The sequence below is a fragment of the Cydia pomonella genome, chromosome 13 (assembly GCF_033807575.1).
Source record: "Cydia pomonella isolate Wapato2018A chromosome 13, ilCydPomo1, whole genome shotgun sequence".
Classification (NCBI taxonomy): domain Eukaryota; kingdom Metazoa; phylum Arthropoda; class Insecta; order Lepidoptera; family Tortricidae; genus Cydia; species Cydia pomonella.
This window is the reverse complement of record NC_084715.1, coordinates 9,942,138-10,230,495: the sequence shown is the minus strand read 5'-3', so window position 1 is coordinate 10,230,495 and position 288,358 is coordinate 9,942,138. Positions and strand designations below refer to the sequence as shown.

Below are 288,358 nucleotides of genomic sequence, written 5' to 3'. Positions count from 1 at the left end.
TGCGATTTCCCGAGAATTAGAAAACCGGGGCCGATCCTGAAGGCCATCGAAAGTTAATGGGACCACTATTCTTCCTTCGGGATTCCGACAATATTTTGCACCCATAAGGTTTTCACACGACAAATCATCTTTTGCCAAAGTAACAGCATTTGGGCTAACGACATTTTCTACTTCCCAAAACTTCTTGATACTATTGTCCAAAGATACAGACGAAACGAGAAGACACTCCTTGTAATTTCTCAAGGAGCTGTCACCTAATCGACACGATAAATTGTTATTAGGTATAACAGTACTAGGACTTACGACATTTCTTATGTCCCAGGACTGCTTACTGTTCTCTCTTACAGAGAGCGACGAAACGAGATAACAATCCTTGCTGGTTTCAGAAGGATTATTGCGAGAACGACAACGAGAATGTTTAATATCAATACCACAGTCACCCATCACTAGCCAACCAAAGATAGAGTTGACCGCTGCGGGTTGACCTTCCTCACCCTTCAATAAACCAGGTTGAAGGGATGAGACCATAAGACCCACATTAATTAAAATATCGATAGCTCCTGGCTGACAATATTGAGGATCCGCAAGGTCCAGATCCTTTAGATGAGTCCATGCTGAAGTATCCAATTGATCATATGGCATATCTGGACAAATCTTTGATAGCACAAAGGCTTCAAATGAAAATTTATTATTTCCTTTTGAAGGAAATATTTCACACACAACAGACCCGAGTGGAGCTGTTGATATGCTTTCGATACCATTGACAGATTGGTGACACTTGGTTATCGATAACCCAAGCCGGTCTGCACACCGCTTGGTTATAAAGTTGCAAGCCGAGGCACAATCAAAAAGAATCCGAACGGGCAACAACTGTCCCGTGCAATCCCTAATGCGAGCAACAGCAGTAGAAAAAACTACTGGAGTGTCATGAGTATGCACTGATAATGTTGTCAACTGAGAAGTGGACTTTGACCCTTGACCACCTTCATCAATTTTTTCAAAATGAAGCAATGAGTGGTGTCGATAACTACATTTATCACAGCGAAGAGTTGACCTACAATTCTTCATACTATGGGATGGCTTTAGGCACACAATACAAAGTTTATTTTCTTTCACCTTGTAAAATCTGTCAGTTGGCTTTAATTCTAAAAAACTGGGACATTTTTCCAGCTCATGGCCCGCAACCGCACACATTGGACAATTTAACACAGATGCTGAAGGCACCATGAGTGAAGATTTATTTTTATTAACACTAGCGACAGGTTTACTATTCACCGCAGGCACTTTTAATTTACTGTTAGAGTTTTCGAGGGCTTGACCTCGTTTTTCAATAAATGATTGCAAATCTTCAAACTTTGGAATGTCTACATTTGTTTCCAGTTGTAACTCAAAGGCCTCGCGGGTATTAATATCTAATTTGGACCACAGCAGATAAAATAACATAAAGTTTTTATCAGGTAATTCAAATTTGGATAAAATATCTAGATTTTCACTAAATGTTCGAACTACTCTGTCAATGTCATATTTATTTTTCATAGGTTCTAGGTTTAATAATTTCTCATAATATACTATGGCAATTTGTCGTTTCTTATCATAGTGCTTGACTAAAGTTTGATAAGCGTTTTCATAATTATCATCGGACAAGGGAAACCCCTTTATTAAATCATAAGCATGACCTTGACAGCTTGTTAATAAATAATGCATTTTTCCTACCTGTGGTATGTTACGCCGATGAATAAGTGAATCGAATAAGTCACGAAATGCCACCCAACTTTCAAGTTTCCCGTCAAACGGTTTAATTGTAATTTTAGGTAGATGTGCGAGCGTTAGTGGTGATGTGACTTCCACTGATTTAACGCCACTTGACGACTGTGAACGTAACCTAGTTTGTACCGCTTTCAACTTGACTTCAAAATCTCGTGTTATCGCACACTCCGACTGCCTCTGGGCAGGGCTTAGGCTGGCTAACATTTTGATTTGAGCTTTGTGAAACTCCTTCGATATATCCAGCAAGTCTTGTTCCACATATCCTAGCAAATTTGAAGCTTCTATATGCTCCAGCCTAAAAACTGCGTAATCCCGCGCTACACGCGACATATCGGCAATTCCCTTTTCATCGTCACTCATTTTTCGAACAGAAACTACGCGAAATAATCAAAATAAGAAATATTTAAACTTAAACACAATATTTTCGACATACAACAAAAAAATACGAAACGTCAAATGTCACTGTCACTTCACTAGTCTATGGTGCGTTCCAATTCACTCAACGCACTAAATCTGTGAAAACGAAATATGAATCTGTGGAATAGGACACGAAAGAATTTATAATTTTATAAGCTTACCCTCAATTTTTGGTGGAAACACGAAACGAAAGATTTTACACCAAATTAATGTGGATTTGCTTTTAAAAACGACAAACGAAATATCCACAGGCTCTTTACAAGCTCCGGGTCGTGGGACCAAATAATAAATGTGCGATTTCGAAACAGTGGACTGTAAATTTTGGGGGGATTCAATCGAAAATAAATATTACAAGAATGCAATTCTACAAAATAATGCTTTAATTGCCTTGAAATTCAGATTTTAGGCACTAACCTGGGTTTAGAGGGGTCGTCAGCTCCTCTTTCAGGCGGCGAGGGCCCCGGAGACCAGCTCGTGCACTTACCAGACCTCTAAGGTTACCTGCATGCCTGAATATACCGCAACTCCAGCGTCCCTCCGTCCGATCTCAAGGCACAAAACTTAATTTTTCAATAATTTCAAGCACGATTACTCCGATTTACCGAGATAACTAACGAAAGCCAGCAAATAGGCAGCTTTTGGTGCGAAACTTATAGAGAGCGAATGTGACACACGGTTTCCAAAAAGCGAATGAACGTTAGTTATAGTGTTGCCACAACGATATTTTTTTTTTTTTTTTTTTAATCTTAACAATACCAGTAAAACGGTTTTTATGAGTAGGACATCTGAAAAAAAGTAAAGTTAGTGATAGAAGCCTATATCCAAATTGAACTCATTTAAGATTAATTTGTTTCAGTAACGTTCTTTGACCTCTGCAAAATGTGTAATAACGCGGGTGTACACATAAAGTTTATACTCGAGCTATTTGAGCGGTCGAATTCATAGAATGCCCTTGCGGGAAATGACAGGGCTCAAATAAGGCGTCCCCTCAATTTGACGGCTGTTTCGGATATTTCTGGCGAATCGATTAGTACATATATTTGACTGATCAGGTTAATGAGGCATGCCGATGCTTAGGCACGTGCTTGCGAGGGTATTTTGTGTCATTGAATATTGATGGATCATTAGGATGACCTATATGAGCGAAACAATCTCAATGTAAAGACCTACAAATCCAAAGGTTCACAATAGTCTTATTATAAAATATTTGTTAAACTATTAAACTGTTTAATAGGGTAGATACCGAGGTCATTAGATCAAGTTAAAAAAGAAGGTACTTTCTGTAAAAGATAGCTAAGGCAACCTTATTTTGAAATAAAAAAGCGATCTTGGGCAACGCACACTTAAATACCGTTTTTAATCCAAATTCATTCACAGATTACGTCATACCTATATTAAGTACCTGTACTCAGTAAAACAATCAGGACATTAATAGGACATTATTGCTTATAATCGTTCGTCTGGCAATTAATCTGGAAATGACAATCTTTTTCAAAGAAATCTGTAATTGCCTCGACGCCAGGGTCAGGTGGGTATTTGTCGGACTTGAAAGGGTCTCGTCCTTTATTCTGACGCTCTTTGATTTTCCGTTGAGAACAAAAGACTGTGTTCCAAATGCGACCTCAAGATTCCATTATCTGGTTCCTAAAAGGTAGAATACATACATATAATAATAGTTAAACATTTAATTGCCTTAATTGTGGTACCTACAATTACATTTAAAAAGACTACACCATATTTATAAAAAGACTTCGCATTGTATTTAAAATTGGTGTTAAAATGAATTATCATCGGTTTACGCCAAGGCCAAGAAAAGAAGAAAAAGCTGTCATTTTTCAAGAGCATTTGGAATAACTATGAATGTTTTAATAATGACTGCGCGGCGATATACTTTCACGATATAGGCTTCATCCATTGATGCCATCTTCCGAAAGTCTAGAATGAGTAAAATATCATTTTACCTGGGTACATCTATCTGTCATCGATCAATCGAAATTATAAAATCTTAAGCAAACTCGCACGCAAGTCCGCACACCTTCCCTTATATAAAATTGGGGCAAACTCGAGAATTATCCTAACTTTGAAGGAGTGCCCGGCAAGTGAGGAAAAGCGCACTCAACTGTTTCTTTACGATATAACTTACAAGAACATTTGAAATATTGATCCGAGTTTTATGTATTCTCTCCAAGTTTGGGGTTTCACACTTAGAACTGATATTAAGGCATGTTACGGCCTGTAGCCTGCTTTATTTAGCCTGTATTAAGGCAACTTTAGTAATTAGACTGTCTCCGTCGTAAAGTCGTTATGGGCTTTCTTAACTTTGTACTTTATTCTCCCCGAATCAGTGGAACGGAAAACCGCTACGACTGGAGGAGAGATCAGATGACATGTCTGACCGACGGTAACTTCACGCCCTCTACCGTCGCCCTGGGCCATCCACCTTGCCTTGCCGAGTCGCCGAGTAAGCCAATCCCTGTTGCATATCTGCGGTGGATTGCCTTCCTTGCCAAAACGGAAAATGTGCGCGGGGGTTCACCTCAAAGATCGGCTATGTCAGCCATCTTCGGGCGCATGAGCGCCGAGCTAACTAGGAGTCGAAGTGGTCGCCATGGTCGAAATCGGCCGGAAAGATCATCATCATCATCATCATCATCACTTTATTCTGAAGGTAAATTTTAAGTGTTTTGTTGCCGTAAAGTAAATTAAATTTTATAATTTAGTCTGTTTTGTGTACTCGCTTTTTAGTTCAAATAAACACCATCTTCTTCGTAATTAGTTTTACGAGAAAAAACAAGTGAAGGCTTTCGTAAATGTAAAAAAATGTAGCCTACGAATGATAATGTCTCTTTTGGTTTCTTTACATCACTTTACATAAAAATTACTCTGTTTTCAATACGTCGGTGACAAGCAAGCATATATCCCGCCTGATGGTAAGCGAACATCGTAGCCTATAGACGCTTGCAACTCCAGGGGTATTAAATGCGCGTTCAGCATCGCAATGTAATTCCAGACACAATTTTATTTGGTTATATTCCCTCCTCGGTAATTTTAATATATCTTAATCACAAACCTGTCAAAATTTACTACATAATTGTCCTTGGTTGTCTGTAACAGACAGGTATTTGGTGATCAATCAAAGCAACCAATCATCTTTTAATCCTTCGGGATTTGGTATCTGTAGTTAAATATGAGGATTATATTATAATATAAATCATGTTTGTTTAGGTATTGGACGACATTGAGGACAGCTAGGTATTTCAATGGAAAAATAAAATAAACTGTTGTCTACTAGATAACGCACTTAAGAAAATTAACATGACCATTATCGCTTTTCTTCGTTGTTATAAATAACGTAGGCTAAGCTAATTGTAGGCTGGCATAACGAAACCAGAATAAATTTCTACAACTTGTATAATTTTATTACTATTCACTCAACATATCACAAAATTACGTATAACGGCGGAACTGATTCAAAAGCATTATTACTTGCAGGTATAGTAATGGTTTTAGAAGGAAAACGGCGAGGTATATTAGTATTATTGGTAAAAAATTAAAGGTAATGCTACTTTTTAAAAATGATATTTCAGAAGTCTGAATAACACATTTATACTGGCCAGAAACTTAGCTTGGCTGAGGCGGACCCTGTTTTTTCCTGTTATCGGCAGTCGATAGCAACTAACGACCGATGTCGGCGTCGCTTGCCGAAACGTCACCATGATTTATCACCTACACCAAATACCGAAGCATTACCTACTGGCTCCCGTATGTCTCTCTATGTTTATAAATTAAAGTGATTTTTAACACGCAGATAGTAAGGTTGCTTATGAAATAACATAAAATGAGTACATACCACGATGAGTAAGTAAGCAACTGATATTCGTTTAAAACATAACATGAGATAGTAAGTTGGTGTTTATAGATAAAAATCTAACGGACACTAAACTGGGTTTGATACTCATAAAATATATAAAATTACTTAGTAAATAAAAAGCATTTGATAAAAGTTGGTTGGTTAACCTCAACATATGCGTATGTCTGTGTTGGATGTCTTCATATGAACATTTAATTATGTTATTAACATTGCAGCTTGCATGTAAGTTGTTTTGAAAAGCAAATTCTATAAGCCAAATTCTCATATGCAAAGTATACGTAGAATATTTGTATCAAGCTTGGAATATTCGATAACCACGCAGGACACTTATTTGAGGCAAATTTGTGCAGCGACGTGTGTGAAATTGGTGTGGCAAAATTGGAACACAGAATTTCTCAGTTTATTTTCCAGAAACCCAGTACGGCACCGGCGAAATGCCTTTTATACAAATATGTGAAAGAAAAATGTAAAAAATGGCAAATGTGTGATCAAAAATTGAGGGTCAATCTTTCCGGACCACATACTTTACATTAAGAACTTCGCAACACGAGCTTCTTCTGTCCATCTTTAATTTCCTTAAGAAATGAGACAATTATTATTCATGAGATAATCTTGTTTGACGGTGAATTAGGTATTAAATAATTTAATTTCATTGATAAAAACAAACGCTTCATATAAATAAACGAAAGTTAATTATAAACCATAGCACAGGGTCCCTAAGCTAATACAGATTTGCACTTTATGACCAATTTCCCCGTACGGCGTGCCCAAGATTGTTTGAATAATTCTCATTTACTAAAATGGCATTTATCACCATAGCATAAAGTTTACTGGGGTATTCCTGCGAGCTTAACTAAATTGTCGGGTGTACGTAATTGCACAATGATATTGCGGTTTACACACCTAACGGTTATGTTTGTAATTAAAGATTGCAATTTGGTATTTTGTTCTAATTTCGTGAACATAACGTTTTACATGTATTCGCAGCGCTGTTTATAAATAATTTGGTACCTACACACCATTTAATGACTTAGTTCTTTATTTTGTTGTCAATTACAAACTTAGCCTTTCGCAATAAGGTTTTAAAGCAATCTCTTCAGACTCTTTAAGCATCGGAATAACGATTATTTAGAACTTAATTATTTTGGGCTACTCCTTAATCTGACGGGATCATTAAAGATTTGCGATGACTTAATAAAATATCGCCTTTAGATTTATTTATAAATTGGTAGCTTAGTCAGTATCATCTGTAAATGAATTTACGATAAATGAAAATCGTCCAAAAGCATATCGAGCTAGGCTTATAATGAAGCATTTCGTAGCCGCTACTATTTTATTAGTCATAATTACACTATTGTCTATAAATATTGATATCGACATAGTCTATAAACAGAGTTGTCGACTTATTTCTAAGAATTTGTATAGTAGTTTTCCTCCGTTCATATAACGGAAAAATGGCATATAAATACATATAGGTATGTAGTATTATAGATTTATAATGAGTATATAAATATTGTCAGAGAAATAGGAATGCGTATAGCATGAACATTAACACGATCGATACCCCCTCTACATACTTTCACAAGTTATAACGCAGGAACACGTCACTCACTAGCAAGTGCCATAAATGTTTCAGGCCCTAAGTGACATATGTGGCGCAATTAGTTGTGCTCCGTTACTGGAGGATGATTCCGATTAAACAATGCTGACTCTGTATTTCGCGAATACCAATCTGCGCGAGCAATCGAGTCGCGTCATTAGGTATCTAGCTCGCACACGACTCAAGTCATATCAAATAAAATAAAACCCCGAGTTGAACTTTCACGATTTTTACACATGATTATTTACTAAAACGGGACTAATAAAGTCGCTAATAATAAAGTTTTAAATATATATATATATAGCTATCCATGTTCGGCAATGGCGAACCTGGCTATTTTTTTATATTGGGAAAAGGTACAATACAATACAATACAAATCCTCTTTATTGCACAACCTCTGAAAAAATATACATGGAAACACATAAAAGGTACTTACCTAGTTCAAAAAACTCGCGCAGTTAGAAGACGTTGATGTCTACTTTAGTCACGAGGACAATGCCTTTCTCGAAACGTCGGAGGTAAATTCTAAAGCTAGTAATATACGCGATCAAGTCCCGTTTTCGTAAATAACCATCGTGTTACAAATTGTTAAATTCGAATCGCCCTCCTTAAATTCTGTGGAATCTAAGCTGAGGCGTGGGAGTCTTGTGTCTGACTTAGATTAGACCTAATATTTAGTTGGGAAACGCAGCAAAATCGAACCGATCTGGAGTTATGTCAATATTGATTGTGTGAAATGTTTTTTTATGATTCATAAAATGATACTGTAAGTATGGTAACTTGTGTTCGGTACCCCTAGTGTAAATTTGATCGGCATCATAACGTGACGAACGCGTTTGCGTTAAGTCTCATTTTGTATAGGATTTTGAGTTTCCAAAACGTCCCGCTTGGCGCGCTCTTTCTAAATCCAATACAAAATGAGACTAAACGCAAACGCGTACGTCACGTTTCGAAATCGAATTTATTTACACTAGGTGTACTGAATGGCGTTGGACAAATTTTAAAAGTTTATAAAAATATCTTTACCATTCCCGAGTTACAAAACAAAAGTGATCCTATTAGCACTTGTTTTAATCAAGATAGAAACAATAAGCAATACTATTTATTTTGTAAATTAATGGTGACATAACACTTAAAGGTTACATCTGGATTGAGACTGCAGCAGGCGTACCAGCGTTGTTGAGTGCAGCCTTGCAAGAACGGGAAATGAGCGAGATCACTATCAATATTCTTTATAAATCTGGTGACAGAGTTGAAAGTTCTAATTGCGGCAGTAATCCGGTAACGTCAGCAACTAAATTCGCAATCCAATTGGAATTAAAGTCCCAAGGGACCGTCAATTTAAATAACAAAACATCAACATAAAATGACATAGCCAATTTTTTCCTTACAGTGTTTATTTTATTATATTCATGAATGTTCACAAAAGCGTCTCTTTTATCCAAAACGCACAAACGGCCAGCTTCAATCAATAGTTATTTATTACATAGACCGCAAACTACGATAGGAATAACGAGGGACAAAGTCCACACCTTCGCCCATTCAAATGTTTGAGTCGCGGCGGAAATCGAGTCTGCGACCCTACTCTCACGTCGGATATTCCCTGGAAGTGCATTCCAAAATAATAAATATAGCCCTAATTCGCTATATCTCTGCGTATCTCGCTTTCACTTATAAATGTGTGCGAGTGAGATCTATTGAAATAATATCAAATCATGAGTGTTTTCGGGTGTCAATTTACAGTGCCGCGAAAAGGCTAGAATAAAAGTTGTATTATGTTGGTTATAATGTTTTGCACCATTTCATTGTTGATAAGTGGCATGAAAGAGAAAAGATATGAAAACCTCCTTCTTGAAGTTTATATGAATTTTGTATATTTTTCATATTATTATTAACATATGGTGTAGGGCTAAAATGGTCGGCTCTTTATCATTTGTCACCGTGCCTGTCACGTTCTAACAAGTATGTTAGAAGCGAAAGTGACAGACATAGTGACAAGTGATAAAAATGGAACCATGCTGCCACCGCTGTTTTTTGAGTAGGCAGGAGAAATAAAGAATAAAGAAACCCGTACTTAACTAGTCGAAAAACATCCACAAAAGCCATGTATATAGTTATCAATTATATATGTATGTAGACATCCAACAGTTATTATCGGTATGTTTCAAGTGCTTCGTGTTTGTTTATACAGTATAGATGCGAGTAAAGGCCGAATATATACTATTTATATTTCTGTGTAACATCTTTAAAGTTTACTCGAAGACCGTCATATTTTTCTGGAAATGACCCTTTTCAGTAAATGTTATTTCTTTCAAATTAATGTCTTAATATTTTCTTCGGACTTAGCACTCTCTTTGCGGATATTACTTCTGAAATGGAAAGTTTTAACTTGCAGTGTGGCTGTACTAAACGCATACCGAGCACAGGTCAATTTAAATGCGGAGCAACTTTGGAAACATATCAAATTATTTTGTTAAATATTAGAGTTGGTTGAAAATAGCATAGTCTTTCTTAGGTAGCATATACTCAAAAAATTGGGATGGCTACCGCCGTGACAGACGTGACTCATGCTAGACCAGGGGGCCTACCGCGAAAATCGAAGTTCGTCAATTGCGGGAATTTTTCCCTGTCACTCTAATTACGTCTTAGTAGATAAAAATCCCCGCAATTGGAGAATTTCGGTTTTCGCGGTAAGCCCCCAGATCGGGGCCGGGCCGGAGCGGAGCGCTTAGTTTTCTATGGAAAGCACCCCGTGACCACCGATCAGCATCATAGAAAATGACGTGTTGAGCGCCTCGGCCCGGGCGCGGGCCGGTCTAGTGTGAGTCAATCTTAAGCTGAAAACGCCGCTTCGGATCCGGCCTCCGCCACTTGGTCTTGGTCACGTTTGGGCATTTAACAATATACTAATTATTGATTGGTTCTCTTGTTTGCTGGACTCGCCTGCGCTTTGTGAGATGCTATTACAACTCATGGCGTACCCCGCGCTACGCACCTTATTTAGATCTCTCGAAAATTACGGTTTACTCATAAAATACTAGGTATATCTTATAAGATGCATCATCATATAAGTCTGCTTCATATTTATTGTCAGCAAATAAATAAATAAATAAATACATATTATAGGTCATTATAACACAAATTTATTAAGTCCCACAGTAAGCTCAATAATAAGGCTCGTGTTGTAGGTAGGTAGTAGACAATGATATTTATAATATATAAATACTTAAATGGATAGAAAACACCCATAGCTCAGAAACAAATATCATCGCACAATAAAAGCCCTTACCAGAATTTGAACCCGGGGCCATCGGCTTCATAAGGTCACTACCCACTGGTCAGACGGGTTGACAAAAAAAGTCAGTAAAGTAGTTAATCTGATGAGTGTCGTAAAAGTGATGGCAACAACAGCCCAGGGCTGGCACCTAAGCTTGCTCTAGTCACGTCCCCTCCGTTTATCGTGAACACGTTCGGCGACTGCAATAAAAACTTCTCTAAAATCAAATATTTAATGCCACCCTGAGTGCCGCCCCTGCTGCAGGTAGCAGTAAACTACGTTGTTTACGATTTAGTCTCAAATAAAGTAAATAAGTACCTTACACTATAAAACTATCGTATTAGAGTACCGGTTGTAGCTTACTGTACAAAGAAACGGCGTGTACTACTAGTCATACGGCGAAACCAACAGCTTGCTGCTAGCTAAGCTTGAAACTCAAGCAGTACAGTAAACTTTAGGTGCTATGACTATATTATTATATAAGCTGTACATGGATGACCTCAAATTATTTGCACCAAATAGCCAAGACTTGTTGGAGCTACTGAAAACCACCGAAGTCTTCAGTAGTGCCATCAACATGGAGTTTGGTGTCGATAAATGTGCAGTTATGCATGTACAGCGGGGGAAGGTTGTAAATTCAACAAATTTACAACTATCTGAGGCTTTCAGATCTATCTCTGAATCAGAAACCTACAAATACCTTGGTATGTCACAGTCGTTGGGTGTTGAGGATGAGGGTATTAGACAGTCGGTGAAGGAACGCTTTTTCAGTCGGCTCACAAAAGTCCTTAACAGTCTTTTGTCAGGAGGCAACAAAGTGCGCGCCTTCAACGCCTGGGTAATGCCCCTGCTCACATACTCCTTTGGCATACTAAGGTGGACTCAGACCGAGCTGGACGCCCTGGATCGGAGGGTCCGACTACTGCTAACCACACACCGTATGCTACACCCACGCTCGTCAGTTATGAGATTGTACATCCCACGGAAGTGTGGAGGTCGAGGCTTCCTAAACGCCAAAGATCTCCACAACCGCGAGGTGTGCAATCTCAGGAATTATTTCCTTAACAACGAGTGTGGGATGCATCGTGATGTGGTGGCAGTAGACAGGAACCTCACGCCGCTCTCCTTGGCAAACGAGAACTGGCGCAAACCTGTGGTACTAAGTACTGCGGATCGCAAGGCGGCATGGGAGAGTAAGGTGCTACACGGGCGGTTCTACAAGGCCCTCACGGGACCCGACGTGGACCTGCTCGCGTCGGTGAACTGGTTACGATTCGGGGACCTCTTCGGAGAAACCGAGGGTTTTGCCTGTGCAATTGCGGACGAAGTGATGATGACGAACAACTATCGGAAATATATCCTGAAGGACGGTACGGTCGACATTTGTCGGGCATGCCGCCGTCCCGGAGAGTCACTCAGGCATATAATTTCCGGTTGTTCTCATCTTGCTAACGGCGAGTACTTGCACAGACATAATCTCGTAGCCAGGATTATTCACCAGCAACTTGCTCTTCTATACGGCCTTGTGGACCGCGAAGTACCGTACTACAAGTACTCACCTGCGCCAGTTCTCGAAAATGGTCGTGCCACGCTCTATTGGGATCGATCTATTATCACTGACAGGACTATTGTAGCCAATAAGCCTGACATCGTGATAATAGATCGATCGCAACGCCGGGCCGTGCTCGTCGACATCACCATCCCCCATGATGAGAATCTCGTGAAAGCCGAGAAGGACAAGTCCAGTAAGTACCTAGACTTGGCTCACGAGATAACCGCCATGTGGGATGTTTGTTACAATGCCACCGAGAAAACGGTTTACTAAGTGTGAAATATGTGGCAAGCGAGCCACTCGAGAAAATCACGAAAAAAGGGATTTTATGGCGAAATTTCCCTTGGATAAAGACCGGTACGTATTGCTTAAGATACTTTTGACCTTATTTTCGTGCAGCAGGCTTTAAACACATCGAAAATTTGATATTTTATATTATTTTTAGTTGTGAACTAGGGATGTACTAAAACTATCGATAATTGTATGTTTATTTGTATATCAGTGTAAGTAATTAAATAAAATATGTGAAATTTCCTGAGAACTTGCATGCAATATGACACAAAATTAATTCGTCGAAGATTTTCAGTGGAAAAGTATATATCATCTATGCATTAATGGTCATTATTTAATATATTTTTTTTTATCTAGTAATTATTTAATATATTAATCTGAAATGTAAGTAAATTAATCTCTCTTTTTGTGATCAATAAAAAATATTATACGACATTATTACACAAATTGACCTAATCCCATAGGAAGCTCAATAAGACATGTGTTGTGGGTACTTAGACAACGATATATACATATAAATACATAGAAAACACACATGACTCAGGAACAAATACGCATGGTCATCACATAAATAAATGCCCGTACCAGGTTTTGAACATGGGACCATCGGCTTCATAGGCAGGGTTACTGCCCAGTAGGCCAGACCGGTTCTCATGATTAACAGACATATAAATACATAAAAAGTTAGAGCATTGATAAAAGGTTGTTGATAATTGGATGCCAAAAAAACATGATTTATAGATGCATATTAGCGCTAAATAATAGTTGATCATCTCATTAGCAAACACTTGGAATATAAACTGTACATAACCAAGCCTGTATGTTTTCAGATGCTGGCAGTGGGTCAAATTTGTTGGGAACGAAGACCTGATACATCTTCCCATAGAAAAGTTACATTTATTGAAACATGTATCTGCAGATCATTTTGAAAATAGTGCTTTAGACTTGGCTCACGAGATAACCGCCATGTGGGATGTTGATTCGACGATCATTGTCCCGATAGTCGTTTCAGCGAATGGTCTCATAGCGAAGAGTCTCGACCAACACCTTGAGAGACTCTCGCTAGGTGGTTGGATCAAGGGTCAGATGCAGAAGGCGGTGATCTTGGACACGGCGCGGATAGTCCGCCGGTTCCTCTCTCTGCGGCCCTGACCACCGGCAGCTTGGGCCCTGCCCCGCTGCTGGCGGCACCCTAGGTTAGGTTTTTTATAATGTGTTTATATGTATTTTGTATGATTTGTTGTATTTTACTTTTATATTCATATTATAAAATGCCTAATCTAAGACACAAGATAAATAAAGAGATAATAATAATAAAATTCTTTATTGTGCACTACTAAAGAAAAACTCATATTACAAACAAAGACAGGACTTAAATTAGTAGATAACAACAGGCGGACTTATCGCTATAAAGCGATCTCTTCCAGACAACCTTCAGATAGCGAACCGGTGGCAAGAAATAGGCTATTGGGCAGTGCAAAACAACAATAAAACAAGTATACTTATAATATGTTAATTTTAAATTATAAACTACGAAGCCGATGGTCCCGGGTTCAAATCCTGGTAAGGGCATTTATTCGTGTGATGAGCATGGATATTTGTTCCTGAGTCATGGGTGTTTTCTATGTATTTAAGTATTTATAAATATTTATATATTATATATATCGTTGTCTAAGTACCCGCAACACAAGCCTTATTGAGCTTACTGTGGGACTTAGTCAATTTGTGTAATAATGTCCTATAATATTTATTTATTTATTTAAACTACAAACAATAAAACATACACTACATAAACTACATAAATTATTTAAATTACAATAATACACTACATAAACCTACATAAATAAATATTAAGCATTCTAGGGAGTGAAGTAACAACCAGGTAGAGAAAATAAAGGAGAATTTACTTACATGAATGAAATGACCAGGACTAAGAAAGTGATAAATAATGCTCTTTAAGACGTTTTTTTAAAATGGTTAAGGATTGAGCTCGTTTTATATCAATGGGCAAAGCATTCCACATTCTTACAGACTGGAAAGTGAAGGATTTGATGTAGAACTTACTAGATGACCGAGGGGAAGCAAGAAGAAGATTTTGAGAACACCTAACAGACGAAAGGAAACTAAACCGCTTTTTAAGGTAATCAGGAGTATTAGGAATAAATAAGGTACTGTAGAGAAGAGAAAGGATATGCGTATTACGTCGAAAACGTATCGGTAACCACTTGAGCTGTGACCGAAAGCTGGAGACATGGTCAAATTTCCGTAGCCCAAAAATGAAACGAATGCACACATTTTGAAGACGTTCAAGCTTGTTTAATTGCTCTTCTGTAAGATCGAGATAAGATATGTCAGCATAGTCTAGAATAGGAAGAAGAAGTGATTGCGCCAGCGCAATTTTAGTGGCAAGCGGTAAAAAGTTGCGGAGACGCCTAAGCGATCCCACGGCAGCAAAAATTTTTCGTCCAACCTCATTAAGTTGCGGACCCCAAGAAAGAGTACGATCCAAAATCACTCCCAGATTCTTAACTTGGGACGAGTACGGGATCTGGACCCCATCGAATAAGATAGGAGGCAGACTCTCAAAATTCACCTTTGCTATATTCATAGGGCTACCAATAATAATGACTTGAGTCTTCGCAGGATTAACTTTAATTCCATAACAGGAGCTCCAGTGCAGAATGCGTTCTAAATCAGAGTTGGTGGATTGAATCAGAGAAGATAAGTTAGCAATCGGGCACTGTGAGTAAATTTGGAGATCGTCGGCATACAAATGATAAGAGGAAAGGAGGTCACGAGAAATAGAATTAATAAAGATAGAGAAAAGGAGGGGAGACAACACGCCACCTTGCGGGACGCCAGCCAGTGTGTTGCACCACGATGAACGAGTGTCCTCAATTTTAATCCGTTGCCGACGACCTTCCAAGTAACTACGAAACCACCTAATTGCAGAAGGAGATATGTTAAGGCTACTTAGTACCCCTATCAATATATCAAAGTCTACAGTATTGAAAGCGTTAGTAAAGTCGAGTAATGTCAGTACCGTAAGCATCCCTTTATCCATTCCTGAGCGGATGTCGTCTGTGATTTTGACTAGAGCTGTAGCCGTGCTGCAACCAGATCGGAAACCGGATTGAAATGGATTAAGAAGGGAGTTTCTATTTAAGAACGAAGTAAGCTGGAAGTGCACTAGGCGCTCTAGAACTTTAGAAAGAAAAGGCAAGATAGAGATTGGTCTGTAATCAGAGAAGGAAGACGGATTCGGTTTTTTTGGAATGGGAATTACGTCGGCATCTTTCCAAGTATTTGGGAAAGATAATGATGATGATAGTATTTTCAATTTACATTTTTAGCCCAACAATGATCCTCTACGTTTATCGATTCTTATAGACCGTATCTATGGACGCAGAATATTCTTTGTTATAGTTTAACAATGAATCGTCTCCTTCAATGAATCATAAGCGCCATAAGCGTAATACAGTAAAATTCTTGGCACCAAATGAGTTATTTTATTTTCTTCCACGATGACTTCCATTGTGGTCTAGAATTAATCATTCCCTCTATAATAAAAATCATAAATATGTTAACACATTTCGCCTTATTACGTTGGTATCAAGTAAACATATGTATTCATATTTATGGCATCGAGTGTAGTTGTTACGGAGCACCAGCACACTGAAACTGTTAATTTAGAAAATTAGACTTCATACAAAATTACCCACTTTCATGAACTATCTCCCGGAGACTCCGCATGCAATACAAATACTGCAATCCCCACATGTAGGCGTTCGTTAACTTGAAAACTACAATAGTTATTCCGAGCTGCACCATGAGGTGAAATGGAAACATTCAGTTGTATCCCAAACTATTTCACTTAGGTAAGTCATGTTTTGTTGACGTTATTAACTTACGGCCGCAAAAGTCTTAAACGTGGTAGCAACTGAACCAACTTATATTTGGTTAGATAAGAAGAATTTATTATCACAAAAAGAACATATTATATTATATAAAGGAACAGATAATTGTGCTAAAAGGTCTTCACTCAACTTGATGCCACGAAGTGAGTCCTAGGACACACTACGTGACGCTGGTATTCAATGAAGCCTGGTAAGAATAAAACTAAAACTAGAATTAGGTGGCACTTATATCCAAGAAAACATAACAACATAGTAAATAATCACAGCATTAGTCCAATATTAAATAACAAAAACATAAGGATCGATCAATGAATAAAAGTGACAAAAATAGATATAAAGAACAACATAACAAATTGTACGATTATTGATTTTATATAAACTCATATGTATGTGCTTGTGGCGTGTGTGTGTGTGTGTGTGTGCGTGGGTGCGTGCGTGCGTGCTTGCGTGCGTGTGTGCGTGCATGCGTGCGTGCTTGTGTGCGTGCGTGCGTGTGTGTGTGCGTGCGTGCGTGTGTGTGTGTATGTATAAGTCTCGATCTTAAACTAAATTAGTATATAAACGTCAATGGATGGTAACCGTAACTCGTCTCACAAATTCCATCTAATGCAGGAGAAGATATCGTAATGAAATGCCAAGGTAGTCACGATAAACTTCAAAATCACATAGAAATCGTTTCGGGCGTACACCATTGTAAAATTTTGACTGAAAGGAGAACAACGGATTTCTTGTTACAAGAGGACTCGACTCAAAGACCCCTACTGTCGCTACAATAAGTAGGGTAAGTGATCTATGCCAACCATAAAGCCCCGCAGCTAAATGAGGACACAAGTTCGGTTCAAACACGGCTGGTCAAATATTAATTCAGGTCACATTTGCTACGAATGTCCATGTTTGCTGAGATACAACTTTCCGACCATCGAATTTAGAATGGTTTACTTTGGGACTTGTATTTGACTGTTTATGCAAATTAATCTGACTTGCAAACATGTCGCAGTAGGCATGAGAGCGGGGGTATATTCAGAAATGTATAATTCAATGGCAATCAAACAGTTTGTTTACAAAATCTGTTTGACGCGGTTGCTCATTAATGCAAACGTCATAAAGAAAGAAAATCTTTATTATAGGCAACTATTAGTGGCCCATAGATTAATACCATAAAACTAGCATACATATTATAAGAATATATTTTAAAACTAATCACTACTAATCACTACAAATCACATAATAATTGCGATGCATTACGCAACCCCGCAGTGTCAAGAAGCCGGCCGCGGAGCCGCCGGAACTTGACACCCTTCGGTCAAAACTCCTCCTTGTTGAAGGTTGCTAGATGTTCAGTCGGAACGCTCACCACAAGCCGGAATACGTCCATATATACCTGACAAATATGACTGATATAATAAAGCTTATAAAAATGCATGTGTTTTAAATGCAGGAGAAGAATCTTCTTTCTTCTGTTAAAAGCCTTCCCTAGCTGTTTCCGGTACGATATCATCACTCATGAACCTTACCACCCCAGTAATTCCATTTTGCAGGCAATGTAGCTCGCCCATTACCATAAAATTGCATGACGCTCATTGAAATCAAATTGGTTACATATTTTACAAAGCTGAATACGCGTCCAATGTTCGAGTACACGTTCGGGTCGGCTGCGTAAGCCGATATACGCACTTATTGTATACAGAATAGTTTCTACTGTTACTATTTGATGGTTGAAGCCCTGGTTGAAGCATTGAAACTGTTTATCAGGCTGACGCAACTAGGAACAAAATAAGTTTTGTATGGAACTTGTTTCGCAAATCTTTGCCAACGAAGAAAAATAAAACGTCAGTGCTATTTATTCTGTCAAGTTTACATCAAGTCAACTGTCAGCCTAATTGTTTTGTTTGTTATGAAGGCTTCAATGTTTTGTTCGGGTATTTCGTGCAATTTCTTTATTATTTAGTGAAAATATCGAAAATAGTGAACTGTGATCAGAGTAAAGAACGAGTTTGTTACAATGCCACCGAGAAAACGGTTTACTAAGTGTGAAATATGTGGCAAGCGAGCCACTCGAGAAAATCACGAAAAAAGGGATTTTATGGCGAAATTTCCCTTGGATAAAGACCGGTACGTATTGCTTAAGATACTTTTGACCTTATTTTCGTGCAGCAGGCTTTAAACACATCGAAAATTTGATATTTTATATTATTTTTAGTTGTGAACTAGGGATGTACTAAAACTATTGATAATTGTATGTTTATTTGTATATCAGTGTAAGTAATTAAATAAAATATGTGAAATTTCCTGAGAACTTGCATGCAATATGACACAAAATTAATTCGTCGAAGATTTTCAGTGGAAAAGTATATATCATCTATGCATTAATGGTCATTATTTAATATATTTTTTTTAATCTAGTAATTATTTAATATATTAATCTGAAATGTAAGTAAATTAATCTCTCTTTTTGTGATCAATAAAAAATATTATACGACATTATTACACAAATTGACCTAATCCCATAGGAAGCTCAATAAGACATGTGTTGTGGGTACTTAGACAACGATATATACATATAAATACATAGAAAACACACATGACTCAGGAACAAATACGCATGGTCATCACATAAATAAATGCCCGTACCAGGTTTTGAACATGGGACCATCGGCTTCATAGGCAGGGTTACTGCCCAGTAGGCCAGACCGGTTCTCATGATTAACAGACATATAAATACATAAAAAGTTAGAGCATTGATAAAAGGTTGTTGATAATTGGATGCCAAAAAAACATGATTTATAGATGCATATTAGCGCTAAATAATAGTTGATCATCTCATTAGCAAACACTTGGAATATAAACTGTACATAACCAAGCCTGTATGTTTTCAGATGCAGGCAGTGGGTCAAATTTGTTGGGAACGAAGACCTGATACATCTTCCCATAGAAAAGTTACATTTATTGAAACATGTATCTGCAGATCATTTTGAAAATAGTGCTTTTAATAAAAAAAAAATTAAAAAAATTTGTGAAGGATTTTGTAATTACATTCTGAGTGTAACGAGGTATTCTAAAATAGAATCCTAGCGTAGTGAGGGATTCAAGTGTTAACGCCTAAGGGTGGTATTCCACATATGCAATTTCTTCGTCCAATGTGTATTGCGTCTCACATTTTGCTTAATAACAGAGTGAGACGCAATGACATTGGATCAAGAAATTGGATAGGTGGAATACCACCCTAAGGTGGAAATATTTTTGCTACCACGTGATAAATTTACATATTGCTTTTTATATCACCTATGAGGAAATTATTATGGTGCAAATAAAAAATAAATAAATAAAATAAATTAAATTAATGGTAATTAAATTAAATAATTTAACCCAAGTATGCAAAAAGAGGAAAAAAAAGTGATCCCTCCTAGTAGGGAAGAAAAGTGCTACTTTGATCCTTCTTAGTGGTGAAGAACAACAAGGTGTTCTAAAAAAAATCGGGTCCACATTAAGCTTGACCTCGTATTAGTCCACTCATAGAACTATCCACTATATAACATACAACTTAAATGTGGACTCGATCCTAACTTGATTTCGAGTACAAAATTTGTAGACAAGAGTCTATATTTCAACCCTTCCCATTTTATCGATATCGATAAGAAACGCAAGCGTGTAGCGTACTACACTATTTAAATTGCTTATGTTGGTACTATGGTTCTTTGACAGTTCTTTATCGTACATTTTGGTAATGATTTGCGAAACAAACGGATTCCACTCGCTAGTATGGAAGTCCCGTCTCTTAAAACGTAGTGATTATATGCTCTTTGCTGTTTATTTGCTATTCAAACTTTTGGCCTAAAATGTGCATTGGTTTGTCACATGAAATGCGACTTGTACCGATATGTTAGCATGAACTGCGAGTAAGCGAAAATGAATCCATCAAATCTAAAATTGTGGTAAGCTTTGATTGATTATGAATAAAAACAAACGTTATAAATATATTTTTAGTAAAAAACCTTTGTTGCAGATGTATGGTACCATTTTATCTTTTACGAAGCACTGAACCAAGTCTTACCTTCGCAAATTATTATTATTGTTATATTTTATGGTAAGTACGTATATATGAATGCACAGGCAGCTTATAGCTGATACGTGCACATCAATGTCATCAATGTCCTGCACTTGTTTTTTGTCCATTTATAAAACGTTTGCCGAGTCCTTCCCACCTTCTATATATTATGGACTCGAATTTATCACACAAACTATATCTGTTTCAACACGTATAATAGCCATAAATAGTCTTAATTTTCTAAAACTCATACAATACTTTACCGTGTTCTCGGTCTACACATATGGTTATGCGTAGAAGGACAGATACATAATATTGTCTAGACAGTATGACAGTTGATCTACTAGCAAAAGCGATGTAGTTTCTACGTGCCATTGATCATCCAAGAATTTCTAGGTAGGTAGGCATGATTTTTTTTCGCTTATAAGCTATCAAACGGTATCAGCGCGCGAGCCGCGATCATTCGTCAAGCCGCAGACAGCGATTAAATCGGGAAGGCCGCCTTCTAACCGCCTGATGACGTCACGCAAACGACAGCAAACCAGTAAGAGTGTAGTCTCAAAATGTTCTTCATCTACACCTTAAAAAGGTACCTATTAAATTGTTATTATTACAAGATAGATACTTAATCTAATGTGTTATTACTTGCAGTACATTTTGTCCGCAGAACGATATTAGTAAAAAAAATGCTGCTACGGACTACGGCGTAGCTCATGTAGCGTCGTGGCCTTCGATAGGGTTGCTTGCTTTGACTTTGACTTGCTTGTCAATTGGAACTTACAGACATCAGCGGTGGCAGCATGGTTCCATTTTTGTTGTGAGCAATAAAGTATTTTACTATCAAGTCTAGTATTGTCTATGACCACAGGTCTATTGTTTGTGGGTGATGGCTTTTTGTTTTATGAAAATATGGAGGCTGTACGCTAAGTTATAGTTTAGAATATAAACAGAATTATTGAGCATTATATGCGCGTTTCATTCAAGTCCTATAACAGGTTATGGGCTCTCACGGCTCATGATTCTGTTTTAGGTGAAGATTGCGACGGAAAAGTGTCAAGAGTAAGAGTCTAGGTGACTCGGTGCGGCGTGGGGTCTAAGCGGAGTCAAGTCTGGGGAGGTTGTGCGCTGTGTGTGCGCGACATCAGACTTTGAGCGGGGTGACAAGCACGCACAAAGACTATCAAGTCAAGATGGAATCTTGTTCACAAGCGGTCACAGCAATCAAGCTGGAAGGACCCAGGAATTGGAGTACTTGGAAGTTTCAAGTGACAGTAGCTCTAAAAGGTGCTGACCTGTTTAAGGTGGTTAATGGAGAAGAAACAAAGACAGAAACGAACAAGGTGGTGTGGCAAAAGAGTGACGCTAAGGCGCAGTCAATGATAGTGTCAAGGTTGAGCGAAGCAGTTCTAGTTCATGTTTTAACCTGTGAAACAGCTGAAGAGATTTGGTCAAAACTAAAAGCAGTATACGAGCCAAAGTCAGCTACTACAACACTGATGCTACAACAGCAGTTTCTACAGTTCAAGTATGAAGGAGGTGACCTATCGGTATTTTTGTCAAAGCTTCAAGAAATGAGAAGTCAGTTGAAACAAAGTGGTGAAGAAATATCTGACAAGTTTTTGATGACTAAGGTTCTAATGTCATTACCAGACAGATACAGTCATTTTATATCGGCTTGGGAATCTGTGGAAACAAGTAAACAAAACTATGAAGACTTGGTAGCTAGGCTACTGGTAGAGGAGGAGAGAGTGAAGGCCAGGGGAACGGAAAATGAAAATGTAGCACTCTTTACAAACTTCAAGAATAGAAATTCTAATAAGAAATGTTATAAATGTGGCCGAGGTGGACATTTCGCTCAAGAGTGTAGGGACACAGATAAAAACAATCGAAAGTGTTGGACATGTGATAAGGCTGGACATTTAAAAGCAGACTGCCCCAAACTGAAAAATAAGCAGCATTATAAATCGTGGAAAAATCCAGATTCAGGTCGGCCAAATAATGCTTTTATTGTGACAGCTATGCTGTCTGGGAGTGAAAAAGAAGAACTATCATTCAATGGAGATGAATGGTTGATTGATAGCGGCACGAGTGAGCACATTATGCGAGACATGTCAAATCTGACAAATTATAAAGAAGTGTCAAACTTAAACCATTTTGTTCTTGTTGGAGATGGACGGTGTTTGCCCGTTGTTGGGGTTGGTGATACAGAACTGGAGGTCTATGATGGGACTAAATACATTAAATCAACTGTTAGTGATGTCCTGTATGTGCCGGACATTAAATGGAATTTGTTTTCGGTGAAGAAAATTGTCGACAATGGGTATGTCGTGACTTTTACGGATACCGAATGTATTATTACAAAAGACGATAACTTATGTGGTTTGGGAACTCGTGCAGGAAATTACTATTTGCTAAACGTGAAAAGTAATAACAAGGAAGGCGTGGGTGCGTTAATATGTTCACTGGATGTCTGGCATGAAAGATTTTGTCACCAAAATAAGAGATATGTCAAAGACGTGCTTAACAGAAAGAACATAAAGTTTGTGGACAGTGAGAAGAAGTGTGACAACTGTGTGCTGAACAAAATAACTAGAATGCCCTTTAGTAATAACTCAAATATAGCCAGTGAAGTTCTTGGTGTGGTTCATGCTGATGTTGCGGGCCCTATGGAGGTTGCATCTGTGGGAGGAGCAAGATATTTCCTTCTTCTCAAAGATGATTTGTCAAATTACAGGGTAGTGTATTTTCTAAAGCACAAATCAGAGGTACCAGAGAAAATCAAACATTATATTCTAACCTCTGAGAGATACACCTGCAAGAAATTGAAAATTTTGAAATCTGACAATGGGACAGAGTTCATAAATAGAGAAATTAAGGAGATACTGGGAGCCAAGGGAATCATACATCAAACCACAATCCCATACACACCCGAACAGAACTCTAGGGCAGAACGCGAAATGAGGACACTGGTGGAGGCTGCACGTTCCATGATAAATGGCTTCGGGAAGGAACTCTGGTCAGAAGCCATTAATATGGCAGTCTATGTCATTAACCGAACTGGCAAGAGTCGCGTTGAAGGAAAAACGCCTTATGAGGTATGGGAAGGAAAAGAGTTTGATCCGAGTAATTTAAAAATGATATTTGGCAGTGAGGTGGCAGTTCATATCCCTAAACAGAAGAGGTTGAAATGGGACCCTAAAGGAAAGAAGGGCATATTTGTAGGCTATGAAAGCTCAAAAGGGTACAGGATTTATTATCCAGAAGAAAGGTTTGTTGACATAAGAAGAGATGTGGTTGTACTGTCAAATAAAGGCTCCTGTGTTCCCGCCCATGATAAAGAAAAGGAAGAGGTGGTGATTCTTTTGGATTCTCATCCTGCCAGAGAGGATAGGGCTAAATCACAAGAGACACAATATGATCCAGAGGTGCAAAATACAAGTAAAGAGGATGATGAATTGCAACCAGATGAATACCAGAGTGCAGATGAAGTGGCCATGTCTGAAGCGCAAGGTGAAGGTAATGGCTCTACAGATGAGGTGATAATACCAGAACCTCAAGATGAGGGAGGTCACTTAGTCCCAAATATCCCAATAGACAATGCACAGGAGGGTCAATACTCCAGATCTGGTAGGCAAGTCAAAAGGCCACAGAGATTTGATGACATGGTATTAGCAATTGGACAAGAAAGTGATCCAAAAACTTATGGTGAAGCTATGAGATCAAAAGACAAGGACAAGTGGGAAGGAGCAATCAAAGCGGAGCTTGCACAAATGAAAGAGTATAACACGTGGACTGAGGTCCAAACAATACCAGACTCTGCAAGCGCAGTGAGTTCAAAATGGGTATTCAAGAAGAAAGGTGAAGATGTTTTTAAAGCAAGGTTAGTAGCGAGAGGTTTTGAGCAAGATTGTGATGATTACTATAATGTGTATGCTCCTGTTGCTAAACTTAATACTTTTCGTATATTTGTTGCAGTAGCTACAAAAATGAACCTGGAAATTAATCAGATGGATGTTTGTGGAGCGTTTCTGAATGCTAACTTGGATGAGGAGCTGTATTTGAGATTGCCTGAAGGTTGTAGTGCTAAGTTTGTTAAACTTAATAAATCTTTGTATGGGCTCAAAGGAGCACCCAGATATTGGAATGAAACTTTTAATAATGTAATAAAGTCCAAGGGTTTTGTACAGTCAGAAAAGGACTATTGTTTGTTCTCAAAGTGTAATGAAAGGTCCAAAACATGGTTGCTATTGTATGTAGATGACATACTCTTTTTTAGTAGCTGTCCAAATGAGATTGTAAGTCTGAGAGACATGTTAAGCAAATCCTTTAAAATGAAGGATATGGGTAAGATAAATAAATACTTAGGTTTTGAAGTAAATCAGGATTTGGAGAAACAGTGTACTTTTTTATCTCAGAAAGAATATTTAAATAAGTTGTTAATTAACTATGGTATGAATGACTGTAAACCTTTATCTTTGCCTATAGACAAAAACTTTGACTTTAGTGTACTCAACAGAGAGTCTCCAGAGAGTGTAAGCTTGGAAAGCAGGTGCAGAACCCTGGTTGGAAGCTTGGCTTATTTAGCTGCTGGTACACGACCTGACATTACTGCAGTTGTGGCTATACTGAGCAGATACCAGAGTTGTGCGTCTATGCTGTTGTACAGACTGTTGTGTAATATTCTAAGGTACCTTTCAGGTACTAGAGATTACTGTTTGAAGTATGAATGTTGCGAAAGTGTAGTGGGCTATGTTGACAGCGACTGGGGAGGAAGTGATGATCGAAGGTCAACTACAGGTTGTTGCTTCAAATTGTGGGGTTGCACAGTTATGTGGTTCACAAGGAAACAACAATCTGTGAGTCTGTCTTCAACCGAAGCTGAATTTTGTGCTTTGAGTCATGCAACAAGTGAGGCATGCTGGCTGAAAGATATTTTAGCATTCTTTGGTTTTCATGTAGGACCTATTGTATTGTATGAAGACAATCAATCAGCAATTAAGATGGCTCAGATGACAAGGTGTCTTACTAGAGTGAAGCATCTTGATATCAAACAAAGCTTTGTTAAAGAAAAGATAAATAAAGGTATTATTGTGTTAAAGTACATTAACACTACTGAGCAAGTAGCGGACATTTTTACCAAAGCTCTGGGTGGAATAGCTTTTAAGAAGTTGAGACATTTATTGTTTAGTCAAGGTGTTTAATTTAATTGTACCATGTTAACGATTGTTTAGTTGTTGCTGTGTAATTGTTTAAAGACAATGTTTGATTAGAGTTATTCTTTAACTGTCTATTGTTGAGTGTCATAGACTTATAACTGTTTATTAATGTGAAGTGTAAAATGTAAAATATTTTATTGAGGGGTGGTGTTGTGAGCAATAAAGTATTTTACTATCAAGTCTAGTATTGTCTATGACCACAGGTCTATTGTTTGTGGGTGATGGCTTTTTGTTTGATGAAAAAATGGAGGCTGTACGCTAAGTTATAGTTTAGAATATAAACAGAATTATTGAGCATTATATGCGCGTTTCATTCAAGTCCTATAACAATTTTAACCACTTGCCCGTCACTTACGCACTTACATACTTGTTAGAACGCGACAGGCATGGTGACAAATGATAAAGAGCCGACCACCTTAGCCCTACAGTAGGATTAAGATGGTCGGCTCTTTATCATTTGTCACCATGCCTGTCACGTTCTTACAAATATGTAAGCGCGAAAGTGAAGGGCATAATCACAGCTGATAAAAATGGAATCATGCTGCCACCGCAGAATAATATCTGAATGATGTAATTTAGTTATTGTGCGTCTCGCTCGCGCCAATAGTACATGACTGTACGAATGAAATGTACGATAAACGAATAACATCATTTAGATGTTATTTTAATGTCAGTGTACGTTTGAATTAGTCAGAATTTGAAAAAATATGCATTCGACTGAACCGCGCATAACGTTAGTGCCACAACAAAAAATGTTTTTGGTGGAATTAAAGGCTTTCGATAAAGGATTATTTGTTTATTTTTATTTATTTTCCCCGGTTTCTCAAAGACGACCGGGTCAATTTTTAAATTTATTTGACAAATTGTTGGTAGAAAAAACTTTGATAGTACACTATCACGCTACAGCGTTATATCCATGATTTTGCTAAAATAAATAAAAAATTCTCACTACTATTAGCTCTGACGTCAACCAGAGTAGCCATCCAATTTGCGGCAAGGTAAGATGCATTGATGCTATGATCCGTTCCGACACCCGTGTGATAAATAGACCTGAGACGTTATACTAAATGGTCAGGAATATAAAGAGTGATCAATCAAATATTTTCTGAGAGCCATTTCATGATTTTAACTTTACTCAGAGATGATCGTTAGTTATTCACTGTGAAAATCTCAATAAGGTGAAATTTTGCAACAATCAATAACAGGAAGCTCATCTCTATATTTATAAAACCGCTTTAAACCTTGGGCCAAATTGCTTTCAGATGGAAGCCGAAGGTGGGGGCGTCCGTAAACCACCCTGATCCGAAAAAAACAGAAAGATAAACAAAGTTTTAAAAAATATAAACGATTCGGTCGCCACCTCAATAAATCATTGGTCGGCTGCACGCGCAAAAACAGCCCAAATCCGTCTGGGCCCACCCTTGTAATCGCTAGATAATGGGCACGGATTGAAAAATCATCCCCTCTATATGTTAAAGGTCTGCATGACACCTTAGTTACGGTGGTAATTTGTCAACTGGTCCGGATGGCTCGTTTTGAGGTTACCATATTATTAATGACCGGGCGTGCGCCTTTATTATTCTACCATGTGGTGCATGAAACAGAAAATTGAGCTTTGATGAATTTTAACGTTTTAGGACGCTGTGGTCAGTCGAGTAATATGTCCTAAGCCCTTGCAAAATGATAGTGAAACTTAACATGTCAGAGCATTTATGTTTAAATTCCATAATTTGAGCAGCCTCAGACTATATAGGAGAGCCTCTTTGTTAGGTTTAAGCTAAGTGTTTATCTAAGTGGAAAATGTTTAAGAGCAAGTTATGACATTCTTTTGTACATTTCTTACTTTAAGTATTCTGGCCGCGTCTTCTTACTTTAATGCAATCAGGGTTCTTTCCTAAATCAATACTATTACATATGTATGTAACATTGTAATTTCTTCAGTTACATAAAAACCTAATAAGAGTAATATTCACCGTCGAGCTACGGTCATAGCGCTACGTCGTAGCCGATAACATGGATTTGCCGGTATGTAGCGGAAATGCTTTGTAGAGGCAAAACGATGTGTCGTCATTAGCGCTGAATGGATTAATGCACCAGGCCAAGTGACGTAGATCGTTTATAGAAAAAGACTTAAATATTGTATGGAAATGATTGCGTGACATTTCTTTGCATCAAGTAAATATCCCGAAACACGTTTACTTTTAGATTGACATTTATCGATAAACGATTGTTACCTTAGCTTGGCTAACTGCCCCTGGTTTTTGATATCCACAATGACATTAAGAGGTCATCCATTAAATACGTCACACGTTTAGGGAGAGGAAGGGGGCCAAGAAAATGTGACGTGTTGTGACATGAGGAGCGCGGAGTCCCAAACTTTGTGACGTCATTGTAACTTCATCAGTAACCGAAAATTTTTTTTTTTTTTTTATTCGCTACACAGTTAATAACGAGTTTTTGGAACGATATTGATTTTTATTCATGTATTTTTCCCTTATCAGTTTTGTGTTATAAAATATCTAATATTTCTTTTATCAAGTTTTTTTTAAAATAATGATACCTAATTCGAATCACCGAGTTTGTTGAAAACAAAATTTCCAGATATATGTCGTCACACTAGGGAGGGGTTTGGCCAAATGTTTGACAAAGTGTGACAAGGAGGGCTGGGGTTAAAAACTAGAAATTCATGTGACTTAATTAATAGATGACCTTTAATGTCACATACCTATTTTTTTAGCCTAATTTTATTGGGAGGAAGCTTTTGTTATACAAAAACGAATGCAAAACACAAACAAATCTGTGCCTAACTTTTTAAGCTCGCTAACAATTTTGAAGTCTTTGAATAATTCGAAAATATCAAAGTCACTCGGTGATGAGGTCCAATTATACGAAGGATAATATTTCTATTCATTGAGATACTCGTGAATTCGTTATGCTTTGGTCAAAATAATGAATAATACATATCTTGAATTATTCATTCATTTATTCATTGAATGTTGATTCGAATACGTATATTTATTATATTTTAATTGTACCGGCAAGTTTGCAAATGGTTTTTCCATAGTTGATATATATTTTATGACGAAAGGGGACGAAGTCACATGACCAATTCTCCATACAAACATGGTCCCCATTTTTAACTCTAATAGTATCCACGAATAGCATAATCCACGTAGGATACAGGACGACAGTATCCACGGAGGATAATGGGGACTGCGTTTGTATAGAGAAGTGCTCGTCCACTATCCTCTTAGAGTAAGTTCCTCTAAAAGTAAGAAAAAACACATATTATTTTGCTCCTTTGTTAAATCTGAGCTAATTTGGCTCGGACTGATAGGAAAACTCGATTATTAGAAAATCAAAGTGCTTATTCAGCTAGATAGTAAATTGGCTTAATAATCCGGATAGTTGCTTTGTTCCCCGCCGGCGCGGACGGAAAAGAAAAAATTGCACGCTATGCAATCAACCGTCTCTCTCGCGATTAGCTCCCAAAAGCCGATGACACGTACCGCTTGCTATATTATGCGCATGCATTCAGCTTGTTACTTTAAATTGGACAAAGATTACGCTTCGTTGGTGCAACGCGGCGATTATATTGTTTTGTGAGATGTTTGTTAGATCGTTGTTTCTACAGTTTATGCAGTAGTAGTGGTCTTGGTGGATATATTATTAAAGTTTGCGTGGAAAGTTCTATTGTTGTGAAATTTTAGTTATATGCCAATTTTATAAGTAAACGCATAATTAAGAAATATTGGTTATTAAACATATTAATAAGTGTAGCACGACAAACACGTGTACAGTTCTTACGACAAATAATATACAAGCAATATAAAGGCGGCCGAAAAATTAAAAAAGATCAAATATAGGGGTCTCGGCCCCGAATACGATTTCGTATCTTTTGGCGTCGAGACCCTTGGCCCGTGGGGTCCGAATGCATCTACACTATTTAAGGAATTAGCCAAAAAAATAGCAGACGCTACCGGTGATCGTAGAGCTGGCAGCTTCCTCGCACAGAGAATAAGTATTGCGATACAACGAGGAAATGCTCCCAGCATCTACGGCACCATGCCGCAGAGGGATAGTTTTTAATAATTTATTTTAAGATTAGTTTTACTTTTTTTTAGATTTAGATTTTAAGTTTTATATGTATTATGTTGTTGTTGGTATTAAATTATATAGCAATATAAATAATTATCTGCATAACCAGATGAGTACAGCAGCTTATATTATAACTTGTCCTAAATGTTTTCACTGAAAACCTCAAGACATTTTTTAATCTGCTTTCAGATTTCAATTTCTAATTTTAAACATAACTTTGAAGATCATATTCTACATGGCTTTATTTTCGGAGTAAAATAACTGGTTATTAAACGAAAAAAGCTATTGTGCATCCCATCCCACATAAAGTTATCTAGATCTATGGCCCTCGTATACCTCATACCCTCAAGAATTGCGATGGGTATTTTTTTCACAAATTCCTTACTGCGAAGGTACAACAAAATACCACATCTAAAAGGCCAAACATGTATTAAAGTCAGTCGTAGCAGCTACAAAGCATACTTGTACATATTCAGAATATGGGCAGAAATTCAAAAACAACTTTCAAGCTTTGTCAAGTTATCGGAAGCCTCTTTGTGAAATACTATCCGATATTTGCAAAAGTAACTGAGCAACTTCGCTGCGCTAGGATGGGAGCAAGTTAACTCGAAGTTTCAATTCCAATTTCTTTTATATGTCCAAAACGAGGAATATGATTTTTTCCCGAGGTGAAAAGTTGCAAGGACGTCAATATCGTCAGGTTCACAAACATAATGTGGGTAAGTTGGGACGCGGACGTTCGCTCGAAATTCGTAATACTTTAAGCAAACTTGTGCATTGAAGTTAGCAAGTTGGCGAGCAGGTGCTGCATCGAATACATCCAGGGCCCTATCTATTCTGGAATCGAAACGAGATTGCGGCGGTATTGTGTCGATGGGAATAGTGTATTGCTCTGCGTATTGCGGTGCCGCTTTTTACTCTCGGCAATAACGTGGAGTCGCCTCTTCCTGTGGGTGTAGAATTGTAAATACACAAAGGTATCGCTAGTACTGGCATCACTCGATACATTTCAATAGATATCAGTATTTCCTTTAAGGATTTACATAATCAAAAATGCACAAGTGCTTAATAAAAATTGATGTTTATATTTTTGGGAATACTTAGGTAATCACCACCCCTGCCATCCCAGGCATATGTATAGACAATGTAGTATGAATAATAATAGTGTAGTAAAATAAGTCTATCATATATGATGTTATCTGGATCTGTAATTACCCGGAGCCTATTTAATAAAAGAGTGTGGAATTAACCCGCATCCTAAGATAACTTAAATTCGGAGTTTTGCAAGTAAGTAAGTAATAAACACTTTATTGCACGAAACAGGTAACAGCAGATTCATTGTAGTGCTCAGTCAAATCGCATCTTGCTGTTATCTGTTCTGATATGTATGGATTTCAAGCGGGTATATAGACCATACCTTGACGATACGAAAAGTACGCGTTATGTAACAATACTTACAATGCTTTTCGTTACCCGAGGCCGGTAACTTACTGTGCTTGTAAAAACAAATACGGACGACCACAACAAGATTTAAATATAAAAATTGTAAGAAAACATATTAAGTAGGTACCAAGTGAATATATTAAGAACTTCATTATGATCATCGTCATAATTTTAAGAGCTTGAGTAGTGCGGAGTAATCACCATTCTGTGCATCTTCTCTCTGCCACTGTTTCGAGTTACTGATATGTCTCGGTCTTCCTAAAGAAGGACAAATAATCTTAAACCTTAAATTTATTACAGGTTACCGAACATTACATCAGAATACGGCCGCGCGCAGTGCGGGTGCAGCGCGTTCGAACGAGATAACGAACTGAGTACGTGCCGTCTATCAAACGTTGGACTGATTATTTGTCAGAATACGCGCGCGCGTCAATGTCAACTTGGGTTTAGCAGTGAAGCGTCTTCTAGTATTGGGATATCGTATACGAACTCGGTTATGTGTTGTTTTAGATTAAGTAGATACAAGTACATTAAATAAATTTAGGTGCGGGATAACTTCAGAAATATGTAAATCTTATTTTCTTATATTGGAGCTTTCTAAATATTGAGGTATAAAACTTGCTTTTTTTATTTAGATAAAAATTGCATAGGAGAAAAATGCCAATAATAAAAACCAATTCAGTTCGGGTTGATTGGATGCAGAGTTGAAAAGAATGTTGACCTGATTTTGATGTGTTTAACTTAACCCAGACCTTTATATAAATTTTATTCCAAAGTCAATGCGTAACGCTCATACAATTCAAACTGTCTGATCTGAAAACATCACCCATTAACCTAAATAAACAATAGAACATCTAGTAAAATAAACAAGCTTCTCATCGTTAACCCATTAAATGATATCGTTTCAACGGAAACTTTCTCAATTGTGAAACATTGATTACATGCACATGCGATCTCTAATCTCGCGTTAATGCTTCGTTAAACTTTACTAGCAGTGGTATTCAGAAACAAACGTATAATGTCAATATGACTATCCTAACTGGCTGCCTAGCCAAGGTGTCAATCGCTTGCACTACGACAATGAAACGCTTTAATGTCTAATCTATCTCTTCCATATTAGTACGACAGTGACAGTTGCGTTTCGTTCGATACGGAGCGTAAACGATTGGCATGTTGGCTACGTACCCTGAAGTGATGTACCTACCTACGCGACAATACGACCGCAACATATACCTACACGCTATTGGCATACCTACACAACACAAGAAGACGATTGTTGCTGTACTATTAAGATATACCTAAATCTATCCCCGGAGTCACTATAACATCTCGTATAATAAATAAAAATATAATGCTCATGTAAAATACGTATAACAAGGAAATAAATAAATATTTTTTGTGAACCAAACTACAATTTGATAAACAACAACGTGCCTGTGAAATCGACCAAGAACAAAAAGTAATTATCACAGTTTCATATGAAAGTCAATCATATCACTCAGACACATTTTATAACGCATACCTACCGAAAAAACGCGTATTCAGTATGATTCTGACACGTCCAATGCACATGCGAGAATGTGGCCCTAGATTTCTATTGCTGCGGAAATTCGTGGAGTTTGCCATGGGTCGCTTATTTATAAAGAACAAAGCTGATTAAATTGCTTTTGAACGTCGACTTTATTGAAGCTCTGTGGCGAATCTTAGACTGTTATAGGGATGTTACACTCGGGTTTTACATTGCACTTATTGAATGAGGTTAGGAACATTGTTGACAGGATAAATAAAAATATGTTTATTTACTAACAAGCATACAAAAATATTATTTTCACCTAAGCAACTCGAACAAGCCTACTTTCGTCACTCCAGGGAGTGAGACAAAGTAGCTTTTTAATTTAGTGAAGGCCATGAATACAGAAATAAAAACTTTACTTGATGTTGAATTTTTTTAACCTTTAATATGTTCTCACTACTGAGGTGAAAAGTTGTATGTGTCACACGAGAGCAAAGTTATTTTACATCTCTCATCATTTTACATCAACACTCGCAAGAAAAACTAACTTTCCTCTCTTGTTGCACAAATAACTATTCTGTAGTAAAAGGGTAAGACTCAGCGAAACTGTCGATTTTCAGTCCCTAATCAAAAATCTTGAGCTTAATCTTAAATACTCGTAATTAATTAAATAAATAAACTAAACACTATCTTTAGTATATGACAACTTGACTCATTAAAGTCTACTATGTTACTCGTATCGATTCATACCTAAATAAAATACAGGTCAAATAAGAAATACAAATAATAAATGTTTGATAAAAAAATTCATTAATATGGACCTTATAATGATCTCAGTCAGACTTCATAACTATGCGGCATCATGTAAAATGAAATAAAAACAATAAAGATTACGTAACGTAATAGCAACCCTAATTGGGACACAAGTATTTTTGCAGAGATATGAGACGGAACTATTCAGTTCCTTTGCGTTTACAGAATACCTCTTTAAATTCTAACAAGAGATAACCTGATCTCACTAGAGTCGGACCAAACTAACTCTGCACATACTTTTCGTCAAAGTATGATATTGTCACTATATAAGTTTCTATGAAAATATGTCGATTATAAAGACACGAGTTAACTTAGATGGATTCTATTTTTTTATCAAACACGTTAGATATAATGCTAGAAATAGTAATATGCCCAATAATGATTTAATCTCCCAGCTCCAAGCAGGTCTGTAGGACACTTCCCTAGTGTATGTGTAAGTATGGACGGTTTGTTTCTTCTGCGCTATATCGCACCGCTTCACCGCGTTACGGGGTCATTCGACTTCGTCAAAAACCAAAAGTATTAAGATTTTTAACTAGTAGGTATGTAGTTAGATATCTCCTCATGTAGCATAGCGCTGATGGTGGAAAGCAGTGACGAAATAATAGGAATATATTGATGCAATATTGATTAGGTTTATTCAGAGAGAAAATCAACACATGTTACACGATCGATATAATGTCATCAAAATAGAAAACCATGTCAAGAAAACAAATTCAAATATTCCCGCGATCATAGACAATATGAACAGCCAGCACTTTCCAACACCTTCTCCTGGTGGATGCTCATGTGGCTGCAGTATGGCACTATCCACACATTAACGTCTCACAGTGTCCAGCAAACTTCACTTTACCCAATGGCTTTGTCATTATGTCTGCTAACTGTACTTCGGTTGGGCAGTAGCTTATGTTGATCAGCCCTTGCACAAAGTGTTCGTGTATGAAATGGTATCGCACGTCTATATGCTTAGATCTTTTGTTGCAGGAACCAGATTTTACTAGCTGTATCGAGCTTTGGTTGTCGACATGTAGATTTATTTTTGCTTCTATATCTGTTATTTCCTTTAAAAAACGATTTTAGGTATAACGCTTCTTTACAGCATTCTGCTGCAGCAATAAATTCAGCTTCTGTAGATGAAAGGGACACTATGGGTTGTCTCTTGGATGCCCATGAAACAGGTCCATTTGCTATCATAAGTACTGAGCCAGATGTGCTTCGTCTCGTCTTCGGATCTCCCGCATAGTCAGAATCCGAGTAGGCATTTATAATTTCTAACGGGCTATTTCTTTTAAACAGTATGCCCTTCTCTTTCGTTCCAACTAGATATCTGAATATTCTCTTCACTTTTACAACATCTTGTTTAGTCGGATTTTCAACATTTCTGCTAACTAAATTTACAGCCTGTGCAATGTCAGGTCTCGTTCTGGTCGATAGATACAGTAGACTCCCCACTGCCTCTCTATAGGGGTATTCCTTCTCCTGAGGAGTTTCCTGTGTCGACTTGGCATCGTTGCTTCCAGGTGTGTCACAAGATTTAGCATTTTTCATATTATATTTTTCCAGAGTATCGTTAATATAGGTCTTCTGTGTCAACCTTATTCCTTCTTTGGAGTTATGAATTTCCATACCCAGGTAAGTATTTGGATTTTCATTTCTTTTCATCTCGAATTTTGTTTCAAGTTTTTTCAATAAGCAGTCTATCTTTTTTCGGTCTTTTCCTATGACCAGTCCATCGTCAACAAACAATCCAATTATTATTGACTTGTCTTCGTTTACGAATACGCATCTTTCGGTTTTTATTGTCTTGAACCCTAAATCAAACATCGCTCGGGTAAAGGTTTTATTCCATGTGAACGGAGCTTGTTTTAATCCGTATAGTGATTTTCGTAATCGACAAACTTTTTGGCCAATGTCATAGCCAACAGGTAGTTTCATGTAAACTTCATCTGTCAGTTCGCCATATAAGAAAGCGGTCTTGACATCAAAAATCATGAAGTAGTAATTTTTAGATGCGGCAACGGCTAATAATGTCTTTAGAGCAGATTGACTTACAACTGGGCTATAAATTTCTTCAAAATCCAGGTTACCCTTCTGCTCGCAGCCACGTACGACTAATCTCGCCTTGTACGTACCGTCATCTTTTATTCTAAATACCCATTTGTTGGACAGAATCTTGTGTCCTTTGGCTTCTGACTTGTCAACTATTACCCACGTGTTGTTCTTTTCGAGTGAATCCTTCTCAGATTGAATTGCCTTCTCCCAATTTCGCTTGTCCGTGCTTGTCACAACTTCTTCATAAGTAAGTAGCAAGCAGTCAGTTTTATTTTCAGACGCAGACATAGTAACACAACTACTTAGCTCGTAATCTCGTGTCCATTTTGGCGGCCTCACTACTCTCTGTGGTCTTGCACTTGGAGCAGGGTCAGGTATCTCAAATGGCTCTGAAATTTCTGGATCAGCAACAACAGGTTGGAAAAAAGACTCTGAATCAGAAGAAAATTGATTAGGTTCCTGAAAAGGTAAGTAATTATTAGTTTTACAAGGTTCTAATTCAATTTCAATTTCTTCTTTTTTAGATTCTGAACGTGCTCGTTGAATATTTTCATATTGTTCATCAGTATTAATTTTGAAATGCATCTTCTCCATTATTCGTACATCTCTGCTGATAACAATGTCATTTTTCGCCGGTATGTATATTCTGAAACCTTTTGCGTTTCTCGCATATCCTATAAACACTCCTTCAATAGCTTTCGCAGTCAATTTTCCTCTGCGATTTTTATTCAAAACAAACGCTCTGTTTCCGAATACATGTAGGTGATTTCCTGATGGTATTCTTCCTGTCCACTTCTCGTAGGGCGAACTTCCTTTCAGAGCTCTTGCTGGGCTTCTGTTTATCAGGTAATTAGCAGTGTTCACTGCCTCTGCCCATAAATATGGAGGGACATTGGAGTCAAGCATTAGACATCTTGTTTTTTCCATCAGAGATCTGTTTTTTCTCTCGCTACACCCGTTCGATTGAGGTGTGTAAGGAGTAGTCAGTCTTCTGTTTATACCATACTCTTTGAGGAGGTTGTCGAAAGATTTTGATCGGTACTCACCACCATTGTCTGTATGGAGGTTCTGTATCTTGGTTTTATGGAATAGTTCGACGTTCTTCTTATACTCCTTGAATTTTTCGATAACTTCACTTTTTTCTGACATGAAGTATACACAGCAGTATCTTGTGAAGTCGTCTATGAACGTGACGTAATACTTCGAACCGCCCAATGATTGATGCTCGAAAGGACCGCATACATCACTGTATATTATCTGTAGAGGCTCAGTAGAGAATATTTCACCATAGCTTTGAAATGGTAGAGTTGACATTTTACCTTTGATACAGGTTTCACATGGTTCAAGAGATTTTTCTTTGAAAACAAGTCCTCTTATCATCTCATTTCTTTGCATTAGTTTCAGGTCTCTCTCATTAGCATGACCTAATTTTTTATGCCACTTCATAATTTCGCTTTCTACTACAGGCGTGAAATTTGCTGTCTCCGTCGACTCTTCAAGTTCAAGGTAGTATAACCCATCTCTTCTCTTTGCTTTTAAGATTACACTTTCGTCTTCTAGTACACTAGCTTGATTCTTTTCAAATAAGACTTTAAAGCCATTATCTGTTATTTTGCTTACTGACATTAGATTATTTGTCAAGTCCGGAACGTAAAGCGTATTTTTTAAAATATATTCGTACTCATCAGCATGTAGTACCACTTTTCCTTTACCTTCTACATTTGCAGTATGCTTCTCTGACGCCAATCGTAATTTATCAGACACAGGGATTAGGTTTGTCAACAAATCTTCTTCTCCTGTCATGTGCGACGTACAGCCGCTATCTAGACACCACGATCCATTTTTGAATTTTGACGTATCAGTACTTTCAGTTGTCAGACATACATTGAAGCTCTTTTGTTGATTTTTGTTTACGTTTTTCTTTTGTTTTATCTTCGACCAACAATCTTCCGTTGAATGCCCTTTTTTATTACAATTGCTGCACATTAAACTCTTTTTCTTTGCTTTCACGTAGAATGCCTCTGAAGTTTGGGACTTAGATTGCCTCCTTGCTTCATGTTCTTCGATTATTTTTACCTTGAGAGTTTCAGGGCTAGGCAAAGTATCTCTCGACTCAATCGCCGTTCTAAAGCTGTCGAAATTTGTAGGCAGACTGTACAACATCATTATGCTTAACAGCTCTGAGTTGATAGTGACTTTCATATCTTCTAGTTTACCTACGACATCCATGAAGTTGTTGAGATGGTCTCTCACATCTTCTTGAGGTGACATTTTCTTCAAAACTAATTGTTTTAATAGGGTAGCTTTTCTGGCTGGTCCCGAGCTTTGATAGATGGATACTAATTTATCCCATACCTCTTTTGACGTGTTGCAACCTTTAATTTGCTTAAGTTCTGCTGGAGATATTAGCAGTAATAACTCAGACCTTGCTTTTCTATCTTCTTTTTCAAAAGCACTTTTTTCATCAGTAGTCGCGGTCTCCAATAACTTTTTTTCGCCGCTCGCGTATTCCCACAAGTCACTTCTTATTAAGATTGCTTGTGCTTGTAGGCACCATGTGTCGTAATTAGATTTCGTTAATGTTTCGATGTTACGAAAATTCGAACCCATTTTTCTTTTCTCACTTTCACACTTTTTTATTCTTCCATTTTATATATCACTTTTATTTTTACTAACCACGCTCTGCTACCACTGATGGTGGAAAGCAGTGACGAAATAATAGGAATATATTGATGCAATATTGATTAGGTTTATTCAGAGAGAAAATCAACACATGTTACACGATCGATATAATGACATCAAAATAGAAAACCATGTCAAGAAAACAAATTCAAATATTCCCGCGATCATAGACAATATGAACAGCCAGCACTTTCCAACAAGCGCGTCATTTTAGGTAACCTGAAACCACTAATTTAAAGACCACGAAAATTAAAACCATTCGAAATTAGAATCGGACTTGTTCAATTTTTCACGATAAGAAAACCGCTAAGCCTCCTTTGCAAACGTAGCCGTCTAAACATTAGTCAACAGAGGACTCCGATTACGATTCATTGCGATATTTATCACCCGGCCACTATACGCGGGCGACAATACCCGCCGATATTTCTTCTGTATCGACTAGTTAATATCAATTCGATAGAACATTGCCGATTTCGATCATTTTGAATGTTTGTTTTGAATGACTTTCTGATTTGTTGAATTTTTCGGTACATTTTGGAAATTCAATTAATTCAAGTTTAGTTGCGGAATAAGTTAAATCTAACGTCGTATTATTGTCATTATCTATTTAGCTCTTAAGTAGTTATGAGGTCAAACACACAATCCTCTTTATTTTACATTATCGCAATCGTTGCAGAAGAACCAGACGTAATTTTCATCTAGTATATTTTTTCGGATCCCTTTGTTTGACATAATTATTGAAAGTCATAATGTAATGATAGTTAGATTATCATTAGTCATAACTCTGAAACCGTTAACTTTTTTGTAAGGTTATCCTATGGATAGGTTAGGTTAGGTTTGTTTCAAAACAAGTTACGCGTTTCTGAGAAAAACCAAATTATGACTAACGAAAATGCGGACAAACAATACATTATGACTTAAAACTTTATGGGAAACAATAGAGACCTATATTTTTTATTACTTTCTAATACTGTAGCACGGCTCTTTGACCGCCAAAGACGCACGGTTACAGTTAAATATTTACCGTCGTGCATTCCGATACGGTTTACGATGGCGTTCATTCATTCAATTATAATAGGCGCAACGTTTGAAGAATTAACAAAAAGATAAAAAGGGTTGACATGAATTTTAATAATTACCTATGTTATTTAAGACAAGTAGAATACACCAACTAGCAATATTCATTTCCTAAAATCGGGAGGCGAGCAGTTTCGGAAGTTCCTGCAGCCCCTAAGTACGCCTAACAATCACAGAATTAGCTAACTAGACAACCCCTAAGCGGCTTACGTAATTGTGTTGTTATAATTCGGCTCAAGGTCGAGCCCGTAGAAACAACCGCAATTTGAAACTTTTCTGTCCGTTGTGTTTTTTTTTTTTAATTTCAACTCATCATCATCCTCCTAGCGCTGAGGTCTGCTCGGCAAACATAGAGTGCTCACTCCATGCATAGATAAAAACTCATTTATGACAAATAGGGTTTAAGAGAGGTTTGCGAAAACCAATTTGTCATCAGATTTAAGCTTAAGAAGTAATAATTGTTAACTATTCTCTTTTTTTTTCAACTTTTATCAATGGTTTAAAAATACCTTCAAGTCTTCATTCATTTTAAGTTTAGTTTTAGCGCTTCAAAGTTTTAAGCGTAGTTTGAATTACTCTTGACAGCGAGTTTAGCTTGAGAGTATAATTGTTTTGGCACTTCTAACACTGATTAGGGTAGATGTCTAAACTCTGTAACTTTTTTATTGCCTCAATGACTCTATTTAGTTGTGACTTTATTGAGTTTTTATTTTATTTAGCCTTAATAAAAGAGCATATTAGTAATTAATTAGGGTTCCGTACCAAAACGTGGTGCGACTCTGTCCGCCCGTCCGTCCGTCTGTAAGAACGCTAAATATCTCGAGAACCACTTAAGCTATCGATTAGAAATTTGGAATAGTTATGAACAACGCCATTCTAGACACATTGAAAATATTATTTTGTTTTTTTATTTTATTTTTAATAATTATGCGAAATGCCCTATATGAAGAGGGGGCAAAATTTCAGTCTTAGTGACTAGGTCAAGTGGGGTATCATTTGAATGAGCTCAAATTGAGCATTCCAAAACAATTTTTTGTTATTTGTTAGTAGTGGCAGCGGCAAAAAGCGGTGGTGGCCGAGTGATATGACGTCCGACTTTCAATCCGGAGGTCGCGGGTTCAAATCCTGGCTCATACCAATGAGTTTTTCGGAACTTATGTACGAAATATCATTTGATATTTACCACTAGCTTTTCGGTGAAGGAAAACATCGTGAGGAAACCTGCATACATCTGCGAAGAAATTCAAAGGTGTATGTGAAGTCCCCAATCCGCATTGGGCTAGCGTGGGGACTATAGCCCGAGCCCTCTCGCATGAGAGGAGGCCTGTGCCCAGCAGTGGGACGTATATAGGCTGAATTATTATTTATATGTTAGTAGTGGAAAAAACATGATTTCTGAAGAAAAATAATGATTTTTTTACAAAATATTAAAATTAGGTACTATAAATTTTACAGGAAAAATATAATCATACCTCTATCTTGGTGATTTTTTTTTAATTTAAGTAACAAAAAACATTTCCGAATTCAGTTTGCGATTTAACCAACTATAAGTGTGTTTATTACACTGTAAATTGCTATGAGATTACTACACTAAAGACACCTATTTTCAAATAAAAGAACAATTTTTGAAATCGGTTCATACGATAGAGAATTATCCTTAAAAAACCAACATACGTACATCGCGCAAATTAGTTAGACAATGTGCCGATAGATGACGCTGCACGCTGTACACAATTATACTTATAGGTTCAGTATAGGTACTTCTGATCAAAAGTCTTTCGCCTTTATAGTTATGCGAGATAATGCAAAGTTTGTACGGAACCCTCGGTGCGCGAGTAAAACGAACTCGCATTTGACCGGTTTTGATTTTTTTCACTTTTGGAGCGGTAATGTATTGCGTATAAATAAATAATAAATATAAAATAAAATAAATCTTATAGGGACATTCTCACACAAATGGACTAAGTCCCACAGTGTGTGTAAGGCTTGTGTTGTGGGTAATCAGACAACGATATATATAATATATAAATACTTATATACATAGAAAACCTAACAAATATCTATGTTCTTCACACAAATAAATGCCCTTACCGGGATTCGAACCCAGGACCATGGGTTTCATAAGCAGCGTCACTACATACTAGGCCAGACAGGTCGTTGTATATAGTCATCACTTGTGAAAACTGTGACGTCACGTCAGTAAGTGCAACGTTTTGAATAAAAATAAAGTAATGATGATAGATTTCGTGAATTATTTTGTAAGAGAAAATGATCCAACACGTAGAGGCCCCTTGGAGAGCTTTAATGTCATTCATAATCGGGTCGCCACTTTCCCGAATGAAAGTTGGGGGAGGCGATGGCTGAGATACGCGTCATGCTCGTGAACGGGTGCTGTTTGTGGAGGGCGTTCTATTTAAGCTTACACGGGCTACATGTTTTGTTATTATATAACTTTACTTTTGAGTGGCATTGACGTTAGATATTTCATTCAACTCTTGTCTGATTTATATTGTCTTTTAATTATTTATATAAGTATTCAAGTCTTGGAGACCCTTTACATCTGTAAGGATGATTTTAGTGATCGTTTTTTAATTATATTTTATATCTGACAACATACGTAGATTATAACATTATCATTAACTTAGGTTTAGTATATTAATTAGTTACTCATATAATATGGAAATTTAATTCTGCATTAAATGATTATTTTATTTAATTTATTAATATAAATATGTACTATAAAATTATGTTACATCGTGTCAACATAAGTTTTCCAACCTTTCATAATACATTTTGCATTTGACGTCGGTGACGTCACAGACAGGATCTATAGTCCGTCGCCCCCGTGTTCTACGCCGCTTGATTGATGACCTACTGACTCAACGCCAAATGCCGACGACAGCCGATAACACGAAGATATTGTACACTAGTTCACACCGCGTTGTATTAGCAGATACCAACGTTCTCTGCGAGCTTAGCGTGGCTTGCAATAAATTATTGTATATCGGGCTGCACAGACTTGATCTTTGACTAAAGCTCAGAAGTCCAAACTCTGGGTTTGCCAACGAGCCATGGATCGTAGTATATTAGGTGTCAAATTGGTGGATGGAGTCCGGAGCACCACGCTGCGCTCCAAGACACAAATCGTCGATGTAGCTCGGGAAGCGGTCAAGCTAAAATGGGATTGGGCTGGTCACGTCTGTCGAATGCCGAATGAGTTGTGGGGCAAAGTCACTACGGAGTGGGAGCCCGAAAACTCGAATCGGGGATCTGGCAGACCTCACCGGCAATGGCGGGATGAACTGGACTCCTTGTTGAAGGAGTGGCCAGACACAGCACTAAACAGAGATCAGTGGAGAGATTGGGGTGAGGCCTTTGCCCAGCAGTGGGACACGACAGGCTCCAAATAATAATAATAAAAAAATATCGGGCTGGAGGTCTTAAGACTCTTTGAGTCAGTTAGAAATGCACTTTTCATGTCCGTTAGTTCCATGTTTGTTAGACGATATATTCAGTAATCTCAAACCAATTTTCATGAAATATGGCAAGAACGTAATTCATATAAATACAATTATTACATTTGAGCAAATGGAGGATTGGGTTGATGGTTAAGAAATTAGAGGTTAAAGGGGCCCACTGATTAATAGTGCGCCGGACGATCGGTATCGGCCTGTCAGTTGCAAGTTGCGGAAAGTTTCCAAAAAAATAGGAAACGATCTCGGAGTTATCTTGAACATTTCATAGAAATATAAGAAATTTACATTTTATGTTTCAGAAACTTTCAATCGCCATACAAAATAATAAGATGTTTCCGGAACTTTCCAATGTGGAAAATTTCGCAATATTGGAAAGTTTCCTTTGGCACATCAGTATTCGGAACTGTCAACTTTTTGTTCTAACCGACAAGCCGATACCGTCCGGCGGACTATTAATCAGTTGTTGCGAGTTCTCTATTGGTAGCGAACAACTAGTACTATACTCGTATGACGGATTGTGAGCGTATCCTTTCAGGGGTACCTTTCACTCCAAAAGCCTGACCTGGGTATATCCATTGTAGACATTATCTAACTTACAAACTTTACAACATAAGGCCTGTCATAACCCTTATTAGCCATTCCAAAATATGCTGAAATAACCTATAAAAGCAATTCGATATCCATCTCTGATCTCTGACACAATTATTTTGTAAACATCTGCTTCGTTTGTAGGTAAGTACATACGTACTTTATGTGTACCACGTAAGATACAACCTATTAAGGCCAGTAAGGTCAGTCAATGTATTAATTACCTATTTGTAGTATTCTTAGTTTTAAAGTTTCATGTTACTTCCGATATATAAGGTGCCAACAAATTATTCACCGATACATTAAGAGATGGTACTTTACAGTAACTTAAAATAATTAACTTAAAAATTTCGCTAATTGCTTTATTCATCAATGGTACATTAATAAAAACTAAAACTCAGCTGTAAAAATATTGGTAGCTAATTTGTTAGCACCTTATATACTAAAATATATATAGAAGGAGAAATCTTGACTCTTGCCATTAGTTTCACGGAAACCATGAACTCAAATTGTTTGATATTTGCTAGCTTCGTTTAGTTTCTTAACCAACTCCATTTCCGTCAAGTCTAGGGCCTACGGCAATATCTAGGATTAGGTAGCCTAGCGGATGTTGAGATTATTTTAAAAGTAACCGAGACAATACTCAAATTATAAAGCGAACGGTTAGACAACGTTTATCAAATGGCTTACAATGTATTCGTAAGCATAATAAAAAGCGGCCAAGTGCGAGTCGGACTCGCCCATGAAGGGTTCCGTACCATTTATGACGTATTAAAAAAACTACTTACTAGATCTGGTTCAAACCAATTTTTGTTGGAAGTTTGCATGGTAATGTATATCATATATTTTTTTTTAGATTTTTCATTCCGTTATTTTAGAAGTTACAGGGGGGGGGACACACTTGTTTTCACTTTGGAAGTGTCTCTCGCGCAAACTATTCAGTTTAGAAAAAAATGATATTAGAAACCTAAATATCATTTTTGAAGACCTATCCCTAGATACCCCACACGTATGGGTCTGATGAAAAAAAAAATTTTTTTTTAATTTTATGACGTTTTATAAAAAAAACTACTTACTAGATCTCGTTCAAACCAATTTTCGGTGGAAGTTTGCAAGGCAATGTATATCATATATTTTTTTAGATTTTTCATTCTGTTATTTTAGAAGTTACGGGGGGGGACACATTTTTCCATTTTGGAAGTGTCTCTCGCGCAAACTATTCAGTTTAGAAAAAAATGATATTAGAAACCTCAATATCATTTTTAAAGACCTATCCATAGATACCCCACACGTATGGGTTTGATGAAAAAAGATTTTTTGAGTTTCAGTTCTTAGTAGGTATGGCGAACCCCCAAAATTTATTGTTTTTTTTTTCTATTTTTGTGTAAACATCTTAATGCGGTTCATAGAATACATCTACTAACCAAGTTTGAACAGTATAGCTCTTATAGTTTCGGAAAAAAGTGGCTGTGACATAATCGGACAGACAGACGGACATGACGAATCTATAAGGGTTCCGTTTTTTGCCATTTGGCTACGGAACCCTAATAAAAAAGACAAGTTGGAACGGGATGGTCTGATAGAATTTTCATTAGGTGTAGAGGAGAAAATGCTGTTATTGTTTGTCCTTGTCAAAGACTCGCGTTTCATTTATGCCTCTTTACAAAAAGTAGGTGCCGTGTCGAAACGGGCGTCTAGGCTTCTTGTCGTTCCTTGCAATATAATACAAAGCTTGGCGGGCAACAACGAACTCGACTAAATTACGTAGGTTATATTTTAGTATGTTGGCAGCAATTTTTAAACGTGATTTTATTTTCGTCGCATTCTGTATGTTCTGTCTCTCAAGGGTGCTACACGCATGCACCCTATAGACAAAAAAACCGATCAAGTGGGAGTCCGAACTCGCACAACGAGGGCTCCGTACAAACTTTAAATTATCTCATCTAACAATAAACGAAAGGCTTTTGACCATAAGTATACTAAGCATTTTTGTGAACAGCGCCATCTATCGTTAAATTGGCAGACAAATTTGCGCGACCTGTGTGTTTGTTGTTTTTTTTGGGATATTTTTTTATTATATTATGTGAACCGATTTCAATATTTTTTGTTTTATTTGAAAGAACGTATTTTTAATAAACACCTGCAAAGAAGGTTAAATTGCAAATAAATTTGAAAAAGTTTTTTCAAAGTCTTCAAAGTTGTACCTATCCGAATAGAATAAATGTGATTATAATTTTATGTAATATTTACAATAATGTTAATGTTATGTAAAATTTGATATTTTTTTTGTTGGTAAACTTCGGAGATAAAGGGGCAGGAATGAAAATAAAAATATTTTTTTCCAGTATGAAAAAAAAATGTAATGGAATGTTCAATTGAGGTTCATTGAAATGATACTTCACTTAACGTATTAACTAAACTTTGAAATTTTCGCCTCTTTATAGTGGGCATTTTACATACTTAATAAAACAAAAAAAAACTTTCAACGTGTCTGGGCTAGCGTTGTTCACAGCAATTCCAAATTACAAATCGATAATTCAAGTAATTCTCGAGATATTTGGCAATGTGACAGACAGACGGATGGACGGACAGAGTCGCACCAAGGGTGCGAGTCACGTCAAGGGTTGCTTTTGTAATTTTTTTGTACGGAACCCTAATAATGGTAATAGACTACAAAGAAGCGAAGAAACTTGCCTACATTAACCTTTATTTTTCTCATATGGCATCGTATGACATTTGGGCTAAATTCATTTGTTCGGGCATTAATGTCACATCTATTGTACTGCAAAGGTTAAGTAATTGGTGATGTCTATTGATTTTGGAGTATTACCTTTTCTTCGCAAATAAAAAAACATACGTTATTTAAATGTATACACAGTTTAGGACTTTATATAACGCCTAAGCCCCGAGAAACGAACACTGTGTGTGTAATAATGCACTTAAAACGTCTGGAAAACGTAAGGTTCTATTCTAGACGTAAATTTGCGTTAAGTTAGTTAACTACCTTTTTAGTACAAGTATGGAAATTACAGATACGAGTACCAGCAACTAAAAAGCTAGTCCGTTTTAGTATGTTGTTGTTGAACGTGGGATAGGAACCCAACAACAGCGGAACGAAAATGTAGGTCCTACGTCAAATGGCAAAGAAAAACAAACAGCTATTAACGTAGCTACTTTGCTCCCTGCCATAAAATTACCATCTCATAAAAATAACGACTTCCTACAAAGACAAAACATTTAATAAAAGTTAAAAAAATTAAGGGATATTTATGGCACAATCATGGCACCATTTTCCATTTTGGGCATTAATGAAATTTTTCCCATTTGCGCTTTCGGCTGTAGAGGAAAATGAGCGTTATTTGAGGTGAAATATGAGCCACCATATGTTTTCACGCTCGTAATTGACTTAGCTTAATAAAACGCCGTTCACTTGCGCGTCAGGTCACATTTTGCTTCATATTGCGACTCAGATATACTTGGAGCAAGTCTTGAGCTGAGATTAACATTAGATTCCTGCGAAGTTGCCTATAATAATAATACGGCTACTTTACGACGTACTTTACGTGAAATAAAGGTAACACTTCTTACTTTAATTGTAGAATTAGTCAAGTGACTGGTATCATTAGCGTCGACATTGGATATTATAAACTCGCCATCTTGGCACCAGGTACTTGGTACGGGTAAATCAAAGGTACTGGTAAAAAAAAATATATCTGAGGAGCAAGCAAGATTCGTTTTTAGAACTAGATATTTCTCTTTATAATAATTTTTATATGGCACATTAAAGAAAATATAACGCAACAAACTAATATAATATATATTAGCAGCCTATATATAAAAAGCAGCTTCTGTCACCTGACATCGGCGTCGCGTTAAAAGCTTTTCGCCAGTTTTTAAATAATATTGCTACAAATCGCGTGATGGTAAACGCACGATATTTCTAATTCTAATTAAAACAAGGTATCCAAAGAGACTTCCGTCTGTTTACAAGATACAAGCTTTCGTGAACGGGAAATCAAAACCGACACCGACAAAATCGCTTCGTTAACCGGACAGGCACCCAAAGAACTTAAACGACCGGTCGCTATTACGATAAATAAGTCCGAAATGGCCGTCACCTGCTACGCGGGTTCTCAGTAAAATGTGGGAAGGTTAGGGCAAGTTTACGACCACTGCTTATGGCTGTCTACTCCTGTGTTTTCTGGAGTACTTAACTTATTATTTATTATATTTTATCGAATCTCATTTCAGTCACTGTACGAGTATACAGTTTAAATGCTTAAGTAGAACAAAAAACTTGAGATCAGGTTCGCCCTCTTCAAACACGCTTCATTTCACTAAGGTCCGCGAAGTCTTCGATCGATAAACAATATAGATATAATAATGATAATAAGCCATGCTTCTCACTTTATAAGCTAACATTACAATACAATACTTTACATTGCACACCTCACAAGTTACACGATAAACCCTTGCTTTGTTAAATTCGATCTTTATGACTTATAACATTCCTTCTATAAATAGTTGTTGGTAGGTATATAATTATAGGTAGGTAAGGATGCGTTTTTCGGAACTTATGTACGAGATATCATTTGATATTTACCACTAGCTTTTCGGTGAAGGAAAACATCGTGAGGAAACCTGCATACATTTGCGAAGAAATTCAAAGGTGTATGGGAAGTCCCCAACCCGCATTGGGCTAGCGTGGGGACTATAGCCCGAGCCCTCTCGTACATGAGAGGAGGCCTGTGCCCAGCAGTGGGACGTATATAGGCTGAATTATTATTATTATTATTAAGGATTAGCAAAAATGTAATTTTATTACAATTTAGAGCAGCACAATTGAGAAAGGATGTTTATCTTACAGAAGAAAGTTATACTAAGGTTGCCAATTACTTATTTACTTTGGAATCACACCTTCGTTATCACAATGACGTTCAGAATCCGCTCCAATAACTGTTTCCTCTATTATTATTATGTGTTTACTGGACTTCACACCATACCCGGAACCTGGAAGTAATAATAATTTTAACCAGAGACAAGTACATACAAAGGACACTCAATCTAAACAACTACTAAGACTACAATTTGGTACGGCGCGAATTCACCACAATAAATCCAGTCACCGTGTGAGTGGGATGGACACCCTGTTCACCCTATATTCCACAATGTGTTAGTTTAATTTGGTACCTATATAAATGGGACGAATTAAGTTTCAGTTTTTGTTCTGTGTACGCCTGTACGGGAAACGGAATAATAGTATTTTGGACATTTTCGGAGACCTGCTTCGAGCCAAAGTCAACATTTGGGCCCCTACGAAAAGTCAATGAAATGTAAGGGGATGCTGGCCTTGTTCGTGTCATGAGATGCACGCAGAGGCAGAATCCGTCAGGGTGTACAGTTGGGAGTTGATGAAATCTAAAATTTACTAAACTATTGGATGAAAGCGATGGTCTAAATACTTAACTATGAGCAATAAGAGTATTATAACTAGTCTATGTCTCAACCAAGTCTCCCGTGAAACTTTTCCGTTGGAAAATAAATCGTTAAAAACGCATTACAGGTTTTTCAAAGCCCCAGTTTTGCAAATAATAACAAAGGGCGAGGTGCGAGCTAATAATCAGAATCTTTGTCCGCTTAATGAGCTTTCACGGTAAGACTCAGCCGTGCAAATATAAATAAACTGCTATTGTTTTGCGTACTGCGCTGGGACTGTACTGGGATGAAGTTGGGGCGAGATCTGTGAAAATGAGATATAGTAAACGATATGTCCATGGCCTTTGATCTTTTAAATTAACTAGTCCCGCCACTAACGTAAATTATTATATTATTAAATAGCCGTTTTCTGATACCAACTGTTATGAATCAATTCAATGTCAATCAGCTCTTAAAATTGTTTAGTTATAAAATTTGATATTAGTAAAACCCCTTCCCTTTCCTTCCCTTTGAGAAGAAATATCTATTCTTAAATTTATTATAGGGCGGTGAGTATTCATGATAACATTAAGCAAGCAAACCTTTGCTTTCGAGCGTTTCTCGCCAGCACTGAACATACAGTGCGAGATTCCAACTAGATAAGAAGACTAGTTTGTATTTCTAATGAAAACTACATAAGATATGCGGCGTGCTTGGGTTGCGCTAGCCACCCAACGAAAAAAATTGTAAAATCTTATAAACATTGAATTGGCGCAATGCATTAGGTACTACAAAGTCTACATTCACTGCCAGCGCGAGCTAACGCGCTACGCTCTTGTACGCGCGCGCGAGTTACGCAATTTTCCATTTTGTAGCGAAATCCGCCTAATCCGCCTATGAACAGAGAACCCGCCTAGCGGATTGCTGGCAATGAATGTGTTAAACGTTAAAATATATATGAAACTAATTATTATCAGAGATCTTTCAAAGTAAATCTTCAATTTAATTTATATTTAGCTTTAGAAATTTGATTATTAGGTACTGAGACCCACTCCAGATTCGTCTGCCCACTAATACCCTTACATCTTAAGAAATAATTAAAAGAACGAAGCACCTACATAAACAGCATCGGCCTATACTAACAAGTTAAAAATCCTTTGTGGGATTTAAATCCTCAACGCCGTTTTATGTCCTCTTAATATCGCGAATACAAGAATATTTTTTGAGCTTTGCGTACGTTTTTCATTTGCTACATAATACGAGTAAATTACATTATACTTTAGCGGCCTACCATACGAGAAAAATTGGCAGTCAAATTGTAATGAATGGTATTAGAAAAAAAATGAATTTGTTTTATTTTAAAATTGAATGAATCAAAACAAAAGCAACGCTGTTCCATTTAGTAATATTTTATTTTCATTGAAAATGACTAATGTCTTACAAACCAGCACTTCATAATTTATCGACACTTACGCTGCTGAGACGCTTATCATGGCATCTTGCCTACTGTTTATAGATTCGAAAGTATTTCTAGTTTAGATTAGTTTCAGTTAGATATTAGCAAAATATCTATGAAGTGTATACGATATATAAAATCTAAGAAAAAAACATACCTCGGAAAATCAATAAAAAGTTATGCTCGAAAAGATGACCATTCGGTATTTACCAAATTAAACTCATATTAATGAAATAACATGGTTTAAAGTCGCATGGCATTCGAAAAGTTAAATCCTGTGTCGAAAGACGGGAGTAAACTTAATGTGACTACAAAATTTACTTTGGTAATAAGCCTCTATACTTACCTACTCAATTCTCTTTGATATTATGAGTAGCTATATTACAAAATTATCCAAATTTAATACAATCTTAATTAGTACTAGTATTAAGACGGTGAGATGCTAGATGTTATACCTATACATTGTATTAAACGAGACCGATTGTTTATATATAATGTAATAGGTAGGTAGCTCTGTTTTTATTTTTAGATGTGAGGATTTTAATAACACGAGCGTTCGACTTTTATTGCTAAATAACGCCTAGGCTTACCTTCCATATAAGTTTTTTTTTTTTCAGACCTTTATTCCAGTTTTAGTACAGTTTGTTCTCTAATTAGAACATTACTTGCCTCGGGTATCACAAAGACGTTAGCGAAAATACTTGCTTATGTTATGTGTTATTTTAAATGGGCGTGCTTTAACATCTTTCTCTATAACAAGAAAATATAATAAATAATTATTATATTCGCTAAATTCAAACTTGGAAACCTCGGTTTTGTATGAAGAACCGACTAAAGTAGTTTAACAAGGCTAAAGCGATCGTCAAATAGATTATTATGTCTCTTTTTTACGAGCACTGTCCTAGCCAAAAAAGCTGATAAAGCGTGCAAGCCGTTTACTATCAGGCTTACGAGTTATCTCCGCACGTCATACGGACCGGGCATTCGGAAATGTTCGGGGATTACTCGTAAATCATCGGCTGCCGGGCCCGATAGCAGCCTGTCCGCGCTAGTTTAGCACTTAAGTACCCCCGTCTTACTGACGGCCTCGATAACCAATGTTGCCAATGCTCGTTAGATGCTTATTGCTTAAACCTATAATAATTTGCTATAATAATCCACTCGAAAATATCATCACCTCCATACAACGAATTATTATCTCCACAAAGGTACCAGAATTAGCATAATATGTTCCGCGATTGGTAGATATTAAAGTAAATAGCCGCAATAATTAATTATATACAATTTCCAAATTACCTTTTTCTACTAACAAGATCGGTACTACTTATATTTGCCAAGTGCGAGCGAATATAATTAATAGTACATTTCGATGCTAGTGCGAAAAGTATGTCATTACTTCACGAGTAAAGAGAAATTAAAAAAAAATCAAAATCAAATGATGATATTGAATAATATTATATTTAATAATGTTTGTAGATTTTTTTTGTGTTTCACTCGGTGGCAAAATTTGCCCCCTTGTAAAACTATAACTATTGTTTTAGCTTTTTTGAAGACGGATTTTCTTTTTTTTTAAGATTTATTAATCGATAAGGTTTAGATAACAGTTGCCATCCCAAGATTGCTAGTTTGTTGGATTCCAAGAATCAGGGATCGATATTTACTGCGAATGGCAGGTGCTTTATACCCATAAAGGAATAATTTTAGCTTTGCAATCCAGCCCAGTGGGCAGTGACCACCAACATAGACTATTTTAGTAGCGTAATTTAGCATCCAGGTTTAGCATTTAGTGGGAAAATCGAATCGATTCCTCTTCTTCATGTAATCGCTAATATTTTTTTTTTCATTTTATATTTTAAAATATACTTAAGTACATTTTTATATTCATCTTGATGAAAAATAATATCTATATCTTATCTATGAAATAGAAAGACGGTTCTTAACAGAAAATACGAGTTGTAAAATTGCATAGACAAATTATTATTTAGTTAATCCATACAGTGGCCATTTAATTTTGCGGCTGGATATTTAGTTACACATTGCACAACAAGATATTGCGTTTCCGAGTAAACAATATTATAATCAACCAAATAGACCAGACCATGTTCCGTAATAGAAAACACGGTAATGGCAAATATCTTGACACGGGTTGGGTTTCAGCGATACCAAGGCAAGTGCCCGTATGGCCACTCCGGGCTAACTGCATACGTGTAAGCTGACGCTTAGCTGATATTCATAAAGGCTAACTGAACGGATCACCTATGGACAATCAGTATAAGTGTAATCTTTGTTAATATGGGCGTTTTATTCGTATAAAGTAATAAAGAGAACGTATCATTCTTTTCTATTCCTGTGTTTTGATATAACAGTAAATAAATAGTAAATCGAATCAAATGAATTAAACTATAAATTTGAATGTAAATAATGACAATGTTATTCATGTCTCTTACTAAATGTGTCTGGATCGCATAAGATATTTCCTTAAAGGTAAACCTCATTCTTCACTATGTCCGTATGCGTAACTAGTGCGTATTTTTTATACAACTCGGCCCGAGCTATCTTTTTGTAAATGCATTTTATTTTGACATATAAAATATAATGTACATTTCCAATAAGAAATAAATGAATCTAATCTATCCATTTCGATGTACATTCTTCAATCCTGATTGAACAATGTGTTACAGTTTGGATACGGCCTTATCGCTCACGCTGAATTGTGTATGCGAAATGAAATGAAAGTCGTGCGTGAGATGCGCACCATACGATCGTCAAGATCGGGTCAAAACAAGATCAAACCATATTAAATTGTGAACACAGGAACGGCTTCCTACAGGTTGTTATTGTTACGGATTCTGAGGGCCTACGGCGAACACCGAAGTTCGCAAATTGCGGGCATTTCTCTCTTTAACTCCATTTAAGGCCTAAATAGAGTCACAGAGAAAGATGCCCGCAATTTGCGAACTTCGGTTTTCACAAATTGCACTAGGCCCTCGGAGGTCAAGTTTTATTCCGGACACGGTTAGAGTTAAGATAAAATGTTTTCTGAATTAGTCAGGAGGCGATCCGATAGGACCGTCCGCCTGAGGCTCACGTTAGCTTAAGCCCTAAATATGCATACTCGTACCTACATAGGCAACACTGAAAGTTCTTAGAAAGGCCACTTAGATATTATAAAACAAAAACAAAAAACATATATTTTATAAAAATGTAGGTAACTCTTTATAATTTTTAGAGTTAGGTTAAATCGTATATTACAGGCCACCCTCCAATTAGTAGGCACCTTATACTTAAAGGGATTCTGTTTAATAATCACACAATCTAAGTTAATCGTCACAACGATAGTTATTTAGTTTACTTGATAATTCAAAATAAATAAGTAAATAGAATTGTTATTTTAGCCATTTTAGTATAAGGTGGCCAGTAATTGTAGGGTGGCCAGTAATAGACGGTTTATCCTATGAGCATTTGGTTGTCAATTTGTAAATTCTACATCGAGCATTATAATCAGTGATCGGAATAGGCAGAGTATAAATACCTAAACTTGGTAGAACAAAGTCATAGAGTGGAGACTGCATTCGGATATCATTACTGTACAAAGTACTAAGTAAATAACATTGTTATAAATACGGTTAAAAGCAACGCATTCCTCGTTTGTTTGTCCAATACAATCAATATAGGCTTAAAATATATATTTTTTGTAACTTTTTATATATATTACTACTGTTCAGAATAAAATAAGGGCCACTAAACATTTTGAACGATAAGTTAAAAGCAGAACGTGCAAACAAGGTGTTTGGGGCCTCGTTTGCAAAAAAAAAGTATAGAATTGATTCTATTGAAAAAAAAAACGAGGAATGCATTGTTATTTGCCGTATTTATAACAATATTTACCTAGTACGTTTTCGGGACCTTAGTACCGGAAAAAATGTAACCTATCGCAAGGCTGTCTCCAATTTATGAAATAAAGAATAAAGATCACTATAAGTTAACTGACTTACTTACGTGGTTAAAAAAAGTTAATACTTAATGGAAATATGCGTTACATTATTATTTTAGAATTTCGCGGAATAACAACATATTTTTTTTGTTTACGAATGTTCACGGACTTATTTAATATACAATAATCTAAATTGAATAAATTTGACAAAAGTTTTGAGCTGATACAAACTCCTTATCTTGTACGGCGTTAGAAGTTTAGAACAAATGCCTACCATATTACCATACGAACGACACAGTATATCAGTTGCAAAAGTAAACATGCTAACACAGCATAATGGAGGTATTATTACGTGCTGAATGCGTCGATATCGACATATAGGGCTACCACTCATCAGATCTTAAAAGGCAAGAAATTTTGGTATTAAGCTTAGAATAACTTTAATTTTGCTGGACTATCAATCCAGAGGCCGTGAGTTCATGTCTCACCCAAGGCAGTAATCTATCCACTTTTAAATTTATTCTAAGCTTAATAGCCTCGTTCACAGACGTTTCTGTTTGTTAAAAATTAATTATGGTATTTTTAGAAAATGCAAAAATATCAGGTTTAATGTTTTTAGAAAGAAACTGATTATTTTATTAAATTTATAACTGTTTAATTAGAACGTATTTTTTTTTCAAATTTGTTAATCTAAAACACTGTTTCAGAATGTTATACGAGAAAGTCATTAATTTTTTTTTTAAATAGATGCTCATTGTCACATGTTAAGATTTATGATCACTGTAAAGATAGACCTTTTACAAACTTTTGTAAAGGGTCTGTCTGTATATTTAATATTCAAAGTAAATACTTTTATAAGTATATATGGAATATAGTTTAACACTGGGATATTTTACCTTAAGTGTCAAATATTTCACTTATGCTTATATAGACTAGATAGAATATATATTATAGACACACTAACAACACAACCCCTCTCAACATTAGGCAATCAAAATGTTAGATTTTCATTTATGCCTCAGATTTTTCTCAGAACTTTACACAATGGTATCTGGTATCCCTATCGACATCACGTTCGGAGTCCGGATTCGAAAAATGCTTCATCAATTTCCCCGTTCCCGCTCACTGCCTGTGATCGATGACAACGGCTGATATTTGTCACCGGCCCGACAAGTAAAATACGGTTAAGTATTTTACTGTTTGAGTTTACATGCGACGTTACCGTAAACCTATACACACCTATCCACCCTATGGCTCTGGAATAAGGCGATAATTTGTACACATATTTTTAACAGTCTGTACGGATAATGAAGCAATGGAGCAATTACGGATTTCATACAAATAATTCGCTGTGCATATTTACCGCTTTTCATATCTTGAAATGTAAACGTTTCATGTACGGAATAATGAAGGCTCATTAAGCTTTTATATTTCATTTCAGTACCTAGTAAACTAGTTGCTATTGAGAAATTCCAATATAACAAAAATAAATTCACCAACTAATAATACTTGAACCACAAAGACATGTGACATTATTTAAATAGACATTTATACTTAATCACTGGGATTATTTAGACTAGGTTTTTAAATCTGAATAGGATCTGAGGGCCTACCGCGAACCACGTTCGACGTGTTGCCTCACTGTCGCACTTGTGAATTCGTATGAGAATGAGAGCAATGAATTAAAATGGTTTTTAATTTATTGCTCTACTACTAACTATAAGGTCTGTGAATTTGAATTAAGTACAGTAATCATAAAAACAATAAGTAGACAATAAAGTTTACTAGCAAAACGTGAGTTATTACGTCATCGTCTCCCATATAGCCAAGTAGTATGTGCAAACATTATTACTATACTAAACTTAGGCACTAGTACCTAGACTGGTATTAAACCGAATTGCTCGCCTGAATAATTTACCTATTACTTCAACTCGCAAATGTGCTTTGTACGACTTTAATAACAGAAACTACCAAGCCATCGAAGTTGGTCTTAAGAATGTCTAATTATATATTTACATATAATTATTCTAGCTAGCAACATAGTTTTCATCTACTTAGCGCGTTATAATTAAACTAATCTATTGGACGCTTATAGCGAAATATTCCAGTGTAACTTAAGCCCTGTGTATCAACTTACTTACACGAAATAAAGTTTGCAGGAGAAACGAGCGTAGGTCTGCTTATATTGGACATGAGGTTGCTTGTCTGATCTTGTAGAAACGCCTTCTTGCGCTGGCAGGTTGCCTTAATTAATGTCTCTGGGACAAGACGTGATGTATTCAAGTAAAATTCTATATAGAATATCTTTGAACTTAATGCATACATCAAAGGTTATTAGTGTTCGGACAGTTCGTAGCACTAATTGGCATCCATTTAATTCAGTCTGATCAGAGGCTAAAGTTGGGCTCATTTGTAAAAGCAGATATCAGCAATTTGATTAGTGTTGCAACTGTCTGGCGTGGCTATTAGAGAGTGAAATATGATTTCATAAAAGCATGCATTATCGTAGTTATATTTGTCTACTGGCGAGTGTGTCTTATTACATTGCTACAATGGGTTTAGCCTGTAATGATTATATTTTTGTTAATAAATAACCATTTTACTACGATTGTATGTGTGTTGTATTTCATGGTTCGCCGAATAAGCCAAACAAAAATGTAAAGGAACCGAAATATTTTCACACCAAAGTAAACACATTATCACTCTACTCATTTTTACATACGGAAAAATACATTTGCTGACGAATTAATATACCCAATTATATAATACCTACCTACATTCGCCAGCAGATTTTTTTTGCTTGCATATTTAATTCACACTCAAACATTTTATTTATTTTCTACAAATAAAATCATTACAGGCTGAATCCTTTGCGACAATGTAACAAAAATATGTCGAATACGCCTCAAAGAACATGAAACCTCACGTTCTAAAGGACCAAAGTTCCTCGCTTTAATAATATAATTATGTACAGTCACGTCCGAAATATATAGATACAGACGACAAAGTGCCAAAAAAATATATACACCTTAATATTATGGGCCAAGTTGTGTATACATATTTCAGCGACTTCGTTCGTATGCACATTTTCAGACGTGACTGTACATAGAATGAACTATACAAAAAGCTCATGAAAAATTTACAATTACGAGAGAATGATTTAAAAAAATCGTTTTTTATTAAGGAACACTACATATCTTTGTAATCAAAAGAAAACTTATACTGTTTAACCAACTTCAAAATTTCAAAAGGTGAAGGTTCTCAATTCGCTTATATTTTTAAATGTTTGTTACTTTATAACTCCGTCATTTCTGAACCCATTTTGATTTTTTTAAATTGAATTTATATATAAATACAGATTGGTCTCGTTTTTGTCAAAACTTAGTTCTGATATAAGTGCATTTTAGTGTATCATATGCTTAATAATAAATGATAAACTTAATTGACTAGTGAAAGAAACGGCATAGAATCCAAATGCGACTTAAAATATGTATCCCTACATTCTACTGATAAAATTGAATACGAGTGGTCAATACCACTCGATTCTCAAATTCTATCGCCCGAATTTTAATAATAGCATGTCACCGTTTTTAACTGAGTTTCGAGTGACGAAATCGTGCGGTCGAGATTCAAAAATCGGCCCCCTGGTGCTTTATTTCATGCATGGTGTGAAATAATCTATTTTAAAAAACTGTCGAATACCCTATAGCGGGTATCTTACCAGTCATGCATGCAATCTGAAATATGTCACGGTGGGTGCAGTGACAAAGAAATAACATTTTACCTCCTTTTCTACATAATTAGGCAAAGGACGCTGCGCTGTTTTTTGACCGAAGCGTTTTGACTCGACCAATCTGCTTTCGTATGTCCGGATGTTCTCCTCTACAGGTCGCAATTCTCAACCGATTCGCGTGAAATTTTATGACCATATTCTATGACTAAACAGAATTTTTTTGTCGATCCAGTTTATGGTAATTTTTCTAAATGGCGGATTTATAGTGAGTCGCGCGTAAACAAATAGCCGTATCGATATTATAAGAGTTTCTTCCTTGTAAGACATGTTTACTGAGTGATTTGCGAAAAATTCAGATATTTTAGAATGCTGGTCTAGGGGGTATTTAGATATTATTTTTATGGGGGTATTTATACGGGCAGCAGCACCAATTTTGAGATTTTCGGCAGTAATTAGGTCGGCAATATTGTCGCGCTGCAATACTGCTGTGGCCGACTGCATAGTATTGCAGCGCTACATGACTGCAGGAAACGTTCAATTTTATATAAATTTATCGCAGCCGGCAGTATTGTCGCGCTGCAGTACTGCTACCGTAGTTGACTAATATTCAGTCAGCGACAGTAAGCAGTTGGCAGTAATGTCGAGCTACAACTACTTCGGCAGTAGTGCAGCTGCGGTCGGGAATCCGAACGTTACCTTTATGGCTGCTCTACATGATGGGCCCACTAAAATGGGCCAGCGTGTAAACAGGATAGTGGTGTCGGATGGCTTATGGCGCGGCGGGATGGCGATGGGATGGCCATAGTGTCGGGTTTTCATCCGCACGTCAAAGGTAATGGGTCAGCGATGGTGCTTACGCATCTACACGTGGCCCATTCCATAGTGCATGCTCTCAACCATCGCATGGCCATCTTGCTGGTCCAGCGCTATGCCATCTTGTAGAGGAGCCATTACCATCGCATGGCCATCTTGCTGGTCATACACCATTACCATATAGCCATTACATTGCCTAGAGTAGTGGTCAGCCTTGGGTATCTTGCTGTAGGTTGTTTATTTAAACGTTGCGCGTTCTCCGGTTCAATTTCTTAATATAATTATCCTAGAGCCTTCTAATTTGGATCGCCTCGCTAAAATTTTTACTTAAAACTCCTATTGCAACTCGAGAACTGCGAGGAGGAAAAAATACTGAAAAGACTGGCAAACTAAAGCATCTCGGTTACACTGACATCACAATGCACGAATGATATATGAACCATTTTATTTAGTTATCGTGTGTCTCGCTTGCGCCAGTACATGTGCGGACTCCGTAGATTACGAGCGAAATGCATGATAACTGAATGACATCTTTTAGATGTTTATGACAATGTTACAATGTTGTGTACAGTCGCCATCATATATATCGGAGCGGCCGAGGTGCTCAAAAATATCTGAACACGCACTCTAACGCCTTGACAATAGAGGCGTGTTCAGATATTTGTGAGCACCTCGGCCGCTCTGATATATCTGATGGCGACTGTACGTTCGAATTGGCCTGTTAGGCAAACATTGTTTCGTATTTCCATCTGATCTACTCTACAGGTCGCATTTCTAAACCGATTTCCGTGAAATTTGGATGGGTTCGATAATAGGTGGTTCAAAAATGAAAATTCTTTTTCCATGCGGATTTTTTTATTCCAATATACGTAACAAGTATCCCTAGCAAAATTTTGAGCATCAAACATCATTTAGAGGTCCCTATAAATAAAAAAAAACTGCTCCGTATACAAAATTGTATGAAAATAAATTGACCCATCGATAATTCTGCTTTGGAAACGTCTTTAAGGACTTCATATACGTTTTATTTATGAGTTATAAGTATGTTAAAAATATGGCGATCGATTTTTTTTTTTTACTTTTTGGTTACTTTGTATTTCTTTAATTGTATGAGGATATTGCAAATCACAAAATCATAGCGAGTACACGGATCACTAATCTTGTGAAGATAAAATCTATTCGACTTTTTTTCTACACACAAAGTAAAGTTGGACCATCCTATTCGATAATTATGTATTTTTTTGTGAATTTAGTTTTTATAAATACTTTTAAACAGTTAAGCCATAAGTACATTTATTCACTTTTAAGCTACCTATATTGTGCTCGCGAGGTCTACAGCTCACAGAGCTACTATTTTTAATTTCATTGTATAAAATCCAAAATCAACAATAATCTCATTGAAGTCGGTTTTTTTTTCTTAAAAAATATTAACTTCACATCCTGTATTTTGCTTTCATCGGGCTTAAGAGGAAATGTCTAAAACAATTCAAAAACTTGTGTTTTAAAACAAGTTTTTGAATTGTATTAGACATTTTCTTCAACATAATTACTTACTAAGCCAGTTTGTTAGGAGTTTACTCATTTAGATATTACAAGATTAAAATCAAATTGGTATCAAACATAACTAATTCGCACTCGCTAAGTAGTACTTATTTTTAAAAACAAAGTATTGTCATTTCAAGGTTTTTAAATACACCTACAAGTTGCGCATGTTGAAAAAGTTAAATGGACTAAATGACGTCATTCAGATATGTCATTCATTTCGCTCGTACTTGTCCGTACATGTATTGACGCGAGTAAAACGCGCGATAACTAAAATTGATATCATTCCATTATCATACTGATGGCAGTGTTCATTCGAATTGGCCTGTATATAATTTTATAAAACCACTTCAAAACTCAAGACTGAGCAATGTAGATCATAGGTACTGGAAATATTTATAAACCACGTGACGTTACTAATCGTTAAACTAAAATGAAACCCAGCGCAAGTCAGATTATGATATTTAAGAAAATAACAAAGTCCGGGGAGACCATAAATCTGTCTCGGCCAAGGACAGTCCTGATTGATGGCTGATATGGCATTACCTGTGTCCCGCTATCAATCACCCGATATCTCAAGAAAATTACCAGAAATATACTGCTCTTATCTCAGTTATATTATTTATTAAATTGTTACATTATTTAGGTTCCTTCGTAATACACAAAAAAGCGGTTGTCTTTATAGAAATAAAGTTGCGTTCTAATTATTTTTTGTGCAGCGCTTTCACTTATGCTTTACCCCTATACACATATTATTATGTACAGTCATTTTTTTTACTTTCAAGTAGATTACTTAGGTCCTCAGCACACGGCACGTAAGCATAATAGACGCATAAGCGTATCTTAAATCGTAATACGCGCATAGAACGAGAGCCCTTCGAGCACAAACCAGTTCAAATAAGTCCGCACACAAAGCATCGTCATAGCGTAGCGTATGTGATTGCTCTCGTCATTACGACAGGCGTAGCGTAAAACAGGTGTAAAAAAAAACAAAACTTCTGACACAATCAAAGAATAAAACATCTTCATCTGACGAGAAAGTAAGACCGTCGATACATTTGCTGAAGACATCGGATCCCAGTGACGCCATGATTTTAACTAATAGGATTTCACTTATTACATGACGCTTGGTGCCCAGATTTCTACGCGGCTCGTACTCGGTACGTTTTTACGATACTCTTACGCGACGCTCACGTGACGCTTACACCTACGCTTCGTGTGCTGAGGCCCTTAATCTTCCTTACATATTATCTGTATTACCTTTTCATTGGCTAAACTACAAAACAAACTGATAGAATTTGGCATGTGGAAAGTTTAAGTGCGCGTGGATCGACTAATATATTTTTGGAAATTCACCTCCTAGGGAGATAACATAATCCCACATGGTTGGAGCAAAATTATTTGTGTGCCACCGCGCTTAGGCGTTCTTCACATTGGATACGGAGTCGCTCCGCACGGAGCTCCAGTCGGACATCGCTTATATAGCGATACTTAATATCGCTATATAAGATCTGTCTCGCTCGCACACCGGAGCGACGTACGGATACGCATCAGTGTGCGGTAAGTCGCATTTTGCCACAAATGCCACATACATGGCTGTGGCCATGCCATTGTCATGGAGGTCGATTGTGTTTTAAATATTTTATGTAGTTTATCATTTTTAGGGTTCCGTACCCAAAGGGTCAAACGGGACCCTATTACGTCCGTCCGTCCGTCTGTCACCAGGCTGTATCTCATGAACCGTGATAGCTAGACAGTTGAAATTTTCACAGATGATGTATTATTTCTGTTGCCGCTATAACAACAAATACTAAAAACAGAACAAAATTAATATTTAAGGGGGGCTCCCATACAACAAACATATTTTTTTTCTGTTTTTATAAATAATGGTACGGAACCCTTTGTGCGCTAGTCCGACTCGCACTTGCCCGGTTTTTTTAATACGATCTTGCGTCGTGTTGTCAGGCGCGCAGGGGTCTCACGCGAACGAATAAGGCAAGCAAAATGCCTAGGTAGACGACTCCATTAATTTGATCTGTTATGGATGTGATCGGTCAGCGTCAAGTATAGTGTCATTTCTTCAGCCAGAAAGGTAACTTCAAAATCAAAATTGAAATTGGAATCGTTTATTGCGTATCAATATAAAGTTCCTAAATATAAAGCTGTTCATGTGATGCCCTGTTAGGGCACTGCAACATAGTTTCACAGAGGGCAACATACTAATCTAGATTGTATCTGTCTTAAGTAATTATTTAATTATTTTACATTTTAATAATATCTGACATGCAAATATTACTTACAGATTGGCAATCACAAAACATGAGAAATATTATTTATCTTCAAAAATTACTTATTTTTGACACTGACAGATCATATATTATCAATACGAAATCCAGATTAAATGCATAACTTTTTATTACAATCTGTGGAGGCAGCATGCAATGGTTCCATTTTTATCACTTGTCACTATGCCTGTCACTTTCGCACTTACATACTTGTTAGAACGTGACAGGCATGGTGATAAATGGTAAAGAGCCGACCATCTTAGCCCTATAGCGGCGGTATCATGGTTCCATTTTTATCACTTGTCACTATGTCTGTCACTTTCGCACTTACATACTTGTTAGAACGTGACAGGCATAGTGACAAATGATAAAGAGCCGACCATGAGCCCTGCAGTAGGGCTAAGATGGTCGGCTCTTTACCATTTATCACCATGCCTGTCACGTTCTAACAAGTATGTAAGTGCGAAAGTGACAGGCATAGTGACAAGTGATAAAAATGAAACCATGCTGCCTCCAATCGCATTTATTCAGCACCAAACAGCGTGAGCTGCTAACGTTTATTGGTGCTCAAGATGAAGGTCGTATCAAAACAAAAAACACATCAAATCGATAAAACAAAATCAGCCTCACTCATTGTATGTACATAATATATTATCACGTATGCGAATTAACGACAGGTAAAGTTTCGACACGCTTTTCCGATGTCACAATTCGCGGTGTCTACAGGAAAGACGCGAACGAGTCCGAACCTCTTTCAGGAATAGGTCACTTCTGTCGACAATACAATGGAAGTCAACGACTCTGGTACATAGATAGCCCGTTCTTATTTGAGTCTCAAGTACTGAAAAAATGTATACCGCCTGTAAAGGTGGCGCGAAAAAAAAAATCCTTTAGATTCCCTTAAATTTGCGAATTCTACTGACACACACACACACACACACACACACACACACACACACACACACACACACACACACACACACACACACACACACACACACACACACACACACACATACACACACACACACACACACACACACACACACACACACACACAGACACACACACACACACACACACACACACTCACACAGACAGAGGGTTGTTTGTATATCTACATTTTGAAATCATGCCTGTAAATGTTATTAGCCTGTATCTGTATTTTCCCCAATACAGAAAATAAATAAACGAAAGACGCGAACAAGTTTGTAAAATGAAGGGTTCCGTACCATTTGAGACGGATTAAAAAAAATCTACTTGCTAGATCTTGTTCAACATTTTACCACTTTGGACACACATTTTACCACTTTGGAAGTGTCTCTCGCGCAAACTATTCAGTTTAGAAAAAAATGATATTAGAAACCTAAATATCTTTTTTGAAGACCTATCGATAGATACCCCACACGTATAGGTTTGATGAAAAATTTTTTTTTTTAATTTTATGACGTATATAAAAAAAACTACTCACTAGATCTCGTTCAAACCAATTTTCGGTGAAAGTTTGCATGGTAATGTATATCATATATTTTTTTTAGATTTTTCATTCTGTTATTTTAGAAGTTACAGGGGGGGGACACATTTTTTCACTTTAGAAGTGTCTCTCGCGCAAACTATTCAGTTTACAAAAAAATGATATTAGGAACCTAAATATCATTTTTAAAGACCTATCCCTGATACCCCATACGTATGGGTTTGATGAAAAAAAATTTTTTTTTTAATTTTATGACGTATTAAAAAAAAACTACTTACTAGATCTCGTTCAAACCAATTTTAGGTGGAAGTTTGCATGACAATGTATATCATATATTTTTTTTAGTTTTTTCATTCTGTTAATTTAGAAGTTACGGGGGGGGGGGGACACACACATTTTACCAATTTGGAAGTGTCTCTCGCGCAAACTATTCATTTTAGAAAAAAATGATATTAGAAACCTCAATATCATTTTTGAAGACCTATCCATAGATACGTATACGTATGGGTTTGATGAAAAAAGATTTTTTGAGTTTCAGTTCTAACTATGGGGAACCCCCAAAATTTATTGTTTTTTTTTCTATTTTTGTGTGAACATCTTAATGCGGTTCATAGAATACATCCACTTACTAAGTTTGAACAGTATAGCTCTTATAGTTTCGGAAAAAAGTGGCTGTGACAGAATCGGACAGACAGACGGACATGACGAATCTATAAGGGTTCCGTTTTTTGCCATTTGGCTACGGAACCCTAAAAAAGATGATATTAATAAATATAAATTTTATTCGCAAAAATGGAAAAGTCAGTGATGCAAATTTTGAGCCGTTTCCTCGTGTTGGCTGGTAGAATTGACTATCAAGTGATGATATTAAATGACAAATATTTAATAACTTTCATTTGAAATTTGATTTGTACCTATTTGATTACCATCGCACCTATAAAAAAAGCCCTCGCAATTCTCAAAATTCCGTTTTTAACGTTTTGGATCATTCGCTTGCTCGTGTATCAATATTAGCACGAGGGCTCGAACAACAACTTTGCCCCCTTGTAATATAAATAACTATTAACAGTTTTATCAGTACATATTATTATAAGTATGTTCGGATGTGCAATGTTTAATATAGCTAATTATACTAAAACTATCATACCTTCGCTTGCCATGATAGGGTAAGTAGTAGACTGTCAAACATTACAGATCATTAAACTGGCAACACTCATGTGGGCATGGCGCGGTATCTCGTACGACACGCCAATCCTTAAATCATATGGGTTTTTGAGTCCAGACAACACAAATAAAAAGGTTATAGCTCCAAAACGAACATCTAAAAACTTATTACTATCACGTAGAATAGGTAGAACAAAGAACTTTCTGGAAACTTCTCCATATTTCTAAAGTTAACCGAAAGTGCATTATAACTTCTACCTGCACTTCTGAAGTGAGGGCTTAAATTGAGACAAGCCTGAAAGCTTTTCAATCTTTTTAAAACCGGTCTATAAATAATAAAAAGAACAAATGAAAATAAATTGCTCAACGCAAGCGACTAAAAAACGGTTCGGAGAACTCTATTTACGTGTATAAAGGTGGCAATTTGACTTGTTGTAGTGATAGCTCGTGACATGGCGGACTTTTTGAGAACATGTCGTTGTCATAACGCGAACTTGCCTTGCTTGAAAAACCATCAAGAATGATATTTGTTGTTACCATTTTTTTGTGAATGTTGAGAACTAATTTAAAAATGAAAATGTAAAAGTTTTAGATGTTGAAACTGTTTGATGTAAATTTTGTTTACAATACATTTTTGACAATGCGAGCCTTATGGTTTCGTCTTGGCAACATTTTACATGCAAACGTTTTTGATGGGATAGTTATTTTTATCAAATCAAAAGTTATCGATGAGTTAAATCTAAAATAACAATACATATTTTTGGAAGAAATTTTCATGTTCTTAGCTTTTGTGCAAAAATAGTTGCAGTTTTTTTAAGAGTACCCAGCAAGCTGGGCCGAATTTCACCTTCCCATAACCAAACGGAGTTTTGTTCTCATTTTAAGACTACGTGCTGGATTGTAATGAAAATTCGCAGATACAATGACAAGAGGTATATATTATATATTGTCCTGTAATTAGTTTATATAGCTAGAGTTTATAAAACAAACAAGATAAATCAAAAACATTTGTACGAAAAACTTAAATTCGCTGTATTATTTTTAACTATGGTCTCTGAACCTACTTACATAAACTAATTACAGGACTAGATATACCTTTTCCTATGATAAGTACAAAGTTTCAGAGCAATCTAGCTAGTCTTTTTCAAATAAGAGCGTAACTACGTTTGTATGGAGTACCGAGATTGCTTAGTGGAAGACTTTGGAGCTACGTTAGTATTTTTTATTCTATCAAGCGAAAGGTGTTTTATCAGCGTTCAAATCAACGAAGTTACAAGGAAAAGGCCTCAAGATTGCTGTTCATATTTTTTGACAACCGTATTATGATAGAAATTCCATCATATCCATAACAATATTTCGAAAATTCGCTGGCAAAACCCAAAGCACATTAAGTTTATTGGTAGATGTAACATTAAAGAAATATCAGAATATCACTCAAATTTCAGTAAAATAAAGCGATATTATTTCAGCAGACACAATATATGAGCCGTCAAATAATAACACGGAGTTACACTCCAGATTATAAGTAAAATAACGTGTAACAAATTTTTATGAATACCTACCCTGCCTACCTACCTACTCATTAATAATAATATAATCTATTCTTAAATATGAATATTTAAAAGTCCATTGTAAACAATTCGAAGCCTTCCCTCTTCTGGTAAATACTTAAATATCAAAATATGAGGTACTCGTATTATTTTCATAAGTCTGAAAATTCTCTATGAAACAATTTAATAGCTTGGTATTTTTATTGTATTGCTGTTGTATTATGTAACACTGTGCAAGGGTAACATTAGTATTAGTCTTAGTTACGTTGACAACATAAAGGATGTTTCTTACTATGAGGATTGAAATATGCGAACTTAATTTTTTTTTAACTGTATTTAATATCTCGTTTATGTATCTATCTTATTATCTTGTTTATTATGTATAGATTGATCGCGTGGCCTAAAGGTTATAGCACCAACCGCGAATTCAGCAGAAGGTGGTTTGATTTGGTGTTGACGATTTCGATTTGTAATAATAATAGTTAGTCAAATCATTTTAAGAGTATTTATTAAGTATGCCAAATTTAGACGAATAAACATTTTCTACAGAATTTTGTGTAGCATATATCGGAGGATTAGATTGCGTTTTTGAATTTTTGAATATTTTTAAACCTTATTAAAGTTCAACGTAATGGCAATGTAATTTATTATTAACATGCTTTAAGATATCACTCTACTTAATTCTGGCATAAAGTCCTTAAAGTGACTCTAATAAATTTTTGCAGATAACTCGTGAGAATAATTAAATTTAACGTCTCCATTACGCGGGTCGATCCCAGATTATTATCCCCCAAGATGTCTTTCCTTTGTTCAGGTACCCCGTTGCCTGTTCACTAAGAAAAATTACACCCGTTTATACGACCCTGTTTTCCAGATAAGTGCTTAAAAGCGGCTTTGTACAAACAATAAATAAAATTGTGCTCCTTGAGTCCTGATTTAAGGTGTTTTGATGATAAAAATGTCCGCCTGAGTAAATAATGATATATTTAAGTAAACTGCGTGTTCGTGCATTTTAAAGAAGGTAGAATGTGGTAGAAAATTGTGGTATAAAAAGAGAAGATATTGGAAAGTGCAGCATCAAAGTCGCCTTGCTTAAGAGGCACCTGCGTCTGACCAAACATAATTTCTTCGGACGAGGCGCTTCGTATAATTATGATAGAACTTCACTTAAGGTAAGTTCGTTTAATCATTAATTAATTTCAAAAATGCCATACTTCAGATTAGCCACTCCAAATTTATTATACTTCCTATCCAAATCTAAGACAACAAATATACTTTACTAGCAGCAGTACACGTTATCGTGCCTTCCTTGTCACACATTTTAGAGATATAATATTTAAAAAACAAGTTCGCGCTGTCCCTCTCACTCGCTACGATACGCTACGTTCCTGCTCCAACATCGCTCCTCCAGTACCCGTCATTACAAGTTTTTGTGTTAGTTCGAGCCACACGTATTTTCGACAAAATAGTGTTCCTCTAAATATCTGTGTTTCGATTGGTGAAGTTAGTTTTTGTCACTTTGGTAGTGAAGAGGCTATCATTACTCCACAATAATTGTGTCGAGGGCTCCAAGAATAATACCATCTCAACGAGCCTAAATAATCTAACAAATCCGGTACAATTTACTTACGGGTTCAGCTCTAAACTTCAGGGGACCTTCGCCACAACAAACAAGAACTGAACCGCGGTTGATGCACATATCCCACGACGCGAAATTACCGCTGGAAATTGTGCCACCATGCAACGAGAGTTATGCTGCCACGTGTCGCATGAGTCGCTTGTGCTAAATATGTGGCTAGACTAACAATCTCAATAAGGGGTTGAATTCCTTTAACAATAACATTATTATTGTCTGAAATGTAAATGCTCCGGTAGTCATATTGTCTTGCTGTACTAATCTAATGTAATTTTAAGCTGAGTAACACAAGAAAGCTTAAATAGTTATTATTGGTTGTGTATTGTAACAATATTGTTTCCCTCATAATTTCTGTTTTTCGTCGCAATGAACACTGTGCAGTTTTTATGTAACCTTAAAAAATGTTACTCCTTGAATGAAGTACCTACAAGTTACAAGTCATGTCGTATAATTTGTTTACAAATATATCATAACTCAACACATAATCAATAATCTACCTACTTCCTAAGCTTATCTGCCACTTGTTATCGTATCGTAGCCATCATCATTCAGATACGCATAAGCAGATGAGATTACTTAGTAATATCATATTACTATTACTTACTCAGTGGTAATAACTAAAGTTAGTCCATCAATAATTTCAAAGTGTTAAAATTCAGAACTATCAGATCAATACCTACGGGATACTCTACTAGTAATTGTCCGGATTTAGTTTTAAAGTTCTTACATAGAAACTTGATTTTATGGTAACCTTACAATGAAGAAAAATCTCTTTTAGCTACTTACACTCGAAGGCTGTATACCGAAGAGGGTATTGATTTTATTTCAAATTAACTTTAAAGTGTCATAATATAAGGTTATATTTTATCTTATATATCATTAATTACACACAGAGAATGGTTGGTAAACTCTAAATTATACCAAACGGCTTGTTTATATAGATACAGGAAGAATATGCACATCCTTAACTTTTGAAGATAACTTTTAAACATATTTATTAGTCAAATGGAAATTCAAATACCAATAATATTATAATGGGCAGTAAAAAAATGCTATTAAAATTGATTTAGAGCTAACTTCAATGTCATGACTTATGAATTACAACAGTTGTGTGTTGAATCTTAAGACAGGAAATTTATCAATAGGTACTACAATGTTACAAGAAAATTGTATACATCTTTGTTTTTTAATTTCAACGAAATGGAATATCGAAAGCAATTTAATATCCTATTATTATAATATATTATTATGCTATACATACATTTTAAATTTATACTATGTAGATACATACATAATTATTTAATTTGGATATATATTAATAACTTCTATGTGGCACGTTGCTCTCTTCAGTCGAAATCAATAATATCAGTATGTTCGTAACTTACTGATTTGATATCGACATTTTATTTTATTTTCGCATTCAGGATTTAAATTTAAATACAAAGCTCTGAACATCGTATATTTGTTTTCATGGATTTGAATAGGAAGTATAATTAATATGTAACACCATTTTTCTGTACATTTTTAGATTTCCCCATAATATCTAAGTAAATGAAAAAATCAGGTGACAACCAAAACTCATTAATCCCTAAAACATAATTACACCAAAATCAATGTTGTTTTATTAATAGTGCAGTTCACTATGGCTTGTAGTAAGTAGTAGCTGAACTTAGTGAATTTTGGAGCTGACAATATAATTAAAATATATTTTATAATAATGACTGTAAGATTAGCAAGTACAAATTCCCTAGTTTAAAACTGTGGTTATTATCAAGTACACAATCGAAACAGATTTCGATGGTAGAGCTGGAGTTTTGATAAGGTATCTGCAGGTGAGTCGGGTTGAAATAGATTAACCCAATTAGGTGAAGATATGTGCGCGCTAATAAATCTCGGGAGCGAGGCAGCGTCGAGGGGAGTCGCCATTCCAGTAGCTTGCCAGACGCTGTAGACGAGTTGAGTGCTACGGCGAACCAGTATACTAAATAACCGGCCAAGAGCATGTCGGGCCACGCTCAGTGTAGGGTTCCGTAGTTACTCTTCCGTCACAATAAGCTAAACTGGAGCTTAAAGTATAGTAAATTGTTAACCAAGGGATGAAACGGTACCTTTCACCCGAGTTAAACAAATAGGCAAATTTGCATAATCAGTACCTAATTAAAGTAAGTCTTTTTACTATGAAGGGAAAACTTTTTGCGATAACTCAAAAACAGCTAAACTGATCATGTCCGCTATAGTTTTCATTTAATGTCTTTCTTAAGCTCTACTTCCACGATTTTTTTCATATTTTTTGGACCTATGGTTCAAAAGTTAGAGGGCGGGGACACATTTTTTTTTTCTTCCGGAGCGATTATCTCCGAATATATTCACTTTATCAAAAAATGTTTCTTGACAACCCCTATTAGTTTTGAAAGACCTTTCCAACGATACCCCACACTCTAGGGTTGAAGCGAAAAAAAAAATTCACCCCCACTTTACGTGTAGTGGAGGTACCCTAAAAAAAATTAAATTTTTAGATTTTATTGTACGACTCTGTCGGCTTTATTGATTTATATATCCATGCCAAATTTCAGCTTTCTAGCACTAACGACCACGGAGCGAAGCCTCGGACAGACAGACAGACAGACAGACGGACATGGCGAAACTATAAGGGTTCCGTTTTATGCCATTTGGCTACGGAACCCTAAAAAAAACATCATTTATTTAGTTTATAAGCCCCAGACCTTACTTGCTGCTTTTCTATGTGTGTAAGGTAAGTACAATTGTTGTTTTTTTTTAAAAGGTTATTCTTTTGTCTAAGATAAGAGATGCGTTGGTAACAAATGAAAAGTCAAAAATAAAAGTTATTCAGATGTTACATTTGTTTTTAAAATGTAGACTTGCAGGGTACCTAATTATGTTTGTCACAAAAAGTCATTTTTGACACAAGCTTTGATCATTGACTCACTTTCTTCCAGCAGTCAACTAATAAGTACCATTTGAGACAATTCTAACAACCCCAAATACAGTGAGGTTGCGTTGTTTATCACGGAGCTCCTACCGCCACCTCCCTACATCATCAAATTACCTCAATTGTGCCATAATATTGTATTGTCACCTAACTAACATACTTAATTATGTTCCCGCTCCCGCTTCCGCTCCCGCTCATTTATTGAGCGGAAACTTCAACCGCATATCCAACCAAACTCCACCACTCACGCCCAATCCAAACTAGTATGTTCTAAATACTAGTATGGATTTGGCATGAGTGGTGGGAGGAACGTATCTTTCAGTAGGAGTAGCAGAGAAAGCGTTATAATTGTTTGCCCTGTACACAGTTTCATTCTTTTTATTCCTAACTGTAAATTTTAGTATGGTTTATGGTGGGCAACAAATAACCCAACTAAATTATGCAGGTTGTTTATGGTACGAGTATGTTGTCAGGAAAGTTAAAACGTGTTTTTAATTTTGTCGCATTGCGTATGTTCTGTCCCTCACGAGCTGAGACAGTATGTCACATCTATAGGATCCTACCATCTATGCTTTAAGTACGAATCGGGCCGCCACTTTTATTCGATTAAGCCATAAATGGTGTGATTCAGTAATGAAACGTCCCCTACGCACATACCTGTGGTCAATAAGTATACAATAAATTGAGTCAAAATATTTTCAATAATGTTAATATCCAGAGTATGAAAAGGCTTTTCTTATCTTACTTTACTTATTTTTCTATGGTATGACCGAGATTAACAAGCGAATGTATCTAAATACCTAAAATTTACATCCCTTTTAAATGCCATCGGCCTCGGTATGCCCGACGGTTATTCTCACCCACGCTCACGCAACCTACGAGAACACGGCGAGTGCTGACTTCGCGGTTACTAAATAAAGCCATATATCTCAAGATATTCTTGTGCGGCACATTTGTTTTAATGGAAAATGTAAATACAGGGGAGCTTATATTGTAACTTACTTGAGTGTATTGTAGCATGAAAGAGCCGGTTCATGAAATAAACTGTTCGCATTTTTTTTGACGTTTTTCAGCAAATTGGTTTTCTGAAAATCTGTTTAGTCCGTTGAAAACTCAATTTGGAAACCAATGTGAGAAAAATACAAGAGGATCACTTTTGTGTATTATTCATATATTTTTTGGCAACGAATTCAGATAGGTAAGTAAGTAAGTAAGTAAATATTCTTTATTGCACCAACAATTATACATTAAGGTAATTAATTAACATTAATTATTATTAGGTAAGGTAGGTAGATTGTCTCACACAAACATAACTGATCTTGTCTTTAATGTTCAAGTAACTTTTGGACAACTTACAGCACATCGCTAAAGAAACGTTTAAAATCAATAAAACATGAAGCACTTAAATCACCATTGCGCCCGCTGTAATTGAATTTACGAGCTATGCTATAAATTGTGTTTCACTTGATTTACACCGACCAATGCCTCAGCATACGATACGGATAAGTACCTAACCTACTGCTGGCATAAATCGCTTAAAGTACTTGGTAAGCTACTTACGTAGGCTGTATCCTAAGCAAAAATAGGTCTAACCATTTCCTAAAATAAAATGACCGTCGCGGTCCGTTTCTAAGAACTTGAGCTTATTAAATAAGCAAAAAATATAAAAGGTCGGCGGTCTGGATTTGGACCGCGGTCCGCCATTTGGTGACTATCTAGATGATCAAAGGTAGTAAGTATTTTAAGATTCTATCTCAAAACCTGGATTTGAATTGATACCGTAAAACCACCCATCTATAGTCCAAAATTAACTCAAGTATCTTCCTCCACGCGTGAGTATTATTTGAATGTCGTAGATCTAAGACCAAATATTTGTATAAATGGAAGAGAAAACTCACATACCAGAACATTGTTATTGATACTAAATTACCTAAGTACTGAAATCATGAGCCATATATAGTTGTAGTGCTGGAATATATTTTTCTGGATTTCGGGTATATGTACTCGTATCATCACCCACACAACTCGCTTCACATGTTGTTGTTACTCGTAATTTTGGGGTTCGTTGGTCTTTGTAAAATTTATTAAATTATTAATTAATATAAACAGGACTTAATTCGCGCGGGACGCGATCAGTTAATAATGCGTAGAAATCGTAAAAGTTTATATCAGTGTTTTGTAAGATTTTCCACGAAATTATTATACTGTTAGGTGTTATTGTAATGAGATATTATTCTCAGAAAGACAAGGCTTGTCTAAAGTAAGACGTAGTCTCGCTTTACTAGGAAACATTACACCCGTCCTCCAAATCATATAATTCTTTGTGGCACAAAAGGCAATACTTAGAATAAATATTTGAATTCCTACCTAGGTACTTATACTTTTTATAATATTAAAAGTTCTTTAAGTATTTACGTAACCAGGATCCACATATTGTTAGTTATAAGTATAACTAGGGTTAGGTAGTTTACAATAAAAAAAAAAGTGAATTAATTCAAATTGTAAATTAAATTAAATTAGTGTCCATTCATGCATCACCGCTGAAGGCTTCCACTTTAGGCTGCACAGCACCGATTGATGTACGGACAGTCCAGTCTGTTCGAAATCATTGTCAGGATACTGTTGGTGCTGGCTCTCACCCTGCGCGCCAGGGAAACCCATCTTTTTTTTCTTAATTTTTTCTTTTTTATAAAACGAGTATGATAAATACACACATTAGGGCCAATTAATATAAACCTTGTCAAGCATCTTTGTAAAGAATTTTAACAAATTATTAAAATAACCATTAACGCCCACCCGCCCAGTACTTAATAAATCGATATTGACTTGAAGTAAGGATAAACGTGCCAAATGAGATAGCTGATGAGTATAGCCAATCTATTTTTCTAGAAACCAACAGTACGACACGAAATACAACGCGAAAGTAAATAAATTTCAAGTGTAGTTCGCTGCGGAAATCTGTAAAGAGTATCCGGAGCGGGCACAAAATAAGCTGAACTTGTTTCCGTCATTTGAGTCCAGTCATTTCCTACATCCGAACGATACGCCCGAATTTATGTGGCGACTTACATTGAACAATCCGTGACTTGTCTTAAATGACAAGATATACATATCTTAGGTACTCTATATCTATAGAAAAGAAATCATATGATTCAAAGACAAATTTTATGTATCATATGAAAAATCCTGAAAAAATAACTAATAACTACTACATCGACTGCATCGGAGTTCATTTAAATTCGTTTAATGAAACCGGCATAATCAATGCAATTACATTGAAGGTTTTTTAGATAAACCTAACCATACTTGATAGAGTAAATTACTTAGGGCTAAGCTACACGTAAAATGGTATGACTGTCATAAAAAATATTGAGCTAAAACGTAGGTATTAAATTATTTTTTAATACAGTTGCTCAAAAAGTGCTACTTTACGTAACTGTTTAGCGTGCGGAAAGTTGGATTTTGCTAACTAGTGCTTCTTACTTTTCCACTTGTTCCAATTCATGACTACTTATTGATGAGTGTTAATGTTAGTTTCCTTTAAAAATCGTAATCAACGTAACCTACTGTTAATGTAAAAATAATAAATATAAGTATATTTCATATTTTATTACTTACCCCTTCAACATTATAAGACGTTTATTTTTTAATATTAAAATTGAAAAACCGTTCTTAATAAGATGTCTGAATGGAACGGAATAGCTGCCGAAACGCCTGTCAAAGCAGAGGCGTTTTTTCTTACTGCAAGAATGTTTCCAAAAGCAGCATTCGATATTGTTTTCATACAATTTAAATATACGATACACAAATAATCGTAAATGACGATACTTAACTTAGGTAATAATAGTATAATATTTTATATTTACAATTGTTTCTGTCTTATAGAACATGCATAAAAAAGTACTTGTTGTATTTCTTATTTTTACGCAACTGTATTAAAAAAACGTCGTTCGATACACGTGCGGAAATGTCATTCTTGCTGCACTAGCATCGAAATGTACTATTTTGCGTTTCGAGGTTAAATAAAGTTGAATCATGTGTAATGACCACGAAACACAAACAGAACTATATATATATATGTCATATACTAAAGAAAAAGTGACGAAGCTCTCCAGTGAAGCTGGCCTTCACCACATTTGCCTTGTCGCTGGGCAAGATAGTGGCCAGCCCTCTTGGTCCTCAGAAACATATCTAAAGTAAGTTGATGATGATGGAATAAGTTATGTATTAAGATTCGCAAACAATTTATTTACTTTGCTATAAACATTCACAGCTCCGTATACATAGTCCGTACCTATACTAGTATAAAATGGTGTAATTAAAACAATATACACGACGGCAACGCGGCCTTCTCACGTATCAAATCTTTTTCGGCCATCTTTAATCCGCAAAATAACTGAATACCGGCAGATTTTTTCATATCCGCACTGACTAATCGAAATTTAAGTCTACGCGATTACAATCGGGCACGCAGAGCCAATAAATCGGGTTCTCTAAGCGATATATCAGCTAGCAGCGACGGCGTGGCAGCTGAGTCGGCGAGAGGTTGCGGATAATGACGTCAATCTGCCCGGCGACAGCGGAGGCACAGTAGGTTTGCCCACATACGGTGCACGGAAACTGTCATGCTGAATCACGGCTGTGGCTAGGTGCAAAGTTGCAGTGTAGCTTCGAAGCAGTTCACTACTCATAAGCCAAGCTTCAGTTGGTAATTAACGCTATTTAATTAAACAAAATACACCACCTTAGCCATTAGCAACAAGGATAAAAAGTATGATTCATTTTAATTTAAGTAGTAAAACTATCTTTTGTCATATATCCCAAATACGCTCATACCTGTGAGAGTTGCTTTTATGGTATTAACTAATGGTGTCTAAGCTAAGCAATAATAAATCAATTTATATATCATCAGGTTCAAATTTTTGAAAAATTTATGAATGATTTCGTTCATAACTTGTCCATATGTATACTTTCGAACCCTACTGTACCTATTTAATCAAACACATTTAGTATTCCTATTCCCATTAAACATTAATTAATAATTATGGTTTGTATTCGGTACTCTACAGTAACATTTAAAGTGACAAAATAAGTATTAAGTTACTTGTTTTGAGCTTGTAACTTCTTTGATGTCGGAGATGCTCCAGTTTCTCGTAATGATAATTAAGTAGGTATTGAATACTTTGATATGTGAGAACCCCATTACCTTCAGTAATAGTTTATACGTTAAAAGTCTTGTATCGAAATGAGTATAATTGAAAGCAACAAACAACCCTGATAGGTATGTTTTCATTTTAAATAACCTAGGTATTTAAGGGCCACTTGCGCTATCTAGAGTTAGCCTCTAACTCGAGGTTAACCGGTTAAACCTGGAGTTACCAAGTCAATTTCAAAACAATAAATTAAAATAAAAAACGGGCTCCTGGTAGCTGCCCCGTTTAAAAAATCTACCCTATAAGAATATTTAAGCAGAATAGGTATGAGATTTAATTATACGGATGGTCCATATGGTTTAATCGCAGGATAAAATCTGTCAAGTTCGTAGTGGACATCCTGCTGATATTATTTCTAAGCTCTGTAGTTTCACAAAGAGTGCGCCCCGCCTGCTGTAGTCCCCTATCCCTGCTGCTAGTACAATGCCTTCATTATACCCGTGCCCTAACAGCTTGCTTACCATTGTGCGGCCTGTCTGCCTGCTAATGGAAATAGGGACAGAGACTGGCGACGGCTGCTTTTTCCAATTGCGCTGCCAGAAATGAGGAGTGTTAGAAATAAATTGAGCGGCGATCGAACCTATCTCGATAGGAAAATAAATTTAAGTTAGAATACCGTTATTTCAGTCTAAAATAACAATATACGTAATGGATATATACAGATGATTACTATGAGGCAAGGCATTGTACCAAGGATGCTGACGGCATTTCCTCATTGTATCGCACTACTGATACGTTGTGCGAGGAAGCCGCCAGCTCTTCGGTCACCAGTTACCTCAACCAGACGTTTCGCTATTTCTCCAAAAAAACTTGTGCGCGCTGGGACCCCATAGACCTAGAGTTTCAGTGTAATATATTCTCAGTAAACACAAGATAAACTGACTGCCAAATGAATACTTACAATGAAAAATATTTTTTGCGTCATTTTACTACTGCAGTAGGCGATAAAACTAACTACAAAAAATATAAAAATGTTGACCTCTTTCTTTGTCTTTTATTTTGATGACGGAATGGATGTGGTGTAGGTTAGACCCTTTACCATATTGTTTAGTTAAATTGAATCGATAAATTTCACTCCTACATTTGTTTTTTTTTAATGGTTTTAGATTTTTCGGATGGTAATGTTTTAAAATGGTTTTAAATGTATTTTGAGCAGCTGAAGTGCTGCTACTACTACGCGTACTAGAGACGGGCAACCTCAGATAAATTGAGTAAGTACCTCAATAACTATTATGTTGAACTTAAAGTAGATATTGAAACATTTCTCTATAGATTCAACTTCGTCTATGAATTTGTCCGTGGCCGTAATCTCTAGGGTTGCTCCGACTTGGCTGCTGGGAATTTCACTTCTCATAGTTTGCTCGTTCAAATTCAGCGAGCATAGCTTCAATTTTCTTCCCTAGTGATTGTTTAGCTATATCTTTTGCAATTTTGCTGCGCCGCGTCGGGCTTCCTGGATACGTTGCTACAAAGAATTTTCAAAACGTTATTGTTTGTTGCGTTGGTTGCGTACAACTGTTAAAATCCGCTTTCACGTTTTTGCAACCACATGTGCGAATCTTCCTATATTTTTAAATAGATTTTAGGGTTTTCTAGTCTTTGCAAAAAAAAGTAAATGTTTACTGGAATGCTTGAAACGCGTTTACTGGAATGAATGAAAAAGAAATAAGCCTTGTACCATCAAAACATCAATGTATCGGCACTCGTGTTTTAATCAATTAAGAAACCAGATTCAGATTTTAATTTCTTATAATATTGCCAGCTCTCATGACAGAGTGTTGGACGTTCTTAAGCGCATTGTTATATGCCCACTTGAAAAGTAGACTATTTTTATCTCTTTGTCAATTTATCATAGTAGATCATATACTTGCATCAAAACCATTTCATAACAAGAACATGAAATTCATATTTGAATCGGACTCCTTGATTGATAACTTGGTAAGACCGGTTTGATATAACTATAGATATGTAATTGAACTTCGAATTGCAGCCGTTAGGTATGCGCTAAAATGATAAAAAATGGTAAAAGCACTGCCTTTAATACCTTAACAGAGCCGAAACAACCCTTTTACATACTGTTTACACCTTGAAGCTTCACAAGGTTGGAACTTCATGTTTAATACAGGATTTGTGATACTTGGGCACCTACAGTACACCAAAATAAAGTCTGCCGCAGCGTCTGTCTATGTTCGCGATAAACTCAAAAGCTACTGATCGGATTTTCATATGGTTTTCACCTATATATCAATAAAGTACCTAATTCTTGAGGAAAGTTAATTTAGGTGTGTAATTTGTTAAGGTTGTATGTAAGTGTGAAACAAACCACAATAAGGTATTTTATGGAGCGAGAATATTCTTCAAGTCAATTAATTTAACTCTACCTATGTCAAAACTTACCAAAGTTTTACTAGGATATTACTTACTCGACGTAACAATGAAACTGCTATGCACGATTATAGATAATAGGAATATATCGGGATGATTTGATTAATCAATAGTAATTTAGTTTTGTATTTTTTTATATTTTACAAAACTATAAAGGACCTAAAACGAGACAGAATATTTAGCTATCTGAGGATAGATAAAAATATTACACGATTAAATGAAATAGATTAAAGCCAGAACGATGAAGGACAGAGCTAGACCGTTTTCTATTTGGTTAGTAAACTGATAAATGTTTCAAGTATCGAAAATGTAAATACACATTGATTACATTTACTTAACTAACTAAAGAAATAGACTTATAGTCTTATATTTATGTAATATCAGTAAAAATAAGGATCGAAGTCAAAAGGCATTCTAAAAGTTTTAATTATATGTCAAAACATAAGATAAAAATACTATTTTAATTTTATTTTCAGCGCCATCTGCCTTTCTCATCGAGAAGCTGGTGAACACTACCCGAACTGAACAGTCGTCGAGGCTCGAAATGATTACCTTGTGTGCCACCTTTTGGTTCATGTGAGTTAGTATAGATGGCATTAGTCTTAGTCTTTATATAAAATCTTCATAGATGGTAGGATTGTATTCAAAACAGGCTAATTTAAGATCGAGTCAAAACAGCAAATTTAAGAAACGTTAATTTCTATAGTAAGTTAATAGATATAACAAATTCAATTTTGCATTTTAGAAAATTTCGTGTATTGACCGTAGCTACCGTCAACTACCGTGTAGGAACGTAAATAAGGCAATTCAATGTGCCCTGATTGTTGAATTACGGGTTCATCCATAATATTTTAAATTCTACAAAATCAAATTACTACATTGAATTTTAAATCAAACAGAAAAGTATTTTTTTTATTGTTAGCAGCAGTTTAAGGTCTAAAATTCATCCCGACAAGCCCAAAGACTCAGAAAAATATGTGACTTTACAGTCACAGTTTCCATACATTGCATCACCGCGTAGGTGCGTATTGCTGTTTCTTTTTTATTACAAGCTTTTATTTCAATTGACATGTTCGTATGTAACTAACTTTTATTTTAAACTTAGGTACAAACCATTTTTCAACGACTTCCTGATATCCGATTGAGCTGATAATGCAATATTATGGTACAATCGGGCTGATTTGATGATGGATACAGGAGGTGGCAATAGGAACTTTGTGATCAAACAACGCAACCTAATTGTGTTTGGGGTTTTTAGAATTGTTTCGATTTGTATTAGTTGCCTGTGGTAAAAAAACTACAATCAGCGGCAAAGGCTTGTATTAAAAATGTTTTTTTTTTGCTAAAAACTTATATTCTATTATGTAATGTAATACTGAAAGAGACCGTCCACCTTTGGTTTCAACTTTGAACAGGTCGGCATCATGGAACTCGTTTTCTGGACTTATGATAAGCCAAAAATACAGTCAGCACTACGGCTAGTTACATTGCGGTCTATTAAGGTTACATCGAATTTAGCCGACCGATCAAATACCGCAATGTAATGTAACTAGAAGTGTTCTCGCACTACCTTAATGAGCCCGTAGTCTTCATAATAGCCGGGAATAAACTCAAACATCATAAACCCCTCACAACTTTCATAAACCACCTCAAGCTCCTTTGTGATACAACACCGACCATTAAAACTTTGGAACTCATTAACAATGTGGTTATCGGTAATGATGGAGATTGTTCTGATGAGACCCGTTTTATAGATCTATTTCCAATAAGGCAAGAATACCAGAATATTTTACACCTTCCCGCACCACTCCATACTAAAATGCTTTTGCTTTTGCGGTTTTGCTAATAGTTTACATAGAAATGGTTACTTATCGCTAATTACCATCGACATCGGGGTTTAAAACTGACATTGGACACTTAGTTTAAAAGTGACATTCGGATTCAAAGACTATTTCCTGGAAACGTAATTTGGTGCTGTCGTTGCCGCAATGCTGTTAGCGTATCGCTGTGTAAGTGTGCTTTGCCGCCGTTAGAACCGTCGATTCATCACTCGATACAACACACGCTCAAAGTGAGTTAGTTAGTTTTTACATTGCGGTATCTGATCGAACTTTTGAATTCAGTTTAGCTTAGTAGTCAGCAATATAACGTAAATTGCATGCAATGCAAGTTCTTGCTAGTCTACGCCTCGCTTAATACTACGCTAATACATATTTACTCAATAGAACTCTAAGCCAAAATTTAAGCGATTAGTACCTAAATCTACCTGCATGAAAGGCTTAAACAAAATTAATTTACGGTAACATCTTTTTATGATTAGGTTAACCTGATAATGTGTATCAAAAAATATACCCACTTGTGTTTTCATTGTAGCGCAGTGAGTGTATGCAGGCGTTAAAAAACAAGTTTTTTTTTGTAGCATCTGTCATTCCGATATACATATTATTTTATTTGTTTCATCTTGGTTAGCCCAATGTTAGGCCCGTGTACGGATATATCGTATTTTGTCTACATGACAACCTGATAATGATAGTGTTCGTCTCTCTCATCGCATGGTTTACTTATGGTGCATCGGCAAATTTGTGTTGATGTTGAGGGCGATATTTCGTGTAAAATTACGCGTATAGGCAGTGTAGACGTGCCTCGACTGAATTGCCTCGGGAGAGGCACGTCTCAACCGACCGAGCTGCTTCGCACCGAAATTTCCTCGCGAGGCGACTTGTTCTGTATAGACCCACCTAATAACCCGTTTAGAATAATGTTAATATATTCGAGCCTCACTTAAGTTTCACCGCCTCACACTCCTTTGTATTACATCAAGGGCCATTAAAAGTTGAGAATTCATTAACAATATATTATAATCCATCATGATATTTCCGTTTTATGATGAGGACCTTTCGTAAAAAATCAATTTTCAATATACACCCACGCCTATTTGCACCCTTTGTCACAGATTACAGTATAGATCGATAGATGTGAACTTACGAGTATCAAGAATATATATGTTACCTATTCTAGAAATGGTTCTGCTTTATTAGTAGTTAGTACTGCGCGGGCAATAGACTAGTGTTGGCTAAACGTTAACTAAAATTGACCATTAATCGTATCCGTATCATCACCGTAACGGTTACAGTTCTCGGTCCAATTTGTAATGATTAATAGTCAATTCTAATTTACGTTCGGCCAACACTTAAGACTAGTGCCTCTTGTAGGTATTCTTATATTTATGGATATTGCAACCATTCTAACAAATGCAATTCACATTCAATGCAGATCTGACAAAGTATCAAACGGGAGGCGATGACTTATTTTTTTTTATTTCCTCGAAAATGAGTAATTTTTGCTAGGTGTCGCTTTTATTCTGAAGACGGCGCCTACGTGAGTTATGTACTTAACAGACTAAAAAATCGTCAGCCGGTTGTAACAACGTCAGCTGGTCGCATGAACATGTAAAAAATATAAGCGCTCTATCTTTTTATGATAACAATAAAAAATCATGAAACTTTGCATATAGCATTTCATCAGGCGTTTCAAATAAACGGATTACGCAATTTACACATTACTATTACTAATTTACGGATACTTTGCGGGCATAAAGTGGTAAGACGCGTATTTTTTACATGTTCGTGTCATCAACTGACGGTCTTTCCACCACGATACAACCCGCTAACTATTTTTTTAATTCATGATAGCATCTAACTTATCATCTGACAAAGTATCAGCCAGGAGGCGATGGCTGACGATATATTTTCCTGGCCCGCGGTCTATACTATGAATGACCATAGTATTTTCCCAATATTTCTTTAAACTCGTGCCATAAGTGGCATAATTACATAGGCCTTTACTATATACTCTTTGACATATATTCCCTCATCAGTATCATAGATTAGTATATATTATTACTGTAAATCAATATCACTAGTCAGCGGTTTAAATGTGTAATTCCTAGTTTCTATTCGAATTACAGACTACAGCATTAGCAGCATGGTTCCATTTTATCACTTGTCACTATGCCCATCACTTTCGCGCTTGCATACTTGTTAGAACGTGACAGGCATGGTGACAAATGATAAAGAGCCAACCATCTTAGCCGTACTGCGATGCCAGCATGGTTCCATTTTTATCACCTGTCACTATGCCCGTCACTTTCGCACTCACATACTTGTTAGACCGTGACAGGCATGGTGACAAATGATAAAAAGACGACCATCTTAGCCCTACTGGTATAGTCGATGTTAAAGATATAATTTAAAACAAAGGAGTAAAATGCAAATTTGTAAACACATGTTTAAGGTCGTTTTCATTCCGCTTCTGTCTTTATCGCTGATACTGTACACTATTTACATTATGAAATTGAATACCTGTTTTCAATACAGGTATTATTGGGTTGTTGCATCATTTTTTCCAACTTCTAAATTTTCTTGATATTTTAGTAGTCTCGGGAATATTCTAGAATAAATCTAGTATGTAGTAGAATGTTCTCGAATCTTTCACGTAGGGTATATAAGAACGGGCTTGTTACAGAGATTTAGTTAAATTCGAAAAAATGGATGGCGTTCTAGACTTGATTATTAACTTTGCCAGATTTAATTGTATTTAAATTGTATTATTTATACCTTCTTCTCGCAACATCTGCGTCATTATAATAACTATAAGAAAAACAAATTTATGTGCCTCCCAGAACACTTAGTATTTCCGTACCTTTCATCGAAATCGGTTCAGTGACTTAAGCGTTTCTAATGTTCAGGGATATTAAGTAGGTATTACTGCAGTCCCAACAAAGTATCAATTATTGATGTCGTCGGCCGGATCCGGGTATATCCTTAAACTACGCCCAAAAGAGAGGTACCTATGGGCACTGTGTATATCATCTCGATTTGTGTGGTAGGGCACAGCCCAGCGGATCTCGAACAGAGCCCAACTGGGGAAGTACCTCCACCTTACAGAAAACCGCAGCCGAATAACACTAGATCCTACTCATATAGTGTTGTGTCCTCCTGAGTTGTAGGCGTACATAGGCTACGGAGACTGTTTACCATCAGGCCAGCCGTATGCTTGTTTCCCACCCACGTAGTACAAAAAAACCAGACAAGTGCGAGTCGGACTCACCCACCGAGAGTTTTATACTTTTTAGTATTTGTTGTTATAGCGGCAACACAAATACATCATGTGTGAAAATTTCAACTGTCTAACTATGACGGTTCATGAAATACAGCCTGGTGACATACGGACAGACGAACGGACAGCGGAGACTTATTAATAGGGTCCCGTTTTACCCTTTGGATATGAGACCCTAAAAAACCAAATCATACATTGCTGGGCATTCCTTATCTTTGGCTGTATGATACCGGAGTAACTAGCTATTTTATGTAACTACTTATTTTTTAAGCCAAATCCTGCAACGTGACAGGCATAGCCAATAAGTGTAAGCCCGCAGGATATTATCAAAAATAAAGTTTTATTCTTTTAAATTAATAATTCTAACTCTTATATTATGAAACACCGCTATTGCCTCAGATTTCCCCAGGCATAATATCACGATGTGCCTTATAAATTATACGGCAGATCGATGACATCAATTTTATTCTTCGATATTCTCAGCTACCTATACTTATACCGAGAACATCGTAAACTGCATGATAATGATTTCAGCTATGTTTTCTGCATAAAAATCTCGGCATCACAAATACCTATACCTATACACAAATATTGTACGCAACATAATGAAGTTTTTAGAATATAAATGCATTTCTTATGATTACAAGGTTCGAATGACCCAATAAGTGTATCAAATAATGGAAATTTAAATAAAAGTTTTATTTATGCAATTAGGTACATCAAAACTTTACCTAATTCTTTTATTTGCTGCAGCTTTGGACACCAACTTATTCGAAATGTCTAAACGATGAAGTTTGAACGAAGAGGAGTATGATCGCTGGCCAAATCATGAAATAACAACATTTCATGATATAACTAGGAATACAAGATCTAGCAGATTTCACGATCGGCAGACGACAACAGTGACTTTTTTTTTCAAAAGTGGCAGCCATGGCCTAGTTGTCAGTTGACTTAGGTTTAAAAAAATTAAAAACTAGCTTCTGCCCTCGACTTCGTCTCCGTGGAATGATGATGATTGATACAAACTACCTTAGTCTCAAACTATCTCCATACATTTTTTTTACTAAATCGATTCAACGGCTTAAGCATGAAGAAGTAACAGACAGACAGTTACTTACGCGTTTATAGTATACACAGTCATTTTTTTGATTTCCGTTAATTTCAAGGATGCATTCCTGAGCTTAATTTACCCTTCGTATGTCTAAGCACTGATCAGTGCGTACGAATTTAATAATAATAATAATAAATAATAAATATTATAGGACATTATTACACAAATTGACTAAGTCCCACAGTAAGCTCAATAAGGCTTGTGTTGAGGGTACTTAGACAACGATATATATAATATATAAATATTTATAAATACTTAAATACATAGAAAACACCCATGACTCAGGAACAAATATCCATGCTCATCACACGAATAAATGCCCTTACCAGGATTTGAACCCGGGACCATCGGCTTCGTAGGCAGGGTCACTACCCACTAGGCCAAACTGGTCGTCAAATTTTAATAAATTTAAACCTATTATATTACTTAATGGATTTAAATTCATGGGCACTGATCAGTGCTTAGACATACGAAGGATAAATAACTTTCCATAAGACACCGGTGCTCTAATTAACTCAATTTCGGACGATCGATGTTTAAAATGACATTGACATGTCACAGTTTTCAATTGTTTGGTTGAGTTAAATGTTATGCCCGTGTTACAACAACATTATAGGCTACATTGAATTACTTTATACATGTATGTATCTATGTATATGTTATTCACTATGCCATTTAGTTTCCTAAAACATACAGAACGTACTTACCGGTTTAATAAAAACATGGTGTAGAGTAGAGATGTCCAAAAAACGCCAAACTATTTTCGTGTTGTTCATTATAACTTATAAATCTGACAAAATGTTAATATTAACATAATTTTACAATAAAACACCAAAATATTCTATTATGTTTATTAACAAGTTATTGACTAGGCTAAATGCTTCATTTTTACAAAATTGAAGCCTAATTTCACATTGAAACTGACTTAATTTGAAATTAAATAACAATTCAACAGGCGGCATAAACCCCTTCAAAAGATATGTCAATCATAATTAGAGGCTTTCAACATCAGACTTGATAAGGAAAGCTACTTTACTAAAGTAGTGCGGTGGTCCAAAATCTATTTTTAAAACGTTGACGCTCGACAAGTCAGTCAAATTTAGTCAAACACATATAAAAATGACAAAAACCAATTTTGAGAACAATCAAACATTATTTAGAGGTCGCTCAAAATGAAAGAATTCTGCAATAATAAAATGTATGAAATGAACATCACCAAAAAAAAATACTTGAACCCGTTTTATAATCCACTGAATTCTTTATGTCATAAACACAAACATCACTCAGACGCAAAGTCCCCGGGCGCAAGGGAGCTAATATAAACCTTACTCGAAAGTGTGAAGGTTACTTTGACAGCGTCCGCCTTATCACCTATAGTTGTTCTTAGCGCTGTGGGACGATTAGTAACGACGCCTAGTTTAAAACGTTAATGGTTTCATAACATTCTTTGCTACTAAACCACCACCGTGAAGAAATTCAAGGGTGTATGTGAAGTCTCCAACCCGCATTGGGCCAGCGTGGGGGCTATAGCCCAAACCATGTCGTGCGTGCGTGATGATATTAGTTACAACGAAATAAAACATATACCGGCCTTTTTTTGTATTAATGTGGAAATTCTAAAGCAATGTTGAGCAACCAGGAAATTATAAGCATATGAGTCAAAATTTGGAACATACCTACTTCATGATAGAACAAAGGCAGCCTTGTGGAGAAAGATTAAAAGTATATTTTTTTATTCCATACAAATGTGGACCACCCTACCAAGTAGTGATTAGTCGACTAATGCATCAGTGATTAGTCGACTAATGCATCCTTTTATTACTATGTACACATGATTTTACAACGCGCTAGAACAACAACAATTCAGGATGGCTCAAAAATACAATGACAAATATTTTTTTGTTTTTTTTTTTTCTGAGGTCCTCTCTTATTAACTTAAATCTTTTACATAATGGCATTCAAAATAAAGACTTCTCATTTAACTAAAAAAACGAACTATCTTCAAAAAATGATCATCAATATGCAGCAGCCAAAGTTCTTTGTCAACGTATTTTTAGGCTACCCTGTAAGACAGCAATGTTCAAATAATAATAATATTAATTGAGTGACACATGATCATAATATAATACTTGTACTAGTATGTATTTTATTGTTTTATTTTCGTTCACTGTATATTCACTCATCAAAAGAAAAATCGTAAAATGACACCTCAGGGAGTCCGATTCTGCTTTAAAAATTTGATACAGTTTTGATCTTGTCAAGGTGACGTTCGGATGTCAATGTCTGCATTACTGTTGCGGCGTCATTGTTGTCGTCGATCTGTATCTGTCAATTTGCTTGATAAAATGAGTGAACGTCAAAATCGTGGCAATCCAGCGGCGAACGTTAGGCAACAATTGGGATGAGGATAAGGATTTGTAAAATAAGTAACTTTTTGTAGTAAAAATAACTTTCAAACTGTATTAAGAAAAGTACAATAACTATTAGCATTGCAAATTAGTTATTATTGGTACTTACATGTAATTATAGTTAAGAATAGCATTATAACATTATATTATAAGTTATTTTTATTTTTAGCGCTGAATATAGCCTTGTAAGAAAGAGCGAACACACAAGTTTATAATTTAAAAGGAGGATTCCGCACCTATATTTGTAAACATTAAAATAATTTTAAATTGTGAAAAAAATAATATGTATATTAACAGGTTAAATTTCAAAGTCAAAAAATGGGCTCTGTGTTTTTTATGAAACTTGTAGCATTGTTGATATTTTTATTATTACTTTAATATTATTGTAAATCACTAGGATGTAAGATGTAGTAATAGAAACTTAGTATTGTAATCTTTTATGTTATTTTGATAAATAATTAATAAAATAATTTTCCTTTCTTTACGTAATTTACAACTTCCAGATCTCATATGGGCTCTCTTATTTAACTGACGAAATAAAGCGTTGGATACTTGTCTGGGATAGCAAATGTAGCAGAGCTCTTAGCGCATAACCGGGAGATGTGAGTTCGATTCTCAGCCTGGGCAATTATTATTTTTGTTCCAGAAAAATTCCCACTGGGTAAAAGAGTAGCTCCGTCTTTTCCTAATTCTTCCTTTTTTATTTTCCTTGAAGTTTATACTTACATGGGGGATTTCTTTGCTTTAATACGTATGGAATGTTTGTTCAATGTAATGCCTATTAAGTTCACCCACGGGTTTAAACCCAGTAGGCTAAAATTATACTTTTGTATAAATTTAAAGGACGAATAGATGGTTTGGACGAATAGACGAATTGATGGTGGAACAAGAATTTATAGTGTACATGCAGTTAGTTTTATAGCTTTCTAAGTTATGAACAAAAACGGTGAACAGCTACCGCATTTGATTGACAAGGTTGGACAATTGGCCGCTAGGTGGCAATGAGCCACTCAGTCGATACACTTGAGTAAAAATAGACTCAAGAGTGCTAGACTAAGCTGCCAGATTGATGGTACTAGAACCAATAGAGTAAATCATTGGTTCATTAACGCCAATTGCCTCAACTTAACAGCGAGCAAACTTTTGTCTATACGCATCTTTTGTTTTGATGATAAAATAGAGGTAAATTCGTTGATAATTATTAGAGTAATGAGTAATGATTACCATTAACAACAATTGTTATCACCAAATGCTGATCCCGTGACCCCGGCTAACGCGAATAGAGCTAATGCGCGAAAAACATTTCGTAGAAAAACCCAAAGCGATAAGCGTATCGCGCAATATTGAGCACGTAATTGTTACTAACTGGGTTAAACATGTTTGTGATGCAGCTTCTTGTTGCACTGGCCCCCCATATAAAAGAGGGTGCCCTTACGGTCGAGACATTTCGGCTTATACGCTTGAGGAAAATGGTGAGTTACAATTAATATTTAAAAGCTTGTATTAACTTTGTAAGCTCCCATTCTAATAAGTGCTTTTTATTTCAGATGGGAAATAACCAGAGGCAATTTATTGTAGTGCAATTTCTGGTGTTACCTTATGAAGGTATTGACAAGTTTGTTGTTGTACCAGACCTGTGGCTTATAGTACGTAGGCCGGTAAACCAGAGCGCTTTTGTATCATATCCTGATAATGAAGGTCATGAAGTTGTTAGAGATCGTGTTAAGAGACGAGAAGAATATAATGACTAGTGGAGGTTTTATAAAGCGAAAATTAGACATGTTTCTGGTGAGAATTTTACGGTTATGATTAAAAAAAATAGTTATGGTTTAGATAATAAAAAATAGTAATATATTTTTATTTTTTAGAGACATACGACGGTACAGAAAATTGGATTGCAAAAAATAATTGTATAGACAAAGAAGAAGTTACTACAAGAAGAAATTACCAATTTAGAGCTAAAAGAAGAGTAAGGTTAAGGCGCTCTTATAGACGGATTTTAGGTTTTTAAAGTTATGTTATGGAAGAAACGAAGAAGCAGAAGATACCAGATAGTGATAATGACAGTGACAGTTAAGCTTTAAAGACTTAAAACACTGTGAAAGCTTAAGTGTTAAATCAGTGAAAAAAATGACAGCAAATACCAAAGCAAAGTGCCACAAGAAACATAATTTATACACTTAAATTAATTTTCTGTTAAGCTTGAACTAGATATTTAATTGCACAATATTGCCATATCATTTAATTTAATTCCAAAGGTTCAAGTTTATAGAAAATTGTAGTGTATAAATTGCCCGTCTAATTTTACTTAAAGTATTTAGTCATATTTATAAATCACTAGTCTAAGTAACGTTTTTCGTTTTCTAGCTCCTGTTCAACTTTTGAGGTGAATGTTCCTTTTCTTCAAGTCTCTACTTTATCTCCAAAAGGTCAAAAAAGTGACATTCTGGTGTACCGACCGATGATAAGAAGTCATTTCAGACTTAGTTAAACTATTGTAGCGCTAATTATTCAGTTGCTGGCAGTTTATTCCAAAGAAGACTTAAGGATTTGATTATTTTTCTCCTATCCCTCAAAAGTTAAGCAAATAAAGCAAAATAACAAGAAATACTGTATGTCTAGCCGTCTAGTGACGATATTCTGATATTTGCTCTAGTTTGTGACGCAAATGTACATAAATAGGGAAAAATTTTTGCTCTTTGTCGCGTCACAATCGTTTTAAATATGCCCGAAGTCTCGCGCCATAACCTTAAGCTTATATCGCAAGTGCGTCATTATCAGAAAACCGTCACTTCGCGGTCTTATAAACCAAGTTTCAGGTCTATTTTATTTCGATATATTTTCTGCCATTTTTAGTCTCATAGTTTTGTAATTCCGAATTATAGCCTGTAAGTTTTTTAACAATACGAGCTGTGATATTACAAATATTACTCATATTTATAAGTACTGTATTTACTTATAAATTAACTAACACTAATTACCATCTTCCCTCACGGGGATTTTAAATAGTGAGAACAGTAAAAAGACTTTTGATTTTACTGTCTCAATATTTTTTATAAACAGTTTAGAGAAGAAATCTCAAATGACTGAATCTAAGGCCTTGATTTCACAAAATTATAATAAATCGTTTAAGTGTAAGGATTTTTTAAATTTTGTCATTAAAATTTATACTGTTTACTGTTGCTGGAACAACGACAACAGTAATGCAGCTGCAGTTGACATCTGAACGTCACCTTTACGGTAGAATAGAATAGAATAATTTGATTCGTAAACACAAACAAGACACATTAAATTACATGATATAACAAAAACAAAGAAAGTATAAAGTGCCACGAAATGGCCTCATCTCAGCATGTTGCTGGTGGCTTCCAGTGCTGATCTTCCGATGAGACCATCAAATGAGAAAAATCACGAAAGGTAACAGACAAGAAGGAAAAAGACATAAAATAATACAGAGTGAACAAATTGAAAAAATAGATAAAAGACAACGACTAAATTAAGTAAAGATTATTTATATATCAAGCATCGTAAACATAACACTGTATCGGTCCGGTCCAACCATACCTTGGCTGAACATTACAGCTGCATACGCAACAAGCGCCAACGGTAGCTACACGAACTAAAAGGCAATGACAGACCAGACCAATATCGAGCGTCAATTATATCAATTTACAAGATTTTTATATTATGAAAACAGCATCAGAGGAAGACGAATACTAACATAATAATACTCAAACAAGTATGGCATAACAGGAATGGTGAACTATCTATGCAGAAGGAACAAAAACTTGTTCGGTACGATATTAAGCACCACTCACGCTGAATGCTGCGCGCGAAATGCATTGGGAACCTTGTAAGTAAATAGGCATCTTGCTCGCACTTATTGGTGCGCAAGTGATTCAGTGCTAAGTACTAAGTAAGGATAGAATGCTAAGTTGCTAACTCCATACATCAATTTTCCTACCAAAACGCGGGTTCATTTCGTAGTCGACATCTAGCGTCAAGTAGGGAATTTATCAGTACTGCTACTTGACAATAGATGTCACGGCGAACGAAAAGTCTAAAGCTAAACAATTTTCAGCTAATATTAATTGTATAACTGAATCAACCGGAACTCAACAATTTTCAACTCCTTCTGCTCGTAACTTTAGTTGTAAATTGTTTAAGCAATACTTTATTCGTCATTCGCGACACTCGTGACATCTGGTGTCAAGTAGCGGTACTGATAAATCAGTCGACTACGAAATAACCCGCGTTTTGGTAAGGAGTTAGCGCTGTATCTTTACTTATTTCTCTATAGTCCTAGGATGAGACTAGTCTCATGGTCATATCAACCACCAACCAACCAACCATCATAACTAAACAACCAACCATATTAAATTGTTAAATCAGAATCATCATCTCAGGATCCATAAATCTATGTATTCAAAAAACGATACTAAAGCATCCAGTGCCATCTGATTCCGATCGTAGCTATTCTAAGGCCCACCGGTCATCAAGGTAAAATAGAGGATATCCATGGCAATTTCCCTGTGTTCTTGAAACTGTGCCAGTCATACAGGAACCTCCCTATGACTATGAACAGGAGGGTAGCCAGGGTCACATTGATAATGTTAATGGTGCTTATAGGCATCTCGGGGCCACTGCGGCAGACTCTTCCCAAAGGCAATGTGCTGATCTGAAAAAAGAAATAATGCTGTTACAGTGCCTTTAATAAAGCATATACCTACATAGAGATGGTAGGATCATATAGAGGTGCGACTAAATTAAAAACATGTTTTAACATTCCTTTTAGCATACCAAAACCAGGAGTTTGGTTTTGACCGTCGTCGAGGTCGGTCGGGTCCCGGGACGCCTCTGGGAGCCCTTTTGATGACCATTCGGTCGCCAGATGTGCGAACCGGACCGTGTTGTTTTGACCGCGCGGGTTTCACGTTTGATTTTCGACTTTATTAAAATATCCCGAGAAACGCGGGTTTAATGTGTGTCGGTTTTATAATGTGTAAAATCACCGCGCATACGCCGAAGTTAAACCTCAGCGAAGCCAAGAGTACGAGTAAGAGACTTTTAAGCATTCCAATGTCGTTCTAAATAAACGATTTATAGGGTTCGTACGAAGGACGCTGCATTATAAGTATTTGGCAAAAGCAAGCCAAGCCAAGCCAAGCAAGCAATACGCAAGAGAAGTTCGCTTAAACAAAGAAGTCAAAATACGAAGCCCCACAAACGGTCATTCTATTATTAACTAACTGCAAACTGACATCACTACAGAACTCTTACTCTACACTACCTGATAGTAGTAAGCCACATTTTAGAAATCTTGGAATTCTAACGGTACCTTGCATGTATATTTTCGAATTGTGTAAATTTGTAAAATAAACACCCTCATTTCTATTCTAAACTGGGAGATATGCCCGCCGATTCGAATCCCGTTTCAAAAATAATTTACTTACCACCGTCTACCGTCTACCACGTCTAAATTAGTTATTTATAATGGTCCCTAGTCCCTACCCAATGTCAATTAGAATGTATAATAAACTACCTAATTAGCTAAATGATAATAAATTCCTAAAAAGTTTAAAGACATTCCTCGAAGACAAAGCATTCTACTCTGTAAAAGAATATTTAGACTCCGTAGGTGATGTTTAATATTTATTCGCGTCGACCTCTCTGCCACCCTTACAAGAGGCTACTAGATACAAGTATATTAAAAAGTATTGATTAGTTTGTAAGTTTAATGCTGTGCCCTTAAAGTCATAAGATCTTTTTGTACACACAAAGCCATGATTAAATGAAAGAATGAATGAATATCGGTTTGATGTCAGGTGCGCGTTCGAATTGACCTGCAAATTTATATTTTTGTTGGTGGCTTCGTGTTGAAATGCGCGGATAATTCAGGCTATCAAAACTTCATTGTAAAAACAGTTTAGGAAGTATACATAACAACTATTAAATAAAACAAACCCTACGCTATATCCATTTTATGCCAAAAATGTCTTACATCATTTTGGAAAAGAGCTGATACTCTTCAAACTGCTGGATCGATTTTTATCAAACATCAACAACAAAGAAACGCAAGCTAAGAACCACCGCGAGGAAACTCGCTTTCACTAAAAAAACCACATCCACATTGGTCCATCGGTTGGAGAACTACACGATGTTACAGACAGACAAACATTGGCGTCAAACATATGACATCCCTCTTTTTGCATCGGGGGTTAAAAATAGAACTACACAAAATTCTATCGGCTTAAGAGCAGTTATTACACTCCTCTTTCATTGCTATTACCTAAGAGTATTTAAACTAACGTTTTTGTCTTCCACTAATCAGTATACAGGCCATTTGCAACATACATTGAAATCAGAGTGATATCTGAATGATGTCATTTAATTATCGTGCGTCTCGCTCGCGCCAATGTATGTACGGAACAGTGTGACGTTCGGATGTCAACTGGAGCTGTATTACACGGCGTCGTTGTTGCCGCCGCTGTATCTGTCAATTTCCTTTATAAAATGAGTGACGCAATGAACGTCATAATTACGGCAAACGTCACACGTCAACGTCACCTTTATTGTGTTGCAGCGTTCCTGCTGCCGTGTAGACGCGAGCGATTTTACTGTCAATCTGGATAAAATTAGTGACGGATTAAACACCAATATTTCGGCAGCGACAGCAACGTGAAAATGTACCTAGAAAATTTACAATGGCATCACCCCCGTCAACGGTGCAGCAGTAAGGGCCCCCGTACACTAGCATCTCCTGAGCGTCGGAGTCTACTCAACTCTATGGGCTGCTGGTCGTCGCAACGTTGGCGCAACTGCGCAGCGACGCCTTTTTCCATAGCGCTAACTAGACGCCGATGCTCAAATGACGCTAGTGTGGGAAGGCCCTAACGCCACAAAAGTTACGCTTCTGTTGTTGCAATCCAAATGCCACCTTTAGCGTTAAATACTCCTCTTAATTAAATTAGGAATTTTGTAAGTCTTATAACGGAATTTATATTACATTGTAATTGTCTTTAAGGCATGGCAGCTTCCGATATAAAAATTTTAATTGAATTATTAAGTAGTTAACAAAGCGGTCCCGAGTCTTCGCAGAAAGACTTTCTTGTCAACAGTTGATTGCCTTCCTTTGTTAATTTAATTACATTTTTCTCATAAAAATACAAATAATATATGAGGAAAGAGCCCTTCATATTTTATTCTGCGTCTAGCAGTATACTTTACTTTTGGGATGGACGGCAGCCAAGATAACAAGAGTAGATTTACAAATGCGAAACAAAAAATGTAACGGATGACAGAATGCTAAATCACGTGACTATTTCCATACGTTTATGGAGGGTAGAGGTAAGGTGGACAATCTATGTGTATGAAGTGTCCATCAAAAGATCTTTAAATAGGTGGCGCCACATTGGTTAATTTGTGAGCAAATTGGATGATTTTAAACTAAGAGATTTCGTTAAAACGCTGACTAGTGGTGCCTTTACCCTACATGTAACATAATAGAGCTTTTCAAGTTAAGTCTACGGTTTGGTCACGTGGCTTGCCATGAGACTTCGGTAACATGCCACATTTATGTATGGTACATATCGTAAAAAGGGTGGTTTTCAAATTGAAAGGATACACTAGTTTGATTATTTTCTTTTCTTTTAGCTAACTAACGTTAAGTTTTACTCTGCTAAAGAAACTAAGGCGTCAATTTTCACCGAAAGGTTAATTATAAAATGACTTATTTATAAGCCCACTTACTATACTGCAAAACTATTAAAGCGAGCCGTTTTTTTAAGTTTTTGCCAAAGATCTCATTTCATTACAAATATTTGAGGGCAATCAGCTAAAATATAAAATTTTAATTTATAAATATGATAAGAAATCAGCTTGAACCCTACACAACGTAACGCAGGCAATAATAGTTGGGTCCGCATTTATAAGGTTTAATTAACCTTCAAAAGGTTTCTTAAGAGTTTCCAAGAAGAGAGAAAGCCACCCAGGGCCGTCATTTTAAATAATGGTTGTTAAGTTGTATAGATTACACCAAAATAGATAATTTGGCAATCGTCTTACTAATGGTGACATTCTGATTGAAACTTTAGAGGCGTTACTATTCCAGTATTACTGGTACTGCCTTGACGCAGTCTATGTCACTCGGCCTCATCCGAAGTTTAAGAAACGTTTTTGTTTGAACAAACGTAACTTTTGACACTGACATATCTTATCCATATGTATCTAGACCTAATATTTGACGTATCTTAAACTTCGAATCGAGCCGATAGACCCGATAGTCCATTTTTTTTGATAAATTGCTAGATGCTGACATTGCCGCTTACTTACTATGACGCCAGGACATTCAACCAAAACTTAGGCTTTTTGTCATCGCTGTGACAACAAACACAAATGATTTCTCCAGTAGGACTGTATTGTCTCGGCCAGGCTATAGCCGGTAGGAATGGGAGGCAGGACCTCTCTTCATACGGTAAATGCAGACCAAACCTCGAAAACAAATGTGACGTTATTGTTTGTGTTTTGTCCTATTGTACGCTACCCTTGTCACAGATCATCAATTGCCTTTGGTGGACTTTCCTGCGTCTTCCTGTGTGTAGGAACCGCTAAAGAACCCATTTTCTGTCAATGTGAGTATCATAGTAATGGATAAAAGTGTTACCTGCACAAGCGACAAAGTTTTGTCATCCGATTGCGAGCAGCGTATGTCAGGTAGGTCCTGTATCACCCGCTTGTACTTGAGCAACAGGGTTTTGAAGCGCGGGATGAAGTGGCAGTCGCAGCGCCACGGGTTGTTACCGAGGAACACATGCATTATGTTATTGTTGCTTTGGAACGCTTTATCAAACGCATAAACGGGAATCTGAAACAAAATAAGTGGTAGTTTATATGACTACTACATAATTATAGGTATTAAAATACGAGTACCTACCTATAGGATTATGAAACAAGTTGAAAGCGAATTTCATAAAAACATTTCACGAGTGTTTTAATGCCTAATTATGTACCGTTACTTACATACATTGTTTTATCTATACACATATTATAAGTTCTCGTCGTATTCACTAATACTTTTGTTTTTTCAGGGATGTTAAAAGATCTTTGAATGTCATTATTAAATCCATACTCGTATATTATCGATACTCGTATATAATATTAGTATTATAACGCAATGATAACATTTTAACAGAAATAAATTAGTTATAACAAAACATTTTATGTGTTTGCTGCCGGTAATTTTGAACGAATCACTGAGGGTTTATAATGTATGTGAAGATAACAATCTCCAAATCCCAATTTGGGAAAAACCGGAAATACAAAAACATATTCAAAGGATATGCTAAGCCAGCTTTACATACATTGGAGAAATTCAGTTCTAAAGGTATTACGCTGTCGCTCAAAGGCATGTCCCGTTGTTTTCCTTTACATGGAGTTACGTGTGTGCCATTTCCAGTCATAGGTAGACACGTCACAAAGAGAGTGAACTTAACTCAATTTGAATAGGGCTTTTAGCTTGAGATGAAAGCACTAATGTAAGGCAAAATACAGGTAATATTAATACCACAGGAGTCTAATAGTTCATAGTTCATTATTTCACACGTTAATGGCTCATGAGCCATGACTAAAATCCTAATGAAGATATATTTACAAGCCTTGAAAATACTTGATTCTGTTTTTCCATTGGTTGAACTACCTAGTCCCCCTGTACATAAAAAACGTACTTAATCTAATTAAATATAATTTTACAAGCTTTTATTTAGTTTCACCTGTCCCGTTTTCTGCCTGTCTGTGAGTCTGTAATCAAATCTTGCAAGTCGATGAAGAAGAAAAATTTGCATATGTATATAATAATGAATAATGTTAATATAATTTTATCCGTATTTTTAATTTCATTTCATTAATATTCTAATTTTATGTTATGTAAGTAATTTATATGGAAATATTTTGATTGTTTGTTGTTTTGTGTTTTTTTATAGGCGTAGATTTCTGATATTTTTTTCATAACATTCAGCTAGATTACAATTTTAACTACCCGTAATGACTGCCCCCCCCCCCCCCCTCAAATGGCCGTTTGCAGATTAGCAGCATTTAGCATTATTCATTTAGCAGGGCGATAATTTTGAATTCAAATCTATAACTGAGGCCAGATATCTACAAAAAGGAAAAAACTATTGTAAAATAACCTAACCCCTGACTCCTCGGCTAACCCCTTTTTAGGGTTCCGTTGTAGCCAAATGGCAAAAAACGGAACCCTTATAGATTCGTCATGTCCGTCTGTCTGTCCGATTATGTCACAGCCACTTTTTTCCGAAACTATAAGAGATATACTGTTCAAACTTGGTAAGTAGATGTATTCTATGAACCGCATTAAGATTTTCACAAAAAAAAAAAAAAAAAAACAATAAATTTTGGGGGTTCCCCATACTTAGAACTGAAACTCAAAAAATCTTTTTTCATCAAACCCATACGTGTGGGGTATCTTTAAAGATAGGTCTTCAAAAATGATATTGAGGTTTCTAATATCTAAACTGAATAGTTTGCGCGAGAGACACTTCCAAAGTGGTAAAATGTGTGTGTGGAGGGGTCCTGTAACTTCTAAAATAAGAGAATGATAAAACTAAAAAAAAATATGATGTACATTACCATGCCAACTTCCACCGAAGATTGGTTTGTACGAGATCTAGTAAGTAGTTTGAACAGTATATCTCTTATAGTTTCGGAAGTGGCTGTGACATAATCGGACAAACAGACGGACATGACGAATCTATAAGGGTTCCGTTTTTTGCCATTTGGCTACGGAACCCTAAAAACGGGTTGGTAAGAATATTATAGTATATTCTGGCACAACTACTTTGTCAATAAAAAAAGGCGATAAATTAAAAAATATATAGGCGAAAAGGGTTGTCTTTCTGTAGAATATTTCGATTTCACACTTCTTGCTACTAACAAAGTGGGCGTGCATCTAAGTTTATACACTTAAAATGTCAAATTGGCAAATTAATTGCCCTTATTTACCCTACCTCAATCTTACATAGTTAAAAAATCGGTAGCTAGTACTTTAATAGTAGGAACTTCAGTTTATAAATTATTACAACGTTAGAGATATACCTCTTTTTACATCATGGTAACAATAGTATTTGCAATAGTAATGTTCTTTTTTTTTTACATTTTATCGTTATATAGCCCGGTAATATAATATACACTGCTACAATTTGAATAGGGAATTTATATCCCGGTCGATTTAAGTCTAATGCTGATATCACTTTTTGTATTTTTTGCACTTGAATTTCATATTTTTAATTAACTAAGCGAGTGTGAATCTAGATCTAAGCGTATCAGTTTCAGCTTGTACAAAAATGTTTTCATATGATATGTTAAGTTGTTCTCAATAATAATATACTACGTTCCAACCGCATGTTCAACGACACTCACTCATTTTTATAATATTCTTTGTAATGAAATAAAGACCGTGTTGATACAGTTATCAAAGAACATACGCTGACGAAAATGTATAAGTTATGAGTAAGTTGAGAAATAAAACTATGGAAACGGATTATCTACGTATAATCATTATATGTAGGTAGTTTTGCACATTGTAATTTTGATAGAGGTAAATATATACTTTTTCCTCAGTCACGTTCCGTTGACCAGGTACAGTACTGTACGGCTTTGAAACGTCGAGATGTATTCTAAATTCAGGATAGGCGATATAATCAATTTCCATATTTTTATTAATGAGTATCTATCGCGGTAACCGAAGACAATATTACAAGTTAGGTTATCAATATTTTCAGCTCGTCTTGACTTGATCGAAAGAAGAAAGTGTTTTTAGTAATTAAAAAAGTCTTTTTAATTCATTAAGCTTGTTTTTTTTTAAATATATATATGATTTGACGTTAAGCTTGAGAATATTGCCGTAGAACAAAACAACAAATCAAATTAATTTATTTAATTACCTATACTTTGGCACAGCGACCTCGTTAATGAAAAACCACGCCAAATTTAAAAAATGTAGGCGCAAAGAGTTGACTTCCTATAGAACATTTGAATTTTGGGCCTTATTCTACTGAGAAGTGGGTATGTTTCAGTATATTTTTCTGATCCCTTCAAAAATATCCACCCTGTATACATTAATGTCTATTGATTCAACGAATCAGGTACTCATAGTAAAAAAATATACCTAATCAAGTTCTAAATAAATGTTACCTAAATGACTTTTATACAGCTTAATAATAACTCTATGCACTTTATTGTGAAAATAAAACAAAACGGCAATTAAAAATGGAATTCTTAATTTTAATTTTTACAAATAAACTTTAATAATAAATATGTTTTTTACTGAGCGGATGAGGTAGCCCCTGGTTAGAAAACCCGCTCGTTTAAACTTAGTATCTTAAAAATAAAGTTGCATATTGTAGGTCTTTTTTGGATGAGACTTTTAGTAGAAGCGTCGGAAAAAGGACCTAACGAACAAAAAATCTGTACGTGAATTTTGAACATTCTGTCAAACTTTAAGTCATCAATTTCGATGCTATACATTTTGAGGATAGATTTTTATTGCTAAAACTACTTCCCCATATCAAATTACCACTCTTAGCTGAACTAAGTATTGAGTCCCTAAGTAACCTAAGATGTAGTCTGTTTAGTTAGTTATTGTCTTATTAGCTCTATCCTGGTAGCTATAGTTTTTGCGAAAACCTCGAGGACAGGAGATTTTTTTTTGTATGAAAACTTGCATTATTGAAACTACTGCACGTAATAGGCCCATCAGGTCGGTGGACTGATTTTGAGACTACTTTTGAGAAAACATCGGTAAAATATAGCTTTCAAATTCAACTTACCACGTGTGTGTAAGTACCTACCACGTGATCTTCCATAAAATAAGAGAAAACGTTTTTCCACTTCTAAATATATTTCTTTTTTTATAAATATATTTTTATTATTATTATTATTTTTAATACATTTTTTTTTCTTTTTTTTCTTATTTTATTGCTGACATGTAAAATTGTATATTTTACCAATAAAAGAGTATGAGTATGAGTATGAGTAAACATTTTCCATTCTCCATGAATTTTTAGTATGTTATTGAAACAATTAAAAAGTAAGTTTATAGGTTTCTCTTTTTTTTTAATTTTGCAAAACGAAAACAAAAATATTATTTTGTTTTTAAAAAGCGAAACCTATAAACCTAGAATATATTATGCTAAAGAGACATGTTACACATACTAAATCTTAATAAAGACGAGTATTTAATGTTAAGATTTAGTAGGTAAGTGTAACGCGTTTGCTCCCGAAATGGAATTTCATAGAAAAAATACCGTTATTTCGCTAAGATCGCATTGCTATTCTTCCCTCTTAAAGTATAGCTAAACATCTTTAAGATCCGACAGTGAAACAATTTAAATAAAACATAACATGATAAAAGTAATGGAAAATGGCATATATTTTTAATTATTTCCTAATATGATCACGCTGCGTGCTCGTACCTCCATGACAATTTAACTGGCGGAGTCATGGGGCAGACGTTTTCTTGCATATTTAGATAGATGGCATCAGTAGTTACTCAGATACGACGGGGATTCATTTTACGACAAGGGATCGTGTTATACACATGTCCCCTTTTTTCAATTCGATACGCAATTTAAAAATAATCAATTTTCAAAAATCTCTGAATTACTTAGAAAAAAAAAAGGTTTAGAATCACTTCATTAAAGGTTTTGAATCTGTATCCATAGCATAGCTAGGAGTATTGGTATGCAAGAGTGTATAGCTACTACCTACTTCGCTTACATATCAGTTCTCTGTACTACTTCATAATATTCAGATGAAGGCGTCTCAATTATCTTACCTAAGGCTGTATGAAAAAGTGATAAAACCTACCTGTTTGAGCAAATTCCCTTTCAGACTCAGCAGCCGGAAAGTGTTAAACCACTCCGAGCCCTCCAGCTCCTTCACCGTAGAAAGGCTGTTGTTGTCCAAGTAGAGATCCGCAATTTTCTTATAGTAAGGATTCTGTAGCAGCGTCCCTATCGAGTCGATCTAGCAACAATGAAATACAGGGCATAAAATACCGGTTAATAAAATAGTACAATATGCAATGAGGGAGGTAAGTGAAATTTTGCAAACGACGTCTTTGCTCGAGACTCAAGTTTGAAATATTCTTAACCCCGGAGTTACACACAATGTTTTTCATGACACTTGCAAATAAAAAACTAAATTTTAAGTGAAATAATTTATAAATACGGTGACATGTAAAAAATTCGTCCGCCATATTGTCATTCTTTGACAGGTTAGGCATCGACCGCACAGACCTATCGGGCATTCAGATACGATTGAAAATTCTTTAAAAATATTTTAAACGGCTGTTAAATTAACTAAATTAAATATTTTTTAACATGAACAATAAAAATAAACTTTATAGTTGAAACTAGTACTTTATAGTTTCTAGTTGGGCGTTGAAACTCTAGGTCCATGGGGTCCCAGCGCGCACAAGTTTTTTGGAGAAATCGCGAAACGTCTGGTTGACGTAACTGGTGACCGAAGAGCTGGCGGCTTCCTCGCACAACGTATCAGTATTGCGATACAACGAGGAAATGCCGCCAGCATCCTTGGTACAATGCCTCAAGGGCCTATTTTAGATATAAGCTAGTTATAGTAATCATCTGTATATATCCATTATGTATATTGTTATTGTCAATAAATAAATGTAATAAAAACTTTATAGTTACGTCAGTATTTAAAATTGAAATAATATTTGTTTTTTTTCCTTCTGAATACCTACATGAAATAAGATATTTTTCGAGCAAGTGTGATGAAATAATTATTTGTGTCCTAAAAGAGGAAAAGTAGGAACTTGCGTGCGGCGTGTAAAATTGTTACCCGAGCCGAAGGTGACGGTGGTAAACACGCGGGATGGAATGTCCTACGTTTCCTCCCGTGGTGCGTATACTATTTTTCTGCTCGACAGAGGCGGAAAGCGGCAACTTCGTTTAGCGCAGCGGGAGCAAAGTTGACGCTTTCCGCTGGAGGGCAGAAAAAGAACTTATCATCATCATCTTATGTCAGAACGTGGAAGGTTGAAATTCTAGAACAAGTAAAAGAAAAATGAAAACATTTTTATCCAAAATAATCCAGAATAGAAAATAGACTGTAACTGTATAGATACATCTACCTATCTTAAAACTAAGATAAACCTCTGGGGTATATTTTCTGTTCATATTCGAAACAATTAGGTCTTATTCTTCTTCTTCTCTTACTGTAGATCTTAGAACAAAATATGACTGGATATATACTCCAAAGATAATAATAATTCAGCCTATACCAACTGTAACAGCATATAACATCCCACTGCTGGGCACAGGCATAGTTATATTTTTTAAATCCATTATTCTACAAAATTTAATAATTTAAACTGCATGTTGGCGTAACCTATAAATTTATGTTTGTCTATGAAATAAGTAAATCAAATAACTACTTACCATTAGCTACCGTAAAAATAAAGTACAACTGTGAAACGCACATTACAAAGTGAAAGATGATGTGAGAAGATGAAGTCATAGCGCCAACGAAATTGGTACCTTAGTCTTGATACCTGCATCTATATACCTACCTACATACGCAAAATAGATTGTCGTCCCATTTTGTGTATACCTATGGAGATCGTTAGTAAACGAGCGAGTTTCTATTTACATAGGTATAGGGTAAACTTCCATCAAACACCAGAGCGTAGTTACTGCACAAACGTAGGGGAAGGCCGGGTAAACACGAACGCTGGGTAATCGCGAACGCAGATATTTCACTATGTTAGAAAGAGATAATTTCACTCACCGCCATCGTAGAAATCATGCTATCACTAGTGCTAAGTGACTAGCGTAGCATTATGGGTGCACATAGGATTCAAACTAAAACTAATTCAAATATTTGCTTACCTACTTTCGTTGCAGTTTTCCCATTAATTAAACACAACTTATAAAGTAATAACTAATAATAGTTCTCACACAACATTAATTGCATAAATAATTAGTAGTTGAGGTGAGGATTCAATTACGGTAATTACATACGACTGGGACTATTTTTTTTTCTTTACGTTGGTGGGTATTGGCGAACGAATTGAGTGGATCAATTACGAACGTTTGGCATTGTCCTAGTCCCATACCTATAGACAAAAAGTCAGCTCTTTAACGTGTGTAAAGAATATTTAGCTGTTTAATTATAATCTTTAATAAGTCCTCCTCCTTTTCAAAAAGTAAGTCTTGATTTTTCGTTCGTTTAAAATAAACCCCTAAAAGTATCACGACGGGTAGTCGTCTTCACTTGGCTAACGTTGTGATTTCTGCCGGACAATATGTACGTTTTAACAAAATTTTAGTAAATGGTCTCATTATTACGCTGGCCTGGGTCAATAGAGAACGATCGTAATATGTAGCTCCTTTAGGTATTCGTGGTCTCCCGGCCAGTATCGGGTAAACACGAACCCTTAGAGGCTATGTTTTTGTTATAGAAGTTAATAAAATAAAGAGAAATTCATATTGTTGAATGTAGTAGTTTAAAGTACAATAATTTACTTTTCAGAAGGAGCTATTAAAGTTATTATACAAGTACTGTATTTTGATTTATTTCAAAACTCCCTTAGGCGTTCGGAATTTACCCTGGTTGCCCCTACTCAGTGCAAAACTAACATCGGCCAATTGCAATACCGATAACTTATTGTTAAGAAGTTTTTCGCCATCTAAATATAAGATAGATACACTCCCTATAAAGTACGATGGTGAAATAAAATAGGCAGTCGCCATCAACAACTGAGAAGACTCTACTTGAATATAAATTTCAAGATAATGCGGTTTTCGTAGATACTGAAAACACATACTGGTGCGCCTTCCAGTGCGCGGTCACCGTTCAAGAACCTTCCTACCCCAGCTGCTGGCCAGTAATTGACTGGCATGCTCTTCTTACCTTACCCTAACTGGACAGAGGCTAAATTCGTGTCAAATTTCCTATTAATAAGTTAGCAAGGACAAGGGACATATCTGAATAAATTGATTGGATTAATTTTAATATTTAGATTTCAATAAGATAATTTTGCTCCTTTTTATAAAGCTATTGTGTTAATATTGATATTGCAAATTGTATGTAATGAAATGAATGACACCTATATACACTTTTACTTTCAAAAGTCAAATAAGGAATTTAATGAAGCCGTAAATGGAAATGAAAAACCAAGGGAAGGTAATGAACCAGTATTGGAGGGAATGAAATTTGATAAATATGAAATGAAACTTAATTGGATAGAAAGGAAAGTGATGATGTTTAAAATAAATGAAACGATAAAGATTTTGAATTAAAACGAGTCTCTACGATGTCTACCTTGCTGACCTTTTAAATATAAAAATCAACTTTATGACAATATTGATGACATATTACAACTATATTATTAAACTAGAAACGTATTATATATATATATATATATATATATATATATATATATATATATATATATATATATATATATATTATGACGACCGGTTTGGCCTAGTCGGTAGTGACCCTGCCTACGAAGCTGATGGTCCCGGGTTCTGGTAAGGGCATTTATTCGTGTGATGAGCATGGATATTTGTTCCTGAGTCATGGGTGTTTTCTATGTATTTAAGTATTTTTAAATATTTATATATTGTATATATCGTTGTCTAAGTACCCTCAACACAAGCCTTATTGAGCTTACTGTGGGACTCAGTCAATTTGTGTAATAATGTCCTATAATATTTATTTATTTATTTATTTATATTACTACCTTAATAGGAATATGATTATAATACGTATTATACGGCATATAAATATATCCCTAGGGATAGAACTATACCTCCGCCACACCGCCGCACTCCTACCTACAATTATTTCACTAAACTTAATCTAGTAGTATAACTATATCAATAAACTAAAGACGTATTATAGTTATATTCCTAGTAAGATAGTAATGAACCGCTTTCGTATAACTATGTTACCACATATATTTATATCCCTAGGGTTATAACTATATAATGGCTTTATCTATCGTACTGCGACATATACATATATTTCAATGTCCGTTTTCAGTCTCTGACTAGACACAAATATTATTAAATGGTAAGATCTGTAATGTTCGATCTGCTTATTTAAATAAATTTATCCACAAGTAAGTAGTATTTCACCAAAAATAAAACATGTGTATCAAAGACACTTGATCATTTAAGATAAGCGAATCGAAGCTCGCAAGGGCACTACCTACCTTTTCTCGAAACGTTTCGTCGTTTTTTAAACCCTCATAATTTGGATTTGGATAATACCACATAAACAAAAATCTCGGGGCATACCCACATCATAATGTCAATAGTGGACTTATTAATAAACGTAAAAAGATTCAATTAATCGGGGTAAAAAGCAAGATTTTCAGCCTCAAGGACGATTTCCACCAATAATTCAAATGATAAAAGTAAAACTTTTAACATGATTTTTTTGAGTCTTGGTTAGTTCTTCATTTTTGCATGTGTGAAATTAATTTTTACCCACGCATGACCTTGAGCAAAAACCTTTAGGCCCTTTCGAGAAGCAGTAGTGCAGAGCTAGTGGAACCAACCCACATGCCAATGCAGTATGACAGGTTCGATTCGCATAACGAAATGTAAACGAGCTTTAGCAGCTAGAGTTGTACGTGCTCGATCACTGAAAAGATCGCTCCAAACTAGTACAATGTAAGTATGTCACAAATGTACTACTTAGTTCTTTCTTTTGGTACAGTAGTACACCGAAAGACACGAGCATAATAATGTAACAGAACGGTTTATGCGGACGTTTTGTAAAGTAGTACAATTCAAAAATTGTTATATCGCTTATTCGCGTGCAGTTGCATCTGAGCTGTCTCGCTCATATTATTAGCCGAGAGCCGTTCGGTCGTCTTCGCACGTGCTCGGCGTTAATTCGATCAGATTATTCAGATCACTCTTATTGCTTTGCTCCTCGGTGTTACTGCAGTGTTACTCCTCGCTCTCGTTCCGTTTTGCGTGTAGTGAAGGGTCACGTCTGAAAATTTCGATACGAAAAAAGTGGTAAAAATATGTATACACGACTTTATTGCCCATATATTAAGGTAGTGTATACATATTTTTGACACATATTTCTTATGGATATTTTCAGACGTGACTGTACTAAGAGCAGAATCATTAGGGAATGGTTCGGAATAGCGGAGGGAATTGCGTCTATTTGACTTTAGTACATGTACTACAGAAGCCTATCCGCAACTTCCTCGTAGCCGAATTTCGTAGCAGGATTATTATTATTTTATTACCGGATTTGTGGTTTACATCCCATTTTTTGGTGCCACGTCCATTACAAGGGTGTTTACTATAAATCTAAATGAAAGCATTCAACATGAAAAACATCGTACCGTGTTACCTTATTCCCAGCAAGCCGGACGGTGGTGGTGCCTGGCGGGAGGGTGTCCGGCACCTCCGCGAGCCCCAGCCCCGTGCAGTTGGCTGTGATGATGGGGATCAGTGTGCCATGCTTGTCCTCCGCCACGTACGTCATCACGCAGGAGCAGGGTTCTGGGCAGGTGTGGCGGACCATCTGGAAGAAACGTTTTATGAAATTGAGCATTCTACCAGAATGTCGCTTTTTAATATGATAGCCTACCCGGCCCTCTTTAATTAACATAGAAAAAGACGGGTAGTCTATCTTGCCGCGAGATAATATTGCACCAATCAAGTGCTAGGCCTACAGCATACAAAAATAGTAGTTGCATAAGTATGATTTGTTCAACACATCACGCACACATAGAAGTAGCAGATATATTTGGGCCGTTTTCGAGAACGTTCTCAATTAACTATGGTAAAAATTCTCGATTTCCCATATAAAAGAGAGAACGTTATCGAGAACGGCACATCTCTAGATTTAACGAGCTGGCAACAACGCTTGTCTTCGCACGCACCACCTATTTTGTGAGTAGCATCCATACAGTTAAAAAGGGAGGTTGCGGCTGCACTTAATTTATTTTTACGAAAACAATTTTATTTTTATCGAGTTTATTCTTGAACTTGTAAGAGGCCTACTGACGATGCGGGTAAAAAGGCCCGGTACCGGGCCATACTGAACGTATGAAATGAGATAATAAATTGAAATATTTATATCTCTGTATACTTATGCATGCTATTTTATGTTAATAAATATTTTAAGATAATTTGGAGTTTTTTTTTAATCTTCTTAACAAGGCCGACTGACTTAGTGTCTCAATGTTATTAGATATTTTGATTCTTTAAAAAGGTCTTGAGTTCAATAAAGCAGAGAAAATGTACATTAAGTGAAAATCCATTGCCGTTTACCTATATTTATTATTACGTTAAAAATGTATGTTAAAAGAGCTGTAACAAATGAAGATTTAAATTTAGTTTGAGCCTACTACTCGTATCGAGTAGGTAACTTAGACAATTCTACGCGTTCCGGACATATTCCAATAAGGCGTTCTCACTATTTAACGCTCGGAAACTATGTGATAACGCCGCCGAATAAAGATAAATACTCGTACCTACTCTCGCCTCGCCATTGCTATTACGTCTCTTTTATTAAACGAACAGTATGTTTGATTTCCAAGTCAATAGCGACACTAAAGCCATGTCCAATAACGTTGCCAAATATTGAAGAACCATCGTCTACATTGTTAACACATCGTAAACCTTATTGCAAAGACATAAGGTCCATACGGTAATAAAGAGAAATTTGCCTTTTTTACAACGTAGTCGTAATTGTAGATATCACTATCATTCGATTCGAACTTATTGCAGTCCCATATAAATGACCAAATACGATTCGAAATTACGGCGATGTGCTAACGGGACAGATCTATATGATATTGACATTCATAGCGTCCGTGTGACCGAAGCCTTAAGGTAGGAATGAGAACTGCTGTGTTCTGATACCTATTTTATTATTCCAATAAACAAATGAAAATAGAAAGAACAAAATACTTAAGCAATACAAATAAAAACAAAACAGAAATTAAACACCAATTCAATTTAGGCGACGACGTAACACAATGACTCCGTTGTTACGTCGTCTGATCCGGGGTAAGATTCGGTGGGTTGGCGCGGAACCGCCGAAACACGATATATTTCGGCCAGTCCACGTTTGCAATAGTGTTCGTAACCCTTATGTGCACTTGGTGGTGCGACTGCAGTTCAGCGAGTAGGCAGGCTTCCGGCGGACGTACTCCAGCACCTCATCAGCCACAGTGAAGTCATGCAGGCGTGACCTATAGAGCGTCTTTCTATTGCAAGACCACACAGAGTCTTATGAGACGCCCTGCGCGTCTTGCTTTTCCTTTCCAGTGTAAATCCCTCCTTAAAATCCACATCAGTGTGGGAAGACTTCTCCTTAAGAGGAGTTCGTGCTTCCCATATCTTAGAAGGGGTGTTGACCCGGTTAGCTTACACTGGCTGACCGGCGACGCCAGCATATGCTGACGTGACCTCGAGGAGACAGAAGGAGGTCGCACGCGCGGGTGGTGCGCGGGCGGGTGCAGCGGCGCGTGCATCACATTTTACAATGTCAGCAACGCGAAAATTAACCGATTCAACACTAGTGTCAGGTCGTTCAACGCTCTTGAAATTTGAAGCCATGTTTAGCTCTTACTTGGAAAATAAAGAAAATATGGAAGGCAAAGTAAAAAACGATTTTGCCTACTATAATTGGTAATGTGAAACCTATTTGACGCAAAACGGCTCAATCAAATAACAGCACATGTAAGGTACTTTGGGGTCTCTTTCGGAAGCACGCTTATACTCGTATCTACCAAACCAGAAGCACTTCATACCTTGGCAAAGTTTACGCAACTGCAAGTATATTAAAGGTATAAAACTATACAATCTTAAACCATGCGAGAACATGCAAAGGATGTATAGGTCTACATAGACTTTGGTCACGGCGGTTGGTATACCCTTTTAGTACAGAACCCTATCGCGGTTATTACACTGATGTGGACCCACGCTCCGTTCCGGTGTGTGAGCGAGATAGGGCTATGTATGTATATAGCGATGTCCTGCTCGCCGGAGTGCGAATGCGTATCCAATGTGAAGACCACCTATAAAGTAACCCGAGCTGACATAAAACTACGTCGCATAACGTGATCGCAGAAAGCTGACGGAAGACAAGAATTAGGTCAAGCAAATACGATCAGAGATAGTCTATAGACTTTCAATAATTTTGAGCTGTACGTAAACTAAAGTAAAATAATTCGTTAAAACTAAAACGAAAAATATTTCAAAAGCCTTTGAACGTAAAATGCAATTAAGTGCTCTCTTGCAACACCGGAATTCGTCGTAGATTACGAAGTCGGCGTATATTGGCTATGACTATACAACGTGCCTGGGGCCTACCTAGGGTGGTTTCAGACTAGCGTTTTATACGCGCGTATGAGCTCCTTTTTGGAAGCGTGTGTAGGCGCGTACAGGCCAAATGCAGCAAGTAAAGAGCAAAATGCCGAACCGACCGTATTGTATTGTAGTTCGGGAGATTTTCCGCAACTCGACGTCTGGCGCCTATTTTGCGTGACAGGGGGAGGTAGGCTAGCCCTGCCAGCACAGCTCCTCAAGGAATTCTATCAAACCTTTGATGTTGAGTAGGACCACGGGGCTCCCAGATGTTTTGCCTTATATGGGGCCTCCCGCTGCATTCCAGTAGTACTACGTGAAAGGCTGTCTCTTCTGCCTCCATGCATCCTCGGCATAGGGGACCGTCTGATATAAAGAGATGTTTGTTAAATAGTCCTGTAACCTGTTACGACACTGGTTACCATTCTCAGTCAGACCTTCCCTTCTCCGCTCCTTCAAGAGCGCCCTAGTGAGTTTTCCGTTGATGCCGGGCATGGCTTGTTTGGCCTGTCTGTATCCAGTCTGCTTTAGCAAGTATTTTGTGTAGTTTCTCTGCACGTGCTAACAGCATTGAGCGTGCAAAAGGGTATCGGGAGAATTGGTTTCGGGCCAATCGTCCCGGCACCCGATCCTTGCCTGGCAAGCCCGTCTGCCGTATCGTCACCCCCTTGTCACCATGATGGAGAAGATAAGAAACGTGTATATCCGGGGTAGTTTCAAAGTAGTCCCAATAACAGACAAGCTGACGGAAAAACGTTTGAGGTGGTACGGCCATGTACAGAGGCGTCCAGAAGACTACATGGTTAAGGTAGCGCTCGAGATTCCAACGACAAAGCGAGAAAGTGGAAGACGGCCTGCCACCTGGCTGACGACGGTTCAGTGAGACCTGAAAGATCTCAACATCGACGCTGACCTTGCACTCAATCGTGCAGAATGGAAGAGAAGAACAGAGAAGGCCGACCCCAAGTAAATGGGAACAAGGCCTATCAAGATGATGATGACTGCTCCGAACCGACCGTATACGCGCAGAAAAAAAACGCTAGTCTGAAACCGCCTAAGGTCCACATCACATCACTTAAGAAGGGCTCAAGCAAAATTGTTGTATTTATATTGAATTTTTACTCGTTTTAAGTTTTGATTAAGGACAAATGCCATGAAATAAATCACACGGAAACTAGACTATATTTGCAAGCCAAAACCTTAAAAGTTTAAAGCTGGCTCGATAGAAAAAAAAGGCTAACACATGTTTGATCTTTGTGGGTGAAGGATACTTTTGACTCTAATTTAGAGGCAACTTATAGACTATGCTGAAGTTATTTGACTTGTTCTTGGATACACTTCGGCTCGGACAAAGCTTTAAGATAAGCATTGCTAACTAAAATTTGCTGCATGACACGGGACACGCTGTTGGCACGGCCAACTGGGACACTCCACCTGCCACATTCCTGCCTATTTTATTTATTCATAGCTTCTGGTCTGAATTTAGTATTCCTTCATTTACAATAGTGCACATTTCGTTCAGGCACTGCTCTATCCAGGACGCCAACCTTGGATTTCAGAGATTGACACTACACCAGCGGATGCTCGTTGCTCTGATCGAGCGTGGAGATGGTGGAGTTGGCTCCGTATTCGTAGGTTTTATTTTCTTAGACTTCGAGAACTTCTATAAAAGGCGTCATCCATGTTTGCGTAATCTTGTCCCCATTAATACTTTGTATTGCAAAACGTGTTACCTCACAATTATAAAAAAGTGCTGATGTTGGTTTGACACAGTCACACAAGTTGTTATAAAATAAATAAATTCAGAATTTTTGATGACACGAACGCCCACGACAGCGATCGCTGAGTCTTCATTATATAGGTATACCTACTAAGGGGTAAATTTATTAAATTAAAGGCAACCTACTTTCGTAGCTAAATATCGGTATTTATATAAAATGAATACGATTTTTTCTACTAAATAAATAAGTACATATATGCTTTCAAACCTGTTCGAACACGTGTCGCAAATTGACGTCGTCAATAAATATTAAATCCGTATGAAGGTAAAACTTTTATTCACTAGGATGCCCGTGCAGAGGATTGGGTGACATGATATTTTTAATACCAATGGAGGGAACGAATAACAAAGTTTAATTTAGTTGAAATATTAAAAATCGCGTTCATCGGGCATGGCATGATATGATCCCTTAACGTTCTAAATCGGAACGATGTTGTTAAATATAGCGATTTCGAATCTTGCCATTTTACTAGGCGGTGTTCCCATGTCAGAGCTCAGACCCAGTAACGTATCACGCTCGCAAAATAGACTACTCGTTCTTTTCTTTCTTCATTAATTAGATAGAGAAGGGTACAAGGGTAGCCTTTCTCATTGGGTGAGATACTGTCGCTCCGCTCCTACTGCTCAGTACAAAATTTTACTACAATCCACCACAAAAAAGCTTCAATGTTGTTTTACTATTTATTTAGTCAAAAAGTGACATAATTATGTATTTAGGTACTTACTCTAATGAAGTCCATAACTTTATGCAGCGGTTTGCCTCTGTAAAGCTGCTGGTGGCACATGAGTTTGTAGTAATCTACTATCTTTCTCTTAACCGTGTCGTTGTCTCTTTCCATCGCCAGCCAGTCCAGCCCACCATCGCTGCAATCCCATTTGTTACCTAAAATGAAAAAAAAAATCAATATTTTTGAATTATGACTTATGTAATTTATGCTAGCTAGCCTTAGGTACCCATCTGACCGCCGACCATCAGCTGCTTTAACAAGAGTTTATTTTATACCGTGGCGCGGATTAAAGTTATCAATATAATATATCACGATAACGGTAGCACTGGCAAAGTGTCCATATGTCTGTGGCCAATTATAAGATCCGCCAGATCATGAAATTCCTAAGTATATCATGAAACGCCGCCATTTCACGCTTTGCAATAGCGACCACACGCCATGTCATTCAAACCTCATCGTTTGGTAATTCGCCTAGGGACGTTTAAGCATATCGAATAAGTACCTAGATGTCCAAAGTTTCAGCTAATAAAAACAATTGATGAAAATTAGGTGAAATATTGAATTTAACTAAAGTTTTGTGTCTCTCTAGGATGGCCGGATGTCTTCTGGAGACGGATCTCAGGGATACTGACGCAGTTGTTAGGGTCGATGGGAACTGCCCACTCGTCCCCCGTTCTATGGGAGCGCGGCGGCACGTGATTGGTCAACTTTTTTTATAGTTGACTACAGCGTATTGAAAGAAATTTTATAGTTGAGTTGGGAGCCCATACATAAAAAGTACGCAATTATAGTTTAGTATACGAAATCATAATTCAACTATTACGAGTGAGGAGTAGAAAAATGCTTTAGTGTTTGTGTGTCTGGTATGCAACCACACTGTCGCCCGTTGCATTAGCAGACCGTCATAAATTTACTTTTTTATTGTTTGCACTTGCACATTGCTTTTTGTCTTTTTTTTCACTTGAAATACATCAGATACAGGGTCGCAGCGGGGTGCTGCCTGGCGCCGGTATTATGGTGTCGCTGGCGTAGACTTAGTGCCGTCTCTTAGCTAAAAAAAATGTTATTAGTACAATAACATTGTAATACGAATCTTGCAAGAAAACGAAACTTATAGCTCATATATTATGAAAATTAATACACTTTTTTCAATAACTTCTTAACTTCATTATTATTACTTTTTGTTACCCTCACATTTTTCAAACAGAAAACATCATCATCATGCAACTACTTTACGATGTGTCTTGTAATATCACATCGACGAATACGTTGCTATTATGTATCTGCTGTATTATTTATAAGGCACACTGCGAATGAAATGACGGCATTTCAATTAGGAATCTTATGATGAAGATTTGACGATCGGCAGACCTGATACACATAATTCCCAACAAACTTCCACGTAATTACATTCGTAACCTAATATTTATATGATAATTCAGCCAATGTAGGAGCGAGTCTGTATCCTACTGACTACGCCTCATACTCGTAATATTTTGAATTAAACATACCAGTCTGCGGTGTTTACATTTTACCTGTATTAGTTGGTAAATAAAATAGAATAAAAAACAATTCATCATCATCATCATCACTTTAGCATCCATTCGCCCACTGCTGAGCATAGGCCACTTATCCCGGTCCTGGGCTAGTCTCATCCAGAAGTGTCCCACAATTTTTCGAATGTCATCCACCCTACGAGCTAATGGATGCCTGGCGCTTCTTTCATCCAAAAGCGGCCATCAAAGAATTAAGTACAATAAAAATATTGTCAGTAATGATAAAATTCAGCCTATGAAAAGTACACAAATGAATACAATTTGAAGAAATTAAATAATAATGTTATATTGCTAGAGGTGTGTGAAACATATGCTGAAACTCATGCCTTAAAATATAATGTAAATAAAAGTAAATACATGGTCTTTGAGGTCGGCCGTGGCAGAACAGCCGAAGTGACACCCATCACACTTAACGGGAAAGTCCTCGAAAGGGTAGATATGTTTAAATATCTAGGACACATAATTACGGCAGACCTCAAAGATGACAAAGACATAGAGAGAGAAAGGAGGGCTCTGTCAATCCGGGCGAATATGATTGCTCACAAGTTTGCGATGCTGTACCAGGGAGGTGAAAGTGACACTATTTAAAGCTTACTGCACCTCACTGTACTCGTGCAGTTTGTGACTTTCGTATACGAAACGGGCCTATGAAGCCCTTCGCGTCCAGTATAACAACGCGTTCCGGGTATTGATGGGGCTGCCGCGCTTCTGGAGCGCATCAGGGATGTTCGCCGAAGCCAGGGTCGATTGCTTCTACGCCACTATCCGCGAGAGGGCCGCATCCCTGGTGCGCCGGATTCGCGCCAGCCCCAACACCATCACGAAAATGATAGGGGACAGGCTGGACTCCCCCTATTTGCTACGCTGCAGTCGGCTACATGTGCCGTACTCAGCGGAAAGAAAATAATTTATATACATATGTTCCTAGGTTTTAAGTGCTAATACATATTTTAGAATTAAGTTTTACTAACCAAGATATGAGTGTAACATACTTAAAATAAATGGTTTTATTTTATTATTATTTACTATATTGTCAGCCTTCGGTAGCAAATGAATCGCTTTTAAATTGTGTAGGTATCATCTTTGTCTGCGCATATTTGAGATGTTCTACAATGTTGTAATTTTAGATGAGATGACTCAAAATTATCATTTAATGAAGAGATCTACCCTTTGGGCAGTTGAGTAAAGTGGCTATCAATCTAATACGGAAGAAGCAAAAAGCCGAAACTTGGGGTAATAGAGGCATCCGAGTTTAAAACTTTGTAATATAATTGAAACAAGTAACTAGGTACTTTATAAAGTAACTCCTAGGACTTCCACAGTTTCATTCGATGTGCCCATTTAAAGTTATTGAAAATCACGTACTGTCATATAATTATTTGGTGAGTTTAAATCAAGTACTTACAAATTGTTAACTACTGAGTTATAGCCTGTCCGCTTTTCTATGATTAAGTAGGTAAGTACGCCGTAGTAAGACTACGCCGTACGCCGTAGTAAACTTAATCTTAACATAACACTCGGACAGGCTAGATTAATATTGTTTGATGGTTATTGGTTGGTAGGTATATTTTCTAAATTATACCGTTATATCAATATCTTAAGCAATTTGTAGGTATATTCCTTCTGCAGGTATAAGGCAGATGTTCAAAGGGCGCTAATCAGAGAGAAGCGACAGTAATAAGCAAGCTTTTCTTCGCAGGCGATAATTTTTTCAGCACGATAAATAATTAAGGATAACCGACTGGGCCGGGGCGTCCGACTCTTTGTTTTCTATGACGTAAGTACCTACCAACTTGATTTGAAACGAAAGCAATTCATATTCGGTATCATTCATTGAATTACAACATTTATAACACAAGGACAAACATTGTACTAATTTAATCTAAAGTGTTTTTCTTTCTTCTTGTTATTCTTGGAACAATCTTTATTAGATCCTTTTCACTCTGAAGGACGCAATATTAGATAAAGGTTATCAGAAATGTTAAAAGATAGCAGTGATATTAAAAGGTCACACGGATATTGTACTTTACCTAACCGTATATTCAGATATCAAAATATTTTTAGGTTTTCATATAAATATCACGCGATCACTCGCTGTTATTAATATTATGTATATAATATGATGCTGAGTATATGTAGTTATTACTAGTGTATGTGCCTGGCTCCAGTTTAAACCCTAAAATATTGTAAGTTTAATTTATTGCAATAATAATATAATATAATTTTTTTTAAAGTAAATCAAACTAACACTGTATGGACCAAGGTCTGAAATAAATGATTTTTATTTTATTTTATTTTAATATTAAACACGATGAAAAAAAAAACATTTTTTTTAATTGGTATTAACTCTGAAACTAGGCAAAATAAGGAAAAAAATATATGTCATTTTTGTCTCTAAATAAATACCTACGATCCGGAACGTGTGAGATAGCTAAGATGTGTCAAATTCGACGGAAGTTAAAATAAAATTCCGGACACAAAATATATTTTAATTACTGTTTTAAGTACTAAAACGGTACTCAAACGATTTAACAACATTAAATATACTTGCTCACTTCCAAAAAATATATTTGAGTGGATATTTTCACAAATATTCTACAAGATATTTTCCATATGTCAAACCACTAACGGCACTAACCTATAAAAGAATTCCTTGTCGAACCGTGCAAAGCTGTCTTATTACCTGCGGTAGATCCCAAAGGCCGAAAATAACCCAGCATCCTAGAAAGAAAAAAGAAGTTCCACATGCGCCCGAGGGCTGCGCCCTCAATAAGTGACAGTGTTGACATTTGTCATCGCAGTTTTTATTATTTTTGTAAACAGTGTGATATCTTATAGTTTTTCTTATGGTATATCCTATTTTAGCGTAAGTTTTAGTTTTTACACTTTCTTAGTTTTAAGCCTGGGTGGATGCCGACCTCTACACCAGCTACAGGCAGCACGTCTTCACAAGCTGTTCCTTGCAATCAGTGCCACAAATCATTTTCAACAACCCGCGGCCTGAATATTCACATCGGTAAATGCCACAAAACTATAAATCCGTCCAACATCGCTACATGCCCACCCGCCTTAGGACTCCAACCCAGCCCGTCAACACCTCAGCAGAACGTGTACAACTTCCATCTCCACCTCAGCCACCTTAAAAACAACATTCCTATAATTAAAAGAATTCCGCGAGGTGCAAGAATCGCCGTAGCAATCCGGCTAACCGATGTCATCAATACCTGCGTGGAAAGCAATAGCCTAGATTCGTGGGAAAACCTACTTACATTCTCATTTTCGACTCTTCATGCTACTTCAGACAATAACCGACTAACACTTACTCAAAAAATAAAAAACAACTGTGCTCACCCCCTTAATCTCCAGACTCCAATTTATCATCAAAATAACCATCCTTCTCACCGGTCTTGCAACATTCTGAAAAAGACTGTAGAGGGAAAAGTGAGCGATGGTGACCTGAAAGGAGCCGCACGGTTGCTTTTTTCAACCGACGTTCTGTCTGTGGACTCGACTGAAACCCTTTTGGCTCTACGTGACAAACACCCGTCCGCCCCAGCAACACCATACTTCCTAGATCCGCCTACAGAACCCAACGTGTGCCTTCAAGTTCAGGATAAAGACACTATAAATGCAATTCTTTCATACAAAACAGGTTCTGCAGCGGGTCTCGACGGATTATCTCCGCAACACCTAAAAGATTTGACCTCACACTGCGTCGGCGATACAGGCAAACGCCTCATTATCGCACTTACCAAACTTATTAACCTCATGCTTTCTGGAAAAGTCAACCCCCTCTTTATTCCCATTATTTATGGCGCAAATCTTATAGCCCTCACAAAAAAAGATGGGGGGATCAGGCCCATTGCTGTTGGTTCAACATTTCGGCGTTTAACTTCCAAAATTTCCGTCCGACACATACTTTCAAAATTGCAAAAACAATTCGAACCGGTACAACTAGGTTTCGGTACTAAAGGTGGGTGCGAAGCCGCTGTCCATGCCCTCCGCACCTGCCTGATTAATGACCAGTGTGAGGTACTCCTGAAAATTGATGTCAAAAATGCCTTCAACTCGCTTAATAGGGACGCCCTGCTTACAGAAGTCAACAATCACGCTCCAGAACTTTATAACTATTTATTAAATTGCTATGCTAATCCATCAAAATTACTATACAAAAACCACGAACTTTCCTCCGAAGTTGGCTGTCAGCAGGGCGACCCTCTCGGACCAGCCATCTTCAGTTTAGCTATCAATCCAATTGTTCAAAACCTAAATTCAAAATTTAACGTTTGGTATTTAGATGATGGTACCCTAGGAGGCGATGTTAACACTGTACTAGCAGACCTTTCGGAAATAAAAAGTAAATTTATGCTAATTGGCCTGGAATTAAATTTCGAGAAGTGCGAATTATTTTTAAACCGTTGTAATCCCGACATCGTATCAAAATTTCAAGCCATCACCCCTAATATAAAAGTAGTAAACAAGGACTCACTAAACCTCCTAGGGTCACCAATTTTCGAAGAAGCCATTCCCAGCATCATTACAAACGCGATTACTAAATTCAAAAACTGCGCCGATCGCTTGCTCGACGTCAATTCTCATTCCGCTCTGACTATTTTAAAATCCTGCCTTTTTGTACCAAAATTTACTTATTTGCTCCGCTGCTGTCCATTTTGGAAACACCAAAACTCCTTAACACCGATTGACAACCTTATTAGATCTTCCCTAGAATCCATTCTAAATATACAACTTAGCGAGCATTCTTGGAACCAGGCGTCCCTGCCCATCAGATTCGGCGGGCTGGGTACGCGCAAAATTTCTAGTGTTGCTTTACCAGCGTTTCTATCTTCCGTCCATGGCACGTCCTCCCTCGTAGGAAAAATATTAAAGGCCTGCACTTTAAACTACGAGACGGCGTGCTTGACGGAGGCCAGAAACGCCTGGCTGACGGCTTGTCCGGGTCAAAATTTACCTTCAAAATTAAACATTCAACGTTGCTGGGACGACACGTTGTGCAAAATTAACTTTGATAAACTACTTTCCAGCTCAGTTGGTCCTACACGCGCGCGGCTCCTCGCAGCTGCAGAACTAGAATCCGGCCAGTGGCTGCATGCCTACCCCTCCCCCCCCACCGGTACATATCTAGAGCCGGATACCCTCCGTTTAGCCGCAAGCCTTAGATTAGGAGTAAAGGTCTGCGCCCCCCACAGATGCCCCTGCGGCGCAACCGTCGACGTGCTTGGACACCACGGCCTTTGTTGTCAATTAAGTGCCGGTCGCCTCTCCAGGCACGCTGCCCTAAACGATATCATCCGCCGATCTCTTGCTACCGTCAACGCGCCGGCTATCCTTGAACCAAACGGCGTTTCGAGGGACGATGGCAAGAGACCGGACGGTATGACCCTGGTCCCATGGAAGATGGGTCGAGTGCTAGTCTGGGACGCCACATGCGTCGATACACTGGCACCGTCCCATCTACCAAGAACTTCGGCCAAGGCTGGGGCAGCTGCCGAGGCGGCTGAAACCAAAAAGGTTTTCAAATATCGAAGTCTCGGCCCCCAATACCACTTTGTGGCGTTTGGAGTCGAGACACTAGGGCCGTGGGGTCCAAGCGCCAAGATACTTTTTAAGGAAATGAGTAAAAGGCTCATAGACTCTACCGGTGACCAGAGAGCTGGCAGCTTTCTCTCGCAGCGCATTAGTATTGCCATTCAGCGAGGGAATGCTGCCAGCATCTTTGGCACAATGCCGCGGGGGCCTTATTTAGATGTATTTTAATTTAGATTAGTTTTTACCATTTTGTTTTGTTTTATTATGTGCTGTATGTTTCCCATTGAACGGATACGATCGGTCACCGTGTATCTACTCTAAATTATTACACCAGTTGAAATATTGTTTTGCTGTCCATTTAATTTGGGGTTTCGACGTAGGTAATTGAAACAAATTGACAGTTGTTTAAAGATACTGTAGCCATACCACAACTTGAAACTTGACGTTTACGTTAGCGACTGCGTAAACTCGATCACAGTCCTTCTCGTTCGCTTTGATGGATTTGTGCGATAGAGAGGGAATGCGATCGAGTTCACTCAGGTGCTAACGTAAATGTCAAACACCAAATCGTGGTAGCCGTGCAGATAGCGAATTGTTGTCATGGCAATCTCGATGCTTTGTACTAGAACCTTTATTACTTACATTAAATAAAGAAAAAACAAATTCGTTTTTGAAGAAAGACAATATTAGGTCTGATGATGAAATGAATAGGTATTTGAGGATTTGACATTAAATTGTTGTCGATTACTGGCTTTTGCTACCGAACATACTTTCGCAAATAAGTTTTATTTATTTCATTTTGACGACCTGTGTGGCCTAGTGGGTAGTGACCCTGCCTATGAAGCCGATGGCCCCAGGTTCAAATCCTGGTAAAGGCATTTATTTGTGTGATGAGCACGAATATATGTTCCTGAGTAATGGGTGTTTATGTTTACCATGTATTTAATTATTTATAAATTATATGTATCGTTGTTTAAACACAAGCCTTATTTAGCTTACTGTGGCCACTGTGGGACTTAGTAAATTTGTGTAATAGTGTTCTATAAAATTTATTAAAATCCCCACCACTAACCTTTATATCCACTGCAGTTGTGTAGCCGAAGTCAGTACCCGCCCGGTTAGTATGAAATTACGACGCGTATTGATTTCTTTATCGCTGACCACGTGGTAAACAATAACAATGACCAACACGAATAAGTTTAATTTGAAGATAATTCGATTATACCGCGAGCAAAAATGTTTGTGGGATCCTAGTGAACCATACTATAGACACGTTGCTCGACGACGTGAGGCTTTCATATATATTAGTGTACAATTATTCAATATTGGCTTACCAATGACTGTCAAACAAATACAAAGTAAAATTAAAGGTTTAAGAGATTCCTATTTTCGTACTAGGAAATTATTAAAAAAAGAACGTTCTATTAAACCTAGAAACAGTTCCAAAGAAGCGAAAAAGGCATTAAAATTGCGATTAAAGTGCTTCCATAAAATGGACAAATTTCTTAAAAATGTGTCTTATACGAGAAGAAAGCGAGAGGTAAGTTTTATTATTTACATTTATTATTACTAAAATAATCCACTATTTTTTGGTACCTATAATGGTAAACAATAAATAAATAAATAAATAAATAAATAATAATTGCCGCCGCCACCTATGAATAATTACAAAAAAAACGTTACATATTCATGTGTCAACTAATATTACGTACCTGTACCTAAAATAACGTTAAACTTATGCTGGAAGATACCTTATCGAGAACTAACCGCTACTTTTAATAATATTTACATTTAGAATGGTACCCACTACCCACAATTTTTTACAAGGCACGTGTTCGTTTTTCCGCGTGCTTACCAAAGGACCAGATATGCGAGACCTTCGGTTACGCATGGTGGTTACGGCCGCCGAGGTCAATATGCCTACTGGTAATGGAACTCTTACCTTGGTAACCAAAGGTAATGACGGCCAAGGGTTTTGTGTAACCAAGCCATTATACCACGACATACACATTACACTTTACTAATCTCTGACGCTTCTTGTATGTACTATAAGTGGATTATGTAGGTACCTACATTTAGACCGAATTATCAGTGAATCAACAATGATCGCAGTATTCTGTAGTCCAGTTTTTTGACCTACTCGTCTTACAGAATAATATGGCAGATATACTTCATTACTATTAGGTACTTAATTATTCTGGCGTAAGAAATGTTCCTCAACAGAATGCTAATTTAGCTATGATAAAGATTTGCAGAAATTTCTGTATCTTTGCATACGAGATCTGAACACTAGGTATTTAAATACTGAATATAGGTACGTTTTTTTTCGAGCTTAGGAGTTTTCATAGTACATTAAGATTCAACTAAGCTAAGGACTACGGAGTCGATATTCATCCCACTAATTCTAATTCAGTATAATTCTATTTATTTTATCCCATTTTACCCTTTTAGACGCTATTATTTAATTCCCCTTGTTCCGGTGTCTGTCTATAAAATAATCTTCTAGTTCAATTTGATCCGATTCCAGATTTCTGCTTGATCTGAAGTTAGGCATGCATAAATTGGACGAGAATCAAAGATTTCAAAAGTAAAGATAGGGCCCGTTCATAATAATTCCGACCGAACATTCTCGTTGGTGTGCCTCGGTGGAATGCTACAATGCGATTGGTTGCGTTGCGTTGGACTGCACGCTTGGCTCGCATTCGTGCACAGCGGCACAGCGGTGTCAATGGCACCATTCTTGTCAATGGCACCATTCTTGTCAATGGCTCCCGTAGGGCCCGTTTTTACGAACTAATATATAAGTCAATGAGGACAATGCAACAGTTTACGACGTTGAGAATATAACAATCGTTGTTAGAAAGCGCGACTAGAAACTTAAATAATGTATGGAAATAGTCACGTGAGATTAGTTATGCTACGAAAAGTTAAGTGACACGTAATTTTCAAAATCTAAATTTTAAGCGAAATAATTCTTAAACATAAACATACAAATTAATTTAAAAATATGCATTTTAAAAGCATTTGGAGGAGGAGGTGTCTTTGCGTAGAAATAAAGTAGGTAGATGATATAAAAAAAAAAACTCATTATGCCTATGAGCATAATGGAATTTGTAAAAAAAGTCTATTACGCCCGTGGGCATAATATAGCTCATTACATCTAAAAATGCTGGCATACAATAACACCGTTTACGAGCAAGTGCGATGAAAAGTATTACATAAAGTACGCGTATGGCGCATTAGTAGGTACAACATTGTCTAAATCCGAAGGATAGGTACCTTGTTTTGTGCTAGTTTGAATAGTTTGAAAAAACAATCGGTGGTAAAAGTCTAAATCACTACTATTATTCTTTATGAATATCTTTTTACTTCATATATATTGAACATATACGAACTGTAATTTCTGAACTACATTATAAATTAGAATAAAAATGCCGTTTTTTATTTGCAATATGCCTTATTGCGCGCTCTTGTATTTATAACAAAATGTACTTACCTGGAAATATATATATTACCTACAAAAAAATCTAGTAGAGAATGCCAAGACCATTATTTTCATTAATGCTTTTTAACTTTTAATTTGAAAAGTATACATCACCAACGTTAATCGCCTAATGAATAGCAAACATGGGGCTTTTAAGGCAGCTTAGCACGAATTAGGATGAAAGTAAACGGAGCAATGTAACTACGTCATCAGTGGCGCTGGCGAGAAGTGCATATGTTACTCGATTTTAAGGACGCGTTTACATTGGAAAGACTACGATATATACGTAGGATTGCACTAGAAGGAAAATACTCAATCGCGTGTAATTGAGTTTTAAAATCACCACCGACGTTTCGAGGGCGGCAGTGTGACAAGTCCGTCCTCGATTAAAAGTATGTCCACGCGTGATTATCCATACAAAAACAGAAAACATTTTTCTGCTTCTAAATATTATCCATTCACCATGATTTTTTTGTATGTTATTGATACAGTGAAAAACTAGATTACTAGGTTTTCCTTTTTGTAAAAATTTGCAAAACAATTTTTTTAAAAAGTGTAACCTATAAACCTGGAAAATATTACGCTGAAGCGATCGACATCAAAATCAAAGTGATTTGTTAATATGTACTTAATGGAAAACATTTCCTCCCGAAATGGAATTTCATAGAAAAAATACCGTTATTTTCGCTAGGATTGGAAAGCTATTCTTCCCTCTTAAGACCCGCTTTCGTAAATAATAATGTTCAAAAATCGTTAATGTTTAAATCAGTGCTTATTGGTAAAAGGTATTTCAAGCACGTAAAGAATGTCAGACTTTGACTATCACTTGTACCCTTATTATCGGTATCTAAGCGTTAAACTCTCGAGAACCAAGAAGAGGTAACAGGCGGTCTTATCGCTAAAGCAATCTCTTCCAGACAGATTTTAGGTACATACGCATTTATATACATATCAATTCTGATATACCTACAAAGCTTAAATAACATTAAATGCGGTTTAAATGGAACACTTGACACAGTAATATTAATCATTAAATTGTATATTATGACGATCTGGCCTAGTGGGTAGGACCCACCCCACCCATCACCAGCACAGAAATTGAAACTTGAATAGAATAAAGGTTTTGGAGTGTCACGATAAAGGTTATATTTTCACAATCACATTACCAAACTTTGATATGCAAAATTAGCTTGTTCCGACCCCATTGTTTCATTTATCAAGGTAGCATTCGGAATGCGCCTGCAGCAGCGACAGACACAGCGCTAACGAATACCTTATGAATTGCTGCGAGTCAGAAAAATATCGTGAAGCATCGCATCGATTTTGAATTTTCGTACAGGAATGTAGTCGACAGCAATGCAGTAGTACAAACTGCGTTGCTGCAAGAAACTTCAACAAGGTCACAATCGGCCCTATTCGAAAAATGCAATACGGAAAAGATATGAGATCGTTAAGTTCTGGTTTAGATATAGATAAGTTCTCAATTAGATATCGTTTGTATGTGGTATAATTGACAGAAGCTGCACGATTCGGATGACCAATGTCACTTTGACGTTAGAATATCTTTGAAAGATCTTAGTCAGTGTTGCCAGATGGGTTTTGCGTTCCGTTACGTGCACCTCTTAAAAATAGTACGCAAATTCAAGTTGAGTACGCAGTATAAAATTTACGGTGCGTTCCTAAATAATATTAATCGGAAAACCACCGAATTTTATCGCTACTATAAAAATGTTGAAAATAGAACTTCACATATTTCGATAAAATATTTCTTGTTTAAGGAGACTCAATTCAATGCAAATTTGCCAACGGTGGCGTTTCGAAATGTAATACCGTCGCGGCGTCTGTCATACTTCGGTCTACTTAAACACGCTGCACGCTGCTGCGACGCGTCAGGGCCTACCGCGAACCACGTTCGACGTGTTGCCTCTCTGTCGCACTTATAAATTCGTACGTAAGTATGACAGGGAGGCAACACGTCGAACGTGGTTCACGGTAGGCCCTCTGTTCTGTGATTGTTAGGCAAACACAAACATTTTTTTTTACAACGGACGCCCACGAGTATTCCTCTGCGTTGAAGTCATTGTTGAAGTTTGAAAACTCATAAAGTTTTGTTTTGTGAGTGAAACCGTGAATAATACTAAATAAAAATGTGTGACAGTGATCACAGTGATGAAAATATGTTGCCCACTACTCCTCAGGAAATATTAAAGCCTTTTCCGTTTATGTTGTTCCGTTGTTTGCTATTTTGACAACTTGAAAAGTTTTATCGGCAGTTTGCGTGTTATTACTGTGAAGTGTTTGGCCAAACCGCCGCTACCACTTTTGAAAGGATGCCACCCAAAAATCCAAAAATGTAAGTTACACAAAACAAAAAGAATTTATTTGCAGAAAAATATAGCTATTTGCCAGTTCCTTTGATCGTTAACTTATGTGACTGTTTTTTTTCAGTCGCTCGAACGCAGCACAAATTAGATTGCTCGTTGAATACATGTCACAGCACACCCGGTTCGCCAACCGGGAATTTGACGGGCCTCTAAGGACCCCAGAGGTACGAGGCGCAATGGGAGGCCCTTGCACAGGCCTTAAGGGAGCACGGGCCCAATAAGTCAGTGCAGGCATGGAAAGTGGTAAGTAAATATGCTTCCCATAGTTAAGATTTCCATCACTTAGTCCGCATAGAAGTCTTCCTAAACAAGACACTTTTTTATAATTATATAATATTGAATGAAATTACAGTGCAATCTGTGCATAGTAATAAAATGAAGTATAATAACTAATAAAATTAACATCTTAATGATTACTGAGGTCATGATAATGCAGGTCAAAGAGTCAGTTGCTTATTATAATGTTTTCTAAAAAAGGTATTTAATATGTATAGTTTTGCTGTAGTGACCCACTAGGCTAAACCGGTCGTCGAACATTTGATTTGATTTTAATTTCTTAATAATATTTATGAAGTGAGTAATCTAAGCTTTCTTATTTCTCTTTGCTTAAACTAAGACCATGAAGAGTTTATTGTGTCTTGTTTATTGTATCTGTTGAGTTAATGTCAGGCTAAGTAGTTTCTAAAAGTACTTTGCGATACAAGTGCAAAAAGTAGGAAATTACCTTTTTGCATGTATATTGTACATACAACGTCTTACAGTACATATGGCACTTTTCAATATATGCATGTATAGTGCTAGTTACTGCACTAGGGCGGTAAAGTAGCACAATATGTATTGCAATAGTACATTACGATACAAGTGCGAAAAATAGTTAATTTATTTATTTAATTAAACCTTTGGGAAACAAACAGGCAAAAACAACACACATAGTTAATCAGATTACACATCCACAAGCCAAACAGTTTCCACTAATGAGTAATAACAATTATGTTGCTCAGAAATTAACATTAATATCAAAACATGCAAAACTCAAATAACTCAAACTGTTGAAAACAATATTAACAAATTGGCAAGTATGCTGAAATATAGTAACTAATCAATATTATTATTAGCTGTACATTTTATTACAGAAACAAACTGTTGTAATGATAAATGGAATATATCAATATCAGAAAAAATTTCATTATAAGTTCTACACGCTCTAGCTAAGAACTTATTTCTTGCATATGTAGTACGACCAAAGTTAATTGCAAATAGGTTTGTGGAGCGAGTTCGCCGATCAGGACATCGAATTGAAATTTTAGACAAAAGATTGGGAGAATCAATAAGGCCATGTATGATTTTGAACAAAAATATCTGATCTCGAATTTCTCTACGGGGTTGAAGAGAGAAATTGTCAGGGCAAAAAGATTTAAATTTATATTAAATTTCATTGTTCTGATAAATTTGTTCTGAATTTTTTGAATTGTGTTAATGTGAACATTGAAATGAGGATTCCAGACTGTAGTAGCGTATTCTAAGTTGGACCTAACAAATGCGTTAAAGAGAAGTTGCAGAGTCTTAGGGTTTGTAAAATCCCTGCTTTGTCGGAAAATGAATCCCAACATTCTGTATGCTTTTGCTGAAATTTTGTCAATATGTGAAATAAATTGTAGTTCGCTATCAAGATTTAACCCCAGGTCCTTCACTTCAGACAAAACCCTTAAATTTTTGTTGTTTAATGAATAATTATACTCTATCTTATTGCGCTTTCTTGTAAATGTAATGGCACAGCATTTTTCGACATTCAAGTACAGTTCATTCATAGAACAATATAAACTCAGTCTATCAAGATCAGCTTGAAGTTTCATACAATCATCACTTGATTTAATAATGGTGTATATTTTAGTATCGGCATATAATAACAAGTCAGAAAATTTGAAACGAGTGGCGATAAATTAAAACACGACTGAAGGGAGTGTTTTAAATTGACACGAGTTGCGAATTACCTATTCGCACATGTATCGTACAACGTTTTACAGTACATAAGGTACCCTTTAAATGTTTGACACAGTAACGTAATATGGTAATTTTCGCACTAGTGCGGTAAAGTAGTACCATATGTACAGTCAGCGTCAAATACTTCGTAGTATATATATGGTGTACCGAACTATTTGGCTACTTTGGTTGCTACAAAGTATTTGACGCTGACTGTACTGTAAAAGCTGTTTTAATACTATTAATAAGTATAGTTAGTGTATTAATTTTGCCATAATCGCATGCAGTTATGACTATGGGTATAAATATTGTTGAATTTATATAGCTGAGTCCACACAGAGCGACCGAGGAGGCGCGTGCGTTTTCCTTGCCCGAGCGCACGTCTACACTGGCCAGTTTGTGCGTGAGAATATTGCCTCACGCGTATGCTCGCTCTGTGTGGACCCGGCTAATCATGTATAAATGACAACAGATTTTATTCTCTAGGTGGGCACCTGCTCCCCGCTGGCGACACCCTTGCAGAAGCTAGCATTTTCAGATATATTTACTTTTTAAGTTTTTGGTTTGGTTTAACCGGAATTATTTTTACCCGACTATGAGAATGGGAAGGGTTATGATTTTAGCAGTCTACGTATGGATGCCGTATATATGCCGGTATGTTTTTGTTGTGTATAAATTACTAATCAATTTTGGTGAATGAGGTGTTTATAGGTTCATTTTTATGGGGTGACATAGACTACATAATAATATTTAACTGACTTTGGACAAGGAAGAGGTGCTATAGTTAAGAAAAAAATCATAGTCGGGTAAAAGTTTTTACAATCTTTTGCTTGTTTTCATTCTTATAACAAATATTTTAAACTTGCATGTGCTCATTGCCTCAGATTGACGACTACGTTGAGTTTTCGGGTGCTGGGAACAGTGTGGCTGGCAGCACGTTTTCTGCCACTGCTGAAAATCTCGTTGTTGTTCCAACAACCGCCACCGTTACTGCGGCCTTGCTCAGCGAACAACCCCACTTCTCCACCTCTCATTTGTCCTCGTCTCCCTCTCCTTCTGCCAGCCCTATACGCTCCACGCATTCAGTACTGCCCACAAGTCCTGGACTACCCGAACGTCCCTCCCTTGCCGCCCTTTCCGCCCGCTATGCCCGTCCCGCCCTTCTCGCTCGTTCCGCAATAACCGCCCAACCCGCACGTCTTGTCCTGCCTGCACGTCAAGTACACAGCTCTGTGTACGTGGATCCGCGCCCTGCACGCGTATCCACGTACACAGAGCTGTGTACTTGCCCCGCAACCGCACGACGGAACCGGCACCTTCGACAGCACAATTTAATCATCTGCAGCATGAGCATGATAATATTTTAAGAGTAATTAATTAATTTATGAACTAATAATTCTGTTTTAAGATCAGGTTGAGTACGAGAAACATTGTTTATTTAACTTGGGACAAGAAAAACAGTAACTTGGCAGTAAGAATGCATACATAAAGCCTGTAAGCTCCATACTTGACGTACCATTCCCTACAAGTGTTTCTCTTGCCTCCATATTTCGCTTACCCCATCTGACCTTATTTGTATTGATAAAACATACAAATAATAAATATATATATACGCGAGCAATCGCAAAATCTACATTTCGGGATTTCTCGTATCGTACAGTGCCGTTTAAATAAAATAACACCACCAACTACCCATAAGAGGGTTATTATGAAACTTATAATTAACATGCATTTTATTGAAAGGCTGGAATTTTATTTATCTTGAAATCTTGACCATGGTCATATGTTTGACTGGACGGTACACGGCAATGTTATTATTACTAATATATTTCATAACACTAGACTTATTCAATCCTAAGTAACCTATTAGCTTCTCATTCGTGTGCGGTATATATCAGCGTTTGGTAGTATCATAATAGTCAAATCTGGTGTTGGTTGTTGTTAATAGTTAAATGTTCATAAAATTTGACAACTTATTATAGTTATATTTTGTGTGAGTCAGTTATCATAACAGAAATAAGATATAAAGCTGTTAATACCGTAAATTGTGTATGGATATGTTTGACTCAAATTCTGTATTCCCACAATAAGTAGGTATACGGGGAGCCCGTAAGAAATCAGTGGTATATGAAGGCTTTCTTGTGCAACTTTAGTATGAGCTGGAACAAGTAAATGTAGTTATGTAGAACAGATAATCTCCATTGTGGTAGATGGCGCTATTTATTATGTGCTCTGTGATACCACTTAGTTTAAACTTGCTATAACATATTTTATGTTGACAGGATATCCTGAACGAACTGAAAATTTTTAATGAGGCGCAGAAACAAAAATGGAGTGTTTTGAAGGAGGGGCACGACTTGTTGGCGAATCGGTAAGACTTTTAATACTGATATCAAAGAAAATTTGAAACAGGTGGATTCTCAAAGAAACCTTTGTAGCCACAGTAAATTTACTGCAATTTTTCGACACATGATTAAAACTTTTAGAACGTCATTTGACTTTGATCCTTATCCGTACACTGATATGTGTATAATTTGTTAAATATCAAAAAGTGGCGCCATCTAATTAGTGTTTTCGGAACCGGTATTCTTTTTGAGAACCGGGAATTTCGGTACTTTTGTATTACGGAACCGGGATTTCCCGGTTTTTTCGGTATTTTCGGTTCTTGCTAGTTTTTGTCATAGAAAACAAGGGTTATGCTTCAAAAGTAAACTAAAATTCTGTATTCAAGTAACTTTAATTCGAAATTTTTTCTTCTATTTTCTGTTCTCATACCTAGTAGTAGGTAATTGTAATTATATATAAATCAGACTATAATTAATCATAGTGTTATGTTATTGTTAGGTACTAAAGTAAGTATTTACTGCCAATTAAAGGGTAAAAATAAGGCAGTCATCTTAGATTCCTTAACATTTAGAATTATCTTAAACATTTTTAAAGAAAACAAAATTAAACTATTTTCTATTCTCATACCTAGTAGTAAGTAATTATATATAATTCAGACTATTGTCAATCACAGTGTTATTCTTAGGATCTTAAGTATTTACTGTCAATAAAATGGTCAAAATTAGGTAGTCATTTTAAATTCTTTAAACATTTAGAATTATCTTAAACATTTTTCAAAAGCAACAAAATTAAACTATTTTCTATTCTCATACCTAGTAGTAAGTTATTATATATAAATCAGACTATAATCAATCACAGTGTTTTTGTTAGGTTCTTAAGTAAGTGTTAACTGTCAATAAAATGGTAAAAATTAGCCAGTCACCTGAGATTCCTTAAATATTTATAAATATCTTAAACATTTTTCAAAGAAAACAAAATTAAACTTTTTTACCAAAAAATATTTAAAAATATTTAAATATTTCACCTCGTTTTGTCAGAAATTAACAACAAAATCTACTAAAAGCCTTTGAGGTTATCATCAAAATCACACACGCGCGCAATGCAATCCGAAAACTGAGTGAGTGAACGAAAGATCGCGGCGCGCGAGCGGGGCATGCGCGGCAGGCGCGGGGAAGCTTGACTTACTATATACTTACTTTCCTTCCTAGCAACAGCGAGCGAGTGTAGGTAGTTATTGGTAATATCGAGCGCACCATTAATTTCGCGCGTTATTTATTTTAACGCTGAATTATTCACGTTAGTTTTGAATGTTTGAATAGTAGAAAGTGTGGAAAATTAAAGTAAGAGTAAATAAGTAAATAGTAGTGTGAATCGCTTAATAAAAATAAAATTCCCGAAAGTACCGAAAGAACCGGGAATCAAATTTGGTTTCCCGGTTCCATTTTACTGACAAAAGAACCGGGAATTCCCGGTACTTTCGAGACCGGGATTTCCCGGTTCTGAACCCTACATCTAATAGATCAAAGGCCCGGGCCGGGTTATGCCCGGTAATATGGCGCCCCTTTCTGATATTTAACAAATTTGACACATCAGTAAAAGAATAAGGATCAAAGTCAAATGGCGTTCTAAAAGTTTTAATCGTGTGCCTAAAGATGGCAGTAAATCTGCTGTAGCTACAAAATTTTCATTGACAATCCACCTCTATTTCAAATTTTCTTTGCTCATATCAACTAACAAATAAACGTATTATTTATTGTTTAAGTAGTATGTACTAGTAATAACACGCGAACGAATGAACAAGCACTCCTACCCTGAGGTTGAACTACCTGACTAATTATAGGTTCATCCTCTGACCTTTCCAAGGAGCAAGATCTTATTTTCGTGTATGAGAGCCTTTGGAATACAATATTATTAACGCCCGAATGAGTGCTACCGCGTTTAATTTCGCCACTAGGGGTGCTAGTGTAGACGGAGGTCTTTCGAAATGTCAAATGCATAGCTTTTTTATCGTGAATTTCTACTCCTCATTCATAATTGTGGTAAATCTTATTTCATCTTTGATTAGTTAGTCACCAAACAAAAGTAACTCAAATAGCCGGGTCCACACAGAGCGAGCATACGCGCCAGGCAACTTCCTCACGCACAAAACGGCCAGTGTAGACGTGCCTCGGACGAGGCGGAGCGCGCGTTTTCCTCGCCCTAGTGCGCCGCCTCGGCCGCGGCACGTCTACACTGGCTGGGATTACCATCGAATCGTCTAATGTCGGTTTTGTTCCTTTGGGTTTGTTGTACCTAGTGACATGTTTTTTTAAACGATTGCAACGCCATCTGCGAGTTGCTCGAGAGACTCAACTTACACACATATATGGATGTGGCTTCAAAAGTAATCACCGTTAATATCTCGTACCTTGAATAAAGGACCCACTTCTTAATTATTATTATAAATTATATTTTGGTATTGTTCCAGTATTAACACATTGGAGGACACCGAGATTATTGAGAACTTGGAAGACACAGTTATAATGGAAGAGGAAGACGTCTGAGCTAAGCGCTGTCCTCGCACCCTCCGTCTAGTTTACGTTTGCGGCCATATCAAAAATACACACCGTATGTTTATTAGGGTTCCGTACCAAAAAGGTACAAAAGGAACCCTTATGGTGCTATTGCTAAATATCTCGAGAAGTACTTAAGCTATCGATGTGAAATTTGGAATAGTAATGAATAACGCTGACCCAAACATATTGGATGTGTATTTATTTTATTTTATTTGTAAGTATTAATAATGGAAAATTCCCAATATGAAGAGGGGGTAAAATTGCAAAGTCTAGTTAAATAGGTCAAGTGGGGTATCATTTGAAAGAGCTCAAATTGAAAATTACAAAACAATTTTTTATTTTCATTGTGAAAAAAAAATTTACGTATGAAGGAAAATGTGAAAATAATACCATCCTCCCCCCCCTCTCTCATCTCCGAAGTTTAAGAATAAAAATTGTTTTTTTTTACATTGGTCAAGTCTTTCATGAGAAAATTTGAAGTTTGTACGGAACCCTCGGTGTGCGAGGTAAACGAACTCGCACTTGACCGGTTATTCTTATTGCCCATAAGGCCCGTCCTTAGATATATGTCAATGATTACGGTGATCTCGAAAATGGCTCAAATGATTTCAATTAAATTTGCTATATGGGGGTTTTCGGGGCGTTTTTGAGTTTTTACCTATTTGTTTTCCGAGCAAAAGGAATTAAAGTTTACTGATTTTGAAAACTGTGTTTTATTAGTAAAATAATGTTCTGATTACATTTCTTGAAAGAAAATACATACTTATTTAGTATATTACTACATAGAGCGGGAAAAAGGGATTTGGTTCATACACATTTTATAATATGGTTAACTCTTTCCCATTTTTCCTGTAGCCATAACAAAGTTAAGGGAATCTAAAGCATTGCGCATTTTTCTACGTTTTGTATATTAGGTAGGTATTTGTATCAGAATAAAACATAGTAATAAGCAAAATATGTATTTATTAGACGCGCACGCTTTTCCTGCGCCACTCTTAATAGTAGTCCGTTTTGCGCATGACGATGAGGAAGTTCTTGAGGAGCGTCTTCATCAATATCTCCTACGATTTCCTCGGGAACATTTCTGCAAGAAAAAGGAGAACATCGGTAAGAATATTAGAATTTAAAGAAGAAATCTAATCATCACTATAAAGAGTAAAAATGTGAAACTTTCTTCATCAATCGCTGAACAATGAAATTTATTCCATTTGCCCTTATCTTCATTTAATAGGGAATATTACGCGAAACTCTGCGTAGGGGTCACAACTACCACAATCCATCACAATCTGAGGGCCTCCGCTAGCTGACGCGGATTATCCGAACGGACGCCCCGTCTAATAACAAATTGTATGAATAGCGCTAAGTGGCGCGGGCGCGTGCGACGGAATTGGCCTGGGAGCAGGACCCGCGAGCGTGCGCACGCGGCGGGCGTCCGCGTCAGCTAGCGGAGGCCCTGAGGGTCTACCGCGAAACAAGAAAATTTCGTTACTTATCTAACCTCTCTATCACTGATGAGAATCTGCAATGTTAAGCTCACTTACCTATAATGTTGCATTATGTTGTATACTACGCAACATGCATTTATTATTGACGATGCCTTCGTCGGGCTGTAGTGTAAGACGCGGTCGTGGCCCAGGCACCGGAATACGTTTTTGAGGTACCCATTGGTACGCTTGATCGTGTTGCGCACGCGACAGTGCCAGACCGTGTACCTACCTTGCTTCTGGGCTTCCCGGGGCAGGATTCAGCACTGGCGTCATGAGCCATGGCTCAAGAGCATACCCCGAGTCACCTGAAATTATTATTTTTTGGTTACATAATACTTAATCATCTGAACAACTAACGAAACTTCCCCCTTGCTTATGCCTTTTTAGGGTTCCGTAGCCAAATGGCATAAAACGGAACCCTTATAGTTTCGCCATGTCCGTCTGTCTGTCTGTCTGTCTGTCTGTCTGTCTGTCTGTCTGTCCGAGGCTTTGCTCCGTGGTCGTTAGTGTTAGAAAGCTGAAATTTGGCATGGATATATAAATCAATAAAGCCGACAAAGTCGTACAATAAAATCTAAAATTTTAATTTTTTTTAGGGTACCTCCCCTACACGTAAAGTGGGGGGTGAATTTTTTTTTTCGCTTCAACCCTAAAGTGTGGGGTATCGTTGGAAAGGTCTTTCAAAACTAATAGGGGGTTTCAAGAAACATTTTTTGATAAAGTGAATATATTCGGAGATAATCGCTCCGAAAGAAAAAAAAAATGTGTCCCCCCCCCTCTAACTTTTGAACCATAGGTCCAAAAAATATGAAAAAAAACGTGGAAGTAGAGCTTAAGAAAGACATTAAATGAAAACTATAGCGGACATGATCAGTTTAGCTGTTTTTGAGTTATCGCAAAAAGTTTTCCCTTCATAGTAAAAAGACTTCTTTAATTAGGTACTGATTATGCAAATTTGCCTATTTGTTTAACTCGGGTGAAAGGTACCATTTACTACACTTTAAGCTCCAGTTTAGCTTATTGTGACGGAAGAGTAACTACGGAACCCTACACTGAGCGTGGCCCGACATGCTCTTGGCCGGTTATTTACATTATGATAGGTATATTAACTTAGTCATGAACTATTTATTCTGTGGTCGTGATCTTAGTACATTTACTAACATGCACTTGCCCCATTCCAATAACCCGGGGTTAACCGGTTAAACCGTTAACCCAATGTGAAATTGTACTGGTAACATGGTAACTCCAGGGTTAACCAGTTAACCCCGAGTTAGTGAAATGGTGCAAGTGGTGCTAAGGGATTTAGAAACAGCGCGCCAAGCGGGATGTTTTGGAAACTCAAAATTCCATACAAAATGACAGTTAACGCAAACGCGTACGTCACGTCTCCCCATCGAATAAATTTACACTAGGTACAGATACACAATTTTCTGCTTACCCAGAAGGAAATACTCCCCAATGTGGCCATTGTACAATCTTCTTAATTCATCCTAAATGGACGAATTGTTAAATATGAAAGAGTCGTGCACACGGCCAGGAAACCTCGTGTTTACTGCCAAGATCTTACAGTTGACATCTGCAATCTGAAGATATAAGGTTATTTATATTCTTATTTGAGAATTGGTGACAACCAAGTAGTAACATATAAGTTATTATTTTAATGAATTATTATAATCAATCTAGATTAGGTACATCATTATCTTAGTCGATTTGTGTTAGATTGTCCCATAGTATTTATATTTCTTTATTTAATTATAATATACATACATTGTGGTCAGTGATGAGGATTTTATGATTAATATAAAAAAATCATTATTTGTAACTAAAATTGAAACTTACTAGCTGTACATTAAGAGCGTGAACGCCTTTCCGATTCAGATATTGCACTCCGTGTGGCACAGGTGGGAAATATTTTCACTTGAGTGCAGTCTACTACACCCAAGATATTTGGCAGACCATATGCATCCTCAAATCCTGAGGCAACTGATCGTCGGGACCGATCAGTTCCAGGAAAAACTATTATCCATTGGTCTTTAAGTCTGTAAAAAGGAGCATATTTTAGATGGCACGTTTTAGAACTTAACCTTAGTCAAACCTAGCTAGTATTGCAATTCCAGATTATGTATCCAATGTAACTAACTACCTGAACATAACTATCAAACAATACCTATCTCATTACACAATACATCAACACTGATGCTTATTCAAAAAAGTAAAAACTACTAAGATAGCCCTAGTATACTCTCACAGTTTTTGATGCCTAGTAGTTCAGTGGTCCAATAAACATACCTTCTGTTCACAGCATCTACAAATTGTTCGAGATACTGTGGCTTACAATCGTCTGACCAATAGATAAACCATGATCCTGACCAGTCCCGTGTTGATAATTGCCATCAGCCAGCAGATGTAATGCTGTTAGAATCTTATTTAAGTAGTTGTACACAGCTTAATTATTTAAGTAAATTTTTTCGCTTAAGAAATATTTAAATTTTAAGGTATAATGTAGCACCTCTGTTATGTTATAAACAACAATTTCACCCAAATATTTGTATCAGCTAATTTTGTGTGATTGTGCGGTATCTTAACATACAAACTTTTGGTACTATATGAGCAACACTGCAATATTATAGCTTTACCTTAAGGTGAGATGGCAATCCATCACCCTTGTGAGGCTGGAGGTCGGCGTTGAGTTCTTCACAAATATATAACACTAACTCCTTTCGTACTCTGTATATATGACGGAACTCTTCGTCCGGCATATCAAAGGGGTTTGCAGCGTCCCTCAAAGATCGTCGCTGAATCCTTCTTCTTTCTTTTTCCTCTGCAGCAGTTGCGAGCTGGAAGAAAAAAAATCTCGACATCCCTGCAAAGAAAATATTGACAATATTATATGCAGCGGAACTTTTTTTTTTTTTGCTACGTCGGTGGCAAACAAGCATACGGCCCGCCTGATGGTAAGCAGTCTCCGTAGCCTATGTACACCTGCAACTCCAGAGGAGTTACACTACTAACTAACTAACTAACACTCAATAAAATCATAGAAAAACGGATACTTACTGATAATTTATACCTTAACATAGGTTTTTTCATGAGCTTTGCATCCACGACAACGCTTGTCGTGACCTAAGAAGCACGTAGATAAAATTAACTATATTGAACTGCCAAAATGGGATAATGTGTCAAATTATCCGACGACCATGTTATGCAAATTGTCGATTGTCATCTATCGCTGTCAAATGTGGATAACTCCTATTATCGTCTGCAACCGTAGTGTGAACGATAAAATCGAAGAAAACTGTCATTTTAACAACAAGATTGTCACCATATCGCGTGATAACTAAGACCATGCTAAGCCCGCAGCGTAATAAGAGTGTAGTACCAAGTACAATTCTTTCGATACATACTTTTTGCAGCTAACTGTACCTATGTTCAATTCAACTTCATGTAAGGTCAGCATGGGAAAGTGTGGCACACAGCCCATTCAGGTATGTGAGGCTGACATTGGGGTCTGTTTATACATTGATTAGTGTTTATTGCGAGTTCATACATTAGCTACTTGCATTAAATGGCAAATGTATGAACCTGCAAATAAATAATAAATAAATAAAATAAAATAGCCTTTTATTTCTTGCGAAATTTTAACATTTTAACATTGTTGTTTAGAGTTAAGTTAAAATAATTTTAGAACCAACATCAAAAAACTATAAGCAAACTTAATTACTTATAGCTTCCCAATGGCAGCTCTAAAACTATTTCAAAATGAATTTTAATATGTAGCAAGAACCCCGTCTTCACAGGTGAAGGCCTCCTCCAGAGTTTTCCACTCATCTCTATCTTGAGCTATTCGCATCCAGTTTTGACCAGCTATATTTTTTATTTCGTCTTCCCATCTAGTAACAGGTTTTCCTATACCCCGTTTCCCTAGTGGCCCTTTCCATGACGTAACATTTTTGGTCCAACGCTGGTCCGTTATTGCCTGCAAATAAGACTAACCAATTACCCTCAACACAAGCCTTATTGAGCTTACTGTGGGACTTAGTCAATTTGTGTAATAATGTCCTATAATATTTATTTATTATATCACGATTGTATAATAGTTATTTACGATACATTAGTGGCGATAAATTGAAACACGACCGAAGGGAGTCTTTTAAATCGACAAGAGTTGCGAATTACCTATTCGCACATGTGTCGTACAACGTTTTACAGTACATATGACCCTTTAAATTTTCGACATACTTAGTTACATAATGTGCTAATTTACACACTAGTGCGTAACACTATAGTAGCACCGTATGTACTGTAATAGTACATTACGATACTAGTGCGAAAATAGGAAATTCGAAACGAGTGGCGATAAATTAAAACACGACCGAAGGGAGTGTTTTAAATCGGCACGAGTTGCGAATTACCTATTTGCACATGTATCGTACAACGTTTTACAGTACATATGGACCTTTAAATGTTCGACACAGTAACGTAATACGCTAATTTTCGCACTAGTGCGGTAAAGTAGCACCATATGTACTGTACATAGTTATTTGTGCAACAAGACAGGAAAGTTGGTTTTTCTTGCGAGTGTTGATTTTGAGTAAGCGAAAGATTCTATAATTGCATCACGAAGCGAGTGATTCTAAGTTAGAATCTTGAGCGTAGCGAGGGAGTTAAAAACACGAGATGTAAAATAACTGCTCTCGTGTGACACGCAACTTTTCACCTCAGTAGTGAGTTCATTATTAAAGGTTAATAAAATTAAACATCAAGTAAAGTTAACCACATTTATTTACATTCATGAATGAAAGGCATCATCATTATGACGAAAGCTTGTCTCACTCACTGGAGTGAGGAAAGTCGCATTTAAATTTCGGTGACAATATTTTTACGAAAGGGTGTAGCATCGGCGGTCGATACTGGAGCTGGGATTTTACGCGGTAGGCCGTACGGCGGTGCACGGTGTGGCGTTATTGTGGCGGAAATGTTTATTTACATCGGTTTCGATTGTGCATTGTAAAAGTGCGCGACTCGCTGCTGTAAAGATAGTGTTATCGGATCGTTCGCTCTTGGTGTTCTCTGTGTACATGCCCGTCGATTCTGCGGAGACTCTTACCGAATTTACGGAATGCCTAGGGGAAATGGCGGCAATAGTGGAGGAGTGCCAGGTAGACTGCGTCTTCATATTAGGGGATTTCAACGCTCACCCGGGCAGACGATTCGGTAAGGAGTTGTTAGACTTTTGTGCGGATGTTAGATGGCAATGTGCGGACATAGACATTCTAGGAGTGGCCTCGGATACATACACCTATGTTAGTGATATTAATGGTACTAAAAGCTGGCTGGATCACTGTGTAGTATCTGAAGCGGCACGGAAACTAATACGGAGTATAAAAATACATTATGACGTGTACTGGTCGGACCATCATCCGTTAGAATTAGTTTGTAATTTAAATTTAATTAGAAATAATAATATTACAAGTAATATAGTACTTATGTAATAAGATTATTTGGGGAGAGCGTGACGCAGCACAATTGACATTATATGAAAATTATTGCAATGAAAAATTTAAATATATTGATTTTCCAATTGTAGCAGGATAGCCTAGGAAAAATTGCCCCAGCGATTTTGGGCCGAAACTGTAATCAAACGATTCCTTTTGGGGAGGTTATACTCTGCACAAAGTTTCATCCCTCTGTTACCCCCTGGGGGTGAAAAACACCCGACTAACCCCAAAACTGTTTTAATTATTTTTTCCTAAACTATGAAAGTGACGAATTTCAAATTTTGTACAAATATTAATAAGATCTATGATTGATCTATGTGCTAAAAAAATATTAACCCCCTAACCATTTAAACTCTTGTAAAAAAAACAAAAATAAAAAATAATCAACCTGTATATCAAGTTTGGCTCATGGTACCACACCATTTTTTTTTTCAAAAATGAACCAGTTTATATTCTACATGATACAAAAGTTTCATGGACCTACTCCAGAAGGAATAACATTGCGAAATTAATATGTATTGGCTCTTTGGTGCGTACTATTCATTGAACTCCCACTAAGAGCCTTGCATTATTAATAAACAATGGCTTGCGATCGGACCGCTGGCGCTGCTCGTGCCCGATTTGAAAAAGGTGGGGATAAAGAAGTATGAATCAAACTCATTTGTATTTATAAAAACATTTTTAGGGTTCCGTAGTCAACTAGGAACCCTTATAGTTTCGCCATGTCCGTCTGCCTGTCTGTCTGTCTGTCCGAGGCTTTGCTCCGTGGTCGTTAGTGCTAGAAAGCTGAAATTTGGCATGGATATGTAAATCAATAAAGCCGACAAAGTCGTACAATAAAATCTAATTTTTTTTTTTTGAGGGTACCTCCCCTTCACGTAAAGTGGGGGTGAATTTTTGTTTTTTGCTTCAATCCTACAGTGTGGAGTATCGTTGGAAAGGTATTTCAAAACTAATAGGGGTCTTCAACAAACATTTTTTGATAAAGTGAATATATTCGGAGATAATCGCTCCGAAAGAAAAAAAAATGTGTCCCCCCCCTCTAACTTTTGAACCATAGGTCCAAAAAAAATGAAAAAAATCGTGGAAGTAGAGCTTAAGAAAGACATTAAATGAAAACTATAGCGGACATGATCAGTTTAGCTGTTTTTGAGTTATCGCAAAAAGTTTCCCCTTCATAGTAAAAAGACATACTTTAATTAGGTACTGATTATGCAAATTTGCCTATTTGTTTAACTCGCGTGAAAGGTACCGTTTCATCCCTTGGTTAACAATTTACTATACTTAAAGCTCCAGTTTAGCTTATTGTGACGGAAGAGTAACTACGGAACCCTACACTGAGCGTGGCCCGACATGCTCTTGGCCGGTTTTTTAAAATTATCTTGGTTTCGGGTCCGAGACGTTGCGTATTAAGCATGATACGAGTATAATGATTAGTGGCTACGAAATAGTACGTTTATTTTAATTTCGCAATGTTCCTTCTGGAGTAGGTCCATGAAACTTTTATATAATATAGAATATAAATTGGTACATTTAAAAAAAAAATGGTGTGTGTACCGTGAGCCAAACTTGAGATACAGGATGATTCTTTTTTCATTTTTGTTTTTTTTACAAGAATTTAAATGGTTAGGGGGTTAATATTTTTTTAGCACATAGCTTTTAGTCTTATTAATATTTGTACGAAATTTGAAATTCGTCACTTTCATAGTTTAGGAAAAAATAATTAAAACAGTTTTGGGGTTAATCGGGTGTTTTTCACCCCCAGGGGGTAACAGAGGGATGAAACTTTGTTGCAGAGTATAACCTCCCCAAAAGGCATCGTATGATTACAGTTTCGGCCCAAAATCGCTGGGGGCAATTTTTCCTAGGCTATCCTGCTACACCCTTTTATGTATATAAATAATACGTATGCCCCTTTGTTTGATTTTTTAAGATTTTTCAAATATTATAAGTGTTTTTGATAATTGTATGGAATTTGTATTTTGTTCCACATCATTTGGCCTTTAACATCAATTAAATGATGGTTTGAACAGCGCCCATAACATTAAGGCACTTACGTAAATGACTAGTAAGCCCAATTCGAGAGCGGCAGCCGCGACCGCATGGCGGGCAGGAGAATGTCATGCCCGGTGACGAAGGTGGGAAAACAGCGCGCTGGTGTCTCAGTTCTCGCCTAGTGTGAAGGAGTTTAAGCCATGCTTCATCGTGTGCAACTACTCCATCTCCCAGGGTCTTCCTCCAGTGCTCGCGGTCTTCAGCCTCCCTTTCCCAGTTGGTGGGATCGATCCGGAAGGACAACATATCTCGCTTTGCGCTATCCTTTAAACGAAGCATTGGTCGCCCAACCGGTCGTTTCGCGTGCGCTACTTCGCTTAGGATAGTCTTATGGCTCCTCTACATGATGGCCCAGCGTAGGCCAGTCCTAGGGACGCATTTATGCGTTAGAGGGAGCAAGTGATATTGCTATCTCATTTCACCGCATAGCTGCGTCCCTTGGACTGGCCTACGCTGGGCCATCGTGTAGAGGAGCCCTTACGTGGCAAACGAGAGGGCTCCATCCTGTGCACGTGCCCCAACCACCGTAAGCGTCTCTGTTTCAAGACTGCTGTGATACTGGGTAAACGTGCGATGCTAAGTACCTTCTCATTTTGCTCCTATCTTATACCTAATAATAATAAATCGAAAAGAGGAAAACAAAGGGGCATAGCTATATATGGTTAATATACATGAAATTGTTTAAAAATATTATTCATAATGTCAATATTGAGGGAGGAAAATGGGGGAAGTGGTCGTCCACTATCCTCTAAAATATTTTGAATGTTTCAACCATAAACCTAGGTAGCAATTTAGCAACTTCTGCTAACAATCTCTGCACTACAATGTAGAATTTAAAATTGGGGGTAAAGTGTCTTTCTGATCGGTCACAAAAGGAGCATTATTTATGAACTATAGAAATAAAAAATATTTCTTTTTTAATTTTTTATTTACTACCTTGAAAGTACAGGCCTTGCTTAAATAAACATAACAAACTATTATTTTATACCAATTATTGGGTTTTTGGTTCAGATAAAAAGCAGTCAAACACATCTAACCCAGTAAATAAATAATATAAAATCCAATCATAAATAATAACAAATGTGTTGTTTTCAACAGTAAATATTAGTATGGACTACACAATGTACTAAATCATAATCATAATCATTCTTTATTGCAACCATGGTACAGTATAGATGTTATACATGATATACAATGTCTCACATGGACCCTGCAAGGGCACAGCATATAATATCTTATTATTCATAATCATAACTCATAACATATTATATTATTATTAACAATGAAGCAATTCTTATATTACACATGAGATCACTAATAAATGTCAAAATAAATTATCAAAGAATGAGTCATCAAAGAAAAAAAATAAACAGAAAACTCATCTAAGATAAGTAAATTTTCTCGCACTTATTTAATGGATAAGACCTGTAGGGCTAAGATGGTCGACTCTTTATCATTTGTCACCATGTCTGTCACGTTCTAACAAATATGTAAGCGCGAAAGTGACAGGCATAGTGACAAGTGATAAAAATGGAGCCATGATGCCACCGCTGATAAGACTAATGATTGTAGTTTAACTTTCTCTGTAGGGCTAAGGTCAACTCTTTATCATTTGTCACCACGCCTGTCACATTCTAACAAGTATGTATGTAAGTGCGAAAGTGATGGGCATAGTGACAAGTGATAAAAATAGAACCATAGTGGCACCGCTGATTTGTTCTTATTTTACTACAGGTTTTTATACTAAGTCAGTGGCAAACAAGCATACGGCCCGCCTGATGATAAGCAGTCTCCGTAGCCTATGTACGCCTGAAACTCCAGAGGAGTAGGAGAAGGAGGTAACTACAGAAACAAATTTGAAATGTTTAATTATCAGTATTAACATACTAGAAACTTAATTATGAAATAGCTGTATTGTTAGAATGTTTTTTGAAGAACTATTAATTTCATACCTTTTTGTTTTAAAATGTTTTTTCAGTTCTGGAGCCGTTTACTGAAACGGCTTTCAAAGGAAAAAATAACTCACTGTATATTTATGTGTTATATATTTTTGTGAATATTGAACATTAAAATATTTTACTGGTAACAACTGAGAATAATCATTCCCACTAGGACCCACCAAAGTAAGTTAATGGTACTACAGATCATTATTAGAAGAAAGATGAGAAAACCCATTCTTTAGCTAGTCTATCTATAACTTAGAATATTGACCTGTTTGGGCCGCTCATCTGATTTGGAGTTTATTCAGTAAAATATTATTTTGCCTAATATTTAAACATTATAACTTACTATATTGATCACTTTCGTATATACTATAAGGGTATTGAGTTATTATGAAACAATTTGTAACTCATAAGCAGACAAGTTAGTGTACAATATTATGTATGTACCTACAACTAATCAGATAGTGGAAAGAAGCAATTTTGTGTCATACAAGGCAACATTGTTTTTAGTTTGTTACTAACTGATGGGTAAGTGCCTATATTTAAATGGGTCATCACAAGACAGTGTACGGATTTTCTGAATTAAAATAATTTTAGATAGTCTTACATATAGCAAACCTGTAATTGAGGTAACACAAACAAAAGAGGCACTATCACCACAAATAAAATTATTATCTTGACAGTCCACGTGTACCTAAATGAGTAACTAGCTGGAACCAGGCGGCGCGAACAACCACGACGTCAACACTTCCAAAAGTTTGTCGTGACACTCTTGCGACCCCAGGCTGCCTTCCTCTAGGATTCTAAGTCTGCTAGTCCATTGATACTTAGCACGAACGAATCATCTTTTAGCTTGAACAGGGGATGAATCTGCTTCGGAGAACCTTTGTTTCGTGAGGGCACGATATATAGATTTATGTTTTCCATTTACCTAGTTAATGACGATTTCGCCAGGAACTGTTCTCATAGGGGATAAAGTTGTCCCGTAGTTGCTTTTAGTAAAGTGATCGCTGGTTTTTATTAACAAATAGCCACAATGGATGGAGTGCCGGGTGTTGACTGTTGACTAAAGAATGGTTTCAAGACTAATTCTTCATTAGCTGCACACTTCCACGTTAGTTTACTGCAGTATAAGCTAACAGTTTAAATATTATCATCGAGCAAAATAACAAAAACAAACATTCTTGACCCGACTTCGCCATTTTTAAGACATGTTTTCATAATTTGACGTATCAAATTATCTGTCAAAATTGACAAGTATGCTCCACGACCAATCACGTTTATGAGCTTTCGAGAAGTCACTTAGATCTTGCTTAGATCTCTAAACCATCTCTTATTGATGTCTTATTGAAATAAGACCGGAATCAAAGTTAACGTCAATTTTGACATATCGTTTAGTTATCGATCTTTTCAATCTCTTTCCAAGAACTAACGCATCTCTAAATCATTGTTCGAATCGGGCCCTTTATCAAGACAAATATTAAATATGGATTATCACACTTAGAGTAATTTATACTTTCCATGGGATATATACTTTTACGCATTATTGAGTGCGAAATCGATGGATGTTTCATTACAGAGTTGCTATGGACACCTTCCAGCTTCATGTAATAGGATCAACTTATTATCCAATTTACATATTTATACACGGTGCTACATGAGGAAACCGAAAGAATTTGACATTGTATTACTGATCACATTTAGAGACTAAAATGTCATATAAACTTTTCTGGATTTCGCCTAGTTTCAGAGTTAATAGCAAAGTAAAAAAAAAAATCTTATCGTAACTTAGTGCAAAACGCCTTTTTGATCGCGATGATGCCATTATGGGGCGTAGTCTAAATATCCTTATAGATAGATGTCAAAAAGTGACAAGTAACCTTTGCAAGAACAAATTTTTACAAAAAAAAAAATATTTTCAGTGCCAGTTTCACCATAACATTAACTTTTTATGTACAAATACGATAAAAATTTGAAAAAAAAAAAAATTTTTTTTGCGAAATTTGCTGAAAGTCATATATTTTTTTTTCCTTCTTTTGGCCTCAGAAGTACGTGGTTAAAATCTTGCGGGTTCCTAGTGAGCACCGTGTATATGCATAGCTCAATCAACTGAAAATAGGTCAAGAACCATGATAGATTGACACGTGGCATTTAATAAATGCTTGTTACACGCCTTTTTAGACAACTTTAGTCAAAGACGAAGGGACCTACTTAAGTATTTGGAAAATCCCTTTTTTGTTTTAAAGGAAACATTCCCATTCGTTTGATTGAATCAATTGAATAAATACTTATAAATTTCAAAGCCTAGTAGTCATTAGGTCAAGTGGAGTATCACTTGAAAAAATAAATTGATTATTTATTGGGACAACATAAGACGACAATATACAGTAAATGAAGCTTAAATAAACTAATCATTAAAACAAAACTACCTGTTACCTTGTTTATAAAACTTAAAATAGACTTAAATAAAAAATGCTCCCCAGGTCGCTATCGTGTGTTAAGGTGCCCAAAAGACTGGCAGCGTTACCTCTTTGAGCAGGGTTGCAATGTTGGTTGATGATAAGATAATGGAAACCTCAGTGCGCGAGTTAAACCAAGTCGCACTTGACCGGTCTTTTTAAAATATAGTATCAGACCTCTCTCAGCATTATGTCCTTCAAAATGGATATTCAAGTCCGTTATAACTTTCAGAAATTATTCCTTTAAGTAAAAAAATATTATCGACATAGCCACAATTTTTATCGTCTAGACATTTATAAATTGTATACATGAAATTCATCGGCGTGGGTTATGCTTAATTCTACCTCTACGAGATGTGACAATAATAAAGACTACTAAATTTTATGTTAGTTGTCAACTGCAATCTGTACAAATTGCCATTTGTACCTACTTAAGTATTGAGAAAAAGCACGAGTGATCCTTTTTTCATATGGACTTTCTCGACTACTTACTATAATCTTGGTTTGATCATAAACAATGATTACACATTTTAAATAACATGTGTCGTCTGATTTGATGATTCTTAAAAAGGCATTTAAAAGCCCAACATCAATTTAATTGCGAATCCCCCTCCCATTCAGTTCGCTAGTTTTGTTACGATTTTGATTGGTTAAGTTTTTGAAAAGGGAACAGACAGTTGAGAACTAATCCTCGATTTTTATTCGACTACGCGATTTCTTTTCGGGTCACGTTCCGGTTATGTTTTCTATGTGAAGGTACGTTTAGAGGAGTTGTTCCGTACTCTTTATCTTTACAACTACCCACAGAAATCAATTTAATCTCAATCAATTTGACAAAATTTCGCCCGTACATCTCCTCCGTACCTGCTTTTTAATTACATTTATAAGCGAGTGAGATGTATAGTAAATAATAACATAAATATTGATAACGTTTTTAAGGTTATATAAAAAAATGTGCATACCTGCAAAACGTTTAACACAAGGAAAAGTTCAGAGTTGGTACAGAGACTACAGATGCCTTCTATATTAAGTAAGAGTACAAGTATATCAGTACAAGTCGGTCGGAGATTAGTACCTACGTATGTGTTAGTTACATGTTTCAGATTACAAGAAAAAGCAATGACTAGAGTTTCTGGAATCATCTTCAGCGTTATTTGATACTACTGTTTATAAGAACTACACGTGGTTGGACTAAATTGGACTCCAAAATGTTATAGATTATGATAAAAACTTACATGCATTTTAGCTGATTAAATCTCGATTTATTTATTAAATTGCCATTTTTTTTTAATCACCTGTACCTACTAAAAAACTGACCAAGACCATGTCAGGCCATGCTCAGTGTAGGGTTCTCTATTAGTTACCCGTCAACATAATGACTAATAGTTGTATTCGCAGCGTTTTTACGTCTTTTACTAAAAAGGGAAGCCCTTTTGCTATTAATTCAAAAACGACTTAACTGATTAATTTATGTTCAATTTAGTTTTCATTAAATACTAGCTGACCTGGTGAACTTCGTATCACCTACGAGTATCGTATTCGTATTATATAAATCTATATTCCCAAATTCCACGGATTATCCAAACATTCTTTTACACATGTTACTGACTTGTACTTAATATACTTTTACAGATGTTACCCTACGTACAATTTTTTTCGGTGCGGTTGTGGTGTGGCATTTCTCTATTTATAAAATGTAAAAAACACAGGGCCTACCGCGTAACTCGAAAATAGAAATTTCCTTACCTGCCTCTCTATCGCTCGAATATGCAAGAGTGATAGAAGGGCAAAGAATTCCAATGCCGTTTATTCCAATTTTGGCCTGAGATTCATAATAAAGGACCCCTTGGATTCTCAGACATCGATTTTCACCTTGATCATAGCAAAAGTGCAGAAATTAAAGATGGCGGCAGTTAATTCCAATGTTGGAAATTTTGACCAGAATTCATAATAAAGCGCCTCTCGGATCCTTAGATATCGGTTTTATTTCGTATTTCATATTTATTAATTGTGTTCATGTACGTAGGTATAATTGCAGATGGAGTCTGTGCAGGTATTTTCATCTTAATCAGAGAAATAAATGCTGAAATTCAAGATGGCGGCCGTTTTATCCAATTTAACTTCTGATTCCTAATGAAGGGCCTCTTAAGTCCTCAGATATCGATTTTCATTTCGATTAGAGCAAAAAGGCAGAATTTCAAGATGGCGGCTGTTTTTTTTTTCAATTTTGACCTCAGATTCATAATAAAGGGGCTCTCCGATCCTCAGATATCGATTTTCATCTTGATCAGAACAAAACTGCTGTAGTTCAAAATGGCGGTCGGTTTTTGAAATTTTGGCCTCAAATTCATTCAAGGCCCCTGTTCGTTTTGAAGACCTATTCATAGGGTTGAAATCATAGATATATGATTATAAGGAGATCATTCGCACAAGTCAGAGTGATAAAGATGCAAATAGACGAACGAATGATCGTTCATTCGATTTGATTGGTTCAAACTTTGTAGTTTGACAAAGTGGTCCTCTGTACCCCTAGTGTAAATTTTATCGACATCATAACGTGACGAACGCGTTTGCGTTAAGTCTCATTTTGTATAGGATTTTGAGTTTCCAAAACGTCCCGCTTGGCGCGCTCTTTCTAAATCCAATACAAAATGAGACTAAACGCAAACGCGTACGTCACGTTTCAAAATCGAATTTATTTACACTAGGGGTACAGTATTATGAGACAATTTGTTATTAAGTATATTGTTTTGTACCGTATTCATTGCGGCGTAAATACTTGGCTTTGCAATAATGTAACTTGTTCAACAGCAATGTCATCATATGTTGAATATTGTTGAAGTGAATCAAGCGACAGTTTATATGGATGAAAATCGGAATATTAGGTTGAATTCATTGTTTTATTAGAAATAAATAGTATTTGTCGTAGGTATTTCCACGTGAAAAGTAATTCCATTGGAGTGGAAATGAATTAAATCAATGTTTGCAAGTAACTATTGTACAATTCGGCATTTTAGATAAAAACGGAATATTCTTTGTGTCTTAGCATTCGTGCATACTAGGTAACAAGTGTAACAACCGACGGTGAACTAGCGGCAGTGTATGCCCATTGAGCTAACAACTGAGGAGTGTCTTTTCAAAAGGACTTATTTCCATTTCTCTTTATTTTTGAACTATCAATGTAGCTCTCTGCTCTTTGCGTATAACATAAAATTACGCATTTTCATTAAGATTAAAGTTCTAAAATGTCTCTGCCGGATGTTCTCTAAAAAACCGGCCAAGAGCATGTCGGGCCACGCTCAGTGTAGGGTTCCGTAGTTACTCTTCCGTCACAATAAGCTAAACTGGAGCTTAAAGTATAGTAAATTGTTAACCAAGGGATGAAACGTTACCTTTCACCTGAGTTAAACAAATAGGCAAATTTGCATAATCAGTACCTAATTAAAATAAGTCTTTTTACTATGAAGGGAAAACTTTTTGCGATAACTCAAAAACAGCTAAACTGATCATGTCCGCTATAGTTTTCATTTAATGTCTTTCTTAAGCTCTACTTCCACGATTTTTTTCATATTTTTTGGACCTATGGTTCAAAAGTTAGAGGGGGGGGGACACATTTATTTTTTCTTTCGGAGCGATTATCTCCGAATATATTCACTTTATCAAAAAATGTTTCTTGAAAACCCCTATTAGTTTTGAAAGACCTTTCCAACGATACCCCACACTCTAGGGTTGAAGCGAAAAAAAAATTTCACCCCCACTTTACGTGTAGGGGAGGTACCCTAAAAAAAATTAAATTTTTAGATTTTATTGTACGACTTTGTCGGCTTTATTGATTTATATATCCATGCCAAATTTCAGCTTTCTAGCACTAACGACCACGGAGCAAAGCCTCGGACAGACAGACAGACAGACAGACAGACAGACGGACATGGCGAAACTATAAGGGTTCCGTTTTATGCCATTTGGCTACGGAACCCTAAAAAAGGTTCAAATATCGAAGTTCGGATCAAAAGGGCTTATTTCTGTCTTATACATACACAGTGTTCCTTGGCTGATATTGTTATTGCACTATGATTATCTTCTGACCTAGTAACAATAAGTTTTAATGATGTTTATTAAGGTTTAAGGTTTATTTTAACCAACTATATCACCAAAAATTGCACAATTTAAATACTACTTCATGTATAATAATTAACACTTTTATTATACCCAAACTTAAACACTACCATAACATAAATTTTAGTTTCTGTGTAACAAGTTATTGATTTCGAAAAAGTTTATTCATGGAATGTGCAAATCAAAAAGTGAATATCTCACAAGGCCACAACAAAACGGCCTAATTCCTGAAGTTCGCATCAAAAGTGCTTAATTCTGAACTTGTATAGTTACGACTTACGTGACAAACTGTTATTTATTGCTTTACTATAAAAAATACTCATCGACGGCTCGCCGCACACTGAATCGCCAGTGCGTATAAACAAGTTGGCGGCCAGCCGCGAAGCGGGCCGCCGCTCTCCATTCAACCGCCGCGGTTGAAATTTTGTGGCGGTAAAATGCGTACGATCACAAACGGTTACATATTAAACTGGAAAAGCGGCTAGCCGCCCCCGCGGTGAACCGCTAGCGCGTAAGAGGCCTTAGTAATGGAGTCCCGTTTTACCCTTTGTGTACGGAACCCTAGAAACAGTGTTTCTTTTCCCTTAACTTCGCATGTCAAGTTACAATTCAGCAAGTAGTAGGTATAAGTGTTCCGCCGATGGCGCCAATCAATAGCGCTAAGGGTCATAAGACGACACTCGACACTTGTTTATATAAACGCCTACGTTACAGAAAAAAGCAAAGACCAGAGTTCTTAGAAAGGGATCAGCGGCGTCACTTGATGCTAGTTTTTTAATCACTTGTTGACGTTGTTGGGCAATCTGATATAGCTTGTTATTTTGTACATATTTTTACTACACTGCATATTTGTTCTTCCTTTGTCACTATTTTGAATTTTTAATATTATATTACGATTGTTAACATTCGAAAAATAAGTATTTATAGATGACAAGGTAATACAAAATAATACCATGTCCGAACGGGATGGTCTTATGGACCGTTCAACAGAAGAAGCGTCAAGACGTCAGAATGTCTAAACCGTAGACAATGTATGATTTCCAAGCAAACATGGTCATTTACCCTATAAATACTATTGAATACTAAGTTTCTCTGTGAAGATGGCATGTGCAATTGTGCAATATCGGGAAATCATTAAAACATGTTTCATATGTAAACTTATCTTCTTGTGCACACCAATGGTGTTTTTAATTTGGTCGCATTGTGCATGTTCTGGCGCTCACCGGCGTACGCGGTGGCATCTCTGTGATAAGTTGAGTACGAGTACTACTACTTATTGCTTTTAGTTAGTCATATTTTGAGCGATAAATAGTTGAACAGGAAGGGTAAAAAAACAATATTAAGGCTACGATGGAAAGCGATAATCACAACATATTAATCAAAGAAGAATTAAGTAGGTAGGTAATTAAATAATCGGACAGACAGACGGACATGACGAATCTATAAGGGTTCCGTTTTTTGCCATTTGGCTACGGAACCCTAAAAACCCCTACTCCACTTTAATCAAATCATGTTTTAGGTTACACAGTATAACCAACTAAGCAAAATGCAATTACTACGAGTAATCCCTACCTATCATATAATAGACTGACATTTGAGAACTTTCGACACTAGTATGCGCGTTTAGGGACTTTTTTATATCGTGCGCTCAACTGTCACTATCATGTCACCCTAAATCTAAAATTGGTGATTAAATTGTGGAGGTGTGGATGCAAGATGAGAATGACGCATTTTCTTCTGACCTAATTGTGAGTTTGATCATCCCGTCTCGTCTGGCCTTAAGAAGAGCTAACTGTGCGTGATCCGTTTCGTATACGTAGCCTGGGCCGCGTGCTCTGCAGATCGTGGGGAATGTGGATACATGCAGTTGACCAATGTACCCCGTGGGAGACGTATTAAGCGTGTGCGTGCATTGGTTTGCTGTAAAAATGTTGACGATGTGTGCAGCAGTGGAGTTCCGGTTTAACGCGCGGTATCAGACAGGGACGGCTGTTGATTTGGCTCTCATTTACTTATCTGCTACAATAAGCGTGACCATAACATTTTCTGCTGCGGACGTATGATATGCGCATGTGTAGACATCATAATATTTATAATGACAAGACATGACAGATACTAAGCGTCACATTCTGACACCAAATGGTAGAAATAGACGAATCGATCGAATTGAGAACCACGTCTATCGTAAGCTCTCCAATTTTACCCTATTGTCTATTTTAAGCCCATTTTTTAAACAGTAGCCATCGCGTTAAATATTATTAGGCAGTGAAACATATCACTTGATTAAATTGCAAGTCAACAATAGCTATACAAATTAAATATGTACACACAAAAGTTTGAAACTGCATAGAAGCCTACTAAATTCTGATTCAAGGTTACAAAAGAAAATGCACCTGGAGTGAACAACGAATTTCGAGTGAACTTTTGCATAACATTTAATTCAACTTTTCATTTATCGTCACAACGTAGCAGCGAGTGAGTAATTTCAATAGGTACCTACCTATGTGACCAGCATTCATCAAGATTTAATTAAGAGAAAGTGCTAGTGAAGCTCATTGGGTTAGTAATGGAATTAGAAACGTAATGTTTACTCTCCTTTGGGTAGTATAAGTAATGAAAATGTTTTATGTACACTAAAATAAAAAGGAATCCTAAATACATTTAGGCATATACTTGCCAGTAGATACCGACGGAATAAATTGAAATTTAATAATAATTTTGGAATTACTGCGACTAACATGATTCATTGCAGCCAAAGTTGATAATAGATATCTTTAACAATTAGGGAACAAATCAAATTATTTTATTATAATTTAATTATTAATTTTTTTAATTAAGTTTTTATGTAGTCACACTGCTATACAACGTGTCTCTACCCTCTGGACATAGATGAGTAGGACGGGTCGATTAGGGTATTTCTAATATATGTACAAAGTCTCATTTCAAACGACACAGTATTAACGGAGAAATTAATAATTTACGATTTAATACTTCGGAACAGCCAGTATGTAGATACACGGTAATGAAAGAGTATTTCATGCTCATGTCACTAGTGTCACTTTAATCATATCGTCATCATTGAACGACTAATACAGTATGCTCCTATTTATTGATGATTTATTTGAAATAAATTAACTTTTTTTTTGTTTATATAATCAAATAATTTACCATATTCTAATATGGTAAATTACATTTCCGACAAGGAACTCTACGCGGGATCTCGGTCAATGTCCAGAGAGTAGAAACACATTGTATATGTATAAATTATAAACGTAAATAGATAAGGTATAGGGGTAGGCGCACTTAGACGGCAGGCGCACTTCGCCCCCTTCGCCCGTGCCACTACCTACCCATACGGGTATCACGAGAAAAAGAAGAAGACGGTTAATTTGATACTAAAAATGCTTCGATGGAAACGCGCACCTAACACCATATCATATTTATTTAGTTAGTGGAGCAAATGTAGAAACTCACCGCTCAGATAAACGTGCTCCAATCGCGCAGGATCCTTGAGAAGCCGCGCTTTCATGTGCCGCAGCACATTTCCTCGGATATCCAATATTCTCAGAGCTGGCATATGAGCTATTATCTCGGGTGGAACCTCCCAGAGCGACGTAAGGCCGTGTATTTCTATTTTCTGTGAACAATTTAATTAGATTAATTACATTGCGTTGCAAAACAATGCCAGTACGGCGAATTACTGTTGCTATAATAATACTAAGAAATCAAATAAAATCTACACACCGTGCAGGTAAAAATAATAGGATACCTCCTAATCATCTATCTTTCGTAATATCATACGAAATAGGGCGCGCAGGTGCAATCTTGTGTTATACTACTGTTACTAACCGCAAGAGCCGTTGGTCATAGTCAGCGTAGGTAAACAATTAAAAGTGAACCTACTGAAATTAATAACATTTGAAAAAATCGGTGAAGAGCATGTTGGGCCATGCTCAGTGTAGGGTTTCGTAGTTACCATTCTGGCAAAATAGGCGAAACGGGGGCTACTAGTAGGTACAAGCGTAAGCATAAGAGAGTACCTTTGCAGCGCTATAACTCAAAAACGATTGGACCGATCATGTTCACTATACTTTTCATCAAAAGTATTTGTCTTAAAGTATGAATCTGACAACCGGTCTGGCCTTGTGGGTGACCCTGCCTATGAAGCCGATGGTCCTGGGTTCGATTAATGGTATTTGTTCAGATGTTATCTGAACAAATACACAACAACACAAATACTTTAACACAGATAAGCGCTGGTGGCCTAGCGGTAAGAGCGTGCGACTTGCAATCCGGAGGTCGCGGGTTCAAACCCCGGCTCGTACCAATGAGTTTTTCGGAACTTATGTACGAAATATCATTTGATATTTACCAGTCGCTTTTCGGTGAAGGAAAACATCGTGAGGAAACCGGACTAATCCCAACAAGGCCTAGTTTATCCTCTGGGTTGGAAGGTCTGATGGTAGTCGCTTTCGTAAAAACTAGTGCCTACGCCAAATCTTGGGATTAGTTGTCAAGCGGACCCCAGGCTCCCATGAGCCGTGGCAAATGCCGGGACAACGCGAGGAAGAAGAGTTCAGATAACACAGATATTTGTTCCTGGGTCATAGATGTTTCCTATGTATTTGTATTATCATATATATCGTTGTCTGAGTACCCACAACACAAGCCTTCTTGAGCTTACCGTGGAACTTAGTTATTTATTAAGCTTATGTTACACACTTTTTTCGTATTTTTTGTACCCAAAGTTAGAGAGGGAGACACATTTTTTTCTATGGGAGCGATTTTTTTCGTAAATGTTTTTTTTTAATGGATTTCAAAGACCCCTATTCGTTTTAAAAGACCTATCCAACCACAGAACTATATCGAGATAGAAGGAAAGAGTGTATGTCCCTCGCGTGCAAAAAAGTCGCCACACGGCTCCAATGCTCGCCGCGAACATTAATCGGCTCCCGACCGCTTTCCGCGTGAAACGTCAGGTTTCTAATAATTAATTGGTCAAACACCACAAATAAAGTTGGAGCTGTTAATCTTGGCATTTTCTTTCATCGGTAAGTACTCCTTGTCCTAAAATATCTGTTATTTAATTAAAAAACAATTTATATTGTTGCCGTGTATTATTTTCATCACGACAGGAGCTGTCGATTGTGTGTTTCCATTGCGGCTTGAATTTGCAAAGCCAGTCTTAGCATGCGGCATGCGTTCCAAAAACCAGCGATGTACAAATTCTATTGGCATTTTTTTCTATCAATTGTAAGAATAATGATGTACGCTCCAATTTAGGACAAATAGAGACAAATGATAGTAGTGAGGTACGATCGACACGAGCCAGAAGGTTGCCACAACATCTGTTTGACTATATTCTGGACTAGAGTAGCTTAACCTTCCGGTTCTTCCCGTTTGGGAGTGTGACGTATTCTGCTCCGCATTACAAAAAGGTTTTATTTATGGTTTACTTTTCATGTATTATTTTCTATTTGGTTTTAGAACCATGTCACAGTAAAATAGAATAATTTGAAATGTATGTAACCATGGCAGTCTGAAAATATCGTCGTAACAGCGATGACCTATTAATTGTAATTCTTTATATATATTCTTGTGTTCAGTTTATCCAAGTGTTTCAATAAATACAGCTATTAGTGGTTATATGGTGGCGATGCGATGACACCATTCATCATCACGATTCAGTAATTTGTGTTTCGTAATGTAAAGTACAGTATGGTTTTGTTAACATGGTGATAGCTTCCACCTGTTGCAATGTCCTTCCATCAGAAGTATAGAAAGAAAAGCAAAATATACCACGGGGAAGACAGACTTCAATGCAAATATCTTAAGGATATTAAAGCGTTTGCGAAGGTACGGTGCTGTGCTTCATCTACAATTATGGTGTTTCCCCTCAAGTATAGTACATCGCATGAACGTACGACCTTGCTTTTTGCATGTCCTTAATCGTGTAAGTTGACTGTAACCAAATTGTTTCCCAGCCGCTATACATGAATGACGTTTATTGTGTACAGTGACTGCTGTGTTTGTTTTACATTAACGTTAATAACAATTATAGGTTAAGGTATTTACTATATTTACAATAACTTTTATATGCCACCTGTACAAAACCCTTTAAATGCCGCCCCTAACCCGACGCCTGCATCAATCCCGACCGATTGTCCTTACTGCCCCCAAGGCCGCCAATTTAAGGGACAAAAAGGCCTCAACATTCACATCAGCCGTGCCCACGCTGACTTGGCCACCGGGAGCACGCCGCCCGTATGCCCCAACTCGATAACACACCCTGTAGGAGCCACAACCTCGGCAACTGCCCCTGATCAAACTTCAAAATTAGAAGATTTACCTGTCTTAAAAGCAAATGTACGTGTACTTAAACACATACCCAAGGGAGCCAGAAACCTTGCCGCTGGTAAGCTATGCGACATAATAGGCAATTGTTTGCGCACAAACTGTGTTGAAGATTGGTTTTCCTTGCTCTCATTTTCATTCTCAGCCTTAAGAGTGCCTGAGAGCAGGGGAAACAAATCTTTAACCACCAAAGTAAAAGACAATATTGACACTATTGACAGTTCAATCTTATATTTCTCTGAAAACATTAACCATAATTTAAGCCCGAAATACAGAGCTATTGAAACTAAAGTCCACGACGGTGATTTGAGGGGCGCGGTCCGTATGCTTCTATCCGACTCTGCACTTGCTCCTTCAAATGAGGCCACACTAACCACGTTACGTGAAAAGCACCCCTCCCCCTCTAGACAACTTTATTTACCTCCAGAACCAGACCAAAATAGCGCCTTTCTATCGGTGACTGTAGCTGACGTATCTAAAGCGCTACACTCCTTCTATAATGGCTCGGCAGCTGGATTAGATGGTTTACGCCCACAACATCTCAAAGAACTCACATCACAATCTGCGGGTAATAATGGAATTAGATTATTAGAGTCCTTAACCGACATGTGCAACTTCTTGTTAAAGGGTATGCTTAACCTGCAAGTAAGGCCCTACCTTTATGGTGCAAATTTATGTGCACTATTAAAGAAGGATGGCGGCATAAGGCCGATAGCGGTGGGCAGTGTTATCCGACGTCTTACTGCAAAGTTGTGTTGTTACGCTGTCAGGGATGATATGTCAAAATACCTGCAGCCAAAGCAGATAGGATTTGGAACAGCTAGAGGCTGTGAGGCAGCAATTCATGCCACTCGGTCCTTTGTTTTAGAACATGAAAACACTGAAAATGCACTCGTTAAAATTGATCTAAAAAATGCATTCAACTGTGTCGAAAGAGATAGCATATTAAAGGAGGTCCTTGAACTTGCACCACCTCTCTACCCCTATTTATACCAATGCTATTCCGACGCAACCAATCTTTACTTCAAAGAAAATATAGTGTTGTCACAAATCGGTGCCCAGCAGGGCGATCCTTTAGGTCCTCTGCTCTTTTGCTTGGCTATACATAAATCTATTACTACATTAAATTCTCCGCTCAATGTATGGTACCTTGACGATGGAGTTATCGGTGGAAGGCCCGAAACAATAATCGAGGACCTAAAGAACCTCATACCCACTTTCAAAGAACTTGGGCTAGAAGTAAACCCTACGAAATGCGAGCTCTTCTGTGGGTCTATGTCCGAATCTTCCTTTTCGGCTCTGCAAACACTATTGCCGGGAATCAAAAGACTTGACAAAGCATCTCTCTCCCTATTAGGTGCGCCCATTTTCCCCGAGGGTGTCAGTGCCGCCCTTCGAACTAAAAAGGATGCACTTGTGGCAGCTCGAAACCACTTGACCAATCTTTCATCTCATGTATCCATGACACTACTACGTCATTGTTTCGCCACACCCCGGATGACATATATCTTAAGGACGTCTCCCTCATGGCAATTCCCTGAATCAGCAAAAGAAATAGATCAAGAATTAAAGTCTACCTTGCAACTTATTTTAAACGTCGATCTAACGGACACACAGTGGATCCAGGCGAGCCTTCCCATACGACACGGCGGCCTTGGTATTCGTCGCGTCGAAGATATAGGACTCATTGCTTTTCTAGCGTCTGCACATGGAACCGTGGACCTTGTCACTCGAATATTAGCTCTTAATGGTGGCAACTCCCCGGTTCCATTTGTCTCAGAAGCCTTGGCAAAGTGGTCGGCATCTATGCCGGGTGACGCACGGCCTGACGACCCCGCTGTCCAAAGACAATGGGACGACATCTGGAGTAGAGATATATACAACTCGTTGCTTACTGATGCATCGGGTGTCGATCTGGCACGCCTTAAAGCTCTTGCACAGCCAGAGTCAGGGGCCTGGATGCATGCACTGCCCTCACCCCAGCTTGGTACACTGCTAGACAACGACTCGTTAAGAATAGCAGTGGCACTCCGGTTGGGGGCCAGTGTGTGCGAGTCTCATCGTTGCAGATGCGGAGCAATGGTAGAAGCCAACGGACACCATGGTCTGAGCTGCCAAAGGTGCGCGGGGCGATTTCCTAGACACCAATCGATCAACGAGATCATACGAAGGGCAATGGTGTCGGCTAGCGTGCCTTGCGTACTGGAGCCACCTGGCTTGAGTCGTGCAGATGGAAAAAGACCGGACGGACTGACCTTGATTCCATGGCGAAGGGGACGCTGTCTCTTGTGGGACGCGACTTGTGTAAGCACCTTTGCCGCGTCCCACTTGAGGCAAACCACACGGTGTGCTGGCTCAGCGGCGGAATCCGCCGCTAAGCTAAAGCACACTAAATACTCCGCCCTGGAATCAAGATACGATTTCGTACCGGTGGCAATAGAGACCGCGGGGCCCTGGGGCTCTGAGGCTCGCCGCCTGATTGCAGAACTGGGTCGGCGTCTTCGGGAGAGGGGCTGCGACCCTCGCTCTGGATCGTACCTGGTTCAACAGATCTCAATTGCAGTGCAGCGAGGAAATGCTGCAGGCATTATGGGTACTTTTGAGCCAGGTACGATGCAGGGTGGAGGCGCATATTAATATTGATGTTTGTTCGATTACACTATAGTTTTGATAATTTAAATTTAAGTTTGTTGAATTTTTATTAGTGACATTGAAATGAACTTTACATTTTGTTGAATAGAATAGTTTATTCATTATAAAAACACAATTTTTGTAATTACAATGTTGAATATTATATATACTGAATAAATTTAGGAAATAATAATTACATTTTTATATTAAATATCATTTTTATGTTATTATGATTATTATTTTTATATTATTATGTACCAACATAAAATACGTAGTGAAAAGCAATAGTAGGTACATTGTATTAGTAATTATATAATTAAGGGCGGTAAACAAGATTTACGAACGAGTGGGAATTGAAAAAACGAACAAATTTAATAAGTACGAATTCGTAATTCCTGTATCGCCCGTGGCACAACAGTGTTTTTAATTACAGCTGTAAGGAAACTGAAGGAAATAAATAAAACTTCAGCTTTACTTCGGACGTATATTAGAGCCCTAGGTCGACATTTAGAATTAAGGGACCGCATCACCAACAAGTAACCTTTTACGAGCAAGTATGATGAAAATATGTGTCTACGGCTGGCAAAACGTCTCATTTTGTCGCTTGCCATAAGGACGAGAGTTTCTTGTATATTTATACGAATAACCTGTCAAAGCGTCCTTATGGCAAGCGACAAAGTGGAACGTTTTGCCAGCCCTGAACACATAAGATTTACAGGTAGGTTACGGTTACATCTAAATATTGCATTTGATGTAATAGTATGCTATCAAATCAATTCAACATTTAAAATTTTTATAACAACATTTCAAACATTTTTTATAAGTATCTGGTAACTAAAGTATTCATAGTAAATGATTAGCTCTTATTTTCAGACTTTTAATGTACTTTCGCACTTCTATCTCCTAAATCTACTATCCTCTGTCGGTTCTTATCGATATCGACGGCGATGCCTAGAATCGGATTGCCGCGTTATAATCGATGCTTTTAAGTCGTTTTCACGCGGCTTATTATGTTTTCAATCACTAAATGTCACTCGTGACATCAAAGTGTCTTCGCAAAATGTTACACGCTCAGTCCCCTGACAAATCAATCGACTCTTTTCTTCTATCTCGATATAGTTCTGTGTATCCAACGATACCCCACAGTATTGGGTCAAAGCTAAAAAAAACATAAAAAACATTTTGTTTGGCAGCAGGTAATTTTTTTTATAGTTTTTATTTTACCGATCTGTCGCAATGCATGATTTATGTATTTATGCCAAATTGCAGCTTTCTAGCACTAACGATCACGGAGAAAAGTTTCGGACGGATAGACAGACGGACAGAGCTAAACTATAAGGTTTTCTAGGTGACTACAAAACCCTTAAAAAGGACTGGCATCAAAAAATAGGAACCGAATTGGCAATGCCGGATTTAGAGGTCTGGAGGCCTCGGGCAATAAAGGAGTGGAGGTCCCCTGGCCCCAAATTATTTTCCAAATAAAATGGTAAATTTTCCGAAGTCTCTATTGTGGGGGCCCTTCTTTTGTAGAGGCCCCGGGGCTGTAGCCCCGGTTGCCCTCCCCAAAATCGGGCCCTACGAATTGGGAACGAGTTAAGGAATAGCGCAATTAATTTATACTTATAGTGTACAGCGGATGACCAAGGGTAGGTATTGTAGGTAATGCTAATGGCCACTCGTACCTATACCTACCTATTTACTTATACTTGAAAAGGCGTAGTACATGTAAGTCGCAGGACTTATTTTGGGTCTGGGTCGTACACTGAACATCAAAGCTTAGTAGTTTCGGTCATGGAGGAGCGCCCACATGTTCTCGCAATAATTATCTACCAAAATGTGCTAATTACATATACAATGTAAATAGCGACACTCAAGGGACCGGACGTTTTTTGACACTGTAGATTTTCGTTATGTAGAATGAAATTATACTAAAGTAAACCAAATATAGCCAACCAATGTCGACGTTATATACAGAGACGTTGTATCAAGTGACGTTATATGGAGTTTACACTAATAATACATATACAGTCTTCTTTGTCGCAAGGGACTTGGTGGTAGAAGGAGTCCGTCGATCAAGGCTCACGTGATCGATCTCGTGGCCATTACGACGTTAGTGCGTGTATAAGTATATTAAATATCGACTATCCTCTGTATATATAGATTTTGTACATTGTTATTGCAAATAAAATGTATATATATAGTTCAATATCGACTTTGTATAAGTTAAACGTCAGATTAATGGATGCAGAGAAATTAAACTTGCAAACATTTTACTGTAGCTTATCCAAAGGTTTCCAGAGACCGAGAAATAGATAGCTAATGTTACTCAGCTTCAAACTCTTTTTTGTTTTAAACTTAAAACTGGTTTACTTGCGAGTTTTTGTAATCGACGTGATTGCTAGTCGTTCTCGTACCCGTTGTTTACACAGGTCTTTGCAAATAAGACCGCTTACGTAAGCTGAGCCATACGAGAGAAATAATTGTAAGCGCATCCAACATCTAGGTCCCAAGATTCCGACGTAGGAAAGTAGAAATAATTACGAAAATGTAGAGATAAGCGTGGTATTCTAATAGGTACTTCATTTATTTTCATATCAAACTATAAAATGAAACAAACATCATAATGTTTATTCGAATGTTCGATTTAACTTTAAATAGCAGTTTCGTTATTATAAGTTAGAGGGTTATTGAGATGAAACAACCTTTTAAAAGCAATTTAGTCATCATATTTGTGTCAAATTCAGTGAGGAGATATAGTTAGTTATTAGATCTCAATTTTATTCAAAAATATCCAGACTGCTACTTGAAAACTCTTTTTAAGGATTGATACCAATTTAATAAAGTTGGTATGAAGGTGACGAAACTATAGTTAGGTACGTTAGAAATAGTATGTAGCTTAAATCTCTTACGTTATATATCGAATGTCTAAATCCAATAATCGTACAGCTTGCGAGCGTTGCCGACTCTTTACTACATATTAAGTACTTCAGGTACTTGCATAACTGCAAGCTTTTTATTCAGCGAATTTTAAGATACCTACGTCAAACGTTTGCTAAAGATACGATATAAATTATTTATGTCAGTGTCAAAAGTGACGTTTTTGTTTAAAGTTCGAATCGGCCCGATAGTCCCCGCCAATACCTAGGTAAGTAGGGTAAAGTCCGGGGGCGCGCATTAAAAATATTGGAAAGAGGTACGTAAATATGATCGAATTGCCAATAAAGTAATATTTTCCCGACATTGATTTTTACTTAAATATTGATAAATAACAGATGTGTTAAAGTGACGTTATTCATAAACATCCCAATCTGACGTGGCGTTCATAAAAGCAAAATTAATTGTAAGTTCCTCTCTCTTTTTAGTGCGCGGTTACGGACTTTAGGGAGTACACCAGGTTATGATTTTTCCAATTTCTACTTAATCCAAATACATTATTCAATAGTTTTTCAAGTTGACTCTAACATAATTATATATACAGTCAGCACCAATAGTAGCGGATGAAACAACGCACCAAATGTATCTGATATTCCGGATAAATTTTCCAAATATAGATAAATCTCTAAAATTCACGTTCAAAAGTATATATTTTACAGTCTTAATTGTTCTACAATAGAACCATAATTTTTTGTCAAACTGTTACAGAATAGTAGTAGATACCTTTGACACCTTGTTTGATCCGCTACTTTTGATGCTGACTGTACATAATTCATACATATTTCCGAATAATAGGACCTTTATATGATATCTTGGATAAACTGCAGAAAGACGGGTTAGTATATTTTTTACTACATTTTATTACCTACTTGGCAAGTGGATTTATCAAGTGGATACTTACGAACGTAATGGCGTCGGGTAGTTTTTATAACGTCTGTACTGGATGCGTTCTCCGAATTTGTACTTTTTTGGTAATAAATTAGCTGATGATTTTTTTGTAAAGAAATGAGGTCAAGGAGGCCAAAGTGCAGGCACAAAAAAGGAGGCCAAAGTGGGCTGTAACGGCCGAAAACATTTTAATGTTCTTCAAGCCATTTTCCACTGAAAGACACTTTTTACAATACAATACAAATACTCTTTATTGCACACCTCAATACAGAAACAATAAAAATAATACAACACATTAAGAAGAATAAGTTTAAATAAGTTTTTCGCAAAAAAAATTGAATGTCCGCTTTCGGCAGTTTCAGCCAGAACGAGGCACACACTCTGTTATGATAATATATATGCCTCGTCTTACGTCAACACATGTATAGCCTTTGAGAAGTTCTACCTATACTTAGGTACTGAATGTACATTCAGCCGTCCCTAAACTGAACCTACGTATTACGAGACGCTTAATGCTTGTTGACAGTTATCTCAATATACTTCTTAGATCCTATATATGCTAACCACCGTTTAAAGGTGCCCGTATTGAATTTCCACACTGTATAAGTATAATATACATATCATTACAGTTACAGCTTGACTTTCCAAAAAGAGGAGTATGATTTTTTAAGTATAGGTATACACTTACCCTATATTTTTATTGAAAATCTGATTGAATGTTCCCCACCTACTCCCAGCTTTCGTCCGATTTGCAGAAAATTAAATATTGCAAGCCTAAGCCTTCAAATTAGTGAATATGTACCTCCGTAAAAACCTTATATGCATCGAAACAGACAATAAAAACACAAATTGCCCCAGTTCCAGACTCGGTTTGAAGCTTGGATTTTAGTTATGGTTTTCATATGAAGTACCTACTATTTCCGAAGGGTTGAACGAAATAATTTTAACACATATTACGCTGTAACACACTTAAATATTTAGAACGTTCTAGACTATCTCAAGAAACCTAATCAGTGTTTGTCCAACTAAACATAGGCATCATTTAATGAGTCCTGGGCCTAGGTGCAAATTAGAAAACTATTAATTGCTTTATTCTTTGAATCGGAAAATTAGTAGCTTTATTTCAAAGTCAAGAGTATTTTTTAATTGAGACTAACAGGCCAATTCTAGTTTTAGATATGTATTAGATCAATATTCATTTATTCATTCATTCTTTTAAAATTATGGCTTCAGTCCAGTGGGACTATTTCGCCAGTATCAAGGTATTAGGTGCTTTAAATACGACTAAAATTGTACGGTTAGTACAAGACAGGGTACGTTGATTTTATCAGCTCTTGTAAAGCGATAGCTGGACTTTACAAGTAGCACGTGGACTACCGGCCGTATACATCAAAATGATGGTTAAACGCGTTTCAAAATTAATTCATCATTCATTCACACTACCACATTAGTTTACTGTATAAGAAGCTATCGATATTACACTTTAAACAATATTAACGAGCAAAAAACAAGGGAATTAGTCACGAGGCTAACTATCAAGATGGCGCTCGAATCAGAAGTCCTGATTCTAATATGATAAAAGTACTGATTTATTTCTTCAACCAAAAACGTCACTTTTGACACTGATAAATCAGTGTCATATCAGTAGCATATTGGAAACAGATCTAATAATTAAAATTAGAATTGGCCTGTAACCATCAGTCGTATTACTCTATGCTGACTCCTAACGTGACGGGATACAACATAGCATACGTCAAGCAAAAGGTACCACATTGTCGCTTACAATACGGACGAAATTTGCTTGTATCTTTATACGAATAACCTGTCATGGCGCCGTAACTGTAACAACAAAATCGTCATTAATATATGCCTTATCCGAACTTCCTGTTTTTAAAGTTGTTGTCTAGGCTGCAATTAGACTATCATAGAAATTATCATATATCATAATGAAATGAAATGATCCTATCTGACAGTACCTAATCCTAGAATTATTATCATATACGTCAAATGTGTTAAATAACATCATCAGAGGTTTGTCAATTTTCAATGACTTCTATAATATAATCTATGATCAAATTTCTATGATAATGTAATTGCGGCCTTACTGGAATATGACCCTCAAATACGAGTACATCTACCGCAAGATGTCCCGGGGGTGGGGGGAAGCGTAGTCACGTAACAATCGTTTCCTTACAGACAAATCCAATCGAAACTTAAATAATTTAGGTATATAAATGAGCGCGTAACTTTTCGTTCAACCTGTTATGCCGATAACTTTTTACTTTTAGATACTTTTCAGGAATATTTTTTGATTGATAAAGGAACTGTGATTTGTTTTTGTTTGAAACATGATAAACGATATCCAGCTTTAGTAAAATAACTTAATAATTGGACTAATTGGAGTTATCTATTAACTGGGCTTACCTAGAAATAAGCTCACTTTTTCGATAAAAAATAAATTATAAATTGAAATAAATGTCATATTCTAAGAAAAAGTGACCTCCAAAGCTGGAATCGAACCACAGCATATAGTAGTGTTTCTACTTGAAATAAAGCAAATTAAAATATTTGCTAAAAATAATATAATTCGTTCTACTAATTTTAATAAAATAAATTACATTCTATCGGAATGCCAAAGTCATCTGTCGGCGGACGCACATAATTGAGAAATTAAATTGCTTCAGACTTTTTGCTACATATCGTCTGACCTTTAGGTTCATTCAGTTACAGTTATTGCTTTGTAATGAAAACATCTTATTTTGCAAGAAAGTTCAAGTTCTCAATATCAAGTACTTATTAATATTCAAAGATACTATGAACATTGTTCTACATCATATTGAAATTTCAGGAATTTTAAATATTAGCTTTTATATATGTGCGTTTCTTTTAATAACATTATGATGATCCTTGGATTGAAGTTGGATTACCGGACTCCGAGTCTATTAATTTAAACTACCCTGTTGAAAAAACGACAAAATGTATAAATAAGGTACCAATGTTAGCACAAATAAAACGAGAATATTACACTGAGTTTCAAAAGAACACTCATAGATGTTATAAATTCCGTTATCTTAAGTAACGCTCAAGGCTTTCAGACAGACAAGAGAACTAGGGACGTCGACGTACCTACGTAGATCTGAGAGTTGCCAAAATTTAAGTGTAATACACGTAAAACTGATAGTGCTATCACACAAAATAGGCGCTACTCGTCGAAAGGCTGCTGCTCCGTAATAGAAAGGTCCTACAATGTAAGTAAAGAGTGCAGAAAAGACTTCGCACGATTGAGCGCCCAGAAAATTTTGATCAACTGTGCACGGCTTATCTTTCGGCTAATCCAAAATCTGAGTAGGTCTAGTTCAACAATAGGTGCCTTCAACTGAAATTAGTTCACCTCTCCTCCTTTTATTTATATAAAAAAACGCCGTAGATTTCACGAAAAAAAAAGTTATCAGATCCTACAACTTAGAAGAGAAAACGCCGTTCCTATCCTACGTCAACGTCGCCTACGGGCCCTACGGCGTATACGGACTCCCGGATAGAAATATTTTTTTCACGTCAGCAGCTCGAACAAGGGTAATTTGCTGCTTAAAAACAGTGAGCAAAATCGCATTTTGCTCACTGAGTGAGACAAAATAACATTCAAGTGACCTTTAGATTCGAATGTCATTTCAACGTGCGGGGCCTAATACAAGTTCGAAATATTTGGATTCTATTGTCTTTGTCCCTTTCAAGTCATTAGCAAAAAGAAAGAGACAAAAAAGTGCATACGTAATTCAACGATATATTGACGGTTTATAATAGACCCCCGAAATAAGTCAGACCGCATCGTTCCAAAACACCCTACGAGTCTTCATTCGTAATAATTATTTAATGATATAAAAGTTTAAAATTTAATAAAACACCATATTTTACGTATTTTATTATACAATCAAAACAATAAACTTACACAAATTTACGCAATTGTTACGCAGTAAATAATTCTACTTAACTACTTTTAACGATCTCTACTATAGTTGACAAATAGTAGTATCCGCAATTCGGACCGTAACTTACAAAGTTTTTTTTACAAAAAAAAGTTGTCGATTGAACTGTCAATTGATGTTCGTTAATTCATTATTGTCGTATTATTTTATTGAAATTTCTTTCGTTTTGTTTTATTGCGGTAATTAAAGTTAATTGTTAGAATACCTTCAGAAAACATGAGTGAAATAGTAATCCGTTTTTTTTTTATACTACGTCGGTGGCAAACAAGCATACGGCCTGCCTGATGGTAAGCAGTATCCGTAGCCTATGTACGCCTGCAACTCCAGAGGAGTTACATGCGCGTTGCCGACCCTAAATCGTTGAGCTCTGGCAACCTTACTCACCGGCAGGAACACAACACTATGAGTAGGGTCTAGTGTTATTTGGCTGCGATTTTCTGTAAGGTGGAGGTACTTCCCCAGTTGGGCTCTGCTCGAGATCTGGAATGACATCCGCTGTGCTGTGCCCTACCACACAGAGCGAGATGACATTCACAATGCCCATACCTCTCTTGTGGACGTAGTTTAAGGACATACCCGGGTCCAAACGGGTCCTACGGGTCCGTTTGTCTGGATTACATTTTTTCAGGTTGTATTTTTTGATGGCTGACTGACGTAAAAATTTTTGTGCACTACACGATATCAAAGTTATTTACATCTCGTGCGCTTTTGAGTCCCTTACTACGCTCAAGATTCTATTATAGAATCTTTCGCTTGCACGGGACTCAAAACAAGCACTTGAAGAAATATCAAACTTTGCTCTCTTGTTGTACAAATAACTATTTGTATAGGTATATAAGTTGCGAGCAATTCGTGGTCTTACCTCTATCCTACTATTTTCGTCGAAGTGTCCTTTGAACACGTGTAGCAGTGAGCAGTTGAGTAAGTGCAGCGCCCGCAGCTCTGGGAAATGCTGCTGCAGCCGGCCTATATTGAGGCAGGTGCCCGGCCAATCCGTTAAAATTAATGATGTCATTTTATGCCTGTGGACAAAATATATTCATGATTTATCGTATTCTGTTAAGTCTTCGGTTACCGCGATAGTTATTCATGAAGTAAAAGTATTGAAACGGATTATCACGAGTAATTAATTTGTAATACATCTCGACCTTTCGAAGCCTGCACAACGTTCGTGATCAACGGAAGACTGAGGAAGAAATATATTACCTTTGTCGAAAGAACAATGAATAACGGCCCGATTCGAAGAATGATTAAGACACGTTTAAGCTCTTGGATAGATCTTTTAAAGATCGATAACTTTTTTATTTTTATTTATTAAAGTTCTAAACATTAAATTAATCGCAGAGTTTCTTATTTCTTAACTGCTAAGCCAAAGATGGCTTGTTTACAGCCAGAGTTCGGACTAATGCACTAAGAATTTAGTTATGTTATAATATTGTACACATGTTACATTAATATTATTCTAATGTTATCCTAACTAAACGACATGTCAAAATTGACGTTTATTTCGATTTCGCTGTGATCCCAATAAGATCTATCTACGATATGTCAAAGTGACATGGGTTGCCCGAATCGAGCTGCTTCTATCAAATTAAACGACATACAAACGATATCTAAATGAGCACTTATCCAAACCAAAACTTATCGTTATCGTAACTCATTCTTCGAATCGGGTCGTAAGTCAAAACTAAAGCAACGCTTTTCTATTTTTTGAACTTTATCCTTTGCACTGGGAATATTTGCCTAAAACGCAATAAATTTTATTTAATTAAACCCAAGGCAATAAAATGTCCAGAAAGGAAAATGAGGACTACATTTGTATGGAGAAGCGGCCGTGGCCTATTCTCTTATAAGGTTTTCGATCAAAATTATGTGAGCCTTTTTAGGGTTCCGTAGCCAAATGGCATAAAACGGAACCCTTATAGTTTCGCCATGTCCGTCTGTCTGTCTGTCTGTCTGTCTGTCTGTCTGTCTGTCTGTCTGTCTGTCTGTCTGTCTGTCCGAGGCTTTGCTCCGTGGTCGTTAGTGCTAGAAAGCTGAAATTTGGCATGGATATATAAATCAATAAAGCCGACAAAGTCGTACAATAAAATCTAAAAATTTAATTTTTTTTAGGGTACCTCCCCTACACGTAAAGTGGGGGTGAAATTTTTTTTTCGCTTCATCCCTAGAGTGTGGGGTATCGTTGGAAAGGTCTTTCAAAACTAATACGGGTATTCACGAATCATTTTTTGATAAAGTGAATATATTCGGAGATAATCGCTCCGAAAGAAAAAAAAAATGTGTCCCCCCCCCTCTAACTTTTGAACCATAGGTCCAAAAAATATGAAAAAAAATCGTGGAAGTAGAGCTTAAGAAAGAGATTAAATGAAAACTATAGCGGACATGATCAGTTAAGCTGTTTTTGAGTCATCGCAAAAAGTTTTCCCTTCATAGTAAAAAGACTTATTTTAATTAGGTACTGATTATGCAAATTTGCCTATTTGTTTAACTCAGGTGAAAGGTACCGTTTCATCCCTTGGTTAACAATTTACTATACTTTAAGCTCCAGTTTAGCTTATTGTGACGGAAGAGTAACTACGGAACCCTACACTGAGCGTGGCCCGACATGCTCTTGGCCGGTTTTATTAAATATTTTAATACCTACATGGACATCATAAAATTACAACTATTATTTGTAAAATATATAGTAGAAATGGTGGACTCAATGCCGAAAGGCAAAATAAAATCTACGTTAAGACTTAAGGCTAAGTTATCTCTACCTTAATCTACGAAACGTCTTGCCATCGGGAGGGTCGTGTGCTTGTTTGCCAACAATGTAGTATAAAATTAAAATAAAAAGTACTATTTCCTCCTCGGCCAATCTGCACAAATTGGTCCCAGCGTTTTCCTCGCTCGTATTTGTTTTGTCTAATGGACATGTAAGTTAGCGAAACGTTGACAAATACCTTTCTTTCCATATGAAATGAACCGAATATTTTAACAATTCCGATTTGTTACGGTTTTCAACCTATTTTGTTATGGTCCAAGATACGTTATAAGGAATATTTACCCTCATGTGTTATTTATTTGATTAGAAATAAATGATAGATAATATTCACATTGACACATTGCAAATAGGTTGCATAGTAAAGTTGCGTACGGACAGAAAAAAAAATACTAACACAAATTAATAACGTATGAGGGTAGATATTCCTTATAACGTATCTCCTACTAGTACGACCTTGAAGATCTGCTGATTGGTGCTTGCGAAATGAAGTGAAAGTCGTGCGTGAGATAGGCGCCATACTGAGGGCCTACCGCGAACCACGTACGAGGTTTTGCCTCTCTGTCGCACTTGTAAATTTGTACGCAAGTGTGACAGGGAGGCAACACGTCGAACGTAATTCGCGGTAGGCCCTCAGTATGGATATAATGGTCGTCCTTGTACGTGACACCGTGAAAAAAAGTTTCCGTCACTTTCAATTCTGCGATGTTAAAAAGTGAGGGTTATTATGTCACGTGGATAAAGCAATCCATAAAACCCCTGCAGGATGATAGGTAAGAATCGAAACCAGTTTAAAACTATAAGAAGTTGTTAAAATGGGAATCGGTTCCTTGATCGTGGACTCGCCTACACCAACCCACGCACTACCCGTATTATACCCTGACTACCATATCAACTTTGCAAAACAAACTAATATATTTCGCTAGGATCGCAAAGCTATTCTTCCCTCTTAATTGTTATAAAATTAAAATATATATATATTCCAACCTATATAAATTCCATTATTTGTCGAAATATAAGTACACCTTTTTAAAACTAAACGTACTTACAAAAACAATTCACAGCCAACGACGTCAACCAAGCGCGATTTCTAAGTACTGTGTCTAAAGCACAGACAGGTGCTCAAATCCATTGTGTCAGTACAATCTTGGGTTCGTCGTTATCAGGCCAAGCAGGATAAAATTATTGGCTGCCACTTACTGTATCCCCTTCATCCACCGGTTAGAGATGCCGCCCTTACACAGCAGCTGATGCTGCGTCTGCTCGCACGCGGCCCACGTGGTGAACTCGATGAGCGAGCACGGCCGGTTCATGCTCTCCGTGTCATTGAGGCGGTACAACCCTGGGGATGCAGTTGTCAGGCCGAGCAGGAATATTGTCTGTGATAAAACTGCAACAAAGTAAATGTATTCGTGAAATAGATGCTAGGAAGCGGAGGAGGACTGATTGAAGAAGTTATATGTTATATGCATTGGATGCGGATCCGTACGGCGCATCGGTGTGCAAGCGGGATATCGCTATAGGCGCGTGGCGCTGACTCACTCACATCATGACTAGCTTAATTGACCGAGCGTTAGCGATCTCCGTTCGCTAACGCTCTGTTTCAGCTTGGACAAAAATCATCATGTATATCCGGATATTCTCGTCTACACTGCATATCAAGGATCAGAATTTAACTATTATTACCAATGATCGTTTCTCAAGCGTGTATCTATTAATTTACTATGGTTTTATGGCGCTCAGTTATCAAATTTTATGTCTTGACGCGCTGTTACTCTTTAAAGGTGTTCATTTTGGCGTTTAATTATATATGTATTTAATTTAGTAAAACTCCTTTTACCAGACGGGTCGATAGCAAGATTTGCAAGGGATGAATCTAATAAATCACCAGTCATACAATTTAAGTAGGTAAGGCATATTGGTATGTCTTACCCTATATGTTTCCCAGTCTCGTTAGTTATTAGTAACATCATAGAACAGATAATTGCCATCATATATCAGTGCCTCCAGTGAATAACGGTATAACACGACTTATTCCCTTTGGTTTTTATTGTTCCATTCGATTCAGCTCATCGAACTTCACAACATATCAAAAGGACATAACTCTAGCAGTTTCCTAACCCAGTTTTTCCAATGTCCCAAAGGTTACAAGTCTAGTGTGCATGAAGACATAAATCACTTTATCCGGCGTTGTCGACGATTGCAAAGGAACAAGTGGTCTCAAGTCAAAGTTATTGACGTACTATAAGGCATGTTTATAGTTATAATTTTGAAGAAAAGAAATAATTGATTTTGTCCCGTTATATTCTTAGACCATTTTGACATAAACCCATTTATACCATTATCCAAGCGTGAGCATAAAGGAACATCTCGTTTAATGTCATTGCTACAAGCAATATCATTGGACAGTTTCGTATTTATGCCGTGTTGCTATTGGTCTATTTGGTCTCTTTATTTTGCTGCACGGAAACAACTCGATGTGTTACTTTTTACTTAGTATTATTATTTTGATTGATTTATAGCATAGTCTTAACTCAATAAATCTTTTTATTTTTAGTAACTATATTTTAAACGTTTATTTACGATGCTTTTTGTGAATTAATAGTAAATTTCATGAATAAAGTACATTAACTGATACTTCATTATCCAGTGTAACGTGAAGAGAGGTACAGTGTGATAATTATTATTTGTGTCTGGTAAAGAGAAAGAAATCTTTGGACGTTTAATCTGACAATCCATGACTGCAAACTAAAAACAGCAACCTGTTATATGTGGCATGAAGGTATTGGAAAGCGTGGCGGTAACCAAATAGCATCTTGTCTGTATGACTATATAAAAAACTTACCGCTGACAGTAAAGAGAATCATTCTATACTCAGATACTGGCGGCGGCCAAAACAAAAACTCTTTTGTTGCTGCTATGTTTTTAACCATTATGAAACAATGTCTTCATATTGAGGTTTTTGACCATAAATTTTTGGTACCTGGACATACGCACATGGAATGTGACTATGATCACTCTGTGATCGAAAAAGCAAAAAAAAGAGTTAGTGCCATACACCTGCCAAGAGACTATTACCAAATGGTACGATCTGCTGGCAAAAAAGGCCAATTCATTGTCAGAGAAATGACTTTACTTTTATAACTTTGAGATCCTTCTGAAGGGACCCATGGTATTAAGAAAAGTTAATACCGATAAAGAAAAATTTCATTGGCCTGACATAACTTGGTTCAGATATACACAAACTGAAGAATTGATGGTTCAGTATAAAAAAGATTTAAGGACAGAATCAGACTTTCAGAAACTGTCATTCAAAAGGCAAGGAAAACCTAGAATGTTTCCTGTGGCTTTAACCGTCATGTCTGAAACAACTTTGCCGATAAGTATCGAGAAGAAGAAAGATCTTATGGAACTCTTACCGTTTATTGACAGTGAGTGCCATGATTTCTATAGAAACTTGAAAACGTCAGAAAATGAAAGAGCGGAAGAAGATCTCGATTTAGATATAATGATGTATGACGCCGATGAAGAGCGAGATGATAATAATTGATGTTAATTGAAGTTAATGAAAACAGTTTCATTCTAGCATTATTTGATTATACCTACGGCTTATTTGTAAAATTATTAAGAAAGAGTGTCTTTACGTTTATTTTTAAGTGTTGATTTTAACGATTTTAAGAATAGCAGTTGATATCATTAAATAATTTAGTCATACATAATGGTTGTTTTATTAAATTGCCTGAATTAACTCTTTCTGCACAGAATTAAAAACTATACAAGTCATGTCATGTCTAAAATACTAATAATTATAATGGCTCAAGTCGTGTTCGTCATTTATGCACGCTGTGCTTAAAGGCATAAGTCGTTGTATGCCTTAAAACTCAACAAAAACCGTGTGTATAAATTGAGTTATGTCTTTAAGTACTCGTGAATAAGGGCATAATTAGAAGAAAAACGGAAAAAAAACATATTTATGGGGGACAAATATTAATCCTTTGGTGTTAAATACAAAGCCTAGCACCTTCACTACTATAAAAACACTTAAGAAGCTCATATTATAAACATTAGCGTTGTCTAGACAACGTAATATCGTTTTTTGCCTCTCCTGAAAAGTGCCGTTTTTGAGTTATGCCTTTATTCACTGGAGGCACTGATATATGGAAATGGTATCATATATATGGAAATGGATAAATATCTGAACAGAGCCTCCATCATCAAGACCCTAAAGTGCATGTTCAGATATTTTTGAGCACGTTGGCTACCCTGATATATACAGAATTTTCACGATCTAGCGAAACGGTTACTTGACAGAAAATTCCGTTTTCCCTCTCTTACGCACAAGGCGCATGACGCGTTCTCTTTTTCACCCATCACACTGTGCATTATAGGTATTCGGAGTATTAACGTAAGAATTTAGATTTATTTCCTTCATAATATTAAATGACAATATAAATTATTTCAAGCTAATCTATATGATATTGATTTTAGCTGTTATGAATTGACCCTTATATATACGAAGCTAAGGTAAGGTAAAACACTGATTTAAACTTTCACGATTTTTACACATTCTTATGTAAATATCGTGTGTAAAACGAGGTTAAGTATATAACTTTCGACAACAGTATTGTCCCCGTGGTCTCGAAACTTCGGAACAAAGTTAAAAAAATTACGCAATTAAATCCCGTTTCCGTAAATAATAAGGTAAAGTTAACTGATAGCACTTAGCTTCATTATAATACTATAAGGGTCAATAAAATTCATAAACTGTCATTGGTCATTTCTTAGCTTAAACTCCCACTTTAATTATTGCTTGAAAGCCCAGCGCGCCCGAGCAATTAAGTGAAATACTTGTACCACGAGCAACCCCTAAGCGTAGCGAGAGAGAATTTACTCACATAGTTTTAGGACTTTACTAATAAGTTTCTAAGTTAAGTACATGAGTACTTTGTTCCCACTATTCCCAGATTGCAAATTAAAGTTATTATTACCTTATCGTAACGGACATACAGATGGGCTCTTTATTTAATTTACAGACGTCAAAAGCACAGGTCTATTAAGCTGCAGAGTTATGTGACCCCCCAAGTGTAGTGAAATTTGTTTGCAGGGGGGTTGTAGTGTATGCTACACCTTACCCCTATAGCGTACTACTACATAAGCTGTCACATATATTATTTTAGTCACAATAAATCTATACTCAATACTAAGTAGTTCTCCTTTAACGCCCCACATCACATGGCGATCCTGCGAGGAACCATGTTTTTAAAAAACACATGTATTTTACTTTCCTCGTATTCCAAAACGAAAAGCGCTGTAATGGCTTCCCTCTTGCACACGTCAATTAACTATAAGCGTACGCGTCACTCTAGAAATCTAGAACTTTGGTCAAATAACATACTTATTAACTGACAAAGCCCAGAAATCGTTGTTTACTGTGTACATTAAATTCCTTGTATTCTTTTTCTCGGAGTATTATATGTGGATATAAAATCTCGGGAGACGCTGCCTCGGCCTCAGTCGTGAGGGCTGTAATTAGAATTTTTAATGTAGTGATTAAACAGTGTCAAGTATAAAAATTATGTAATTATATGGCGACATTCAACAATTAAATATTCTATTCATCCTAAGTGTATTTGCTTGTTGTAGAACATAGGGCACTCATGTAACCACATGCGAAGCAATCTGCTTTGAGACTTAGTGAATTATGCTAGCAAATTTATGGAAGACTCGCATTATTATGAGCACACATAAATGATTTTATCTACAAAATTTTGAGAATCGTCCTCGGTTTACTTTAGTGTGCTGCACATTTTACTGTATACCAACTTGACTACACTGACATAATTATGTGGTTAAAAAAAACACAGCAAAACAAGCAGTGGCAGTGGTGGCAAAGGATGTTATCCCTTATCAAACTCCGGGCGTTTATAAGATTGAATGCAGCTGTGGTAATTCCTATATTGGGGAGACCAAACGCACCATAGCGGAAAGGGTCAAGGAACATGTCGCGGCTGTTAAAAAACGTCAAATAAATAAGTCTGCGCTAGCCGAACATTTGCTACAGTCGGGACCAAACCACTGGATTGAGCTCCACGATCCCAAAGTCCTCTCAACGGAACGTCTTTACTACAGCAGGAAAGTACGTGAAGCAACTGAAATAAGAAAACACAGAAATTTAAATCAAAATGAGGGCCAGGGAATTTCGTGTTCGTGGAATCCAGTGATTAGCATATGTAAGGGTGAAAAAACTTTCCAACACATACCGTCGGATGTCGTGAGTGTTGTGTGTAGGCAAAGTGACAACCCTAGCGTACAAGTGAATAATCAAGATCAAGTGCGGGTAATTTGCAAAACCCGCGCAGCAAGATGTTGATACAATTCCTCGCCAGTCTGACTGTGACCACGCGCGTAACGTCACGTTCGAAACGTCAGGCCATATAATAAACGTAAGTTTACGCGATTAAGTCCCGTATTCGTTTTAAAACTTGTACACTACACTACCTTAAACTTCGAAACGTATTTATTTCCCTTTAATCTATCAGAGCGATACCAAATTGTATCTTAAATTATAATTACAAGACAAAACGAGACAAATAAGTATTTATTGGAGAAATAATAGAGTCTATTAATTAAATATAATTAACGGGTGGGTGGAATATAAATAAAACAGATCTAATAGTAATCTGGCAGAGACAATTTCCAAGAAGTAAGAGTTAGTGAAATATAATATTATAGGGTAAATGTACAAACGTCAAAACATGGGAGAGAATAAGAGAATAGTAAATTTTATACAGATCGACCTAGTCCAACAGTAAGCTCAATAAAGCTTGTTGGGGGTACGACGACAGTATACACCGTGTTTTTCGTTCTGTTAATTTCATGGGTGCATTCTTGAGCTTAAATTAAGTAACTTTCTCAAAGACACCGGTATTCTAATTAACTCAATTACAGATATAATAAATAATTTTTTTTTATCTTATAAGGCCCTCACGAGCATATACACTTTCCTTAGAGGATGTTTATAGCAGCTGGATTCGGGCAACCAATGTCACTTCGACGTTAGAAATATCGTAGATAGATCTTACTGGGATCATAGCGGAATCGAAGTAAACTTCAATTTTGACATGTTGTTTAATTATCGATCTTTTAAAGATCTTTAACTTGTCTTAATCATTCTTCGAATCGATTATCTCAGAGAATGACCCACAACATGACAGCAGTAATGGTCTTTCAATTCAAATTTCAACAAATATTTTTGATTACAACCGGTAAGGAGCGGTAACTTAAGTCAGCGTATATTGCAACATACAATTAGGTACTTAATAATAAACCTAAGAATATTCACAGACGGCTCAAAAACATTTGAAGGGACAGGATGTGGTGTCTTCTCGGAGGACCTGAACATACACATCTCAAAACCCCTGGGAGAACATAACACGGTATTCCAAGCTGAATGTGTGGGAATAATAGAAGCTTGCAATGCTATAACAAGACGACAGACGAAACACGAAAATATACTAATACTGTCAGACAGTAAATCAGTACTACAAGCGCTATGCAGCGACAAACTTAATTCAGAACTCATACTCGAATGTCATCGAAGCCTCACGGAAGTGAGCAAAGAAGGCAACAAAGTGACAATTCAATGGATAAAGGGGCATAGTGGATCAAGAGGAAACGATGCAGCGGACGAACTGGCCAGGAAAGGCTCAGAAACGCCGGCATATGGACCCGAGCCCATCATACCCCTACCAATATCCTATATACACAACCAGCTAGACCTACATCACAGACAACTGCACAATAAATACTGGAAGGAAATGGACACATGCAGGCAGACCAAGGATTTTCTACCGGAACTGAACCACAAACTCACCAAAATACTACTGAAAACACCTAGACATCAACTACGTAAAATAGTAGGATTAATTACAGGACATAACACACTTAACAAACACCTACACAATATGGGTAAAACAGACAGCCCCATGTGCAGAGCGTGCATGGAAGAAGAAGAAACAACAAAACATATTCTCCTAGACTGCAAACAGGTAGAAGTATACAGGAACAAATACCTAGGGAATCCGTGCACACTAGGAGAGGCAATTAGCAACCTGAAAACTTTGCTAGGCTTCGTGGAGGAGCTGGGGTGGTTAGAGTAGCGCTACCTCGTTTCACGCAAAATAGGCACAATAGTTGTCGATTTGCGGAAAATGCCCAGAAACACTAACTAACTAACTAGGTACTTAATCTTGCCCATGTGTCATGTGTGTACAGATCGATTCACAGGACCTGACACGGATTGAATGAATAAGTGAATGAACTTATCGTATGTATCGTACGTAAGTATAATGTTAGTTTCGTTCATTCCATTTGTGCCAGCTTTCGTAAATCTACCTCTACAAGTAACATCCACTTTTTGAAGATCACACGTTTATACCAATTGCATAAGAATATGTTACCTTATACAGCATATCAGCAAATGGCCACAAAAAATACAATGGCAGCAATGGGGTTCAAGTGTCCATTAAAATGAAAAAAAAGGGATCGTGGAAACACATTAGGGAACTCTCATTGGTGAAATATTATACTCTGTGACAGAAATATGTAGGTAAACCTCTTGTGCACTTAAGATAATACTCTTACTAAAAAAATGGCGCCTCTGAGAAAGTTGTCATGATCTTATAAAATTTTGGTCACGTAAAAATTCAGAATTCTTCCGTATCTTTAACTTGTAACTCGAAAAACTCGCAAAAAGAAGTCACGTTTCTTGTAAAGAGAATTTGTTGGAGTTCAAAGTTCAGAAGTTCCAATTATTAGGTAATTTATCTCTTCAAGTAGGCTGAAAAGGCAATATTTACATAAAAAAATATATTTATAGCTGCAACAGTTCTGCATCATGTGTTTCTGATGCGTATTTTGTGAGATAGGTATGTCTTAAGGAGGATACACCGTGGCTACGTGAAATCGCCTTTTCATACAAACGTAGACCTCATGTTCCTCTCTCGATTTTAACTTTATTAGAAATATTTAAACACAGTCTGTTGCATATCAACCACAGCTACGACCCGATGTTTGAATCTTTTGTTTTTCGTTCCAAATTTTTACATAAATGAAAAAATCGATAAAAGTCAAAAAAGGGGTATAGCTCTATGGTTAATATATACATCAAAATATGTTAAAACATTTTCCATAATATCAATATCCCGAGAGGAAAATGTATGTATATGTTCATAGAATAAATTGACGTCCTACAAAATATTTTATATGTAGCTGGAGCTATGTAAACTAATTACCGGGATAGATATACCTTATGTGCAAAGTTTCATTACAATCTAACACTTAGTTTTAAAATGAGAACGAAAGTCCCTTTGTATGGGAAGGTGAATTTCAGTCGAGCTTGCTGCGGAGTTGCGGACACTTGGGTTGCTGTGTACTTTATGTAATCCTATAGGACATCTCTACCACTCCAGTGTAATTTATCAGTTCTGATACATTGGTTGCTTATTCAACAGTGTCAATTTTCCGTGGTTCCGTACAGGATTAGTAATTAATAGGTCTGGATGGCTTATCGAAGGACGTTAGTGATACGGTCGATTAGAATAGACGCAAGAGGACGGTGTGACGCCTCCTGCTGGAAAGCCATTGTTATCAATTATTTACTTAACTTTAGCATATAAAGCCTTCGTATTCCACATCATTTAAGATACCACTTGAGTGTATATAATTTACTTGATAAAGCCATCCCTCTCATCTCCTTTATTCTTTCGATTATCGGGATAATTGAATCATCGATCATCGATTTTCGGCTCACTGGGTACTATCGCGTATACAAGTTCATACTATTTTATTAATAAATACGCATTTTAATACGCAAAATAGTCATAATATTGGGGGTAATTGAAACGGGAATTGGAAATACATAATAAAAAAGACATTTTATTATTCTGCTCCGCCATTCAATACATTTCTTTAAATGCGTAATAAGGAACGCCGTTACCGATGAGCAGTAAAGCGTTACCGTTGTCAACCGTCCGCCATTATATCATTGACAAAAGCTTTAACTTCACCTGACCCATAAGGTTTTCTCACTAAGGAGTTATATAACTCCTCTCTAATAAGAATATTCTCTTTACACTTAACTATATGGCGGGTAGCCATAGTCATAGCTGACATAAGCGCGTTTCGATACTATTCAAAATATCAGTAGCGTTATTCATTACTTATTTATTTGTATGTTTACCTACTTTTAAATTACAAAATTTACAAATCGACTATAGGGAGCGTGCATGAACTGTAGGAGGCAGCACAGGAGCCGTCAGATTTTTGGCGCGAGGCGTAAATGTGATGTTTTTTGTTCCGATGTAGCCCACAAGATGGCAGAACCTACTATGCACAAGAAATCACGTGACGTGTACATGTGCATGTTTATGGTTCCGATTCAGGCCACAAGATGGCAGACCCTTCAACGCGCACGATCCCTATAAAAATTCCTAAAATAAGTAACAAATATACTTATTTGATTTTATATTTATGTTCAAAGTTTAGAGATTTAAACGAATTCAGAATACGACAATATTATTCTACTTTTATTAAACGAAACGCATTTTTTTTTAATCTGTCAAATATTTGCATACAGCGCCAATTTCAAATAAATTATTTCGTTGAATAAGGATCGGTGGTAAAATGGTCAGTTAACAATCTGTTCATCTCCTTAGGAGTAACAATGAACTTCCGAACAAGATCAAAATATAATTTTTATTGTACGAGCTAAGCTAAGCTTTATTGCACGGATTGCACCCTTGAAATTAACGGAAATAAAAAAAGACACGGTGCATATACTCGTACATAGAAAACACCCATGACTCAGGAACAAACATCTGTGTTCATCCCACAAATAAATACCCTTACCGGGTTTTGAACCAAACCGATCTTCACGAATTTAACCGACCGTTCCCGAGTGACAGCCCTATTGTGCAATAAACGGAAAATGTTCAAGTGGACAAACAAGATCAAGTGCGAGTAGTTCCCGTAGTTCGCAAAACTCGTGTAGCTTGAAGATGTTCATATCAACTTCGACGGGTTTTCTTCGTCTTAAGGAGCAGTAGGCTCTGAAAACGGAGTTTTCTAAAATCTTTTATAGATCACAATATGGTTGCCAATAATTGAATTAGCAAACTTGAAGTCTTTCTGTAGGGACTTCAGCGATTCCAATTCTGAGTTTTTGACCTTCGCTCTGTAGAAACAATCACAAACATAGGTCTGGAATGCACTTTAAAAAATTATAATAAATACCTATTGCACAAACACTAAAAATATGAAAATTACTGCTTGAGGGTACTCAACGATTACTTTTTTAAATTATTGAAACTCACAAAAAATCTAAATTCTAAAACATGATATCCGCGGACCCGAATACGCACATCCACTTCGCTCAGGCGTACGCTCAGTAAGAGTGAGAGAAAAATCACAAGCCTACTGGGCCTTAAGGTCGGAGGTAATTTTAAAGCTTAATATACGCGTTAAAGTCCTCTTAAATAAAGAAAATAAAAAAATAATAGAATAAAATAAAATAAAGTCCCGATTAAGTAAAGAATAATGTATTTTTATACGTTTTCTGTGATTCCAGGTACACATCATTAGATTTAGGTTCCATGTTTGGAATCCCTTTAATCAAAGATTATTCAATCTCCTTGTTCGGAATGATCAAAGATAGATAAACACTGCTCCCGATAGGTATTTGTTTATTATAAACGCTCAAAAGCATTGAGTGGAAATAAACAGAAATCAGAAAACTCAATTAGTTTTGTAATTAATGCGAATTGGATTTCAGATGATAGCCGGCCCTACGATAACGATAAGTTCTGGCTTAGATAAGTTCTCATTTATGTATCGTTTGCATGACGTATAATTGACAGAAGCAGCTCAATTCGGGCAACCAATGTCACTTTGACGTTAGAAATATCGTAGATAGATCTTATTGGGATCACAACGGAATAGAAATAAACGTCAATTTTGACATGTCGTTTAGTTATCGATCTTTTAAAGACCTTTCCAAGTATCTTAATCATTGTCCGAATCGGGCCGAGCATCTGATTCCTGTAGTGCAAGCAGAGACATGTTAGTTAAAACAGGTAGTTCCAAGCAATATTATATGAACACAAATTGACTAAATTGACAAAATCCCACGGTAAGCCAAGAAGGCTTGTGTTGTGGGTACTCAGACAACGACATATAAAATATACAAATAAATGACCATTCATTCTACACTTTTAAGATATCTTGATTTATCTCAGCAATTGCAAACGTATAAAAGTATTGTTTGGTGAACTGGTTATTCAGGGATGTACTAAAGGAAAGAAAACACAAGAGTTCACTTGATAGTCGTTTTATTTCTTCTTTCAAAACTCCTACATAACCTAAAAATTCATTCATATCTGTATTCTTACACTATAGGATAAATCACCAACAAACTAGTTGTTTAATTAAATTTTATTCTGGTAATTATTATATGAAAAGTTACTCCTAAGCATTAAATTTGGCAAGCAACACTGTCCATCAGACCTCAGTAAACCTTGATTATGATATAAAAATTATTCATTATAAATGTGACAAAAGCAAAAGGTTACCGATCTATGACAATGACAAAACTTGTTCTACAAGTAAACTATGAGCTTCTTAAGGGCTACCTAAGAGATTTCTAAGGGGTTTCAAAGGATTTCCTAAGGGCCAACACATACCTGCTGCCACTGAATTAACTCCTCTGCATTCCGCCTGACGAACAAGACAGACGACAGAAAAGTCTGCTGCAGTCAAAAATAGCATTTGGGTTGGAACTTGTAACAATGGCCGTGAAGGCGTCCCGAGCTGGACGAAGAGAAGACCCGTCTCTTACATCAGCCTGCCACGCTCAAGGGCACGCTCCTCTTTCCTCAGCAACTTGGCAAAGGAAAGCAACATTTGCCTCGACCTATTAAAATCCAGAAACCAAAATCTGAATGTCCGGAACTATAAACTCGTATGGCGACAATAAATTTCCACGCTGAGTTTTATAAATATCTATTTTAATTTTGTAACAAATCAGTATTCTGACACAAACCCATGCCGTATTTTCTTCTCCTTCTTTTTTTCCCTACATTTCAAATTTAGTGCTCTTTTCAGCCAGAACTGTGTGTTGTCAGTCAAATTGTGCTACCTTTTAAAACATGTAGGTTTCATTACCTAACGACACAATATCCAGAAAAAAATGCTGAAATACAACTATTTATATTTGTAACTAAACTAATTAAATTAAAGCATGTTTCATATTTCTAAAAAAATATAACACAAAGAGAAATAAAAAGAAACAACGAAGTTACGCTAACACCACTAGATGGCGCTATGTGACAGCATCGACTGCATTTCTGTAGTTGCCCATATACGATTAACAGAGAAAAAATCATATCAAAGTTGCCTCTTGATAAACAAACATTGTACAGGCAAATAGGATCGATTCTAGCCTCATGTAGATTACTCTAAACTCATTTAATTCTGTAGTTCTTATTTTTCACCTAAGATTTTTTTTGAGAGAGGAATGGGCATTGGGAATGTCATCTCGCTTTGTGTGGTAGGGCACAGCACAGAGCGGATGTCATTCCAGATCCAGAGCAGAGCCCAATTGGGAAATACTTACCTCCACCTTACAGAAAACCGCAGCCAAGAACACTAGACCCTACTCATAGTGTTGTGTTCCCGCCGGTGTGTAAGGTTGCCAGAGCTCAACGAGGGTGCGGAGTGTTAGGGTCGGCAATGCGCATGAAACTCCTCTGGAGTCAAAGACTACGGAGACTGCTTACCATCAGGCGGGCCGTATGCTTGTTTGCCACCGTAATATTTAAAAAAAACTTGTTTTATACTTTAACTGCATATTGTAGGAAGTGCAAATCCAAACTCAGTAAACGCGAAGTATCGTGGGTTTCGGGAAGCCAGCAAGCAAGCAAGCGCCGCAATTTTACATGTGTCATGTTGTTTAACGATGTGTCTCCTTAAAGAGTGGGAATCAAGACTGCTACACGACTAAAATTAACAGAATATTGTGTCAGAACCCCTGAGAGCTTTTTTGCTGTTTGGCGTATAACAGCATATGATATGCAGAGACCCATTCGGCTTACAACCACGATTATAAATTATATAAAAAATATTTAAGGTATTAAGTCTTTCGAATTTACCTTTTCAGTTTAGCATAATAAAAAGTGGCTGTGACATAATCGGACAGACAGACGGACATGACGAATCTATAAGGGTTCGGTTTTTTGCCATTTGGCTACGGAACCCTAAAAATGGAATGTACGTCTTTATACTATGAAGGGGAAACTTTTTACGAGAACTCAAAAACAGCTAAACTTAAAATGTCTGCTATAGTTTTTATTTAATGTCATTCTTACGCTCTACTTCGATGATTTTTGTCATATTTTTTGGACCTATGGTTTAAAAGTTAGGGGGGGACACATTTTTTTTTCCGAGCGATTATTTCAGAATATATTAACTTTATCAAAAAATGTTTGTTGAAGACCCCTATTAGTTTTAAAAGACGTTTCCAACAATAATACCACGGTAGGATCAAAGTAGAATAAAATGTTCACCCCCACTTTACGTGTAGGGGAGGTACCCTAAAAAAATATTTTTGGATTTTATTGTACGACTTTGTCGGCTCTATTGAATTAAAATATATCCATGCCAAATCGCAGCTTTCTAGCACTAACGACCACGGAGCAAAGCATCGGACAGACAGACAGACAGACAGACAAACATGGCGAAACTATAAGGGTTCCTAGTTCACTACGGAACCCTAAAAATGAAATAGATAGATAGATAGATAAACCATTTAATCGCTTGCCACAATACACACATCTAAACAAAAAATAATACAAACAATAGCAACACCAAAAAAAAATTAAATAAAGAACAAAAAGCATCAATAAAAATTAATGTGTGCTGTGTGCGTTGCAGCAAAACAAAAGGGTTCTGTAATGTAGGTAATCATATAATCTTTGATAAATATGGGATGTGGGTATTCGGGTTGTTCGCAAATAAATGGCGTTAGAACGGACGTGCTGGTTTTATTACAGTGGCTTACGAGGTTGGGATCTATTCGGTATATACAGTGTTATTGCAAAATTTACGTAAAACAGAGTGCTTTAAGTGATACGTGTAAAAATAACAACATAAACAATGTCGATAGGGAAAATGAGCGAGTTCGACGTGACGGGCGGAACGTGGTCATCATATGTAGACCGTTTGGAAATGTTTTTTCTGGTAAACGCCATAAAAGATGAATTAAAATTGCCGACTATGATTGCTGTAATGGGAAACGGGGCGTACGAGCTACTTGTGAACCTGGCAAGCCCCAAAAAGCCGTCGGAGGTCACTTACAAAGAAGCTGTGGATCTATTACGTCATCATTTACAACCAACGCCGTCCGTTTTGGCCGAACGATATCGTTTTAGACAACGTCGACAAAATAACGGCGAAAATATTGCCACTTACGTGGCGGAATTGAAGAAATTGGCCAGGGAATGCAAATTCGATGCTACCCTTAACGAAAACCTTCGCGACCAATTTGTATGTGGTCTGCGAAGTGACATCATACGTCAGCGGTTATTTGCGGAGGAAGATACGCTAACGTATACAAACGCGATAAGGATTGCGACGTCCTTGGAGGCAGCGGAAAGAGACGCGGCAGCGGTAGAACCATCGTCGGGCACCGGGTCGAGCGGTGCGGGGCCGACGGTATCAGCTGCGGTACATGCTCTAGCGCCAGGAGGGCCGCGCGGGAACCAGGTGCGGGGCTCCCGGGCCACGGGCGGCTGGCGCGCCAGGAGCCTTGGTAGCATAGCGCGGGGAAGCAGGACAAGATCGCACGCCATAGCGAAGAACGGCGGACATGACGCCGGCGGCGGCAGCGTGGCGGCCTACACTCCAGGCGGCAGAGGGCCCCACCAAGACTGCAAAGGCTGTGGTTCGACAGCTCACGACTACACCAATTGTCGTTTCCGAGATTATATCTGCAGTTTATGCCGTCGCAGGGGGCATTTGCGACGAGTGTGCTCGAGCCGTAGTGAGGGCGGCGGTCGCGGGGGAAGCGCCCCATCAGGAAGGCTGCATTATAGCCAAGCGGAGAGTTCGGATCGGGAGGAGTCAACCACCGAGGACTTTCACCATTTGTGTTTAAGTGACTACGGACCGGTGAGTGTACCTATCACTGTAGACTCTCATATCTTACTACAAATGGAGATAGATACGGGCTCGGCGATATCGTGTATTAGTAGCAAAACTTATAAGAAACTTTTAAGTCACTATCCTCTTGAAAATGGTTGGTTAACACTTAAGTTTTATAACGGGGCAAAGGTCAAGCCGATAGGTGTTATCAAGCCGAAAGTTAGTTATGATAAGCAAGAAAAATATTTAGAATTGTTTGTTATTGATGGAGGCACTACCTCACTGCTAGGGAGACAGTGGTTGGCCGAGTTAAATATTAAGATCCCCGAGTTCAGCAATTGTAACAATGTAAAGGTTGATGATCTAAAAATGTCTAATGAAATAAATAATTTACTTTGCTGATATAAAGAATTGTTTAGCGGCGGGCTCGGGCGGTACAATGGCGGGCAGGCAACGCTGCGGGTGCGCGAGGGGGCGGCGCCGGTGTTCCACCGCGCGCGGCCGCTGGCGTACGCGCTGCGCGAGCGGGTTGACGCCGAGCTGGACGCCATGCTGCGGGACGGCGTCATCGAGGCCGTAGACTGCTCCGACTGGGCCTCACCGCTGGTGTCGGTAAATAAAGCTGACGGTTCTTTGAGAATATGTGCCGACTATAAATCTACATTTTTTTTTTTATTTATTTATTTATTATTAACATAAAATCATACATCTCAAACAGGTACGGAGTCCCACAAAACAGTTTATACGGTTTGACTGTGGGATCGTGCAGTCTCTACTCTCTTATATTTATATTTATATTACAATGAGAGATGAGAAACGAATTTCTATATGTTCAATAATTATTTTATGCAGTTTACAAGGTAACTACGCAGCTTTTTACCAAACTTAACTTTATTGGCTTCCTGTCTGATGTCAGAGGGCAGGTTGTTAAATATATAGGGTAGGCGTTTATGGAGGCACCTATCGCCGTAATAATTAGAGACCCTCGGTACGACAAACTTGCCCGCAGACACCGACCTGGTTCCACAAACATCGTTACGGTGTAACTGGGTGTGCTCTCGACTGCCATGATTATTAAACACTATTAAATATTTATGCTTAAGGCTTACCGGAAGAATGTTACAAATTTTGAACAAATTTCTATAATCTTTTTTATTTTTATCTTTAGTTTTATTACTAACTAACAGTTTTAGGAATCTTACTTGCATACTTTCTAATTTGTTTAAGTTAGTTTTAGTTGTCAATCCGTAACAGTCAAGAGCATAACCAATTATAGATTCAACTAATGATACATATAAATACTTTAGGATATGCAAAGGAACTTTAGATCTTAGATAATAAAATTTTCCTAATAAAACTCTGAGTTTGTTATAAATAAAATCTACATGGTGCGTCCAAGAAAAGTGTTCGTCTACTTTGAGACCTAAATACGTTACACAGTTAACACGTGAGATGGGGTTACAGTGGCAGTCTAATAAGTTATTATGCATACAAGAAAAATCATGGGTTGTAATAGGATTTGACGGGTTAGGCATTTTTAAGTAGGGAGATCGAATTAATAATAGCTTGGTTTTCTCAGCATTAAGCACAATACCATTATCATGCGACCAACGAACTACAGCGTTGACGTCTTGTTGTACCAAGCGGCAGGTGTCGGGCAGCTCGCTCGCATTGCCTGCGCGCAATATGCATAGGTCGTCGGCGAACATGTGCGCTGAGCAGTGCCGCAGTACGCCGCACAGGCTATTCACGTGCATCAGATAACTCACGGGTCCAGTACAGGAGCCCTGCGGCACGCCACACGACACCTGTCGCTCGTCGCTGAGCGCCGAGCCCACCTGCACACGATACGAGCGTCCGGTAAGGTAGTCGCGGAACCATTGATTCAGCGGCTCTCTCACCCCACACTCACTCATGGCCTGTAGTAGCGTGCTGGTCTCTAAGGTATCAAACGCTTTACTAAAATCGAAAAACACTGCCACGACTACTTTTTTATTAGCCAAGTAGGTGTTAACTTCGTCAGTGAAACTCGCTAAGAGTGTGTCAGTACTTTTACCCTTCTGGAATCCGTGCTGGCACTTATTTATTATTAAGTTTTTACTAAGGTAATTACTAAGTTGCTGTACAATACATTTCTCTATAACTTTATCCACACTAGAGAGAATGGCTATTGGTCTATAATTAGAAAAAAGTTTTGGAGATCCCTTTTTATAGATTGGACGGATTAGGGCCTGCTTAAGACCATCGGGAAACTTCCCAGAACATACAGACATATTAATAAGCTTAGCCAATACAGGACTGATTTTGTCAGGAATTGTTTTTATATCTATCATGCGTATGAGATCGCAACCTGGGGCCTTTTTAGAACAAATTTTATTAATTATACTCATAACCTCTTTAGCTGTCACAGGTTGCCATCTCATACTCACGTCAGAGTTACTTACATACTCGTCTCGGCATAACCATTTATCATTACATGCATGCTTAATATTACTTATTTCATTAGAAAAATTATTAGCGAATTTGTTACATACAGTACTAACGTCACCCTGTCCTACCATATTATTAAGAATTTGCGTGTCTAATGACTTCACCTGTTTACCTAACAAACTATTAATTTTATCCCATATCCTCTTTATATTATTATTGCAATCTAGAATACTCTGCTTGTCAAAGTCATTCCTTTTTTTAGCTATAGCTTTTGTACATTTATTTCTATACCTCGTAAACGCTAAGCGTTTAACCATATTCTTTGGATCGTTGCTCCAAATCACAAATAATCTATCCCTCTCTTTAATCATAAATTTAATATTATTGTATCTCCTTGGATTTCACGGGCCTATAAATCCCGGTCTTTTGATAGGCTTGCATGGGGATATAGATCCAACACGTAGAGGCCTCTTGGAGAGCTTTAATGTCATGTAGAACGCCTGCTGGAACCCGTTCACGGGCGCAACAATAGACACCAATGAACCGGTCGCAACAGGCATTGGGACTATTGTAGTAAAGTGAACAGTATAACGGTCTATGGATTGAAGTTTGGGAGGACAATGAGACTGGGTTATTGCAAAGACGTCCGGACACCTGCCATAACAATGTTTTCACTAGTTATCGAGGCAGGCGGTGACTCGCCGCCCACTAGATGGGCCCCTGAAAATGCCGTCCTGAAGACGACCAGGAGCAACACCGGACTCCTCTCTGGACGGCCAATGAAGGCAAGCCAAAGCTGAGAGTCCTGCGGGTCCCCTTGGGGTCCACTCCGACCGACGAAGACACGCCGGAGACGGAGACCCTGACCGACTCTCGGGAGTACTCGGGTCCGTGGGGTCGTTACTCCCCAACAGCTCGCCACAAGCTGCTTTATTAATCCAACTCTTGTTATTCCTATTAACTTTACTAGTCGTAACAGTCTTGTAACAGCTATTATATATGTTATTAAATATATCTCTAAATGCTATATATAATTTCTGAGGACATTCGATGGATAGTAAATGCTCAAAGTCAGTCTCTAGCACTCGGCGCTGAGTCGCGGGCGCGGGCGCAGCGGGCGCGCCCGGCGCCGTCGGAGTGCGTCTCCATTGCACCGCTGCTGAGATACAATAATGGTCAGACATTTTGTGACTAATAATTGAGGAATAAATGCTATTAGTATGACCACGTATATACATATGATCTAAACAAGACTCCACTAAATTACCATTAAGAACTTCCCTACGTGTAACATCAAATATGCATTTCGTAAATCCGAACTCTGCTAATAAACTTTCATAGGCTATTGAATGATTATCATGTATGTTTAATATATTAATATTGATATCCCCGCAAATAACAATTTTAGAAGTAGGCGGCAGTCTCTTCAATAACGTATACAGGTCATTTAAAAACTGAGTTAATTTATTATTTTTCGGAGGTCTGTAAATTGATATAATGTAAACTATGTCATCATTACACTTGACGGCAATGGGAACACACTCCGCTGACTCGGAGAAGGTTGACGCCAGGTCGCCCACATCGCCCGCGGCCGCGAGCTCGGCGCGCGAGTACACCAGCACCCCGCCTCCCCTGCGAGCCTCTCTGGTATAATGATGTAAGACAAAGCCGCTAATATCGAAAAGTGGTAACAGTGAAAATGAAATATTATCATTGAATCCGGTTTTGCTAATTGATCGATATCCCTTGCCTAAAATCGATGATTTAATGGTAAGCCTTAGCGGAGCGTGCTACTTTTCTAAAATAGATTTATCCCAAGCCTATAACCAGATCGAGCTGGATGATTCAAAAAAATATACCGTTATAAATACGCATCGCGGTCTATATAGGTATAATCGACTAGTATATACGGGTTATCGTCCAGTCCGGGAATATTCCAACGTATAATGTGTAATTTGCTGAAAGGTATACCTAATGTGGAAATATTTTTGGATGACGTAATCATTGGAGGTAAAACTAAACAAGAACACTTAGCGGCCTTAGAAGCGGTGTTCAGCAGGATACATAAGGCCGGTTTAAAACTAAAAAGTAGCAAATGCGTATTTTTAGTAGACGAAGTTCAATATCTCGGGTACATAATAAGTAAGGATGGTATAAAAACCGACCCGGCCAAGGTCGAGGCTGTACTTCGGGTACCTAGACCAAGTAACGTCACGGAGCTCCGTTCCTTCTTAGGTATTATTAATTTCTATGGGAAATTTATTAAGAATATGAGTGTGAAGTTAGTCCCACTATATGAACTTCTTAAAAAGGAAAAACAATGGTTTTGGTCTTCAGAGTGTGAACGATCTTTTAAAGAAATTAAGGCAATATTAGCCAGCGCGGAGGTACTCGCTCACTATGATCCTAAGAAACAGCTGTTTGTTACCTGTGACGCGAGCTCGCGCGGCGTGGCCGGCGTGCTGACGCAGCCGGGCCCGGACGGCCGCGAGCGGCCCGTTGCCTACGCTTCGCGCACTCTCAATGACGCCGAGCGGAACTATTCACAAATACATCGCGAGGCATTAGCTATCATATTTTGTATGAATAAATTTCACCAGTATTTGTATGGTCGGCATTTCACATTACGTACCGCATGTGGACTTGGCCTCACCGACCTTGGTCGCGCCTCCATTTGGACTACATGGGCCCTATAGGGGGCAAAACGTATTTAGTCGTAGTGGATGCTATGTCTAAGTGGATAGAGGTCTTTAATGTCACTAATACCACAGCGGGAGGGTTAATAGATCGGCTGTGCGAATTGTTCAGTAGGTTCGGCATACCTAAACAAATAGTCAGTGATAACGGCAAGCAATTCACTTCAAAGGAACTCGATGATTTTACAAAATATTGTGGCATTGAACATATATTTACAGCTCCGTATCATCCGGCGTCAAACGGGTTAGCGGAAAATTCAGTTAGGACATTAAAGCGGGTGATCCGTAAGGCACTGCAAGAAAACCAGAACGTGGAGAGGGCATTATGGGCCTTTTTGATACATTACCGAAATGTAGAACACTCCACTACGGGCGAATCCCCGGCTACGCTTCTTTTAGGTAAGTAGACGTTTACGCACGCGTTTAGACACAATTAAACCGGACAGGGAGGGACACGTGCGGCGTGCGCAGCAGCGGCAGCAGGAGGCGGCGGGAGGAGTGAGTAGGAGTGTAGAGATGGAGGACGCGGTCTGGTATAGGAAGTACTTGAAGGGAGAAAAATGGTTTCCGGGTCGAATAGTAGATGTTCTAGGGCCGAGCAATTATAAAGTTTTAGGAGATGATGGTGAAACTGTACACAGGCATATCGATCAATTGCGGAAACGGTCAGTTAACGGTAGGCTATCTCTCGCAGCTACCACGACGGCAATAGAACCATCCGACACACTTGGCACAGATTCTCAAGGGCATCGCTCGGTATCGGCGGAGACACCGGTAACACCGGTGAGGGTTCGGGCGGAGACGTGGGCGGCCTCCGCGGACGAGTCGCGCGGCACGGCGCAGACCGCCAGCTCTGGCAGCGCCTCTCCGGCTTCACCGGAGTGGCAGTTTGCTTCTCCTCGTGCTTCTACACCTGCCCGGGCTCGCCCAATCCGTCAGTGTCGATTAAATAAACCTAATTATAAAATTTAGAATGTAAAAGCTGTTAAACCCTTTAACCGCCTATTATTAAATTATTATATACTAGTTTCGTTTACCTAATGTAACTTAATTTTTCGCAGTTGCAAGTTATCATGTTGGGCTCGTTCTGAGATGACATTCGTCCCCAGCTCAATAGATGGTGGTTAAAAGGTTCCCTAGAATATTAGTTCATATGTTTAGCGTAGAGGAGTGTAATGTAGGTAATCATATAATCTTTGATAAATATGGGATGTGGGTATTCGGGTTGTTCGCAAATAAATGGCGTTAGAACGGACGTGCTGGTTTTATTACAGGTTCTGGCTCGGTAATACGCTCCACTCTTTCGGGTGAAGCACTGATAATTCTGCTAGAACCCAGATCACGAACAGATTAACGATGTAACAAAAACATATATATATACATAAATAATTAGTAGCTACAAATGTCGTCGCTAAGGGTTGCGTTAGCGAGGAGCTGATGAATTGCTGAACGGCGAATCACTTGGAGATTGACGATGTCGAATAAAACCAACAGAGTAGAATTAACTTTATATTAAAGTAATAATTACTACAACTGTACGGAGAGAGGAGTAGACCCGGAATGATGCTTGGGAGACGCAGCTCACCTTATATACGGATTTCTACACAAAGGAATTCTTAAGAAACTCACCATGTGCATGTGCAACACCTTGAGCAGCACGTACTACTCATAAATTATAAGTTTTATTACCCTTGTCCGTGCCTTTTGGCTTTGACATCGGATTAGTCAAATTATCTAGAACTCATTTACATCAGTAGCGAGAATATTTTACTATGTTGCAATGCTACGGTTAGGGTTCGTCATTTGTGTGGTGGGTTCCTTAACTAGCTTGCCTATAAAATAATAATACGTGTCGTAGTATGGATTATGTAAAAGTGTGGTGCGTGTTGGTGTACAGTATTATTAATATCAGATGTCGAATATAAAACGGCCTACAATAATAAACATAACTAATATACTATTTTATTCACAAAATACATGACAATGAAATAAACTACATATAAAAAAATACTTAAAGTAACTTAAAATTTAAAATAGGTACTAAAAACTAAAACCAACTTTACTTAAAATACGTCTAAAAAAGGCCGCGGCATAATGCCGAAGATGTTGGCAGCATTCCCTCGCTTGGATGGCGAATGGCGACACCTACTTATGCGCTGCGAGGGAAAGCTGCCAGCTCTCTGGTCTCCGGTAGTGCCAATGAGCTTTTCCCTCAGTTCCTTAAAAATAATATGTGCACTTGGACCCCACGACCCTCATTTTTAGGGTTCCGTAGCCAAATGGCATAAAACGGAACCCTTATAGTTTCGCCATGTTTGTCTGTCTGTCTGTCCGATGCTTTGCTCCGTGGTCGTTAGTGCTAGAAAGCTGCGATTTGGCATAGATATATTGTAAATTGCCCTATTGTAAAACATTTAAATATCTAAAATCTAAATCGATTTTCTAGCTTTTCGTTCCATACGCTACTTTTTTTAAAGGTTACTATATACAGTCAGCAAAGCTATTAGCTTTGCACTCCTGCATACATTATTTGTATTCAGGGGTACCTACCTATATAAGATCAAAAGGGAAAATTATTAAAGACCACTCGGCGGAGTCACGGGCATAACTAGTATTCGATTAAATAAATTGAAATCAATATTGTAGCCTAAAAAAGGCCAGAATCGCCGCAGGTGATTGAAAACATGCTTTTTAAATTACGTTTTATAACCACGGGAAATCCAATAACATCTTACATAAAATGGGGTTCGTTTACTATGGAAAGCCGTAATAGAAAATAAGCGGGTCCACACAGACCGAGCATACACGTAAGGTAATCTTTTCGCGCACAAACCGGCCAGTGTAAACGTGCCTCGGCCGAGCGGCGCGCTCAGGCGAGAAAAACGCGCGCGCAGCGCGTCTGCTCGCTCTGTATGGACCCGCCTCATGACGTGTCGGACGCCTCGGCCCGGGTCGGGCCGGTCTAGCGTGAGTCACCCTTTATAGCCACTGTGAATGTCATCTCGCTTTTTGAGGGCACAGCAGATGTCATTCCACATCTAGAGCAGAACCCAAGTGGGGAAGTACCTCAATTACCTTACAGAAAACCGCAGCCAAATAACATGAAACCCCCTGGAAACCCCACTCATAGTGTTGTACTCCTGCAGGTAAGGTTGCCTGAGCTCAACGAGGGTGCGGAGTGTTCGGGTCGGCAACGCGCATGTAACTCCTCAGGAGTTGCACGCGTACATAGGCTACGGAGACCGCTTAGCATCAAGCGGGCCGTATGCGTGTTTGCCAAAAAAAAAAAAAACCAATACCAAGAAATGAAATCAACTGAATAGCGGGAACTAAGAAGAGTACTATTCTACTAAATTTAAATAAATCTACATAACGTTCATACTGTGCAAAGCGCAGACCAACTAATATTATTTCAAAATTAATATTTTTTAAAGAAAAATTATTTTACCCTCTTTTATAGTGTTTTCCGATGTATAGTCTGTCCTTTATTGCAATTGGTATGAGCACAAATGTATGAAGAATTGTTAGCGCGCTTTAAGTTTTTATGCAGGACTTTCCAAAATTCAAACTACACACTACATTAATAGTACATTACTATAGAGGCTGGGAAACGTAGGGTTTCAGGCCAAGTAGATATAGACGGCTGAGCGTAGCGGATAGAGATACGCGGCCAGCAACCCCGTTTCTCGCCGAGATTTGTATAGTGCTTTTCTCAAACTTGCAATGTTGCAATTAAAACAAAAAATGTAGTCATTTTTTTTTTTGTGGCGACCTACTCGGCTCGCCACTCTACCAGCACGGCTAGCACATGATGGGCGCGACAGTCGACAAGCGAGAAAACGCCGCGACATAGAGCTTTCTCGCGAATCGGTAGCATAAGACGCGCGCGACAAACGCGCTGTCTCGCGGACAAATGTCAAAGCGACATAATTTTGTGGTATGACAGTTCCACGCGGGATACTCTCGAAACTCGTAGCACAAGTGCACTATTTGAGAGAAAATATCCCGCGTTTCAACGTCAAAAGGAGAGAAACTGTCTTCGAAGCTAGAGGGTCGCGAGAAGCATATTTTGTCGAAGTTTTGTTGAATTTGGTCCTATAAGAAAGTTAATTTTCTATATTTTGTATTTATTTCATACTACAACACTTTTCTGTGTAAGTTTAATATGAATCCTGAGTTTTATGATTTGTGTGTTAGCTAGGTAGGTAAGGTGTACGTGGTATCGCTTCATAACATACCTATTAAGATACCTATATCTATATCATGCCGCTAAAACTATAAAATGATTGTATTTTTTCATATTTACTTACGCGGCGCGTACTCGAAACGCTTTTACGATACGCTTCTATTAAGGCCTAACGGCCCGATTCTAAGCATGTTTAAGATCTTGGAAAGATCTTTAAAATATCGATAAATAAACGACATGTCAAAATTGACGTTTATTTCGATTCCGCTGTAATCCCAATAAGATCTGTCTACGATACATATTTCTAACGTCAAAGTGACATTGGTTGCCCGAATCGAGCTGCTTCTGTCAATTATACGACATACAAACGATTTCTAAATGAGAACTTATCTAATCCAGAATATATCGTTATCGTATTTCAATCTTCGAATCGGGCCGTAAGTGTACTAAAACTGTACTACCTATATAAGCTGCTAATTAAATATCAAGTTTTTTAAAATAACGATTTCAGAGGAAATCAGTTTGCGTCAGCCATTAGACACTTGAGTGATCTTAAAAGGCAAGTGAGGGGTATCTTTGAAGTTGATAATACACTTTGCAAACAGGATATTTTCGGATCGTTTGTGTCAGAAATAAATTAAAATTACTCATATGAAACATTTACAGTCAACATTTTCCAATCAAATGCAAAAAAATGTTTTTACATATATACCAATTTCCAATGAAAAAATATAATAATTAGATCAAATCTAAAGAAAATAACCACAATCATACAAACAGAAAAAGTAGTTACCTAGTATATTACATTAAATCCCCATGGAATACAATCTGGAACATAATCAAATCACAAAATCTCATTAACTCGTGTCGTAATGATTAGGTAACTATGTACACGTAGATACCTTCGGCTTATACATTTAGATATACAGAGTGTATTTTTAATACGACCGCATAATCATAATTTTTTGTGTAATTTAGGCTTTAATGAACTTTAGAGTCTCCTGATTTGAGCCGTACAGATGGCAAGAGGCCGAACGGTCTTACACTGGTCCCTTGGGCAAAAGGCCGGAGCCTGCTGTGGGATGCCACATGCGTGTGTACTTTCGCTCCCACTCATGTTAGTCACACAAGCAAGAAGGCAGGTGCAGCGGCTAAGGCTGCTGCTGCTAAGTTTAACCACGGGAAATTCGCCAACCTCCTTGGACCTAGATCTATATGACTAGTAAAATAGCCGAAACAATACGAAGCATCACTCTAAATGGCGCTACATGTAACGGCTCTTACACTGATACAAGATTTTCATCTAATAATGTCAAGAACCAGTGCATGATTCAACCTTTACCGGTCGCCGTGGTAAGACCTAGGATTTACCAAATTTTTTGTCGGTAAAAGCTCGAAGTGAACAATAATTATTTCACATTTCGGGCTTTTACCGATCGGCATCGGTAAAACCTAGGTCTTACTGGTATATCCTAGGTTTTACCGTACTTCGGGCTTTTACAGTAACATATTCACCTAAAATATTTAAATCTCAGCTCCTGGATCCTCTTAAAAAGGTATTACAGTAACTGTAAAATAAACATTACCTTACATATAATAATATTGTTTACTTCAATTGACACGTTTATTATTTTCGTTACTATGTCAACGTTAATACTTATACTAAAATCATTTATTTCATGGTAACACTTAATTTACATACAGTAGTAATTTTTTTCCTGAAGCACATATACTAAGCATTATTGACAAGTTAATAAAAAAATTTTATATAAGTAATACAATTAACTAAACTAAAACTACTATATAAAACTAAAAATCTAAATCTAAAATGGGCCCCCGTGGCAAGGTACCGAGGATGCTGGCAGCATTTCCTCGCTGGATCGCTATGCTCAAGCGTTACCTTACATTACCTTTAAATATATTGGAAGGTTTTGGACTTAATATCTACACGCTCAACTCAATAAATCATACGCTCTAGCCTTGTTAACAAACAAACACAATCTCATTTCAATATGGTATACGACATTTCCATATCATAATATACCTGCCTACCTTACATCAAAGCATATAATATTACGACTACTTATACTGGTATATTTACCTTGGTAGCCTGAGCAGCAACTATGTGCCTGGTACCTATCATCGTGAATGGTGTAGGTACTATCGCTTTGGGAAAATAGTTTATATTTAGGAAAGTTCTGCGCTCACCTTGCAACCTTTAAAGATGAGTCACGCTAGAACTAGAGTCGAAGTCGGCCCGATCCAATACTTCGTTTTCTGTAGAACTAAAACATCACGCGATCTCCGATTACCCGTCATAGAAAACAAAGTGTCGGACGCCTCGGCTCGGACCCGGACCGTTCCAGCGTCATCCTTTATCGGGTCTGTATACTCTGTATCAGTGGGGCGACACTCCTCCTATCGGGTATTATCGGCTCTATTCGGCTCAGCATTGCTCTGAGCAATTTTTAGGGTTGGCACAACTTGACGTCTATGTGTGTACGACCACAGATAATATAAATAGCCGAAAGGGATAGTGCCGTACATTAGAAAGGGACAGCATAATTCGTCCCTGAATCGCTGTCAAACGTCGGTCTTGTAGGATGTATCATTTCTGTACGTTAGTACTATTATTTATTCCGTGCCTATCTATATGAACCGGTGATCACAAGGTATTTGAAATTGGCAGTAATCGGAATCGACAGAACGGATTAGATATCCGTAAGGGCAATGAAACAAATGATAAATGAGTAAAAAAAATGCAAATAAGGATTCAGAAGTGCAGACAGTATCACGTTTACCGACAAAAGTGTTATTTTCATGTTTCATAATTGGGATGAATTATATAAACAATACAAAATAACATGAATATACTTTAAAAAATCACGCGTTAAGCTATATTATGACTATGACTGCTTTTTTACAAAATGTTATTGAGTATATACCATATATTCGTTTATAGAGAAGTATAGAATTGCTCCTGTTTGGATCGATAGACGTTGGGACTACCCTGAATTTACCATCGAAGATTATGTTATATCTGGAAATACCTACAATGATTCCTTTTTATTAGGGTTTCGTAGTCGCATAGAACATTTCAAGAATACTAGAGATTTGCTACTAACACTGATAAATAATACTTAAAGTTACAAATATCATAATCATCTTTCGGAGCAGATAGGAGTTTTGCGATATGCTGATCATATTTCATCAATTTATGAATTATCGGCCAAATATCGGCAATTATTAGATATTCGGCATATTCCGCAAGTTTTCAAATGTTCGTATTCGGCTGAATTATTCAGTTAAAGCTTCGAATATTCGGCAAATATGTTTTATTGTTTGTCTTGTTCTAACACTGTAAAATATAAGCTTATCCGTAGAATTTTTCAAGTACACTCTTCCTTCAGTTTACGTTTTCCCGTTGTAATCAAAACACATTCTGTGACACGTTGAATCCATAGGATATTTTGAGAATTTGAAGAATGTTGCAAATTCATTTACGAGTTGCCTATTGACCTATTTGTTTCTAGATTAGCCGCTGCATGAGATGCATTTTCAAACGGTTTATTAAAATGATACTCATCAACCGAATAGATCGGTAAGATCTGAACCGAACATTCAGCCGAATATTTGGCCCATCTCTAGAAATTAACATAAAGATTGGTCGGCACGCCTAATAGAAGCTCATGAGACAGCTGGCTTGCCCGCGTAGCCAACATATTAATTGTTAACGCTCCGTAGCGTAACGTAGTCATTTCTCTCTATCACTCTTCCATATTGGTGCGATAGAGAATTACGTTTCGTTCGCTACGGAGCATTAACTAACGACTGGCATGTTGACTACGCGGGCTGGGCACTATTTCACACAGCGAATAAGTATCTTAGACCTTCAAGGCATCTTGCTCATTGACAGTGTTATCACTGGCAATTGTTTTTATCTTAAAGTTTTTGTATGATGTATGTTTCTTAATAGTAACGTTAAACATATCGTCTTTAGAAAAGGTTTTAAGGCTTTAAGAGAGAAGAATAGCTTAACGAAATAACGGTACTTTTTCTATGAAATTCCATTTTTTTAAGGTTTCACTTATTTGAAAAAAAAATAGTTTTGCAAATTGTGAAAAAAAAAAAAAACATACCAACCTAGTTTTTAATTGTATCAATAACATACTAAAACATCATGGAGAATGGACAATATTTGATCACGTATCGACGATCACGTGCTACTTCCCTCTTAATAGCTGTATTCAAGTATTTTATACCTCTCTTTTTACGGCATCAAATGATACATTTTAAATGTGTCGTATTTTAATAAAACAGATTGAATACTGATATCAAGCGTTGATGCGTAACGAACGCATAAACGATTTTCTCGTTATTTAATTTATGTTATTTAATATGAATCTGATATATTGTACGCCCGAGTACAATTACCTTTCGCAATGATATTTACACTACAATGCTGACTTAAATTTAATAAGAAACAGGCGTAATATTTAACGAGCTTACCTTACCCGCGTTCTGATATAATAATCAAATCGAAATAAATAATTGCCATATAGGTACATACTCAAAGTTAGTTACAGGTTTATATGACCGAGACTTCAATCACACACTCTATTATTTATATTATTATTGTATTCTTAAGAGTCAGAAGCAGGTTAAGTTTTCAAAAGGTTTTTATTGACAATTTAGGAATTATTACAAAACAGAAATGGCAATTCAGCTCTTAAGTATTAAATTTATATATAGTCCTCCTCGCCGTATCCGACGACGGCGACTCCTTCAACTGTGTTTATTCGGAAACATGGAAAGCTCTAATATGGCTTGCAAAGCCAAATTTGGTTTTGAAAATGCAATCGCATTATTAAATTTAACAATCCAACAATACAAATCAATTGATAACAAAAATACACCGAGAGCACACAATCTTACGGCCGCCTCGTACAACAGTTGGCAGTCAAAAGTGATCAGGAATTCTGACTGGATGTCGTTCGATACCCCCCGTCAGGGGGGTATGAGGGTCCGCTTCCGCCTTCCGGCTGCGGCGGCTGCCGCGGGAAAAAAAGTGATCAGGAGACCTCCCACTACACCTTTATACTGTCAACCGTCATACCCCCACTACAACCTAACTTACAAACACCTAACAGTATTGTAATTAGATTTCGATTGGCGAACCTTTCGACTTGGAAGTTATAGATATATGTACTCTGGCAAGCCAAATTTTCAAAACATTACCTCTTATAATTAACATGTATTAAATAAGAAAAAAATATACAATTTAGATTACCATAGAAATCATGCAATTACATACAGTACCTACTTTTTTTGGTAGCTTTTTTGCTTTTTAGCTCTTTAGAAATGTCGTAGTCGTTACAACCCGATTCGAACTTTAAGATACGTCAAATATTAGGTCTAGATACAATATGGATCGGATATGTCAGGGTCAAAAGTGACGTTCCTTCAAACAAAAACGTCACTTTATTGATGTAGAATAAAAAAGAAATTTACATAATAATTCCAATTAGCAGCTAAAATTAAATAATTACGGCCCTTATCCAATCTGGGGACACGTAAACGCATTTTACCAACAAAAACGTCACTTTTGACACTGACATATCTGGTAAGTTTGATTATATTAAGAAAACTTGTTTTTGTAAATTGTAAAATTACAGATCCACATATTATGTATACATAATGTAAAGAAGGAATTATTTTAATATAGAACTTATTTAGTTCTCTCGGTTGTAAATCTACTTACAAGCATAAATCACTTTACTCGTACGAGGATCTTTATAATTTCATACCAACCGTCTTGAGACTCTTGAGTTAGTATTCAACGGTGGACGGGGTGGATCTGTGGCTCAAGTGAAAGAGGAGGACGCTATATCTCCTCATATGTATCAGAAGGAGTAATCTAATAGCAGTTTGAAATAGTAGAATGTTGTGTAATGGGAATATGATTCCTTATATTCGCATTACTCATAACATAATAAGATGTAAGTAGATTTGAGAAATCGATGATTTCCAAATATTCGATAAGCAATTTGCTAATTCAGGATGTTAATTTAGTCTAGTGTATATATGGTTCATATATAATGAGCAATTTTCACTATGGGAAACCCCGAAATCGCGAAAAAAATATTGGTTGTTTCATACATTTTGGCTGTCTGACCTTGACATTTTCTATGGGAGCGTAAGCCAATTTAAGTGTCTGTATATCTGGCGTAGCCCTACAGGTATACAGATATCTGGATACTTAAATTTGCTAAATTAATGTAAGAACACAGGAAAGAATTGGTAACTGACGTTACAGTCTCGTGGAATTACCCATCACAGGAATAAATGCCCTTACCAAGATTCGAACGCGGGACCTTCGGCTTCATAGGCAGGGTCACTACCCACTAGGACAGACACGTCGTCAAAATACCAACATACAGAACCCCTAGTGTAAGTTTATTCGATAGCGTGACGTGACGTACGCGTTTGCGTTAAGTCTCATTTTGTATGGGATTTAGAAACAGCGCGCCATGCGGGACGTTTTGGAAACTCAAAATTATATTTTAATTTTGACAGGATTACTGATTTTGAGATTTGCTACTTAATTATTGTATAACGTTAATTATTTTACTGAAATGAAACAGTTCGGCTGTTTGTTTAACAGTTCATCCATTATTCCGTTGACATTGGACAGGTAAATAATCAATTGTAACAAATGGGCTAGATTCCGCTATAATCTCCATTTTCAGGGATGAAATTCTATATCCTCCTAGTATTAAATTTATTATTATTCTAGTATTATAATTTAAATTCAATGATAATTTTCACATTAAGTACCTGGTCATGCTAAACAATAGGTATTATAGGGACGCTACTTTATAAGATCTCTATTACCAAATGTAAGAAATGTTTCAGTAAATAAATTATATTCAATAGATAAATATTATAGGACATTCGTACATAAATTAAACAAATTTTACGGTTTACACTCACTTTTTTTAGTTACTCGCGCGAGATGTTTCGGAGAGCCTAGGTCTCCTTTCTCAAACACTAACAGTGCGAGCTGCTTTCACGACGGCCATGCTTCGCGTAATGCTTGTCAAGTTTTTCGCACTAGCTGTCGCGCGAGTGACTAAAAAAACGTGAGAGTACACCGTAAAATTAGTTTAATGCTATTATCTCTCACTACAGTTTAAATTCGATTGTTACATAAATTGAATTAGTCCCACAGTAAGCTCAATAAAGCGTGTGTTGTGGTTACTTAGACAAAGATATATATGTATAATATGTAAATATTGTAAATATTGATAAATACTTACATAGACAACACTCATGACTCAGGAACAAATATGTGCTCATCACACAAATAAATTTGCCCTTGCCCTTACCAGGATTTGAACCCGGGACCATCGGCTTTATAAGCAGGGTTACTAATACCCACTAGGCCAGACAGGTCGATTAGAAAGGGTCTAGCAGGCTAAGCGAACAAGAAGTGCCCCCAACGACGGATTTTGTCGATATTTCTGGTAGTGTACTGTGAGGTCCTAAGGACCCTCCATGCTTAACATTAGACCTCGATTCTCTTTTGTTTGCGAGTTATTCAGGATAACGTAAAATAATTAGGGTATCATTGAAAGTGTCATATTTTATAAACGATTCAAGTTACGTGAACCAAACAAAATTATATTTGATAACAATAAAAAAAACTACAAAAAGCATATTTTTTACCAGCATACTGTCCTTAAACTTCATTGCAAAAAATAAAAATATTTTTTTCCTTCCAATTTTTTTTTTACTTTTCGCGGAGGTACACCTCCAAAAAAAATATGCATGAGTAGCCACTAATTCCCACTACATACACATATAAAAATATTTGCCCAAATGTTCGTGCTTCATGTCAAAAAAAAAACGATTCTCCAATAAGTAGTCACTGGCATTATATGTACAGATAGAAGTACCGGTATCAGCGTAATTCGTCCCATTCGTTTTTCGTTCATTTCTTATGTCCGTCTCATTCTGTGTTCGTCACTCATTCTTTATTCGTCTCAATCGCTATACGTCCCTATCGTCTTAAGTCCAATTATGTAACCTGTCTCTTTCTGAAAAATGAAAATGAAAATGAAAATGTTTTATTTGTTAATGATACAGGGTTCAATTGTAAAGGTTGGAGTCTTCTAGTAAGTATAAAATACCTGTGACAGAAGACCCCGCTCTTCCATAACAACACGTGTAGAATTGAATTAACAAATAATATAAACAACAAGCAATTTTGCTGAGTAAAAAGAACAAATATAACAATCTTTCTTAATAAGTCTTTTTCGTTTTTCGTCACGGTCTTCCTAGGACTATGTCTTTGTTTGTGTCTCTCGTTTTTGGTATCATTCGCACTTTATCTTTAGTCACTTTCGTTATTCGTCTCACTCTTTTTTTGTCTTTAGTGGTAACTCGTTCCGTTCTTTTTTGGGCACGTTCGCTAATCGTCCGGTACTACGTAGGTCTTAGTTACTATTCATATCTCCTCCGGATCGGAATTGATAAACAAATTGAAGTTTAGGGGACATATACAGAACGGAAAAAAATGAGGGCCCTGAAGGGTCTGGGACTTAGATACTTAAGATAGCTAATTTTTCTCAAGATAAACATTATTTCATTTGAAAAAATAACTGCATTCATAGCGACCGAGACGCAAAACGAATGTAACGATCTTAGAATTAGACTGAAAATGAATGAGACTAATCACGAATGTGACCAATAACGAATGCATGAATAAAAATGAGACGAATAAGTGAATGAGACCAAAATCGAAAGGGAATAATTAAGAATGAGTCATAGGAAGACCGTGACGAAAAACGAAAAAGACTTATTAAGAAAGAGACAGGTTACATAATTGGACTTAAGACGATAATGCCAGTGACTACTTATTGGAGAATCGTTTTTTTTTTTTTTGACATGAAGCACGAACATTTGTGCAAATATTTTTATATGTGTATGTAGTGGGAATTAGTGGCTACTCATGCATATTTTTTTTGGAGGTGTACCTCTGCGAAAAGTAAAAAAAAAATTGGAAGGAAAAAAATATTTTTATTTTTTGCAATGAAGTTTAAGGACAGGATGCTGGTAAAAAATATGCATTTTGTAGTTTTTTTTATTGTTATCAAATATAATTTTGTTTGGTTCACGTAACTTGAATCGTTTATAAAATATGACACTTTCAATGATACCCTAATTATTTTACGTTATCCTGAATAACTCGCAAACAAAAGAGAATCGAGGTCTGATGTTAAGCATGGAGGGTCCTTAGGACCTCACAGTACACTACCAGAAATACCGACAAAATCCGTCGTTGGGGGCACTTCTTGTTCGCTTAGCCTGCTAGACCCTTTAATTTAAGTTTTCTACACGGTGTAAAATGAGGAAACCGAAAGATTTTAACAGTGTATTCCTGATCACATTTAGAGTCCAAAACATCATATAATCTCTTCGCCTAGTTTCAGAGTTAAGACCAATTAAATAAAAAAAATCATCTTATTGTAACTATTAGTGCAAAACGCCTTTTTGATGGCCATGATACCATTATGGGGTGTAGTCTAAATATCCTTATTGATAGATGTCAAAAAGTGACATCAAACCTTTGCAAAAACTAGGTCTTACAAAAAAAAACGTAAAAATTCATTTTCAGTGCCAGTTTTACCATAACACTAACTTTTTATGTACGAATACATAAAAAAAAAGAAAAAGAATGGTTTTTTTGGCGAAATTTATTTAATTCAAATAACATTTTTTCCTTCGTTTGTCCTCAGAAGTGAATGGTTAAAATCTTTCGGGTTCCTCGTGTTATACCGTGTATTATTATTTATTATATTGTGGTAGGTATGTTGATATATACATAAGAAGATCATGACTACTATTTTTAGATATATAAAAACTATTGTAGCCCAGTTACCGAGTGGAGAGCAAAGTAGGCACATTTTACGGAACTGTTTTTATAAAAAAAAATACAAAGTTATAGGTACTTACTTACCATTTTACAAATAATGAATGCGAATTTGGAGTATTGGCCTTACACATGCACGAGTTTGGTTTGTTCTAGATCGTTAGTTCTTTGTTTCTTAACTCGCGATGATCACCAAGCTACTGCTAGTGAAGACATTTCTAGGAAAAAGGAAAACCTTAAATGCTTGTCTAAATATTTTAGAATTTTCAAAACTCTTTTCGCTTTTATGGATAATTGTATCGTTTAATATTATAATAATAGTTAGTACGGAATCCATCACCTTGGCAGAAAGCACGAAATTAAATCCTCCTTTCCTCACTATTGTGCCTCAAAACGCAGTACCTATTTTCTTTTTTAACCGACTTCAAAAAAATAGGCTGTTTATAAAACAATGGTCATGTTGTAACGAATACATATTGCCATCTATTCCTTATTAGATTCTATGTATATCAGTGGCTTTATGAATGAATATGATGATTTGATGATGTTTATATGTATTATAGAAGTTAAACATCCCAAAAATATCGGCGCCTTAAATGTCTTTTTATTGAAAAAAGCAAAATAATGTAAATGATTGTATATGACTTATAATTGTTACATATTTGCCGTGACTTATATTTTTAAAGTGCTTTTCAATCAAAAGACACATAAAAATCACTTACTTTCTCTCTAGTGCTAGCTCTAGTTTAAAAATTGACTATAGCTTCTGGACAAACCCTGAAAACCCACTTAGGATTATTAATCAGGAATGCTCTAACGTAATTTATTTATTAGATTAAATGACAATTGTCATATAATCATCATCGCCAATAAATAGTAATGTAATTAAATAGTATAAGACATGATTTTGATTGTTGTATGACACCTGTAATAATGTACATATTTCTGAAAAACAACTAATCTAGTGCAACTGAGGATTTTTGAAAGAGTCGGTAGCATTAGGTAAACAACAAGTGGAAGCAGCAAACCAAAGATGGCCGGCGGTGGCGACCTAAATTAAACCAAAATTTTTTTTATCATTCCTTTCCTTAATACGAAACCCTAAAGACATAATAACTGGATTCTTTCAAGAACCATTTAAGAAATCAAATTGCGACTTTACGTTCAAAAGAATAATGTGTATGTGTAAGTAGGTACTTGTATTGATACACGTAGTCTCGTATATGTAGGAGTTATTTGGGAGATAATGCGTGTAAACAAAGGTAGAACCTAATGTAATTGCGGCCGGGCAAACAGTATCTGTTCCGAAGTTTGTGTTGCGACGTATTGGGCGTTAAAGCGCTGGTAATATTTTATACCACAGGCAGAACTAGTTCTTGGTCTAAATCAATTTTTAGGACCGCAAAACTATGACTATAAATACATAAAAAAAATAAAGGAAGAGTATATAAGAGAGTAGTTATACCACTACCTAAATATTAAATTAAACCTCAAGCGGGTAAATAAAATACTACACAAGTGCTACACAACTTACTTACGCAAGAGCTGCTTCAAAATATCCGACCTCAATATTTTGTATTATATAAAATATCGGTTCCAGCACGAATATCGTCGATATCGATGTAAATTTGTTACCTACTGCCTGTCATATTATTCGAGAATATCGAGAAATTGTAGCCGACGTCAATTAGAGGTCCGACCGAAACAGCCTGCAGAGGAAATTGCATTGGACTATGCAGAGTGACGTAGGTATGTTTCCTTTGTCCTGGTAGTGTAATCATGTATTCTCAATGTGCAAGTGCGATCGAGATGAGTTCTTTAGTGAATTTGTACATGTAACTTAATAGAACGTCCCAGTATCGCTGGAGCGACTTGGTGGAGGCGGATCTGCGCGAACTAAAAATCAACAATCGGCGTGAAGTAGCGTAGGACCGAGAAAGGTAGCGCTGCTGTCTTGTGTCGAAGGCCAAGTCTCATTTCTGGTCACTGAGCCAACGGAGCCAGTATACTAACATTAATAGAATTCTGTAACAACTATAGGTACGCTAAAATGACGCCTATTCGATTAGATCTTTTAAACGAACTTGATTTGTTAATATTCATGTTATACTCAAACATCTAATCTCTGGCCCTCCTGGGTTTGACTACTCAATCTATTAAGAGTCTTAGTCAAAACCCAAATAATTGTCTTAATTTCGGCCTTTGATTAAAGTATTTTCGTCAAACCTAGCCTAGGAGAGACTAATTTGGTCAGGCAAACGCCGAAATTTAATTTCATGAAATCGGTCAGTCAAATTTCAATTACATATTAAAATGTATTAGTAAAATTTTGTTTATTTACAATAACAAAATATGCATAATGGATATATACAGATGATTACTATAACTAGCCTATATCTGAAATAGGCCCTAGTATTGTAGTCCCGTCAATTTGCCGCCACCTGTTTCTGTCTGTCCCTGAATGTAGGGCACCGTGGAGCGTCACATCAAGGGCTGAGCGAATTTGGTCTGTCCACCTCATTGGGCTCCTGCGTCTCGGCTTATCGCCTTCGATTTTACCAGTGATCACCAACTTTTCCAGGTTATCACTGTCTTTCCTGGCAATGTGCCCAAAATACACAAGCACTTTGCGTAAGCAGATGGTAGACAGCCTGTTTGTGATATTCAGTTCATCTGGGATAGATGCATTAGTATTGTAGTAGTTAATTAGATTGTATGTTAATGTATTAGTTGGATTGGGTATAATATAATAAAACGACATTATAAGTTTAAATGTTTATTGTTTTTATATTGTCGTAATTAAAATCTCGTTCCCTGAGTCATCATTATTCGAATCAAAATTACCTCATCAATTTTAATTTCGTGTAATTTATTAATTTTATTATCTTTAGTTTTTACATGATTTCAAAATACTATTTTTTTGTTCAAATGCGTAAGCTTGAAATTGATTTGATACTATGTATCGACTACTGCATGGATTTTTCCTTATTGACAATAAAGATATTGAGTATTGAGTCGACGGAGCCCCGCTAGGCGGGGCTTCTTATTTCAGGAGAGTTTGCCCTTCGGTCATCTGAAGCAACCTAACGAACCTAGCCTGCATTATATTGGTTTAAAGTGACTACCGTCAAAACGTTACACAGGAACTTAACAATCGGGTGGATTTTCGTAGTACCCAAATTTTTTTCCAATTTATTAAGCCGACGTTTAATAGGCATATACACACAGTTGTCATATGTTTATCGTCAAAATAAGTACATATGCCCGCCTCATAACAAATAAACCTTTTCAACATCGATTTGTATTTAGTTCACCCGTAACGATCAAACATTTGCATAAAACAAGGTAAAAGGACGTAAATACGCATAATGTTCCAATTTTTCGTTATGATGTCTATGCAGAAACTATATAAAATCGCTGCGCGCTGTCACGCTCATACACCGGAGCGACGGGCGAATTAATATCAGTATGATAACGGCGTAAAGCTTCTATACGCGTGATTCATTTGGGGTCGCGTATTTTTCTATTCCATACCTCTGTGTTGCCCCGCCCGTAAAATACAAAGGTTGTATGTTCTTTAATGTTTTAATAAATCGAAACCTTTTAAATGACGAATTGAGGAAACAAAAGGCAAACCCAAAATAAAAGACCACGTTTGATATTAACTCATGAATACACTACTAAACAAGGAAATTGAGGTATTCATAAATAAGTATGTACTTAAGCGATATGAATCTTTTCTCAGAGGAGTTGTACGTGACAGACCAATTTACAAAGTAATCATCCCACGCGACCTTCAATAAAGTACGAGTATATCCACGATCTATGTTAACGTGGCGACGATAAGTGCCACTAATAGTGGCACTCCCTTGCCAAAAGACTTATTTCAATAGAAAATCTACCACGTTACGCCTTTTTGTGAATTAGCTGAAATCGGTTTACATAAACGGGCTATAAATAAAATGAGCGCGATTTGTGTAAAAATACGACATACGACCCGCAGGTGTATATGCAGGGGCGGATTAAGAAGGCGCGAGCACAATAGCTCGCGGGGCTTGAAAAAAAAAAAAGATTAAGTGCGAGTCGGACTCGCACCCCGAGGATTCAGTACCATCACAACATTTTACGATGTCATAATTTTTTTTGACTAGTTCTCGATTAGTTTGTAACATGTTATGCAGTGTATGCTTATAGTTTCGCCATGTCCGTCTGTCCGAGGGTTTGCTCCGTGATCGTTGGCATGGATACATAAATTATGCATTGCGACAGTACGGTAAAATAAAAACTACTTATAAAAAAAATTTGGGTACCTCCTATACAAAATGTTATTTCTTAATTTTTTTTTTTTTGCTTTGACCCTACAGTGTGGCGTATGGTTGGATAAGGTCTTTCAAAACGAATAACTGTCTTCAAAACCTTTTTTTTTATAAAGTTATTATTTTCGGAAATAATCGCTCCGAAAGAAAAAATTTAAGCTTAATAATATATACTTTCAATGAAAACTATAGTACCTACAAGTGTGGTATGCAATCTTTTACTACTATAGTAGTTCTGTCTATACACATTAATTAGTAGACATAACAACTATACTACATTGGCAAAAAGTTGCAGATTTGTACTAGAAGCGATTAGGAAGAAGGGCGGGGCGCGTCTTCGTGGATGACACGGACTATAGGTATATGACGTCATTTAAAATCCGGAGTATTATTCTTATTTATTTATTTTAAGGAATTCCGTTTTTTTTATTTGTTTCTTTTTTTGCCATTTTCAAAAACCCTAACCTTAATGAACATGTGTTTTCTTATCACATTTCCTATCTTTTACATAGGTTTCCTCCTTACCTTCGGTTTTCATCATCATCGTCGATAATATTGTATTGTCACCGATTTTTCCCTATTTAGGTATGCGAATTTTTAGATTTCGGCTCGCCTGCTTCTCGGCCTTAGTTCTTGCTCGAAAGTACGACTTGCTGGGATACTTTGGGTATCGGGCCCTATGCAGGGCTTTACATCCACAGCTGTTTTCTTTTTATAACGGCTTTGCAGCAACTCGGCATATTTCGGGCGCCCGGCCAGCCGTAGAGGAGCGCGTCCTTTGGCCTACTACGGGTTCAAAGCTGATCATCATTATAGGCATTAGCTGTAAGGTGCAATTTGTTATTTGAAATAATAAATAAATCATTCTTCCTTGCTTTTCACTAATATGTTTGTTGTTTAACACAGTATCTTCTTTTGTTCGTTTCCGAGCTCTGCTGTTTCCTGCAGCTTATTAGCCATGCACAAAAGTTTTGGGACACTCTGCACCTTCGGTTTTATGCTAAACTCTGCTCTTGGTCTTTGCGTAAGCCTAAACATTATTTAAATTTGGTATCGTCATAAAGAAAAATTTACAGGATAATAACAAATAATAATAATTGATCAATATTGTTACTGACTTACGAAACAAATATATTGTAAATATAATGTGATAGTACAGGATCCGCGGAGTGCGAGTTCTACTTGAACTTGGCCGGTTCCACGTGCCGAAATCGCATGGTCAGGGTCGGAGCGCGGGGCCCCCCTTATGCGCGGGGCCTTTAGCATATGTTTTTTCTGCTGTTCGGTTAATCCGCCACTGTGTATATGTATTTGTACACAGTGTGTATTTTTGATATAACCGCAAACTTAAAGTAGACGTAGGTTTTAGTACTATAAAACGATTCTGAATAACTTCTTAACTACCAGAGCATAATTGATTTTTGAAAGTTTTTCGAGCGGTAATGTATTTCAACCGTCATATTCACTTGTGACAGCTGTGACGTTGTGTCATTAAATGCGACAAAGTAGTAAACATCGTTTGCAGAATTATTTTATTTATATGGAAAAATACGAGGCGTCTGTTTTTTTTTTATGAAAGTGTGTTCATAAAAGCTTAAATTACCTACCCTTTGTTTCTGCGGTCGTATCAAAAGTACACGCTGTACGGTCAGTCAGTCACGTCTGAAAATATTGATACAGACAGAGTGCCAAAAATATGTATACACTACCCTAATATATGGGCCATAAAGTCGTGTATACATATTTTGGCACTTCGATTGTGTCGATGTTTTCAGACGTACAATAGGTGTTTAACAGTTATTATCACGTTTTTATTCTTATTATGAGCGATTTCTTAATGGATGTTAGGCAGGTTCTAAAAATGTGTAGGTATGCGCTCTAAATGTAATGGTTACATTTCTTTACAAATGATTATACATGTTAGCTATAAATTATTTATACGAACCATCCGGTGTTTGCTTCTTGTTTCAACAAGTGGATGACAGGGTCGTTAAATGAATTAAAACATAATAAAATGAAACATTTTAAATGAGAAAACACAAGGCAAACCCGAAAAATAGACCACGTTTGATATTTAGTGCGGCCCCTTAGCTCGACTTAGTACTCGTATATGGAGGTATGGTCCCATCCCGCAGAAAGCACGAAACTTAGCATGCATATATAGCTTTTACCTGGCGTTTACGTTTATATGAATAAATAGAAGTAACAAAACGCAAAGAATTTAATGTCTCCCCACTCCACCTCCCCATTGTTATATCCCCATTTTTAGTTTTCATGAATTTTCACGAAAAACTGTGAAAACTACAATGAAAATGTCTATTATTATTATTGTAAGTATATTCGCAATAAAATTCTCTGGATGTATATTATTAATCCCAATTGGTCCATAAGTGGTCTCGCGTTGCCGCACCCATGCTGGAGAACATGATCCCCTATACAGGCTGGTTAAATGTTACAATTTATATTTTTATTTTAAAGACTTTTTCTCCATAATCAATCATTCGTAGTAGTGTATTTAGGACGACTCACGCTAATAGAACGGTCTTAGCCTGGGACGAGGCTTCTGACAGTTCTGACACTTCTGTATCTATAACAGGTGATCGGTGATCACGTGATGCTTTCTATAGAAAACTGAAGTGTCGGACGCCCGGCCCGGGTCCGAACCGTTGTAGCGTGAGTCATCCTTTACTATTACGAATACTTTCATATCAAAGCAATATTTTTTTTTAATATATGCTACAAACAGTCGCACGAGACGATGGTTTAATTGAAAATTGATAGCCGAAGTCAGTGGCGCCGGTCAATAAGTTAGGGCATAAATTTCAAGCATAAACTTTACAGAGAGAGAGTAGCATGTATTACGTATATAGATTTTATAATGAACCTTATCACATAGTAACCAAAGTCAGAAAATATTAATATTCTTGTCATACAAAAAAAAAAAAATATTTAAAAGACCACCTACTTTTGTTTCCTATTTAACGGAAATTAACCCATGGTTGTTAATAATTAACATAAAAGATTTGGCTTGGTACAAATAAAAATCGCCAATGACTTTAGCTAAGTGACAAAGTATAGTTCATGTCATCCACGATGACGCGCAGATTTGTCAAATCTAGCCTTTAATAACATGACAATACGAGTTAAGGAATGCGTCTTCGTGAATGACACGATATAATCAAGTTTAAAAAAATAACTACTAGGGTATAACTTACCATTCATTTTTTATCAATAAATAACTATGAACTTGTTCCGCATTTACACTATATAATACTGTTCAACTAACACTTCGCACGTCGCGTACCAAGTTTCCCCAACCTCCCCGCAGGCCGGCCGTCTGTCTCGGTCGGGAAACCAATCTCAACTGAAAACGAAGCCTGAAAACTGAAAATGAAAAGGGCAAATATTTGGCTGTACTGCCGCTCGCTAGATAAGTAGGCGTATATTAAAGTACAGACTGGCAATTTGTGGAACTGCCCGCTGTTTTTCGGTGAATTAAATATCCTCTTGACATTTGCTTTTAATACCTTTACATTACCTTTTTACAATTTCCATTTAATATATTAAAATGATTTTACAAATTATTTTAAGAGCTAAAGGATGGACTGTATATTTCTATTGAAATCAAATTTATCTACCATCAAATGGGGTACGCAAGTTGAGACAGACTTCTTATAAATCAAAAAGAACCGAAATCTTAAAGTAATTCAATATACAGTGTGTAAATTCAATACGCGCGAATATTTAAGCGGTGGTTAGCACAGGACCTAAGAAGTATATTGAGATAGAATAATTCGGCGTGCAATGTAAATACAACACACGTTATGGGATACGAGCTTTTTAAAGTAACTTTCAACGATTGTTAGCAGATACCATTAAAAAGCTCGTATCTCGTAAAGTCTTGTCATCTTATGTTTCTTAATGTTCACAGTACATTGCTGCCTGGTAGATTAAAAATCATAACTACGCTACGGGGTCATAATTTAGTGTAACATAAAAATAACCTTTTAATTAATGATTAGAGGGATAAATTCAATATCTGGTTTAATTGATTGCCCGTATTGGATTTACACACTGTATTAGGTATGTACCATCCTTTTATGAATTTATCATGACTTTATTAATACCTGTTTCGTTTTGAATGCGAATTTAGTCCACAAATCAGAAATGGTCCGGGCATGAAAACGGGACTTCCATCCAGTTATAAGCCTACGTCTTACATTTCATAAAGGTAGCATAAAGGTAGCATTTCATTTCATACGGATGTCAACTGCAGCTGCATACTATTACAACATTACTACGGCAGCGTTAATGCCGCCGCTGTGTCTGTCAGTTTCTTTGATTTTAACCCTTTAACGAACAAACTTCGATTTTATATAGCAAAAAATTACCACACTATAACAATGATATTGAACTTCAATTTCAAAATGACATGGTTAAATTTTCCGTAATTTCTGATACTCGTATGTCCGTTAAAGGGATACGCGCGGCGGATTAAACGTCGTTTTATCAAGGAATTTGATAGATACAGCGGCAATAGTGATACCACAGCAGTAATGTCGCAACAGTAATGTAGTTGTAGTTGACGTCCGAATGTCACCTTAACTGTTCTAGACATTCAAATTACCTAATCGTATTAACCTAACCTAACAAAACCCCCCGCACCTATCTTAAAGTATAGCGAATATAAATATTATTGACTCTTAAGCTAATGTTACGGTTTAACTCACGTGTTTTTATTTCGGGGCTCTTCGAAACATATCCCGCGAGTGACCAAAACCGCCTGAGTTAAAAGAAAATACCAGCTGAGCCTCTTCTTAGATTAGACAATTGTTCCTAAAATTGGTGCGATAAGAACTAACTACTGCATCTTAAGCGAAAAACCCTGCGTAAAAATCTCAGAAATCGAAGTTTCGGTCTAGCAGCAACAGCTAGCAGTTCTAAACTATCTATGTTTATTATTCAAGTAGGCATATTACAATGCGCTCATGAATGTCAAATAAACCAGCTTTAACCCTACATTTCTGACCCGAGAAGAATTAAATCCCCCACAATGGGCATCCCGATATGGACCGGCAAGAAATTCGGTGGAACACATCTTTTCAAAACACATTTATCAACATTTTCCGCCTCCAAAACTTAAAACCAACCGTAAAAAATCTTTTTTTTTTTGATTACTTTTATGGTCGTCATTTTTTTTTAATTATTTTTCTCACTGCACCTACATTCGAGAATTTCTGTTTTGCCCTGTGGTTGACTGGTAGAAAATGCCATAAAGCATTAACGTGCAACACATCCGCTATTTGTACTTATTTTTATTGTGCAATAAAGTTTAAATAAATAACAACATTTTGGGAACAGTAGCCCTAGTGTAAATTTGATCGACATCATAACGTGACGAACGCGTTTGCGTTAAGTCTCATTTTGTATAGGATTTTGAGTTTCCAAAACGTCCCGCTTGGCGCGCTCTTTCTAAATCCAATACAAAATGAGACTAAACGCAAACGCGTACGTCACGTTTCAAAATCGAATTTATTTACACTAGAGGTACAGAATTAAAAAGAAAATACCTTGGTCTGGCTGTTTTGATATTTGCGTTTATTATTACCGATTTTGAATGCTTGACGTCTGTTTATGGCGCTGTTTGAAGTAACCTAGTTCTTATAAACACCATTATATCAAAAAATCAAAACGTACAGACACAGGTAATGGTAATATTGAACTCATATAAAAAATTATTCATCTAGGGCTTTGGCCCTTTGGCTTCTGTATTTTGATACAGACAGGAAAATATCGAGAACGACTGTATAGAAAAATTACCATTAATGTTTCCTCTTCAACAGTAGTAGTCAATTCGTAGCTCTCGTGTAACCGTATCGCTGAATCGTGGCTGGATGAGAACTGCCCTCCGCCGGTCGGAATTTTTGTTTATATTCATCCCGAAAGCGTGGGAACGGGGGATGCCTGGTCTTGAACTCTTGAGTCACGTAAGCTACGAGAAGTTTCTGGAGTTTTTGTGCTGTCGCTGCCATTAAGATAACGAAGGGTTCATGGGAACGGCATGACAACCGCCATAAAATAGGCCAAGAATTGCATAACCCTGCACTTGTGTGAGGGTGAGAGTACATATGCGTTGTTTATCCCATTAAGTGCGTCTGCATTCTTTTGGTCGGCGCCGAAGATAATTCCTAATGTGTTGCCATCGGTGAGTTGCTCGAAGTCGGAGGTGAGTTACAAGGAAACCCTGGGAAGTGGGACATAGGATTAGGGAGAAGTCTTCTGATGCCCGCGCGGGTTGGTACCTGGTACAGAGGTTGGCCATCGCTATCCAGCGCCGTAACGCGGCAAGTGTGATGGGCACCTTTGCACCCGGTGCAGCTCACGGAGGTCTTTTAGAATAAGATAGTTTATTTAGCATTGTACTTGTAGTTTATTTATATATTATTGTTTTGTATGTATTTGTTTCTATGTCACTTTTTGTTGTACCTACTGTAAAATGTATGTATCATATAAGGAAACCCTTGTAAATGTTATTTTGAAACAGAAAATTTGGCGTATTTTTTCACCGATACCTGTAAAATTTCTGCCGCTTTATGCGTTAAAAGTTGAATGTCCTATTCGTACTTTATGTTTGCTGTGTATTTAATGAAAAGCTACTGCAATTCATTTCAATATTATTAACAAATTAAAACTATGGTTTTTTGCTCCAGTTATGGGATGTATGCATTGGCACCATTAATTTTCAAACTAACAAATACCGATGAAAAATTAAACTTAAGCAGCTGTTTGGCTCTTGTTTATGGTAAAATGTTGCCAGCGTTTAAAGCTGATGGTAAATACGTGTTTTACAGCATTTGTTTATACCATCCCATTACTGGTGCTAGTCCCATCATAGGAGCGTTTACTATATTGTATTTTAACTTTAATGATGGTTTGGTTATAATTAATATTTTTTATACCGAATCGGTGACAATCAAGCCTACAGCCCGTAAGCGGTCACCGTAGCCTATGGACGCCTGCAACTCCACGGGTGTTAAATGCATAATGCTGACCCTTTAAAATCTTGTAGGTACCTACACTTCATTTTTGGAGAACCCCATGGTAATAGTCCGTCGAAAAAACCTTTTTATTTCACAGCCGGGGCGTCCGCGGAAGGAAATTCTTCATACACAGTGCAGTTCTAGGATTTAAAAACACCGGTCATGAGCATGTCGGGCCATGCCCAGTGTAATGTTCCTTAGTTGCCCTTCGGTCACAGTACGTAGGCTGACTTTAAAGGGAACTTTTTAGGGTTCCGTAGGCAACTACCCTTATAGTTTTGCCATGTCCGTATGTTTGTTCGAGGCTTTGCTCCGTGACCGTTAGTGCTAGAAAGCTGTAATTTGGTATGGTTTTATAAATCGATCAATCCGACAAAGGCGTAAAATAAATTTTAAACCATGGGTCCTAAAAATAAAATAAAAATGTGAAAATGGAGCTTAAGAAAGACATTAAATGTAACTTGTAACACCTCTGGAGTTGCAGGCGTCCATAGGCTGCGGTGACTGCTTACCATCAGGCGGGCCATATGCTTGTTTGTCACCGTCGTGGTATAAAAAAATTAAAAGAAAACTATAGCGAGCATATTCAGTTAAGCAATAAATTATATCTTATGGCTCCTCTACACGATGGACCATCATAGTGGCCCACTAAGCTGGGCCATCGTGTAGCGAGGGTAGTGGCGTCGGATGGCTTATGGCGCGGCGGGATGGCGATGGGATGGCCGCGGTGTCGGTTTTTCGTCCCTCCTGTGGAACCTCGGATACGATTGGGTCATCCGTGTGTTATGCCGATGACACACTAGTGGCCGTGTGAGGAAAGGAGCTAGAGGAGGTGCTCAGGCGGGCGGTGGTAGCGACTGAGCTCACGGTCCACCGCATAGGCCTCCTAGGGCTACGAGTTGCCCTGCCGAAAACCGAGGCTATGGTCCTCGGGGGACCAAGGGGATGGGGACGGCTGTCGACGGGCACCGTGATAAGGGTCGGAGTCGGAGGCAAATTTGTCCAGGTCAGGGCCCACTTTAAGTACTTGGGACTTGTCCTGGACAGAAGGTGGACTTTTGAAAAATCGTATCTCATTTAAGTGTGACATTTTATTTTCTTCATAATCAAAGTGCGGTTAAAGAGGTTTAATCTTTGTTAATTAAGTTGTATTGTATCTTTGTGTTATTGGATGTCCATGATTGTAGATACTGTAGGGGCTGCGTCTTACATTCGCCCAAGCTTTAGGTGATATTTAATAAATAATGTATTAATTTAGGTTTTCCCGTTATGCGCAATGTACATTTTAGTTAATAATTTTTACGAAACTGTTTATTACGACCGTTATAGGGATGAGCTTGTAAAAGCATTGTAATATAAGTAATCTGTTTCCTTCCCTTTGTCGGCACTTGCCTTTGTGTTAATCTCTCTTTGTTTTATTTCTTTGTCAGTTTCCGAATATTGTTAACTTTAAGTCATAAAGTAATTTGTAGCCAGCGGGATAATTCGTGGGAAACGTTAGGATTCACCATATGCGAAACCGTTATAGGTTCTGTACCGCTATAGGGACCGTGCGCGTTGGAGGGTCTGCCATCTTGTGCCCTGAATCGGAACCATAAACATGCACATGTACACGTCACGTGTTTTCTTGTGCATAGTAGGTTCTGCCATCTTGTGGGCTACATCGGGATAATAAACATCACATTTACGCCTCGCGCCAAAAATTTGATGGCTCCTGTGCTGCCTCCTACAGTTCATGCACGCTCCCTATTCCTATTGCGTACCTGATGCAAGGTTATAATCATCGGGATCGCGGGAGTCAGAAGATAGTTGGTAGTCAGACGTCAACTCGACAAGTTGTCTCGTACCTATTATCACAGGTTGAGCTTGATATCGTATCACTCCCTCGTGTTCTCTTGGTACCTATCTTTAACGGTCGAGCTCGATTATATATCGCTCCCTATTACTTATTGTAATTTGTGTTAGTTTAGTATTGAGTTGTGTTAATATAGATTAATTATTGTTACCGCGTCTGAACTTTCCATTTCGAAACAATCCCAACATCTAAGTACATATACCAAACCCCATTGCCAAAATACTCAAATTTTTCCTTACCAAAAGTTAAATAACAGAAAAGAAGCGTGATTGTTTTACTTAATATGATGGTGAACGATTCATTAACATTTACTAATAGTGTAGGCTGTAGTCCTGCTCACGTCTAATGAATTACTCTGTAAATGTTATTTATATATTAACACTAAAATTCGCATTTCAATTTATCTTCCACACTCAAATTTATTTACGTATGTATAATAGAGAATTATCTCTTTTTATAAAACTGCTACTCAATTTCTCCAAAATATTAAAAATCCACAACGTTAATATTCAAGTTTTCACTTCTGCCGGCACTCCCCGAGTGCAACCCGTTGTTTCTTTTTTTGTATGCGTAGGTACCTAAACTTTCGCGACTCTTATGAAAACTAGATCAGCGCCAAACTTGTCAATAATGAGACTGAATACTCTGTCATATAAAAACAACTACACGAATTTTATGAAACTTAGCAGTTTTAGTATTTATTATATTTCATATTCTGGAAAGGACATATTTACGATACTTCTTATGCTGGGAATAATTCCTTAATGAGATGCAATGCCAAAATCAAAATAGGTGTTTATTCATGATGCAACGAGTAGTATTTTTACGAATACTAATAGCACTCTATGGATTTTATAAATACGAAAAGTGGCTATGATTAAGGTACGAATTTAACCTTGCAGTTATCCCCATACACCGACATGGCTTAAGCAAAAACAACGGTTTGGCGGCCGTAATTTTAGTCACTCGCGCGTCATGTTTTGGAGAGCCTAAGGCGTGCGAGACGCTCGGCCGTCGCGAACGCTACTCACATGCACTGCTAGTGCTAGCAAATAGGCACTAGGCACTCCGAAACATGTCACGCGAGCGACAGGATGAGGGTTAGGGGGGTATGAAATATGTGACACAAAACAACGCATCTTTAGCAATCATTCTCTTACAAAATTGAATTTTTCACAACTTCAAGGGGCAGAAGACCTGAGACATGACAGTAGATTTAACTAGATACCTTCATGATATATTTTAACCACCCGCTGAAAAGGTTATGTTTTACCGTGTAAAGGTGAGTCTCAAGGCGATTTATTTAAATTTAAATCCCTTAAAACTCACAATGCCACGTTTTTGTTGTAACACTGGGTAGGTACTTTAAATATAAATATGTAACATAATTATTATTATATCCATCATTTATATCCAGCTACAGTAATTAAAAATATTTATAATAATCATTTATACTTAAACATATGTAACACTCTTATGAATATATACTTACTTAGAAATCATATACACACACACTCAAACACTACAGTCGCACACATACAATCTTGGGTATTGCCAACCCATGTAATATTGCTAGCCCTTGGAAACAGGGCCGACCGAGAGAAAAAAAAAATAGGGACCAGGCTGAAAATCAGCGCTGGATGCCACATATCTAGCACAGGCTGAGACTGATTGCCTTATATTATGTAGGTACCTATTAGGTTATGTTTTATCTCTTATTTTTTCTTTTTTTTATAATTCGTAATGTTTAAGGAAGGTATAATTTGTAGTTTTGGTAATTTTTTTTTTTTATTTTACTTTACTATAAAACATTTAAAATGAAAAAGTAATAATTATTTTTTAATAGGTATTTGGCGAATACGAATATTTATATTCGTTACAGCTAGCACTGTAACTATGTATGACCTAACGATGCCTATAAAGGCATAGCATGCATGCCAAAAAATAAATATATAATACATAAAGCTGCCAAAATATGTAAGATATTACATATTTTGGCAGTTTTTTAAAGAGTTTAAAGTGATTCACCTGAGCAGGTCTCCTGCACTTCCCCTTCCCTACTATAAAATAAAATAAACCTTAGTAAGGTGCTTTCTCGGAGCTTATGAGTATCAGGTACAAATTGTACGAACATCGACCAAACGTTTATTGTTATTATACTATTTTATCGGCCGGTCACTTCAAAGAGCCATGTGGTAATTTCATAGCTTTGTTCTTCCTCGAAATGACCAATAAAACAACTAGCGCCAGGTAGTGGTCCTATACCCGAACATTTGGCAAAGCAATGCGAATACATTTAAAAAACTGTTTTACTATTTAGAGCTATACTTATTCAGATTTTTAAATTTGCTATGGATTTGCTATTGAATATGATACGAACACTTGCGCTTATTGGCGTGTGCGGAATGCACTGCGAGTCGCGTACTCGTGTCAGGCATATCATATGCCATGACAAAAATCCCCTTAGGTCGCGTGGTCCGATCGACTAGTCCGATCAATCGGAATACGAAGTTTTTTTTTTTCCTGTTGGCTCGATTGATCGGACTATAAAGACTTAGAAAATCCTGTCAGTCCTACTATCGGTGTAATGGGATTTTAAAAGTTCGTCTAGTTCGATCGATCGAACCACGAGACCTTGAAAAATCCTCTTAATCCGATCACACAATTTTTATTTTTCCTGTTTGTCCGACCGGTACTTTCATGGTTACTTTTGTAATCTACCAACATCTCAAAAGTGTTTTCTCACTTTAATTAGCCATACACGAACGGTTTTGCCCGTCGGATCGGGCACATCCGTGGCTATATCTCACCACACACCGACGGATTTGCCTGCGGACGGGTGCCCGGCGGGCAGATCCGTATCTATATTTCTCGACACACACGCACGGATGTGCCCGCTGGCGGTACATCTGGCGGGCTGATCCGACGGGCAAAACCGTCCGTGTATGGCTAGCTTTTCGACGCGGAATTATCTACGGTTATTATTAGTCTACGGTTACGTCCGATCAGTCGATGCAACAGGAAAAAAAACGTCCTCGTGGTTCGATCGATCGAACTAGACGAACTTTTAAAATCCCATTACACCGATAGTAGGACTGACAGGATTTTCTAAGTCTTTATAGTCCGATCAATCGAGCCAACAGGAAAAAAAAAACTTCGTATTCCGATTGATGGGACTAGTCGATCGGACCACGCGACCTTAGGGCAAAAATCACGCGAAAAATAAATTGTATTCGCAAGAGCAGACACTTTAATAGGTTACCTTTGGCTGTATAGAAACACGGACAAGTGCGAGTCGGATCAATGGCGCTGATTTTGCGCTAGTAGAAACCACGCATTCGCTCTTTGATTGCTCTTGTTTGAGGCTAAAAGCTAATAGGCACTTGTATTTAGCCTAAAGGCAAAAGCCGAAGACAGATCTGTGCGAATGTAGTGCTCAAACACGGAACAATAGTAGCAAGTACCTAATCAATCAATAGTACAGGACAAATAATATTGCGGCTGTGTGCCAAATAAAGCCTAGCCGCATTTTATTTAACACGTTTGTTTACGGGCATAGCGCCATTCTCGAAATTGCCTGCTATGGCACAGGTAAATCCCATACAAGATGTTTTCCCGTGTATGGACAGACTGCCACGTTGCATTATCTATAGAAGCTGTGCCACATATTGACAGCTCAGTTTGTACACAACTTCGGCCCTCGGTGCTCGGCCTTCGGGCTTTGCAATTAAGATAATTAGACCGTTATTCTGTGTTTAAGCATTAATCTCCCGCAGCTCGGCCTTCGGCCTCGCATGTAGGCGTGCCTATCCTGAATGCTTCGTGCCCTTCGGCTCTACGCGGAACTCTGGCTTCGGCCTTCGCATTTAAGATACTTGTGAAATTTGCAGGAAATATGAACAAGGCCACATGTACTATTGTTCTGTGTTCAAACACAGTTAGTGCTCAAGCACTAACCTCCTCAGCTCGGCCTTCAGCTTCACGTAAACCATTGCGGCTGTGTCCCTAAAACAGCCTAACAGTATTTTTCTCCTAAGTCCGACTCACGCTTGACTGTAGATTTTTAATAGGTTTCATGTCAATTCAATAAGTGTCATTTATTTATTTAGGTTTAAAGAATCTTTTATTACTCATAAGAATATTACAATTCACTTACATGAGTGAAACATACTTATACTAATAATTAATTACATTGACGAGTGTTATGTGGCGTGGAGTAAAACACAGTTTGTCGGTTCAAACCAGACTGATTTAATTTGGGACGTAGTACTGCTTATAAGGGAGACAAGTCTCATTAGGATATTAGGATAAACATGAGAATAATAAACAGATTATGGTCTCAGGACCATTTGAGATAAGTTAACACTAATGAGTAATGACAAATAACACATTAAGACATGAGGATGTTTACAATTATTGATGGGAAGTGTAAATAAAGTATTTAAGAAACTAATTATGATTTCAAAGTACAAAACTATTGGGAAAGGTAAACAAATATGTGAGTAGCAACTTAATAACTAAAACTAGGTATATGGATGGATCATATTATATAACACCTCCCCCCTTAGAATAAAGATTGGGCGTTAGCGCCTGATCTTTTAGAAGTCGCAGGAACAATGGAAACGGGTGAGATTGGCTGAGAATGCTGAGGCTCGATGTCTTCGTCTTCATCATCTGTGACGCAGCTAGTTGAGATTGTAGACATGGGAATTGCGACGTGGGTTCTCTGTTGTCGAGATGAATTTGCAAAGCAGTTATTGAAGATCTGGATGCATCCGTTGGAATCGCGATTTGGAGAATTTGGTGTTCGGCGACGTAGTAGAAGTCCATTGGGGCAGCGTTTGCAAATTTTAAATACAAGGTAGGCTAACATTATTATGCCAAGTGTAAAATAAACCCAAGAGAAGGTAGTGTTGTTCCTTTGGGCGAATGTTGTGGATTTTATTTTCTTGATTTCTTCTCCGTATTTATCTATATGGTTTTTCATTTGTTTCAAGGAATCTAGTGGCAATTCATTAATTTTACAGTCGTCAGTTCTTATGTCGGGTACGATTATAGGGTAAGTTATATTTTCTTCGGAGTCCTGGGATGCTGATAGCGTGCTGTATCCAGTGTGGAGTTTACAGTTTTTCTGTAATGATAGGATGCCTGCGCCCTGTATCTTGTGATGTGTTACTTCTTTAGTGCATTGTAGGACGCAGTTGGTTTCGCCAGACAGTATGTATAGCCACTTGTTGTTCTCGATGTATTGAAAAGTGTTGATGTCGGCTTCGAAGGTTGAAGTAGTGCAGATTTTCGGAAGGGATTTGGAGATGCTGTGGAGAATTTGTAGTTCACACAGGGGACGAGCTGTAGCGTCGTAGGCGACGAGACCGGTGCAGACTTGTTTTTCGCTGGCGTATGTTTTGCAGGTTTCTAAACTGCTTGTCGACACGTAGGTTTGGCCGCTGGGGTTCGCAGCCAGGTACACGTGCTCAGGGAGGAATGTGGTATGAAGAGAGGAATTCGGATGTTTTATAGGGATGGAGTATACATGGTATAAGTCGAGAGGGTCATTCTGAATTAAAGGGAATGTAAGTATATATACAAGTTTATCTGAATATACATATGATGATAGAGAGGAAGATTCTAAGATTGTGTGTATATTTTGTGGGCTAATGGTGGCAACTAGATGTTTATTCGTGCGAATATGATTCGATAAGAGGAGTTCTTTATAAAGTTTTTTCAAGGTTATAGTTGACGGATTAATTGTATTGGACTTTGCAAAGAGGATACTAGTTAGGCATTCGTTGATTTCGTTTTCAAGGTTTACTACTGACTCTAAAATTTGAAGGGAAATAGCTGACACATCTAGGCTGGCTTTTAAACTAAACAGAAGTGATTGAGAGGAGTTAAGGTAATTATTTAAGCGTTCGATGTTTTCGTTAATAATTAAATCATCATAAGTGATTTTGAGAATTGATTCGTTGAAGGTTTTGACAGTCGAAGAAATTATTTGAGTTTGTTCGAGCATAAGTGATGAAAGATCGGTTTCACGTTTTTCGAGTTGGTTAATATAATCTTCATAATGCATGGCGTCTTTGGCATCAGGTGTACCAATGAGCCATTTAAGGACGACGCTCAGGCCGTCTAATAATTCGCGCTTTTGTCTTGAATTTTTTCCTAAGTACATATTTAATTCTGCTAAACGGTTTTCGATTTTTTCTTGGTTTAGTTTAAGAAAAGATTTCGTGGTTTCAATGTGGGTAAAATTATTATATTGGGTAGAGACGATATGAAATTTGGTTGCTAATCGAACAAGCGAATCTTTTGCGATAAAAAGGTGTCTAAGATCCCTGTAGATAACTAATTTCCAGGATTCGTCGCTTAGGTAGATCGTGCCTTCGTTTTTAAAGAATAGACCGGAGTAGGAAGGGAGTGGTTCGGTCAATTGACCTGTAGCTCCATTCGCCGAGGCGAAGGCCCTGAAAGGGGTATATTGGTTTGATTAGAATTATGAGATTTATTTGTACGTAATTTGATTATTTTTTTGAGTTTCTTATATAATTTGTAGAGAACTATGTATAAGATTAATTTGATTATAGAGCATATAATAAAACTAAAGTAGGGATTATTCATAATATAAGATAGAGATGAGGTATTTTGGGGAATAGGTAGTGCAAGTGCCGGGCAGATGATCCTGGAATGACAATAAGTGCCATTAATACGTTTTAAAATATAAGAGTTGTCAATGGATTTTGATTTATAAACTATCGTACCTAAATTTATTTGGATTTTTAAACTAGATTTTGATTATGGTACTAGATTTAGATGAGTTTTCCTAACCTAAAAAAATTGTTATGTGGCGGCTGTCGGGAATACCCAAAGATACCCCACACCATTTTATATAAGACAGTAGTAGGGATGTGTGCGTTCTGGCTCAGCTTTGGAGGGTCAAACAGTCCTGGTTTTGGTTGATGACCTTTTTTTTAGCAGCCACACTGAGAACCTCAGGTGTTACTTGGTGTCAACAAGTGGGCGGGGTGTTGGTTCAAGATGTCGCTCTCCTATTGGTCGTTGCGGTCATTAGTGGTTCTAATTAGCTAATGACATTCCATTAATTAGGCCACACCTCCTAGTTGAAGTTATCAAGTGGGCGGGGTCTTGGTTTTAGTAATTACATAATTCTCGATGGGACTCTGCTATTGGGTAGGTAATTAATGATTCCCTAACTGCATCCATTAATTAGGCGACATTGCTCATTTACGAGTAAACTGTTATGAGCCTTTCATATATTCTTAGACCAACCAACAGACGTTTCTCAGGGGTCACGGTTCTAACCTAACCTAACCTATCAACAGCGCATCACGGTTTAAACCTAACCTAACCTACCAACAGACGTTTCTGTCTGCTCAGGGGTCACGGTTCTAACCTTTTTTTTTTTTTTTTTTTTTTTTTTTTTTTTTTTTTTTTTTTTTTTTTTTTTTTTTTTCTAGGGGGGAAAATGCATTCCGCATACCACCCGGGTACGGGGGGTGACCCGAGTGGTTATGTGGGACTCCCGTCTAGGCTAATGAGGCCCACGGTATACCCACTAAAAACCCCCCATATGCCACCTCGCCGCCTTATTGGTGGGGTTACGGGAACACTTGCGTACTCATCCGCGACCCCACCGGCGGCAGCCGCCCGCGAGCGGCTCCTTCGCGGATGCCCGAGGGCCCTTCACGCGAGGCGCGCCAGATGGTTCGACGCGCCTTCCTCCTCGGCCTCCGTCCTGCAGTATAGCGGACCCCCCCGAGCCCGCCACAAGGAGGCCACGGGCGCCAGAAAACTCCCCAGCGCCCGGCGGCAGATGAGGTCCATGGTTCTGCCGCAAACCACAACTGGGCTGCAGAGGACAGGGAGAACGGCACACCGCAACACCGACACTCCTCTTCCTCTGCAGCCCCACCAACGCCGCTACAGCGGAACGGCCCCGCCAAGGTCGCAGGGGATAGGGAGAGTGGCGCATCGTGATACCATCACGCCTCTTCCCCTGCGATCCCACCTCGGCCGTCGAGGATAGGGAGAACGGCTAACCGCAATACCGACACTCCTCTTCCTCGACGGTCCACCTCCAACGCGTCACAAGTGGGCTTATCAAGCCCACTTGGAGCGTCCTCCTCGGGCCAGCCAGCACCTCAAACAGGCCGGCCCTGGTTGCCTCTTCGCTTCACCGTGGGAGACCAAGCCACGGCTACTAAGCCCCTCCACCACGACAAGGTGGGCAACCCTCGGGGGGTCACGGTTCTAACCTAACCTAACCTATCAACAGCGGGTCACGGTTTAAACCAAAGAGCATATAATCACTACGTTTTAAGAGACGGGACTTCCATACTACCGAGTGGAATCCCTTTGTTTCGCAAATCATTACCAAAATGTACGACAAAGAACTGTCAAAGAACCATAGTACCACCATAAGCAATTTAAATAGTGTAGTACGCTACACGCTTGCGTTTCTTATCGATATCGATAAAATGGGAAGGGTTGAAATATAGACTCTTGTCTACAAATTTTGTACTCGAAATCAAGTTAGGATCGAGTTCACATTTAAGTTGTATGTTATATAGTGGATAGTTCTATGAGTGGACTAATACGTGGTCGAGCTTAATGTCGACTCGATTTTTGTTTTAGAACACCTTGTTGTTCTTCACCACTAGGAAGAATCAAAGTAGCACTTTTTTTCCCTACTAGGAGGGATCACTTTTTTCCTCTTTTTGCATACTTCTTAGGTTAAATTATTTAATTTAATTACCATTAATTAAATTTATTTATTTATTTGTACCATAATAATTTCCTCATAAGTGATGTGAAAAGCAGTATGTAAATTTATCACGTGGTAGCAAAAATATTTCCACCTTAGGGTGGTATTCCACCTATCCAATTTCTTGGTCCAATGTCATTGCGTTTCACTCTGTCATTAATCAAAATGTGAGACGCAATACACATTGGACAAAGAAATTGCATAGGTGGTATACCACCCATAGGCGTTAACAATTGAATCCCTCACTACGCTAGGATTCTATTTTAGAATACCTCGTTACACTCAGATTGTAATTATAAAATCCTCACTATTTCTTTTCTTATTTTTTTTTATTAAAAGCACTATTTTCAAAATGATCTGTAGATACATGTTTCAATAAATGTAACTTTTCTATGGGAAGATGTATCAGATCTTCGTTCCCAACAAATTTAACCCACTGCCTGCATCTGAAAACATACAGCCTTGGTTATGTACAGTTTATATTCCAAGTGTTTGCTAATGAGATGATCAACTGATTATTTAGCGCTAATATGCATCTATAAATCAAATCAAATATGTTAAATAATGACCATTAATGCATAGATGATAGATAATTTTCCACTGAAAATCTTCGACGAATTAATTTTGTGTCATAGGTATTGCATGCAAGTTCTCAGGAAATTTCACATATTTTATTTAATTACTTACACTAATATACAAATAAACATACAATTATCGATAGTTTTAGTACATCCCTAGTTCACAACTAAAAATAATATAAAATATCAAATTTTCGATGTGTTTAAAGCCTGCTGCACCAAAATAAGGTCAAAAGTATCTAAAGCAATACGTACCGGTCATTATCCAAGGGAAATTTCGCCATAAAATCCCTTTTTTCGTGATTTTCTCGAGTGGCTCGCTTGCCACATATTTCACACTTAGTAAACCGTTTTCTCGGTGGCATTGTAACAAGCTCGTTCTTTACTCTGATCACGGTTCACTATTTTCAATATTTTCACTAAATAATAAAGAAATTGCACGAAATACCCGAACAAAACATTGAAGCCTTCATAACAAACAAAACAATTAGGCTGACAGTTGACTTGATGTAAACTTGACAGAATAAATAGCACTGACGTTTTATTTTTCTTCGTTGGCAAAGATTTGCGAAGTTCGAAGTTCAAATCAAACCTAACCTAATTTTATTATTTTTAGAATACTTCAAATATCTAGTTTTATAAATATTCTCGTTCATTACAAAGTTGAATGTTGAAATCTCTATTTCACACAATGGAATTTTAATGTGACTTTAATGTATGTATAATCTACTTAGTAATTGAGCTTATCATAATTGTTAGCCAAATTCCAATAACACGTATTTAGAAGCAAAACAAGTTATCAATTATCAAACAAGACTTTGTATTGAAACAAGATTTTTAATGATCAAGAGTTGTATATATAAAGACCTACGACGATTTCTTTTTTATACTACTATCGATTGACCCACGCTGTACTCCTACACCAAAAGGCATCAATATGTCGGTAAGTCTTCAATTATTAACTACAAATATTGCACATGTTTTTCTAATGTTAAGATTTTAAGAACTGTGGTAATCACGAAATTATGTAAATTTACAATTGTGTAACACATGTTTTGTTTTTAAATACAGAACTCCCCATCAAATGTCTTCGACGGCCAAGACTATACATTTAAGCAGTACTATTATCCAGTGTCAGATGCAGAGGACAGCCTAACTTGTGTACCAGACGAGCCGGTGAAGCGAAAATTAAACACACACTCAAATATCGATGCATTCTTTGACCAGCCAAAGATAAAGAGGAAGAAAAACGTGTCTTCCACTGTAGGAAAAGGCTGTAAAGGGGGTGGTATATCATATATATCTACAAACAAAGACGATGGTACGAATTCGACACATCTAATCAAAATAGAAATATTTGATATGAAAAAACTATCCAAAGTTTCTGATACAACTAAACACTGGATGTTTGCGGATGTGCGTGCAAAATATTTCGTGATGGAAAATGAAACAAATAAGCACTTACAGCAAGCTAAAGATCTCATTTACGGAATCACAAAGGAGATTTCCGAATCCGACGAGTGTAAAAAGTACCATTTTAATTCAAAAGTCTAATCACTGTTGTCTAATTGTGAATAAAAATATATAGTTTATACATGTTGATGTTTTATTTCTTTATTATATTGTGTGTAGTTATAAATAAAACCAAATCACATTTTTTTATCATATTATATTTATTCAAATAATATTCTAAACATATGACATATAGTAACATCATTACTTATTCTGTTTACAGCGGAAAAAACATTAATAAAATCATGCATTTTAACATTTTTTGTTTTTAAATAAAGATAAACTAAACAATATTTTCCACAAACCGATGTTAAATAACTTTGCAGTTCTTAGTGATTATAGAACCACTTCTTAGCATTTCTTTTCAAGAACATTTTATGATAACCTTCTGGTTTTCGACCGAATGAATCAAAATATTCACCAACACCATTGACATCAATGTAAATGGCTAACCAATGTGAGCCAGGTTTAAAATCTGGATCTAAGTTGCTTATTATGAAAACAGGTAGTTGAACAAACATTGGCATTCTGTTGGCTGCAAATACATTCGATTCCAAGGCTATATTCATTTTATTCATATAGTGTTGAATCTCATGTGTATCCATCTTGAGCTATGTTACATATATGATAAAATAAGTTATTGTCTGATTTATTTATTCAGTAATTAACTATTATAATCGACATTTACATCTCGGTTTTTATTTATTTCTATAACATTATCAAACTCAGCATAAATTATACAATTAATTGTTGTTGTTAATGCTGTATCAAAACGAACTTCTAGTCTCACACTACCATGTCTGACTAAATTCCAATGTGAGCTTGAGCTGGCTGAAAGATCTGGAGTTAAGTCAAAAGCTAGTAAACAGTAGCCTCCTTCATAGTCCTGTCTACCTATCGAGTTACCTTCATTGAAAAAGTGAATACCCGTTCCAGAAAACAAAGTATGATAAGTTGATGCAAATAAACCTTCTCTGAATGAGGGCTGCAATGTCTTTGATGGTACCTGCTGACCATCAACATATAAACTAAATAGGTTTATTCCATTATTATCGAAATTAAATGGATTTTGTGTGAAACTACCATTAAATGCTGAATTTTTTACAAACCCTATAATACATCTTTTAGGTACTTGTCCTAGAAATATGTTATCTAACGTTTTACCTTGAATTCCAGTTGGAATTGTTAAAACTTTAACTTCTGCTCTAGTGATAGGATATTTAGCAGTAGTCGAGGCTAAAACTTTTTGATGTGCTAGTAAAACAGATGGATTGATACGAGCCTTTCGAATAATAAGGCTTGCGTCTAAAATTGACACTTTAAATTTTTCATCCTCACTGTTACACATGAGATTAAACACTTCCTTACTTCGTACTAACTTTATACGCGTTTCTACACCATTAATTAAAAATTTGTCTTGATTAAATATATCACCATGTAAATGGCCAATCATGTCAATCGCTTCATTCACTTTAACTAACTCTTGTCTTTTAGAAAAACCCTTATTTGTACTGTCTGTAGCATCCATTTTATGAGGAGTGTCTTGATACCACAGTCCACATGTAAGATGAGAGGTTTTAGCTGCAGGTCCATAGTTAAGTAATGTTTCTATATATGCGCGATATGCATAAGTGTTATTTGGTGGAGACACAAGTTTTTGATTTAAATACACATCTAACTGATTGAAGAGCGAGTGTAACCAATTATTAATAGGTGCAATTTGAGTTGTAGCTTTAATGGAATTCGATTCAGAGCATACTATTTTAGCTTTTATATAGAGCATAGTATGAGATAAGTCGATATAGTCATCTCCCGTACCAGGTACTTGGAATTCAATTGGTCCATCATCACTCAATGATGAAATCGGTTTGTAATGAATCCATTGACCACTTTCAATGCTTGTTTGTGTTGATGGTAGAGCAAACAAGTCCAACTCGGACTTAGCACATTCACATGAATGATTATGTATGAAGGCCATTTTTTTTTTTTTAAGATGAAAAAATATCTTCAAATTTAGGTTTAGTTGATTTATGAGATCGTCTTCCTTGTAGTGCTTTACGTGCAATGACCGAATGTCTTGCTTTCCTTATTCTTTTATACCCTGAACCACTCATTAGAGAATCAATCTTATCATCGGCCTTTCTTTTTAAATTAGAACTGGCATCTTTAAAACGTGATTTTAATGAGTCCTCCAGAGGATGAGAGTTCATCATATCAGAGAGTAATCCAACACCGGCATTTAATGCTTCTTTACCTACAGTTCGAAATCCACTTGACAATAGAGGCAAAACGGATCTAAATAATCCCCCCAAAAAACTTCCAATTCCATGTCCACGCTGATGAGAGACACCTTTATATATTATTCCAACGCCAGACCCTGCCTGATGTGAGTAATAATGTTGATATGGACAAATGTTATTTACGTTTTTTTGATTCATTTTATACGCTTAAAGTGTAGTTTCACACAGGATGTACCAAACTGGAATGGTACTCGATTGCCAATGCTTGTTCTTATATCTATTTCTATAGTATCAAACTCTCTGCGCATAACGGATAAGTAGTGAGCTGGTGAAAATGCATGCATTTTGTAAGCTCCATAAGTGTACTTAGTTGGATCAAGTGGTATAATGCGTATTAAAGATGACATAACATCCCCTACTATCTGTGGTTGAATAATATCCGAATAAATGAAAATCTGTGATGGTAATCCTAAATATAAATTGATAGGATATTTACCAATTGGCTTTGATACTATATTTGTTCCTGGTTCAAACCCTAATTGAAGACTTAATTGCGGTGAGACAATTAAAGATAATAAATCTGTATTAGTACGAGTGGCTGTTACAAGTTTCGATATATCATCATATCTTATTTTTATTTGATTTTTCAGCAAGGGATTCTCATTAAAAGCTTTTAAAAAGTTGTTAACATTATCATATGTTGTTGCTGGTATGTGAGATTTATATTCTACAATTATATCACTTCCTGCGTTAGGGCTTTGATTTGCATCATTACTATCTTGCAAGCGCGCTTTCTTTTTTATGTAAAGAATATTTTCATGTTCTTGAACGTTAAACATTGTACATGGATAATGAAACTCTACTAATCCAACAGTCCATTCACCCTCCAACTTGATAGTTTTTGGTAACTTAGTTAAAAAGTTTGCAGTCGTATTTTCTGGATAGTATGAAATTGAACTATTGCTCAACAGTGTTAAATAAAAACTGTCATCAGTCATATTCTTTCAATATCTGATGCGGGGATCCAACTATTAAATTTGTTGGGATAACCTTTCCACTTGACTAACACTTCCTTTCTGCCACCAATGCGACGGGATTGTATTATTTTATCTATTTTATGCATGGTGGTGGGATCATAAAATACTTTTTGCAGCTCCTTTGAATAGAATGTACCAGTAATTGGTTCATTCTCTAAGTCTTTTAAAGTATAAACAATCCAGGGAGATCTCCTTATAAAAGTATCAATCACAAATATTTCGTCACTCCAGTTAGTTTCATAGCCTTTTTGAAAGATATGTTTATGCTTAGTTATCCTAACATGATCCCCAACTTGAAGCAAAGGATGTTCAGTAACATGTATTTTATTTTCTTTTTTGCCATATAAATTCCGCCAAACTGTCATAATATTATCATGATTGACTTCATTTGGACACATTTTAATGCTTGAATGAAAACTATGATTGTACGAATGTAACAAATCTTGTAAGATGTCAATATATCTGTTGGTATTTTTAAAGGTAAAATAACGCCACATTTTCATCTTTAAAGTTCTTTGAAACCTCTCTACAATGCTAGCCTTCATATCAGGATTATTTGTTGTATAATAATTAATACTTTTTGTCTTAAAATATTCCTTAGTAACTTTTGAAACAAACTCAGTACCTTTGTCTGACTGAATATGTCTTGGGGTAACTTTAGCTTCTGCGAATATGTTATCGAAACAGGTTTTTACTGTTTCAGGTTTTTTATCCTTCATCGCTCTTGCAAAGGCATATTTACTAAATACATCAATAACACACAGAATATACTTGTACCCGTCATTATATTTACTATAACTACGCATATCACTTAAGTCAGCTTGCCAAAGTTCATTAAAATTAGACAGAATATATTTATTTCTTTGAAACCGTTTCTGCAGAGGCTTGTGAAGTGTGTAAGTTTCTTGAGACTGCAACCAATTTTTTACTTCATTTCGCTTCATCTTTCCACGCATGGCTTCTGCTAATTTGTTGACACTACTAAAACCGGCAGGATGAGAAACATCGTAGTATATTCTAGCTATGTCTTGTATGGGTTCCATCTTTCCCAGTTCAATTGTTTTTTGGATATATCTTTAGATCTAATTGATTTTGGCGTTGAAGCATTGAATTCTTCCTTCTTATGATTTTCTGCTGATTTATGCACGGATAGCTGATTTATATAATCTAAAGAGCTTGGATTACCAACATAGGTTAAGGGAATATTTAATTCTCTTAAAGTAGAAGCAAATCTTTCCCACCCCAATGGTTTGATGCGCTTGAGTGGTCTTACCGTATCACTTATAAGATCAAATATGTTACTGCCTGATATAACTTCATTATCTATAACCACTTCTCCCCCCTCTTTCCACCAAATTTTAGGCTTACTTTTTATAATAAAATCAATCAAGGCTTCACCTCTTTTTTTATAAGTCTTAGGAATTAATTTAAGCATGTAAGATGGTGAGTACTGCGTAGTGAATGTACTTAACCTCCGAGGAGTTTCACCTACATCTGGTAGAGGGGGATTTAAAACTATCGTAGGATCTTCATGTTTTTCTTCTTTATATGGTACAACGGGCTCATTCAACTTTAATGACTCATCCTCAGTATCAGCTAATATAGATAATTTGAGTGGTCTCCTATTTTCCTCGGTAGCATGTAGATATCTTTGTAAAGCTTGAGAATATAGTGCCCATTTTTCGCGATCATTCAAATTACTATTTATAATGTTTTGCATTTCACCATCTAATCTTGATGCAGCATTTTCCGAGATATAGCCATTGTTTGATTTAAGTCGATCAATTAACTCTGGTTCAACTAGTATCATTTTTTTTGTGTGCTGCATATTTATTTAATTAGCGAGCTTAACAGACCATTAATAACCGCTCCTAAAATTATGGGAAGGAATGCCCCACCTTTTTGTACAATTATATTTTTACGTATTTTATTTTTACCCTTTGATATTAGTTTTCGTAAAAGGTTTTTGTATTTACTCAAGTGGGTCCTCTCTTTTTCAGGAAGGGATATTTTACCTTTTAAAATGTTATAAATACATTCACAAATAACATTTATTTCTTCATCACTACAGGCTTTTAATATAACTTTTCGATATTTTGGCTTTAAAGTGTGTAGTGCTTTGAGTAAATTTTGATGTGTGATAACTCTCCTATGCATAGTTATAGAATGACTAAAACCATTGATGTAAGTCCTATTTAAAGCCCTTTTTTGGAACATAGACTGTACAGTATGATGTAATAGGTAATATATTTGTTTTAAATCGATATTTATCATCTGTTGTTTGCTTAAGATCAATCATTAAGTAACCATGAGCATCTTTAGTTGCATCTTTATAAGCTTCTTCAACAAAAAGCGAGTTTTCTGGATAAACTTGTCTCGCTAAATATCTTATTTGAGTTTTGTCTCTCGGATTCTTAAAGTAAATAATGTAGTTAGCATTCAATGATATATCACGTTGCCCTTTTCCCTGATGAAATAGGTTCTGTGTTATGTAAAAAACACTTATATTTCGATGATGACTCCCTTTAGTAAAAATATCAACTATCCGTCCATCGGATTCTCTCATTAAATCATCTATAATAAGCAGTTGTGGTTGTTTACCATCAAACATACCCAAGTCTGGAATACCTTGATTATAATTCACATTCTTTAAATTGTACAATGGCTGCATTTCATCATAACACCACACAATTTTTTGGAATGATTGATTACAAACTGCTTTGATACTATTTAAAAAACTTGTTACAAAATGTGATTTCCCACAACTACTGGGGCCAGCAACAATGGCTGTAAATGGATGCAAAAAATGAATCATTATTTTTTTATTTTCCCGAGGAGGGTAAAAAAACACGTCTTATAATGAAGAAGGTAAGGGAATAAATAAATATGTATCATTTTTTTTTTTTTATAAAAAATAAATAAACTGGTATATTCTATAGTATTTGTTTATTATATTATAAATCGATATTCTAATTACAAAAATACAATTAAAACTATAACTATGTTATATTATAACTAAGAGATCACTACAACGATTATTATTACTAATACTATTATATATATATATATTTTTTTTTTAAATTAAATTAAAGTAACACATTTAAACACTTGCATCAAATTAATTACTACAATAAAGTGTACATAAACATTTTATTTTATTTTATTTACAGTTGCTTCATTATAATTACAAATGCTAATAACTAAACAATTTACAATACATAATATTATTATTAAACACTATTTTCTTAAGCTATAATGACCCCATGCTAAAGTGTTAGTAGAATTCGGTATAATGTAGCGTTTACTATCATCATAAGATAGACTAATTTTATTGATATTTTGTGTGAAAATTACGTGTTTTATGGATCTAAATCTATACATTTTTGAATATTTTTTTGTTTCGTCAAAAAGACAAGTTTTGTAGTTTAAGTACTCGTTGTTGGCTTTGGCATATCGATTGCTGCACTGAGATATTCCCCCTCTAATACCTGATTTGACAAAAGAGACTTTTTCAAAGTCAGTTAGTAATTCTAGTTCAACGTTAGTATGCTTAAGCATTGCATCCCAACTCAGACCAGGTGCTGTATAGTAATGTGAGGGGTCCAAGTCATATGTTTCCAAACAAAGTTTTCGAAAATTTTCAAATACGTCTGCCAGTAACATTACATCGGTTTTCAAATATAAGTTAGAATAATCTAACATTGTTTTGCATTTAAAATGATCCCAGACATCTTGAGCATGAGCGTAGTCTATATCGGAAATGGGGCTATCACTTAAACAATTGTAAAATTCAGGTTTGGTTGGGAGTGATGTAGCATTTAATGAGTCATAAGATTTAATCATTTCATACGGGAAAACACCCTTCCTTATTAGTCTTTTAAAGTCATCTTGGAGCGGGAATTGCTTTCGTAACTCTATAAATTGGTTTATTTCTAGATTATGAGCGAGTTTGTCCAAGCTTTCGGACATAAACTTGAAAGAATCTAAAAACCGTAAACTAATTTCTTGTCCATTTATACGTATTTTTTTTGAAAAGGAAATGTATTTTTCTTTGTTTTGAGGAATAATTGAAATCTCACCTTCATCAAAATTTAATGCATGTACAATAAAATGAGCATCATAATTACTTAAATTATGTAAAAATATGGGTACAAAGCGGGGTGTCTTATACTTGGAACTGCAAAATGAATGTGCTAGTCCTTCGAAGTGACCAGTACTCCATTCATAATGTTCAACGCAGTCTAATAGTAACTCATTATTACAAATAAAACAATGTTTTGTTCTGTTAATAGTTTCTTCATCCGCTGAAGTTAGGGGAACTGGAGCTTTTTGAAAACAAATCTTACGTTGGATTTGAGCAACATCTTTGCTTACGCTTAGCATGAAATTCTTAGCACAATCAGGTCCAGTATAAGTGCAATATTTTGAAAGGTTATCGTCATATGAACATTTTATGTAATAGCCGTAGCTGTAAACTTCGTGCTGTTGAACATTATTTGTAAACGGTTTTGACGAATCTAAATTTGCGTTAGAGTTCGATATAGGTTTCAGAAACGATTCGAAGTCCGCATAAATTACAAATGGTAACTTGTGTTTTCGTATAAATGCATCAAACAAAATTTTATTACTAGGCTTCATTTCCTCAAACCAATTTTTTTTGTTCGTCTTTTCAATGTCAGGTAGGTTACAACATGAGCACAATCATTTTTCTGGTGATTTTTCAACTTTTGTTCGGTAAAAAAATATAAGAGACAACCATCACAAATATGAATGACGACCAGTTATTTGCCTATTAACTAATCGCGATAAATTCTTAATAAAGCAGTAATGGCCCGTATTACCATTGCTTAAATACAAAAGATTAATGTGTCTTTCTTTCCTTGATTTGGTAAAATGCAAGGGCCCAACTATGTTGTTTCTTTTCGAAATGCTATCATATTCAAGCCCAAATACATTAATGCTTATGTCATTTAACTTTTCAACTTTTTTTATATCACTTAATTTTACAGGAAAACGTATGCCGTCAAACTTTAACTTATTTTGATGCTGCATGTATGAGGTAGTTCTGTTAGCGTTTTTTACAACAGGAAAGATACCAGACAACAGGCGCGGATACAAGGGGGGGGGGGCATAGGGGCAATGGCCCCCCCCTAAAACCCTGGCTCTCACATTACTAAATTGAGTAAAATTTTTTTTACCTTATTTTCTGTGCAAAAATATATGATTTTCTCAAAATGGCCCCCCCTAAGCCAAATCTTGTATCCGCGCCTGCCAGACAACAAAGCCCATTTAAGACATTGGTGATCATTATTTTGTACATTTATCACTGCCTTTTTACTTTTGATATCCTTTGGTAAATCCAAATAAGATGATCCTCTCAAAGGATTAAATTTGTTGACATTCATGTCTACAAACAAAATCTTCTTTAAGGACCATCCACTGTCTTTTTTCTCAAATTCACTCATGTGTGTACATAACGTGTCCTTTACTTTTTTAATGAGCGGGTCATAATCGTCTCCAATACAAAAGTTATAATTAAAACTTTGAAAATCAAAAACGTTTTTTAGATCTTTGGTTTCCTGCACAAACTCCGCATGCACTATAAAATTAATATTAATTATCGTAAGCTCATCTAAACATTCCTTTATTAAGGCCTGAATTTTATTTTTTATGGATTCAAAAAATATTTCAGGAGTTTCGAATTCGGTCTCTTGATTATCTGATCCTATTCTGTAAGTGCGGATTCGACATCCAAACGCAGAATTGATTAAACTAACATTACTTAATTCATGGGTGTTGTGTTCTATAACTTTGTTCTTGTGAATATTACTTTTCAAATGATTTGAAAAATATCGTTGTCTTACCCATATATTACAAGCTTCGCATAATTTCTTTTCTTCATAATTTTCCGAAATTTCAACTGCACTAGATGGTCCTGCATCTGCAATATCCACAGCTTTCCTTTTGATCCCTCCTCCGGATTGGCGAATAACGCTAAAATAAAAAATAAACATAATTTAATAAACATGACAAAAAAAAAACGACTAAAACATTTAAAAATAACTTTTTTCAAGAAAAGTAAAAATTATCTGAGCTTACCTATTTTCGTTTTTGGAGTCGTTTCCTCCAAAGGTACATAATTCCCAGAATCGTTGTGAAGTATCTGCTATAAATTCAACGTCTTCTATTTCAAGACACTTGTTAACCATATGGCAATCCATACTGTCTTCACACTCAAAGAAATTACTTTTTGCGTCTTCGATTTCATCCATGATAGAAAATGAATTGTATAACCAACGCACTGCGAAGTCTCAAGGGTTAGTGATGTACATTAATTTGTAGGAAGCCCTATTTATACGAACTATTTGTGGTTGTGAACATATTTAGCTAATATGATATCAATCATTAACTAACTAGCTTCAAATATAGTTCTAAAGTATTTTATTAATAGTTTTCTCATACATCTAATTAAGTTATTACACTTCAGTTATTACAACAGTGATTAGACTTTTGAATTAAAATGGTACTTTTTACACTCGTCGGATTCGGAAATCTCCTTCGTGATTCCGTAAATGAGATCTTTAGCTTGCTGTAAGTGCTTATTTGTTTCATTTTCCATCACGAAATATTTTGCACGCACATCCGCAAACATCCAGTGTTTAGTTGTATCAGAAACTTTGGATAGTTTTTTCATATCAAATATTTCTATTTTGATTAGATGTGTCGAATTCGTACCATCGTCTTTGTTTGTAGATATATATGATATACCACCCCCTTTACAGCCTTTTCCTACAGTGGAAGACACGTTTTTCTTCCTCTTTATCTTTGGCTGGTCAAAGAATGCATCGATATTTGAGTGTGTGTTTAATTTTCGCTTCACCGGCTCGTCTGGTACACAAGTTAGGCTGTCCTCTGCATCTGACACTGGATAATAGTACTGCTTAAATGTATAGTCTTGGCCGTCGAAGACATTTGATGGGGAGTTCTGTATTTAAAAACAAAACATGTGTTACACAATTGTAAATTTACATAATTTCGTGATTACCACAGTTCTTAAAATCTTAACATTAGAAAAACATGTGCAATATTTGTAGTTAATAATTGAAGACTTACCGACATATTGATGCCTTTTGGTGTAGGAGTACAGCGTGGGTCAATCGATAGTAGTATAAAAAAGAAATCGTCGTAGGTCTTTATATATACAACTCTTGATCATTAAAAATCTTGTTTCAATACAAAGTCTTGTTTGATAATTGATAACTTGTTTTGCTTCTAAATACGTGTTATTGGAATTTGGCTAACAATTATGATAAGCTCAATTACTAAGTAGATTATACATACATTAAAGTCACATTAAAATTCCATTGTGTGAAATAGAGATTTCAACATTCAACTTTGTAATGAACGAGAATATTTATAAAACTAGATATTTGAAGTATTCTAAAAATAATAAAATTAGGTTAGGTTTGATTTGAACTTCGATGGCATTAGAGACAGGTTGGTTAGGTTTAAACCGTGACCCGCTGTTGATAGGTTAGGTTAGGTTAGAACCGTGACCCCTGAGCAGACAGAAACGTCTGTTGGTAGGTTAGGTTAGGTTTAAACCGTGATGCGCTGTTGATAGGTTAGGTTAGGTTAGAACCGTGACCCCTGAGAAACGTCTGTTGGTTGGTCTAAGAATATATGAAAGGCTCATAACAGTTTACTCGTAAATGAGCAATGTCGCCTAATTAATGGATGCAGTTAGGGAATCATTAATTACCTACCCAATAGCAGAGTCCCATCGAGAATTATGTAATTACGATGTAATAAGGAATGAGCATCATAAATGACAGCAACGACCAATAGGAGAGCGCCATCCAGAACCAAGACCCCGCCCACTTGATAACTTCAACTAGGAGGTGTGGCCTAATTAATTAATTAGAACCACTAATGACCGCAACGACCAATAGGAGAGCGACATCTTGTACCAACACCCCGCCCACTTGTTGACACCAAGTAACACCTGAGGTTCTCAGTGTGGCTGCTAAAAAAAAGGTCATCAACCAAAACCAGGACTGTTTGACCCTCCAAAGCTGAGCCAGAACGCACACATCCCTACTACCTAGGTACCTAGAAAAGTCGTCGGAATGGCTTTTCTATTTGGAGAGACGCTGAGCTGTCTCGAGGGAGATGTAGTTGTTGAGTGAAATGTTGTAATTTTTAGTTCAAGTAATTTTATTGACTGTAGTTATTATCTAAGTAGATTATTAGTTTACTCTGAGATTTTTTTAAATCATGGCTTACACTGTTTGTTCTCACATGGGGCCAGCTAATAAATCGTCACGGATATTACGTTCAAGTTCACCTGAAATCCTAACATATCGATTTTATTAACTAAACGTGATAAAATGAATAGCAGTGTTCTCGACTGAGGGTTAGTCAAATGAACTAGAGCTACTTAATTTAAATAACATGCGCAACAATGTTGACATTGTGAATTTTAGATCTTGACTACCTTGATGTACATATACATTGAATTCACAATTATTTCTTCTTTTTTTAGAGTTTCGTGGTCACCTAGAAACCGTTATAGTTTCGGCATGTCCGTCTGTTCGTCCGTCCGCGGCTTTGCTCCGTGGTCGTTAGTGCTAGAAAGCTGCAGTTTGGCAGGGATACATGACATGACTCATGCATGGCGACAGAACTGTAAAATAAAATGTAGAAAATTTTTTGTTTAGGGTAGCTCCCATAAAAAATGTTTATTATTTTTCGCCTCGCCTTAACCCAATGGTGTGGGGTAACGTTGGATAGGTCTTTCAAAACGAATAAGAGTCTCCAAAAGCTATTTATTGATAAAGTTAATATTATCGGAAATAATCACTCCGAAGAAAAAAAAAAGTGTCCTCCCCCTTTAACTTTTGAACAATGGGTCTGAAAGATATGAAAAAAATCGTGAAAGAAAAATACTTTCAATTAAAACTATAATGAACATGATCGGTCTAGCCGTTTTTGAATTATTGCCTCTTCTTAGTTAAAAGACATACAAAGCGCTACGAACGTACTCCCTTAGTCCCTTATGCTTGTAATGTACATTATACTTTATAATAGCCCCCCATTTGGCCTGTTCTGACATAAAGGTAACAACGAAACCCGACACTGAGCATGTCCCGACATGCTTTTGGCCGATTTATTTTCTTAATTTTGGATTATTTATGTTATAAATAGTTTTTTAATAGGAGAAAAAAATGTCCAAAGATTTTAATATCTATTACATTAGGTGCCGTTTTTCCTTTGTACGACGGTAACGGAATGGATTGAGACAAAAATTTATGGACATTTTGGGACACCGTAGAGAAAACTACGTAGTTTCGCAAAAGGTCGTGATTCTAAGTAAAATAGGTACACCGCAAAAATTAACTTCGGGGTATGGGTACGGATACCTAAGTACGTTTAAATAAACTACTTAAATGACATAGTTAATTTAGAAAAAAGTTTTTTTTTATATAAGAAGTAATTACATGTTGCATACAGCGTTGTTGTAACACGGGCATTACATTTAACTCAAACAAACAATTGAAAATTGTGGCATTTCATTTGGAATATTGATCTTCCGAATTCCGGAATAAGTATTTACGTTTAGTAGCAAATGTATAAACTCGTACCAATCAAAATATTCAAAATGCAAACTTGCCCTAAGGTAAGTGTATACGCTCGTAGGGGCCTTATCAGATAGAAATAAATTATTAATTATCACCGTAATTTAGTTAATTAGAATACCGGTGTCTTCGAGAAAACTTACTTAATTTAAGCTCAGGAATGCACCCTTGAAATTAACGGAAATAAAAGAAAACACGGTGTAAAATATATTACGGCAACAAAACATTCAATTTGAATTCCGTTCATTCGTACGTTTTGTTACTTACACGAAAGATGTCAGAGGGCCTACCGCGAACCACGTTCGACGTGTTGCCTCCCTGTCACATTTAGCTACGAATTTACAAGTGCAATAGAGAGGCAACACGTCGAACGTGGTTCGCGGTAGGCCCTCTGAAAGCTCCGAGTCCGGCCCGTCGCCGGTCAACTCCGCGCCGTGGTTCATTCCCGTTCAGATCACACAGTCATTCATTCATTAGTTCATAACATTCAGTCAGCGCCCGGCGATAGTGACAAGTGGACGTGAGGAAGAGCGTTGTGCCTTGTGTCCTTGATTGTGTTGTTGTTCAAATGTTATTATTATTACAATGTGTGCAGAGATTATTTCAGTGGCAAGTGTTGTTCTGTTAATGATATGTGGTTAGTGACATTTTTGCATTGAACGTAAATTGGATTTTGCATAAAACTTTGTTGCAGGTAAGTTATTTCGATTGCAAACAGCCTTGGCAACTTGAGCTTCCTTCTCAGAATGCAGGGCTTCATGGTTTTAAAATAAGCAAAACAATCCAATACAGATATTGTTAATATTAATCTGGGTTAAAATAAATCATTGCCCTAGGCTAGGGTTAAAAACCACGAAGGAAAGAGTCGAGTAAGTCTGCATGGAGAAATCACCACTCGACTTTGCCTCTCTCTTACTCTTAATGGCCTCTTGATAGGTAAAAAACTTAAGTAAGTCACCTGTTGTATGTAGTTGTGACGTGCTCGAAGAGATAATACATGTTTAAAAGACACACAAACAAAACAAAAGTCTATTCGAACACGTCACAACTACATACAACAGGTGACTTACTTAAATTTTTTTACCTATACATCTAGTTATACTTACAAGGAAGGGTGCCCAACTGTCCGACTCCGATTTGATTCATTTTGATATATGTTATAGAGTAGTCTAAAATAACGGATACGTATTTTTTTTTAGCTGCCCATTGTCCTCCAAAGTACTAAAAAGTTACTTTACAGTACATATGGGGCTACTTTATAGCACTAGTGCGAGAAGTAGCATATTACGTTACTGTGTCGAACATTTAAAGGGCCATATGTACTGTAAAACGTTGTACGATACATGTGCGAATAGGTAATTCGCAACTCGTGTCGATTTAAAACACTCCCTTCGGTCGTGTTTTAATTTATCGCCACTCGTTTCGAATTTCCTATTTTTCGCACTTGTATCGTAATGTACTAAAATCTTCGAACTCCTATAGAAAGTGATGCTCAAGCAACTTGCTAGTTAATGGCTGGTTTGAGTATATGTTTGAAAGCAGCAAAAAATAATGAGCACGTGTTTTGTTATATCGCCTAAAACTCATTTTTAGGGTTCCGTAGCCAAATGGCAAAAAACGGAACCCTTATAGATTCGTCATGTCCGTCTGTCTGTCCGATTATGTCACCGCCACTTTTTTCCGAAACTATAAGAGCTACAAACTCAAACTTCAAACTTGGTAAGTAGATGTATTCTATGAACCGCATTAGGATGTTTACACAAAAATAGAAAAAAAAATAAAAAAAATTTTTGGGGGTTCCCCATACTTAGAACTGATACTCAAAAAATCTTTTTTCATCAAACCCATACGTGTGGGGTATCTATGTATAGGTCTTCAAAAATGATATTTAGGTTCCTAATATCATTTTTTTCTAAACTGAATAGTTTGCGCGAGAGACACATCCTAAGTGAAAAAATGTGTGTCCCCCCCCCCCCCCCTGAAACTTCTAACATAACAGTATGAAAAATCTAAAAAAAAAATATGATATACATTACCATGCAAACTTCCACCGAAAATTAGTTTGAACGAGATCTAGTAAGTAGTTTTTTTAATACGTCATAAATGGTACGGAACCCTTCATGGGCGAGTCCGACTCGCACTTGGCCGCTTTTTATACGTGTCCGTTATTTTAGACTACTCTATAACATATATCAAAATGAATCAAATCGGAGTCGGACAGTTGGGTACCCTTCCTTGTTAGTTAAGAAACTGATTTAAGTCCCTAAATAATAAACAGAAAAAAATGAAATAGTTGTAGTTAGGAACAATTATTGAGACTAGTATTTGTACAGTCGCCATCAGATATATCGAAGAGGCCGAGGTGCTCAAAAATATCTGAATCCGCACCCTAACGCCTCCTTGACAATTAGACTATAGTAATATTAACCACAAGTCGTCTCCTTCACGATTTTCGTAGACATCTCTTCTGAATACCTAAACCTGGTATGGATGTGTTCCTCGTTATCTCCAGAATACGAACTGACCGGTTTTAGTTTATGGAGGGGGGGGGGGGGACAGATGGCGGCCAACCATCATTGATACTTATTCACATTTTGAGTGCTATGGAACCGATCGGTTCGTGTGAGGTGTCGTTTGAAAGATAATTAAATGTACTATTATTGCTTTCTAATAACCGTAGTCATAACTGTAGTCGTTTACAAAATATTTGAAAATATATGCTTTTTTTACCATGCATGGATGGCATAAGTGCTGAAAAAACATGCTTATAACTCATTAAATTATAAGTTTACCGCAATTAATGTTATTACAAAATATACGGTAAATTTCATTAGCTTTCTAAATATATGTTTTATCGGTGTATGATATTACATAACCAAGTAATGATGAATTTTATTCAGCATTGATTACTACGCACCGTCACATAAATGGCGGCCGACCGTCGTCAACATTCCGTTATTTCTTGTGTTCCATTCCACAGATCAATTCGTGTGATATGTTTTTTGAAAGAACATTAAACGTACTATTATCTTATACCTTTAAACGAGCAATTCTTGTATATATATATATATATATATTATTTCTGTGATCTCGGAAACGGCTCTAACGATTTCGTTGAAATTTGGTATATGGGGGTTTTTGGGGGTATACAATCGATCTAGATTAGTCTTATGTTTGGGAAAACGCGTGTTTTCGAGTTTTCATGCGTTTTTCTTTCGACGCAGAATATGCTCGCTAATTTCGTATTGCCGGCCACTGTCCGTCTGGTCCAGCGGTTAAGAGTGTTAAGACGCGGACGGCTAGAAACGACTGTTACGGGTTCGAATCTCGCCCGGTGACCAACTTTTGTTTTTTTTTTATATGTTCAAGTTTATGTATAATTTTTTAATTTTTATTATTTTAGACAAGTTTAATTTAGTAAAGAAATGTAGTTAATGTTTGAGATAACAATATATATTTCTCATAAATATGTCTAACATTTACCTATACTGATTACGTAAATAAGATTTATGCTTTCGAGTTTTTATTTTATTGAGACATAAAAAAAAAGTAAGGAAAGCCTTCATGTGATCATATCAGTTTTTAGGATCACATGGTATATTAAAAAAAAAAAGTTAAAAAACTATGTAGTGCCGACTTTATGACGTTACAGTAACTACCCCCACCATTTTCGCGCTTGTCATCTCATAAATTTGTGTTAGTAGGACTGAGATGGTCGGCTCTTTATCATTTGTCACCATTCCTGCCCCGTTCTAACAAATGTAAGCGCGAAAGTGACGGGCATAGTGAAAATGGAACCATGCTGCCACCGCAGGACATCAACATGAATGCATTAATGCCATTCACCCATTTGCGAGATGACATGAGCGAAAATCGATTTCTAGAAGACTTTTGGACCAAAAATCGCTATAAAGAAGGCCTTGATCAGTTTTTCGTTCGATATGCGAGTATATTAGGCGATGGCGTCGCTTTTAATGAAACTTGATCGATAGCAATTGCTTATAAGAATGGCACTGTTTAAACGATGGTAGTATTTATTGTTCCGTAGTCCAAATGGCAAAAACGCAATCCTAAGGGCGTCCGCCAGCTTACGCGGACTCGTGCGACGGATTTTACTTACAATGGCACCAGTTTGCGTGCGCGAACCACGTTCGACGTGTTGCCTCTCTGTCGCACTTGTAAATTTGTACGTAAGTGTGACAAGGAGGTCGGCCCTCTGTGCACCCACGCCAGCTAGCGGACGCCCTTATACATAGTTTGATCGTCTTCGCCGGTTCTGAAGTTAAAATTAAAAATAAATATTTCTAGGGGATTTCATACAATAACAATACTAAAACTAAAAGCACTTAATTCAAAAAATCGGTAGGTTATTTTTTATCATACTATAGGAGGCAAACGAGCGGGCGAAATGCCTGATGGTAAGCGATTACCGTCGCCCATGGCCACCCGCAACTCCAGAGCAGTGGCGATACTTCCATACAAGCCCAAAAGCCGCGCTTGCCTTAGTTGCCTTACCGAAATTACGTAGTGATAAGATCAATATAGATTATTTTTAAACCACGCGCCAAAAGAACTCGTATTATTGAATTGAATTCAATCCACCGCGGCGCGAGCGTGTTGCAAATTTTTGCCGTGGCGCCTCGTCCGCACGAAAGAAATCAGAAGTAGGATCTATCTATCCTACTCGCACTCGTCGGCTTGCAACCGGGCTTGCTTTTTCGTCCCGCTCTAGGCGCTCTAGCCTACAAACTGCCATATAACGAATGTAACTATTTGTTGGTATGTATTTGAAAACTTTTAATATTATCACACAGAACATTCGAATTCGTAATTATTGTTTGTACATTGTATATTTTTATGATATTACTTGTAAATATGTAAACAAAAAAAAAACTAATGAATTTTATTTTATTGTATATTTTAAGGTATTTTTGTAAATATGAAATGAAATTAGTTTTTTTAATTATAATTAGTGTTAGATATGTAAATATTGTAAAATAAAACGAATAAATATATTTTTGTAGTAAATTTTAACTGGTGGTAAAGTTGATGAGTTTCTTGCGGCGCTTCTTCTCATCAATGAAAATAATTTCCGAAGCGCTAGCAGTGTAAAAAGCAATTAAAAAGTATAAACATGAAAATAAAATCTCCTTTTTTTAGTTCCTTTTATCTACTATAAGTATCTCAGTTGTTTAAATAGTAATCATCTATCTGAATCTTACCATTTAAAGTCCATCCGTTAACATATCAACACTCATCCACACGTGTGTGTGGACACATATATTACGATATTTAATAATGATTCACTTTTATCATCCTTTCACCACCATTGTCGCAGGTCCTAGTACTAGTGTGCCAGAATGTAGTGTCACCACAGGGCCAAATAACCCAGGCAAATACCTATTCACAGGTGATTATGATATTCTGAGCGAAGTTTTTTCAACGATATTTAGTCAAAATAACGGCATAAAATGTGTAAAAAGCCGGTTTATACACTACATTATAATTTTTTCTTCAATTGTGTGCTAATATTTCATCACACTCAATAATTTAGAATATTGTGCGTAAAAACCTAAACTGTTACTTTATGCTAGGGCTTGACAAAATGTTCATATGACTGTATCGATAACTCGTCGGTATATTGATTGGTATATAGTTTTAAAAATAAAATAAAACTAAAGGTACTGTAGGCGCTAATAGGGTCTAATAGTAGTAATAACACTCATATAACATTTTTTATATAAAAAAAAAATCGAAAAAGTAGTCGATAAAGCAGTCAAACACCGATAGATTATTAACATGTTGTAACATGACATCACTATTTTAGATCTCACATAGACAATTTCCGCACACACTTGCATTTCATTTTTGCTCTCACTTTTGAAGTTTGACAGTCGTTATTGTTCATCAGTTCATCACATTTCTATGATCTTGACAAGCTCTCGTCGGACCTACTTACTTTACTCTTTACTTACCTCTTCTTTCTTTTACTACTACCTCTTTACCTACTCGGCGTATACTACTCTTTGGTAAGTATTTTCATTTTATTGTTACAGATGATGTCAACATGCAATGACACCCCGACAATGGAAAATAGTAAGTAATTATCATTACAATATTTACAATCATTTTAATTTTTAAGGAAAGTGGATGACACCTTCTCCCTACAACATAGTCCCCATGGCCATGTTCCTATCTGGATATCAACGATATGTCGAATTTTTAATTATTAAAAGAGTTAGGAGCGACCTACCTAGTAAACATATGAAAGGACCATGCGTCAAAATGGTCCAAACACCAAGAGATCTGAATGATCTAATATTCATTAAATGGGTATTTATATCTACTTAATTTCGTTGTATAGATAGACACCAAGACAAGAGACGCCACACCCAGCCAGGAACATGCCTGCTCCGGTCTAGCCGGCGTACCAGGGGACTTAATACTTAGGGAGTACTTAATTTTATCGGGAGTGGGACGCTCTGGGATGGGAAAGGGATAGTTATAATCAACCGGCTATGCAGCCTCATGCCAATATTGGAAGGTGGGTGGGTTAGGTTATCGCCGATGGAGAGCATTGGTGATAGCTTCTCGTCGATTCTGTTGAGGTCTTCGTATAATCTTGTATCAAGCAAGGTCTATCTTGAGATGTCGTTTACTAGTCGATTCGAGGTGTTAGTTTTTCTTCGTCTGATTCGCTGTCGGTTTCATCCAGTTGATATATTTCTCTTGCTGCTTTGATGAATTCGCCTTTGTCGTCTGTCATGTTGAGTCACTTAGAGGGATGCCTGGTGTAATACTTACTCCATGTCCTGTGTTAGTGCGTTTTCTCAGTTTTCTCACGTGTAGATTGGTCTGCTAACTTTAAGTTTACTGGCTCTATAGCTAAAAAAAAATATTAAAATTTCAGCTGTTTATTTAGTAGTTGTTCGTAATTTAGGGTCCTGTAGTTGAATTCGCTTGTTAGTTTCTCATTGGGTGACTGGTAAAAAAACTTCTTAGTGCAAGCAATTTTCATTTTTAGCTTTTAAGGTGTATTTTAGACCTATGTTCGTTATTTTTTTTATATCGAGCGCAAGTTCAAAATTCAAGATTTGAATCGATACGGTCCCTCGAAAAGGCCTCAAGATTGCTTTTAAATTTATGGCAGCCATATTGTGTTGTAATCCAAAAAAGCGTTACGACCTTTTAAAAACTGAACCTACTGCGCCAAACTCGTGTAAAAAACAATATACCGAAAAAAGGGTATCAGCGTAATTCGTCCCATTCGTTTTTCGTTCATTTCTTATGTCCGTCTCATTCTGTGTTCGTCACTCATTCTTTATTCGTCTCGATCGCTATACGTCCCTATCGTCTTAAGTCCAATTATGTAACCTGTCTCTTTCTTAATAAGTCTTTTTCGTTTTTCGTCACGGTCTTCCTAGGACTATGTCTTTGTTTGTGTCTCTCGTTTTTGGCATCATTCGCACTTTATCTTTAGTCACTTTCGTTATTCGTCTCACTCTTTTTTTGTCTTTAGTGGTAACTCGTTCCGTTCTTTTTTGGGCACGTTCGCTAATCGTCCGGTACTACGTAGGTCTTAGTTGCTATTCATATCTCCTCCGGATCGGAATTGATAAACAAATTGAAGTTTAGGGGACATATACAGAACAGAAAAAAAATGAGGGCCCTGAAGGGTCTGGGACTTAGATACTTAAGATAGCTACAAATAACAACTTAATAAATACTTGATATTTTAAAGATAGTTACAAATAGTGACCGAGACGCAAAACGAATGTAACGAACTTATAATTAGACTGAAAATGAATGAGACTAATCACGAATGTGACCAATAACGAATGCATGAAAAAAAATGAGACGAATAAGTGAATGATACCAAAATCGAAAGGGAATAATTAAGAATGAGTCATAGGAAGACCGTGACGAAAAACGAAAAAGACTTATTAAGAAAGAGACAGGTTACATAATTGGACTTCAGACGATAGGGACGTATAGCGATCGAGACGAATAAAGAATGAGTGAGGAACACAGAATGAGACGGATATAAGAAATTAACGAAAAACGAATGGGACGAATTACGCTGATACCGAAAAAAGTAAAAATGAAGCGGCAGAGCTATGATTAATATAGAACAAATTATGTAAGCATATTTTCCATAATGCCAATATCCTGAGAACGAAATGGAGACTACGTTTTGTATGGAGAAGCGGTGTCCGACTATCCTCTTAAGTCGTCATGACTTGCCAATTCTACAGCTCAAAAAAAATGTTCGTGCTCATCACAACACTAATTCTCCTACCAGAAATCGAACTTGGGACCAGTAGCATACTAGTTAATGTATACTGAGCTATATACTAATCTACAGCTACGGAACCCTTCCATATCAAAAAAATCAAAAAGCATTTATTTCATATTTATTTATTTATTGCAACCATGGTATTATCGATATTACAAAGTCTGGGTAGTTCCACATGGACCCTGTAAGTTTTTGTTAAATATGCGTGGTGCGACACACACTTGGCCAATTTTTATATTTAACGAAAGGGATCGAGACGAAAAGAGAATTTATCACTGGCACAGCCTGTAGTTTCGGCTTCATGTTGTTTATAGTCAATTAGTCGGTCAGGGAACTTACTTAAAAAGATCCTGACGAATTAAAAAACCTGCTGCTTGGAAATTATGAAGTTGGTTTAAAAATAAAATTGAATTTTAAGATTTTTAAAATAGCCTTATGAGTACGTGGCGCAGAAATAAACCTGCACAAATCTGTCCAAAAAATCGGAATTAGTTTTTCTGCTTGCAAAAAATTAGCAGTTTGACTTTAGTTTTTCTTATTTATGTTTTCCCTTACGTCTGCCTACAAACGATAGGTATCTTCATGTTTTATATTTACTTATGTTAAAGTATTTGTAATGTTCGGAAAAGAAATAAAATGTTTTTTTTTTTTCTTACAGGTAGTATTGTTGGCGAACTAGCAGAGTTTGACATTAAAGCTCCAATCAGTGTCACAATTACTTATGATGACATTGATGAAGATGAGCCTCTTATAAAAAAAGAAATCGTGTCAAATGACTATCACGAGGAGGAAATTCAAGAAACCGTTGTGTCTGAGGCTGCCACTTCATCCAACAAAATAACTGTTGTGTCTACTTTTTTCCCCATTTTGGAAACAAAACCAGAAATCCAGGCAGAAACTCCTGATCCCTGTTTATTTAATAAGAAACAGTGCAACGATATCAACGTGCAAAATGTTCAAGACGCTCCTCAACCTGATAGCCTAAACGATATATTATTAAATAGTGATACATCGAGAAAACGAAAAACTGAAAATTTGGAACTCTGCAAACCAAAGCAGTTCAAAACTGTACATAATAAATCGGATAAACATAAGTATGACAAGGAAAAGTCAGTAATTCTCACAACTCACACCGAAAGTGATAATATTCAATCTGATCTCAACATATCTTCCGGTGACTCCCAAGAACATTCCAATGTTGTGCCCTCTCTACTAGAGTACAGTCCTAGCAATAAAGAGGCTACCAATAAGCAATCTGATCTATCTTCATACTTAAACAAATTCTGTCCAAGTGAAAAGGATAAAATAAGGTTGTACATAACAGAATGCTTAGCTTCGTTGTCCGAAAACATGCGATGTATCATGCAAGCCTTTGTCGCCTATAGACAGCAACACATTTCTAAAGAAGAGTTTAGAAAAAAGAAACAGCAATATTTTAATTTATCTCACAAAATGTTGGTAATAATAATGTTACCGGAAGAAAAGAACAAGGATTTTATACACACTTTCCTAAATAACACGCTACAACGTGGTCGTAAAAAGTGTGGTCCTTATTTTATGGCAACGCACCAAGATTATGCGAATCTCTTGCATGAAATGGTTATGTGGGCGAAGATGAGCCAGCAACCAATTCGATCAGCGGATATTTCTGCAAATGAAAATGAAAAGTCTGTACCACCAATAACTACTAAAAGTGTTGTTACAGTTGGCCCAGAATTTAACAAACATCCAGCACAAGACAACTTACAGTCTATCATTAAAACACATAAAAATAGTGGAGTTGAAAAAAAATGCATATTTTCATCTGGTCCGCCTGAAAGAGCATTAAGAATTGACATGGATCCAATTTTACAAAAATATTTGCACAATACTTCCCACTATGGCAGTAATGAGACAAATGCAAATGGGCCACAAAATACTGAAAGTAATAACGGCACCCAGTTACAGACGGCCGTAGCGTGCCTAACTAGATTTGTAGCCAATAGCAGCCAATCTTCAACCATCCCTATTCAAGCCAATCTTCGTCCACCGGTTATCCAACCAACGGCATCGGTAAGCTGTAATCAACCAACTGCTGAACAAGAACAATATCCCACGCTTTCGTCAAACATCGAGAGTTATACCACGAGTAACATGTCAAATTATAGCGTTTTAACCCATCAAAAGACTGCGACACCTCAGCTACAAAAGCAATTAGCAATGCCACCATTACTTGGATATTTACAACAAGTAAATCATCAACCACCTTCATATGAGTCTCATTTTAAAACACATTCAAAACAGGTGCAGCAAGCAACTATACCTTATGATCAGTCTCAGCACTTGCGTACACAGTCCATTCAACAACAGCAATTGCCGTTGCAATATAACCCAGCGCAGTATCAACAATCTCAATATATACTATCTCAGTCGGAATTGGAGTACAGTCAAACGTGGCAACCAGGCCAATCGCCTTTACCTACGCAACAATATAACCAATCAGGACAAGCCCAAGTCGGACTATTGCAGCAGGACCAATATCAACAACAACATCCAGCAGATAGCTGGCCGACCATGGAAGAGCTCCTTTCAATGGAATCTACACAACAGCTTCCGTATCAGTCAAGTAATGAGCAAATAAAATCATTTGGACAATGGCAGTCAAGACAACAAGCCCAACTACCGCAAGCGTCTGCAACAGAGTGGCACCAACAGGGGCAGGTTTACCAAGGACAGGTTCCTTCACAGACTCAGAAAGGGACTCCCCGTTCCGCTTCCACCGATAGCGGATTTATAAGCCCATTGAATTTCAACGTGCCTACAGACCAAAAAGATCCAACGGTAATTGATTTATCAAACTGGTACGGCATAACGTACGCAGGTAATAAGAAAAACGGATAAGTCCAGATGTTCTGTAGAACACCGTACAGCGTGTTATCTATATACTGGTTGCTCAAGAACTCTCGTAACCATTGCTAATTATAGCACCATTGCCAAATAATTCGAGGCACTGCCAAAATCTGCAACGCCAAAATAATCCGTCTTTTCTAATTATCCTATTTATCATCTAAAACGTTTACAATGAATGCGTTACGTCTAATTTTGTGTTTCTAGTTCTTCTTTCTGCCTTTACTGATCATTGAACTGTATGCACAGATCCCGACAGTATCTCATGGGGCCGAAACCCCCATGCCTATGATAGTACACGTCACGTCCCTCAGTGACAAAGCCGCCTATATAGACATGGGCACATGCGTGGTATGCAAGAAGAGCACCAAGCAAATGTGCATGGGTTGCATGAAGGTCTACTACTGTAATTATCAATGTCAGGTACGTTATTTTTCATTTACTTAATCCTTTTTTCAAATACTTGCAAGCAATTTTTTTCTAAACATTTATTTAAGTATTTAAAGTAAATATATTTATTAAACAACAAGAAATGAAATTATAGAATTAGCAGTTTATCGGCGACTTCCACGCTAGGTCAAGCTTGTGTCGTGGAAGTCAGATAAAAACATTAACGTAGGGTTTGCGAAATTAAAGCGACTTGAAAAATTATGAAGTCCATGCTAGTTATATTCGTACAGCTTAAGGTACAAGTTGGAACCCGGAGACGTGTCGCTGTGTTAATTTGGAACCTGACTGCAGATGGGCCATATGCAGTTGGTTCCGAGTGAGGGGCAATACAAGGTGCTTAGCCAACTTGCCAATCGTTAACGCTCCGTAGCTTAGCGTAGTCATTTCTTTATATCACTCTTCCATATTAGTGCGACAGGGACAGTTACGTTTCGTTCATTACGGAGCGTTAACGATTCGATCTGCGGCCGGGCGACATGCGATACGTCGATGCTCGGCGATGACTTCGAATGGTACTTCATAGAATCCAGTCCTTTATTATTGATTGAAAATATTTAAATATGAATATTATGTATTATTTATGTATTTGAGTATTTTTTGCTTCCATATTTATTTATTTTTTGGTTTTTTTTAGACTCTCAACTGGGCGGAGCACGCGCCTCATTGTTCGCAGCAAAACACAAGTACATAATAGAGTTTAAAAACCGCAAATTAAAGACTTATATTACTAATAAAATAAGAACCAGTGTAGTAGTATAACTTTAAAATAAGAAGACATGATTGTTATGTGTTCATAATTTGAGCGACGTTCGGAGTTTATAAATCTTTGATATAATTAATATAATTATATTGGTGCTAGTGAGAATAATGTCAAACCAATATAAGTAAGAACGCTAAACACGAATCATTTCGTACATTGCCCGCCTGTTCCTATTTCTATAGTGCTATAGTAGTATTGCTGCCCGGTCATGAAGGTTTACATAAAGTGGAAGGCACAATGATTTTTTTACCATACCAAATTGAACCTTATCATGGAGCCAGAAAGGTGCTCGTACCAGACTAGAGAAAACGATCCACATGAGATAGCAAAACCAGATCCCAGATCATCGGGAAAACAATATAATTAGGCACATGCCATAGAGATAGGAACAGGCCGGTGAATGTACGAAATTCTTCGTGCTAAGCGTCCTTACTTTAGTAACTTTTGTTCAAATATATGAATATGTAAATTTCAAATGGCGCTCTTTTGTAAATATTAGATATATTATCCTGCCGAACCTAGTTTGATTAGAAATTGTAATGATTTGCCCGTGCCATTGAAAATGCAAGAACAAGAAACGTTCTAGACTAGTATTTTTTATACATTTTTTTTTGTATGACTATATTTTGTGAAAGTTTTAGTATTAAATTTGATCTATGAATTATATTCATTAGTATTATATATGGAATAATATTTACAACATCAATAAATTGCTCTGATAATTAGATTAAGATAATTATATGTAATACTGTCTTACTATTCATAAGTGCTTGTTGCTAGGCCTACATGAATAAAGTATATTTGAATTGAATTGAATTGAATTGAACTGTTAAAATATGAAGTCTAAATTAGAAGCGATATATTTAGTTTTTGTAAGAATATGAATGGAAGTTTAGTTATTTTTTTTAGCTAGTCATAGTATTGTTTAAGGTAGACGAGTAATCATTTCAAGCGAAAGGGCATCTCTAGTCTAGGTATTGTCCGTAGTTAAGTCTCCGCCATTAAGATTCAATTAGAGTCAGACCAATCTAAGTTGGCAGCGATTTGGATAGCCCAGCCTGTGCAAGGGTGGTGTCATAATTTCATAGATTTTTGATGTTCAAAATAACACTTGCATTTTGGCTGTCAAAATCGCTGCCAACTTATCTTAGTCTGACTCTAGCAATATATTTTATTGATCGACAGTGATACCTTTTGTCTGAGAACGTATTATACTCTATATCCAAAATAAGTAATATGCGGTTTTGACTTACTTATAATATTAGTGGCGGTAATGCTATAACTTTTCCAAATTTTAGCTGTCTACGTCAAACGGTTTCTGAGAAAACCGTATTTAACTGATTTGCAAGACCAAAGTGATTCCATGAGTGTTCCGTAAACAAAGTTTTGTACGGAACACTAAAAATATATATATTCATAAGAGGTGGCGCCGCCGCCGATGCCAATTAAAATAGGGACATCGCGCCAATCTTTCGATTCGATCTTACACAACACGCTGTTAAGACTTGTCGATAATCGATAACACTTTTGCTACGTACTACACGAATAATTTCAAATACATTTAGAATCGGGATCAAATGTACAGTCTTCCATATTAGGGTGTTACCACACCAATCGATCGATGGTAGAATGAAACAGTCGACGTCGATCGTTAGTCTACATTGGTCTACATAGACCAATAGGTCGATCGGCGTTCGATTGTTTCATTCTATTATCGATCGATTGGTGTATTTCCATACCCTAAAATATCACTCAGAATTTAATAAATGTTATCTTTTAATTATTTTGTTATATGATCTGATTTACGAACGAATTTAAAGGGACTCTTAACACGTTCACTGTCCCAATCTGAATTGTTAATGTTACGACTTTGTAATAGAGGCTTGCCGTGACCCATATACGGGGCACGGACAGTAAACGTGTTAAGGCTACTCCGTACTTCATACACACTGCGAATAAAGTCAAATAAAAATAATGTCAGACAGAATAAATAAATGAATATAAGTAGCTTGTTAATTATTTGTTAAGTACTTACCCTCAACCGGAGTGAAATGCGATGGCGAGGTGAATAGGGTGCATGCAATAATAGTAGATTTTGCATGATACAATTTGTGTAAGTAGTTCTGAAGAAATTATCTGGTAAATGTCTTTCCCGGTATTTACCCCTGAGTTCTCGTAATCATGTCAGATTAAATAATACCAAAACTTCCTTATAATATAGGTATTGTTCAAATATAGCTAACCTCGATATATAAACAGTTTAATAAAAATCCTGTCAATGTTTCATGCACATTCTATGTATCAAACTACATGAAATCGTGTTGGCCATTTCGGTTTGTTGTAGAGTCGGACTGCTAACGTCGCATAGACGTAACAATGACTGTGTTGAAGTGTCCCAAAATACGTCAACTACTACTATGAAAACTTGACATTAATTATAGGCCCTGCTCAGAGGAATAATACTATGGAGGTGACAAGGGGAGGGCGGTAATCGAAAAAGATGGTTCTTTCACCAGAGAAAGCGCACCCTATTATAATTGTATTGTTTGTCCCTGTCATGATCTCACTTTTCATTTCTGCCTCGTAAAAAGTCCCACGTCAAGACGGTAGACGTATTGCAGTTGTTCCTACTAAAGCTTCGTGGACTTAGTTTACTTGTGTACATACCAACTCAAATATTTTGTGACAAAGCGAACATAAGGCAACTTTTATAGAATTTTAGTATTAAAAGTGCTCTTCGGGAGCTCACATGAGTTCTAGCTCTGAATGTCTATGGTTCATGATTAATTTTCTAGGTAATTGCCTATGCCAAGAAAATCTCTCAATAACTATAATAATCATTTACCGGAGCCCAAAGATATTCACCTAAATTTATTTCACATTCAGATTACGAACTGCTAGGTGTGTGAGATCCCTTAGAAAGTAGACTTTTTCATGACTATCGAAACCCACAAGTAAAGGTACTGTCTGGTTCCAATTTGGTGTTATATGTTTGACGCCAATGTACGTTTGTCTGTGGCATCATAGCTCTCCGACGGATGGGCCGAATTCGATGCGGTTTTTTTTTACCTGAAAGCGAGTTTTCTTGGGGTTCTTAGCTATGGTTCATAGAAATCGATCCAGCAGAAGAGTATCAGCCATTTTTGGCTAAAATGGATTTTGTTGGCATATAGCGTAGCGTAGGGGTATTAAGTTATAATACATGTTAGAGAGTAGTCTAAAATAACGGACACGTATTATTTTAGATACGGGAGATATTGTCCTCCAAAGTACCGAAGTGACTAAACCCTCTAACTTCTGTAGAGTTTTGTTCAAGCAAATTATGTTTGAGAACGAAAGATAAATACATGATTGTTATTTTAGAGTCCTCTCTAACATATGCATATTAAAATAAATTAAATCGGAGCCGGACAATTGACTACCCTTTTTTGTAAGTACATAAATATATCGAAAGACTAAGTCAAGTACCGTCCCAAGGACAATATGAGAAAAGTCTTAATACTACATTAGTACTAATTTCTATTATTCATAAGAGATTTTTATATATTTTTACATTCTTGCGAATAAACGTTGAACCGTTTATATTATATTGTTTAATTTTAGTTAGAACGTCGAACCTCCATGCTATACTATCCGCAAAACCAAGTGGCGAGTCTGGTCACAAACAGGCCTCGGAGTATTTTTAGCACGGTAAGACTAAAGTGAGCTATGGAGTCGTTGTTAACTCTAAAATAAAAATCATACTCGTACTCATCCTCATTAAGTTAATTAATAAAATAAATAATAACTATAAAAAAATACACCACCATCCTCATTGTCGAATAACAAATAATATGCAGGTACTACAATAAATCCATAGAACACAGCGTAGGAATGAGTTCTTCATGATCTTCACGTGTTACGAATATGCAGGTACTACAATAAATCCATAGAACAATCAATATCCATAGAACACGTAGCGTAGGAATAAGTTCTTGATAATCTTCACGTGGTATAATATGACGTGTACGTTGTTCATTTATCAGTCCGGTTGTAAAATGTGTAAATAATTGACACTTCCCATGTTCTCTGGAGTTAAACATGTTCTATGTTGATTAAAAATCTACTTATGACTCGAAACAGATCTTTCTACGTCAACTCTTCAGTCGCATAAAGTAGCATGTTTTTTTTTAATACTACGTCGGTGGCAAACAAGCATACGGCCCGCCTGACGGTAAGCAGTCTCCGTAGTCTATGTACGCCTGGAACTCCAGAGGAGTTACATGCGCGTTGCCGACCCTAAACCCGCCCCCCCTCGTTGAGCTCTGGCAACCTGTCAAAAAAAAGATGTCGTTGTGTCTGGCAAAATGTTTTAGAACTTCCTCAAATTGTTGTGAGCTTGCCATCATTCGATTTCATTATTATCCGGGTTCCTTTCAAGAACTTTTTCTAATATATTTTTTTGTGCCCAGGCCAAGACATGTAAAAAAAAAAATATTGTCAATTATTTGAAACGCTTGCTTTATTGGAAACTAGTATACTGTAATTTTGTAATGTATTCAACAATCACTTGATAATTGTCTTTGATAAAACATGGATAAAGCTAAGCTCGTTTGGCATGTTTTTGCTTTTTGCCAGCAATGCGATTTGAGTGTTTGCTATTGCGATGGCTTTTTTCTTGGATATTGATTATATTTTTATACAGTAAAATTAATTACATATATGTGAACAGTATTATATATAAGTAGTCAGAATATTTTAAAACGATCCGGACAAAATTAATAAATGAGGATGAGTATGAGTATGACTTTCATTTTAATGTCAACAACGACTCCATAGCTCACTTTAGTCTTACCATGCTAAAAAAATATTTTTAAGCCTGAGCTCCGAAGCCTGGTCATAAATCATCGGAATCATGCTTTCTCTTTCGCATTTGCACTACCTCATGGAGTAGGCCATGCAACAATAGTACAGGTAGCGTTAGACATAAAAAGGAATGTCAATGAAGTAATGAAACAAAGATAATAAAGAGAGGTATTTTTTTATTCCAGTATTGTATTGTATTATCGAAATATTAAATAAGTATAGAGTCAGACCATGATAAGTTGACAGCAATTTTGACAGCCCAGACAGTGCAAGTGATATTTTAAACGTCAAACTTGACTTGATTATGACGTTTACTTAACGTTTACAGGCCGGGCTATCAAAATCGCTGCCAACTTATCTTGCTCTGACTCTTTAATTATTAACATAAAATATTAAATCATCAAACAAAGAAAATATTAGCTACTCATGTTCGTCTTCAGTGTCACTATCGTCTTGTAGATTAATAACAAGACGGTTGGCATTAGTACAAAGTGCCAGCCAGCCTTCGTTATGGAGATTTTCAGCGTGGCCAACACATTTTATCCAGTCTTCGGTTGTCACATGGTCGATCGCTTCATTTATCAGCTTCTCAACATCTGCCATTTTAAACGTGGTATTTTTTATCGAAACTTCTTTTTTGACTTGAGCCATATCAACTCTATCGGATTATACTGGCAGTGATATGGTCGAATTACTTCGTGACCTTGTTCATTTGCAAGTTGGTCCACTGCGTATATTTTTTTGAGTTGACTGCACTCTTATTAACAGTTTTTTTTATGATATCCTTTGGCAAGTGAGTAATGCTGTTTTTTTTATTCAACTCATGAAACCATTTACTCGTATTTAAACGTTTAGCTCGACCTGACGGGCTTGCTGGTTAACATTATTTTTTATCTTTGTCGAATTGGTTTTGCAAAAATCTTCCATTATGACGTAGAGCGATAATGGAAGAGTCATCCATTATGAAATGAGTTAAGCTTATATTATTATATTACAGTATAATTTGTTATTAATAACACCTAATGACCTACATAGTACTATAAATTATACACTCTATAAATTATTTAATGCATTTCTCATTATCTACCACTACTAATCACGTATTCCATCTTATATTTATTTCATTTATTTTTAATTCAGTTAAAATTAGTTATGAATATACGTCATAAAACGAGTTATTTAGAGGTCCGAGCCTCCGCTTGACCCACCTCGAGATTACGATCGGCTTTTCCCCAAGTAAATCGTCCTACAAACTCCCTACAACCTACTTTTGGCCACCTTGAGTGGCAACACTAGCGTGACGTCACTACCGGAACAGGCACCAACGCGCGCCGGCTAGCTGCTCTGCTTGTTCAGTACGCTTTGACTTTTCCCCAAGTACCGACGTGCGTTCGTTCGTAAAGCAAATATAAAAAGTGAACTATCAACGTTTAGCTCTACAAGTGAAAGACTAAGGTAAGTCTATTTCCCTTTCTTTTAGCAACCTACAAGTTAATTTCATTGATGCCCCGGACGGCGTACCGCCTCCGAAATCCATCAAATCACATTACGTTATTAAACGTATGCGAGCAGCGTGCATTACATCACCTGCTCCTGCTTTTTGAGTAAACGTGTGAAAACACGTTATACGCACCACAAAAGCAAAAACCAGGAACGAAAGGGATCATATATCCCTATATCTGACCCGTCGGCTCCTATCCGTTCTATACTGGACCCGTCCGACGGGCGGTCCAGCCGATCCGACGGATCGCTGTAAATGCTTGTCAGCTCCGCCCGTCGGCCCAACGGCTCGACGCTTCACGCGGACGTCCTCTCTAATCTAAGCCTAATTGAACCGACGGATCAACAGTTATGCTCCTTATTCATTGGCTGTAAAAATACACAGCAAGAACGTGGAAAATGTTCTGAATGCAGTCCACTGCATGATGAGACCACATCTTCGTAGCAGAGAAGAAACCGATAATTTCTTAAAAGGGCGCTCTCCGTTCCGAGCCTCAAAACGAGCTCCAAGCACTCCAACTCGATCCCCAATCAGAACGAAGAGATTGAGGAGCCCTGAGACCACAGAGAAGACACAGCACCAGGATTTTTATTATTATTTTATTATTATTTCATGGAATAAACTTATGATCTAGTACAGTTTCCTGCAAAACTGTTTACACAGTTTGACTGCAGGCGCGAGTCTCTGTTATAAGTTCTTACGTACATAGTCAACGTAACATATTATTAATTAAAACTTACACCATGAATATAACTCTCTTCACTTGAGTGACATTTGCAGGCACAGGCATACAATTGTCACCCAAGTGTTTCCATTAGGTGCAGCTTTAGTGCTTTTTTAAATTTAATTTTATTGGGCTCAAGTCTGATATTTTCAGGCAGACTATTTAAAAAATACGGCAATCTTTTTCTTAATGTTCTATCTCCATAATAGTTGGTAACGCGGGGTATTTCATATTTTTGCACAGCCACTGATCTTGTATTATGTTTATGTTCTAATCGTGTCGAGATATGCACCTTATTGCTGTGGTTGTTAATAGCTAAGAGGTATTTGTGTTTTAGACTGACTGGGAGTATTTTACAAATTTTAAATAGTTTATTATAATTACCTTTACAGCTGTTTCTAGTTTTTTTACTGACAAGTAACTTTAAGAATCTAATTTGTATCGCTTCTACTTTATCTATGTACGATTTGAAAGTGAGACCATAGCAATCAAGGGCATAGCTTAACACGGAATCTACTATGGCAAAGTATAAGCATTTTAATATATTAATTGGTACTTTAAAACTAAGGTGGTAAAATCTTCCTAATAAAATTCTAAGTTTGCTACAGATATAATTTATATGTTGTTGCCAAGAAAATGCGGAATCTACTTTAACACCTAAATATGTAACACAATCTACTTTTTCTATTGGTCTACAATGGCAATGGTGTAAGTTATTATGAAGGCAAGTAAAACTGTGGGTATACATAGGGAGGGGCATTTCTGATGGACTTAAATATGGCGACTGTATAATTAGGAGCTTCGTTTTATCTGAATTCAATATAATCCCATTGTCATGAGACCACTTAACTACTGAATCTATATCTTGTTGAACTAGACGACAAGTTTCTATCATATTGGTTCCTGCGCGTAGGGTGCATAGATCGTCAGCAAACATGTGTGCGGAACAGTTTCGCAAAACTCCACATAAGCTATTTACATGCATTAGGTAACACACAGGGCCACATACGGAGCCCTGCGGTACTCCACAATGTACTAGTGTCTCATCACTTAGGTCGTCACCAATCTTAACGCGGTATGAACGTGACGTGAGATAGTCGCGAAACCATTCGTTTAGCGGCTGCCCCACACCACATTCGGCCATTCCATTTAAAAGGGTGTTTGTATCTAAAGTGTCGAATGCTTTTTTAAAATCATAGAATATTGCTACAACAATTTTTTTATCGTCTAAGTAAGTATTTATTTCATCAGTGAATTTGGACAAAAGAGTGGCAGTACTTTTATTTTTCTGGATCCCATCGCCGCTGCACTCGAGAAGCAAACGGAAATGTTCAGCGCCCTAATGCAAAAAATGTTGGCTGCCTCCAACAGCACTGCCGAGCGCCTAGTACAAGCTGTAAACGCTGTTAAAGAAAGAACCGATCGGATCCAAGTAAGCGACGACGTTCAAATGGCTGATCAGACTATTGCCGAAGCGGACTCGTCTCACTCAGATATAGACATAGGGTCAGACAATGAGAGCGAGGAGGGCCAAGAGGAACAAATAAGCCCATCAGCGCCAGTACCAATATGGAATTATAAGACAGAAGCTATCGCTGGTCTTTGTGTTGACACGATCACTACCGAAGCTGAACCTTCTGTCCCAGCGGCAGATGGAGACATGGTGGCAAAAGGGGCTAAATGCCAGCGTCTTGGCTCTGACACATGAAATAATCTGCGTTACAAAGATGCAGAAAAAACGCTACATGGGACTCCAGTTTTCACTGCACTTAAAATCAACCCTCAACTAAGCGAAATCACGCCAAGATGGTGCGACCCAGATATACTCCTGAAAATCGATAAAACCCTAGGAGTGCTCACACATGCTTTTCTGTTGGAGAGACGAGCCTTAGAGGATGGTCTTCAACATATAGCAAGAGAGGTGAATAACTGGTTATCAAATCAATACACCAGAATGTGCTCTCAAAAGAGTGCGGGTACAGGCTTATCTCCGACCAGGCGCTACAATACGTCTGGGGCCGGCGCTCCGAAGTAATATCGGCCAAAAGAGCGTTCTACTCGTCGTCAGATATGGCTTGTGACACTATCATGCAGAACATCCCGCCTTCTAAGACACACTTGTTTGACGAAGTAATGGTTTCAGAAGCTTTCAAGCAATATTGCGGATATGAGAAGTTTTTTCCCCCGAAGAAACCTGAGTTCAAAAACAAAATGTAGAACAAAACTCCCAACGCTCCCAACTTCAATAGGATAAGACAACCTCGACAAGCCCAAGGGCCAGCCAAATCCTCTAGCCATCAAAAGAATCGTGCCAAGGACGCTCACAGCTCGAAGAAAAACTCCAGAAAGCGCCCCACGCGAGCTGCGCATAGTAAAAAATATTGACAGTCAGTTTCGAGCCGGGGTACTACGTCTAAGGGTAAATCAGTGGAGAAAATTGGGAGCAAATCAAACTGTTCTAAACATAATAAAAGGATACAGAATCCCCTTTATCAAATAACCACCTTTAATGTGCCTATCCAAGAAAAACATCAAATCGCTGGAAACGACGCCCAGCCTTGCTATGGACTCGAAAATTCGGGGTCTACAAACAATTGGGGCGATAGAGCCAGCATCGGCTCCAACAGGGTCCCTGTCCCCTTTATTCCTGAAAAAGAAACCGGATGGCACCTTTCGGCAGATTTTAAATTTGAAAAACCTAAACAAATTTTTAAAACCAAGAAAGTTCAGGCTTATAAACTCCCAAAAACTTCAGAACTTCTTACAACCACAGGATTACCTACTGAAAATAGATATTTCAAAGGCGTACTTTCATGTGCCCATAATAAAGAAGCACAGGAGATGCTTGATGCTAAAGTTGGGAAAAAGCCTCCTCCAAATGACATGTCTGCCCTTCGGTTTAGCAACTGCACCTCAAGTCTTCTCCAAACTAACCAACTGGGTAGCAAGTATCCTAAGAAGCGAAGGAATCCGCGTGGTTGTGTACCTCGACGATTTCCTTATAGCTGGGCAGAGCCCGTCACTGCTAACAAACCAAGGAATCCATGCCTGTCAAATACTAAAGTACCTCGGATGGCAACTGAACTCCGGAAAGACCAGCCATATTCCATGTCAAAAACAAGAATACCTTGGGATTATCTGGGACACGCAAGCGGACGTAAAGAGTATAAACCACAAGAAAAACTTGCTTACGAGGAAACAGCTGTCTGAAATACTGGTGGAACAAAAATGCACCTGGCTAGAAGCAAAACGTCTGCTAGGACGTCTAACTTTTGCGTCCTTTGTTGTTCCTTACGGGCGGCTACATAGTCGATACCTCCAGAGAGACAACAACAGAATAAGAAGATTCCCGACAAGCAAAAAATATGGTCTGTCTCCGGAGACTCTATCCGATTGCACGTGGTGACTAGAACACCTGTCCGACAACTCCTCCATCTTTCCAAAACCAACGACAATTTTTATATCAACAGACGCATCGGACTGGTGATGGGGTGCATCCATAAATGGCAGACACCAAAAAGGGCCGTGGAAGTGGAACAACCAGCAAAAAACGTGGCACTGTAACAAGAAGGAATTGTGGACGGTATTCATAGTCCTAAAGAAAAACAGGAAAATAGTACAAGGACAAACGTGCCTTCTACAATCAGACAACCAAACTGTTGTAGCCTATCTGTAGAAAATGGGGAACACCGCAGATCGATCTCTTTGCGTCAGCTCAGTCGAAGGTTATACCGAGTACGTAACCGAGGTATAGTGTACGTAACCGAGGACATACGAGATCGAAATACATTATTCGTAGACGCCTTCTCCAGGCACTGGAACTGGAATCTTGCATGGATATTCCACCCGCCATGCCTAATGCCAAGAGTACTTTGTCACCTGAACGAAGCTCGAGGAATATACTTAATTGCCTGTCCCAGGTGGCACAAAGTACATTGGAGAGCCGACCTCAAATCTCGCACAACAGCAGCTCCGTTCACGATTCGAGATTTGCAGATGAATTTGATGGATCGCAGAACCAACCAGCCACCCCCCGAAGTGAGAGACCTAGAATTGGAAGTCTGGAGGGTACGGGGTGGGCCTCCGAAATAAATACCAGGCCACAAGAGTACAAAGACCTTCTTGAAAATTCCTGGCGAAAAACCTCTTTACGAACTTACCATTCAGCATGGATCAGATGGAAAAAATTGGCAGTTGAAAATTCCTGTTCCATCAATGACCCGTCTCCAGAAAAAGTGGCAGAATATCTATACTTTCTTCATCATAGAGAACATCTAGCCGCTGCAACAATATTAGTGCATAAATCAGTGATTTGCACCTTTGCCAAACCATCAAGGTCAGAATTAATCTCCTGTCATCCACTAGTGAGAAACATACTTAAGGGCATATCAATATCTAAGCCTAAGGTTAAGAAACCTATCTGGAATTTGGATGACATTTTAGATGGCCTGAATAAAAGTACAGTAGATGAGGACAGCTTGTGTCAAGTATCCAGACATACGGCTTTGCTGTTGCTTCTGCATTCAGGCAGACGTATTCACGACTTGACGCTATTAGATATATCACCTAGCAACTGCCAAATTAACGTCGATTCCGTCATCCTTCAACCGAGGTTTGGATCGAAAACTGACTGCACAAAATTTCGTCAAACCGGATGGGCCCTCAAGGCCATTCATATCAAAAATCTTAATTCAGTATACTAGATTAAAAAACTATTAGAGATATCGTTGCCTCTGCGAAACGCTAGGCAATATTTGAACAGTCTGTTTATCACAACTAGAGGCAGGGTGCGAGAAGCCAGTAGATGCGTGATCGCCGGTTGGATAAAAAAATACTTCAAAGAACTTCACATAAATGCTCCGCCTGGCTCCACCCGTGCTGCAGTTGCGAGTGACAACTACTCTCTGAGCGGCGTAGACATAGAATATGTCCTGTCTAAAGGAAATTGGAGATCGCAAAAAACAATTTTTAGATATTACTATAGGCAAATCAGCCGACCACGTATGATTAATACTGACAGACCTTCCAATCATTTCAATACGGTCTAGTCTATTGTAAGAGATAACTTGAGTTTACCCTTTAATTACTTGAAATAAGTGTAAATAAAGTGATTTCTAACAATGCTCTATGAGTTATTAAAATAATCACGATACTATTCACAGTACACCTATCGAAAAATGCCGGCAGAAACCAAACACATCTCGAGGTGGGTCAAGCGGAGGCTCGGACCTCTAAATATGACCGTTGTTCCCCCGAAAGGGATAACAATGAATATTTCGAGTCCAGCCGAAAGCATGACCCACCCAAGTTTAAATGCCTTGCCGGCATATAAAGGTACTGAACAAGCAGCTAGCCGGCGCGTGTTGGTGCCTGTTCTGGTAGTGACGTCACGCCAGTGTTGCCACTCAAGGTGGCCAAAAGTAGGTTGTAGGGAGTTTGTAGGACGATTTACTTGGGGAAAAGCCGATCGTAATCTCGAGGTGGGTCAAGCTTCGGCTGGACTCGAAATATTCGATATTATACCTTTCGGGGGAAAAACGGTTATATTTTACCTGAGATGTATATACTCGAGCCACCAAAGACGAAGCAAGAAGTTGAAAATAAAGGTTTTATAAAATACCTTTTTCCTACCTGCACGGCGCATATCTTATCTACACAACCCCCTAATAAGTCGTTCATGGGATCACAAATCGCTGGAATCAGTTGTCAGTGGGACCAGTTATCGTAGTTGTCGTGGGGCAAAATTCCTGGGATCAGTTGACATGGAACCTGTTGTAAGTAGTTCTTGTGATTAAAATAAAGATGTATTAAAATTTTACCCAACTCATTGTTAATTTTAGGCCCCATATCGCTGCGAAAATCCATGGTATTATTATGGATTTGAACTCTGCGAGCTCAATCATACTAATGTAAAATAAATTAATAGTTTAAAAGACACTAGAAAAACACGCTTTTATAAATGCACGTAAAAACCAAGCCAGTGGCTATCTTCCAGCTTCATCATCAGACCTTGAAACCTAATCGTGGTCAAAGTTCATTACAAGACTTTTCTAGCAAATCCAAACACAGCTATGATACGATGTTCCATCATGAAGTTCCAGTTCATATCTTCCGGCTCCATCATCAGATCAGTTTGACAGTACCATACTATTGTATTGTCATCAGAACTACATACAGCTGTCCTTCCCAGCTGTGTAATATCCTTGGAAGATGGTTAAATTAGTTACTTTAGATTCCATTACATAGTTACATATTGGGAGCGTGCACGACTGTCACGCAACCTAGTGTCCGCAATTCTAGGGGAAAACGTCAATTCACTACATCTTATAAAACTACTCCAAAACTAAAAACTACTGAACGGATTTTCATACGACTTTCATCTATCAATAGAGTGATTCTTGAGGAAGGCTTAAGTATATAACTTGTTAAGGTTTTGTGTAAATTGTTTGAAATATAACGATGTTGTCGGAAAAAATCACGCTGGCTAAGAGCTTTAATCGAAAACGCTGCCTAATCCGTTTGAGCTATAACAACACAATGTATGGTGGGGTTGTTTCTTATTCATAGGTCTACAAAAAAGTCCGCGATGTGAAATGTCTATCTTTTAAGGATAACTTACTATATCCATTCTTAACTTCTAGAAAAAGATCACGTAATATGTGGCATTTGCAAAGCTATTTACATGGATACATTATTAACAATTATCAAAATAAATACGTTAGTTATATTAAGCATTTCATACAGATTACAATGGTCCCTTACACCATACAATTTAAATGAATATTTCAGAAGTAATCGTAAATCAAAGTTTCATTTCGAGCCATATAATCGTACGAAATGTTAAAGACGCTATCCGCAGTTAGTTCAAATTTTTACCACCTTATGCGCTGGGATCGCTTTACTTACCCCCACCACGCACTTCGCACGGTCCCAATAGGTCGACCTAATAATAAAAGCGTGTTAATTAGACATTTGCGAATAAATTAAACTAATTAAAAATTAAACTTTTGTATTTAGGGCTAAATAAAACACCAGGTCAAAACGACCTCATCGAGATTTCATTTCATTGGGATTGATAGGTGTAGTTTAAAAGAAGTCATGAGTGTCATGACCTTAGATAGCAGCTTATCACTGCTTGCTCTTCGAGGTATACAAACATTAAGTATTATTTATTTATTTATTCAGGCCATTACATAAACGTTATCTAAACTTATTTAATGAGTATCGTTAAACCAGCAAGGTTTCTGTCGATACTCCATTCCGTAGGAGATTTTATACAAAAAAGAATCGTCTTATAACAAAAACATAACAAACTGTTCAATTAATTAACTGTGCTACTTTTGGCCGCCTTCTCAATATGTTAATCTGAATAGGCGTGGCATTAATGTTAGGCCACGAATAGAATTTGTAGACTGCGAACCACGAACAGATTCGATGACCAATTGCCTCCCGGGCGAAAACTCGTACAGTGGTTAATGGCTTTGTATGAGGAACCCTCGTGGACGTCAGCTGCCGCTCCGTTGGTGGGTTGAGGAATGGCAGCCACCGAAACACGTAAAATAAATTGTCATCGCCTCCTGTTTAATACTTTGTCAGATGATAGTTCAGATGCTATTGTTAATTAAGAAAATCGTCAGCCGGTTATAACGCGGTGGTAAGAACGTCAGCTGGTCGCATGAACATGTAAAAAATAGCGCTTTACCTTTTTATTATAATAGCAATAACAAATCATGAAACTTTGTATATTATAACATTTCATCAGGTGAAACGGATTACGCGATTTACACATTACGCATACTTTGCAGAAATAAGGTGGTAAGGCGCGTATTTTTTACTTGTTCATTTTACAGCTGACGGTCTTTCCACCGCGATACAACCAGCTGACGGTTTTATTTTATTTAAAACAGCATCTAAACGATCATCTGACAAAGTATCAGCAGGCGATGACCGTCGAAATATGCTCCTGGCCCGCGGTCTATTAGTCTATTAGTTAATAAATATTATAAGTATCGGCTGGCAATTCTATTGCTTTGCGGCGAGCTTGAGAATCTTAATGAATCGAGTATGAGGCTGAAATTCGCAGGCCTGATGTATTAAATCGACAACTGATTACGGTTTGAGAGGAGTTTAAATAATAACTTGACATTGGGTTAATTAGGTTAATTATAATTAGATAAGCAATAATGAGCCAAAACAGTTTGAGATCATAATTATAGACAATAAATAAGCATGATTTTCTTGGAAACCCCAAATAAATCACCACTTAGTAAAGTAATTTTGAATTTAACTTAGTCAGCGGAATTGAGTACCTGATCCCAATTCTGGTTTGCCTGCATCAACATAACATGCTCTAAAACCCTATAGGAAAACTGGCATTTGAGTCTCGCTGGCAAAGCTCGGAATTGGTTTACGAAATACCGGTTTATTTCGGTTTTCCTCAGAACTTTTATAAGAACGCGAACATTTTAAGATTTTTATTGTAACCTAAAAACCTGTTTATTCAACGAGCGACGAAACGGCTGACCGGCTTGGTGGTCTGCCACGTAAACATAGACACTCACATAGGAGGAAACCGGTTTTACTGCTCTAAACCGGTTAATTTGACAAGGACTGTTCTCATAAAAAACGGTTTAGAAATTTAACCGGTTTCCGAGCCTTCTGACTTTTAGCACCGTCTGTTTTTTCTTCGTTGAACTGAGTCACGGTTCACCATCACTACGGCATTATCAATGGCGGTTTAAGTCCCCGTTCTAATGAGCTCTGGCGAAGAATGAAAGGCGATGTGCCCCGGTTGAGGCCTGTTATCGTCCGCGGCGACCTTCTTCAGCTCCGCTTCCGCTCTCGGTCTTTATATAAAAAAAAAACTAGTAGGGTCTGCGTGTTGCAACTTTTTTATTTCTTTTTAAGTACTTTTATCTTGATGTTCCTTCAATTAACATCTCCAATAACTCAAAAGTTTTTTTTTTATAAAATGTATTTAAAGTCATCACCGTCTACCAGAAAAATCTGAACCTTTTTTTTGCGCTGAAAATTATCTGTCTTTTCCATATTGTTGTTCAACTGATGAAAAAATATGCAATTTTAAAATATTTCAATACATTATTTATTTATTTTTATTACGAAAAGGTAAGCATTTGACCACAATCTCACCTGATGGAAAGTGCCGATGTAGTCTAGGATGGAAGATGCTTACCTAAAAGATGTCTATTCACTCTCGATTTAAAAAGGTCCAAGTTATAGTGGACTGGGAATAGATTTGCAGGAAGTGAATTCCACTCCTTAGCCGTTCGCATGATAAAGCTGGATGCGTAGCGTTTAGTGCGAATCAGTGCTAAAGTAACGACGTAAGGGTGAAACGCAAGTCCGAAACATTTAAATACATTTTAAAATATTTAAAATTTTGTCACGCATATTCGTCATCACCGTCATGGTAATGTCAATGTGAGCTTATCTCCGTGTATGAACAACATATTTTTTAAGAAAAAAAAACCGACTTCAATAGGGGAGACCGGTGAAAGAACGATTATTATTGATTTTAGATTTCTTACAATGAAATTAAAAAGACAGCGTCCTACGCCTAATTATGTAGAAAAGGAGGTAACATGTTTTTTTTTTGCCACTGCACCCACCTTGACACATTTCAGATTTGCCCTATGGTTGACTGGTAAGATACCCGCAATAGGATATTCGACTGTATTTAAGATAAATTATTTAACACCCATGAAATAAAGCACCAGATAATTATTAAAAAAAACTAAATAGGATAGAAATATAAAAATGTGCCTTGAAACCTAACTGCTTGGCAAAGAGAACAAATTGCTAAACGTGAACTATTGAAGAGTTCCGTTCTGTTCATCATCAGCAGTTCCACTTCATCAAATGTCACTTCTACAAATGTAAACACTTGATTTGTTAATGAAAATACTAAGATCACTATATATATGCCTTTAACATTTGAGGAGTTCACTCAAGTCCTCATGGACCCCATCGTCAGAACTCGAACTTGACAAAAAATTGTCTTGAAAATCTAATTTGCTTAACAAACACAGCGAAGAGGACAAATCGCCAAACGTGTACTATGCGTCGTTGAAGAGTACCATTCTGATCATCATCAGCAGTTCCACTTCATCAAATGTCACTTTTTTAAATGTAAATGCTTTATTAGTTAAAGAAAATACAAAAACTACTATATGTATGCCTTTCATATTTGAAGAGTTCACTCGATTCCTCATGGACCCCAACATCAGAACTCGAACCTGACAAAAATTTGTCTTGAAAATCTAATTTACTTAACAAACACAGCGAAGAGGAGAAATCGCCAAATGTGTACTATGCGTCGTTGAAGAGTTCCATTCTTCCATTCTGATCATCATCAGCAGTTCCACTTCATCAAATATCACATGTTTAAATGTAAATGCTTGATTTGTCAAAGAAAATACAAAAATCACTATATGTATGCCTTTCATATTTGAAGAATTCCCTAGATTCCTCATGGACCCCATCGTCAGAACTCGCACTTCAAAAATTTGTTTTGAAAATTTAATTTACTTAACAAACACAGCGAAGAGGAGAAATCGCCAAACGTGTACTATGCATCGTTGAAGAGTTCCTTTCTGATCATCATCAGCAGTTCCACTTCAACAAATGTCACTTTTTTAAATGTAAATGCTTGATTTGTTACAGAAAATACAAAAATCACTTTAAGTTTGCCTTTCACATTTGAAGAGCTCCCTCGATTCCTCATGGATCCCATCATCTAAACTGAGTTTTGACAAAAACGGGACCAATCTGTATATATATATCAATTCAAACAAAAAAATAATTTTCAAAATCGGTTCAGAAATGACGGAGTTATGGAGTAACAAACATTTAAAAAAAACGTACAACCGAATTGATAACCTCCTCTTTTGAAATCTTGAAGTCGGTTAAATATACCGCTAAAATTCCCTGCCCTATTTTTCACTATAGTATAAAATGCAACAAGTGATTTCACTTCATATTCTCATGATTTAATCGTGAGAAATGTTACCAAAAATATTGTAAAACGTACTTTGACTAGTTTGTCACAACAGACCATGATCGCCGTCATGCGTTGGTTTAAAGAAGTTACGAAAGATATAAGAAATAATTACTGAAATGAATAGAAAATTATATGAAGTTTGACATAGACATTAAATATTATTATTCATGTTCTAATTACTGAAATGAATAGAAAATTACATGAAGTTTGACATAAGACATTAACTATTATTATTCATGTTCTAGAAATAAAGACACTAAACTCTAAAATCGTCATCACCGGGAAAAAATGGCGACCGGTGATGAGTGATGACGGTTCTTAGAAACTTTTCTGGTTATTTTGCTATAATTCATTATGAGATTAACCTGTATGTTAGAAAAACGTTATCTTTGTCTGCTAATACTATATAATGTCTTCCTTATGAATGTAGAAAAAAAGTAACAATTTCTTTCACACTAGAGGTTTGTTAGGTTTTAAATAACATTATAACTAAGTCGGAAAAATTTCCCTTAGGTCGCGTGGTCCGATCGACTAGTCCGATCAATCGGAATACGAAGTTTTTTTTTTTCCTGTTGGCTCGATTGATCGGACTATAAAGACTTAGAAAATCCTGTCAGTCCTACTATCGGTGTAATTGGATTTTAAAAGTTCGTCTAGTTCGATCGATCGAACCACGAGACCTTGAAAAATCCTCTTAATCCGATCACACAATTTTTATTTTTCCTGTTTGTCCGACCGGTACTTTCATGGTTACTTTTGTAATCTACCAACATCTCAAAAGTGTTTTCTCACTTTAATTAGCCATACACGAACGGTTTTGCCCGTCGGATCGGGCACATCCGTGGCTATATCTCACCACACACCGACGGATTTGCCTGCGGACGGGTGCCCGGCGGGCAGATCCGTATCTATATTTCTCGACACACACGCACGGATGTGCCCGCTGGCGGTACATCTGGCGGGCTGATCCGACGGGCAAAACCGTCCGTGTATGGCTAGCTTTTCGACGCGGAATTATCTACGGTTATTATTAGTCTACGGTTACGTCCGATCAGTCGATGCAACAGGAAAAAAAACGTCCTCGTGGTTCGATCGATCGAACTAGACGAACTTTTAAAATCCCATTACACCGATAGTAGGACTGACAGGATTTTCTAAGTCTTTATAGTCCGATCAATCGAGCCAACAGGAAAAAAAAAACTTCGTATTCCGATTGATCGGACTAGTCGATCGGACCACGCGACCTAAGGGAAAAATTTAGGCCACTTAGAACATACAATATACTGTTTTATAAACGAATACATGTAAATCGTCAAACTTTCAGTCTGCAATTGCATGTTAGTCGTGTTAATATCATTCGGCCCAGGTTTTAAAGCCTATAAAAGATTGCATTTGTTGGAATATCTGTGTAGCCCTTAAGTAAGGCTTGTCAACTACATTGTCTATGACAAACGATATAACTAGTAGATCTGTATTATCTATGCTCTCTCTCTTTTGCTCTGACCGCCGCCGAGCACACATATCCACATGATGTGACTTATTTAATTGTGATTTAATTATGTGAATACATATTAAAAGATAATGTGAGTACTCGCAATACATTTATTATTTAAACGCCCATAACACTCGATCCCACCAACCAGATGCTGTTTTATTTTATTTTATTTCCTATCAACCGGAAGCTCAGAGGGAGCGAGTTCAGCTAGCCAGGAACAGTCGGAATCTTTTAACCGTTGCCCGGGGTGGACCGCGAGGAGGTAGATTCTGACCAATTACCACCCCCTATGATACGGTCAAGTGACAATTCGTCGCAGCGACAATAGGCTATGGTATTGGCTTACTATCGTGATGAATGTATATTTTTTGTCAATATTATATTAGTAGATGGATGTAATTAGGTACAGCAATTAATCAATTATATTATTGGGTAGTCACCGGACCTAAAAACGCAAATCCTTGTACAACCACCTAGGGGCTGTCACATGGAATACTCCAGTATCAATCTGGATAACAAAGCTCTTGAAGAAGTGCCGCGCTTCAGGTACTTAGGAAGCCAACTCCGCAATGACAATACCTTAGCGTCTGAAATACCATCACGCATAGCCAATGCAGCTGTTGCATTTGGCAAGCTCAGCAACCGTGTTTGGAGGTCGCACGATTTGAAGTTGTCCACAAAAATTATGGTTTACAAAGCTATCATCATACCCACTCTGCTTTATGCCTCAGAAACGTGGTGCAGCTATAAATCAGATATGAAAAAACTGGACACCTTCAACCTACGTTGTCTGCGCTCAATTCTACGTATAAAGTGGCAAGACAAGGTACCGAACACGGAAGTTTTACGTCGCGTCGGGATGCCTGGTATTGAAGCACTGATCATGAAGCATCAGCTAAGGTGGTGTGGCCATGTCGTGCGTATGGAGAATGAGAGACTGCCCAAAGCAATTCTTTACTCGGAGCTCTCTTGTGGAAAACGGAAGCAGGGGGGCCAATACCTGCGACATAAAGACGTTCTCAAACGCCACCTCGTCGCTTGCGGGATACCGACTGACTGCTGGGAGGGCATTGCATTGCAAAGATCGGAATGGCGTTCTAGTGTTCAAAAGAAAGTAGCTCAATTTGAGCAGCAGCGTCTGGAAGACCTAGATGCTAAGCGTCATATCCGCAAGACGCGACCTAAGCCCTCCTACACATACACCCGCAACTCGACTGGACAACTCCATTGCGCATCGTGTGACCGCATCTTCAAAACAAAGTTTGGTTTTGCGAGCCACATAAGGGCATTTCATAATCCGGACAAGAATTGTTGATGGAGTTGCCATTGCCGGATACGGCAAGGAAGGAGTATGTATGTATTTTGTAACTTATGACATGCATTAAAAGTAGGGATTTCGCAACTTGTAAAACACTCATTACATATATATATATATATATTACATATACATATATATATTTGACGACCGGTCTGGCCTAGTGGGTAGTGACCCTGCCTACGAAGTTGATGGTCCCGGGTTCAAATCCTGGTAAGGGCATTTATTCGTGTGATGAGCATGGATATTTGTTCCTGAGTCATGGGTGTTTTCTATGTATTTAAGTATTTATAAATATTTATGCCACCCATGCTAGCTACGCCACTGCTTCGGTGGTATAAGTAGTAAAACGCCAAATCAGAGGTTTATTTTGGATCACAGTCAAAACAATCTTAAGAGTATGAAAAAAATTGTTTTATTTCTCTTGAAAGCTACAAATCATCCTATTGTTATCTTAAACATACATCATTACGACTAATTGCGATTAATTTCGAGTTCAGAAGTTACAAAAATAAACACATCTTAGACGTTTCAGACTCCGCCCAAATCTTATGCTCGCAAATAGGTAGTTGATACTTGATAGACGATTCACCCGCTGTTCAATTCGACAACCAGTTTTTGCCGTTGCCGGCGGGCAAAAGTACGAAACAGGAATAGTACTCCAGTACTTGTTCATCAGCTCCTGGAAGTTTGTGCTGTTCAGCTGCTGGATCAGCTTGCTGTAGACGTCGAAGTTTTCGATGCTCTAGTCCACCTGGCAGACGCTCTTCCCGAATTGGAATCACGTGGTTGACACTGTGCCCAGGCCTAGGTAGGTCTTGTAAACCAGCGCGCAGCAGGGGTCCTTCGAGTTGATGCACTGGAGACAAAGAAATACGTTACACTCGATCCAGCACTTCAATCGGTTAGTCAATTCACTTACTGGCTTTCCCAACGGCAGGCAAGTGGTGAGCTTCTGCGGTTTGATAATTAGTGCCGCCTTGATGATGTACGGCGGCATCGCAAATACTGTGGCAGCCGCTGCAGTGGAAATCAGGATAACGTTTATGAACGCAAACATTTTTCTGGGTATCGTCTGTGGACAACGACAGCAATTCCTTATCACAAGTAAGGAAAATTGACAGCTTACATCCGACGTAAGGGTTAAAGTCTGTAAAGTCCAAAAGGAAAATGAATTCATGAAGCGATCGCCGCTTTTTATATGAAATTTTCCGTGGGGCTGGGGTAACAGAGATTTATGATTTTTTTTTATCAAAAAAATAACTCAAAGATGATAACAAACAAAAATAATAAGCGACGACGCGGAAATGCCGAAAAGTTAATTTGTGTTACTTCCACTTCAATGAGTATTCATTGCTACATTAATATTTAAATGAGCAATATAAGTTTTGGTTTAAAATTTTTTTGTTGATTCTGTTGGCCATTTTTCGGCTGTCAATTCGAATAACAAAGTCAACACTGCGAGAGATTACTTCGGCCATGTCGCAATTTCTAAATGTCAACTCAAAACGCAACGAATCATGATTGTCTATTTACATTTTGATGGTTTGCAACTTACAAGGCTCCACTGGAGTAACCGCCTGAAAAATAAGGGCTTGTTTTTTTTTTTAGGAAATCTCCTTACTGAACCTTTTGATTTTGACGCGGGTTTATTTTGGGGTACATAATTAATACATGACGAACACTTCAAACAAAACATTGATCCTACTGCTGTAGTGATAGCGATCTTTAGAGTTTATGAAATCAATAAAAACTTTTCAACAAAAAAATTTTACCGCCGAAAAAAACTAAAAGGCAATAAAAAAACCGGCACTAACACGAAACGAATCGACCAACAAAAAAAACAATAGCGCACTGAAAAGAAAAAAATAATAATTTTGTCTTCAATAACGCAGATTTGTGTGATTGATTTCAGAAGTATGTATATAGTTCATACTTTATAAAGATAAAAGATAAAGATAAAATTCCTTTATTGACAGAACTGTGTACATTTAAATGTTGTGGGTAAAATAAAGTAATTCAATTCAATTCAAGTGTATAGAAATAGATTATAATTGTAATTGTAGGGTAGGGGTATTCACTTGCGTTATTGAAGACAAAATTATTATTTTTTTCTTTTCAGTGCGCTATTGTTTTCGCCGTGTTAGTGCCGGTTTTTTATTGCCTTTTTTTTTCGGCGGTAATTTTTTTTATTTTTCAAATTTATATGGGACCAACGTCGGAGGATACCCTTTCCAATAAAAAAATAATTATCAAAATCGAACTACTCTGTAAAAAGTTATGCGTGGTCATAAATATATATATATATATATATAGCAGATACATATATACGCGTCGACTTGAGAACCTCCTCCGTTTTTTTCGTCGGAAAAAATAGATTATGTCGGTTTCCTGTTGCTGCTTGACAGGACTGTCCTCGATTTTTACGCACTGCCATCAACGTTGCGTGTGTATTCTTCTTTACACACGCAGCCATCCGTCTTGATCTAAAATACAAGATATAATGATTAGCGTCATGCTTTATTATCGAAATAATACGAAGATAGTGTGTAATTTTATTTTTTACATATAATAATTTCTACTGTATAACAGAGGACAGAAATTAGGTCGCCGCAATGAGGTTCGCAAAATACTTTATAGTTATAATGTTCATTTTCTCCGCAATCATCAAGGGGCAGCACGTCGCTCGGGCAGCTTTCGACCAGCCTCGTTGGTGTCACTCCGATATCTGTGGTAACATCGCAAAGAATTAGACTTGGAAATTCAATCCTTAGGTCGAAAAGTTTTAGAGGGTGAAAGGCCAGCACTAGCGACGTTATCTTCAACTATTTGAAATCCTTTGAGTCGTTTTTGTCTGAATTAACTAATGATAAGAAACTTGAAAAATTACAAACGCCCTAAAGCGATAGACACAATCAATACTCACATGAGATCCTGACCAGGGCTGCGAGGACAACCAATATCTTCCCGAACATGATTCTGGAGCTGCAGAACATTATTTTCAACTGGTGCGCATTTTATGGGGCGCCTTATCAGCGTATGGTATGAGGAAATCCTGTGAAACAAAGGCTTTGGTTTTCCCTATGGAATATTATCGGTAGGTATTGGTATGTATGACGCAAATGAGTTGCTTTGTTCGATTGTGAGCTATTTTCAGTCTTTGTTGCCGTCAGCGGAATGTCCTTTATCTCAAAATGAACACAAAAATGATTTCTCAACGTATAAAGGTCCCTTTTGGTTGCCAAAACTACTGCATGTAATTGTAATTAGTACTAATTGAGTGGTCCAATAATTTAGGACGTGACTAAACGAACGACAAACTGGACCGTACGGAGTTATATTCTTTGGTACGGAGTTTTCCATATGGCGTGTAGAAAACTTTTACTTTATATCCTCTTGTTTGGCGTACGGTTAGCCAGGCTCAATAATCAATCTTTATTCATTTATCTTTATTCTTTAATCAATCAATTTTTGAAGACCTATCAATACACGTATGGGTTTGATGAAAAAAAATTTTTTTTTTTAATTTTATGACGTATTAAAAAAAACTACTTACTAGATCTCGTTCAAACCAATTTTCGGTGGTAGTTTGCATGGCAATGTATATCATATATTTTTTTTAGATTTTTCATTCTGTTACCTATTTTAGAAGTTACGGGGGGGGGGACACATTTTACCACTTTGGAAGTGTCTCTCGCACAAACAATTCAGTTTAGAAAAAAAATGATATTAGAAACCTCAATATCCAAATCCATAGATACCCCACACGTATGGGTTTGATGAAAAAATATTTTTTGAATTTCAGTTCTAAGTATGGGAAACCCCCAAAATTTATTGTTTTTTTTTCTATTTTTGTGTAAAAATCCTAATGCGGTTCATAGAATACATCTACTTACCAAGTTTGAACAGTATAGCTCTTATAGTTTCGGAAAAAAGTGGCGGTGACATAATCGGACAGACAGACGGACATGACGAATCTATAAGGGTTCCGTTTTTTGCCATTTGGCTACGGAAACCTAAAAATGACCAATTTCATTGATTAATGAATTAATTAAAGTGCTCACGTTACTTGCTGCATGATAAAATCTAAAATCTTACAGAATCTGATTATTTCACTGCTAGGAGCGTTGTCTCATAGTGGCGAGTTTGGGAGTACTTAGGCAATCGGTGTGACGTCACACCCTCCTCCGCAAAAAGAACACTCCTCGTTAGATTCACTGCAAGTAATTTTTTATGTAAATTAAAGACCAAGTGTTTTAGATAGAAGCCCTGTAGCCAGATAGAATACCGATACGGAAAATCAGGATTTAGAAAGATGACCAGAAAGCTGAATCATAGTAGTAAGTATCGTATGTATCACTCATTTAGCGGTGTACTGCTTATTTATTTGACGACCAGTCTGGCCTAGTGGGTAGTGAGTAGTGACCCAGCTTACGAAGTCGATGGTCCCGGGTTCAAATCCTGGTAAGGGCATTTATTTGTGTGATGAGCATGGATATTTGTTCCTGAGTCATGGGTGTTATCTATGTATTTAAGTATTTGTAAGTATTTATATATTATACAGGGTGGACCAAAAGTCTTTTGGTCCACCCTGTATATATCGTTGTCTTAGTACCCTCAACACAAGCCTTATTGAGCTTACTGTGGGACTTTGTCAGTTTGTGTAATAATGTCCTATGATATATTTACTGCTTGATCTAATGTTAGCCTACTAGTTAATTCAAATAGATTTCAAAAACTAATTTTCATAAAAAAAATGAATTGAATTCTAGACAAAGACAAAAGCTGCTCTAGAGTCTAGCAATGGCAAACGTTAGATCATTATAGACGTTTACCAATCGCCCAATATTTCGTTTCAATTCTTGGAAATTGGTGCTGTTTAGCCGACGTCGTAAATTTATAGCCTTCCGCGGGGTCGTAAAAGTACATAGGTCCTCATAGAACTGAGTGAAAGTAATGGACTTATACACGCAATCGTAACTTAGTTATGTGCGGTGCAATTCGTTCGGTGTCTATATATATAAATGCACGTGTCCTGACTGACTCATCAACGCAGAGCCGAAACTACAAACGCTAGAAAGTTGAAATTTACACACTAGGTTGCATTTATAAAGTGTACAAGAGCTAAGAAGGGATTTTGAGAAATTCAACCCCTAAGGGGGTTAAAAAGGGGATGAAAATTTGTATGGGGTTCAAGTTTTATTTTAAGCTAGGAATTCGAAACTTCGTAAAAAGATATATTATTAAAATACAAGGAAACTAATTTCAGTGTTTTTGTAAATTCATCCCCTAAGGTCACCACCTTAAAGGGGTTGAAAGTTTGTATGAAGATCAAAATATATTTTTTTTAAGTACGTGACTTGAAACTCTGTACATAGGCATATTATTAAAACACAAGAAAAGTAATTTCAGCGTTTTTAAAAATTCATCTCCTAAAGGGATTAAAAAGTGGTTGAAAGTTTGAATCCATTACCAATACTTTGAAACTTCTTATAAAGGCATAATAGCCGATTACAAATAAAAGTTAGTAGTAGTAGTAGTAGTGTAGAGCCATTTATTCCAATAAATATTACATTAGTTTCAAAACATGCAATGATTTTGTAAATAGATTTAGTATTAATAATATTTCATAATTTGCAGTGTACTTATACAATTATAAAGATGAATACTGAATTTCATTTTTAAATTATTGTTCCATGCATTCTTATAATGTAGGTTGATTTGATACGTTATGTTACTAATTATTGTATTTATTTATTTCTTAAACATTTATTGTGATGTCCATTTGTGGACATAGGCCTCCTTCATCGGGTGCCATGTATTTCTGTCCGCAGCAATTCTCGTCCAGACTACGCCGGCTACGGCCTCGATGTCGTCCCCGATGATCTCGCGATCTTTTACCGTCAAAGTTATTTCACAGAGACTCAGCATAAATATCTTTACCTGTATACATATAACCGGTCACGTGTTAAACCACCTAGGTACTATGTCCCATTCGTGCGTGTAGCGACCTAAATTCGTTGTGGTTCATTATATTTTACTGAAGTCGTAAAACGTAGTTACATTGTTAAATATGACTTGTTCCAAGAATCCCTACTGATCTAGAACAAAGGGCGTGTCAAAATTTCAATTCACTTTCATTTATTCAAAAACCAACTGAGATCATTATTGTTATTACAAATAAAATTTAAATATAATATGGTTAGTTGGTTAGTATTATACACAATAAAATTAAATAAAATTTAATAATATTAGCTTTTTTTTCAATTAAATTAAATTAAAATAAAATATAAAAGGTAATAACAATTTGATGAATTTGAAAGAAAGATTAATGCTAAAAATTTAATTAAAAATGATACTTATTATTATTTTATTCGAGTCGCTTAAGGTATCAGAAAGTAATAAAGAGTTAAAGAACTAATATCCAATGTCTTAGCCCAAAGGGCTGCGTCTTCACTAGGAGCGAGCAAGTCTTCATGGTTGCCAATAAACTTTCTCTTAGGGCAGTCGACTGTTTTGTGGTGGATAGTCTGCTTTAGAGCTCCGCAGTCACACTCTGGCGAGTCTCGCCACCCGCACTTGAATATATAATCGGCACAGCATCCATGCTCAGTTCGAAGTCTGTTGATCTGGCACCATTCCTTTCTGGGAGCCGAAAAACATTCAGGCTTTTTTGTAGGGTCGAAGTTCGATTGGGACTGTCTAGGCGGATCTGACATCCAGTCCTTTCTCCATTCCTCGTTTATATTGAACCCACATTCCCGCAGAATTTTTGCTGTTTCGTATGGTGGGTTCCGAAATTTCAGGCGGTGCTTTGATGGGTGTAGGAACTCTTGATGGACGGGTAGGTTTGGGTGCTGGACCATTTTCTCGCTTTCCCGTACCAAGACGTGCTGTCTTCTGAGGTGAGGAGGTGGAATGAGGTGGCTCAAAGCTGACAGCCAACGAATAGGCGTCGACTTGACCGTCCCCGTTATACACCTCATGGTATTTCGCAGTTGGACATCGACCTTTTCAGTATGTGCACTGTTTAGCCAAACTGGAGCGCAGTACTCCCCTGCCGAGTAGACCAGGCTGGGTCCAGTTGTGCGCAGAACATCCGCCGAGGCTCCCCAAGATGTGCCGGTTAATCTGTACAATATGTTATTTCTGATGCCCAGTTTCTTACCTAGCTTGTTTAGGTGGGGATTGAACGTAAGGGAGCGGTCTAATGTTACACCTAGGTATTTAGGGTGTGGGTTGTAGCAAAGAGCTTTCCCTTCAAAAATAACGTTGGGTTTGTATGCTGCCAGCTTATAGTTTAAGTGGAACGCAGACACTTCCGTTTGTTGGCATTAGGCCACAGGCGCCATATATTGAAGTATGTAGTAGGTTAGGTTAGGTCTTTGCTAAGGGTTTGTTCCGACTCTTGAAATCCCACGTGTTGGGGTGCATTGGCGATGACGTCGGCATAAACAAATTTCCTGGACTAAATATATGACATATTTTGATAAAAAACCACTTCAATCTAGGTATTTCCGCTCTTTCATAGGCAAAAAAAACTAAAAAAGTACTAATAACATGTAGTATACAACACCTAACGCATAAAAATTGAAGACTAATACTCATAAAAACGTTCAGTGTTTCAATATTTCATTAGTTTATAAATTCCGATTAGGTAGGTAACTATATATACTAGGCGTTTCTTTTTTTTTTCAGTCAATCCACTTCATACTGTACTTAAGAATACAAATACAAAGCAATTATTATGTTTACAGCAAAACACGGATATAACCACGTAGTAAAACTTGAAGGTCCAACAGATTACCGACTCTATGAATAATAAGTAAAGGAGCACCCCGGCGTGTTTAAAGCTTTATTTATTCCATATTTTTAAACAGTTTTATATATATTATTTGACATGAATGGTAGTTGCCCTGACCATGTTGTTGTTTTAAGTGTCCATCTTTTATCATTAAGTCTAGCAATATGGCCTGCCCATTTCCATTTGAGTCTCAGTGCATGCTGTAGGGATTCTGTGAGTTTGATTCTCTTTCTGATATCTTCGTTTCTTACTTTGTGTATTTTTCTTAAATGTAATAGACTTCTTTCCATCGAGAGCATTTATTTTGTTTCCATGTTTGGCTTCCATAAGTTAGGCTAGGCAAAATGCATGTATCCATTACAGTTTTCTTTAGTTTGAGGAGGTAATCCCCTTTCAAAATTTCTTTTTTCCCCGGCGTGTTATTGTCTCCAAATATTTTTACCTGAATATGAGCAGTAAATCGTCCTACATTACCCAAACGTGTTATCTCCAAATGAGCTTTTACTTGAATTTGAACCTTTGTCTCTCTCTCCTGAGGATCGAGGTGGATGCTTAACACCTGGTTTTTATAGTCTGCTTTGGATTGCACTCCTATGAAAAAAGATTTAGTACATTGAATCAATAGAGAATTCCATAAGAGCGAAAGTGAAGTTTTGCCACAGTTCGCACTCCGCGCCATATTGTCATTTGTTTGCAAACATACCTTTTACCTTAGTATTTTTTTAAGTATGCGCTGAAATGCAATTTTAGCTTTTCATTCTATATAATTAGACAATAATTTAAAAAGAGAGTGCACATAATTTATTTGTGCTAAAGTGTTTAAAAATTAATGAATATAACGTGATATTCATGAAACAATGTGAAAAAACTTTACAAAATCGACTCTAGTTAGATACAAAAGGACGACCTTCAACTTTCGTAAAAATGTTTGAACCGAAACCGGTGTGTTAACAATTTAACACATATTTTTTAAATGAACTGCAGTTGACGTCTATCGGTCGTCAAGATATTCGTAAAACATTAGATTCCATTGCGTATACTTACCCAAAATCTATAAGAGAGTTCAATGACGTGGACGAAAACCGATTTCTATAGGTATTTTGCGACGGTTAAGAGATTATGTTGTTTTAGTTTTTTCTTTAATTTAAGTGCATGAACACCCGTAATATCTATATATATATATTACGGGTGTTCATGCACTTACATTAAAGAAAAAACTAAAACAACATAATCTCTTCAGAAGCCGCCACTAATAGTGTGAGCCATAGCCAACTTGCCGGCGCAGGGGTTCGTTTTTGATCAATCGAGAGAACCTTTACCAGTTGGTGTGGTGAAAAACATATTATACTTATGTAAGTAGGTACTGATCTCATCGCTTAATACAATGTAGGGGGCATTAAAAGTTATAGGTAATGAATCACTCTTATATTGTAACCGAAAATTAAATGCGCTTGTGCACTTTAATCGTCAATCATCATCATCAAGTAGCTAAATGCCTGTTCAGCTCCGATATAACATGACGATTGACCTCTGCCTCTAAATAACGCTGGGCCCTTATTCGACATGCTAAAAGTGACGTTTCGTGTTGATTTCCATTTGATGTGAGAAATATTGTGACTTGTCGAATTGCTATTATCACCACCTGTCAGTGAACAATATCCACACTAGAGGCGGGGCGTTGTACCGGAATAGTTTTTGGAACAGGTTATTTGTAATAGACTACTTTTAGCTTGTCGAGTATTTAAAAGTACGGACTTTGATTTCTGAAATAAAACAAATATGAAACTTTTATCACCTCGTACCTCCATTCTTACCGTTACTTTAGGTAAAATAAAATTTTGTTAACAGATGGTCGTCTGGGTGTCTGTTGTATCTAAAAATAATGTAATAATATATAACAAAAATATGACAATAGATTCATAGCCTTCACTCAAAACGTCACCATATTTCCGACCCTTACCGAAATAATAAGTCGATATTTGTATAAATAATCCTTATTTGTAAGACGCCTAAGCACGGCAAATACGTAAACTGCCTATTGGGGGTCATACTCGTAAAACTGGTATTTTAGACGTACTTTTGGTACGAGTAACAGAGACGTACTTTTGGTACGCAGTCCCAGCTCTAGTCAGGATTCTAGTTGTCAAATATAAGCGTGTCGAATACGTATTAGTTAACTGTCAAATGAAATTAGATCAACGGTAGACTTTTTTGTCGATGGGTATGGCTGCCATGTTTGGATTTATGACATTTAAAAGGGGATCCTAAGGCAGAGAGTAGTTTTACCTGTACGATTTTGATTCTTCTACTGGACGCAAGATGGAGTTAGCTGCCAAATTCCGATCAGGCTGACGCAACTAGGAAGAAAAAAGTTTTGTATGGAATTTGTTTCGCAAATCATTGCCAACGAAGAAAAAGAAAACGTCAGTGCTATTTATTCTGTCAAGTTTACATCAAGTCTACTGTCAGCCTAATTGCTTTGTTTGTTTTGAAGGCTTCAATGTTTTGTTCGGGTATTTCGTGTAATTTCTTTATTATTTAGTGCAAAAATCGAAAATAGTCAACCGTGATCAGAGCAAAGAGCGAGTTTGTTACAATGCCAGCGAGAAAACGGTTTACTAAGTGTGAAATATGTGGCAAGCGAGCCACTCGAGAAAATCACGAAAAAAGGGATTTTATGGCGAAATTTCCCTTGGATGAAGACTGGTAAGTATTGCTTTAGATACTTTTGACCTTATTTTGGGTCAGCAGGCTATAAACACATCGAAAATTAGACATTTTACATTATTTTTCGTTGTGAACTAGGGATGTACTATAACTATCGATAACTAGTTTTATTTGTATATCAGTGTAAATAATTAAATTAAATATGTGAAATTTCCTTAGAACTAGCATGCAATATGACCATAATTAATTCGTCGAAGATTAATAATGCATAAATTATCTATTACTTATGCATTAATGGTCATTAGTTAACATATTTTTTTTATCTAGTGATTATTTAATATATTAACCTAAAATGTAAGAAAATTAATCTCTGTTTTTATGATAAATAAAAAAATATTATAGGACATTATTACACAAACTGACTTAGTACTAAAGTATGAATGGCATGTGTTGTGGGTACTTAGACAACGATATATATATATATATATACCCACAACACATGCCATTCATACTTTAGTACTAAGTCAGTTTGTGCAATAATGTATATATATATGTACATAGATCTAATTTATAAGTATTTATAAATACATAGAAAATACCCATGTCTCAGGAACAAATATTCATGTTCATCACACAAATAAATGCCCGTTCCAGGATTTGAACCTGGGACCATCGGCTTCATAGGCAGGGTCGCTGCCAACAAGGCCAGACCCGTTCTCATGATTAACAGACATATAAATACATAAAAAGTTAAAGCATTGATATAGGGTTGTTGATAACTGGATGCCGAAAAACATGATTTATAGATGCATATTAGCGCGAAATAATCAGTTGATCATCTCATTAGCAAACACATGGAATATAAACTGTAGATAAAGTCATGCTTTTCCAAGGCTGTATGTTTTCAGATGCATGCAGTGGGCCAAATTTGTTGGGAACGAAGACCTGATACATTTTCCCATAGAAAAGTTACATTTATTCAAACATGTATGTGCACATAATTATGAAAATCAAGCATTTAATAAAATAAAAAAACACGACTTAAAAACTGTATTAAAATAATTCGGGTCCACATTAAGCCCGACCAGATAGTAGTCCAATTAAGAACTATCCACTATATAACATACAACTTAAATGTGGACTCGATGCTAACCTGATTTCGAGTACAAAATTTGTAGACAGGAGCCTATGTTTCAACCCTCCCCATTTTATCGATATCGATAAGAATCGTAAGCGTGTAGCGTACTACACTATTTAAATCGCTTATGTTGGTACTATGGTTCTTTGACGGTTCTTTGTCGTACATTTTGGTAATGATTTGCGAAACAAACTGATTCCACTCGCTAGTATGGAAGTCCCGTCTCTTAAAACGTAGTGATTATATGCTCTTTGACAATGACATGCAGTTGCGTCGATGTAGATCTATCATAAAACGTACATGTGACGCATGTGACAATTGTCCAGGATGAAAGAACTATCTTGACAATTAACATAAAGCAATACAATACCACAAAATGTCAACAAGAAAACAGATTTATTATAAAAATACAAATTATATACAAAGCTTCATTTTAAAACCAATGGTCGTGGGTTCTAACCCCGGCTCTTAACAATGTGCATCTTGTAACATGTACCGATTGCTTTACAGTAAAGTAAAATATATAATTATCATGAGGAAGATGGAGTAGCCCCAATAAGGTATATTTTCCCCTCTGGGTTAGAAGGTCAGATAGTAGTGAGACAGGGAGATATAGTGAAGAATGCGGAAAAACAAGCATTTATTGTGTTGTTAGGCTAGTTCTTTTTTTCAAAATTTGAAAACGAACGCAACAGCATGCTCAAAGCCCCCTGTGAGTCAGAATCTGTTAAATTCAGGCTTAAGACGAAACAGGAGCTGAGCCCGTACACAAATTTGAGATTTTTAGGTAAAAGGTAAAAAATATCGCCGTCGCGCTGACGAGTGTGGCACCCCGTACCTAGCTAGAGACTATCCCTTGTCTGTGTACCAACAAACCAAATTTTAGACAAATATGATACGTCTTCTTCTTCTTTGTCGTTGTACTCTTTGCAGAGCGTCGTGGTCAACTGCTGATATCAGGCGCAGATGTTGCTTGCCGTACGATTTCTCGCCATTTTTCGCGGTTGGGGGCCATTCTGGCAAATGCGTTCAGGGGACCCTTCATGGCAGATTTGATTTGGTCAGTCCATCGCATAGGTGGCCTTTTGCGCGGTCTTTTTCCGTTTGCTCTACCCTGCACCACTAGACGCTCTATGGAGTCGTTGTTCCTCCTCGAGACGTGACCGAAAAAACTGAGTATGCGGGTCTTTACGAGAGTCGAAAGGCGCTGCTTGATACGCAGTTCTTTAAGGATGGAGACATTAGTCCGAAACTCGGTCCAGGATAT

The 288,358-nt window shown here is 37.0% G+C and overlaps 6 protein-coding genes, 3 long non-coding RNA genes and 1 pseudogene across 12 annotated transcripts in view; 4 read left to right on the top strand and 6 right to left on the bottom strand.

Annotated features, from left to right (window-relative positions):
• Positions 1-642, bottom strand: part of LOC133524559 (uncharacterized) — a 2,233-nt gene extending 1,591 nt beyond the window's left edge. The window contains exon 1 of the mRNA XM_061860643.1: positions 1-642. This exon is cut by the window's left edge and continues 1,298 nt beyond it. Within this exon, the coding sequence (XP_061716627.1) occupies positions 1-642 (642 nt within the window).
• An 85,670-nt stretch (positions 643-86,312) lies between these two features.
• LOC133524170 (protein singed wings 2) lies at positions 86,313-213,261 on the bottom strand. Its single transcript, XM_061860039.1, has 9 exons — positions 212,724-213,261; positions 170,953-171,142; positions 167,848-168,007; positions 153,670-153,832; positions 112,783-112,940; positions 107,309-107,482; positions 101,765-101,923; positions 96,546-96,746; positions 86,313-92,561 (listed from the first exon to the last, which is right to left on the bottom strand). Exons 1-9 carry the CDS (start codon positions 212,728-212,730, stop codon positions 92,379-92,381), a joined length of 1,395 nt encoding a protein of 464 aa, XP_061716023.1. The 5' UTR covers positions 212,731-213,261; the 3' UTR covers positions 86,313-92,378.
• LOC133524161 (uncharacterized) lies at positions 116,775-120,125 on the top strand. 3 transcript variants are annotated; one of them, XR_009800337.1, is made up of 2 exons: positions 116,775-117,357; positions 119,384-120,125. XR_009800337.1 is itself a non-coding variant. In XM_061860022.1 (2 exons), exons 1-2 carry the CDS (start codon positions 117,188-117,190, stop codon positions 120,114-120,116), a joined length of 753 nt encoding a protein of 250 aa, XP_061716006.1. In that variant the 5' UTR covers positions 116,775-117,187; the 3' UTR covers positions 120,117-120,125. The 3 variants fall into 3 exon arrangements, 2 of the variants coding, with proteins under 2 accessions (XP_061716006.1, XP_061716005.1); XM_061860022.1 differs by having other exon boundaries at positions 116,775-117,207; XM_061860021.1 differs by having other exon boundaries at positions 116,775-119,142.
• LOC133524168 (uncharacterized) lies at positions 120,871-258,164 on the top strand. Of its 2 annotated transcripts, none has more exons than XM_061860033.1 (5): positions 120,871-121,428; positions 248,247-248,286; positions 251,145-253,306; positions 253,622-253,795; positions 254,457-258,164. In XM_061860033.1, the coding sequence occupies exons 1-5, from the start codon at positions 121,069-121,071 to the stop codon at positions 254,511-254,513; spliced, it is 2,793 nt and encodes a 930-aa protein (XP_061716017.1). In that variant the 5' UTR covers positions 120,871-121,068; the 3' UTR covers positions 254,514-258,164. The 2 variants fall into 2 exon arrangements, with proteins under 2 accessions (XP_061716017.1, XP_061716018.1); XM_061860034.1 differs by lacking the exon at positions 120,871-121,428 and adding an exon at positions 242,256-242,884.
• On the top strand, positions 124,779-133,343 carry LOC133524159 (uncharacterized). Its single transcript, XR_009800335.1, has 4 exons — positions 124,779-125,725; positions 125,821-125,999; positions 128,223-130,107; positions 132,550-133,343. It is a non-coding gene; the product is annotated as an uncharacterized LOC133524159 (long non-coding RNA).
• On the bottom strand, positions 133,584-134,736 carry LOC133524160 (uncharacterized). The gene is made up of 2 exons (XR_009800336.1): positions 134,179-134,736; positions 133,584-133,721 (listed from the first exon to the last, which is right to left on the bottom strand). It is a non-coding gene; the product is annotated as an uncharacterized LOC133524160 (long non-coding RNA).
• On the bottom strand, positions 221,712-225,257 carry LOC133524157 (uncharacterized). The gene has a single exon (XM_061860020.1). The coding sequence runs from the start codon at positions 224,573-224,575 to the stop codon at positions 222,968-222,970; it is 1,608 nt and encodes a 535-aa protein (XP_061716004.1). The 5' UTR covers positions 224,576-225,257; the 3' UTR covers positions 221,712-222,967.
• Positions 258,165-261,525: 3,361 nt separating the features above from the next.
• On the bottom strand, positions 261,526-262,939 carry LOC133524171 (uncharacterized). The gene has a single exon (XM_061860040.1). It carries the CDS (start codon positions 262,794-262,796, stop codon positions 261,726-261,728), a length of 1,071 nt encoding a protein of 356 aa, XP_061716024.1. The 5' UTR covers positions 262,797-262,939; the 3' UTR covers positions 261,526-261,725.
• Positions 262,940-262,947: 8 nt separating this feature from the next.
• LOC133524558 (uncharacterized) lies at positions 262,948-263,869 on the top strand (annotated as a pseudogene).
• A 12,009-nt stretch (positions 263,870-275,878) lies between these two features.
• Positions 275,879-278,924, bottom strand: LOC133524174 (uncharacterized). Its single transcript, XR_009800338.1, has 2 exons — positions 278,409-278,924; positions 275,879-278,210 (listed from the first exon to the last, which is right to left on the bottom strand). It is a non-coding gene; the product is annotated as an uncharacterized LOC133524174 (long non-coding RNA).
• Positions 278,925-288,358: the final 9,434 nt, after the last annotated feature.

What these genes read in the sequence shown, in the direction of transcription:
- LOC133524168 (XM_061860033.1), top strand. Translation starts at nt 121,069, where the DNA reads ATGACCAACACGAATAAGTTTAATTTGAAGATAATTCGATTATACCGC. An exon ending in CACCCCGACAATGGAAAATA is followed by an intron (nt 248,287 to 251,144) that starts GTAAGTAATTAT and finishes TTTTTCTTACAG; the next exon opens with GTAGTATTGTTGGCGAACTA. An exon ending in ACTGTAATTATCAATGTCAG is followed by an intron (nt 253,796 to 254,456) that starts GTACGTTATTTT and finishes GGTTTTTTTTAG; the next exon opens with ACTCTCAACTGGGCGGAGCA.
- LOC133524157 (XM_061860020.1), bottom strand. Translation starts at nt 224,575, where the DNA reads ATGTACTTAGGAAAAAATTCAAGACAAAAGCGCGAATTATTAGACGGC.
- LOC133524161 (XM_061860021.1), top strand. Translation starts at nt 117,252, where the DNA reads ATGCCGACCTCTACACCAGCTACAGGCAGCACGTCTTCACAAGCTGTT. An exon ending in CATCAGATTCGGCGGGCTGG is followed by an intron (nt 119,143 to 119,383) that starts GTACGCGCAAAA and finishes ACTACTTTCCAG; the next exon opens with CTCAGTTGGTCCTACACGCG.
- LOC133524171 (XM_061860040.1), bottom strand. Translation starts at nt 262,796, where the DNA reads ATGGCCGAATGTGGTGTGGGGCAGCCGCTAAACGAATGGTTTCGCGAC.
- LOC133524170 (XM_061860039.1), bottom strand. An exon ending in CGGTGGATGAAGGGGATACA is followed by an intron (nt 168,008 to 170,952) that starts GTAAGTGGCAGC and finishes TTTTGTCCACAG; the next exon opens with GCATAAAATGACATCATTAA. An exon ending in AAGGGAATTTGCTCAAACAG is followed by an intron (nt 96,747 to 101,764) that starts GTAGGTTTTATC and finishes ATTTTGTTTCAG; the next exon opens with ATTCCCGTTTATGCGTTTGA.